Here is a 288,358-nt window from a genome sequence, read left to right on the forward strand (position 1 = left end):
ATTGCCAAAGCATTACTGAAGAGAAAGAAAGAGGCTGGAGGAATAACTCTCCCAGACTTCACCTGGGTCATTAACTTGATAACTTGATCATTATCCAAGGGAACTTGCCTGACTCATATCAAATCTTTAGTTTTCTCATTTTAAAGTGGGACCATTGACTCATGCCCTCTCCCTGAAAGATTTCTGAGCGTTGATGGAGACAGCTTTTGAGAAGCCATGAAACTCTATTCAAATGGAAGGGATTACAAAAGCCACCACAACTATCCTTGCTTCACTTCCTGGCCCAGCCTACATTTCTCAGGCCACTGCCTTCCTTCAACCTCTGGATTTTGCTGTGATCTACCTTGATACTCATTTTTACTGGGTCTCCCTCTACTGTCTTACCCACTACCTACCTGCTACCCACATGCCCAACAGCCACAACCCAATCTAGACATCAGGGACCCTGATCCATGTCCTCTCGTATTTCCTTAAGTTTTTCAGGAATTCTTACTAAAGGGGCCCCAGTAGTATTGCCAGATAAAACACAGAATGCCTAGTTACATTTGAATTTCAGATAAACGATGAATACATTTCATCATATGTCCCAAATACTGCATGAGACATACTTACACTAAACATTTATTTCTTGTTTATTTGAAATTCAAATTAAACTGGGTGTCTTGTATTTTTATTTGCTAAGTCTGGCAACTCAACACTCCAAAGGGGAACCAATAAGCATATATAAGAGGAAATGGAACTGGGAGGGCAAGTGAGAAAATGTGTGCAAATACCCAGGCCCACTACTTCCCTCATCTTAGAGAATCCAAGCCTCACGGGCCCACCATGGTACAAATGTCTCCAAGCTGCCCCGAGGAAAAAGATAGCGAGACCATAGACTCTTTCCTCAACAGTGCCCAGCGTGGTCTTTCTAGAACAAAAATGTGGTCACTTCCCTGTTTTAATCATTGATTTTGCAGGGCTCTGCAAACTCAGGCACCCAGGCAAAATCCAGGTGCTTTCTTGTTTTTGTGAATGAAGTCTAATTAGAACGCAGCCATGTTCATTTGTTTTCCCTTTGGTTGTGTCTGCTTGTGCGCTACAGTGGTGGCGTTAAGTAACTGTGACAGGGACCATCTGGTCAGCAGAGCTTAAAATATTTACTATCTGGCATACTTAAAAAAAACGGCTCCCCAATCTTTTTCCTCCACCTGTTTTCCTGGTGAAGTCCCGCCCTAAATGTGACATGTCTCCCTACTTCTACCCTAGAATCCCTGTTTCTCTATGCTCCCTTAGTATTTATATATCCGTAGCACGTTTTTTAACCTACTGTAATTACAGGTTTGGTATCTATCTTCTCTACTAGCAGTAGCTTTCTTGGATGGCAGGAACCATATCTTATTTTTCTGTATAGATTTCTGAGCTCCTAGCACAGGTCAAGCACATAATAGGTATCTGTTGAATAAATAAGAGAGGTTGCTACAATAGGAAGAGTCTGGCTGTTAGAGGCAAAAAGACCTATTTTGAGGTCCACTCTCTTCCTCTTACTATCTACTTGTACAACATTGAACAAATTACTTAACCTTTGTGAGCTTTAGTTCTTTCAACTATAAAATGGGGTTAGTAATACTTAGTGAGACTTCAGTGAGATAATGCATATAGAGCACATGGTATATTATTCTTCCCTTTGAATGAGGGAAGAGAGAGGGGACAAGAAAGGAGAGCAGTGGTTTCCAAGGAAGAAGTAGGTAGAGGAAGTGATAAGGAGACCAAGCGGACAATTTGCCACTCAGCACTAGAAATCTCTGAAGCCTGTGGGTTGTTTGATGAGCCTTTCTCCAGGCCATCTCTCTGCCTGTGGCTAGTTCTCTCAAGCACAGGAACAAGATCAGATATAGACAAAGCTGTGCTAGGCTCTGGGGATAGTCACTGCACCACAAACCAAAGATCCATCTGGACAGAACCACAAAGACACACAAAGCCCCAGGTAGACATAATGGTCAAGATGCTCAACAAGCCCCATGGTCTCCACAGCTGGTTCAGATGACCCTTCTCCAGACTGTGGGTGTCTCATTGCCTGAGCCTCCCAAGCCCGTGCCATGCCTGAGGAGAGCCCTACCCTGCTTTGCACCTGGTCTACAGCCTCATTCAGATAGAACTGTCCCCCGCAACCCCGCCAAACTAGGAAGTTGGTTCTTGAACCAATGTGTCAAAGAATAAATCATAAGGGAAATTAGGAAATATTGAGACAAATGAAAACAAAACCACAACATACAAAAACTTATGAGATGTAGCAAAACACAACTAAGAGGGAAATATCTATATTTTAAAAATGAAGAAAGATCTCAGATCAACAAACTAAACTTACACATCTCAGAACTAGAGAAAGAAGAATAAGCAAAACCCAAAGTTACCAGAAAGAAGGCTTAATAAAGATTAGAGCAAAAATAAATGAAATAGGGAACAGAAAAACAATAGAAGAAAATTAACAAAGTTGAGTATTTAAAAAGAGATCCATAAAATTTACAAACCTTTAGCTAGAGCAAGAGAAAAAAGAGAAGACTCAAAAAACAAAAATCAGAAATAAAGAGGCGATATTACAACTGGTGCCACAGAAATAAAATGGATTATAATAGACTACTTTCAACAATTATATGCTAACAAATTAGATAAGAAATGGATAAATTTCTAGAAACATACAACCCAGAAAGACTGAATCATGAAGAAATAAAAGATCTAAATAGACTTCTAATTAGTAAGGAGATTGAATTAGTAATCAAAGACCTCCCAACAGAGAAAAGCCCAGGACTAAATGGGTTCACTGGAGAATTCTACCAAACATTTAAAGAAGAATTAACACTAATTCTTCTCAAATTCTTCCCCAAAAGAAAGAGAAGGAAACACTTCCAAATTCATTTTGAGTCCCAGCTTTACCCTGATACCCAAATCAGACAAAAATACGAAAAGAGAAAAATTACAGATCAATATTCTTGATAAATATTGAGGTAAAAATCCTCAACAAAATACTAGCAAACTGAATTAAACAACACATTGAAAGGTTTATACACCATGTCCAAGTGCATTTATCTTTGGAATGCAAGGATAGTTCAACATACAAAAATCCATTAACGTATACACTATTTTAATAGAATGAAGGGAAAACGCAAAAGATTACCTCAATTGATGCAGAAAAAGTGTTTGACAAAATTCAATACTTTTTCATTCATTGAACAAATCAAGATCAGAAGGAAATTACCTGAATGTAATAAAGGCCATATGTGAAAAGCCCATAGTTAACATACTCAATGGTGAAAAACTGAAAGCTTTTCCTCTAAGATCAGGAACAAAGCAAAGATGCCCACTATTACCGCATCTGTTCAACATAGTACTGGATGTCCCAGCCAGACAATTAAGCAAGATAAAGAAATAAAAGGCATTCAAATTGGAAAAGAAGAAGTAAAATATTTCTATTTCCAGATGACATTATCTTATATGTTGAAAACTCTAAAGACTCCACCAAAAAACTTAAATCTAATAAACAAATTCAGCAACATTGCAGAATACAAAATTAACACACAAATATCTATACACTATTTCTATACACTAACAATGAACAATCTGAAAATAAAGTATTAAAAAACAATCCCACTTAAATAGCATCCAAAATAATAAAATGTTTGGAAATAAACTTAACCAAGGAGTCAAAAGCTTATGCATTGCACACTATGAAATACTGCTGAAAGAAACTTAAAAAGACATAAGTAAATTAAAAGGTATCTCGTGTTCTTATATTGGAAGACTTACTATTGTTAAAAGAATACCACCCAAAGCAAGCCACAGATTCAATGCAATCCTCATTAAAATCCCAACAGCAGTTTTTGTGGAAATAGAAAAATCCACCCTAAAATTCATATGGGAAATCAAAGGACCGTGAATAGCCAAAACAATCTTGAGAAAGAAAAACAAAACTGTAGGCCTTATGCTTTCTGATTTCAAGACATATTACAAAGTTACAGTAATCAAAACAATATAGTACTGGCATAAAGACAGACACTTAGGCCAATGGAACAGAACAGAGAGCCCAGAAATAAACCCTCATATACATGATCAAATGATCTTTAATACCACAATGGGGAAAAGAAAGTCTCTTCAATAAATGGTGCTGAGAAAACTGGATATACACATTCTTCCAAGAATGAAGTTGGACCCTTACCTTACACCATAGAAAAAAATTAACTCAAAATGGATTAAAAGCTTTAATGTAAGACCTGAAACTAAATATCCTAGACACAAACATATCACACATTATGATATTGTATTTGGGAATGATTTCTCAATATGATGCCAAAAGCATAGGCAACAAAAGTAAAAATAGACAAATGCAAATACATCAAAATTTAAAACTTCTATTCAGCAAAGGAAACAATCAACAGAGTAAAAAGGCAACTCACAGAACTGGGAGGAAATATTTGCAAATCATAGATCTGATAAGGGGTTAATATCCAGAATATATAAAGAACTCCTGCAACTCAACAATAAAAACACAAACAACCCAATTCAAAAATGGGCAAAGGACTTAAACAGACATTTCTCCAAAGAAGATATACAAATGGCTAACAAGCACATGAAAAGATACTTAACATCACTAATCATCATGGAAATGCAAATATAAACCACAATGTGATACCACCTCACACCCATTAATATGGCCATTACCAAAAAGAAAAGAAAGAAAGAGAGAGAGGGGGGAAGGAAGGAAGGAAGGAAATAACAATTGCTGGCAAGGATGTGGAGAAATTGGAACACTTGCACATTGTTGATGGGAATTTAAAATGGTGAAGCCACTAAGGCAAACAGTATGAAGTTTTGTCAAAAACTTAAAAATAGAACTATTATATGATTCAGCAACTCCACTTCTGGGTATGTATCAAAAAAAAAAAAAAAACAAAAACAAAAACCTGAAAACAGGATCTGAAAGAAGTACTTACACATCCATGTTCATTGTAGACTATTCACAGTAGCCAAGAAGTGGAAGCAGCCTAGATGTCCTCCGATGGGTGAATGAATAAAGAAAATGCGTCATGTGTGTAACATGAAATATTACTGAGTCTTACAAAAGAAGGAAATCCTCCTGTCATATGGTTTAATGTGGATGAGACTTGAAGATATTGTGCTAAATGAAATAAGCCAATCACAAAAAGACAAACACTGCGTGGTTCTAGTTACGAGAGGTAACTGACGTGGTCAAATCCATAGAGACAAAGTAGAACGGAGGTTGCCAGGGGCTGGGGGAGAGGGGAATGCAGACATTGATTAATCGGTACAGAATTTCAGTTTGGGAAGATGAAAAATTTCTGGAGGTGGATGGTGATGATGTCTGCACAACAATGTGAAGGTATTTAATGCCACTGAACTGTGCCCTTAAAAATGGTTAAGATGTTGAACTCTATGTTATGTGTACTTCAACACACAGAGCAAGAAATAATAGACATGAAAAAATAGATAGCCCTGAATGTCATTCCCAGAGACCCTGGTTCTGTGAATCCAGGCCCAGGAATACGCATCTTGAGCAGGCAGCTGTGGTGGTATGATTAGGGTAAACAAGCAGCTAGAGATACAGGAGGATAGACTCTGACTCATAATCTGGGAAGCCTCTCAGGTGAGCCGCCCTGTGGCGCTCTGGATGATTGAGAGACACTTCCTGCTGCTCTGCTGATCTACTCAGTTTCACTTTGCTGATATTGTGGTTCAACACAGTTCACTGTGGTTGAATACAACCTGCATGTAAGGCACTGGGCCAGGATATGGGTGAGGAATACAAAATCCAGTTTTAACCCCAGGGGAGACCATCAAAGATACAGTATAGAAGCAGAAAGCTCAAAGGGCCCCTTGGTGACTTCCAGCACTTGGACTCACCCATTCCTCTTCAGGGCAGTGGTGCAATGACGTCCAGCTAGCTCACAGGGTGGTTCTGGAAACAAAATGAGATAAGAAGTGTGAAAGTGTTTTTATTTCTGTAATCAGCTATTCAGTGTTTACTTTTAGGGCGAGTGTTTAAATCTTGACTCTATAAAGTGTCAAGGCAGAAGTTCTCAATCCTGAGTGCACGTTATTACCTGGGGAATTAAAAAAACATCCCTGTTGACCTCCTCTCCACTGGGAGGGATTCGCATTCAGTTGGTCGGGAGAGTAGGCTGAACGTGGGCATTTTTTAAAAAGCTCTCAGGTGTTTCAACTGGTGGCCAGACTTGAAAGCCACTGTGGGATGAAACACAGAGAAGGGAACAGTGAGTTCAGACTGGTAGGATGGAAGAGGCTCCCAGAGCTGGTCACATTTGTGCTGGACCTTTGAAGGCTGTGAGAGACTGGGGGAACGATGGCTTTAGACTACGTAACATGTATACATGATGTAAAATTCAAAAGTCCAAAAAGATCTATCTTGAAAGATGTATCTTCCTTTCTCTCCTGGACCCCTCCCCTGTTCCCCTCTCTGGGGCGAACGACTCTCATCGTTCTTGTTTCTACTACCAGAGATAATTCTTTGCAGTTGCTACTGAGAAACTTGTCAGTTTGGTCAGGGGAAGGGAGAAGATGGGAGCAGGTATCATCTTCTGTGGCATGACCTTGGCACAGAACAGCATCTATGTAGCAATTGCTTGACTGAGGAAGTTCATCTAACAAAATAACAAAAAAGTGATTTTCAGAGTGGGGCTTTTTTTTTTTTTTGGAGGGGCAGGCATTGTTCTTTCTTCCTGTCTCAGTACATCCTGAGTAGTTTGATTATTTTGTTTTGAGCTTTTAATTTTGAGCTCATTGTAGATTTCTCATGGAACTGTAAGAAATATTACAGAAACATCCCATGTCCCCTTGGCCTGAGCGGCTTAACTTTAATTTCAGTGCTAATCAAGATACTTCAGATCCAATTCTCTGGTCTGATTTTGAAAAACTATCTGGGACATGAAAGTAAGCTTGCAGGGGAGGGGTGGGGAGTGGAGAGGAACAAAGTATTTTCAGTTTCCCCTCATTCCCCTCATGGTTGCTGGGAAATCAAAACTAGCATGCTAATGTGCTCACTCCTCCGTGGTGACAGATGCCCTTTCTTTGTAACATGATCCGTGTGTGGACCAGGCGTACACACACCAGCTGGGACACAGCCTTCTCCAGTGCGATTGAATCAGCAGTTTCTACTTGCGTCCAGTTCCCAGGTCAGAACCTGCAAGAGGGTTGGACCTGCCTCTTTCAAATCCCACCTTCCTGGTTTTCAGACTCACAGGAACAAACAAATGCAGGCAGCAAGCCATTCCTGACTCTCTCGGGTTTCCAATTCCCTCTGTTCAGAGAGTTTCACAAACAGATTACACTAGAACAGAGCAGCTGCAGTCTCCCCCCTGCCTCTTCTGTTGTGCACTGCAGCGGCCTGGAGGAGCAGCTTGTTGGAAAGACCGATCTTCCGTCAATTCTCCTTCCACTATTTACCTGTGTCCTGCGTGGCAGGTATTCTACTGATGGAACATGTAAATCATCAGGCTTGAGATTCTGTCAAGGAGAAAATTTTTGAGTTATGCATCCTCTCCCAAGGAACGATTTTGACCCCGCACTAGTTCTTATGCTGGCATCATTTGTATTCATACCTCTGGGTACAGTAATACTAGTATGTCACATGGGCTTGTTTGGCTCAGGAGCAGGTGCAGACATTGGGCTTCATCGCATATGTTGCTTAAGACAGCTGTGGTATACAACAGGGGGAAAGAATGGAACCAGCCATCGACTAACCCCAGGTTTGTAATTATGTGGAATATAAAACTATGCTTGTGTGTGAAATTCAGACACTTTCTTTCCTGTATTGAGAATAGCTATCAGCTATTTATTGAGTGCTTAACTTAATCAAGCAGAATATTAGTGTTTTATGTGCGTGATCTCATTTAATCCCTACAACACACCTGTGATACACACTATGACTATTTTCATTTTACTGTTGGAGCAACCAGTGCTTGCAAAAGCGAGGCAACTGCTGATGGCCCCCATGGCTGGTAGGTGAGGCAGGGTATGAACACTGACCTGTCTGGTACTTAATCTATTTGTGCTGTGTACAGCTAGAGAAACATTTGGGTCCCTTCTTAGAATAATGATTTAAATTCATAAAATAGAATACAGTGCATTACAAAGAAAAGCAACTGTGTTGCTTAAGCCACCCAGTGTTTTAACAGCAGAGTAGATGAATACAATAAGCATCTATGTCAATGGCAAATGTCTCTTGATACATTGGCCTTGCTATATCTGAGTAATAAGAAAAAAACCACATTTAATTCAATCCATTTTGATATTTTGTTTTGTTAATTACAAGGGTTAAGAAGACTGTTTCACAAAAATGTATTGTTGCAAATGAAATGACAGTTTCCATACTTCATTTTACAGAGCAAACACAGGGACCTTCTTGCAAGGAACACCAGAGTTACCTGACCTTTAAAGTACTACTCTATTTGAAATAAGTATTTTGTCCAAGATCAATAGATCAACATCTTCAGTATAACTTGAAAGAAAATGATCGTAAATTCATGGTCCACTTTGATGCCATTATGATAGAAACACGTTTTGAGAGAGTTCTAAGTGTTTCCAGATGTTCTCAGCTTTCTCTTTTCAAAGAAATGGACCGAGAATTTTGTAGCTATGAAATAGCAGGGAAGCAATGGACATCTCTGGACAACCAGCATCAAATATGGAACCTCTGGGATCATAGCTGCTCAAAAGCTTCTATACACAAAAAGACTGCAACCACAGGTGATCTACCCAGGAGCCAAAAACCTTAGTAATTTTGAAGTAGTGATGAAAGAAGTGATTTCAAGGTATTTCTAACAACTGAATTGGACATGAAAATATGTGTGATTTCTACCTGTGGAAATGCGATAGACTCTGTTAAAAACTACTGGGGTTTTTTGCCAACACTCATAATTTAACGAAGTATGATATTTTATTTTTAGATTAGGTAGCTGTGCTCTCAGCTACTATCTGCACTTCCTTTCCCATGGGTAGAAACTAAGATGATAGAGAACTGTGATCTTAGTTCTCATAGTTAGAAGAACCTAACCACAGCCGCACCAAAGGGAATAGACCACAAGTGTATTTCCATCAAAGGATTAATTACCATGAAGGAAAATGTTGATACGCTCCCAGATTTGTGACTTTTCTGTTTGTTTGTGTTTTTTTTTTTTTTGAGGGAGGAGATAATTAGGTTTGTTTATTTATTTTAATGGAGTTATTGGGGATTGAACCCAGGACTTCATGCATGCTAAGCTCGCACTCTACCATCAAGCTATATCCTCCCCTGCCCTCAAATTTGTGACTTTTCTAGTTCCAGAGTACAAAGGAGAGTGATCACACCAGGGTTAACCTGAGCAGTAGCCAGCAAGGGAAGGATGCTTTGTGTATTATAGGGCAAGGTTGGTGTATTATATGAGCAGGGACCTATTAAGACCAGTAGAGACCTTGAGCATGAAGAGATTTCCTTCCCTTCTATGTAATTAAACTTTAAATCTATTCCAAATCATAAAATAAGTATTAGGTGGTCAAAGTTTTGATTTTTCCTATGATGACAAATTTGATGTTTTAAAGGAAATATCTAATTGTCTTACCAAAAATACTTTTTGGATGCCTCTGCTTTAGTACTAGTCAAAATGCATACCCTGTCTATTCAGTAACTCAGCACTGGTTAGGATATTGCAAGTGAGGGAAATCTATTTCCATCTTGGAGCCCAATCAAGCTCCATGCCCAAAGGAGCAGATGGCCCCAGTGATGGCATCTGGCTGTAGTGTGTCCTCTCCCTGGAGCAGTGGTCTGCTGGGTTGCCAGGACGGGGAGGGCTGACCCAGGAAGATCACACATTACCATGAGGTGCCATTCCTGGCATAACAAGGACAAGACCTGTATTTTCCAGACATTATTAAAGGGCACCAGCTTTGTAGAAATCAACAGATAAATGGTACTTAAGTCAAACATTGAACAATCACATTAAAAAGGACCAAGAAAACCTGCAAATAGTAGTAAGAACTATGAACTAAGGGAACCCACTCAATGCATATGACATAAGCCTAGAATAGCTTGACAAACACCCCCTTCAAATTTTGGTGGGGCACAGTCAGCAGAATTGGAATCGTTTACATAAGAACATGAGTGTTTCCTTTAGACACTCTAGAAGACTAGAGGAAAGGTTCCCACCAGTCCCTCATGGATAAAATACAGATGTGTGCTCTAAAGACAGCACTTCTGAGACTTTTCCACTGATGTACCACTGAGGACAGAGAGGTGGAAAGGAACCTCTGGGAGATGAGAGGAAATAAGCCAAAGTAGCCTAGCCTATTTTCAGCTACCTAAGTTCAAAATTTCTTTGGAGTTGCATGCTAGATTAAAAAGTATGTAGATTTTCCATTTTATTCCACTAATGCATCCACAGTTGATGCAGGATAAAAATGTCCTTACACTGAGGACCACCATGTAAAGTCCTTCCTGTGAGATCTGACCTTTCCTGTCCACTTGGCCCATTTTAGCCTTCTACTGAACATCCCTGGGGAAATCGTTACCCTAACGTTAGGAGCAGGATCTTGAGTAAATAGTGGAGCTATATACATTTAGAAACTTAATTAAATGGAGCTATATACATTTAGAAACTCTTGATAAATCTTTTTGTTACTTTCATAAAGAAATTAAAGCACCCCTCCTGGAATTACATCCGTGCAAGGTAAGCAGACCCCTGCATGGAGGCTTATGGTGATTTTAAGATATGTCTACAAATTCATTGATACTCTTCCCTTCAAAATATGGAGCCCAATTTACCTTCCTTTAAATGTGGGCCAGACTTAGTGACTTGCTTCTAACAAGTAGAATGTTCTGGAAGGGATGGGGCATGACTAAGCTAAGTCATAAGAGCCATTGCTGCTTCAGTCTCGCTCTCTGGATCACACACTTGGGGGGAATTGAGTTGCTGTGTTGTGAGGACACTCCAGCAGCCACATGGAGATACTTCTGTCAACAACCAACACTAATGGGCTGGACAGCGGAGTGAATCATCCTGATAAAGGGATCAGAAAGCCCCAGACGAGCCTTCAGATGACTGCAGCCCCAACCAACATGTTGGTCGTTGGCTTTGCAGCTGTTGAAACAGAATGAGAAAGATCTTGATGAAATAATAAAGGATAATTTCCAGATCATATTGTTACATGAAAAAAGCAAGTTCAGAAGAGTGCATCTATTATGCAACCTCTTGTATAAGAAAGAAGGGGACATCATTATCTTTGTATGAACAGGTGACACACAGCATGAAAGGCACCTTATGAGTCACCTTATGAATGCCACAAACTGTAATTAAAATTGCCAATAGGTCCAACATCATCATTAGCAAAGATTTAAGCCAAGATCCTCTTGAGCCAAACCGTTTTTCTAGTATTTCCCCTAAACTGGGAAGGGAATTGTTCACAGCAGAAATGGGATTCTTCATATGTGTCATAAGATAGGTTACATTTGAAAACTCATCAGGTATAAAGATACAGCATTCACTATATATTACAGCACAAGTTCCCCTTTGGGAAGCAGTTAAAACACCTGGGGCCATGTGATTCTGTAAGACCACTTTTCTCATCATGGAGACTTCTGAACTGAGCAAGCTAATAGCTTGATTATTATCATTCAAAGCTTGCTGAGTAAATTTCGTTAGAGCCTCTGTGTTTAAATGACTTGAAATTGTAGGTCACATCTATAGTTATCCATAAAATAATGTACATATACAGTGCACGTGAGAGGAAAATTGGCGTTAGTCCCTCATTGGACAACCTAGAATTGGCTGCCAGTCCTTACTGAACATCCTGCTAGCATGACCCCCAAAATGGAGAGAACTGGGCCATTAGGACCCAGCATTAAGGGACATGATGGGCCCTGCAGCAGGCAAGCAGCCACCCTAGCTGTGAGGGACCAAATCTGTGATCACCTGATGCTTTCTGTTGAAAAGAGTACTGACCAACAGACGGGAACTGTGAAGTGAAATTCATATTTTACGGCAAGACAAGAAAATTTAAGCATAAAAATTCTTCTCTGCCCTTTGGCCTCCTCTGCCCCAACTGTGCACTGTATACCTACATTATGCATTGACTCATTGATTCCCCATCTGCAGAAATACCTGCTCAGCCATAAAAAGCGATTTGCCCCTGGCATCAATAAGACAGCTTCTTAAAGATAACATTCCTCCTTGATCTTGAAAGCATCTCAGGTCTCGATTATGTAAACTAACAATACTATGTCGTTTGATGGGCAACCCTCTGTCCCAAAACTGTGTCTGGGCATCTGATGGGCAGAACAGTTCTCGGAGCCTTCTGAGTTGCTATTCCCAGGTTCTAATCCTTAAATTTGGCTCAAAATTTTGATTAATTTTCATCAACAGTAGGCTAATACAAGACTGGAGTTTTATTCTCTCTGTTAAGAAAACAAAGTTTCCTTCAAATTCTGCTTTTGATAACAGATTGTGTGAGATTCTTTGTGTTTAAGTGATCTGTATTTGCTTTTGAAATTTTTGGTTCAGTAAGTGTTGTTTAGCAAATTCTAAGAAGTTCTTTGGACCTCCAGCTAACTTTGAAATGCTTCAGAGGAACTTTGAGGCATCTCAAGTATTAAGTTGATTAGGATCATTTGGTATGTTAAGTCAAAAGCAATCAGTCATAATTCTAGTTATTGTAACCAAGTCTCTTTATCGATTACATTGAAATCAGGAGTTTAAAAAAAAAAGAGAGAAAGAAACAAAGGGATATTATGGAGTGTATGCATACACACAGAACACACCATTGTGCCAGTCTCAGCCTGTGAATGGTGAAGCTAGCAGCTAGGAGAGCCTGAAGCACTCACTGGGGCGTATTTCTTGTGGGGAGCCCTCACAGTCATTTCCTGGACTGGATCTGCAGCCATGCACCCATTTCTGAAGGAGTTGAAGCAAATTGCCTCAAATCTATAAATGCTGTGGCTTAAGAATTCACAAAATGGCATTTGAAAAAAGTGTGATAAGAATTGTTAGAAATATAAAGTTATAGGATACTTATTCTTTTAAAATAAAAATTCAAAATTTCCTCTTGATTAAAATTTTTTTCTAAAAAATATTTAAATTTTGAAATGATATGAAAGAAAAGTTTAATGGCAGATCAGAACCACTTGTTAGTCAAATGATTCTTTTATGAAAATTAGAGAGGGGCCCTTTCTTCTTAGGAGGGGTTCAGCACTAAGCAAAACTCACAGCTTGACAAAGAAGCAGAGCACAGATTAAATTTAGTTACCACTCAGCCCTCAGCTGGTTGCCCTTGGGAAATAAACATTCTGCCCAATATTACAAAAAGATGCTGTTTCAGTGCAGTGTTTTATTAAATGTCTGACTTCAGGCAAACAGCTTAGCCCTTCAAAATCCTAGATGTCGCATATTATAGGTGAATGGGTCATCCCTGACCTGTAAGTTCCTTTTTATCTAAAAACACCATACTCTAAGGGCCACCAGTTTTTTTAAGTGGGAGTTTTCTCAGAAACTTAGAGGAAGAGGTGGGGACAGTATAGCTTAGTGGTAGACATGTGCTTAGTATGCACGAGGTCCTGGGTTCAATCCCTAGTACCTCCAACAAAAATAAATAAATATAGTTACTTCCCCAACTCCCCCCAAAAGTGGAAGAAGTAAGTACTAAATGCTGGCCACAAGAAGGAACTTGTCAGAGAAGTGGAAGTGACATGAATTCATGGGAAGAGAATGATCAATTTATTTTAGAATTCATGAAGTCAAAGAGAGTTAGACATGATCAGATAGACATCCTAGACTTCGGTAAGAAGTATCTAAAATTTTTTGATAAATAATAGGACTCCTGGGATAAAGACCCCTAAAGGTAAGATGACAAGTATTTGGGAGAAGTACTTTGAAATGAAATTCTAAATTTTGCAAACAAGGGTGATCTTGGATAAGAAGAAAAGGAAGAGTTATCTAAAGAGACATACTTGGCAGACTAGTAAATTCTCTAGTAAACTCAGATATCAAAGGACATTCACAAAAGATGGAAGATGATTAAATTTCAAGTGTGACCTTGAATTGAAAGGCAATTTTTAGGAAGCTCAATCCTCAGAATGATATGATACTTGTAAAAAAATTTCGAAAGGACTTAAAAATCAAATTTATTGAGGTATTATTTACATACAATAAAACACATACATTTAATTGGACAGCTTGATGAGATTTGACAAATGTATACACTTGCTGAGATACAGAACATTTTCAACATTGCAGTCCTCCCCCAACCTGCCTTAGGTGTCCACTGATCTGATTTCTGGCACTATAGATTTGTTCTGCTGATTCTAGAATTTTATGCACATAGAATCATACAGTCTGCATGCCTCCCTGTGTGTTCTCAGCATAATGTAAAAATAACTAAGAGCAAAGAAAGAGTAGAGTTTGCCTCCTGGAGCCAAAGATCCTGAGGTAATCAATAGTGAGTGAATGTGGAATTCCTCTCTGCTGGTTAGAATGCTCCAAGATGAGCACTGGGACCATGTGTGTAAAGCCCATAGACCTTAAAACTGGTGTACTCAAGCTTCATAAAACTTCATCAGTATAGCCTCTACCCCATAAACTTCACAAATAAGGAGAAAGGAGGGGCCAGTAAGAGGTTATTAGGAAACTGTGGAACCCCTAAAGCCAGCGCTGGAGGGTTGGTGTGAGAGCTTTGACTATGGACACCATATAAGGAAAAGAGCTGCCTCATATCCACCAGATTTCAAGGAGACTTGACTTGTTCTGTACACATTATTCATTTACTCTTTTGATCAAATCAACTACAACTGAATGTGGACACATTTTGCTATGAGGGTGTCCGAAGAAGTTGGAAAGAAACCTCCAATCGTGTCTGCTGCTCTGAGTGTGAGGACACTTAGAGATGAGAAATCCAACATATAACCTGCACTGAAGTTGATGGCTGAGGTAGCGAAGGAGCTTGGACCTCCCTTGACGGATTTCAAAGAATTGCCAAAGTGAGATTCAGCAAAAACAACCGCTATTGCCCTGTGTGGTGGACCAGAGGCCCCCTTGTGATACTTGGCTCTGATCTCAGGATCACAAGAGTCATATAGGATTTGCCACAGAAAAATGGCCAAGGTCATTCAAGGACAAGGTCCAGGAAATTTTGAATATTCTATCCAAGGCATCAGAATGTCACAAAAGAGGACTTTCCTTGGAGGAGAAAAATAAGCAGGCATCAAGTAGGGATTCACAGAAGTGTCACTGCTGTTTTCTTAACTTTCTCAAGTCTGTTTTGAGATCAGGAGACATGGAGCCCTTATCTCACTGAATCCTCTGATTTGAAGAATGTCGCTAACTAAAGTCTCAGTAAGGGCATGGTGAACCACCCTGTTATATGAATATCCTGCTGCCATAGGAATCCAGACCTACCTCTGGAATAATTACTGAAGGGAGACTGTGAGAGAGAATAATGACTGAGAAATAGACATCTCTAAGGTGTCCTTGGGTAGAAAGAATTTCTCCTCCAATAACTATTTATACGTGTATAGGTGTATTTAGCATGGATAATACTATTTTTTTTTCTGTAACTCCAATTCTTTAATATTAATTAAAATTTTTCTTAGAAACAAGGTAGGTATTTTACTAGATTATGATCTGAGGACTATCTTATTTTGTGATGCTATGAAAAACTGTCCCCTAATTTGTCTGTTAATTTTGCCATTAAGATTTCTTTGTCCTACCTCCTTTCCTTGTTCCTACAATAAGGATAGGATTTTTGCACCATTAGTTATCTTCCCATCATACAAACCTTTAAGAAAAATAGCTTCCTCTTAACCCTCCTCAGAAAAAGACAAATGAAAATCTGGATTAGGAACAGGAAGCTTTGGAATGTCCTATTGGCACAGTGACAGATAAAATGTATACATGGCTTCTGTCTCCAGGGAGTTTATAATTAGAATCATAATGCATATTGAAACAGCTTATGAGGCTAAAGACTATATGATTGGCAGAAGCAAATATTATTTACTTTCTCTTAAGATTGGAATTACTAAAAATGTCACCCAACCCCTAGATTCTACTTACTAGTTCTAAGAAAGCACTGTCAATCCCACATTAATTTATTCTAATACCAATATTAAGTATTGGATAAATTGATTTGGTGATAATCAGAAGAGATAGAGACGGAGCATTTAAGCTGGCACCTATACTGTTCAAAATTTGTGAATGTAAAGATCCAACAAGATGAAGGGACTATTTTTAAAATTGATATGCACCTGACACACACTGAGATTAATATATGTAACCTGTGTTACCATCTTTGTCCTTCCTCCACTCTTTGTTGGAGAGGGGTGATCATCTAGAATTAAGTTATTTGCATATAATTTTTCTTGGGAATGTAACACCAACAGAGGTAATTCTTTTTCTTTAAGTTTTAGAAGAATAAAACCTGAAGAAGTATAATGAGATAAATCCCATGCAAACTACTAAATCTTAGAAAATGTAGGCTTTTGTCAAAAAATTGTCTTATTTTTATAGTCTACTCTTGAAATGTTTATTAAGATGCTTAAATTCATAAGTAGAACTGCTTCCAAAGAGATGCATTCATAGAAACTTCATTATTGACTTACTTTTAACATATGATCTTCAGCACTTTTCTAGAATTTCATGTTTGCTTTCATTTTTTTGAGTATTAAAGGTATTCCTCAACTATTAAACAATCAACTAGCTTAATAATAAGTACCTAATTAAATTACATATTCATTAAAATAAAGACAAATATGACGCTTGGTGTCTACACAGCGTCTCTTCAGGGACTGTCTCCAGAATGGGAAATGAGATAGTTAATCACTCAGCAGACAAACTCTACAAGGTAATTTAAAACTGGCTCTCAGAACCTGAGCTTGAAGGCAGGTACCCAAGTGGGAGTCTCCTGTTGCAAATAACAACTGCAGTCTCAGAATGAAATGAATACTGGATTCCCCTGGGTGGGACTCATTTATTTGGCTGTTACTCCGAATGTAGTAAGCAACAAGGATGAACTGTCCGTAGCTTTTGAAGAGTTGGTAAACTGGGACAAAGCAGGGGCAGCTTTACAGTTTCAAAAGCCTCTTAACATCCTCTCTGAGTTTATCATCATCATTAAGGTGAATTATCTCCAGGCCAAATTATCATACAAGCCAGTCTGCAGTGGAACACGCTGGAGAAGAACTTCACGAAGAAGTACTCTAGAGAAGAGAGGCACATTTGTTTAGAAGAAACACTTTGAAAAGCTAGTGAGAGTGAAGGGTAAAATCCAAGATCAGACTCAAATTACAGAAGATGACTGTAAAATTATTACATCAATGAGGAGAGGAAGTTATGTTGCTCCTAAGAGGGAAAAAGGAAGAAAAAAGGGGAAGAGAAAGAGTAGGGTAAGAAGAGAGCCAAGCAAGGTGGCGCACTGCAGGTCAGTCCAGCCCCGAATATTTGCGGGTTTGGGCAGAGATGTTGCTCAAGAGAGTCAAATGTGCAACTCTGTCATGTTGCTAGCTTGAAATAACCCATGGAAGGAGTATTTATATCACAGAAATTGGTAAGAGCTATAAATCAGGGCTCACCAACCCCACCCTTCCTACAAGAGTCTATTTCCCAGAACCCCTTTGGGTGTGGGGCAAGAGTACACAGGCATACCTCGGAGATATTGTGGGTTTGGTTCCAGACCACCACAGTAAAGCGAATATGGCTATAAAGTGAGTCACACAAATTTTTTTGGTTTCCCAGTGCATATAAAAGTTATGTTTATACTACACTGTAGTCTGCTAAGTGTGCAAGCATTATGTCTTTCAAAAGTACATACCTCAATTTACAAATACTTTCTTGATGCTGTCATCTGACAACCCTGCTTCCATAAAACATGAGTCCTTTTGGCACCCTTGGGGACTATGGGTGTGTACTCCAGCTGGGCAGTCTAACCTTGGGAGGAATGAGCTGGGAAAGAGGCTGCAAAAGTCCTGAAGTAGGTTTAGGGCTGTTTGGGCAGATAATTCTGAGTTCTCAGGCACCCTGAACATAGCACAGAAGGGAACATAGTATAGTGCAGGACCCAGGTGGGCATGTCTTCCTGGTCCCACAGACTTCTAGCCCTGCAGGGAACACACATGATGCTATCATGCTGGGCATTGCACAATGGACCCTCTTTATGGATCCTCCAAATTCTAAGTGAATTCTATAAAAATTATGAAATGCCTGGGTGACTAGATTTCTTCCCCCTGGAAACTGGAGAAGGAATGAGTGCTGAGTCCTTGGTCAGTGCAGAATGAAATAGAGGCCATACATCTAGACACAATGATGATGAGGGGTTAGAGTTTCCAGCTGACATTTGGCTTTCAAATATGGAGCTGAAAAAATTATATCCTCTACCTGTATTTCCGCTCCTGTTCTCTCAGGGACTTTAGTCCACCAACCATCTTCTCCTCCAGATCTTCCACCCTAATTCTCCACTGGATCCTTCTCGTCAGTATTTACATATGCTCAAATTTCTCTCACGTGAACTCAACACAGAATAACAACATCCTTAGGCTGGTCCACCTCTATCAACTCTTGGCCTATTTCTTTCTTCATATTCAGAACCAAAATTCTTGAAAAGTTGCCTCTATTTCTTTTTTTTAACTCTTACCTTTAATCCGCTGGAGTCTGGTTCTTGCTGTCATCACACCTCCAAATTCAGCCCTTACTTTACTTAACCTCTCTCTGGCAGCTGGAAATATTAATTCATTCCTGTAGGTCCCCTCTTTGTCTTCCAGGAGATTAATGTCCAGGTTGATTTCTAATGCCCCACCACCTCACCATTTCTTCTGCAGGCTCCTCATCTTTCCCTCTCCATTAAACGCGTGCTCTGTCTAAGGCTCTGTCTAAGGCTCTGTCTTAGTCCTTCTGATTTTCTCACTCCATAGCCTCTCCTAAGGTAATTACCCATAAGTGGGTGGTTCCCAAACCTTTCCGAAGGTATCAAAACTAGATATCTCTCTCTTCTGATTTCTAGGCCTGAATATTTCACTCTGGATCCACCTGGAAATCTTGCAGGCACTTCAAACCCAACACATCCAAAACTGATCTCATCCTCTTTTCCCTTAGAAAATGCATTTCTGTCCCCCAGCTGCCCAAGCCAGATACCTGAGTTATCCTTGATGTCTCCCTGTCTGTCACTGAGCTCAGACTAGGCTTGTTGCAAATTGGCCTAAGTTGTTAACCACTGTTTGATTCTGACTGGAAGATGTTGAAGGCCTCCAAAAGTTAGAAGTAGGTGAGCACTTCATGTTGTTGAACCCCAAATGCACTAGAAGTTGCATGTTACTCTAGTATTGAACCTCAGACTAAATTCTGCTCTGCTTATCATTATTAGCAAGCAGGTTCCCTGTTCCTATAAACTCAGCTCAATCCATTAGGTACTGTATTAGCTGAGGTAAGGAAAAGCTGATGCAGCAAAGAGACAGTAGTATAGTAGTTTAAAAAGAGTCTAAGGTGAACCTTTGAAGTCAGCTGGTGGCCTCTATTCCAGGTAGTTACTCAGGAACTCAGGTTCCTTTAACAGGGTATTCCACCATCTCCAGGGCCTTTGTTGTCTGCATGGCCAACATCCTAACTATCCAAAGGGCAAGAAGGGAAAGAGAACATGGAGGAGCCATACTCGTGGTCTTAAAGCTTAGACCCCAAAATCTAAGCACACATTATCTTCCTCACATTCCATCAGACAAAACATAGCCATGTGATTATAACTATCCATTAGGTGGGCTGTAAGTTGGTGTAGCCAAGCACCTGGGAAGGAAGGCAGAATGGATTTTTTCATGGATGACCACTTGTCACCACCAATGACACACGGCCAAATATCTTGCATGAAAGGGTTAATCAAGGCAGATGCAATAATATTCTAAAGGTAGGTTCAGCTCACTCACTAGTCAGAACAAGTAGCAGAATCTTCAGGTCTACACCAGAGCCAGAGCCAAGGAGAATACTGTGAAAGATGCAGGCTGCTGGGCTCATAAATTCATATATTCCTGTACATATAAAGGCAGATGTACCTCTACAGTATTGCTAGTTAATATACATAACTTAAACATCTCTCATTTTATCAGCTAGACTATTTCTATAATTTCTTAAGCTTATTAACAATCAACATATTGAGAGAGCAGTAGTTGTACTGCTGGTAGTAAGTCCTCTGAATTATGGAGACCTGATAAAGGCATTCTACATATACCCGGAAGGTGAGTTCCTGATGAGAGGACTGCACATGCTTAATTACTATCTCTAGATTAAAACTGACAAACACATGTATGTCCCGTTGTCCCTGCTCTTGATACCTACTGCGCGCGCACACACACCCCACACATGAAATACAGGAGACTAGATATCAAGATAGAGATGGTAATTATTAGGTAGGGTTCATTCTGCCCAGTTATTAACATGCAAATATTCCCAGAGAGATTCCGTTATTCAAGAGATTATGAAAAAGAAAACAAATTTATGGTTACCAGGGGGGAAAGGAGGATGAGTGGAGGGATAAATTGGGAGTTTGGGATTTGTAGATACTAACTACTACATATAAAATAGATATACAACAGATTTCTTTTGTATAGCGCAGGGAGCTATATTCATTATCTTGGAGTAACCTATACTGAAAAAAATCTGAAAAGGAATATGTATGTGTGTGTGTGTGTATAAGTGAATGACTATGCTGTACACCAGAAATTAACACAACATTGTAAATAAACTATACTTCAATTTAAAAAAAGAATCTTATGAAGAAGACAAAGGGATTTAAGAATGACTGAATCCATTCTACATGCTTCACAGTTCTAAAGGTCCTGATGTCAGTTTCCAGTTCCTCCCCACTAAGGAACCGGCCATAACAGCTAACGTCTGTGGCCAGGATGGCTGGATCCCCTTTTCAGTGTTCCACATTGCTCTCATCCCACACCATTTGGGAAAGACCACTTCCTGTTTCTAGGCCTTTAGTATAAATGAAAGTGGTTCTTATTTTCTTGCTTCAGTCCTGGCTCAAAATCGTTTTGACCACTGATACAGTCTTTCTCAATTCCTTCGCATATGACTGTATTATTTCCAGTGAAGGGGCAATTTACCTCAAGGTTAAAGCAAGGACTCTGGACTCTGATCACGGAGGGCTGACTCCCAGCATCACCATTTACCACCTGTGTGACCTTGTACCCTCTTCCTCCATTTCCTGCCTATAAAATGAATTAATAGGCCCAGAGTGCTTAGAACAGTACCTGAAACACAGCAGCACCAAGTAGGTGGTGGCTGTTATCATTAGTTTCTCCCGACAGACCTGTCGATTGTGAGACTGAATCTTCTCCACTTTATTATTACTTTTTACTTTAAGAAGTAAGCCAGTAACACATTTTTATACTTAACCATCATTCTTAACATGTCACATGCTTTCTCTCCATTAGGTAACTGCAGGTACGGCTGCTGGGGTGGTTTTGAAATTTAAAATCCTTAAGACTGTGATTCTGGAATAGAAAAAAATTTCTTTTTTCTTGTCCTTTATCTTCTGCCTGCCTTTCTGACATTTAACTGATGATCAGCCATTCTGTATGAAGGCATAAAGGGGTAAAAAAAGAGAACTGAAATAACTTTTTTAAAGAAAAAATGGTCAGTGTGTGGCTGTTGAAAGAAAATCTTCACATCCTCTGTGCATTAAATATACCTACATACTATTTGTTCCCCTCAGTGGCTGTAGATCTTTAATGGTGTTAAGATAGTCTGAAAATTCTGAAGGAATTATTTTGAAGTCGTTTGTCTATGGCAGACAGTGTAATCTGGGGCTATGAAGTCGCTTCACATTAACTATTTATCTGTTGAATTTATGGTAAACGTTTTACCATCTTCTGATTGGAATCAATCCTAATGGCTAGAAGATATACACAATTTAGAGTATACCAAAAAATTAACACAGTTGATTATATCATGGAGTGGGGTCAAAATCAGATAAGATCCGAGCAATTCATCTTTCTGTTTTCTGTACTTCTAGGCAATGCAGCTGCTGGAATGACAGCTGGGTGACTAGAATATAGGGGTCTGGTTTGCTCAGGATTTCTCCAGTTGTAGCACACAAAGTCCCAAGTCATAGGAAACACCTCAGTTCTGGGCAAACCAGGACTTCAGTCCCCCTAGCTGGGGGGTTAAGGAGGTCTCACATGCCAGATGAGAAAGGTGTGCGTTGACTAGTGCAGAGGCAACATGAACAAACAGGCACCAGGTACTGTCTTTCATCTACAGATTGCTAGGAATGTCTTCTCCCAAAGAAAGAAGAGGGGAAGCAGCCATAATGATTCCTCCCACAACTGCAGATTTGCCACTGAGGATCTACAATGCCATGTGCACCCCTCAACACCCACATTGTGATGTGCCTCAGCTGCACTTACATGTCATTCGGACCAAGGTGGACGGTTTTGTCACCTTGATCCCTGAATGGAGATAAAAGATAACAGTGGTTAAGAGTAGTGGCTGGAACTCAAATCCCTGTCCTGCTCCTTGCTAGGTGTGGGGCCCCAGAATTCCTCTCCCTGTGAAGCTGTAGTTAAGATGGGGCACAAGAGATACTTTTCATTCAAGGACCTCTGAGTCTGTAAATTCACTTAGGTTGAGAAATTGAGTGAAAGGCAGTGACTTGTCACTAGGACAACTCAAGTCAGACTTTTGGCTACCAGTCTTAGAGTTTTCCCTGGAACATGGATCAAACCTTATGACAGGCTGCTGTTTATGGTAGATGTGTCCACATAACTTGTCTTTGATGGTTAAATGCTGTCACTTTGCCTCAGCTATCCCAGGGTCCCATCATCTCCACTGAAATCAGTGGGTCCCTCTTGATGGTGACATCCTTTATGGTCACACCTAGCCTATAAAAGACAGCAACCACAGAGATTTCCAAGAATGCAGGTGCTTTCCCTAAGGGAATTGTCTTCAGTGCCTCTTCCTGGAACATACCTGGGAGGTGGATGTGCAGATTGCATATAATAAATCAGGTTCAATTTTTTTTTATCTCCCCAAGCCTTTGCGTTCCCTCCTCCACATTATGCCAGGAAAGCTCTCTGGTAAGAGCTCTCATACCAATAAATCTGGCCTGACCAAGTGTTATATTCCACTCTTCTTGTTTTAACATCTTTAGAATAATCTTCCACATGTGTTCGTCAGGTTTCTGATGAGATACATTAAAAAACTGGCAATTCTTTTGGTGCATTAACTATTTCTTGTGTACCTGTTCTTTTGTGTGTACCTGTTCTGTTGGAGTACCGTGGGGTTTAACCTAAGTTATGCATCTAGTCACAAAGCTGGGTTGGGTCTTGAGGAGAATAAAAGACCTCTTTTAAGACATCTGCCCCAGATGTGGTTTTCACAGGCATTTAAGCAAAGGAAGGCTAGTTTGCCTGGACTTGGTTTGCAAGCTGCGGCCATGGTAAGGAGGTGCTCAGAAACTGTAAATTCCACCATTGTTTTAATTCAGCAACTCAAACAATTAAATTTTATGTTTAATTTTCAGGAATCACACAGGAATTACCCTCTGTGTAAAAGGAAAAGATTGTTTTAGGTCTGTCATGGAAGCTTTCTGGTTCTCCAACAGTGACTTGAGCTGAAAGTTAAAAGATTTGTCATTTTCTTTCTGTAAGTGCTGAAGTACACTCAGAAAAATTGACCTCACACCACATTGTTTATAGTCATCACTGACTGCTGTAACAGTCAGGTGCAACAACCACTTGGACCCTAAGACGTTTGCTTCAGGTTGCACTTTGTTACAATCAACCACAGGAGATAGTTTGATTATGGTGTCCCAGCACACTAGGAATTACTAGCTTCTCGTATTCCATTGGCAAGGAGCTCAACATTGTGCTCAAATGCAAGGGCATCATCAAACCAACTCCCAAATCCCATCTTTGCAGGTCTGCCTCTCAGGGCCACTCCCAGAACCGATTCTGTTATCAGTTAGATGTTGCAGTGAAAGCCAAGCATAATATAAACAAGGGAAAGTTTAATATAAAGTATTATTAACTGTAACAATTAATAACTATGGCTGAGAAAAGTACCCAAGGAAGAAACAACCTTGGAATGGGTTCCTGCCCTTGAGCTGGGGCTCAAATTTTGTTGAAGAAGGAGTGGTTGCAGCCCACTGGATGATGGTGTGTGGTACTCGGCCATCTGCTGGGTGGTGCTCAGCCAGCATCTCTAGACACCAGACAAGCAGCTAACACCCTTCTTGGGGGAGGAGGGCTGAACCTGGCCAGGAAGCCATGGTCAGGACTGGCAAGAGTAAACATCCTCTGGGGTACATGTGGGCAAGGGTGGCAAACACTCTGGAGTGCAGGAGGATGGAGGTTGGCGCATGGGACTGTGCAGGGTCTTAGGGCACAAGAACCCATCTTCCAGCTGGCAGTCATGAGGCCTGATGTCAGGAGGGCTGCAGCAAGGTGGTTGCTGGGCTGTGTCAGGGCTGAGAGCTTGCCTTTATGTGCACAGCTGGTATTACTAGTTTACTAGGGCTGCCACACCAAAGTACCACAGACTGGGTGGCTTGAACAACAGAAATTTATTTCCTCATTGTTCTGGAGGCTAGAAGTCCAAGAAAAAAGTGTCATCAGGGTTGTTGTTTTTCTGAGACATTTCTCCTTGGCTTGTAGATGTGAACTTCTTCCAGTGTGTTCACATGATCTTTCCTCTGTGTGATCTCCTCTGAAACAGACACCAGTTATATCAGATTAGGGCCCCTCCTAGTGACCTCTTGTAATCTTAATTATCTCTTTATAGCTTTTTATTGAAGTATAGTTGATTTACAATATTGTGTTGTACAGCACAATGATTCAGTCATACATATGTATACATACTCTTTATCATTACAGGTTATTACAAGATATTGACTATAATTCCCTGTGCTATACAGTAGGCCCTTGTTGTTTATCTATTCTGTATATAGTAGTTTGCATCCGCTAATCCCAAACTCCTAATTTATCCCTCCCCCTACCCACCACCCCCCGCTTCCCCCTTTGCTAATTATAAGTTTGTTTTCTATGTCTGTGAGTCTCCTCCTCTTTTGTAAATAAGTTCATTTGTGTCATTTTTTTAGATTCCACATATAAGTGATATCATGTGATATTTGTCTTTGTCTGACGTACTTCACTTAGTATGATAATCTCTAGGTCCATCCATGTTTCTGTAAATGGCATTATTTCACTCTTTTTGGTGGCTGAGTAGTATTCCATTGTATGAATATACCATGACTTCTTTATCCAGTCATCTGTTGATGGACATTTATGTTGCTTCCATGTCTTGGCTATTGTAAGTAGTGCTGCTATGAATACTGGGGTGCATGTGACTTTTCGAATTGGAGTTTTCTTGAGATTTATGCTCAGGAATAGGATTGCTGGATCCTTAATTACCTTTTTAAAGACCTATCTCCAAGTACAGTCACATTCAAGGGTACTGGGGATTTAGGACTTCAACATATGCATTTGGTGGGGGACACAATTCAGTCCATAGTAGCTGGTGAGGAGTGTTACTGGATATCCCTACCACATGCTGCTGACAGCCATGTATAGAAGCAAGAAGCAAATAGAAACCCTGAATCAGGGAAGAGGAGCCCCTTCCTCCTGCAATGTCCCTCCAGCACCTTCTACTGACAAAGCTTAAAATCATGCTCCCTGCCAAGAAGGAATTCTTACAGGAACCAGCTCCGTTATTGTAGAGCAGATAATGCAGGTTGAATTTTGAGCAAAGAGGCAATAACCTGGTTCCTCATTTCTCCGAGATTTTTGATATTCTCTTGATAAATTGTCTGCCTAGATCAGCCGTTTTGCGACTAAGAACACTGACACACTTTTTCTTTTGACAGCAGTTGTGCATGATTGTACCTCTGAGTTATCAGTTTTGGAAAAATAGACCAAAATTTCCCCAGTATAATAATTTTGATAAGTGTAAAGTAAAATGATGTGAATTCATAATGTGGTACGATTATGGATGTGGAAACAAGACCAGAAATCCAGAAATCTGGTTGCTTCTCATATTTGCTTGATTCATCCCTGTTTCAAGGCTGATAATCTTGTTCCCTCTTCTTGGAGCAGTCTTGCCCCAGCTAATACACAGTCTCTGTATCACATCATTTAAACCTCTGTTCAACTGCCACTGAGAAATTTCTTCCCTGGCACTCTATAAAAAACAGCCTCCTTTCCCCATAACTTTCTTTCCATTTACTAAGCTTTATTTTTCTTTATGACAACTTACCACTATGTTAAATTATATTATTTTAAATAGTATATTTATTTACCTACCCATTTATTCACTTATTTATCATTAAGATGCAAGCTCTAGGAAGATAGGAACACATCTTATTCATTGAAGTACTCTCAGAACATAGAATAGTGCATAACATATTGTAGGTATTTGATAAATATTGATTATATGAATGACTCTAGGTGTTGGAAAAGGAATGGTTCTTCTGAAACCTAAGTCCACATGCAGACGGATAGAATTTTAGCTTTTAACTTAATAAGCATAACAACAATGTGATTGCATTTTGATTATTCTCACCTCAACTTGATGAAAACAATTTCCATTCACTTTGTATGTGTATACATTTTAATGAGTTTTGACAGATGCATACAATTGTGTAAAATCACTGCAATCAAGACATAAACAGTTCTGTTATCCCTCCAAATTCCCTCATGCCTTTTTATAGTCAACCTTTCCCCGGACCTCCAGTTTCTAGCAACCACTGATTTCTGTTTTCTATCCCTATAGCTTTGCCTTTACCACAATGTCATATAAATGGAATCCTATAGTACATCGCTTTTGGAGTCTGGCTTTTTTCACTCGGCATAATGCATTTGAGGCCCATGCATGTGGCTGCCTGGATCAGTAATTTGTTCCTTTTTATTTCTGAGTAGTATTCCATCATGTGTATGTGCCGTAGTTTGTTTGTCCTTTACCAATTGAAGGACATTTGGGTTTTTTTCCAGTTTGGGGTGATTATAAAATTTATAAATTGAGCAACTGTAAACATTCATCTGCAGGTTTTCATGTGAACCTGTTTCCTTTTCTCTTGGGTAGCTTTCTGGGAATGGGATTGCTGGATCATGTGGAAAAGTCAGAGTTAACTACAAGAAACTGCCAAACTGTTTTCCAAAGTGACACCACCATTTGCATTTCCACCAGCAGCCTCGCCACCATGTGTTATAATGTAGCACGGCTCTGGAAATAAATCAGAAATCTGTCCTTCTTGTTCCTTGAATTTGCTTGGTTTGTCCCTGTTTCTAGGGACAAACCTAGTTTTGTCCCTGTTCCTTCCTCCTGGAGCACATCCACACGTGTTATTGTAACTTCATTCACATTTGACTTTGGAGGTGGGCCTCCTTGCAAACACAATGAAGGCCAGCCAGGAACACTCAGAAACACAAATGCAGAAATGGGGGAAAATTGTGAAACTATAAAACTTTTCCCTACATTCTTCTGCATATCCTGAGATCTTAACAATTTCAACTAGTAATTAATTAATTTGTGCTTAAAAATGTTATTTGTAACATGTTTTCAGGTGAATTTGTTTAAAATATTGAGTATTTATTTTTAGTTCTAAAATACTGATCAGAGACATAAATTCTTTCTTGATGCTAAAGTGTTGAAGTTTCCCTTATCTCTTGTCAAGGAAACAACGCAAACCGAAAGCAGAGTTTATGAGGCATTCCCGAAACAAGACCTGCCCTTGGATCCTAGTAACTCTCACTGACACAGTGCCAGTATTTCTATTGCCTAAGCATAAAGGAAGTAATAGTCATGATAATTTACTTTTGGTACAATGCTCAGTGCTGCCTAAGAAAAAAATTAATAATTTTGGTTTTAACTTTTTATTTTGTTAAAAAAATTTTAAACACAATTTAAAACACATTTACAGTTATATAGCCAATATTTTATAATAACTAACAATAACTTTAATTTTTAAAGAGGATTCTTACAGTTTCAAACTGGTGAGTAAACAAACAGAAACTGAATTAGTGTTTGCATAATTACTTTCCATTTCATTATGTTGAATTTGTACTTTATTAGTGGGTAGGATATCTTGTTAAAATTCATCCATAATTTTAACAAGTTCTCTATTTTTTGTTCCACATTCTCCCACTCCTGAGAAGTTAAAATCATTAAGAAACTCAGGCCTAGGAACTTGAACGTGAAAATCATTCTCCTAAAATATAACTTTAAAATCAGCTATATCTCTTAAGTGAATAGTTCCTCCTGGATGGCTTCTGGGAAAAGATAATTTGAAGAGGAAAAAAAAAGCTGAAAATGCCTCCAAACAATCACAATATTTAATGAGCATGTTCTCTGCTGTTTAAAGCTTTACACACATGATTCTTCGAACAACTATTTATTGAGTGCTTACTCTGTGTTAGGTACTCTTTTAGGCATTGGAGATAAGTATTGATCAAAACAGGAAATATCTGTGCCCTCATGGAACTTAGATTCTAGACAGAGAGGACAGACAATAAAGGAAATAAATAAAACAAATCATATCATATGTTTTGCTATGGAAAAAACTAAAGCAGAAAGAGGGAAGGAAGTCTGTTTTTGGTGAGTGTGCAGTTTGAGAAATGAGATGGCGTTATTTGGGTCAAGACTGAAGGAGGTGAGGGAGCATCCCAGGAACTACAAGGAGGCTTGTGGAGCTGGAGCAGTGAAGCAGGGGAGAGAGCGGTGGGAGAGTCAGGAGGTAACAGGCAACTGCGTCACGCGGGACCTGATGGCCATGCTTAGGACACTAGCTTTACACTGAGAGAACTTGGGAGGTCCTGTGAGATTCTGAGGAGAGGCATGGCAGGTGCTGGCTTGTGTTTAAACAGGATTACCCAGGTTCTTGTGGTGAGAACAGAGTGAGAGGGGACAAAGGAAAAGGAAGGAGACCAGTTAGGAATTACTAATCCAGGGAGAGAGTTTGGTGACTTGGACCAGGGTGGTAGGAGTGGAGCTAAGAAAAGGTGGGATTCTGCATGCATTTTGAAGGTAGAGCCAAGAGGCTCTTCTGATGCCTTGGATGTGGAAAGTGAGAGAAAGAGGAGTCATGTACAGTCCCAGGAGTTTGGTCGAGCAATAGAAGAGTGGATGCCATTACTGAGATGGTACAGAGGGAGGGAGGAGAAGGTTTGAGGGGGAAGATGGGGAGCTCAGTTTTGAACATGTTGAGGTGGAGGTCCGTATTTGGCATTCAAGGGGAAATATCAGGCAGGCAGTTCAGTATTCAATTCTGCCCAGTTCAAGTTTAAAGGGGAAGCTTAGGTTGCAGGTACACATTTGGAAGAAATCAATGTACAGATGATATTCAAAGTCACCACCCTGGACAAGATCATTTTCTCATGCAATCTTTATACCACCACCATGAGGTAGATATTATTTTAATCCCCATTTTAAATATAAAGTAATTGAAGCTGGAAAGGTTTAGTTGGCTCCTAGTCAGACAGTTGGCAACTATATGGACTTAAATATTCATTCTTACCTCAATTCTCATTTGGCAATAACTTCTTCTGATTATAGGTAAATTATTTCTCTAGGTTTTAGTTTCCTTCCATGCAAAATTAAGGGATAAATGGTTTTCAAACAGGGTAGTGTGAGAATTGCAAGGCTCCCCAGAAGTCGAGCAGGAACACCACTGAATAAGAAAGGGAGGCTCAGAAGGGAGGATTCAGGCACCTTCACAGGTCAAAGGGCCATGTCTCTGTTTTATCTTGTAATTTATATTTTGGGGCTTTATGTAAGATTTTATTTAAAAAATGTATTTGTTTTGTTTTTAACAAAGTTAGAGAGATTCATGGACTAGATGATCTCTATCAACAGTTCCATTTATTCACCCAACAAGCAATTAGTGCGGGCTCGTGCTGCTCCGAGCACTGCTCTTAAGATTCTAGCTCAATGTCGAGAAGGGAAGGAAAGCTAGGAAGTTTTTTCCCATTTTCTGATTAAAGGGTCAATGGATGAGTAACTGAATACCTATGCACATATTGGTCTGTTTATCTGTCTGTCCATCCATCCATCCATTCATCATCTAGCTCTACTTACTCATCAAAGAGCATCCAAAGATAATATTGTTGGTAGCATGGACTTTAAAGTGCTAATATACTGACTTATTTCAATGTTTTCTTTTTCTTTTTCCATAGCTGCTAACCTTTCAAAGCAGGGGGGCAGAGGGAGAAAGGAACTAACATTCTCTGAGCTTCTATCATGAACCAGGAAATTTATCAGTTTTGCCTCACAACAACCAAGTGAAGTTAAATTTCATTTCCTATGTTTAGCAGGTAAGGAAACTAAAGCTCTGAGTTTATGTAATTTTAATAGGTCAAATCTTTTAAATATGGATAATTTCATAGTGTGTTGCCATATATCAGAAATACATTAGCCACTAATGTAATCTAAATTTTTCTAATAGCTATGTTAAAAAAGTAAAAAGAAACAGATAAAATTAATTTTAATATACTGTATTTGATTCAATACATGAAAATGATTTCAGCTTGAGATCAAGAAACAAATTACTAATAAGATTTTTTCAAACTAGATCTTTGGAATCTGGTGTGTATTATATGCTTATAGGACATCCCAATTCAGATGAGCCACATTTCAAGTGCTTAATTGTCTCACGTGGTGACTGCATCGAACAGCACAGCTCTATATAGCAGATTGTACATTTTCTGACCATAGAAAATATCTATATAATCCATCTCTGAATCTGCAGCAACTAGCCTGTGCCTGAGACATGGGAGATGGTCAATAAATGTTTGACAGTTGGCTGAGCAGTACACATTAGAGAACAGCAAATATGTGAAACATGTTACCTTCTCCATGGAAGAGATAGGTCTGTTTAAAGCATGAAACAGAAAATCCCATAACTATTAACAAAATAATGACCTTGTAAAATGAGCACACAGTCTAAGTATCTCAAATACCAGGTTTTGGTAATATGAGCCGCAAGGTGGCCTGTATTGTTAACAGCAATAACCAAGTGGGCAAGACATGCAGGCAATTTACAAAGAGGGAATACAAATGTCTTATAACATTTTGAAAAACATTCAACTACACTTGTTCACAGAAATGTTAAGAGGAACAGTGTATTATTCTTGCCTATGTAATTGGCAAGGATGAAAAAATTATGCCTCAGTGTTGGCTAGTCTGAGGAAAGAGGCCCTCATGGACTGCAGGTAAAAATATAGGCCTTTCTAGAAATAATTTGAGAAAATGTGTCCAAAACTTTAAAAATGTGCGTACCACCATGTCCAGCCCTCTACCCCACCTATAATCCCTGGATACATGCACAGAGAGATATACTGTTTTGAGGAATTTATCCTACGGGAAAAATCAGAGATGTGCCCAAAGATAGGAACCTATTCATAGCACTGGTGTTTGTGAGGGAGGGAAAAAGGTAGAAACTGTATGTATTCAATAATAAAATTAAATAATAGTAAAAAATGATAAAAACCTATGCAACCAATAAACACTCCTATTTTGAAGGAAGATTTAATGACATGGGAAAATATTAAGTGAGAGAGAGAGATTTTTGAAGAAATACAGTGTGGCTCCAATTTTATCAAAAATATGCTTATATGACTATTAAAAGTCTAGAAGCCTATCAGTCTGCTCACAGCACGTATCTGTAAATGACTATGTTAAAAATGCATTTTATTTTTCCCTCTGTGCTTTTCTATATTCCTATACTTCCCACAAGGACATATGCTACTTTTACACTAGAAAAAGAATGTAGTAAATATTATTTTAAAAAGACAGAAGCAAGCTACGGGCAAATTTTAATTTCATGCTCCTTATTAGTTATTCCTGAGGACAAGCAAGGTGGCGCTGCTCTTCCCAGCCATCTATCTCATAATAAGCAAGAGGTGGCAGTCACTGCCCAACATCACGAGGCCTCTGGACATCACTGGTTGAGAAACTACTCTGGCTGCACAGTGACGTGGGGATATGCCTGCTTTACACTGCAGCCAAAGGGATGTCTCCACTTTGGGGCTCTGTTAGGGTTTCCTTCCTTTCTTGGAACTGTAATTCTTTTTCAGATTATTGCTTAAAGGAAGACATGCAAGTCTGAGGCTGCAGTTACAGTCCTTTTAGAACTCAATCCTATGCTTTATTTTGGAAAGAATTTATTAAAATAATAACCTGTGTTTTTGTAGGGGCTACATATAGGTTATCTTAATGTTTACTTTTTAAATGCAAATATTTAAAAGTGAAAATAATATGGAAAGAGCTAAAGGTTACATTCATAGATTAGCTTAAAACATGACACTTAGGACCAGTGCCTGTCTAATGTTATTGTAAAGCAACATTATATTAACCTATTACCCATGACAAATCTGTTTTTGTTTCTTTAGTCTTCATTATATATATATATTTTTTTTTACATAGTTTTAATAAGGTGTACATGAAAATCTATTTTTATTATAGTGCCTCACATTGTGAATTTTAAAATATGCTGTTGAATACCATTAATAATTTTTAATGGTGGCACCTAACCCTGGGTCTGGCAAGTACTCAAATGTTAGCTCACTGATGTACGATACATTACAAATATTTATTGAATGCCTACATTGTGCTGTATTGGGGCTATTTTAGTGAATAAGACAAAGCCCCAGTTATCACAGAATCTGCATTCTAGAGGATAAAAAGAGATGATTTTTAAATCCATGAGAAGGGTACTGTTATCGGCTCCATTTGAGAAACTGAACCACAGGGAGCTCAGTACCTGGCAGGTGGTAAAGGAGAGATTCAAATCCAGGTGCGCTGTCACCCAGACTCGCATTCTTAGCCATTGTGCCACTGGAACCAACCAAGAGCTCTGGCAGTTCAGAGGATAGGTCAACCTTGAATAGTTGTTGTATTAGTTTACTTGTTGATGACATAACAAATTACCACAAACTGAGTGGTTTAAACAACACAAATTTATGATCTGATAATTCTCGAAGTCCCAAGTCCAGACTCAGTCTCACTGGGCTAAAGTCAATATGTCAGCAGGGCTGGTTCCCTCCACAGGCTCTGAGGGGATTACCTGTGTCCTTGCGTTTTCAGCTTCTGTGGGCCACCTGCATTCCTTGGCTTGTGAGCCCTTCCTTGCCCCACCCTAACCTCTTGTTTCCATCTGCACATCTACTACTCACTTTGACCTTCTTGTCTCCCTCTTGTAAAGACGCTCGTGATTACACTGCACCCACCTGGATAAACCAGGATAATCTCCCTATCTCAGGATCTTTCTCTATCACATCTGCAAAGCTCCTTTACCACAGAAGGTAATGTATCTGCTGGCTCTGGCATTAGGACATGGATATCTCTGGAGGGTTGTAGTCAGCCTACCACTGTTATGGACATTAGAAGGGCTAAAACTTGTGCTCTGAGACAAAAAGGCAGGCTTGGAGGGGAAAGAGAGCTCTCCAGTGAACCGCTTTTGTAGAGTGTCTTTTCTGTGCAGTTCAGGACTAGAGCTTTGTGTTAAGTTTGCTTGAGCTGCCACAACAAATCCCACAAACTGAATGGTTAAAAAACATTCACTTTCTCACAGTTCTGGAGGCCAGAAGTCTGAGATCAAGGTGCTGGAGGGCTCGGTTTCTTCTGAGGCCTCTCTCCTTGGCTTGTAGATGGCCGTCTTCCCCCTGTGCCTCCAGTCATGTGTGTAAGAATCTCTCTGTGCGTCCAGATTTCTTACAAGGACACTAGTCATAAGGTTTAGGGTCCACCCTAATGGCCTCACTTTAACTTAATTACCTCTTTAAAGACCTTATCACCAAACACGGCTACATTCTGAATCACTTCACTGTATGAATTTCGGGGCAATACAACAGGCTTTAACATATGCCAACTCTGTTTAATGCTCACAACTCAGGTCTGGCAGATGAGAATGTGGTGGCTGAGGGAGGTCCATCACTTGTCTGAGGTCTCCTGGCTGGCAAGTGTTAGAGGGAGATTCACACACAGGCCTGTTTGCTCCAAAGGCCAGGCCCTCAATATCCTACGGCTGCCAGGACAGCTGTGATGGCAGAAGGCCTGTTGACAGTGGAGAGACCAGCCTGAGGGCAAGCATGTATGCTGATTTGGGGGAAATGGTAGGGCTTAACTGAAGGTATAATCTGGAATCTGGAAGAGGCATAAAGCAATTCAGAGAAAAGGTTCAGAAGCAGGAGAGGTAGCACCTGTGACACAAATTTCAGCCTCTGTAAGCCAGATTTCCTGTAGCTCCCACCTCACCTCCACCCCGACCATAAACCTGTACTAGGTTAAGTGTTCAGTTTACAAAGTTCTTTCACATGCTTTCTCTTTAGAACCTTACGGTGACTCTACAGTAGAAAACTAGGGCAAGGGCCCTCCCCATTGAATGGATTCCCAAAGGCAAGACTAGTAATTTCACTTAAGTTACAGTACCCATCATGGCTACGCAGAAGATAAACAACCCTGACACCAGGTAGGTAATGGCTATACTTACTTCCAGCCCTGAATGGTTTAAAGTCCATGATTTTAGAGGCAAATGATCTATTTCATTTCTCCCCCCATTTCCCTCTTACCCATTTAAATTATTTTTTCAGCCTTTCTACCTAGGAGGAGAAATGAAAAGGAACTAAAATAATTCAATTAAGTTTTAAGTTGTTTTTTGAGAGCAAGATAATCTTGAATTTTTATATTCTTCTTTATTATTATATTTATATTTATTTATATATATATTACTTATAGTCTCCATTTATCACAAATGGCTGCAGGAGCTTCACAGATTGATTCTGAGATTTGTTCCACATTAACTTTCATCAACTAATTTAAGAAAATGAAATATATTTGAAAAACACTGCACTTACCCTCTTCTAACTGGAACCAGTGCTTGGAATAATTATTTTAAACATTTTAAAATACAGGGTGATGTGCAAATTATGTAGCCAGTCCTGAATAATTATGTAGCTTTTGGCAAATTGTGGAGCCAGCCCTCAACAGAATCACTGCCTTTTAGACACTGGAGCTTTTTCCCAAGTGGAGAAGCAATTCTGCCTTAAGGTTTCCTCCAGGGTAAAACAAAGGGGCTGCCACACCAGGCCTCTTTGTGCTGACCAGATTCCTTTTGGCTCTGCATCTCTGCCACTTATCCTGGGCCAACATTCTTCTAGAGCTCACACCTGGAAAAAGGCATTCAGAGATCAACATTTTTCTGCTGTGAGAAATGGTGTATTTTTAAAGGCATTAACTCTTTTCCAAGCTCAATTTTTCTCCTGGTTCTCACTTCACTCATTGTTGAAGAATATCCTCCCGTTTAAACACTCTATTTTATTATTACTGTATTTTCTAGGAAAATTATGTAAATTATGCTAAATTTCCAAGCAGGAGGGGATAGGATGATATTTGTAAGAAAACAGAAATCAACAAAGATTTAAATTTTATCTGTCCTGGTATAGTGTCAGAATTAGATGAAATAGTAATGAATCATATTTCCCTAAAAATAGGGTATAATATTTCTATTTCTTCTCCCCTTCAACTCATTGTGATAGCAGAGTATAATTACAGCTGCTACCACTGTCCTAAGTCCCAGCGGTTTGGTATCTTTTGAATGAAGAGTTAAATACACTTTCCTAAGCTGATTTATCAGCGCCTGGAGTATGTAAGTGCTACGTCAGTTGCATTGTCACCGTCACTATCATTATCATCATCGCTAAGCAATTTAGTGATCACTGCTGCCCACAACTTGCATACACAGATGACTGCCTCCCCTACACCCCACTGTCATGATGGCCACTTAAATCAAGCAGAATATATTTTAGGTGGTTAACAGTGGTAAGTTCTGAAGAGAAAACACCAATAATACAGGAAGTGTAGGTAGTATTTGTGTATGAAATTTTAGAAACAATGGCTAAGAAAAGCCTCTTTGAGAAGGTGACATTTAGGAAAAGACCTGCAGTGAAGAACTAAGACATAATTCAAGGACAGCATAAAGGCAACCGCACTTGTAAAGGCTCTGGGGTAGGGGTCTGTCCAGCCTGCTGAGCTGGACCATCGAGCGGCAGTGAGGCGGCCACCAGGGCTGGAGAGGGCCATGAGAAGAACAATTACAGCAAGTCCAGATCGTGCAGGGCGCAGCAGGTGACAAGACTTTAGTCTCTACTGAGTGACCTGGGAAGATCCTGGAGGGCTCTGAGCAGAGGAATGACCTCTATAAGGAGAGAGGTCTTATGAAATACTGAGAATATTCTGAAGGGGGCAAGGGAAGAAAATTAGTATACCTAACCAACATGCTGCCACCCTATAAATTACAACCAGATGAGATAAAAGAAATAAACAAACAAATTAAAACAGTCCCTGGTGACTGCCTGCTCATCGAGTCACTATGGCTGCACACAGAGGCCTCTCAAATCAATGTCAGGGCTGGGGATGACGGCAGTACGTCTGGGGATAGTAGGTAAAAATCCTCATTTATTTATTTAAATTCTCCTGAAATATAAAATACAGAATGGTTTTCTGAATTACAGCTTTTGGCAGTAAGTAAAAGTCACAACAAAGAACAATAAACCCCAACCTTCTTTTTATTTTCCCCTAAAAAGAGTCTATTTTCCTACAGAGACATTCATTTAGATGAGACATGCACCAGGTTTTTTATAAAGTGCCAAAACTCATATAATTCCCAAAACTGCAGATGAGAATTATGATGAGAAGAATGCATTAACTTAAGTACTCCAGGTCATCTCAAGTCCTAAAGAGTCCCCAGTTTCTGTGACAGGGGAAGAATGTGACTAGTACAAACCTAAAATCTAGGCAAGTATGCTCCAAGTCTTCACTTTCTAGTTTGTAATTCTTTAACGTAAGACTGCTCATTCAAATCTAATTATGTGATAACAGGACCTGAGAGTGTTTTGTAAAACTCTGCTTCAAAAGTCCCTGGATAAACTTAATTTGCTAATTTTCTATTCTATTATCTATATTTTTCTTTGTTTCATCTGTCTCGTTTTCTTTCCACAAATTCCCAAGGACAATCCCTAAAAAGAGCATTAGTCCTATTGTTCGGTTCGAGGTGAATTTTTCCCAACAATCCTCAGGTCGGTGGATGTCCAGAGTGTAAATCTATAAGGGAAGAACATATACTGTGTTAGGACTCAGTGTGGACTTTTTGGCATCACAAATAAACACGTCAATATGAAGAAAATAACACTATTACAGAGTTTTAAGCAATGAGAAGCCCTTGATGTACCCCCAGGCTGTTTCCTAATGTAGAAAAAACCCACCATATTTCTCAATGGTTATCATCTAAGCTGTGTCACAAGAACTTGCACTTGAGGGCTGCACGAACACTGACAGGCAGCACGAACACTGACAGGCAGCAAATGCATTTCTAATTCTATTTAGAAAACTCTCCCTTATACTGACTGATCCAAAATCTGCTTCCTACAACTCTTACCCTCCAGTTCTGCCATTGTTCTTCAGAGCAATGCTTCTCAACAGGAGAACAAATTACATCTGGGCAGGACAACTCTCTGTTGTGCAGCACTGTCCAGTGCACCAAGAGATGTTTAACATACCTGGCCCTCACCCACCAAATGCCTATAGTGACCCCTCCCCCCAGGTTACTTATGATACCCGCAAATACCCCCACGGACGTGTGAAAATCTCTCTTCCATCTCCACACAGAGAAACGGATCTAAAAACCTAGATCTGCAGCTAGCAACCCAGAACAAACATACTCCTTTTTCTCCATGGTTGTCCCACAAATATATCGAGAAACTCTTATGTTCCTGTTTCACTCTTCCCTAGGCTTAAGCATCAGCACCCCTTATTTCCAACTATTGTTTATTATGGGGACTGCATACTTAAAATCATCATGACTTCCTTCTTTTCAAATACTAGAAGGCTACGTCCGTCTTAAAGCATTGCATCAAGGACTGGACAGAGAGCCACAAATGTAATTTACAATATAAGATGGGTTCCAAATTATTTTCTTATATTTGTGATTATCCTCATGATTTTTGCGTTCCTCTGCTAAAATCCAGATGCTTAAATATTGCTAAAGATTCATTATCCTGGCCAGACAATCAACTGATGATGACAGCTCCCACGGAGTTATGACCAAAAAGGGATGCTGAGAAATTCTAATGAGGCAAATGGTGAGATCTGGAGAATCACTAATTCATATCTTTTAACTTTCCTAATGAGGAAAACAATGAAAGTGATACAGCATGTGGATTAGTTTATGAACATCAGATTTTAGTTTCATTTATACCATGTTATATAAGACTTGCTTACACTGATAAGTAACTTGCAATGATCACCTAAATACAGGCTGACTAACATCTTTTCAATTTTATTCAAATAAAATAACAGTAACAGTGATATAAAAATACAGTCCGTTTACAAGCAATCTATTTAATTAAAATTCAATTTAGTTCATTCATTTTACAAAAGTCAATAATGTAGATCTGCAATATAACCACGTGGGAGCTGGGGTGCTGGGTGAATATTCTGACAGTTTCCTACTGTGTAGCCAGAACTCTGACACGTTAGCATTTTATGTCTTATTTGGCCTTGGTCTGTATGCCACTGGGACCCAAACATCTGAATGATTAGTTTGCTAACCGTCAACAGAAGCCCACATTTAAAAAATACAATTGTGTCAGTCAGTTTGCTTTCAGAGTAATTCAACTCAACATGCAACCTTAAGACACTGTTCAAATTTTTTTTTAGACATGCATTAGAAATAATTCCAGGAAAATCAGAAGGAAAAAATGCTAGGTTTAGGTTTATACTATTTTCTAAAATAATACAGCTAACTTTTTAATATGACAAACTGGGGCGGTGGTTCAAAGCAGTACAAGCTAGGTAGTTGTTTTAGGAAATAATTTGTTTGGTAAAGACAGAGGGCATTTTGTTTAAATAATTTTTATAACTTATGCCAAGGAAAAATGAGGGAAAGATAAGAAAAAGATCAAACCTGGTGAACCAGATGGACTCCTACAGCAGCCAGAGCAGCATAGTAGGGTGCAGTCTGATTGCTGTTCACTCCCACCAGGCTCAGAGCCCCCAGCATGGCCACACTGAAGCCACTGAGCCACTGCTTGGTGTCCTCACGAAACCGTAAGGCTGTGGACTTAAGCCCAATCAGAGCATCATCTCTCTTGTCCTGACATCAGAAAGTAATAAGAGACTGGGTTTTACTGAGATTTAATTCACATATCATAAAACTCATCATTTTGAAGCATGTGATTCAGTGGTTTTAGTATATTTACAAGGTTGTGCAACCATTACTACTACTTAAATCCAGAAGAAACTATCTTTTAAAAAACATGCAGATATACTGTAAGTTGTGAAAAATGACAGTAACTCAGAAACACAGTTGATCAATAATGAATGTGCAGGCCAAATCAAAGTTAAATGTTACTGCTAAAATTATCTTCCAGGTCTATTTCTATGTATCATTGTACTTATACCCCTATGACTTTTAACTGTTCTTTTACTAAATTAGAAGTCAAACTCAACTCTAATTCTTTGTGTAGCTCCTCTTTACTTCAGAGTTCTCAAATCTCAGTAGTTTCCTGTACATTGTAGTTTCAGTCTTGCTAAAATTCACAGATGGAGAAAAATGCTCACTTGCACTCCTAACCACATCCACTCACATTTCACTTCTAGCTCAATTTATTCCTTTTTCTCTACCATCAAATTCTTTCTGCTTAAGGAGAACTAGGTTTGATGATACACTCAGATCTGGCTGGCTATAGTCTCCTCTGGCAATTTTATTTGTGAGCATTTCCATATACTGCTGTAATCATGGTCACGTGATATCAGAGGCTTCATGCTGAACACTGTACCTAACTACAGGCAGAGAGACAGTTACCTGACAGGCAATCTTCTGGGGGCCCAAATCCAAATAATAATAGTGAGTGGGGGGTTAGTATATGTTTTTCCTTTCAAACTACAAGCACCTTGAGGATACAAACTGTGTCCTTAATCATGTGGATCACAAAAGTGTCAGTGAGAATAGGAGTTTTCAAAAATATTCTGTTGTTGCCATGGAATCGTGAAAGATTTTTTTTTTTTCAGAAAAAGAGTATCTTCAAGGAGGTGACATCAGCATCATGGTGGCAGGAGATGCTCCCTTTGTCTCTCTCCCTTTCAGTCTACAACTACTGAAACATCTGTAACTCAGCAAAGGTGTCTGCCTACCACATCAGGGCGCTGAAGAGATCTGCATCTGCACATCTAAAGGTTGGTGGACTGGAACACAAGAGGAGCTGGACCAGTGGAGATGGTGCCTGTGATCCTGGTTGCCCAGCTGTAGCAGCTGAATCTGCAGCCCCCAAGAACCCGGCAACAGCAGTGGCTGGGCCTGCAACTTGAGTCCCTCCAGCCACAGCAGCACCCACAAATCTGGTTTCACCTGCCCAGCCTGCAGCAGTGGGGTCCACAACCCAGGCCCTACAGCTGTGGCAGTGCCCATGACTCCAGTTCTACCCCCATAGCCTGCAGTGGCAAGTGCCCGCGACCCTGGCCACTATCCCATCTCCAGCTGCTGTGGTGGTGCCCACAACCCAGCTGACCCGGCACAGCAGAGGCACCCGCCATCCCAATGCCCCCAGTGGTGATGCCAGCAGCAGCTGTGACACCAGTAGCAACAAGGCACTAACAGTAACAACAAAAGCATCACCCTGGCAGAGGTGGCGGAGGGTGCAAAGTGTCGATTCTCAAATGTGGCCAATGACAGCTCAAGTAAGAGAAACCGAAATAGTGCTATAGCACCACCTACTAAAAACCAGAAGATAGGCCTCCAATTACCAACCCACTGAACTGTTAGAATCAAAGTAAACAAAGCTTTACCTAAAGAAGAAAGATGTTTACTACTTCAAATGAGCTGGCAGGGGAACAACTCGTCAACCGTGGTAACACAGTATCACAAAAAGAACGTAACAACTCTCCAGAAACCAAATTTAAAATAAGTGAAACACTGCCATCGAACTGACAGACGGTTCAAAATAGCCATTATGAAGAAATTCAATAAGCTACAATAACTCAGAAAGGCAGTTCAGTGAGCTCAGGAATAAAAGTAATGAACAGAAGGAACACTTTACCACAGTGATGAAACCTTTAAAAAAGAACCAAACAGAAATTCTGAAGCTGAAGAACTCAATAAATAAGATGAAGAATGTATCAGAAAGCACTGGAAATAGAGCAGATTGTACAAAAGAGAAAATCAGCAAGCTTAAAGACAGAAATTTAGAAATGGTTCAGGTAGAAGAGGAGAGAGAACTAAGATCTTTAAAAATGAACAAACTGCAAGAATTACTCATTAGGACTCCATTAGAAAAGGCAACATTAGGATAATGGGTATCCTGGAAGGTTAAGAGAGAGAGATAGGAACAGAGTTTATTTAAAGAAATAATATCTGAGAACTTCCCAAAGCTGGGGAAGGAACTGGATATACAAGCCCATGAAGCTAGGAAAACATCTAATTACCCCAACACAAAAAGGCTTTCAATGAGATACATTATATTAAAACTGTCAAAAGTCAATGGAAAAGAAAGAATTTGAGAGGTGGTCAGGGAAAAAGGATGGTAACCTAAAAAGGAACCCCATTAAGCTATTAGCAGATTTCTCAGCAGAAACTACAGGCCAGGAGAGAGTGGAATGACATTCTCAAAATATTGAAAGATAAATCCTGTCAGGTAAGAATACTCTATCCAGTAAAGTACCCTTTAGATATGAAGGAGAAATAAAGGCTTTCCCAGACAAACAAAAGCTAAGGGAGTACATCACCATTAGACCTGCCTTACAAGAAATGTTGAAATAGATCTTCTACCTGAAATGAAAAGGCAAAAATATACCGAATTTTGATTAAGGTGATAAATAGAATCAGAAAACAGTAACTCTGTATCAGAAGAGGTTTTAAACATTTAATGATAGCATAAAGATTAAAGGGAAAAAAGTAAAAATAACCATAGCTACTTCAATTTGATAATGAACTTAAAATATAAAAAGGACTACTTTGAGACAACAACAACAACAAAAGATAAAAGGGGGAAAGAGGAAGAGGATGGAACCTGTACAGGCAAATGATAACATACTATCAGCAGAAAAGAACTATTTTATCTATGAGATGTTTTATACAAACCCTGTGGAAACCATGAAACAAATCTAGAGCAGAGACACGAAACATAAAAAAAGAGAAAATTGAGAAAAACATCACAGAAATATCACCAAACTAAAATGGCAGACAGAAGCACAAGGAACATGAAACAACAGAGATATAGAATAACCAGAAAACAAAAGATATAATGGCAGTACTAAGTTCTAATTTATCAATCATCAAGCTAAATGGAGTGAATTCACCAGTCAAAAGACACAGTGGCTGGATGGTTTTAAAAACAACAACAACAATCATTATATGCTGTCTGCAGGAGACTCATCTCAGTTCTAAAGACAAACATAGGCTCAAAATCAAACAATGGAAGATGATACTCCAAGCAAATGGCATCCAAAAGAAAGCAGGTGTAGCCATACTCCTATTACACAAAATAGACTTCAAGCTAAAAAAGGTAACAAGAGACAAAGATGAACATTATATAATGATAAAGGGGACAATTCATCAAGAAGGCATAACATTAATATATGAACCTACCTAGGGGCCAAAATATTTAAAGCAATATTTAACAGACCTAAAGGGAGAAATTCACAGCAACAAAATAATAGGAGGAGACTTTAACACCTCACTTACATTAATTAATAGATTAAGATAGAAAGTCAACAAGGGAACAGTGGCCTTAAATGAAACATCAGATCAGATGGACTTAATAGACTTATTCAGATGCAGCAGAATACACATTCTTAAGTACATATGGAACATTCTCAAGGATAGATCATATGCTGGGATACAAAACAAGTTTCAATAAATTTATGAAGGCTGAAATCATATCAAGCAATATTTCTAAACACAATGGCATGAAACTAGAAATCAGCTACAAAAAGAAAGCTGAGAAAATCACAAATATGTAGAGGCTAAAGAACATATTGGGTCAAAAAAGAAATCAAAGGAGAAATAAAAAAAATACCTGAAGACAAATGAAAATATGATATAACAAAATCTACAGGATGCAGCAAAAGCAATACAGGCTTACCTCAAGAAACAAGAAAAATCTCAAAACTTAATCTAATCTTACACCTAAAGGAAGTAGAAAAAGAAGAAAAAAATGAAGCCCAAAGTCAGAAGAAAGGAAGAAATAATAAAAATATAAAGTAGAAATAAAAGACTAAACAGAACAAAACAAAACAAAATACAACAGAAAATCAGTGAAACATGAATGAAAAGATAAACAAGACTGACAAACTTTTAGCTACAATCACTTAAAAAAAAAGAGAGAAGGCTCAGATAGATAAAATCAGAGATGAAGTCGAAACATCACAATGGATGCCACAGAAATACAGAAAATTATAAGAGAAAACTACGAACAGCTATATGTCAATGAAGTGGACAACCTAGAAGAAATGGATAAATTCTTACAATCATACAACCTTCCAAGAAAGAATCATGAAGAAACAGAAAATCTGAATAGACTGGTCACTAGTAAGGAGATTGAATCACTAATCAAAAACCTCCCTTAAAACAAAAATCCAGGACCAGACAGCTTCACAAGTGAATTCTAACCACACATTCAAAGAAGATTTAATACCTATTCTTCTCAAACTCTTCTAAAAAACTGAAGAGGAGAGAACACTTCCTAACTTATTTTACGAGGCCAACATCACCCAGATACCAAAACCAGACAAAGACAATACAAAAAAGGAAAATTACAGTTCAATATCTCTGATGAACATAGATGCAAAAATTCTCAACAAAATTTAGCAAACTGAAAATAACAACACGCTAAAAGAATCATACACCATGATCAAGTGGGATTTATTCCAGGGATGCAAGGATGGTTCAATATCCACAAATCAATGTGATACATCATATTAATAAAATGACGGATAAAAATCATGATCATCTCGATAAATGCAGAAAAAGCACCTAACAAATTTTGACAACCATTTTTGATAAAAACTCTCAATAAAGTGGGTAAAAATGAAATGTACCTCAATATTATAAAGGCTATGTATGACAAACCCACAGCAAACATACTCAATAGTGAAAAATTGAAAGCTGTCCTTCTAAGATCAGAAACAAGACATGGATGCCCACTCTTGCCACTTTTATTCAACATAGTATTGGAATTCCTAGTCAGAGTAATTAGGCAAGAAAAATAAGCAAAAGGTACTCAAACTGGAATGTAGAAATAAAACTCTCACTATTTGCAGATAACATAGTTTTATACATAGAAAGCCCTAAAGATTCCACCAAGAAAACTATTAGAAATTATAAACACATACAATAAATCTGTAGGGTACAAAATCAATATACCAAAATCTGTTGCATTTCTATACACTAATAATGAGCTAGCAGAAAGAGAAATTTAAAAACAATCCCATTTACAATTGCAACAGAAAAGAATAAAATACCTAGGAATAAATTTAACCAAGGATGTGAAAGACCTGTACTCTGAAAACTATGAGACACTTGAATGAAAATGAAGACACAAAGAAATGGAATGTTATTCTAGCTCAAGAATTTGAAGAATTAACACTGTTAAAATGTCCATATTACCAAAAGCAGTCTACAGATTCAATGCAATTTCTATCAAAATACCAACATTTTTCACAGAAATGAAACAAAAAATCCTAAAATTTGTATGAAGCCACAAAAGACCCTAAATAACCAAAGTAATCCTGAGGAAAAAAAAAAAAAAACAAAGCTGGAAGTATCAAATTTCCTGTTTTCAAATTATACTACAAAGCTATAATAATTAAATGGCATGGTATTGGCAGAAAAATAAACACACAGATCATTGGAACAGAACTGAGAGCCCAGAAATAAACCCACACATAAATGGACAATTAATTTACAACAAAGGAGCAAAGAACATACAATGGGTGACAGTCTCTTCAACAAATGGTGTTGGGAAAACTGGACAGCCATGTGCTAAAGAATGAAACTAGACCACTACCTTACACCATATACAAAAATTAACTCAAAATGGATTAAAGACCAAATGTAAGACCTGAAACCATAAAACTCCTAGAAGGAAACATATGCAGTATGCTCCTTGAGGTCAGTTTTAGCAATATCTTTCTAGATATGTCTCCTCAGGCAAGGGAAACAAAGCAGAAATAAACAAACAGGACTATATCAAAAGAAAAAGCTTCTTTCTGCATAGCAAAGGAAATCATCAACAAAATGAAAGGATGATCTATCAAGTAGGAGAAGATATTTGCAAATCACATATCTGGTAAAGGGTTAATATCCAAAATATATAAGAAACTCAACAACAAAAAAAAAACAAGTAACCCAATTAAAAAACGGGCAAAGGATCTGAATAGCCATTTGTCTAAAGAAATTTTCTAAAGAAGACAAACATGGCTAACAGGCTCATGAAAAGATGTTCAGCATCTCTAATTACTATGGAAATGCAAATCAAAACCACAATGAGATACCACCTCTCACCTGTCAGAATGGCTATTACCAAAAAGACAACAAATAACAAGTGTTGACAAGGATGTAGAGAAAAGGGAATATAAATTGGTGCAGCCACAATGGAAAACAGTATAGAGATTCCTCAAAAAATTAATAGAACTATCATATGATTCAGCTATTCCACTTCTGGGTATTTATCTGAAGAAAACATAAACACTAATTCAAAAAGATACATGTACCCAATAGTCATCATGGCATTACTTACAATAGCCAAGATATGGAAATATCCACTGTCAGGTAAGTGGATAAAGATGTGGTATGTACGTACAATGAAATACTAGTCAGCCATTAAAAAAAGATAAAATCTTGCCATTTGCAACAGCATGGACCTTGAGGGTATTATGCTAAGTAAAATAAGTCAGACAGAAAAACACAAATACCATACAATTTCATTTATATGGGAATATGAATAAACAAACAAACAAACAAAATTAAAATAAACACATAGATATAGCAAATAGTGGTTACCAGAATGGAAGGGGGAGTGAGGGGAGGATGAAATGGGTAAGGGGGGTGAACTGTATTGTGAGTGGAAGCTAAATTTTTGTTTGTGAGTACACTGTAGTGTATACAGAAGTCGAAATATAATGTACATATGAAACTTATATAATGTAACAAACCACTGTCTATCTCAATTAAAAAAAAGTCTAAAGAAAAAACTTTTCCTTAATTTGGTTCTCACTTTAAAGTTCTTAAAAAATAACAACAATTAAACCAAAGTTAGGAAAAAGGATATTTCTTTACCTGATGGGCATAGATAGTATCATATATTAGAGTCCACATAATTCCAGAAAAATACAGAGGTAGGCAAACAGATGGATCACAGGAGCCCTTGATAGCAGACCATCCAAGTAATGCTCCCCAATTAAAAGTCAACCCTACAGTTAGTGAAACAGAAAGAGAGGAAAAGTCTCAATGTACTTGAGAATTCCAAAGGGAAGGAGAGGGCATCAGCATGTATTGGGTACGTCTATGTGTTCGGCTCTGTGTAGGCTATTTTCTCATGTTTCTTCCCTAAAGTTTCTCAAGCCTCTGTGGTAGTTATTAGCTACATTTTACTTAAAAAAAAAAAAAAAAAAAAAAAAGAAAAAGAAAAAGAAAAAGAAAAAGAAAAAGAAAAAGAAAAAGAAAAAGAAAAAGAAAAAGAAAAAGAAAAAGAAAAAGCACACAGAACCAGAGAGGTTAGTTAACAATTAAAATAATATAGCTAACAGAAAGAATATTATCCCCTGACAAATAGGTGGTTTCATGAGAACAACATTTATTCTACCTAGTAGGATGCCCGGCACAGCCAACAGACAGTAGATGCTGGGGTCTGAACCTAGACCCACCCCAGTCAAACTCCTGTGTTCTTTCTGTTATCCCTCTGCTTCCCCTTAAAGTTACAGAAACAAGAGTACAGACAGGAACACTTGTTCTACAAGTCCACCCTCTCTGAGGCCTGAGTTACAAACAAACAACTACATGCTGACAACCCCTAAATCTCTGTGAGTAAGCTTGATCACTTCCATGAGCTTCAGACTAGACACTGAACTGCCTGCTAGACATCTTCACCTGCAAGTCTCTTAGGTACCTCAAACTCAATGAGTCCCAAATGTCTTTTCCCAGAAATCCTTTTTCTCCTCCTACTTTGCCTATTTCCACTCAGAATCCCTCCTCCCCAGCTGATGAAGTGCTTCTCTGTGGTCCCACAGCACTCACGCATGTCACTACACTGTACTGCAATAATCTGCTTACCAGCTTTCTTAACATAATCTTATAGACAGGAAATGCTTCTCCTCCCTTAACCAAAAGGTTCTCAAGTCAGTTGAGAATATCATGTCCTATTTTTTTTTTAAATAATGAAAAGAAACACAACATTAAATGAGGAGATCTCAGAAAAAGATAAATATTTTACCACTTTCTCACAAGTCAGACTCCCATCAATTTCTTGAAGTGTCTTTTGGTACTTTTATTTACTGAAAAAATAGTTCAAAGAACTAGAATACTTCTAGGAATATTCTAGACTATTCTAGGAATAGAACAGAGAAGTCTAGGAGTAGTTATTTCTGCAACAGATTTTGACTTACCTACCTATCTTCCTCTTTCTACCAACAAATATTTATTCAATACCTGCAATGTGCCAAGTGCTATGTTTGATACTGTGCCATTCACACGTAAAGAATGATTTACCTTTTAGGCATTTACAATGGGGAGAGAGGGCAGGCTCGAAATATCTTCTTGCTGAATCACTGCTGTTGAAATGACTAAGGGCCACACCAGAGTGCTAGGGGAGCCCAGGAGAGACTGGCTAACTTCTTCCTGGGAGGTCTAACAAAGACTCCACAGGAAGGGAGCCGCCTAAGCTAACACACACTTTAACTCTTGTTCTCCTGCCTCAGAGCATTTTCTACTCCAGTTCCCAGAGTCTTCAGGGAATTTAGATCAACTACATAAAGAGGGATAGGATCAAGGAGCTAATTTTTTTCTCCATGACATACCTAGATTTTTAAAAAAGCATTTTGGATAATAATAATAATGATCATCTTAGTAAATATGCAGGATTTCTTAGCTGGCTATTTGATCTCCTTTGAAATATGAAAATTGATTCTTGGTTTGGAAAATTTCATGACTGACTTTTTATCTTTGCCACATCACACACACACATACATACGTACAATATTATAAATAAAAATTTAGTTTGCGGTTATCAAAGGATATAATTAATAGTTATTTCAAGCTCACCCAAGGCTAATTGAGGCCAGTACGTAATCCTTTTCATTAGCGGGTAGGTGATGACAAGAAGCAGGGATGCTGCTCCAAGAGCTATACTAAAATCAAGGAAAAACATTAAAAAGATTAATATCACCATCTCTTAGAAACTGCTAAATAAGACAACAACAGTAACACTAATTAGGAAATGACTTATCTTAAATTATATTTTTAATGTAAAATGCTCTTCCTAGACTTTGATTCTTGGACTTTAATTAGGATAAAGGATGATTAGAAAATATTTTAAATGTTACAAACAGCCAAACAAAATAACAATAGCTAACATATATACCGCTTTCACGTATTAAGACTGTTCTAACAGCTCTAGCATGTGAACTCATAATCTTCATCACAACCCTAATGTGTAGGTAGTTTCATTCTACTGGTCTTTTTGCAGATGAGGAAACTAAAGCATAAAGAGGTAAAGTAATTTGTCGACTGTCATACAGCAGTCAGTAGTGGGGCCAGGATGCAAACCTAAGACAGTCTGGCCCCAGAGTCCAACATATTACCCACCATATGCTATTGCTTCTCTAAATTTCTTTTTCAAACATTGAGACAGCTAGTAAACTGAGATGTCCTAATAGAGAATCAGAGTCCAGATACCCCTCCCTACATACAAGACAGGGTGTTTCTTCTTCTACAAGAGGATCAGGTCACAAAGCACCGACAAAAGGATGACAACATCAGATATTCTTAGGGACATCACAGCTCACCTAACACTACCCCTCCAGGAATGACCTTTCAAAGTGTCTTCACCTGACGAACGCTATCAGGGCAAGGTAAGTCATTAAGTTGTCTCTATATAAAGTACTGTTATCTGCTGAACAACTCCTCTTTTTTGTCTTACTGAAGCACTATGTAAGCAGCCATCTGTTTAAGAGATACAGGAGGGAGTCCTACCACTCTTTTATTCTGTCACTGATTAGGAACATGACTCTGGGAAAGACCCTGTTCCTCTTTTTGCAAAGTGAGCATAATTTCTTCTGTCTCTCCCCACTTCAGAGATCTGTCAGGATAAATAAATAATTATTTATAACTATGTGTGTAACTGCATATATAGGCATAGACACACACTCCCACGCATGCACCTAGAAAACCTAGGCAAGTGCCTCGAATCCTTGACACAAGTACTGGAGGTGGTGCAGAATAAAAATGCTCATCTCTTCATTCCTTTGGCTGAAGCATTCTTGACTTTACAAACACATGGCGACTTATTTATATTGCTAACTTACAGATGCTTGATAGGGAATAGACAGCTTTGTGATACAGATATTTCAATTTTATTTTATACCTACATCATTTATTTCAAAGGAAAGATTTTATACATGATCATGAAAAACACATTTACTATACCTGTAGTAATTCAGACACAGAAGAACACCCAGTGCCAAGGTCAGCTGTCCTCCAAGAAAAACAAAGGACTGAAAAGTTGAAATGTCTCCAGCAGCTATTGGGCGACTTGCTGTTCTTGTAACCTTAACACATAGAAACAGACACCTTAGCGGGGTGGGTATAGCTCAGTGGTAGAGTGCACACTTAGCATGCACGAGGTCCTGGGTTCTATCCCCAGTACTTCCATTAAAACAAACAAACAAACAAAAACCAGATACCTTAGCCTCAGATGATAGCTCAAACATTTATTTAAACATTTACTCAAGAGATGGCTCGGGGTAGGCACTAAGGCAGAAATATGAATTAAAGGTGAACATCGGAAGTACTGCCAGGAATCAGAACTTCGTATTTGAAATAGCTTTGAAAAGAACTAAAAATTCCCACCACTCATTCCGCTTTCTTTCCTTCTCTCATCCCCACCTTCGAACAAACCAGACAAAGCAACTTCCTTATCTAGCTATTTAACCACCCAGCTTAGCAGGTGTATGTTCTATTTCCATAGACAAGAGAGGGACAATAATAATGAGAATTCTCAGCAAAGAGAAAACTGTAGAGCATGTCAGATAAGGCTGACACCATGTGAATGTTTTGAGTATGGGAAACACTGCAATCAGAAATCAGATGTAAAGAAGGAAGGCAGACAGATTATCTGGATTTGCAAGTGGGAGTGCTTTTGCCAGTCTATGTAGGAATGGGGCTGTGATCTTGTATTAACTGCCCCCAAATATAAAGGGCAAACTCATTGTGAGAATATGAATAGATAGAGCAATTACATGAATAAATAATACATATCAATTGTTCTTTTCCTTCCAAGAGATCATGAAACGTGATTATTCTAAACTCAACCACAAATAAAGAGCACAACCAAAATTTTCAACATTGCTGGAAGATAAGAACTCAGGATGTGGGACCAGAGAGCCCAGTGTCTGAATCTGATTCTATCATTTACTGGTTGTGTGAATTTTGGCAAATTACACAACCTCCCTCGGGCTTATGTTACTTGTCTATTAAAAGGAAAACAGAGGGGTAGAGATAATAACAGCACCTACTTCACAGAGTGACTACAGTGTCTGAAGCATGTAAGTATGCACTAAATGTTAACTATTATCACATATTTTTGTATGATTTATACCAAGGGTTAACTATGGCCTGTGAGCCACATCCAGCCTACTGCCTGTTTTTATACAGCCCATGAGCTAAGAATGGTTTTTACTTTTTTAGATGGTTGAAAATAAATTTTAAAAAGAATAATGTATTGTGCCACATGAAAATAAGAAATTCAAATTCCAGTGTCCAGAAATAAAATGTTACTGAAACCAAGGCACACCCATTTGCTTACCTGGTGTACGTGGCTGCTTTCACACTGCCACAGAGTGCAGTAGCTGTAGTGCACCGAAGATGGTATGGCCCACAAAGCCTAAAATATTTACTATCTGGTCCTTCACAGAAAAAGTTTGCTGACTCAATTCATAGCATGCTTCGCTGTGCAATAAAACAGTTTGTCAAAAACTGTAATGACTCTTCTTCATCAGAGCGCCAGAACTGGATCTCTTATCCTTGATTTGGTCCCTGTAGTTTCAAGTGGAAGTAACATCTATGCTCTTCTATTTGTTTTAGAATATGATGATTACTCCTGCCAGTATCTGAGTGTTTCCAGCGTGCTGCTATTCTAAGAGCTATATATGCATTGCACCATTGACTCCTTGGAACAACTGTCTTTTAGCCACTCATAAGTTCTGGCCATTTCTAAGTTTTAGGAACCTGAGGCAGAGAGGCTCAATAACTTTCCAAGGTGACAGATACTACAGTAGCACAGTGAGTCAGTCCCACCAACCACAGTACTAACCACAAGATTACACTGCTCCTTCCCTGCAATGCTAATTACCCAGCTAACCTTGAAAGCTGAGGATAAACAAGCACTCCATCAAACGACTAAAAATGAATTAACACGATGACCAAAAAACATATTTGATGTGGTTTTTATGAAACAGCTTACAAAACCAAGTAACACCTGTGTGTTGAGATTATTTCAATGATTATTCAACCTAATGTTTATCACATGGCTAGCAGATTATATACAACATCAACAAAACACTTTTAACCCATGTACCCTAATAGCAATTCACTTATCATTTAATGTATTAGCAGTTTAGTCATCTATTAAGCAAAACCCTGAGCTATAAATATATCCTTAATGAAATACAGCCTTTAAGAAACTGTAATGTAAACATTACAATTTGACCAAGTTTTTTAACCCATCCTTTGAAAGAGATGCACTTAACATTTTAAAATTCATGTTAGAAAAACCACCGCAATAGCTATAAAAAACACTCATTTAAATGCTTTGCTGTACGTCAGCACAGACTCTGGATTCTTCTAATCAGAGAAAAATGGGGGAGATGTAAGATATCTATTCCTTTCTATCTAAGGAGAAAAAAAATCACTTAAGAGAAAACTAAAATGGTCATATTTTGTTAATTTAAAAAGTAGAAAAAGTTGGTTTGAGTATGTTCTTTTTTAGTCAAATTTTTTGTTTTGAAATAATTACAGATTCACAGGAAATTTTTTTTAGATCTCTGTACTTCTAGAAATACAGAGATCTGATGAATCCTTTATCTAGTTTCCCCAAGGGTAACATCTTGTGAAACTTTACAGTACAATTTCACAACCACGATTTTGACATTAGGCTACTCTAAATGTGTTCAATAATTATTCTGAAGTGATATATGGCGGAAGCCTCATTCATATGGTTATGCAGAATGAAAACTGACCAGGATGTGTGAATCCCCAAATCAACAAAGTATGCACCTCCTGGCATGGTCAGACAGCCCAACTGGGTCAGTGGGACAGAGTTGCCTTTACCATGCAGTTCCTGCCGCCATCCTATCATCAGCCACACACAAACTCCAAGCTGCAGTTGTCAAGTGTAATATTCTTGACCTCACAGTCATGCCTCTGTATCTGCTGTTCCCTCTGCCTGGAGTCACCTTCACCCTCCAGCCCAGCTTTCTCTTGCCATCTGATTCTGACAGAGTTCAAAGGTCACGCCCCACCCCAACCCTGCCAAAAGTTCTCTTAGACCTCCTCCCTTGGGCTAAGGTAGGTGGTCTTCAGTAAACTCCCTTGTGGGTACCATTCTCATGATAGCTACTAAATTGTGAGGTTAGCAATGTTGTCTTTCATCCATGCAATACCTGCACTGTCTCATACACAGCAGGTATTCAACAAATGTTTTTTTGAATTAAAAAATATATTGGTGTGATACTGTTCTACACACTAAAAATCATTATAGGTGGGCTTTGCTTAAGGAAATTCAGACATATGAAAGACAAACTAGGGTAGATTATTCACTTTATGTAAGTGTTATATGATTATTTACATAATTCACCCAGGTTTCCTATAAACTGAAAGTTTACTTGAGAATTTACTCAAGCATTTAATGACCCTGTACTTGTTATACTATGACTGCTGTAACAAAAGGCAAACAAGATGGACGTTTCCCTTGAGAAAATAACGGTCTGTTGAAGAACAAAGAATATACACACATGCATTAGAACATGCATAGAAAATAATCCAGAGGAATACAACGTGTCATACTGTAACTGAAGTTTCCCCTGGGGATGAGGGGGAGGTGATAAGGAGAACTTGTTACTTTCTATCCTTTCTATTTCTATACTGTCTGAATTTTTTAGAATAAACATGAATTATTTTTCTAAGGAGAAGAAAATAATAAAATTAGCTGTTTTAAAGAAATAATTAGAGCAACTGCTAACAGGGCTGCCTCAGTTCATTTAAATTAAGATTTAACTGAACATATGAACTGTTATGGCTCTAACATATCAAAGGAAGGGATGACAGTTCTTTCAGACACCCAAAGGTTGAGGATGGAATTTTTACCTTCACTCCTAACATCCTTACTCTGGCCTCCCAAATTCTAATTCATTTTGTGAAAATGAAGTACATACCTTGCCCCCATGGTCGCTTTTGTGTTGAGAAAGGAAGCACACTGCAATTGGCAAACCAGCTATTCAACCAATACTGGCACTTCTTATGCTGGATTTCAGTGAGGACACTAAATGATCCTGTTGCTTTATGTGGCATTCAAACATGATGCCACCATCTTACTCTGCAGAATTGAGAGGAGTCTCTCTGTTCCTTTCCAGGATGAATCTACCTTTTTATCGTAGTCCTGGTCCCACATGTCATTAATAGTACAGCCTGCTCCACGCATCAGAACAGCTCCAGCGCCAAAGAGGGATAACATGTACCAATCTGGAAAACAACCTGGTTCAGCTGCCAAACCAATGCTCCAGGTACATGGCAGATACAGCAGCCAGGTTCCTAAACAAAAATAAAAAGACAAAAAGGGTACGAATTCAAGTTAGTTAACTGCCTTCATTTGTTTGAACACTGCATCCCAGTGAAGTAAGGAATACCTGATCAAAAACACATGACAAAATTGGGAAAATAAACTAGCAATTCATATAACAAAAGACTATTGTCTCTACTATGCAAGGTTCCCAGAAACTGAAAAGAAGTCAATAGCCTAATTGAAAAATGGACAAAAAACATAGTAGAAAATATAAATGACTCATATCAATGAAAATATACTCCACTTTGAGAAATATACATTAAAATTACATTGATAAAACATTTTTCGCCTATCAGATTGGCAAAACCAAAGTCTGACAACACACTCTAGGGAGTTAGATACTCTCATGTATTTCTGATGAATTTGCAAATGGCCCAACTCTTATGGAGCACAAGTTGAAAATTTTTAAAATATTTATGTATGTGTGTGTGCATGTGCATGTATATATATACATGCACATGCACACACACACATATAAAACAGATACGTATTTTTGAATATATGTTCGTAGACCATGTCAGGAAGGATACATTAGAAACTGATTAAGAGTTGCCTTTGGGGAGGAAAGCTGGTTGGGTAGGAGACAGGGGTGGGAAATCTAGTTTTCACTCTACACCCTTGCACCTTCTGAATTTCGTATCCTATGCATGTATTATTACCTGTCCAAAAAAGCAAATAAAACCTTTATTGTTGTTAATACAATATAATAAAATGGTCTTGGGGGAGGGAGGTTATTAACCTACTGTTTTTTTAATATTTTGCTACTACACGCACAAATGAGATTAGTTCCTGGTACTTAGCCTATAAACTAGATGAAATTAAGCTAAAACCAAATAGATTGTAGAGATAGGAGACTTCATAAATGAACTTTAGCAGATACCCTATTTTCAAAAGAAAGTCTTTCAACAAATGTTTGGATATTGTGCGTGTTAGGTAAATTCTTCCTTTCCCATTTAGCAATATGAGTGTAGAGGAGTAAAATTTGTCACCCCAGAGTGTGTCCCTTTGGCATGAGGATAACTTGAGGCCGATTATTTTTAAGAAACAGAAGATTCAAGAAGTTTTCCTGTACCTCCTTCCTTAACTGCCTAAAAGAATTCAGATAAAGGTCCTCATATCAAAATAACTCAACATTTTGGCTTTTATTTCCTAAGCAGCAAAAAGATGGCTTAAATATATAGTCCATGGGCAGCACTTACTAACATTCTGTGGTCTCTTAAGTCTAGTTTCCTTACATTTTGCAACTGGTGCTCCAATAAATACCTCTTTCAACTTCCTGGAAAGAAAAAAATTAAAACACTTAATTTTTGTTACTGAAGTAGAGCTATCACCAGATATCTGCAAAAAATAAGGGCGAGGTGTGGTGGGGAGATTTGGTGGGGCCTACAGACCACAGATTACTGTTTGTCAAAACTTTGTTTTTCTAGCTCAATGTGAATTACCTCCCTCCCCTCTGAAGTCTGAAACCACTCCCCGCAACATCCTCCTGTGCCTTTAGCTGAGGATGGTATTTAAGGTGAGGGTATTTTGGTGAGTTACTCAGTCTTCCTGGGTCTCTCCCATACATATATGTTACTAAATTGTTGTCTGATTTTCTCTTAGTAATTGGATGTCAGTTTAATTCTTAGGCCAGTCAGAACTGAGAAGGGTATAGGATAACTTCTTCCTCCCCCAAAAGGAAATAGGATATGTGCCTAAAGAAAGATCAGAGCCTGTGCAAAATGGTCAAATGACAAAGTCTTAATAATCGTATTTAAGCTTCATTAAATTTAAGCTTTACTCACTTGCATATATTTATAAAGTATGTATTTTGTGCCAGAGCTGTGGCAGGCACTGGAAATACAATGGTGACTAAGAAGAGAGCTGGTTTCTGTCTTCACACAACTTATAAATCAAAAGGAAGAAACACAGTTAAACAAACAAACAAAAAAACAATGAAACAGATCAATTCAACAACAGGGCAAGTGCAAGATCCTATAAAGGCATAAAACGGTGCCACCCAAGTTAACTGGGGAGGGAGTAGGGAAAACCCAGGGAGGCTCTTCCAGAAGGGGCTTAGCCTCACACTGCTGAAAAGGCAAGGAGAGACTAAAAATGAGAAATGACTAGTCTAGACCTGAATTCAGGTTGTCCTGGACAGACTCATATTCGGTGTGTCCCATCTAAAACAATAACAACAATAACTAACATTTCTAAATGTTCATGAAATGTCAGGCAGTGTTCCAAATGCTTTATGAGTACAAACTCATTTAATACTCAAAAACACCCTATTTGTAAAGTACACATTATTATTATTTTTATTTTACAGATGAGAAAACAGATGCACAGAAGTTAAGTAAAACATAATGCATTTAATGATTTCCTTTTCCCTGGACCTACCAGTATAGCTCAGAGGGACAGAGGAGTATCTAGCTGATTCTGCCCTGATAAAAAAAGAAAGAACACCACTTCACAGACATTATTTTCCAGGTGCAACTAGAACTGAAGGTGTCATTTAAAAAAGAATTCAGAGAGAAAGATGTGTAATCACCTACAGCATTTCGTGTCAGGGACAAAGTTTCCCTGGCCGTAAGTCTGTATTATAGATAACATATTCACAGATCTAAGACTCTATAGGGCACCACTACAGATGACCCCTGTAGTGAAGGTTCAATGTCTGTCCCTAGTAAGTGGCACTAGATGCTAAAGTATATTAAACTTTAAGGCTCAGTCTTCCTCATCTACACGTGAGGGGAAAGAACATCTGTCTCTCAGAGTTGTTATAAGACAATATTCGTGATGATGGCAATAATGAAAACAATAATGACAAAAACAAATTCATAGTGCTTACTGTGTGCCAGGGGCCGTCATACAACACTTCTGGTTCTCACAACAAACCTATGAGATAGGCATGACTTTTATTTATACCCATTTAACAAATGCAGAAAACTGAATCAAAGAGAAAATAATTTGCCTAAGACCACATGTGCAAAAAGTGGCAGAGCTGCAATTAAACCGAAGCAGCCTGGTTCCAGTCTATATCCTAAGGCCAGTGCTATCACTCTGGAGACCTAAATCTTTACAGATGCTTAAGTTCTTATTATTCTTCTGCCCTTCTGATTCTCAGAAACATTTTTTTCTGTCTTCCCTATGACACTTTCATTCTGTTCTCTTCTGTGAAGAAAGATGCAGAGATGGTAAGGATACAAATAAATTTCAGAAATAAATATTTATTACAGAAAAAGGAAAAAACTCTGAGAGATTAAAATAAGCAACCTTCTCAGCGGTGATAGGCAGACCAAAGAGCCTGTGTAAATTGAGCCTAGGATTCATTCACTAATTACACATTATCTTTAAGACAACATAATCAGACATAAATGCAGTAAAACAAAAATTACACCACCAATTTAGTGGAAAGAGTGCCACCTGCTGAAACTTCCTAAAATAACATGGTTTGTGTCATGGTTGTAGGAAGTTGTATTCATTCTGAAAAACAACAAAATCCACTTTGGTTTCTGAAAATAAAGAGACCAAACTTCAACAAAATAAAACAACGAACATAAAATTACCCCACAAAAGAATTTAAATAAAGAAATATCAAACCTGGACTTCTACTACTGTCAATTTATTGTTCCTGGCATATAGTAGGGACTCAAAAAATGTTTGCTGAATGAATTCTAACAGTACTATTAATAGGCTGTCTGAAAAATCCTGCAGTTACCTCATTTAGAACCAAAGCAGGCCAGCTGCTATCTTCTTAACCTGCGTAATAACTATTGACCCAATCTTCTCCAATTCCTACTTTTCAAATAATGGCTAACATCTGCAAGCATTTACTACGTCAGACATTGTTTTAAAGACTTAATGTATATTAATGAATTCTCATGACAACCTTATAAAGTTAGTTCCCTTAAGTCTTTGTTTTACAGATGAGAAGTGAAGGCCCCAGAGAAGTAAAGTAACTTACCAGATGTCCCTCAAGTGGGCAGAGTGGAGATTTCAAACCCAAGAGGTCTGGCTCCAGAGCTTTCTCATACATAACCCCTTTATAGCCTCTTACTATGCAGTAGGGTGGTCTAGCCACTAAGGGAGAAGCCAGAGATTCACGGAACCGGGACTAACAGCAGCTGCTGATCTTACATGCCCATAGCCTACACTATAGGGACAAAGATCACAAGAACAGAGTAAGAGTCAGGCTTCAGATGAAAACTGGGCTTGTCTGGCCCCAAAATGCAAGGGGTCATGATGGCAGGACTGCGCCTATCATTTAATTGGCTTTTATACTTTAATTGTTGACTGTTATAAATTCTTTGTGCTCTAATATCAAACTGGTAGTGCATAAACCTAGAATACCAAAACCAGGCCTACTTTGGGGTCTTGGCTGGGCAAAAGTGGACGGAATATATCCAGGCATTTGAATGTACTTTCATTCACTGCAATGGTAAATGTCATCATCCAGATTACCTGGAGTTCAGCCTCCTCCCTCTCCCTCCCCAGTGTCCATCCTTCAGTGCTAAGAAGAAAAGTGGGGGGAAAGAGTCAGAGTGAGGTGATAGGTAATACTTTAAATAGCCCAGCTCTTATCCAGCCTTGACTCCCACTATTTTCCATGCCCACCTGGGGTTCCAGACCAGCTTATATCCTTAGTGTTCCAACACTCCACCCCTGGGTCTTTGCAAAATATTTCCTCCACCAGTCAAGAGCTCTTCTTTCCTCTGCAAAATCTACCTGTCCTTTGAGGTACACTTTCTTCTTGACTTTTTCCAGCAATGAAGAGTCACAATAATTTCTTTTTCCTGCTCTACCTACATATCTGTATCACTTATATTTGATCCTGTACTTTCTCAGTTCACCCAATACTTTGTCTTTCCGAACTAGACGGGTAGTTTTTTGAAAGTAGGGAGTTTCCATAGCTCTTTCTATCCCCAAGGCTAGGCTATGTTGCAGGAATTAATTTATTCAACCACTACTGCCAGGGTCTGTTCTAGACACTAGATATAAAAGTTCCATATAAGTGGAGCTTATACTGCACTGGAGAAGTCTATCAACAAATAAAGTCACAAGGTTGGCTAGTGGCGCGTGCTAAGAAGAAAAACTGGGAGTAAAGAGAGAGTGAAGTGGTAAGTGATACTTTAAATAGGACGGTCAGGGAAACCCTCCGTTAGGAGGCGACCGTGAGCTGATACGTAGTCCATAAATGCTGTACCTGCTGCATTCAAATAAATTAAATGTTTGTGTTACGGATGGTGCAGGCAAAGAGCAGGAAACTCAGCATCACCATGTCTGGCTTTGCCAAAGAGCTTTAGTTTTCTCAGCGTCTTTATCGTCTTAATTATTGCTCTGGGAGCCTTACGGGATTAAAGGATGAAACATAATAAACGTGGAAGTGCTTCCATACAGTAAATCTGCGCAAAAGTAGCGACATGAAGATGGAATTTCTGTTAGAGTCACTGCTTAAACAAAGACTGTGGAATGAGAGAATTTTTTTGCTCTATTCAGGCGCTAAGGATTCAGAAGAGTGCGAAAGCCGGCCGACTTCGGAGGCCCCCGGGTCCGGGAGTATCGAGGGTACCGGGCGCCTGGCGGCCCAACGCCGGCTTTCAGGCATCATCTCCATTCCGCCCGCGGCGCCCTGGACCGCCGCGCGCGTCTGCACTCACCTATGGGCTTGTCCAACCGCATGAGGCGCAGGTAGGGCTGCAGAGGGCGGGGCGCCGAGCTCACCACCGCCGCGGCAGACAGGCGCAGCCCACGCCCGCGCGGCCCCCGCGGCCCGCGCCCCTCCGAGCGCCGCCAGTCCCCCGCGCGGAGCCCGCCGGCCGCGCGAGCCAGGGCCAGAGAGCGGCCGCGCGAGCCCCACTGCCATGCCCGCGTCCCGGCCCGCAGGGACCGCGCCAGGCCCGCGCCGCACACGCCCAGCATGGCGCTCCGGAGAGCGTGGGCCGGCGGGGGCCTAACGTCATTCCCGAGCGTCAGGTCACGGCCAGGCATGCGCAGTGACGCCAGCGGGGTGGCCGTGCGCGCCTGTCCGGTTCCGGTGACGGCGGAGCGGCCCGAGCCTTTGGAGAAACGTGAACTAGGGAATACCGTGGGCACCTTGCCCTCTGTAAGGGAGTCTCTCAGGTAAAGGAATGCTGTTGTCAGAATACGTAGCAGTTGTACCAGTGGGCGAAAAAACACACTGGGAAACACCTACTGAGCCCAAACTACTGATTTGCTGCCAGGTGTTTCCTTTTTAAAGCTATAAGAGCACCAAGCGGCCAAATCCAAGAATGTAAACTAAAACAGTACTCGAAACTAAGGGCGTTCTTTACGCAAGTCTGAGAATTTATAGTCAATTCAAGGGAGATCGTTTAATCCGCAGGCAGCGGGTGTATGGGATGCTAAGAGACTGCAGCTGGAACATCTGGTCGGAGCACCTCTTGGATGGGGCTGTGTACCAGGCACGTTACAGGCACATTGCATGCTTTATCCCATTTAACCCCTTACTGAGTGACCACGGGGAAGTCATTCAGTTGGATTTTAGTGTTCTAGGGAATTAGGTTAGTCTGCTGGTTTCTTTAAAATCCAGTGATTCTGTGGTATTTTAAGTCTGCGATGGTGGTGGCGAGGGGTGGTTCTTAATAAGTTTTACAAAACTAGCTCACAGTTTGTTCAATTGTAGACAAAGGGATCAAGACACTGGGATATTTTATTATAGATTTGTAAAGGGAAGAACATACTTTCTCCTGTATGTAAATACTCTCAATACTCTTCTTGAGTTGTGACCCCAGATGTAGCATTTTCCACACATCAAGCAATTCTGTGACACCTGAGTGTCCTATAATTTTACTCAATTCTGGCACGATCTATCTGGAGTTTGCCTCAAATCCCACAGGTTGAGGGCTCAGTCCTTTAAGACTGCCCCTACCCCTTCAGAAGCCCATGGAAAGTCCAGGTTGTTCCCTGTGCTTCTTACCTACCATTGTTGGAGAGGAAAAAAAGTTCTCCTCTACCCTTATAGGTTTTTATGGCTGGTCTCAGAATTAATTGACATGAGATAGATTAAGAGAAGAAAATCAAATTTAATTACATATAAATGAGGAATCCAAACATGAAAGTATCAAAAAGACAGTCAGGTACAATGAAGTATATATGGTTTCCTGCACTAAAGAGAAGGGGATAGGAGTCTGGGACTTCAAAGGGAAAGAAGATTATTCACAGAAAGAATGAAAAGAGCAAATCTTTGGTAAACAAATGTTTGCTGGACCATACAAAAACAACAGGACACAGAGAGAATTTTAACAAACAGATTTTGCTAGACTCCTCTCTGTCTGCCACACCTAGCTCACATCATACTGTAGTTATCTATGGTGATAACTGCCTTCCTGGAATAGGTTCTCTATTTAAAGTCTTTTAGGCAGTCGGAGGGGAGGGGAGGTCAAAGCTCTTCCTGAGCTGTTTGTTTCTTAAACACAACCAGCCTAAAATAATCCCCATTCCGGAAGAGACACATTTTAGGGTGACAGGTTTTTCTACCCTACACCGCCTATAGATAGGGGGTTCCCAAGACCCCTTCTTTGGGTTTGATTGATTTGCCAGAGTAGCTCACAGAATTTAGGAAAATATTTCACTTATCAAATTATCAGTTCATTATAAAAGGACATAACTCAGGAAAAGCCAGGTGGAGCAGATGAATAGGACAAGGTGCGTGGGAAAGGGCACAAAGCTTCAATGCCCTCTCTAGGCATACACTACTCTCCTTTCACCTCCCCGTGATTCCCAACCTGAAACTCTGAACCCTGTCCTTTTGGGGTTTTTCTGGAGGCTTCATTATATAGACAAGGTTCATGAAATCATTGGCCACTGGTGATTGAACTCAATTTCTAGTCCCTCTCCCCTCCCTGGAGGTCTGGAGTGGGGCTAAAAGTTCCAAACCACTAGTCAGGTGGTTGGTTCCTCTGGCAACCAGCCCCCATCCTTTGGGACTTTCCAACATTAACATAAACTCAGGTGCACTCATCTGGGCTCCTAAAGACACCCTAACCACTCAGGAAATTCCAAGGGTTTTAGGAACTTTGTGCCAGGAACTGGAGACAAAGACCACATGTATTTCTTATAGGACAATATTATATAGATATATAAATATTCATAAATATATATTCTATATAAAAATATTATGTATTATCAGAAGAGGACTTAAAGGTAAATCAATTCTAGCCCTAACAGAAACTCTATGTGCATAAATTCTCTTCTTCCTTCCTTAAAGTAACAGACTAATAGGCAAATGTTTGCAATCAGGTCACTAGACTCAGCTTAGGATATTTCTTGTAAAAATGAAAGACATGCTCCAAGGTGAGACAGAGCAGTAGCACCCTGAAGCCTACTTTTGCCAGCTGGCTTTGAAGCTTACTCTTTCAGAAGTTGGAAACGGATGAGCTCATTTTAAGGACACATAACTGGAGGGCAATGATTAACAGTAACCCACACACTGCCTCTCTTCCGCAGCCAGAAACAGACTCATATCAGATAAGCAGCTCAGTTAATGACGTGTATGCCTGCCTCTGGGGAATGAGGGAAGTTCTGAAGTGGCAGCCCTTGCTGACTCAGCCATCCGGCCTGGGCTTTTCCTACCTGTCCTTTCCCAGTTGCAAAAGTTACAATATTTTGCTGGGTGGGATCTGCTGTACAGGGGCAGGAGTTCTTGCAACCCTGACTGGAGGACAATAGAGAGCTTCTGAGGCTGCACTGGCCCTGGAATAAGGGTACTCTTTGGGGATATGGGTCTTCATAGGGTGTCTTCTGTGCTTGGGGGATAGGTAAGATGTTTAGGCCAAGGGCCAACATTGCTAGAGGGGGCCTCCTGACCCTAGAGCCATCCTCCTCCATGTGTTTTATTAAGTTAATTAAATGAGGCCACAGGACTGACATGATTCTATGCTGTGGCTGCCTAAATTACTAAACCCAGATCTAAGCCTCAAGATTAGGAAATCAGAATGCTAAGGACAGCCGGTCACAAAGAACCAACTAGGCTTTAAACCCCAGCCAATCAAATAATTTCTTTTTCTTTCTTTTTTCTCTTTCCACACTTTTTGCATATGTCTTTCCCCTGGCTCCTGTCCGAGGAGTGTTCCTAACTACTTCCAGTTTGGTGCAGCCTTGTTCGAATAGATAAATATTTCAAAAAAAAAAAAATTTAAATATTTATTACGCGTTAGTTTACCTTTTAACAGTTTCAATGCCTTTTTTTTTTTTAAGTGGGATTCTCAAAATCAACAAAGACATCTCAAATTCAATTGACATTGTCTTAGCCTTTGGAAAGATGGATTTCTGTAGGAGTATCAAGCACTTAGATTGTCCCCAAAGTAGAAATTACCTATGTAACATGATTCTTAGTTATACTTCTTGGAAGCCCCTCAGTGTGTATTTCTATAGGTTTGAGGGAAAGATTCCACCTTTGAGAGAAGGACCCCACCTTTTCCTTTGCTTTTCATCATTTTGAGGAGGTTTAAATGTGAAGTAAGAATGCTGTGTGCTGTTCTATCTCTGAGGAAAAGAACTCAGGGGAGGCACAGAGAAAACTGGAACTTCCAGAATGGCCAGATCAATTCTGATACTAACTGGCCAGAGCTGTCATGGACCCTTTAAGATATGTATTCAGTCCCATAAAACCGCCGCTACTTCAGAAGCCAGCCACAAATGGAGTCTCAGGTTAACTGCACTTCATCTGGCTGATCACAAATTCAGGGATTTCCCCTGACCCTCTCTCAGGTGTGATAATTCTCTAGCATGATTCACATAACTCAAGAAAGAACTATCCTTATGGTTGCAATTTCTTATAAAAGATGCAAATGAACAATCAGATAAAGAGGTATATAGGGCAAGGTTCAAAAGAGTCCCAAGCACAGGAGCTTCTGTCCCCATAGAGTCAAAGTTCACCACCCTCCTGGCACATCCGTGTGTTCAACAACCAGGAAGCTCTCTGAATCTTGTTCCAGAGTTTACCAAGGTTTCATTGCATAGGCGTGATTGATTAAATCATTGGCCAACAGTGATTGAACTCAGTCTCCAGCTTCCCTCCTCTCTCCAGCCTCCCTCCTGTCTCCTGAGATTCAGGAATGGGGCTGAAAGTTTTAGTGGGTGGCCAATCCCTCCCTTGAAACTATCTGAGAGTCTACCTTGAGTCAACTCATTAGTATAAACTCATATCTGGTAGAAAAGGACTCCTGTGAATACAAAAGACACTCCTATTACTCAGGAAATTCCAAGGGCTTCTGAGGCTTTGTGCCAGGAACCAGGGGCAAAGACCAAATAAATGTTTTTTTATTATACCACAAATTACCAAGGTGCCAGAAAGACTGGAACACTATCTCCCTAGGTGTGACATTTCAAAGAAAATGAGACTTGGAAGCATGGAGAGGCCCTGGAGAGATTTTATTTACCTTCCGGAAAGTTAATGTGAGAGCCCACAATCCTTTCCATCCTGTCTCCAATGAGCAAAGATTTTTCTCCCTCTTTTCATGAAGAGTAGGGGAGGCACCTGCCTTTTTTTTCCTGTGTATAAGCATAGAAAGTCCATTTTCCTCCATTCCTCACTTGTGATACAGACTTTGTGGCTTATATGCAGAGGGCATTTGACCTGGCTTTCATTGTGTTGCTCCAGGAGTAAGGATTGGGATGTGGGGAACCTCACTATCAATGAACAGTGATAATCTGTCTCTGATCTAAACACCATGTGTTCACATTCAGGATAGAATTAATAAAGATGAATATTAAAAATTCAGCAGAGAACAAAAGAGACCATGGCCCATTCCTGTAACTATAGGGTGATAGTACTTGATTTCAATCAGGAAGAATGGATTGTGAGACAAGAGGGTTGAGATGGAGTCATCTGTCCATCATATAAGAAACTCCATCATGTAAGATAGGCAGACGAACAGAAACCCAAGAAAGGTACAGTGAAGGGGCAGCTAGAGACACGAGTGTAAGGACAGGAGAGATGGTGTCATGGAACCAAGAGAGATTATTTCAGGAAAGAGAAGTGGTCAATAGTATCAAATGCTTCTAGTAAAATAAGAACTGGAAAGAACCCATGGGATATATTCACATTTGAGTCTCTGGTGGCATCCCGCACAGAGTCGTTCTTATGGTAGGAAATGATACATTTGTTGAACTGAAGTGTAGAGAACAAGACTGAAAGTATAAACATCTGAACTTTGTTACTGACACTATTGTTAAGCAGATACTGTATTCCATTCTAGGAATTTTAAATCTTTTCCATAACTTCTGAGAGTAACCTCTATGTAGAAAGTTTTCTCAGTTTTCCTAACTTAAAGTATTATGAGCATCTTCCCTGTCACTACATATTGTTCCAAAAATGGCTGTAAAATAATCCCTCATTTGGGTATATCATGATTTATTTAGCCATTCTCTTGGGCAGTTAGACAGTTTTTAGTTTTTCAATACTATAGTAACTTTTCCCCCTAACCATGCTCTTAGGTAAATTTTCAGCCATACTATTTCCTTGGGCTAGATTCCTAAAATAGCATTAGATATTTCTGTTTTTACTCAGTTATATTGCTGATTTTCATAAAAGCTGTAAGAATGCTTATAAACCATAGTGCCTGGGCAGAAAAGTTCAAAGTTGTATAAGAAAGATGGGAAGATAAGTGTTTAAAAAATGGTAGAGAGTGAGATCAGACGTAAATCTAACAGAGAATATAGATGCTGGGGGGATTTGATAGATATGAACTTCAGATTTGAAGGTTCAGTGACTCATTCTTTATCCAGTACCCTGAGACTGGACTAGCTACATAATTTGGGGGGCCCGGTGCAAAATGAAAATGCAGAGTCATTTTCAAAATGGCTCTTGCAAGACATGAAACCAAGCACGAGGTCCTTCTGAGCAGAGACTGTTGAGTGACTGCATAGATCATACCTATGATGCTGGCACTGCCCAGAGGTGATGGGTTTCAAAAAAAAAAAAAAAATGGGCCAATTGAAATGTACAGGAGACTGAGGGAAGTACACAAATGTCACTCTGTAAATTTATGGGACAGTAGAACAGTCACATAGGGGGGATCCCCAACTTTCTGGGTACCCCTAGACTTTATTGCCAAGGCACTGTCTGCTATGAACTATTAAGAAATAGCAGAGACTGGATTGTCTCTTCAAAAACAAAACAAAACAAAACAAAACAAATCTACAAGGCTCTAATCCCTCAATCTGGACTGTGAATACCTGGGGGAAGGGGCTCTCTGTTTTTTTAAACTTATTACCCATTGGAAGCAGGATGGTTAATTTTATGTGTCAACTTGGCTGAGCTATGGTGCCCAGATGATTGGTCAAATATTATTCTGGATGTTTTCATGAGATTAACATTTAAAATGATAGACTTTGAGTAAAGCAGATTGCCCTTTGTAATGTGGGTGGGCCTTGTCCAATCATTTGAAGACCTTGTATATAGAGCAAAAGACTGATCTCCCTCAAGCAAAAAGGAATTCTGCAGGCAATTGACCTTCAGACTTTACTGCAACATTGGTTTTTTCCTGCGTCAGAAGCCTCCTGGCCTACCCTGCAGATTTTGGGTTTACAGCCTCCATAATCCTGTGAGCCAGTTCCTTAAAATACATCATAAATCTCAGGAGAAACCTGCCTAATATGGGAACATAACACCTAGTAGTTGGTGAATGAATTCATTCATTCCACAAATATTTGCTTAAGTGATGAATCAGCCAAACACTTCACTCTATATGCACCATTCATTTTTACAGATTTACATTTTTTAAGCAATTCTGCATTCATCATAATATTTGATCTTTAGAACAATTTTTCTTCTCCACTATTTTTCATCTGAATTTTGGAGCTGAGTCCTAGAGGTGTTTTAGATTTTAAAAAGTATCATTTGACTTCCAAAATAGATGTTGAATTTGTAAAAGTGACTTTCTAGCTTCAATAGTAGAATCAATAACTATAATGCTTCAGTCCTTAAAACTATTTTATGTGAAGTTGGTTTTCTTTACTGAAATTGTAATTGACAATAAAGTGACTATAAAATGAGAGGTGCTAAGAAATATGAGACTAATCAGGGAAAAATTATGAAAAGCATCCACATGTTTATCGGCATACTGGTGAAACTGATTTCTCATTGTCTACCTCAGCAAACCCAACAACAGATCTCAGTCTCACTCTCCCTGATCTCCTCCATCTCACTCTCCCTGATCTCTCATGCTTGCTTCCTGAGAGCACCTCTCAAATAAACCAGTGGACCCCAAGTCCTTATCTCAGGCTTTGCTTTTATTGACCCCAACATCTGACACCTAAGCACAGGAAGGGGTTGAACCCAACACACTAGTGGTTCTATAGCCTGTTTCTAGACTCTAATCAAAAGCTAATTATGATATCACTTATATGTGGAGTCTAAAAAAAAGAATGACACAAATGAACTTATTTACAAAACAGAAGAGACTCACAAACATAGAGAACAAACTTATGGTTACCGTGGGGGAAGGGGAGGTCACGGATAAGTTTGGAGTTTGGGATTAGCAGATACAAACTACTATATACAGCATAAATAAACAAGGCCCTACTGTATAGAGCAGGGAACTATATTTAATAGCTTATAATAACCTATAATGAAAAAGAATATGTATAACTGAATCACTATGCTGTACACTAGAAACTAACACAACATTGTAAGTCAACTGTACTTCAATAAAAATTTTTTTAATTAAAAAAAGGCTAATTGTTACCTTACTTGGTGTAGAGGACCTGAACTGGTAATTCTGTTAACTCTGGCTATGGGGGTAAATTTGTAACTTTGGCATGAGAAAATGACATTTTTGTACAAATTGTATATATATAGGTTTTTCTATCAATGTTGTTTGTTTTTTGAGATGTTTAAATGCTTAGAGAACTTGCTGTAGTAAATTTGTAAATTTATTAGATGTATAAGAATTTTTTTAAAGTGTGTTTAGGAAGACTATGTTAAATATGTAAATATGCCTTAAGTTTGGAGTGCTGCAAAATCAGATAAACTAGCCTTGTTATTCTTTGAAAGGTCTATGAGAATTTAAATAAATATATAAGTTGCATTTAATAAAGTAACCTAAAAACCAATTAAAAAACTAGTGGACTATCATCAAATGTATAAAAATAAAGAACAAATTCAATTTAAATCAAAGATATTATAAAAACTTACAGCATTTAATGACAATAATAGGGAAGATTTTTTAAGAATACTGTTAAATATTTAAGTATCTAAATTGCTCCAGGGCTTTCCAACCTATAAGTCTGTAGAATTGAGAATGGTATAAAATTGGAAAAGGACAAGACAGAAGTACCTTACCCTTGGGAAAAAAACACAAATCTCTGACCTAGAGATGGAGTGAGTACAGGAATGGTCACACTACGTTTTTCTAAGGCACACAGTACATGAGGTGGTCTCCATATCATGTGTAACATATTCTTCTACAGTGGAAACTAGTTATTTCTTTCACTACCATTTAATTTAATTTTTTTAATTGAAGTATAGTTAATTTACAATATTGTGTTAGTTTCTGGTGTACTGCATAGTGATTCAGTTATATATATATTCTTTTTCATTATAAACTATAAGATACTGAATATAGTTTGAAATATAGTCAGTTTACAATGTGTCAGTTTCTGGCATACAGCATAATGTTTTAGTCATACATATATTTGTTTTCATATTCTTTTTCATTATAGGTTACTACAAGATATTGAATATAGTTCCCTGTGCTACACAGAAGAAACTTGTTGTTTATCTATTTTATATATACTAGTTAATATTTGCAAATCTCAAACCCCCGATTTATCCCTTCCCACCGCCTTTCCCCCTAGTAACCATAAGATTGTTTACTATGTCTGCAAGTCTGTTTTGTAGATAAGTTCATTAGCATCTTTTTTCTTTTTTTAGATTCCACATGTGAGTGGTATTATCTGGCATTTTTCTTTTTCTTTCTGGCTTACTTCACTTAGAATGACAATCTCCAGGTCCATCCGTGTTGCTGCCAATGGCATTATTTTTTCTTTTTTATGGCTAAGTAGTAATCCATTGTATAAATATGCCACAACTTCTTTATCCAGTCATCTGTTGATGCATATTTAGGTTGTTTCATGTCTTGGCTATTGTAAATAGTACTACTGTGAACATTGGGGTGCATGTATCTTTTTGAATTGGAGTTTCCCCTAGATATATGCCCAGGAGTAGGATTGCTGGATCATATGGTAACTCCATTTTTAGTTTTTTTAAGGAATCTCTGCTGTTTTTCATCATTACCATTTAATTTTAGTTTTGAATGCCCCTGGTTTGATTTTGTATTGCATTGTCAGATAAAATAGATGGTATTTATGTTAGTTTTGTTGGTCATCAAAATTCAGGTTAGAAGAATAATTAAAAGACTTACCAACTATGAGGTGTTTTTACAGGTTGATGAGACACATCAGAAGTTTTAAAAAAAGAAAGAGAAAATGGGTGCATTTACCGACTGACACACACAATTTTCACAGCAAGACTTGGAAACTCCCATTGTCATGGAGATGAAATGAACCACAAAGGTGAAACTAAAAGACAGAAATAATTTTGAGCCAATATAATAAGTTGCAGAAAATATATGTATTTGATTGATTAAATTAAAGTGTGTGGGCTCAAAACTCTCACTGACATGACAAGCAAGAAGCTTCCTCTAAAAAAGTTTAAGAAAACCCTAATAATAATGCACTTAATATTCATTAATATACAACTAAGAGCATTCCTTTCTTCACATAACTATGCCCGTATTCTTCACATAATCACCCACCACTAGTAAGAGCTTTCTAGGGATAATTTTAGAAAGACTTTTTGATGATAGCAGACAATACCTTTTGAGGTTTGAAACACCACTAAATTTTTCTGTATGTACAAAATCAAAATATCTAAGGTAGTTTCAAATTTGAATGTTCTTCTCTGTCATTAAGGAAACATCTGAAGGGCTACTGTGTGCCAGACAATATGCTAAGCACAGGGAATACAAAGATGAATAACATATTGTACCTCTTTCTTACAAGCATAGAGTCAAGTTAAAAAGATAAACAGACACAATTAAGATGCAACAAGAATGCCACAGTAAACGTTGTAACTGCTGTAGAAGCAAAGAAGATGTGACTCAAGCCACCTGAACGATAGGGGAGGCATTGGAACTATTTGAGTTGCATCTTAAGAAATATAAGTCTGCCACATAGAGAGGGGAGTTAGAAGTCCAGGTGGAGAGCAGAAGGAGCAACACAGGAACAAAAGTTGAAAGGTACAGGAACAAAATTTAAAGAGGCTGTAGGTCCAGACTTCTCAACCAATGTGCGGGTTGGAGGCCAGAATCCATAGGGAAGGTAATGAGTTAAGGCTGAAGGAAACAGCAGGTGCCAGGCTGTGGAGGACCTTATATGCTATGGGAAGTGGAGAACCGTTTAAGAATTTTAAGCAAAATCAGGGAGAACAATTAGGAGATTATTACAATAATACAAGTGAAAAATTAAGCCTTGAACTTCTTAAATGGCAGAGGGGACACGGAAAAGAAAACTAGGACAGAACTTTGATCATGATTGAATCTACATGATGAGGGAGGAAATTGTGTTTATGTCTGATGATCCCTTTTCTTCAAAGTCAACTTTTGGTGTAAGGGAGGCTGAAAGGACAAAGGGTAGGCGGTGTACACAAAGTGGTGAAGGACAACAAGGGCTCTGTAAGTTTAAGCTTTATTAAAAGAATAATCATGCAATATTGAGGTTATAAAAATTACTTTATTTCAAATGTGAAAATATAAAAACCACATACGTATAAAACTTAAGGATATTAAAGCATCCAAACTTTGAGTTCGAGCTTTAGCTCTTATAAATGTACTTAAATTTAATTGTGACAATATTCACAGCAGGCATAAATATAAAAAGAATTATATTTCTAAGAATTAAGACACAAGAGAAAAAATAACACATTCTGTCACTGATAAAAAGCACAGAACTGTAGTGGTCAGTGTCATGGACTTCCCAACAGCCTCTTCATTCCAAAAGATTCCAGAGGAGACAGTGGTAGGGATCTCACTGATGTTGGCAGTGGCTGGAGGGAGTGGCCACGCAACACATTCCTGACCAATAAGACGCGAGGAGACATGAGGAGAGGTTTGCTGAGAGAACCCCTGAGAAAGGGTCCTTCAAGTCTATGAAGGAGAAAGAAAAAATTGCTCATCTTCTTGCTCTGGCTGCTGCTGAACAGGCCCATGGAATAGCTACAGCCATCATGCCAGCAGCTTGAGAATCAAACCAACACTAAAGGTGACAGAGCAGAGAGATGGAAGGAGCCTGATTCCGTGATGACAAACGGAGCTGTGGAGCTCACCGTGCTTGAACTTCTCGTTATGTGGGTTCATACATGTTCTTGAGGTTTAAGCCACTGGAATCAAGGTTTTCTGTTACTTGCAGCCAACTAAAACAAGAACATTAAGGTAGATTAAAGGTAAACATTAATCGGGATGGTTATACTGTATTGAACTAAGTTTTCTCCTCTTGGTAAATCAATTTCACTTACAGACATTTGAAAATATTATATTTGAAGTTTACATAATCCCTTCCCTCTGAATTGTCATTAATCATTTTTTAAAAAATACTTTTACATCTAAGCATCTGTCCTCTGACAAAGACGACCAGAACAGAGAGAAGAGAAGCAGTGGCTGAATTTAGCTCTCTGTTAAGCTGCAAAGAGATTGTCTCTCTTTTATAGATGATTTGAAGGTTGTGGTAGTAAACTTTGACTGACAGCAGCCCATTGAGATAGCATAGAGAGGAAAGAATCCGGCAATCTTCTAATAACTGGTTTTTTTGAAAAATAAAAACATCTAAGCACTTTCTTAAAATAATATATCCTTCATTTACTTGCCTCCTGGCTGTATTGGGAACATTTGTATACATTTTTAATAACCTTAAATAAAAATAGTACATGCAAAGTACAAGCATAGTGTTTGGCACTGGGTGTTATTATTAGCAGTGGTCTACTTAGAGCGAAATACTGTGCTAAATCTAGCCTGAGAGTGTCCCAGTGGCTCTGTGATGCTCCCATGAGTTGATCTGTAATGCATCTGCTCGCCTTCCTATAGCTTGAGTTTTGCTTTTCTCTTATCAATACACTTGACAAAAATAAATCCCCGGGGCCACTTTATGTCTTTCATCTTCAGATGCAAGCAGCAACTTTGGCATTTCTTATTACAAAAAACCCGTATGAGAAAGCCGGCAGGCCCAGTGAGCTTCCTGGGCGGAGAGGTTTTTCGGTCAAAGCTGGCAGGGTTTGGTTATCCACCATCTTCAGAGTTTGACCATTGAGCTGGACTGATCTGCAAAGGGGAAAGATACATCCAAGTTAGCCAAGTTGCATGTCCTCCCCCCACTCTATAAAATCATGAGATCTTTGTAAGACCAAAAAGATGTTCTGTGGCAGCCTATATTATACAGTGTGTTCCCACACTGTATCAGCTAGGTATCTGACCTACATGATCTTTAAGCTACACTGGTAGAGCTGAGTAGCTGTGACAGAAACCACACAGCCTGCAAAGCCCAAAATATTTACTATCTGGCCCTTTACAGAAGTGGAACACTTGATATTCCATACTAGGCAAGATGATGGGGTATAAAGAAGATGAAGATGACATACTTCTGGATTGGTGGCCTTTTTTCTTTTGGATGGTAAGTAATTGAAAATTTTTTTTTAACTTTACTCATGTACTTATTTTACAGTGTCATATTTTTTAAGTTGAAGTATAGTTGATGTACAGTATTGTAAGTTACAGGTATACAAGATAGTAATTCACACTTTTTAAAGATTATACCATTTATAGTTATTATAAAATATTGGCTATGGTTCCCATGTTGTACGATACATACTTGTAGCTTATTTTATACCTGATAGTTTGTACCTCTAAATCCTCCACTTCCATCCTGTCCCTCCCCCTTCCCTTGAAACGTTTTTATATAAAGCAAGTAAATATATGGAATAGAATGTGAATTTCATGAATTAAACATAAAAAATGATGATCAATGAAATTTCCCACTTGTAACTATGTCCATAAACCCACCAACTCCCCTTCCCCCAGGAGGAATGCATTCCTTTTATGTCATTAAGCCATTTTGGTAGCATGTATATTGCTGTGGTGAGACAAAAATGATTTTGCTTAGCTAAACCACAGATTCCAAAAAAGATTATGTTTTCTTTGCATTTCACTGTTGAAACTGAAGTTCAAAACTGAGTCAAAAAATGAAAAAAATTAAGGACAAGTGTTATTTCTTATGCTTATTTATTATTACTTAAATCAAATTAGTACATGTCTACAGCAACAAATCTAATACAAACAAGAGCTTATAAAGAAAACTTTAGTCTGCTTTCAGTCCTACTGATAGTTTCGTAATTTTAAATGGTGCTTATATCTCTTTTACTTTTTTCTTAAATGCTTTTTGTATTATGAAATTTTTATAATATGAACAAGTTTTTTACTGTTGAAAATTTAGGTAATGTCAGAGTTATATCTATGTCATATATGTAATACATGTATTATATGTAGAACACTTATAACAGTGCCTTGCATACAGTAAGCTCTGTAAAAGTACTATCTACTGTCATTATTATTCAGATAAATAAATGTAACAAAAGCAACCTGTTAACTCATCATAACCATTTTTAATATTTTGATGTATATTCCTTCATCTCTTTTGTATATGTGTGTCTACATGCATATTTTCATTTAAACAAAAATGAGCATACAGTACAAAGTCTCTTAAAACTTGATTCTTTTTCCGTTAATACATCCTAATGTTTGCTCACACCATTAAACATTCATCCACTACACCATTTTAATGGCTGCACAGGATTCTGTTGTGTGAGTATATTAGTTTATTTACTAAACTGTCTAATGTTAGACATTTAGTTGTTTTCAGTTGAGCATTATTATAAGTTTTGATTTTTTTATTTATTCATTTTTAATTTAACATTTTTTATTGAGTTATAGTCAGTTTACAATGTTGTGTCAATTTCCAGTGTAGAGCACAATTTTTCGTTGTACGTGAACATACATATATTCATTGTCACATTCTTTCTAGCTGTGAGCTACCACAAGATCTTGTATATATTTCCCTGTGCTATACAGTATCATCCTGTTTATCTATTCTACATATGCCTGTCAGTGTAAGTTTTCATTTTTAAAGATCTCTCACACTGTATCCTCACTAAGCATCAGTCAGCAGAAAAAACCATTTAACCTTGGTTAGACGCCCAGCACTGGGCTCTGTGTCTGGAGACTTGTTGACCATGATTGTGCTGGAGGCTGGTGAGCCTGCGCTGCAGTTACCCTCAGCCCACATACACCCTGAGCCTTGCTCTAGCACCTCTGTCACAGCAGCCCCTTGATGAGGTGGGGGAGGAAACATGACCATCATCAGGAAGCCAGAAACAAACATCTCTAACTGGTGGTAGCAAGGGCTCTTCTGCATGAAATTCTGCATTTACAAGGGTACACAGAAAGGTTTCAGCAATGCTTAGAAGAGGCCACAGAGTTTAAAGGTAAATCTGATCATTGTAAATTAATACTGCTGTGGGTTAAGATGATGAAACATGGGCAAGATAATACCCAATCCATCTGGCTGTACTGTTTAATCAGCTATAAATGTAGCAAAACAATGTTAACAGTATACTGAGTGTAAGCTGAAAGCATGCTGAATATTTCCTCATCGGGCTGGGATATGAAGGCAGAGTTTTATCTGAGGGTAGGATCTTGTTTCATATTTTGAAGTCAGTTACAGGATGACAAGAAATGGAAGACATGCTTGTCAAGTTTCGGATGGAATAGCATTGGAAGGAATTAGCAAGCAACAGATTTGGCAGAGTTGGAGATGCTGGGCAAAATTTATCTGTGATATATAAAATAGATAATGTATTATCTGAGATAATTTAAAATACTACTTTTATATTAAAATATATTCACCTCAAGTATTTATTAAATACTATGCAGGACTTTCTATGGGTGCTACACAAGTTATTCAAGTAAAAAAATATTTTTTTAAAAGCAACTGCTGTTTAACCCTCTTGAGATTATTAGCATGAGCAAGTGTGCAGGCTGTGAACTCATCAGACGTATCTCAGGTACTTTGGCAACATTTTAAAGAGAGAAATACATAAGTGATGTATACTTATCAAAGAGAACTTAGGGTAATAAAACATCTACAATTTCACCAGTTTTCCAATTGTAAAGCAATTGTAATACTGTAAAAGAATCACACCCAGCTCACTGATATTTTACACCAATTCCTATGCATTTATATAGCAATTATACATAGGTATGTTTTACTTAGTGACTGTGTAACCAAGAATTATGTCTTTTTAGAGCAAATAATCTAAATGCATTGAGTGGTTCTTGATGTATCAAGTTCCTTTGAAATAAAAACATTCCCCTAAGATAATTGCTAGTTTGTGTTCCTATCCTTCTGCTTTGGACTCTTAGGGTGACTTACACCTGGATTAGTATGTATTCACACATAAACTTCCTGAATATTAAGAATTGTTAGAACTTGAAATAGTTCATTCTTTTCTTTCTTTTCTTTTCTGTCTCTCTCACTCTCTCTTTCTGCTCCCGGTTAACACTCTGTGTCCTAGTAAGCGCCAATAAAATTCACTTTTGGTGAAAGTTTGAAATGAACCAGGAAAATTACTCACTTGGAAAGTAACCCATCAGGTCCCGAAGGTTTTATGAGGTATTTGTCCACTTGCTTGTCAAACAAGTGATACGGTAGCTGCAAGCGCTTGGTGACATTATGGAGGTTTAAGGCATACAGAGTTAAATCGCCTTCTTTATACCTTGGGCTAAAAGCAAATAGATTAACTCAATAAAAATATGTATCTAATTTAAGCAATTAAGTAGTTGATTACAAACATAATCATGGGTAGTACTGAGTATTCATATCTATATGCTGGGACCTTTCTGTATCCTTCCTTTTATGATAATATTAGACCACTGATGTGGTCCTGTTTTGAAAACATGCTAAAGATATTGCTCTTCACAGTACCATCTTCTGGGCTTGAGCACTTTGAGATCTTTGCTCTTTTGCCAGGGGGAGTTGTGAGGAAGCCAGACAGCCCATACATGTTCAAACATAGGAAAGTTAAAAGGAAATTATGTGGGTTCATGTGAATTCAAATTATAAACCATATAAACGGGTTTTTTTCCCTAGCCTTATGAAAAGACTAAAACAAGAAAATTAAATCTACTGACACTTTTCAGTGGATTTAATCCATCCAAACCGTTCCGCACTTCTTCCTAGTGGAGCCCACTCACCAGAAACAGAGTTCCCGCTCACTGGAATTGGAAATAGTGGGTGGCTTTTTTAGCTAGAGTTAGTATTTTAGTATCATTCTATCTGGGAAGACAGATTGAAACCAAGAAGAGAAAAATCTCTGAGATTTAGGAATATTTTTTTGCTACTTAAGACCAGAATACTGTACTACAAAAACCTCTGTAGCCTCTTAACTCCAGAAATTGTGTTGAAACTTTTGGAAGCATGAGTGTTATTGGCGTCATTGTTCTCCTTTTAACTCTTCCTCCTTATTAAATTTATCAGCTATGATGCAAAGGGATATGTATATTCATACAATCACTCATATAAGTTCATATTTATATTCAGTCATAGTCATTCAATTAATGAATCATTCATATAAAATTAATTATGTGTTCTTACATTTGTACTATTCTTTAGTTATTTAAATTCAGTATATATTTTCATTATAGATTATGATAATTAAACCATTGTACAGACTTTTGCTGGACTGCAAATGCTACATTTAACCTATTTCTTTTTTAGCTAGACTCTGGCACCATATTACTATGAGCATGAAAAAAAAAAATAAAGACAAATGACATACTTTAGACCCACTATATATATAGAAGACAACAGGGTATTAGAGTAGGAAGTTATGTGCTTACTAATTAAAAACTGTTGATTGGTAAAGGGTGTTTTACACACTTACTGGTTGATGTTTGTGCAGTGAAGGTATACTCGAAGTTTGCTTCTGTCTGGACCTTTTACACTTGCCATTAACACATTGGTGCCCACCAGTTTCTTGAACAGAAGAGAGAGCCAGTAATCCTAGTTGTGGTGGTTGGGGAGGGGAGGGACAAAAATAGATCTTTCCTTATTTCTTTAATAAAAATAGTGTCAAGCACATAGTTACCCTACAAAGATTGTGACTGTTATCTTAGAGATATTTTAAAAGGATTCATCTTTTTGTCTGGGCTACCACCTTGACTCTGAGGGCCATATCTTGTTTGCTGCTTTTTATCACTGAAGGACTATGTTTCCACAATTCAGAGGTCTATGCCTGCCAGGAGATAATCTCAAGAATACAACTCATTGCTCAGAAACAGTTTAAATATTCTTTGTTGTCTGTCATCCAGGAATTCAAAGCAAAGCTCAAAGCAAAACTTTTAGATTATGCACACACACACACACACACACACACTCAGGTACACACAAGTTTTTGAAATAAAACTTCTATCTGTTTAAGAAACTAAAACAATTTCCTCTAAAACCTTATAACTCGCCCCCTGCCAATAAAGTAATGCTTTAGGCAATTAATATCACTAGCTATCAAGGTCAAAAAAACACAGACAGCCAGACATTATGCCTTTTGATGGAAGCATACAATATCACCTATGAAGAATTCTTGCAAAACAAAACATACAAGCAAAAATTAAGCCTCTAGGTCTAAATACCAGTTTACGGGAAAGGCAGGGGACAGAGAAACATGCTAATTGATACCACAGAAATAAATTTAGCAAAATCCAGAATGTGGGAGACACTTGAAACAAATTACCTGATTTCTTTAATAAATCCCCAAGGACCAAAAAAGAGAGGGAAGGAGAACTTAAAGATGAACAGACTTAAGAGACATATCAAATGCAACATATGGACCTTGTTTGGATTCTGATATGAATAAACCAACTATTAAAAACATCTGCTAAATAAAATTTTTGAAAAAGAGTAAAACAGTAAAAAAAAAAAACCATTTGTGACAATAAGGAAGATGTGAAGTATTGACTAATTATTTAATGATATTGAGGAATTAATCCTCAATATTTTAAGTATCATAATTATATTTTGTTATGTTTTACAAAGGAGATACATACTGAAATGGATAAAGTGATATGTGTGAGATTTGCTTCAAAGTAATCCAGGAGGTGGGAGGTAAGAGGTGGGTAAGATTATGGATTAAGTAAGACTGGGGCTTCATATACTTTTCTCTCCACTGTGAAATTTTCCGTAATAAAAAGTCATTTGTTTTTTAAAACTCACTCAATTATATATGTATACCCGAGGCCTTCCTTCTTGAGCTGAGGTTAAGGTAGCCTCAACAGGCAAGCAGTTTTTATTTCTCTGCTTAAATTCAGAATTTTCACAAGAGACAAGAGGAGAATCAAATGTTTTCAAAGGAGACATAACTTCAGCATGGTTCAAGGACTTGGGGGTAGAAAGCAAACAGGCCTCAGAGCCAGGATTTGTACAGGATTCTTTAGATCAACAATGGAACAGCTGTGTGACCTCCAGCAGGTCACACCACCTCATCTCAATTTGAACATATTTGTTTGAAAAATGGATCTAAGATACCTGCCTTGCCAACTTCCAGGACTGTTATGCAAATAAAGTAAGAAAACAGATGTCCAATGGGTTTAAGGCTGATTCCCTTGGATCCTGCAGGTGTCCTGCAGATTTTTCTAGCTGACTGTGAACCTTGAGGAGGAAGTGTATTTAATGCATACACAAAGGACTCTTAAGCCAAAGGTTTATGTTTGGCTGAGGAGATTTAGATAACATAATAAATAACTGGTACGATTTACAAAGAGTGACAGGACAAGCTGGCTAATTTCTAAATATTGTACTCACAGCAAATTGTGAAGAAATGATTTATTTCCCTTTCTTGTTCAAGGTCCATTTAAGAAAGAGCCAGTAGTAGATTTTGGATATTTGTCTAACGAAATTATCACGTTTGGTTTACCTCTATAAATGAGTCACAATATACTTGGGGAAGATAGATTCCATTTTGTGCAAAGGCATTTTGCTAAAAAAAATTTTAAAGTTTTGAACAGTGTGCTCCATGAGCTTGGACCACTACAAGTTAAAAGCAATTTGGGGGAAAATCTGACTACAAACCAGAGAAGCCCAGCTTGTATTTTGGCATGTGCTTTTTGCAAACCTCCTTAGCTTTCCTACAGTGTTCAAATAATTCCTGTAGGAATTATTCTTAGAAAACAGATATTCTCAAATGCTATTTTAGACTATAAAAATCAAGGTCATACTCCTCAGGGCTATATCTATGCTATCCCAATTTTTAGACATATATATCTTCCAGGTGGCTTTTTTAGATAGAAAGGCTACATTTCCTGATTTAGCACCAGAAGTAGCTGGAAGTAGGGTGGAGATGAGACTTTATTCATAAATATCTTGAAGAGTATTAACAAAACAGCCAATCTTAAGGTGATATTTTTGAACAAATACATAGTACTGGCTTATCTTAAAGTTAAATAAATTCTGATTTCATGATATTAAAAATTTTTAAACTTTGGATACTGTAGGTAATTTTAACCTTGATTTACATTGCAAAAAAACCATTTTTTGATTCAGGTTTGCTGTCTTGTAAAACTGGAGTCATAAAATTTCAATGTACCCCTTTAAAAAAAAATTCCACACCATACCTCAAATGACCCACATTAAAAACATGATTTCTGGGTCTCAATTTCTTCTCCTGAGACACAAAAATGTTAGCATGGGTGATCTCTAAGTTTTCTTCCAAGTCATCTTTCTGTGGTTTGGCTAGTTATTGAGAGCATTGAATCTATTGAGAGAATGGACTGTTCATAAAAGGTTAATACAATCTCTAATCTACTCACAGAAAGAGGAGAATAACGGTGACTTACAGGCAAAGGTTCAAAGTTTTCGTCCACTAAGTGATAGTTTCCGGCCCCGAAGAACACTTGCCTCATCACCACCTCTATGCCCATTCTGGCCGACAGGCCCAGTTTATCCAGCCACCTGGAAGAGAGTGAGGCCCAGCCTGCGTCAGGTTTGGGAAACGAAATAGCTCCACTTTAATTATACACTTTTCTGGTTTATTCCTCCATGTGGGAAGAATTGACAGGAAATCAGAAAAGTGCCATTAATTACAAATAAGTCATTCAGATGAAACAGGCACTGTCCTTCCCTTTACATGTTCCCACATATCCGCATGATAACAGATCTCAGAAGATTACTAATATGCCACAGGATCCCCTATCAGGGTAGGGCAACTTCTATATGGTGGAGTAGATAAATGCCACCCCTGGAGACAACTATTCTGCATCCTATGGGATCCGCCCCCCACCTCCAGTCTCCCCACCCCTGTCCCCATGTGCGGTCTGAAGAAAAGGCTGCTTGTGGCCAGAAGTAGTAAAATGTGAAATAAGTAGAATCATGCCCAAACCTTTATGGTTACCTCCTCCCCCATCAACTTTAGTTAATGGCAAAACAAATGTCTCCATTCTTTTCTCTACTCCTCGTGCCCCCACAAGCATAAGGGATGTGTGCTTTATTCGGGGTTTATAAGGATGAGAGTAGGAGAGGAAAGAGAATAAAACTCAGTGTGAGGATATAGAACTATAGAGTAAAGGTGTTAATAGAGTCGTGGAATGTAAATAAACCAGTTGGTTTTAAAGCAATCAGGTTTGTGGTAGTTAGATAATGGGATGATTTAGCAAATCTCGAAAGTCATCGGTAGCCCCTCTGGTGTGACCACATACTGCCAGGCCCTGAACTTCTTGGGAATCTATGAACAGAGCTACAGGTGCTCAGTATCCTTCTCGGAGTCAAGAAGCACTCTTTTACAACAGCTTTAGAGAAAGGAATCCTTGACTTATTTACGGGCCATGATTGAGGAACAAAACTTCTAAAGCAGTTCATTCACGCAGTGATTAATTTGGGCATATATTAAAATGTCCAGCCAGCTTTAGTAAATCATTTTCTTGTGAAATCTGGCACGAAGCTTGGGGCTCAGCCACACAAACTGTCTTTGACCAGATTTTTGGCTGATGAGCTGCATGGAAGACCAGGAGACTGCTGCAGCCTGGCCTCTGAGACAAGCGCAGCTTCACTCACATGAAGCCAGCCGCGAAGGTGTTAGACAGCAAGGGCGCTCCACCCCCGTACGCGGAGCTGGTCTCTCCTAACCAGACCTTCTTGTGGGGTCTGGTCTCCTCAACAACCTAGAAAATGGAAAGTCCGTGGTAACTGCAAACAAGCTGATCAAGTATGGTGTTGAAGATTAACAACATTCAAAACCTTGTATTCCCAGACCTACCTATCCAACACAGTTACAAAATATGTTCACAGTCATTTACATCTTGGGCAATTAGCTTTTGTTGGAATACTAGGTGTGGAAGGAATGTAAACCACCCCATTCCAATGACCTGTGAGGGATGATTCTACCGAAAGGCCACTGGAAGCATTTGTCGTTTCTAATCAGCATACGTGGGGAAGACCAGACGCTAAGGGGAACCAAAGGTGAATAAGATCTAGTGCCTGTTGTTTAAAATTGGGAAAACGGGTAAATTTCACACCTGTAAAATTTGGGACTAGCTAGTCCACAAAGTAAGGACTCTGCTCTTACGTTAAAAAGAAAAAAAAAAAGACTGTTACCTGGAAAATTTTTTGCACGGATAAAATAAAAGTGTCCAATACATCAGGGTTTAGAAAATCTTCTTTGGTAGCAATCCTCCCATTCAAGTAGTAGCTAAATTATTCAGAAAATATTCAGAAAAAAATAACAAACTTTACTTCCTGCTTTTAAGTTAATTGGCTGCCTTTGCCACCTTTTTACCTCTTCTCACGCTCCTGCTATTAAAAAAAAAAAAAAAAGGAGGAAGTTCTATTAAGGAGAGAATAAGATGAAAGGCACCAGTTACTCTGTCTTGAGAAGACATAGTCATAAGTGCAGGTACTAGTGGGCCATCCATCCTTTAGCAAATATATTGGTTTTAGCTACTTATTTGTTCCATGACCTAAATGATGGTGTGCCTTGATCTTGTAGAAACCACCCCATTACTTAAAATAAGTTTAAATTTTGTTTTGTTAATATTAAAATCCTAGTACAATGCTGCTTGAAACACTATGTGTTTCTTATCTGAACTATAAAGCCAGCTAGCAGTTAAATAAAACCACTTTTTAAAAAACTAGGTAATAAGTAAAACTAAGTTTACTTTCTTAGTATTAAGAGTAGGAGACATACTTACTGATGCCATGTAACTGAATCAATCACTTCTCCCCCAGCCTTCAGAAAACTAGGAAAAAAATAATCTATTATGTTGTCACTTAAACCTTATATGAACAATATATACACGCAATATATACACAAGAGTTTTCTTTTCCCTAGAAATTGGCCAGTTACTACTTTAGGATAAGGCAACAACACAAACTTCCTAATTCTGAGACAGATTTTATCACAGGTGCCATATGCCCCCAAATCTTTGGTATTCTGAGCTTGTCAGTGTTTCCTCTTTTGGTAACCCTTCTAATCAGGCAACAAGCTGTTTAATAATAGGTGGCTTATTGAGGATTCTCCACCGACAAAAAATACTAGTTTTAAGAGAAGTGGTTCTGTTTCCTCTGGTTCTTACCTCTTCAGCATCTTAACAGTCTTTCCTCGAGGCTGGCCAACATCAGGACCATAGAGTTTTGCATTTTTGAAAGCAGATTTTCCTAGAAGTTTATGCAACTCAATAAAATCTTCCCCTAATTGCAATCCATCGATGAAAATACCAGCCTTCTTCCGGAAACTGTTAGGTTCTGAAAGATAGCAATTCTCAAAATAATTGCTTACCTAGACATTTTTTATTTAGAAGCAAACATAAAAACAGTATCTAAAAGAAAAAGAGAATTTTTCATATTACAAAAGCTTAGAATTCAAAGGCAAGGAAAGTAAAACGTCTAGTTATAAAGAAAATATTCTAAGAAAACAAAAATTTAAGTTATATAACTGAAGTATGAGGAGGTAATAAAACAGTTTGGAATTAATAATGGGAATATTAAACCAATGGATATTCTGGGACTAGTCTGTATCCAGTATTTAATAACCTAATTTAGTTAAAAGATTATGTAGGGAGAAGTCATTTAAAAACCAAATACCAAAAAATAAGTAAAAAAACCCCTAATTACCAACCACCCTCCCAAAAAAGGGGGGGGGCATAGCTTGGTGGTGGAGTGCATGCTTAGCATGCATGAGGTCCTGGGTTCAATCCCCACTACCTCCATCAAAAAATAAATAAAAACCTAATTACCACACCCCCCCCAAAAAAAAACCCCAAAACAAAACAACAAAAAAACCCCAAAACAACACCCCCCCCCAAGAAAAAACGATTACTACAATGTAATTAAGTCTTATTGAGAATGTTTATTCACAGATATGTGCAAGTGAGTCTGGAAGCAGCAAAGCTGAAGAGACGGGAGGGAGGCATGGAAAGTGTCCAGTCTACTTCCCCACATTACCTTACCCTTCTCCTTCACCCTGGAATCAGACCTTCTCTTTGTAAAATGGGGCCCACATGATGACATGACTCTTTTACTCTGAAGAGCAGAAGGAGCTGGGGATGAGTAGCGTAGAAAAGTAGGGAGGGAGGGATGTACAGGGATGGGTAAGGATGGGTTCAGACAACCTATTATTCATGTAGTTGCTGCTGTGAAGTTGTTCACCTCTAAGATATGGTTGCCTCTGCCCTTCCTTCTATGTTGTTTTCAGGGCTTCGGCTTGCCAGTTATCCTCAGCATCCTGATCCCCAAATCTGCTGCTGGACTTTATCATTCACATACCACTATGGACATGTATCACTTCTTTGCTTGTTTTCCCGTCGGTCTGGCTCCTACCTCCAGAACAGAAGTCTCAAGAGAGCAGGGACCTCATTCTACAGCCAGACTGCCTGGGTTCAAATCCTAACTTCTCCTAAGATTCCTCTAACTAATAATTGCCCAGCATCACACAGCTAGTTAGCTAACCTTTTTGTGCCTCTTTTGTCATCTATGAAATGAAGGTCATAATTGTGTTCACCTCAGAGTGATTGTAAAGAAAAAATAAGCTAATACTTATTAAATGCTCAAAACAGTGCTTGGAATATAGTATGTGCACATGACACTACTCCCTCTCACTTCCCACTTTATCTTCATTCCCATTGGCTGATGTGTGAACAAAGCACTGTAAATATGTTTGAATGAATGTGGCTAATCATTAGCACTTTAGTTAGAGTTTATAAATAAATTTCTTGCGAAAAAGAGTGAAGAAGGAGACAATCAAGAGCTCGACCCAGGTAGGATTCTATACTGGAACTTCCAGCTTGAACCTATCATGAGTGTTGGGATGGGGTTGTTAAGACTAAGACAAGCTGAGAACAGAGGAAGGAGGGGAAGGGTAAAAGCAAACTGCTGAAGTCTAACCTGTCAAGTGTAAGAGGTCTAAGTGACCCTGAAGATCTCAAGGGAACCTGCGAGCTGTGGAAGTGCTCAAATGTGATGGAAGCTGGGCTAAGTGATAGGAATCAGGATACAGAAAGGAATTTTCTGCCACAAGTCATTCCAAACTCACACTGTTGAGCACAAATATTCCAAGGCAAATGATATATTTGCTAATATTAAAAAGAAAGTCATAAATAGGAACAAATAATACCAAAGGGGAATCTCCTTATAAATGAAATGGGGGTGGGGGACACTTACCATTGCCTAGTTCCCAAGAAATGTTATAACCCTTGGAAGAGCAGTAGTCCAGGAGCACCTGAGCATTGGAACTGTTCCAGTGCAGATCTGCAGTTCGCAGTAATGCATTTAGACCAAAGATCAAGTCCAGTCCTGAGCAATTGGCAAAAGTATACAGCATATCCACCGAGCTTCCTAAAAGAAAAATGTTGCCATTTCATGATTAGGTTGATACCACAGTGATAAAGATCTCCAGACTTGGTCTTCATAATGAATTACTATTTCTGTTGTTAAATGGAAGGAATTCCAGTCCTAATGGGGACCTATGATTATGAATGAGTCAACAAAATTGGAATGGCAAATTAAAAAAAAAAACACACATCAATGTGACTTTATTTGCTTCAGCTGTTGAATCAAGTCCCATAGAAGGTAACAGAGGCTTTGGTCTGGCACTTGGGTTTTGTTCACGTGACCTCAGGTGAACTCAGGAAACTGCAGTGTGTGACTCAGTGCTCAACACACACAGGCCAGACTTTCATTAGCCAACACAAACCCTGCTCTTCATAATCTAAAAATCTCTACTCACAAACGCAAACATAAAATAGCTTGGTAAATTTCTTTACATTTAAAACTTTAAAAAAATTCAAGTATATAATATATTAATTCAAAATGAATGGAATTTTACATTTAAAAAGTGACCTAGGGCTCTAGGGCTGTGGTTTCCAAACTCTGTGCTGAGGTGCCCTGGGGAGTGAATTCACTGGTGTGGTTGGTCATCAGACTTGGCAAATAAAAACACAGGACACCTAGTTAAATTTGAGCTGCAAATAAATAATAATTTTTTAGTGTATGTCGTGTAATATTTGTGAAATACTTACACTAAAGAAATGATGGTTTATTTGAAATTAAAATTTAAACCAGGAAACCCTACTCAGAGGGGCACTGCAGGATCTTTCAAATTTGCAAGGGAACACTAACATCTATTGGGCACAATAAGAACTATTACTATTCGGTTGTTTGGATCTAACAGCTTAAATGAAACTCTTAGGCACTTCTTTTGGGCTAGATGTGCTGTGAAAAAAAATTACTGAGTCACTAAGGGACCATTAAAGCTTTGGAATTTTTTTACACCATTTATTGTTTTATTCTTTTTTTTTTAATCGAAGGATAATTGATTTACAATGTTGTGTTAGTTTCTGGTGCACAACATAGTGATTCAGACATAAAAATATGGAACGCTGCACAAATTTGTGAGTCATCCTTGCGCAGACCCCATGCTGATCTTCTCTGTATCGTTCCAATTTTAGTATACGTGCTGCCGAAGCAAGCACAAGCTTTGGAATTTTTGAACTCAGTTTTTTAACCCTTAACTAGCCTATGCTCACTTTTTGAGAGTGGCAACAATGTATTTTTGAGTGTCATCTTTAAATCACTTATTATTGAATAGGTCCTGGTGATTTTAATGTGTATTTAGAGTTATCTCTTAAACAGAAATTCACTCTTAATGCTCCTAGTTTAAGAAAAAATCACCCAAAAACTCTATCTGGCAAACTTACACCCTTTCTCCTACAAAGTGGCTTTGTTTCTGTTTTGTTTCTGTCTTCAGCCTGAATTAACTTGGATTACTACAGCAGTGAGACCCTAGACTTAATACTGCCAGCAGGCTGAGGGGCAGTAACGACACTAGCAAGCTATTTTAGGTGTTTTGATATTTGCTGTCACCTACTTCCACAAAACTGCTACCTGTCATCACCGAGCTACAGACATCAAGGTCTGAAAAACTCTCTGGGTCTTGCAGGCCAGCGTTCCATGGGATATTAGAGCCACAGTGGAGAAGAGGGAGGGCCTGTGGGATTATGGAGGCCTCCGCAAAACCCCACCCTCATTTTTCTATGAGGAAACTGACACCCAAAGAAATAAAGCATTTTGCCCAATATCACATAGCTATTAGGGCCTGTTATAAAGGCCCTGTGACTGCCTTAGTCACAGCTGTATTTTAGACATATATTGCAAATCCTGATGTAGAAAGGGTCCTAAATCAGGAATCATAGACCTGAGCTCCAGGCCCCACTCTCCCACTTACAGACTGAATGATCAGGGGTGACCCCTCCACCTGCATGAACCTCAGCTATGCATCTACACTCCTGGAACTAGTACCATCATCTGTCTACCTTACAAAACCAACTTGAAACAGTACATGTGAAAACCCTTTGCAAACCGTAAAAAACTCTTACAGATATAAAGCACTGTTGTTGCCTAGACCCTCTACAAAGATTACAGCATTCTCAAAAAAAACTAGAATGTTTGCATTTGAGAGTGTTTATTCAGTTCATACTTTATTCTTCCTCTGTTTCCTCACTTTGTCCTAATACACTCGGAATTTATGTAGCTTTAAATGCTATCATATGCCCTCTATAACATAATAGTAACATCTCCTAGAATAAGGGCTGTACAATACTGATCGTGAGTCCAGTCTTAAAAATAAAACCCCAGTCTCTCCAGCAAATGGTGTTGGGAAAACTGGACAGCAGCGTGTAAATCAGTGAAGCTAGAACACTCCCTCACACCATACACAAAAATAAACTCAAAATGGATCAAAGACTTAAACGTAAGACAAGATACAATAAACCTCCTAGAAGAAAATATAGGCAAAACATTATCTCACATACATATCAGCAGTGTTCTCCTAGGGCAGTCTACCTAAGAAATAGAAATAAAAGCAAAAATAAACAAATGGAACCTAATTAAACTTACAAGCTTTTGCACATCAAAGGAAACCATAAGCAAAACAAAATGACAACCTACGGAATGGGAGAAAATTTTTGCAAAAGATGAAACTTACAAAGGCTTGATCTCCAGAATATATAAACAGCTCATACGATTTAATAGGAAAAAAACAAACAACGCAATCCAAAAATGGGCAGAAGACCTAAACAAGCAATTCTCCAAGGAAGACATACGAATCATCAATAGGCACATGAAAAAATGCTCAATATCACTAGTTATCAGAGAAATGCAAATCAAAACTACAATGAGGTATCGAGGTATCACCTCACACCAGTCAGAATGGCCATCATTCAAAAGTCCACAAATGACAAATGCTGGAGAGGCTGTGGAGAAAAGGGAACCCTCCTACACTGCTGGTGGGAATACAGTTTGGTGCAGCCACTGTGGAAAACAGTATGGAGATTCCTCAAAAAATGAATAGACTTACCATATGACCCAGTAATCCCACTCCTAGGCATATATCCAGAAGGAACCCTACTTCAGAAAGACACCTGCACCCCACTGTTCACAGCAGCACTATTTACAGTAGCCAAGACATGGAAACAGCCTAAATGTCCATTGACAGATGATTGGATAAAGAAGAGGTGGTGTAGCTATACAATGGGATACTATTCAACCATAAAAACTGACAACATAATGCCATTTGCAGCAACATGGATGTTCCTGGAGAATGTCATTCTAAGTGGAGTAAACCAGAAAGAGAAAGAAAAATACCATATGAGATTGCTCATATGTGGAATCTAAAAAAAAAACAAAAACATAAATACAAAACAGAAACAGACTCATAGACTTAGAATACAAACTTGTGGTTGCCAGGGAAAGGGGGGTGGGTAGGGACAGACTGGGAGTTTGAGATTTATAGATACTGACAGGTATATATAGAATAGATAAACAAGTTTATACTGTATAGCACAGGGAAATATAGCCAAGATCTTGTAGTAGTAGCTCATGGTGAAAAAGAATATGAAAACAAATATATGTATATTCATGTATGACTGAAAAACTATGCTGTATGCCAAAAATTGATACAACACTGCAAACTGACTATAACTCAATTAAAAAAAAAAAACCCAGCCAGCCTACTCCCTCCTCAAAATAAGAATAAGAAGACTCAGCTAATTAATTATCCAATTTCCAATCATTATCCAATCTCGTCTCTCTTACTATATGAGAAGGTGAAAAGATCCCTAGGACAAAGAAAATCTAAATGGCACATTAAACACTGGCACTGACTGTTACACCATTTTCGTTTACATAAGTGTGTTCAGCATCCAGTGTGGGAGTGGGATGATGAGGAAGAAGGTGGAGAAGAAGGAGAGCAAAGAATCAGTTTATGAAATAGGATTATTTTAATAGAGAGGCCTCCTTTCTGCAGTCACACCCGGAATTACATCTGTAACATTGCTTCCTTTCCCTGCCTGAACACGTTTACAGTGTGAATTCATATCCTCATGACGAATGTTTTTGTCATCTACTTAAGTGAAGCACACCATCCAGTGGGTCCTGTAGTTAGGAAACTTACCTATATCTTCTAGGACACCTGTTTTAAAGGTGAAGGCCATCAACTAAGCAATGAACACAGTAGACGCTATGTCTTCTATCGTGCAATGCCACCGCAGGTTACTCAGGCATTACCAACCACGGCCACAGACACAGAACCACGCGTGGAGACATGTGTTGGCTTCTTAGATGTGTACCCCTATCATGAGTTGGTGCCCAGACTAAGTGCAGTAGATTTCTATCTATATGTTGCTAAACCATGCAGATTAAAATAGAAAATTTCAAAGCAGAAGTCAAATGTTTCCAAATGCAAATGAACAATCTGTACTTGTCATACATCTTAGCATTGCCAGCAGGGTGGCTGGAATTATAGTGACCCAGCAACAGAGTTAGTAAAACAAGGGCTTTTCCCTGGTGTAGAAACTACGAAGGCCCAAGTCCCAGAGGCAGGAAAGAGATGTTGAAAACCTACCATCTTGGTTACAGAAAGATCATGTGAGGTAACAAACATTTTTAAAGGAAAATTTAAGGTAAATTGGTACATATTTAAGATGACCCCCCTTCCAAAAAAGTGAAAATCTATGAATTACCGAAGACCATGGGGTCTTCTTCTAACAGGACTATATCATAACGATTTATTACAAATGAGACCTTACTGCTGTAGGTCTCTTGGACTTCTGTCATTCCTTTAGTGGGATCTGAGAAGGCCCTGTCGTGCCAAATTCCACCATAGATCATATTATTAAGATCAGAGTAGTTCCCCGCTGCCTCCTGTTTTAAAATGCAAAAAGTAATTTAGAGGACTACATTTTTTATTATATATTATATAACCTATTTTCTGATTTCTTATGTGTCATTTTTCCCCTGTGTCTTATACATAAAAAATATACAAATAAAAATCTATTGTATAGTAAATATAATGTATAGTAAAATCTTACAAAGATAAGTAATTTACTGTCAAATAATGTACTCTTAGAAATGTTGACTAACCCAATTTAACTTCAAGATCACTTACTTTTCAAAAGTCAAGAGAATACAGTTGTAGAGTCTCTGAGCAGGTTATTTCCTTAACTGAGATCTGGGGCAACATCGTTCCTTAGTTGGATGTAAAACACCAACTTTCAGATAAAAATCTATTTTATAGTTAGATAACGATTGTTCCGGTTGTTTTAAAGCCCTGCATGACACTGTGATCCCATTTTAAACACTGGAAAAACTGTTTCTGTGAATGGAAATAAATTCCTGATTGGTTGAGCTAGTCCTATGTTTGCACAGCCACAAGGGAAAGGAAATGAGAATGCTGCTTGATGGCCAGGACTGCCTGGTATGGCCCACACTGCCCTGCCCTGATGCTACACAACACATCATAGGGGCTGCTTCATAGGGGAGCGGAGACAGAATGCACATGAGGTGTGAATGGTTTTCACATTTCACTCTTCACACTTTTGTATTTTACTGTCACACAAGGAATGTATCCATTTCTTCATTCCTTAGCTCTTTAGAGCAGTAAGGGTCAATATTAGCTTGTGAATGAATGATTCTATATTTTACTCTGTGGCTAGCAGGCAAAGTCAGGTTGAAGAAAAAAAAAAAAACCAGAAGTTTGGGATTCAAGAATGCCCATTAACTCTTGTTAACATTTGAGGATTATGCAGCTTTACACAACTGCTACAGCACTGTTGGATTTAAGCCCAAGGTCGAGCCATCCAAATATTTTGGGGGCTAGGACACCTGCAGGGTGCCTTTCATTTCTTACTTGAATAGGTACTGTTCTTGAACTTCTTCTGATACTGTTCTCTGAATAGCAGTTGCTCCTGGAAGGGCCATTCCAGCTGTAGTCTCTTCTCCACATCAGAAGGGATGGATCCAGATTTGCAAATATCTGCAAATGGAGTAAATAATTTAAGGACTCTGTTTCACAGTGATAAGGTTGTAATCTCATACATTTATTTATTTAGTTAGTTATGTAACTAAAACAGCATATTTGAGTTTCTGGTTATTAGGCGTGAGATCAGAGAAAGATATATTCTGTTACACATGTCAGATGTGCTGGCTAACCAATCACCACACACACACAGAAACCATCCAAAGGGCAGGTTTCCTAAGAAACAGTGGGCATATACTGGACATAGATACACTGGACATAACTTTAAGCTATTTCACAACTCAGAAGGCTCCTCAGAAACTTGAAATTACTAGGGAACACCACTGAGGGAAAAAAAGAAAAGATAGTTCAGTTCTTTTAAAGGTTCACTTTGAAAATATGCAGACATTTGTTCTACATGGACTGTATCTGCTTTGTGATTTCCTCTTGCCAAAATGGTAGGACAGGGAATGTTGACATTTATTCCTTCAAATTTGGTATCATCAAAGCTCCTAAGACCACAGCATGTGTGCCTGGACAAACCCACACTGCCTGGTCAGGCAGACCATGCTCTTTATCACAAGGCAGCAGGGCTGCAGGCACCCGCTGCCAGGACAGGCTGACCCGGTGACTTCCTTTCTGGGAAGCTGCACATTCTGGCTTTCTGGCAGCCGGGGCCTCATCCATCCCTGTGCTCACAAAGGATGTTTCAGAAGCACTTGGATAATCCCAGTGACCCTCCGCCTGCCCCTAGGATGAAGAAAATTGATGCACAAGGACAGTTTCCTCTCAAAACTTATGAACCTTTTGAACGCATATGACTGATGAGAAAGGGCCAGGTCTAAACATAACCCAACAAATTCTTCCAAGAAGACCCTTCTGCTTTGTTTCATTTTTTTCTAATTACTGTTCTATCAAATTTGGCCCACTTACTAACTGTTCTAAGTACTTCCTAACTGCAGAAAATAAACAGAAGGAAAATCTGTAGTATATAAAATAATGAAATACTGTTCATTAGTGTATACATCATGTATACTTTATTATAATTCAGTGATGTACACGGTATTCTTAATAATTGTTTAGATAATGATTTAACTTCTATTTGATGTCTATCACTTATGAAAGACACCAGGCAAATCCTCGTAGCTCCCTAGGATGCTTCTTAGATGAAGTCCACAGACTTCTAATATCAGAATTGCCTGAGGAACTTGCTAAACTTGTAGCCTAAGTTTGGAACCCAGAAATCCAAATATTCAAACTCACCCCAGGTGCCTGTGTAGAGTCAGTAAAGTTTGAGAACCATTGCCCAACCAATCAAGTCTTAAAATTCCTTCCTAGAAGCAGAGCACATTTCCACGTTCCCTTGTTATACCTTTCATCCACATTCTATTTTCGGAATAAAGGGATTTCAATCCAGGGCTGTGTCTTCAGCAGGAAATATTCCCTTCAGTTTGGTGCATTTCTACCTATAGGCCCCTCTTCAGCTACAATCATTATTCTATTTATAGTGCAATTAACCCTCGGTTATGCCCAGCACACCTTTTGTTGGTTTGGTTATTTTTCTGAGGTCTCACAAGCTTGAAAACATCAGGAGGGGGAAAGCTGCCCACTGCTTCCTCCTCCTGTGTAGGTGCCTCCACGGGTCAGTTGGGAGCCCTTCATCCCTTACTAATTGTTAGATGTGGGTAATAACACTTCTCTGAGAATACTCATGACTGACTCAAGTGAATTCAGATATATGGGTAATCTGTAAAAAGTTTCACCCTGGTTGCCTTGAGATTGCCAGTAACTTTTCTCTTCAAAGGTTGGTTCCTTCTTGGGATCAAAAATGAGAAAGTCTGTCTTGGTGCCACCAAATCTCAGGTACGCAGGAGACAAACCTCTGGCCAAAGTACGAAGTTTTGGAGAACTGTTTTGAAGACAAGCAAGAAATTAAAATTATTTTTTCCAAGACAATCCAGTCAAATGCATCTACTCCCTTCTCTCTTGGATGGACCCATTTCTTAATACCTCACTGTACCGGCCGTGGAGGGAGAAGTCATCTCTCTCTACCGGGGGTACCATCTCCATCGGAGTCTCCCTCATTGCAAGGTTGCTCTTCTAGGCACCTGAAGGCAACTTGGAGCTCTGACTCAGGCAAGAGCTCATATTTCAACTTGACAAGTAGGATAGTGTTCAGTACTTTCAAAAAACTCATAAACCTTTTGTGATTAATGGAGGAAAAGAGGTAAGAGAGTGGAAACTTCAGGAAAGATGACTCTGTTTCTTTGAAAAATCGATTGTCTTCAAAATTTTATGTTTCCAGATAAGTTCATAAATGACTTCTCTCCCTAACCAACCCTCACCTCCACTCCAAGGAAAACCATCCTTTCAAATTTAAGTCAAATGACCTAGAACTAGGTAAGATTCTAATTCCTACACATCTAAGACACTTCCAATTTGAGAAATTCTCAATGCGTATCTCATCAAGCCAAAAATGCTCCTGATAGGTCCCTATGATGTGCTCAGAATGGTACGGAATGCTGCAGAAGGGAATTAGAGTTATTTATCATTCCTTCTCTCAGAGAGATGAAGATGTCATGAATATTTCAGTGAAAAAAACTAAGAAAACAGAAGACGCAGGTAGCAGGGAAACCTGCCATGTATTTCTGAAGCCTCACACATGGGATTCTGGCCACACTGCTCTCTGGAAAGCTCTTAACACACATAAAGTCAATGCTGTGTGGTTCTCAAAATGGCCCAAATAATTAGTTTACATATGGGTTTATTTCAAATCAGAAAATCACTCCAGGAGAACTTCTTAATTACCAGTACTTTTGGACATCCTAGAAATTAAAGACATGATCTAAAATTTAAAATTTTAATGTGTTCTTCTGTTTTTACTATATATAGTGCTATGTAAAAATTTTCAAAGATTTCTTTATTTTTGCTTAGGAAAGAGAAATTAAAAGGCAGAAATTGACCAAAGGATGAGTTACCTGCATTAAAAACTTCAGTGATTTCTCCTCACCATTTTTTCTGGTAATAATGGGAGCATTTTACTATACTATCTAGGCACTTTTGCCTTCATGAGCCTTTCCTCCACAAAATTTTTTAAAATTGTATTTTATGATGATACTTACATAAAGACAAATATGTTAATATTACATATTAAAACATTTTTTGACCTAAAAGTTCACTTTCTTCGGATCTTAAAAGAACTTGAAATATTTTCATGGGCTCTTGAATGTCTTGTGGGTCCTGGCACAGGGAGATGCAGCACTAAGCGAGATGTCAGGGATGTTATCAACGTGGAATTGGCTGAAATACCTGACAGTACCCAAGAACCCTGGGAAGGATGACTTCTGCCATGAAATCCTCAGAACCTCTTGAAAATGAATGGAAATGTTAGCTTGGACTAAGCAAGGATTCAGAAGAAAGCCACTTCCACTTTGCAATGAACCCAAATAAAACTAAACTCTAGGAAGCGAGGAAGAATGCATTGTTGTTTAATGAGTTCAGAGTTTCAGTTTGGGAAGATAAAAAAGGTCTAAGATGGCTGAGGGTGATGGTTGCACAACAGTGTGAACGTGCTTAATGTCAGTGAACTCTACATTCTAAGTAAGCACAACTTTTACTGTGGTTACCACGATAAAAGGAACAACGTGTAGACACAATGTGATTTCCAGAGTGAAAATAGAGAGAGAGAAGGAGCTAACAGTAGTCACTATTGTGTGGTAGGATGGGTGGTCGACTCTTCTCTATTGCTCTATGTATTTTTCATGTTTTCTGTAGTAAGCACACAATATTTTAAATCATACAAGATGATTTTGTGTGTTTGTGTTTCTATTTTTAAAGAATAGGTGAAGACACCAAGATTTACTCAAAGGAAACACAGCCATCCATTAATTTATTCAATAATTATTCATTGCAGGCCAACCCCGTGTCAGGCATTATGCTAGTTGCTGGGGATACAGTGGCAAACAAGACCGAGAGCTGCTATTCTCATATGATTTATAGTCTCACAATATAGATGAACAAGTAAACAGGCAATTCCAAAACAATGCTATGAGAACATACAAAGGGGATCCTAACCCAGACTTTGCCCTGGGAGAAGGAAGTGATTAGAAGTTTTCCAGGGGAAATGTCATCCCTGTTAGACATGCAAAAGGAATAAATCTTATCCAGATCAAAGATAGTGAGGTGGGATTGAAGACAGTATTCCAGGTGCAAGGAACAGTCTGTGCAAGGACCAGAGGTAGAAGGGAATATGGCACCACTGAAGAGCTGACGGTATGGCTACAGCCTAGAGACTGGGGGCAGAGAGTTGCCAGGAGCAGATAGACTGGAGAGGCAAGCAGGACTGTATCATGGAGGGCTTGTCAGCCACCATGTCCAGGAGTTCCAACTTTATATGAGGGCAATGGGGAGCCATGGAAGGATTTAAAGCAGTGGAGGGACCTCACCAGACTTTTATTTTAGAAAAGAATCTCTGGCTGCAGTATAAATAACTGAGTAGAAGGACCAAGACTGTGGTCATGTTAATGTAGACAGTTAATATGATGGGCTGAGGCAAGGAAACAACAGTGGGGATGAAGAGAGGCGGATAAATTCAAGACACACGGGGAGATAGAAATTCTGGATTTGGTGTTTAATTGGATGCTGGAGAACGGTCAAGGATTACCCTGGGAAGCATCCTGGAAGATGGTATTATCATTTGCTGAGATGAAGACTGGGTCATAGATTGGAGACAGGGATGAAGGCAAGGGCAGGGTCCAGTGTTGTAGAATTTCGGGTGCCACTGGAACACCAGAAGACATGTACACCAGGCTCTTGGCCATGTGTGTCTGGAGCTCAGAAGACTCATATAGGCGAAGTGTAGAATGGAGGGTCCTCTCAGTCTAGAAGGCAGTGATTAGTTACCCTCTAACCCACAGTACCGAGATGCGGCCCTAAAGCTGACACGGAACTTCCTCAGAGTCACTCCGGGCTGGCCTTGTTCCACTGCTTTTGGTCAGGCACTGATTCTGGTCCTTGGCATTTTGATTGTGTTTGGTGACAGAGGAAGCTCATTTAGATTTGAGTAGCTGGTATCTGTATGCAATTGAGAAGGGAGAGGCTGGTGCTCTCTGGGAAATGAAGGGAAAACGAGCAGCAGGGAGCAGCTGTGGTACCCCAGGATGTGTGTGTGTGCACGGCCTGGGTCAGATGCCCGAGGACCAGAGTCTGGTTCCCACCTCGGGTCACTCTCGAACACATCACCCTGCTTTTATTTTCTTCATAGCACTTCACTTACCTCTGGAATTAGCTTCCAGATTTGTTTCCTTGGTTAACCGTCTCTCCCAGCGCTCATCCCTGGGGTAAACTCTATGAAAGCAGGGACTTTCTGTCTGGCTCATCAGACTCTCCTCAGCACCCAGGTAAGTGCCTGCACACAGCTGGTGCTTAATAAGTGAATGAACAATTGAGTTCAGGTTGGTGAAAGGGCCAAGTGGGGCCAAATACTGTTCTCTGAACATAATTAAATCCCAGTGCTATGACTCTTGCCAAGTAAAGGAAATCACATGTTTTGAAGTGTTGGTATTAAGGACCCTTTTGTTTCTCTTCTTTACAATGGAATATTTTCTTATTTTTAGAATACAATATTGATGCCCTCTGACAAAAACTGGATTTAAAACAGCTGCAAACTTGTCATAAAGACAAAATTGATCAAAGGTAGAGTATTTCTATCATACACAGAAAAAGAAAGGGGTGAAGTGGTGTGTGCTAGGAAGCTGGCTCTCTGGAGGGGGGAAAGGTGTTCTGTTTTTTGCATTTGCCAATTTCCATGGTGTAAATATACATACCAGGGCTGATTTCAAAATACCGGTGTTGATGTCACTGAATATGGAATTGGGTAGAGATGTACACATTTCACAAGCTGGTGCAAGCTGGTTCTAGTACAACACTGAGGGAAGATAATTAAAAATTGTGGGTATGAAGAAACTGAGAGACTGTGTATTCAAGTGGATTTGAAGTCGTCTAGGATGATGGTGGGATGTGGGAGTGGAGAACAAACTGAGATCAGTGCCAAACGTCAATCAATAAGGAGGAGTGAGTAAGAGGGGGCAGAGGGTAGTGACAAGGAGCACAGGAGCAGAGTCAGACGTGGAGACAGTGACCTCACCCTGGACCAGAACAGTCATCTCTAATCTCAGGTTATGCAGACTGAAGGTTTTGGACACTTTGCATAGATTATCTCACTTAATCCCCAAACAACCTAATAATCATGAGATGCCATTATTATCCTCATTTTATAGATAAGGAGTTGGGGCAAAAGGATGCTCGGTGATTTGCCCAGGGTGATATGCCAATGGGGATTTGAACTACTGGAGTTCAACCCTGTGGGCAGTTGTCTAGAAGCAGCCCTGGGGGACGGGACAGGGTTGCAGTGTGGGAGAACGCTCAGCTTCTACTCCAAAGTAGCCCCGTCTACTTCTCCACTGGCGTCCTCAGAGAAGAGTTTTAGCTAGGGCACAGAGTGGCAGGAGTATTCTCGGAGGAGGATGGAGAAGCATTACCATGCAGAGGGTTCGGGCTGCACAATGAAAGGTTTGAGAGGGAAGAGAACACTGAGCATGGCTCAGTCAGGGCAGAGCCCTTCTCAGGAGTCAGAAAATGTGAGTTTATGTCTTGTGATCGTTCTCGGTTCTCCATGTCTCTGACTGTGGTTATTTCTCTTAGCAACAGGCTCACAGAGGGCCTGAGGTTATTTCCAACATCAGTTATCAAAACGCGTGCTTCACGTTGTTAGTAAGTGCTTTTCCAAATATGAAAAGCAACTTTGTCAGTGAAGATGCAGGAATCTTATGATTGAAAGTTATTAATAATAAATATCTATCGAATTGCAAAAAGGGCTGGACTTTGCTGAAATAAAATAAGCAAATCTTTGGGAAAAGCAGCACAGCTGCATGATTAATGCAGCCTCTGCGTTGCACCCCTGTTTTTGCTCTGTAGGACTTATGATCTGCACCCCTGACTCAGCGCTCTGATTTTTGCCTTGAATTGGTGAACTGTGCTTGTATACGTGACTTGGTTGAAATGTGGACTGCGCTGCCAAGCCGGTAACTCAGGTGGTTAGCCCTTGAAATGTGGCTCGTCTGAATTGAGATGTGCTGTGAGTATAAAATACACACCAAGTTCTGAAGACTTGGTTCGACAAGGAGTGTAAAATATCTCATTAATATATTTGTAGTGATTATACTGAATGATGATAATTTGGATATTTTATGTTAAATAAAATACATTACTAAAGTTAATTTTGTTTGTTTCTTTTTACCTTTTTTAAACATAGCTATTAGAAAAATTAAAACTACATTATGTAGTTTGCCCATAAGGCTCATATTCTGTTTCTACCAAGTCACGCTGGTCTCGGCTCTCCCACCTTTGAGGGTGGGAGCCTCTTCAGAGCTCAGCCCACAGTCAGGCTTAGGAAGTTTCTGATTGGGCTGTTGGTGAGTTACCTCTGGGAAGAAGGCAAACTGAAAAGATGCTCCTTTCGGAGTCTAGATTGCTGTCACTGGCATTTAAGTTCTCTCCATGTTCTCGAATTGCAAATGTGAAAAAAAGAAAAACACCACCATATCTGGTTGCCGTCATGGGAAACCAGATCTCTGCCATCTGATTTTATTTGCTTAGGCTTCTCTGAAATACTGTAGAGGTGTGGGCCCTGATTCTCCTACTCCAAGGTCAGTGCTTCTTTTCATTACATCATTCCTCTCAGTTTATTTCGGGACAGACTTTTCTCCCATCCCTACTCTGCTGCTTTTAAAAAATGTAAACTGCTTTATTTTCTTTTTGTGCACTCTCACCTCTGCAAAATTAGCATCTGCTAATCAAACTACTCCACGTCATGGCTGGCTGACCATAGGCAAATCGCTGAATCTCCCTAAGCCTGGATCTCTTCATTAAAAAAAAAAAAATGGGGACAATAATAGTATTAACCTCACAGTTTTGCAGCCAAGACTAAATTAGTACCTAGGCGGTGCTTAGAACAGGGCCTGGCCCCTGACGACGGCTCAGTTAGTGTCGGCTAGCTTATGATCCTCTCCTTAGTACCTCAGCTTTCACCTGCTCAGATCTTGCCATCTTTGCCCAAGCAGCTTCACTTTTGAGGAACTGAAATACAACTGTGCCCATCTCACCCCCCTCGCTCCTGTGACAGATGGTAAGTCCCGTGCTGTTGTTTGAGATGGAAGCTAAATGTTTTGTCTTCTGAGATGGCCAGGTCACTTTAGGCACTGTGCCAACTGTCCTGGGGAGATGGACCCTCAGACTCTTAATTCAGAAGCTCGGTCTTAGATGAGAAGGGGAGGGAGCTCCAGTCTTTAAGGTCTCAGCTGGGAATAGTGTGTCTGTGCCTGCAGATGCCTCTGGGGAGCAGGCAAGGAAGACAGCTGGGAAGGGACCTGGAATGGTCAGGAGCCAGCCCTGGAAAGAAGCCTGCATGAACAGGAATGCACTATGTTTTGCAAACCAAAAAAACCAAAAAACCAAAAAAACAGTTTTGTTTATTACATGCTATGCTCTTTTGGTTTTCATCCTCCTCCAGCCTTTAACAAAAAGGTGGAGGCTGGGAGAGTTGGTGGGAGGGAGGCGAGAAAGAGTGCTATGGGAACGTAAGAGACATGTTTAAGAAGAGACAAAGTTATTACCCTGGTTAAATTGCAAACTGGAGGTTCCCAGTGTGTGTGCGGCGGTGGGTAGAGGGGTGGGGGTGCTAGTGAGTTGGTTAGCTTGACTTCAGGGTGATCAGGCCTGAACCTCAAAAGTCATACTGTAGGTATTTTCTTTTGGACCTATTTCTCCAGGAAGGGATCGCCAGCTGTTCTTCCTTGGGGAGGAGCAGGGTATATACTCTGGCTACTGCAGCATAAAAGGACTTAGTTCTCATATTTTAGTAAATGGTCATTCAATTAATCTTTCTGTTTGCAGTAAGACACTTCACACTCTCTCTTCCCCTATCACTGCCCTCCATCCCATCCTAAGCTAGGCCTGGGGTCCTCAGATATGGCACCTTGTAGTTCAGTGTTTCTCCAGAGTAATCTTTCTGTCTCCCAACCAACTGCTGCCTGGTATCAGCTCACTATCCCCAAGGGGAAGGACAAAAAGTGAGACCGCTGTCTCACCAGGAAATTCCTTCTCTCTTACCACATGGGGAAAGATAGAGGTTAACTATTTCTGCATGAAAAACACAGACAACTGATGAATGCCTAGCAAATATTCACCAATTTCCAGGAATAAGCAATTAACTTAAATTTTGAGCATTGTCCAGCACTGTGCTAAGTACTTCTCATTAAATGCTCATACAGTCCTACAAGATGGTTTTAGAAGTCCCATTCTGCAGGGAAAGAAATCAAGGCTTTGAGTTGTCAAGCAGCCTCTAAAAACTAAGCCACCCAGTTTTGGCAGAGTTGGGAACCAAGGGTGGTCTGGCTGCAAGTTTCATAACCATGAAACTGTCTGCTTTTATTTGCATCATGAATGACTGAACTGAGCAATGGCAGCTGAAAGTGTGGGCACAGGAAGGACAGCCTGCAGGTGTTTGGCAATGACAGAATTCCCAGTTGTCTGGGTTGGCTGAGGTGTGGCGGTCTCTGGAGGCTCTCGTGACCCAGATGAGTGGCCTAGATGACCTGGGTCGGTCCTGCAGCTCCCTATCTTGGGATCAGCCTGCACTCACAGGCAGGGGCCAGTGAATCTGCACTAAGTTCAGTTTTTCTCAGGTAAGAAAAAAATTACAGCTTATAAAGCAGTGCCACCTTTTACAGCCTTATCTGGAAGAGACAGCTTTTTAAGGCTCTGAAGTCACTGCAGTAGTGTCCTGGGTCTCATGGATGTGATATTAAAAACATTTTTAAAGAGTGTAATATGGGAAATCTCTGTACCTTGTGCTCAGTATTGCCATGAACCTAAAACTGCTCTTTAAAAGTTAATTTTAATTTGACACAACATTGTAAAATGACTATAACTCAATAAAAAATGTTTTTTAAAAGTTTTCTTAAAAATTGTATATATATAATTATATTAATTATATATATTTATATATATATATATATATATATATATGGAATAAATAAGCTTATTCTCCTTTGAGGCTTTTTCCGTCTATCTTTTTTTGTTGTTGTTGTAACTTTCCTAACAGAGTTTAGGAGACTGAAGCCTGGTGCACAATGTTACTGTCCTGCGCTGCCCAGCAAATCCAGGCGTTCACAGCCCTCCAAGCCAAGACCCCTCCTTCTGGCGAGTTGCTGGGGCAGGTGGGACTTTCTTTCTTCAACTTCGCCCTATTACCGAGCCCTTAGTTGGCGCTCAGGCAACACTTGCTGAATGAATGAAGGCGAGAAAGAGCGGTTTAAGGGCGGCTGCAGGGGGGCGGGGTGGGGCGGATGGAGAAAGAAAGAGAAAGAGAAAGAGAAAGAGAAAGAGAAAGAGAAGAGAGAGAGAGAGAGAGAGAGAGAGAGAGAGAGAGAGAGAGAGAGAGAGAGAGAGAGAGAGAGAGAGAGAGAGAGAGAGAGAGAGAGAGATTTAAAAAAGGGGAGAGGCACTGGGGACTGGCATGGATGGCAGGAGGGCAGGAGAGGGGACAGGCACCCGCAGGCCGGCACTTACCCCAGGAAGGTGAGGAACCGCGGGTCCGTGGCCAGGTTGGCGTCGATGGTGAAGGACAAGAACGCGGGACTCACCAGGTGCACCGGCCGCTCGGTGGAGAAGTCCAGCTCCACGACGTCCTCAGCTGGCGCGGGTCCCGCCAGGGCGCCCGGGGAGCAGGGACCGAGCGGCCCCAGGAGCAGCAGCAGCGGCGGCGGCAGCAGAGGCAGCCGTGGCTTCCTGCGCAGCAGCATCTCGGGCGCACCCGGTTGTCCCACTCGCGAGCGGCCGCGCAGCGACAGTCGAGACCTCGCGCATTTCCTCCTGGCCGGCCACGGCGTCCTTTTCTCCTTTCCTCCACTCTCTCACTCCTCCTCACCCCTCCCACAGCGCCCTGTATCCCTCCCACTCTTGCCCGGCATCCCTCCCACTGCTCCCTCTCCTCCCCGCTCCGCCTCCCGCCACTTCCTTGCATGCTTTCCCCTCGGTGGCGGTCACGTCCACTTACGAAATCACCCACACCCATTTGAAGGGTGCAGACATGGCCAGGATCCAAGCGCCCAGGAGGCCTGGGAAGGGAGGCCCGGGGAGGGAGGCCTGGGAGGAGCGCCGGGCATCCTGGATCCGGCTTCCTGAAGCTTACTGTCCAGTGAGCCCTGGTGAGGACGCCAGCAGTTCCCTCTTCCAGGTCCCCGCCGGTGGCGCCAGGTCTTCTGACCCTCAACTAAAACCTCCAGTGAGCATTCATCGCTTCCCCTCCTCATCTGGTTTCGGAACACTTGCCTGTCACTTGAGCCTGCCAAAAGCTGATTAACCATGTGTTCTCTGGCCAGAGAGCTGTTTCCCAGACATCTTACTTTGGCCTGAAAAAAAAAACAAAAAAAACAAAAAAACAAAAACTGACCTGGGCAATAGCTAACCTACAGCTAGAAAGAGGTCAACTCCAAAATTTCTTATCAGTTTCTCATGAAAACAATATTTAGCACAGCTTTAAAGTATTAGATCCTCCAACATCTGAAACCCAGGACATGAAGCCTTTATACAAGTGAGGGGTAATAACCATCCCTTGAATTTGGAGCCTTTGCCAAATTTCCCCTCTGTACATTTATGTTTAGCTGTTGGCCAAACTTCTCTTCAGTTTTCCTTTGATGCCTACATTGATATGTAATTATAACAAGCACCATGCACTTAGGGCTCACTATATGCCTGATACCACAAGGGGTGCTCTGCCTGTATTGGCTTTCATTCCCACAACACTGATACGTGGGTATTATCCTCACTTTACATGTGAGAACCCAAACTCTGAGACACTGACTTGTTCAAGTGTTAGAATCAGGATGGGAAGGCAGTTACACAACCCAGAGCAGATGGGCAGCCTGTCTCAGCTGAAATGTAACTTCCTCAAAGAAGCTTTGCCTGAATCTCCAGACAGCTGAATTCCCCCATGACACACACTCTTACAGCATCCTGAACTTGCTAGAACTTACCACATTGTTAGTATTGTATTGCTCCATGTTGGCCTCACCTGCTCGGTTATAAACTCTGTGGAAGCAGAGATGGGGTTTGCCTTGTTTGCTGCACTCACCGAAGCTCACGGCTCTATGCTTGGCACTTAATAGGAATCCAATGAATGTTGAGTAAGCAAACAACACCAAAACCCTTAGAATTTTCTGCTTAGATTGCACCACCACTAAAGCAATAAATAAAAATGGATTGTTTTGAAATTTATATCTAATTTGCGTAGATCTGTCTATTCTTGAGCAATTAAAAAGTTAAATGTATATTTAATCAGGGAAGGTTACAGTTTGGAGATTTTATGTGTATGTATCAGTTACTATTTTGTAACCTGAATCAGGTTTATAACCTACAATTGTACATAAGAAAAAAATTCACATATAAACACCAAGCTCCCAGGAGATCATATGGCAGCAGATATGGAGGTGGAAGAACAGATGCCTGGGTTCTTTTTCTGCCTTTGTCATAACATTGCTCCTATATCCCACCCCACCCCACTCATGCTCCTGTTGTCTTGGGGCAGAAGTCACACCACTTTCTCTGGAATACTTGGGTGATTTAAAAATTTGATCTTTGCAAGTTTTCTAGACAGTGAGTCCTTGTGACATTCTGAGATGTGGGCCAGTGTGGTCCACATGCAAGTTACTAATATGGGAACTGGGCAAACATAAATGAGGAAGTGAAGAAAAACGACTTGCATAAATGATGGTCGATGATCTGTTGGTTGAGATCAAATGAGTTCCTGGCTCCTGGATCCAAGTTAGTTTGATCCCCTACACCAGGTAAGAGTGAAGAACATAAGATAATATGCAGGCACATAGGAGAGAGGAATACACGGTAATATTAATAGAGCTTGTCATTTCAGAGACACTTTATAATTAGACAACTTATATTTTTACGGCAAGTTCCAGCTTATACACATCCCAGCTAGAGCCCTTCTACATGCACCCCAGCCCTGCAATGTGGAAGGGTGTGGAAACTTGTGCCAGTTTTCCAACTTTCCAGAGCCTCAGTTTCCTCACTTGGAAACTGGGTGTAATAATGCATATTTCACAGTGCTTCTTTTGAGGCTCAATTAACCTAATATATGTAACACATCTAGCTCCATAAGCAATATGAAATATATGTTCAACAGGTGAGTTATTATTATGTTATCATTATTATTACTCATTTAATCTTCACAATAATCTTGTAATTTAGACTCGGCTTTTTGATTCCAAGTTCAGCATTTTTCCACTCTATCACCCAGATTTGGTGACTCACAAATTATGTGACGATAATGATTTAGAACTAAAAAATCTTCAAATGAACGGGGGACCAGTTCATGTGAATCATTTAATAATTATGAAGTGGTATCATTTCCACGTGGCTTTTGGGTTGATTTTCAGTAGTGGCATTGGGTTTTTAGGGACTCACAGAAGGTTTACCAGGTCAACAAATATAAACACTTCTAAAACAAAAGCTGATTTCAGGGCATCTTCAGAAAATAATAATCTTTTCACCTGTCTGTCTAGAAAATTAAGATTTTCCTAATGTAAAAATCCCTAAGAGAATGTAGTTGGGTGTAGCCATTATGAAAAACAGTATGGAGATTCCTTAAAAAACCAAAAATAGACTTACCATATGATCCAGCAATTCCACTCCTGGGCATATATCCTGAGGGAACTCTAATTCGGAAAGATACATGCACCCCAATATTCTTAGCAGCACTGTATACAATAGTCAAGACATGGAAACAACCTAAATGTCCATGGAAAGATGACTGCATAAAGAAGCTATGGTATATTTATACAATGGAATATTATTCAGCTATAAAAAAGAATAAAATAATGCCATTTGCAGCAACATGGATGGACCTAGAGATCATCATTCTAAGTGAAGTAAGCCAGAAAGAGAAAGAAAAACACCATATAATATCATTCATATGTGGAATCTAAAAAAAGAAAAAAACACTAATGAACTCATCTACAAAACAGAAGCAGACTCACAGACATAATAAACAATCTTATGGTTACCAGGGGGAAAAGGGGTGGGAAGGGATAAATTGGGAGTTTTGTTGTGTTTTGTTTTTTATCTATTTTATATATAGTTCTTAGTATTTGCAAACCTCAAATTCCTTCTATATATCATAGGGAACTATATTCAATACTTGCAGTAACCTATAATTTAAAAAAATAAATAAAAGTCACACAAAAGTAAAGTTGCAGGTGTGGCAGTTGCTCCAAAGATGATCGTGTTGCTGAACACGTATATATTGGAGGATCTCCGCTATGCACTCTCCAAATTCCTGACTTTCAGAATCCATGAACATAATAAAATTGTTCTTGATTTGTATCACAAAGTTTGGGATAATCTGTTACACAGCAATAGATAAATGTAACAGAGATACTTCATGCTATTTATTTACTTTTGTGTATATTTGAAATTGTCCATAATAAAAAGTTTTTAAAAGGTTTTATGGACACTTAAAAAAAGAATACTAAAAATACACCATCAGGTTGTCTATAAAGCAAGGTGCAATGAGGGATTTTACAATGGTTTTAGCTCTCTGGGGACAGAATTCTCCTTACAGCATGGTTAATGTTCAGACTCCCTGATCATATTCATACAGCCTGTGAGGAAGTCAGAGACTGTCTAGATGAGTTTTCTTGTATTAAATTGGAGAGAAGAGTGTATGGTGAGAGAGCTGGTAGGGGAGACTCCAATGTCCAGAGTGAAAGGGTCAAATTAGGGTAAATTACAGCTTCTAGGTAGATTTCTTTATTTTGTGTGCAGAGAAGAAGCCAAACCCTTATTTCTTCTTCATGGATATTGGGATTGTAAAATAAAATTCTTATTTTATGGCAAAACAAGAAAAATTTAAGCATATAAAGTTTTCTCTGTCCTTTGGCCTCCTTTCTCCCTGCTACTGTGCATTGTGTATCTGCATGATGCCTCGAGCAAACCTCCCCATCAGCAGAAATACCTGCTCAGCCATGAAGAGCAACAGTCTCCTGGCATCAACAAGACAACTCCTTAAAAGATAACATTCCTTCTTGATCCTGTATGGGGTCACGATGAACTTAGATCTGGATTTTGTAAACTGTCAATGATAATGTCATTTAATGTACAGCCCTCTGTCTCAAAAAACTTATTTAGCTGTGCCTTGACTTCTAAGAGCTTTCTAAGATGTTCTTCCCGGGTTATAATCCTCAAATCTGGCTCAAACAAAATTTTCCACTTCTTTCTTAGATTGACTATTAATTTTTCATCGACAGGATTATGGCCAATCTTTTCCTTCATCATTGATTAATTTCCCAGGAATCCTGCACAACAGGCTGGTCAACCAAGTTACAGACCTTTGTATCTCCCTTTCCTTCTTTTTGTTACCTGTGCTTCGTGAGGGAGTAGGTGTTCTCTTTTTCCAAAATGGAAATAACTTTATTTCTGTTTCTAAAATGATTTCAAGTTCTTTAAAAAAAAAAACTGGTGTATGTAGAAGAAGTTCAAATGTCTTTTAGTGAATAAATGTAAACAAATGTGGTATATACATACAATGAAATATCATTGTCTTAAAAAAGAAGGAAATCCTGTCATATGCTACAACAGAGATGAGCCTTGGGGATATTATGCTAAGTAAATAAGCCAATCACCAAAAAAAAAAAAAGACTCCACTTACATGAGTTTCCTAGACTAGTCAGCTTCATAGACACAGGAAGTAGAATGGCAGCTGCCAGTGACTGGGGGTTAGGGGTGTGAGGAGTTGTTGTCTAATGAGTATAGAGTTTCAAGTTTGCAAGATGTAAAAGATCTGGAGATCTGGTTTGTAGCAATGTGAACACACTTAGCTCTACTGGGTTGTATACTTGAAGAGGTTGAGATGGTGAATTTTATCTTATGTGTTTTTTACTGCAATAAAAATGTTTTAGGGGGAAGGCAGAGCTCAGTGGTAGAGTGTGCGCTTAGCATGCACGAGATCCTGGGTTCAATCCCCAGTACCTCCATTAAAATAAATGAACAAACCTAATTAACTCCCTACCCTAAAATAATTAATTAATTGAAAAATTAAAAAGTGAAAGAATGTTGAAAAAATGTTTTAAATTAATATATTAAGAAAAGGAATAAAGAAAATAAATATTATTATCGTATAGCCTAGAAATAATTAGCATTAATTGACATGCATCCTTCTATACATTTTCCCCATGGTTATACACACACACATTTATTTTAATTAAATATGGGATTACAGCATACTCAGCTAACAATAAAGAGGATACCTTTCATTCAATAAATATGTTTTCATGCTCCACTTCAGTGGCAGCAGAGTTTTCTGCCTTATCAGGTGTTTGGCAGAATAAAACTTTGGCAGTGGTTCTCATAGTTTTTGGTCTTGGGACCCTTTTACACAATTAAAAATTATTGGCATCCCAAGTAATTTTTTGTGGGTTATATCTGTGATATTTAAAAGTACTAGATATTAAAACTGAGAAATTTAAAGGATTTATTTATTTAAAAATGACTATAATAAACACACTTAATACCAATGTAAATATCACTATTGTGAAAAATAAGTCTATTTTCTAAAACAAAACAATTAGTAAGAAGGATGGCATTGTTTTCTATTTCTGCAAATCCTTTCCTGTCTGGCTTAATAGAAGACTGCTGGATTCTTATCTCATCTTCTGCAATCAGTCTGTTACAACATCATCTACTGAGCTTCTGGAAAACTGTACTGTTCTTTCAAGAGAAAATGAAAATGAAAAGAGCAAATAACATCTTACTATTATTATGAAAAGAACTTTGACCTTGCAGATCCCCTTCAAGAATGTCCAGGACCCTTTGTGGACTGTGGACCACATTTTAAGAACTGCTGTTTTATATATATTATTATATGTCCTTTTCAAAAACTTTTCTTTAAATTTCAGCTTTATTGAGGTATAATTGACAAAACTGTATGATATTTAAAGTGCACATCATGGTGATTTGATATATGTATGCATTGTGAAAGAATTCCTCTCCTAGTTAATTATCTCTCACTTCACAAATTATTTTGTGTGTGTGTGTGTGTGTGTGTGTGTGTGTGTGAGAGAGAGAGAGAGAGAGAGAACATTTAAATTCTACTCTCTAAGTAAATTTCCAGTACATAATACAATGTTATCAACTATAGTCTTGTTTTATATTAGATCCTCAGACTTTATTTATCGTATAGTTGAAAGTTTGTACACTTTTACCAACCTATGTTTTTATTTTGTTTTTTTTTTTTCTTTCTAGTCTTCCCTATAGAACAAATACCCAGCCAGGCTCATTTCCTCAGGGGAGGAATGTGACAAAGCCAAAAAAAAAAAAGGTGTTTATTTCCAAAAGCCTAAACCTAAATTCGTTAAGGAGATTCTGTGAGGTGAATCAGAGGTAACATGTCACCATATAACATGTTGCATCAAAGGTTTATAGCATCTATTTATCACCTATCATCAATTTATATTTTGTTTTTTATTTTTTAAAAGGGTCTTTGATATATGTTGGTAGAATAAACCAACCAATAAACTTAAAGTTGTGTAAATTGGTCATTTTTTTTCTATTATTTTATCGTAAAAGTTGCAAATATATGGAAAAGTTGAAAGACTCATACAGTGAATACCCATAGAGTAACCACTTAAATTCTACAATTAACATTTTGCTGTTTATTCTAACCATATCTCTATCCTATCCATCAATCCATTATATTTTTAACTGAGATACAATTCTCATATCATAAATACATCCTTCAGTTGTTTTTGATATATTCACAAGGATGTGCAACCATTACTATTTAATTCTAGAACATTTTCATCACCCCAAAAAGAAATCCTATAGCCATTAAGCAGTCACTCTACATTGCCATCTACTTCTTGTCTCTATGGATTTGCCTATTCTGGGCATTTCATACAAAAAGAATCATACAATGCGTAGCCTTTTGTGTCTGGCTTTTTCTTCCATGTTGTGGTATGACTCAATACATTGTTCCTTTTTATGACTGAATAATACTCCATTGTATGGATATACCACCTGTATTTGTCCATCTATTGGTTGACAGACATTTGTGTTTTTTCAATTTTTGGCTATTATATATAATGCTTCTGTGAACATTCATGCACAAGTTTTTGTGTGGACATGTTTTCAATTCTCTTGGGTAGATATGTATAATAATATATATCTATTATATATATTAGGAGTGGAATTGCTGAGTCATATGATAACTCTACATTTAACATTTTAAAAAATGTTTTTCCATGATGACTCTACCATATTACATTCCCACCAGCAATACATGAGGGTTCTAATTTCTCCACATTCTTGCAAACACTTATTATTGTCTGTCTTTTTTATTACAGTTATTCTAGTTGGTGTGAAGTGATACTTTATTGTGGTTTTGACTTGCATTTCTCTAAAGAAAAAGGATGCTGAACATATTTTCGTGTTCTTATTAGCCATTTGTATATTTTCTTTGGAGAAATGACTATTTAAATCCTCTGCCCATCATCTTATTTTTTTGATATTGCAATGTAAGCCACAGAAAGTGTTACTCTTAAAGACTTCAACATGCATGTTACCACCTATAGTTCAATGTTTGTTTGTGGTTCTTTCTGTTTTGGGGTAAAATTTACATACAGTGTGTTAAAAACAAGACAACAGGCCCAAAATGAAGTCACTTATGCTAAGTTTCATGTTGCTAAACAGACAGATACAGTTTCAGCATATCCTAGAAATGGAATCTTAAATCAGTCAGTCAGGAATCACTGGATCAGCACTAGTTAAATAATCAGCCTGAGAGACACTTGCCATCCCCTAAAGCAAAGTGACCTTGCAGTAACCAACCTGCTTTTTTGCCAAGTATAACTTCTTTGTTCCTGCTCCCTTCTGCCTATAGAAGTCTCTCATTTGGTACAGCTCCTCAGAGTTCTTTTCTATCTGCCAGATGGCACTCTGCCTGATTCATGAATCATTGAATAAAGCCAGTAAGATCTTTAAAATTTACTCCATTGAATTTTGTTTTTTAACAAGTAAAATGCACAAATCCTATGTGTAACATTGGATGAGTTTTGACAAATGTGTGAACCCAAAACTCTATCACTCCAGAAAGTTCCTTCAAACTCTTTCCCAATAAATCCCTGTTCCCATCCCCAAAGGCGAAACTGTTCAGAATTTTTTCACCATATATTAGTTTAGCCTGCTGCAAAACAAAACAAAACAAAACAAACAAACAAAAAACTACTACTAGCACCATATATTATATACTCTTGTGTAATACTCTCACTCAGCATAATGTTTTTTGAATTAATTCACACTGTTGTATCAGAATTCATTCTTTTTTCTTTCCTCAGTAGTTTTCATTGTATGAATATATCACAGCTTGTTTATCTATTTTTCTATCGATGGGCATTTTAGATTGTTGCCAATTTTGGGATATTATGAATAAAGCTGCTTAGAACATTCTTATCTGTCTTTTTATGGATATACATTTTCATTTCTCTAGAGTAAATAGCCAGGAGTGGAATTGCTGGGTCATAGGGTCGTTATGAAACTGCCCCAAATTTTTCCCCAGTGACTGTAACATTTCACACTCTTATAAACAATGAATGGGAGTCCTGGTTGTTCCACACCTTCACCGACATTCACTGTTGTCAGTTTTAACAATCATAGCCATTATATGCCCAAATAGGGCGTATACTTCTGTCTCACTGTGGTTTCAATTTTCATTGCTCTGATGACTAATGAGGTTCTTTATGTGCTTAATTTGCCATCTGAACAACTTCCTTTATGAAATGACTGTCCAAAATGTTGTTAACTGTATATAGCATTTGAACATACGTAAGAGTCATATGCCCTTCAAGATAGTAAAAATAAAAAAAGAATGCAAAATTCTGAGAATTCAGGAACTTAAATACCTGAAGAGCCAGAGAAATACAAGATGCACTGGCATGAGGGGCCCCATCTAGATGGGGTGTCAGAACCCTGTAGACTGATTTTAAGAATTATGGCCTGATAGATAGAACTCACACCCAGGAAAGTAAAGGGGGCTAAGTGGCCAGGGTCACATTATGACTTTTTTTTTTTCTTCTTCTTTTTTTTTTTTTGGTCACATTATGACTTTGATAGGCCCTGGGTATTTTTGCCTTTGAGGTAAAAAAATATTAAAAATTGTATTTTACTACTGCATTAATATAAAGATGAATACACTCCAAGCTTGATTTGGTATTATATATTCGCTACTGTGAATATTATATTAATATTTTTCTTCTGATTTTAAAAGAAATTAGAATATATTCATGGGAACCTAAAAGTATCATAGGTCCCAGACAGTGTGCCACTCTGCTTAATGGAAAAGTCAGCCCTGTTATTCACCACCCCTGCTTAAATGATGGCATAAAAACTGTAACGACTATAGAAGGGAGGGGAACCAAGGTCAAGGTTGTGAGAAAAGCTGACCGGGCTGAAAATTCTGGTTGTTCTGCAACCTTTCAAGCCTCTGAGAAGGTAATTCCCAAAGAGTGTGGAATGACATCATCTTTTCCTTGGTGGGTGAGCATCTCTCAACCTCAGAAAGCATTAAGGATGGGAGTGTTTAGGGAAAATACACCTATACATGAATGTCTTTGGGCTAAAGAAACTGTGCATATTTGATATTTAGATATTTAAGAGAATTTGGCCTATTTTCATAATATTTTTGGGTTGATATTTCTCAGTTAAATGTCTAACTGAGAAATTGATTCAGCTCCTGATTTTAAGTTGAGTTGTTATAAGTTTAATTTATTAGATTTTAACGTACCTAAGAATATGGGAGGGTTTTATTGGTTTTATTTGTTTAAGCAGTACTCGAAGGGTAAATCAAATATGTTAAAAGTATAAATGTCATTGGAAATATTTAAGGGAACTCCTTTTAAAAATCTACCTTTAAGGTGAATGTTAAAATTGCCTAGATTTATAAAGAGAATTATATTTTAAAAACTGTGACTTCTTCAAAGATTAAGAAATAATCAGGTTTTAAATAATGGAAATACTCATTTTTAGAAATAAAATAACTTTCTGTGCTTAGAAACTACCCATGAGGACATTAAACAAAAATTGTGTTGATAGTCTATACTCCCACAGTGGAGGAACCTTGCTTTAGAGAAGTGGTGAGAGCAGGTTGTATAGAGAGGGGGTGCCAGGAACCCAGTGAGGACAGGGGCCTGCTCCTCCTTCCAGACCTCCTATTTGCCTTCTTGGGACTCTTCCCCAAGCTCAGGCATGTACCTATGGAAGCTCATGCCCTAGATCCTGACAGCCCAATGTCAAAGCCCTGTGTCAATCAATTTGCTATGGTCATCTTCCTACAAAGCACACTTCAAATCTTCACATCAGTACCTGAGCTCTCAAATATGACTTACACTTTTGCCCAGATTCTGTTTTGCATTATTTATCTGGCTATTTATTCCACCCAGATTCTTCTTGGTATTCCCTGGGTGCAAATTAGAGCTTTTAGAAACAGCTTCAAATTTTTCAGTCACTAGTGTCTTATTTACCCTCACTAACCAGAACAATAATTCCTTAAATGGTGCCCTGGTGGCCTAAATAAATGGATGTCCCTTCCAAATGGCCTAATTTGCATGCCGAGCATGATTTAGCCACCCAGCAACATCTAGGATTCTATTTTTAATTATCTCATTAGTTAACTTTCTAGTTACTTTGATAACTATTCTCAGAGTAGCCATGTCATACTGCTTGTATAAGGGAAATACTAAAGCCACAGAGTTAATGTGGGTTATTTTAAGTTGCTGCAAGTGATTACACATTCATATACAAAGAGTATAATTTTTAAAATGTGGAGCATGGATACTCCTATATGCAGGCAGTTTAAGAGTTATATCAATTTCACACTAAAGTTACAAAATCTTTGTTCCCTGGGATATTGTCAGGCATATACTACGGCGTGTTTGCTTACTCCCATCTGTCCACAAAGTTGATTCTGTGCAGTGAATTCCTACTCTGTGATGCCCATGCTTTCCTGCCACAGTTGATTGACCGACCAGGGATGGAACTGCAATCTGAACTTAGTCATTCCTTTCTGGGAAATTAAGACTTAGAGATCTGGGAGGGTGACCCCTGGTCTGCAAGTGGGAGGCCCTCTGAACAGGGATCTGAAGCTACTGCTGTGGGGCAGCCGTCCTGTACCACACACCTGCAGAGCCTAAGGGGCCTGTCTGCAGAGAGGCGCTGAGACAGACACAGAGACAGAGAGATGAGACAGAGAAGTAGATGTGCTGAGAAAGCAAAGGTAGATACACCTTAGATAGCCTGGGAGAGAGACAGAGCAGCTATCTGAGAGCTTTCTGGTTCCTGGTTCCATGTTTTGTGAACCTGACGGCACATCCTGTCCTTGGAATCTATGGAGTGACCTTGCATTTTATAATAAACCCTCTTATTCAGTTTATGTTTACTTTGCTTGTGTTTCTCTTACTTGTAACCCAAAGAACTTTAATTTTTTTTAAAATGGAGGTTCTGGGGATTGAACCCATGACCTTGTGCATGCTAAGCATATGCTGTACTGCTGAGTTATACACCCCCACGAAAAGCATGCGGGTGAGTTTTTTTTTTTTTTTCTAGTTTCGTTTTTTTTGGGGGGGTGTAGGTAATTAGATTTTTTTTTAATGGAGGACTGGGGATTGAATCCACGACCTTGATCAAACGCTGTACCACTGAACTATCCTCCACTCTGCCCCCCAAGAACTTTGACTAAGAACAAAAGGACACTTACTAGCTAGTAGTCACAGAATCTGAATTTTTTTTTTAATTGAACTTATTTAGGAGAAAACTAATGCAATCTTGAATGAAAGAGGTGCCGTGGTCGAAACAGTTTTATCAGATTCTACTGTGTTAGGATTTTCATTCCCAGCTAAAAGCAAATAAAGCACACGGTAAGCTCAACCTAAAACACCCAAGTGAACATGCACAGAAATAAGCACATTGGCATTTTTCCCTTGATTTCCTCAGAAACGTTTACTTTCCAGTGGAGATGTGTGAGTTCTGTAAAATAGCTCAGTTCAGATCTTTTAACAGACATTTGATAGGCATGTGATAGACAGACTGTGCCAGTACTGGGGACACAAGAGGAATAAGATCGGTCCCTTGCCTCTAGAGGAGTGTCCTACACACAGGGAACGTCAGTAAGTGTAAGTTCCCTCCCTCCCCCTTCTCTGCTGTCGGCTCTATGGGGAGGTGGAGCGAGATCACCAGGATCAGCTGGCTGATCAGGTCTAGACAGGCCACCCTCCTTGAGTCTTATCTACAGAAAAGCCCTGAGCAGGACACCTGGGTTCCAGGCTGGACTTGGCCACAACTGACACAGCTCTGTGCAGCCTTCTCCTAAGCCAGTTTTCCTGTTCATTTCCACAACTGTAAATGGGCAATGGGAGACTGAAAGGGCTCCCGTGGGTGGATCGCTCAGGATTCAGTTGTGGGAAACAGATACCACTTCACATATCCTATGCAGAAAGGGATTTCTGAAAAGATAATTAAGCACTTACAAAATTGCTGCAGGGACTAGGCTGGGCCTCTGCTATGAGTCTCAAAAACGTATTGCAGGACTGGCCCACCTGCTGTAGAAAACCCCTGGGCGGTTCTTGCCAGAGGAAGACAGCTTCACAGCAGGAAGATGGCCTTCACCTCGCTTCTGCCTGCGAAATAACAACAACAAAGATTATAATTAAGCTAACATCGATTGAAACTAACCATGTGCCAGGCTAAGGAATTTATATAATTTAACTCACTTCGTTCTCATAACAACCCTATGAGGTAGATGCTATCATTATTTCTTGTTTTACAGACAAGGAACAGGAGGTAAAGAGAGAGCAAGAATCATTACCATGTATAAAATAGATAAATAACAAGGACCTACTGTGTAGCACAGGAAACTATGTTCAAGTTCCTGTCATAACATATAATGGAAAAGAATCTGAAAACAAAAAAACGTATATTTCTGTATATGTATAACTGAATCACTTTACTGTACACCTGAAACTAACATTGCAAATCAACTTCACTTAAAAAATTTTTTTAAGTCTCTAATAAATAATTACAACTGCATTAAAAAAGACAATCTGGCAGTTTTCAGTCTATCCCATTTATATTTATGAATATAATAAAAATTGATCCTAAACCTGTCACAAAAGAGAGAGAGAGAGAGTAAGCACCTCCGGGTCACGCAGGTAGTAAGGAGCTCCAGAGGTGTGCCTGCGTCTTATGGTGTCTTCTGCTTCATGTCTAGGACCCTCGCTGCAAGGCAGTCTGGGAAGCAAAGCGTGGTTTTGGTTTTCCCACCTCTGCAGCTTTCAAGGGCAAACAAGGGAGTCAGGATGCCCTTGCATGGCTGTGCACCGTATCCATCCCTGTGAGACGGGGCTGACCACGGCAAAAGCGCTTCAGCAACAGATGCAAATAGATTCAATGCACCTAATCTGCTTTGTCATCTGTTCCCCTAAGATTAGCTCGCCACAGAACCCTATCAAAGCAATACAGACAGCTTTGAGGTTGCGTCTGACACACATTCCTGTTTGAAGAAGGCTTCAATTAGTTTATTGCTTGTGCTTATTTCACTGATAAAAAAAACTACAACTTTAAGTTTGGGGTTTCAGATTTACTCATTTTTGGCAACAGATGAAGTGTTTTTCTCTAAAAACAAGCAGACCAACTCGAAATAATGATTACAAGCTCATTGGGTGTCAGCAATTCTTCATTTTTTAAGGACCCAACTCAAATGTCATCTCTTTCATAAGAATTTCCATTCTGGCTTTGGGTACTTTAGTTTATGAACTGCATTCTCTTCTGTAAAAGATCTGCATACGTCTCCATTTGTTTGCTAGGGCTGTCGTGAAGAAGTCCCACAGACTGGGTGGCTTAAACACAGAAATGTATTTTCTCACTGTCCTGGAGGTTAGAAGTCTGAGGTCAAGGTGTTGACAGGCTGGTTTCTACGGAGGCTTCTCTCCTTGGCTTGTGGACGGCCGTCTTCGCCCTGTGTCTTCAGGTGGTCCTGGATTGAGAGCCATCCTAACAGCCTCATTTTACCTTAGCTACCTCTTTAAAGGCCCCATCTCCAAATACAGTCATATTCTGAGGTACTGGGTGGTTGGGGCTTCAACATATGAGTTTAGGGGAACACAATTCATCCCATAACAAATCCTTTGCCAACTAAATTATTTTGCCCCCAGAATTTCTCATAACAAATACACTTTTCCCGAATCTAACTTTATTTTAACATACAAGTTAAAAATTTTTTAATGTAGTCAATTAGCCCATTTTTCCTTTAATTCTTCAATTACAGCTTCTTAATTTTTGTTCTATTTATATAAGTTAAAGTACCTTGAGCTTATTTTGGTGATACTCAAATGAGAACCTAAATCATTTTTGTTTCTCTAAATTTTTTTATTTCTCTAAATTTTAAATTAATTATCTCAACATCACCTTCTGAATATGCTTTTCTTTATTCATTTGATATGTGATGATGTGTCCTTTATAAAGTTGTATTTTTTCTGTAACTCTTGCTTTGCCCGCAAGACCCATGTAGGTTCAGACCATCACCAGCATGAATGGTAAAACATTTCTTTATGTTTTCACTTGGGTCGTCCCTCAGTCTGCCTGGAGGTGGCGTAGGGTGCTCACTTGCAAATCTACTTCCCTCTTTGCTCTGGTCTCCTCTGGTGTCCTCCAGATTCTTTCTTTTTTCTTTTTTCTTTTTTTTTTTTACTGAGGTGTAGTTGATTTACAATGTTGTTAGTTACTGATGTACAGCAAAGTGATTCAGATATATATATATATAATGTATTTTGATTCTTTTCCATTATAGGTTATTACAAGGTATTGAATATAGTTCCCTGTGCTAGACAGTAGGGCCTTGTTGTTTATCTATTTTATATACAGTAGTGTGTATCTGCTAATCCTAAACTCCTGGCTTATCCCTCCCTCCCTCCCTCCCACTTTGGTAACAGTAAGTTTGTTTTCTATGTCTGTGAGTCTGCTTCTGTTTTGTAAATAAGTTCACTTGTATTTTTTTTTTAGATTCCACATAAAAGGATATCATATGATAATTTCAGACTCCATTTGGCTTCACTCCTAGCTTTGGGGGCTGATGAAATCATTTGCCCTTTGCATCTGAGACAGGTAAGGTATATTTTTCTCATCATCCTGGAGGACAATGGATCCTTACATCTTTCAGAGTTCTGACCAGTATGGAGGTTTGAAAGAGCTGTTCTATTGAATGGAAGAGGGAGTTGGTCAGAGAAATGTAGTCTGATTTCTGGGCAGGGCTGAGCCCATTTGAAGTTGGTAATCATGAATTTATGGTGGAAACCAGCAGCTCCATCGTGTGAATCTCCTCAGTAGGGACCAGAGGGATTTGAATTCCTTTGTGAGGGGAGTGAAAACAAGTAGAGAGGAGAGGTGTACATCAGAGGAGAGATGGAGAAAGTGGAAGATATTAGCTTTGGACAAGAGAGAAAACACTTCACCTTCTCAGAGGAGAGGGGAAGGAAAGGGAGTGTGTGAGTGTGTGGGGGGGGGGCAGGGGCGTGTGCAGGAATCCCTGCCTGCCGTGTCACAGTGCCCGCCCTCTGATGGGGGAGAGGAAATGGGAGGACACCCCTCCCACCCCTCTGCAACCAGGGTGGGGCCATGTTGTTCCAGGCTACCTCAACCTGATGCTCATCTGGGGCTTTGAATCTGGAACCAGCTGTTGTTCATGGCAACTGCAGTGATGCTCTGTTGAGATGGCAGCAGTGTCGGGTGTCATGTGTCCCTCCCAACTGTCATGGCTCGAAGATGGCTTCATGCACTTTCTTTTTTATTCCCTGGAACTGCCTTGGTTCTAGCTAATTTTCCAAGTCTAGTCCTCAGGCCTCAAGCCAATACTGTTTACCCCCACTGTCCTTCTGTCGTAATAGTCAGTGTCAGTTCCTGTCACCTGCAACCGAGAACACTATTGCTTGGGAGTGGGCTTTGGAACGAAGCACAAGTTTTCATCTCAGCCCTGGTACTAGCTTTGCAGCCTTAAGTAAAATACTTAAGCATTCTAAGCTCCAGTTTCTCTCATTTTGTGAAATAAGAATATATACTTACAGAGTTGTTAGAATCAAATGAAACAGTAAGTATAAATTATCCTCAAAAATACCTGCATTTTGGTAACATCTTGATGAGGAACAGTTATTCTTTTACAATGTGCTTTTATGTGAATAATCTCATGTGACCTTCACACAAGACAGGGTAGAAATCTCCATTGTACAGATTAGGAAACTGAGGTTCAGAGATGTAAGGTGACAACCTCGAGCTCACACAAGGAGTGAGTAAATCTGGGGTTTGAGCCCAGGTTTTCTGATGTGTCGTAGTTATCTAAGAGCCCCAGCTGCAGGCTTGTAGACAGAGAGGAGAGTTTCACTGGGTGTTCACGGAAACCTTTGGGGAAAGGTAATTTGGGGGCAGGAATTTGGAAACTACAACCAGTAAGTTGTGTTTCGATCCGATGATCATAGTGACGAGGAGGGAGTGGGGACTGTCTGGTGTACACCAGCTGAAAGGGGAAAGAGTCTCAAACAGAAAATACGAAGTAGTGCACAGAGAAGAGAATCAGCATCTTTATGGAGCCCAAGAATAAACAAGAGCACGGGATGGACTGACAGAATCAGGGATTTCAAAGAAGTCGAACAGGAAGAAGACTAAGAACGGGCCATTTTATGAAGCGCCAGAGAAGTCACTGATACCCAAAGACTCCACAGTGGTCCCCAGTCTACTCACTAGACTTACCTGTATCATCAAAGCAACAAACATTTTAAAGCATTTGTTTCATTCACAAAAGTAGACATAAATACATAGAATAAGATCAGTGACTTCCTTCACTAAATATAATATATTATGGTTTTCACTAATTACCAGTAATCTTTCAAATGGTAATGGTCCCAGAAATGGAAGAATATAAGAATAATAATTTCTTAAATCATCCCATTTGCTGAATTTTAGTACATTTTTCTATTGATCTTTGGAAAAAATGAATAGCTTTTCTGATACATGTAAGTGCACAATTAAAACATTAAAAAAAATCCAGCAAGCCAGGTAATGTAAATCTATTTCCCAATATATAGGAATAGGAAGTATATGTTACCAGTGGGCAGTTTGGGGTCTTCTGTTTGCATGGTTGAGGAGTATAATGAGCTCTGTGCCTGTTAGCTTCACTCAGCTCTGAAGTTGTAAGTTCAGGCTGAGCACATCACTTGGAATTGACCTCGGAGGTCAATCAACAAGACAACATAATGGAAAAATACCTTATCTGGTGCTTTGCACAGTCTCCTCTGTATCTTCGGGTGATAATAATAACACTGTGTTCCCTTTATGACAATGAAAGAGATATTATTTGGAAAATATAATGTTATTCTATTTTCTTTTGCTAATTTTTTGAAAATCTATTTTCAAATCTATTTTAGTATAAAATATAAATTAATATGAATATATTTTTATGAGAAAGTATTACTACCATGTTTCCACCATCAACATTTATGACCTTTGGTTTTGTTTAAGGCCAAAAGAGACCTTTTAAGGGTGTCTACTTTGACACCCTTAAAACAGACTCCAGGGCGGTGGGTACAGCTCGGTGGCAGGGTGCATGCTTAGCATGAACGAGTTCCTGGCTTTAATCCCCAGTACCTTCATTAAATAAATAAACAAACAAACAAATAGACTCCAGGAAAGTCACCAGCAGCATAGCCTTTGAGACCAAACCCAACAAACAGAACGTTATTGTTTTCCTCAGTACAATTCAAGCAGGCATCACTGCTAGGACAGGTGTCTGGCAGCATTTGGCTGTTGGCTTCAGCCCTATTCCTTCCAGCACCTCCAAAGGGCACAGGTTTCAGGGCTGCGCAAAATGGGTTTTCTTATACTGTTCATCGTGCCACTTCTGTCCCCGTCAGTGGCTCAGAGCCTCCTGGTGGTGTGAGGACTGTGGCACGTACCCAGCCAGCCTCGCCCTACCGGCCGGAGCGAAAGAGAGAGGTGAATCTGGGGATAAGTATTATAAACACTCAAAAAGAATGGAGGAAAAGAAGAAAAGCCAAGGAAGGTTTAGTGTCCAAACATGGTCTTAGTGTGTGCACCAGTTACCGACTTATTGCCGATCAAGCTCAAAATCCACTCTGTGATCAGCTCGGTGATGACAGGCTAGACCCTTGCATCACTCCTTTGCAGAGAACACTTTGTTCGACTCTTTCACTAGAAGGCACCTCAGGGGGAAGGGGCTGCTCCTGGCTGTGGTTCTTCCCGATTATTTCCCCCAGATACACACGTCTGCCTACCCAGACAGAAGCAGTGCAGGACCACAGCAGGCTCCCTGGAGTGGAGCTGCCGCCCGAAAACATGATGCGAGAGGATGGTCGTGTCCCAGGTCTCAAGCAAGTCCCAGGGGACGTGCCCCATCAAGTGAGGGTCCTTGGCTTCTTGCAGGAAAGAATTCAAGAGCGAGCCATAGTAAAGTGAAAATAGGTTTATTTAGAGAGATACACACTGGAAGTCAGATCTTCTGCCATTTGGCTTAGTAGGTTCTAACCAGTTTGTTGTATCCTCAATGGCTGTCATTCTTCTAATGGTGGCGCCCTTTTTCCTTCCTCCTGTCTCCGAGGTGGCCGGGATATGTGTGTGTGTGTGTTGGGGTGTGTGTGTGTGTGTGTGTGTGTGTGTGTGTGATCCAATCCCCTAGTTGCTGGGAGTGGGGGCTGATAACATCCCACACTTGCTGCCTTTGCTAGAGAATGGCCCTTGGCCACAGCTGTGCTGCCCTGGAGGCTCTCCCATGCTCTTGCCCGTCCCTGAGTTGTCCAGTGACTGACTGATGAATGATGGAACAAACAGCCTCAAAAGGACTAATTCTGTGTTGCAATCTGTGCTCCCAAGCTTCTCCGTGGGATTAGACCGAGCCGGGCTTCAGTGGAGACCACGTGCTTGCCTCATTCTATTCCCCTTTCCTGCCCTGTGTCTCTTGAGAGCTCTCCCCCAATAAAGCAATTGAACACCTCCAGTTCTGTTTCTGGAGAACCCACCCAAAGACCCACCCCCAAAGGGAGGTCAGCCTGAAACAATTCATAGCCCAGAAGATCTGAACAGGAGAGAGTTGCCCTGAGGGCAGAGTCATTCAAAGAGGAAACTGAGCCAAGGGACCTAGGACCCCAGCCCTGCTCCTTATCCCAGACTCAGCAATTGCAATTTACTCCTCCTTGGCTGGGGAAGAGTGAGTGAGGGGTGGAGAAGATCAGATAGTCAGGAGCGTTGGAATTTCAGAGCTCCCTCCTTCCATGCAAAGAGGAGACCCAGTATGGGAAAGAAGCATCACCACCAACGTCATCAAATGACTTTTTTAGATATTGCACTATTGTATTTATTTCCTAGGGCTGTGGAACTCAGGGCCACAACTGTGTGGCTTAAACCAACAGAAATGTGTTCTCACATCTCTGGGGCTAGAAGTCTGAACTCAAGGAGTAGCTGGGCCATCCTTGGCTTGAGGACGCATGACTCCCGTCTCTGCCTCCACCGTGACATTCTCGCCCTGTATCTTCACATCATCTTCTTATGAGGACATCAGTGACACAGGACGTAGGGCCCAGCCTCCTCCACTATCACCTCATCTTAACTAGTTACTTCTGCAACAGCCTATTTCCAGAGAAGGTCACATTGTGAGGTGCTGCGGTTAAGACTTCAGCACATCTTTTTAGAGGACACAGTTCAATCCATAACAACTGTATAGGTCAAGATACATGTGAGGACCGGATTCAGCCAGAAGGCTGACAGCCAGCTGGCTGATGCAGATGTTCCTCCTCCGTGTTTCTCCAGCACCTGCCTCTACCTGTGTGCACAGTACCTGTCCCTAGCGCAGCACCTGTTTGTTCCTTGCACAGCAATCAGCACTCTGCTCTGACTTCCCCTTATGCTGCAGTGCCTTGAAGGCAGGAGCAACTTATTATCTGCATCCTCAGTGCCTGTATAAAACCTGCCACATAGGATTCAGTCACCAAATATTTGTTGAATAAAAGAAGAATGGTTCAAAGATCCTCTAATACAATTTCGCTCAGATGATTGGGTCCATGGTCTAACTTCTCTGAGCCTCTAGTTGACGCTTTGTAAAATGGGATTAATCAGAACCAACCTGTGGACCCAGCCCAGTGCCATGATTCACAAAGTATTGGCATCCACCATGTTGTTGATTTTCCCTTCTTGAAGGTGTGGGGACCTGCTCAGAGCCCTGAGTTGGTCTAAAGAGTATTTTAAGCTGAAGACATTTGAGATTCAACAGATGCAGAGAAAAAGCCTTCTCGGAGCTCCCTTATCTGACCAAGAGCAGAAACTTCTGAGAAATGAGGCTGCCATAAAGTCTCTTTGGGGTGGTTTCCACTCCCAGGAGAGAGACTAAGAGTAAATCTACCACACATCCCCTCTCCAGGGGTGTTTCATGACCATGAAGAGGACAGACAGGCCACTGTACCTGCCTAAACAAACATTATTACAAACTTTCTCATCTCACATTTATTCTCCTAAAAATCCATTTGTCTGTCCTAAAGAAATGCATTTATTCTTCCCATAGAAGCTGTTAGACATGTAAGCCTCCAATTTTAACCAGTTAACTAGCCATCTGCTTCTTTTCTTGGCTTCTGTGGGTATACCAGTAAAACTTTTTCTCCTGTTACTCTTCGGTCAATTTAGTTCACAGGTCCCAGGCATTAAACATAAGTGAGGAGGGGGAAAAGTTTTTCCTTCCCTATAATGGTTTTGGAAAAGAGAGCTATTTTTTTTTCATTTGTGGCTGTGTGGCTTGACTTTGTACCAATGTAAACATCCCAGCACATTATCTTAACAAGGATGGGTGATTCTGCCCAAAAAAGGCTGATCATTATTGCTGTCATCCGATTCTAGCAACTGCTGGAGCACATGTGAACCCCAGATGTCCACAGTGACCCCTCTCTCTCTTCCACAGGAGTAATGGGCAGCATATTCAGTTACATTATTAAAATGTAGATGTTTGCACAGGAAGAAGAAAAGAATACATACCGAAGTGTCAGCATGAGTTATTTCTGGAGGAGACCATTTATGAATTTCCTTATTTTGGTTTTTCTTTATTTCCTAAATTTTCAGCAGTGAATGTTAGTATTATAATGAAAAAAAAAAAAGCTCTTTTCTCCACAATAAATATTTAAAAAACAAAAGTAAGTAATTAAAAATAGAAGATAGGCCATGTCCTCGAGACCACTCTTGTGAGCTGGGGATTTTGTTGTTGTTGTTTTTTTTATTTTTGTTCTACCTTCTATCCAGATTTGACATTGCTTTTAAGTATTTCTTGCACATTCAGCACTCCTTGTTCTTTGGATGGTTATGCAGGTAGCAGAAGGTAAAGCTGTTTCCTCTGGGATTTTGCAATCTATGCAGAGGTTCAACATTTGGTTTCCAAACCTGAAGCCAGAGTTCATTTTATTTCATTTTATTTTTCACAAAAGTACACAAGCTAATCACTAGAGCCCAGCTATGGGAATTATTTTTATTAAGTATAGCTCCTATTAGTAAAAGAAAGGAAAAATTTTGAAAGGAATAGAATGATTTCTTTGAAGGAATATGAAACAGCAAAACTTCCTTTTGGAACAAAGGAGATTTTTTAAAATAGATTTTATTCTTTTAGAGCAGTTTCAGGTTCACAGCAGAACTGAGCAGAAAGTTTGGAGAGTTGGCACATAGCCCTCCCCACTCACACATATATACTCCCCTACCCTCAACATCCCTCATCAGTGTGGCATATTTGGTACAATCAATGAACCAACACGGGCACATTATTATCAACCAAAAGTGATTTTTAAGATCACATACAAGTTATCTGAAAACAATATTATTGTTTATGATAATTTGGTTAAGGACAGGTTATAAGAACATTTAACCAACAGAGAACTTAATCGTGAAGTGAATCAAGATGAAAGGAAAGTAACAACAAATTGGTGTGAAATACCCTTATCAGAAAACCATGGAGCAATGTGTGTCTCTGACAGTTTGCCCTTTAACCACTCTCACCAACTGGCATTTGGTGGAGAAACAGAATTAAAAACAAAAGTCTCTTCACAACCCAGAAAACCTCTTTACAAAGAAGAAAAAGGAAACAATTGGATCAGTGAATAGCATAAAGTAGGATGTGGAGTGCATGTCAGTCTACCTGCTAAGAGGTGGTGGAGACAGGAAGCCACCTCATTACTCACAGCAGAGATGGTGCTGTCCCAGCGGCAGGTCGGCTTTGCAAGGTGCAGTCGGCGTTTGGGGGGCAGATGACCGCGAGGCCTGTCTCCTCCTGGGAAAGTGGGAGAGAGGATGCTGTCTTCCTTGACGAAACATTTCATAGAGATGGCTCCCAGGTCTTTGTGAGACCAGCAAGAAGCTTATTTAGCCATTTAAAAGATTTACATACGTTTGAAAGAGACAGAGAAAGAAATTCTAAAATGGTGGTAGGGAGGGTCTTTCTGACAAGAATTAAGCCTCTTATTCACCCTCATACATACTGTGGGGTAATTACCAACTCACTTAATTTGTGTCAGATAATGAGCAAAAAAAAAAAAAAAAAAAAAAAAAAATTCAGCAAATGTCAAGTTTACAGTTTTCCCTTTTTGGCAAAGCAGCAGAAACATACTCTTTTCTGACTGCCTAGACCAGGATTTTTTGAGTGTGACTATTAACATTTTTGGGAACAGATAATTCTTCCTGGTGGGAACTGTGCTGTGCTCTGTAGGATGTTTAGCAGCATCCCTGGTCTCTACCCACTAGATGCCAGTAGGACATCCCCCACATGCAACCGATGACAGCTAAAAACGTCCCGGGTGGCATGGGGACTGGAACCACCCGCCACTGAAAACTACTAGCCTAGACCAATTGTCAAGACACACAACCCAAACAGATAGTTGAGCCTCAACTGGTTGGGGATGTCCGTAAGCCTTCTGTTCTCACTACATGAGCCTTGCCTGATGTAGTCTGCTGTCTGATGCATGTTGCAGTAATGTTTGCTGATGCATGGACATAACACTGCCATTCTCAGATGAACTTAGACCCAGTCCTCTAAGTGGAAGACATTTCTGTACCAGCCCAGCAGCCAGCCTCCTTTTTTTTTTCTTCTAAATTTAATAACAACATTTTGATTATCGTTCTCAGTCAGGCCAGGGAGGGGGGTTATGACCCAAACCATTGTAGCATTAGGAGTTGTCTTGTAGGCCTTGGATATGTTCGATCGCTCATCCTTCTAGCTGCCATGAAAAGCATGAAAGAGGAATTCTTTTTTGGTTGGTTTTACTTAGCTGTGAGGATAAGCCTGACTGAGAATGGAAGCAATTGTGGGGGTAGGGGGAGGGAAGCAGAATTAAGATAAAAAGAGACAGGTTTTTTCTGGGGAAGAAAATTTGAGTCCTGGATCTAGCCATGCCTGAAGCCATCTTCTGAGTTCTTTGTTTATGTCAGTCGTCCAAGCCATGTTTGGGAATTCAGCAAGCAAGTGGCACACAGCACTTGCACACTCTCCATGCTTTCCTTTTTCCCCCAAATGGATCAGGGAGATGGTCTTAACATCCTCTTCTAATCTCCCTCAGCACTGAGCTTCTACCTCTGCTCTTAAGATCCACCCCTTAATCACTTTTGTTATAGTTATTTACAAGGATGCCTTCTCTCTGCTACTAGGCTACATTTCCTAAGGATCAGATCCTGTCAGACTCACCTTTACATCCTCTACTGTGCACAGGTGACCCTCAATAGAAAGTATAAGTTGTGTAAAGCAACTTCAGCAGGTACCAAACTCTGTGATTGACATGTTTCCTAAATTGATACCCTTCTAGTTTCCACAGTAGGATCAGAGGAAGATTTTCAGCAGTGTTCAGATTCTGGAAGCTGGCCCCAATATTTCCCTTTAGCCCTCTGGACTCCATCTTTCTTCTCTGTGTTTTTCCTTACTCATGGCTATGGACACACACCATGGCCAGACAGCTTAGTTGTTACTTCCTTTGCCAGCCAGTCCATGCTTCTTGAGTTCTTACTGTCCTTAAAACATTGATTCCTGTTCTTGCAAAGAGTTTAAGGATGGCTGACAGTGGAAAGGCCCTGCACGTGGTGAGGAGGGCCATGCTGTGACTCTGTTTTATCAGAGAGGGTGCAGTTTGGAAAACAGAGCCCATCCCAAACAGTTCAGTTGAGGGAATATGATGTAGACAACTAATACAAAAGTGTGGAAAAGTCAAATGGCACAGAGGCAAGCCATATAGAGCAACAATGGAAAGCTGCTATTGCCTGCAGGGCTAGAGAGATCCAGGAAGGAGGTGGTCCCTGGGGGAAGGCAGGAGTCCAGGAGCCAGGACCTCCACCTTCTGTGGGAACTAACCGCACAGGAGGCCGCCTGAGGAGCTGAGGCCACAGAGGAACCATCTCGCAGAAGCTGGAAAGTTGAAGGAGACAGAGCCAGATGTGCTGCCCTGTCTTCTGCCAGTGCCTCTCATTGGCTGGTTGGAAAGGAAAAATTTTTCCTCTACCCTCTTAGGTTCAGTACCTGAAGGACTGCGAATGTGACTGACAAAAGAGAGAAGACAGAGTTTATTTGCATATACTTGGGAGGGCTCAGCAATGGATAACTCAAAAGGGTGGTTAGAATTTGTATCTCAACTAGTAAAAGAAAGGGACGGCGGAGAAAAGACTTTTATGGGAAGAACAAATAGGTTTCTTTAAGAAAGAGAAAAGGGTTTTTAGCAGAATGAAGAGGAGATTAGAAAGTTTGTGAGAATGTCTTGGAATCATTGGAACCATTTCCCTACAATTTGAGCAGAGACCAGCCAGGGCACCTGTTTCCAAGAGCGGAATTCAACTTTCTTATTCAACAGAGATCACTGAAGTTCACTGTGGAAGAGAGGAACTCTGGGATGGGACGCCTGGTCTTAGCCCGTCTAGCCGTCTGTATCGGATAGAGGAATCCAGCTGACTACTATGGATGAGTGGGACCACTAGCCATTAAGAATTAGTAACACACCAATTACACATTTGGACTAAATAATGGGAAGAACTCCTTCTCTGCTGAATTGACAAGAAGTTTCGGCAGCACCTGCTGGAACATGCTCATTCCGAAGGAGAAGATAAAAAGGTCACCTCACAAGTCAGCCTCCACCTAAAATACACGCTGCGTTAGTAACAGGAGGGCAGATGCAGCCCCTGTGAGCTTGTTCTACACGTGGTACCTCTGAGTGAGGCATCACAGTGTCCTCACCGCTTCCTGCTGTGGACTCATGGCCTTCTTCTGTGCCTGTCTCAAGGACTTTGAGCCTCTCCTGCAAGAACTCATGTTCCTCCAGCCCAATATCTTGGCAAAGGTGAGCCTTTTTGGCAGCAGGGCTGTAAATGATAGTAGGTGCTGGAGTAAATCGAGGAAGCCAGGGCACAGGGGAAGGCAGTGCCCAATTACTGACAGCTGTTAGAGCCTCGTTTCTCTGCATTTTAGTTTCCCCAGCAGAATGGCACAGACGCTGCCATCGTTAATACTTAATTTTGATTTAGTGTGTCTGCACGGGCTGGAACAACTAAAGTGCAGCCTGTTGACTATAAAAGTGGAAGCCCCCTCGAGGTCATTCTGGACTGCATCAGCTCGGGCCCAAGTGATGGATGAACGCAACTTTCCAAGGTCGTTCCAGTTTCTGAAGGCTTCCTCTTGCTGCAGGAGTCTTGAAAGGTGAACTTCAGAGCTATATGAAGAGCTGGACTAATTCATGCAAAACTCCCTTCCTACTCCCCTGTGACCATGCGGAGAAAAAACCCAAGAACAAATATTAAAGACCAAGACCTTGGTTTCACAATACAGATGGAAGGAAACCAAACATCAATCTTAGTGAAAGCCTGCTTTAAAGTGAGCCAAATGCATCTATTTACCTCTCCCCTCCCCCCAAAAGTATACAGTGTTGTATGTCAATTACATCTCAATAACACTGGAAGAAAAAAAAGAAAAGAATGACTTGAAAAAAAAGAATGATTTAAAAAAAAAACCTAAAAAAAACATGTTGATTATATATTAAGTTCTTAAATGTATTTTGAATGTTTTTATTCTACACTCTTTTCTCACTAATCTGCATTTCTCTTCTTCTCTAGAGCTAACTGTTTCAATTTCTTTCCACTTTAATATCTTTTAGGACACATCTCCCATCATTACCCTTGGTACAGACTTTCGACTGAACTGACCTGGAGAGACACTGACTGGGGGCGAGGGAGATGGTCCTGGGCTGCAGATACAGGCATTCTAGTTTCTGTAAAAGTACCCCACTAACATGCTATCTCTAATCTTAAATTAATACATTAAATTGGGATTATTAATCAGCCTCTTATAAATTGGTTAGGAAGAATCAGGGCTCTCTTACAGCCTTATTCACTTGGGGAAACTAATAAAACCTGGGTTTCCAGATTTTAAAGCACTGAAGACTGGACCATGGACCTCGGGAGCATACTTCAGTGGCTGCACACAAGCAGCCAGCAGGTGGGCCAGCTGCTCTTTTACAGTCTTTTTAGCTGTAACAAATGGAATCTGTGCAGTGCAGCCCGGGAGTCCACCAGGACATCAGGATGCTGTACTGCGCCTCATGTGAAGGGGTCAGGTGTCATGCTGGGGACAGAAATGCCAGGTGAAAGGAATACTCGCAAGAGACAAAACGGACAAATTCTACCAAGACAATACTGTATCATGGTTAAGAGCACAGACTTTAGATTGAGATTGCCTGGGTCTAAATCCCTGCTCTGCAAATTACTTTAATTTTTTCAGCACCATTTTTTCCAACAGCATTTGCTCACTTTGTGTCTTGGTGTCACATTTTGGTAATTCTCATAATATAATATATTACAGTAGAGTGTAAACATAACTTTATATGTACTGGGAAACCAAAAAAATTAATGTGATTCACTTTCTTGCAATAATCACTTTTTTGTGGTATTCTGGAACTGAACCCACAATATCTCTGAGGTGTGTCTGTATTATACATGGTCTAAAATGTTAAGGCACAAAGAACTTAGACAATAGATCTATTTGAAAAGTTTCTCTCAGGCAGGTAAGGAAAACTGACTAAATCAGTTCAGTACTTATAAATATTGCTAGTTATAACCTTCTAGTTTAACCAGTCATCTACATTTGAGCTGTGGATCTGAAAATGGAGTGGGGAGAGGCAATATTTAAGTTGTGTTTAAAGAGAATCTTTAAATTGTTAATTTGAGTAGTATTCACTTTTCACAGAGGTTCTTACTTTGTGCAGTAAACTGTGGTAGGTGCCATGTGGCATATAAAGATGATAACAAAGGTCTTGGCCCTCCAGGAGACTTCAAACCAGTAGCATTAAAAAAGGCAGGGGCGTAAGTGAGAGGCTCACAATACTTAAGAGGGAAAGAACCCATGTACTGGGTGGAGATGAGGTTGAACTTGGACAATTTCATAGAGGAGACAGTATTTGAGAATTTTTAGTTGACACTTAAAGGATACAGTACATTTTAAAGATAATTTTCCATGCACTGGGAATAGCCGAAGGCAGTTAGGAAATGGAGGGTTTGGAAATCAGAGAATTCTGGGATTTCAAGTAGTCCGGCTTGAGGAAAGAAATGGGTAAGAGAATAATGAAGAAAGATCTGGCCACAAGGGCTGGGGATGTGTCAAAAGAGCTGGATTTCACTTTGTGGCGGACACCAGATTTCTGAGCAGAGAAATAAGGTGCAATTATTTATGCAATTATGGTTGAGAGGTATATTCACACATCATTCATAGGTCTTAATATATAATTAAAATGTATTTTTTTCATTTATAAATTAGAGAGAATCTTTAATAAAACATATGTACAATGAATACTTCATATTTAAAAATGCTGGTCTAATGACTTCACACCTTTTCAGTGGGGAAGGCTTCGACACCAGGGAAGTCAGGAGGTGGTCGCAGTAACTCCTCTACTTCTTCCTGCAAGGCCTCTGCTTTTTCATGCAACAGCATCTACATACAAAACCAAGACATGAGAGAAAAATATACGTTGCTAGAGAACTGCCAACATTTTACCACTATCTATTAGCAACCGAATCCTTACATATCAGCAATCTAGACATTAAAGCTAATAATGAGACTGAAAAATGGCCACTTAAGAACAAGCGATTATAGTAAATGAAGCTGAGGCATTTAGTTAAAGCCATTTTAGCTGATCGCTGCATTTGGTATACTAAAAATAAGGGAGCTTTAATACTCTCAAAGATTTGTTTTATTGAAGACTCAGCCACATAAAAATTAACTTTTAATCTATAAAATTTAAGACAATTTTGCAAAAATTTAATTAGTTCTTGAAAACATTATCCTTTATATATGCATTTTATTATTCCTCAAAGTTTAGTATGCTCTCTTTTAAAAATGTATCAGTGTTTCAAAGAAAAGTTTAACTCAATCTCTTAAAATTAACTTCAAAAGAAGCATAATAAACAAAAAAGTATTTCTAAACATGACACAGAGTAGATGTCAATGAGTATTTGCTGAATGATTTTTCCCCTTTCCTTAAAAAACCAGAAATAAGCTGTTGGTATTGCTTGCAGCTGGGTTTTGTGTATATTGGTGTGAAATACTTGCACTACTTCTCTTACAACATTTTTGTAATAAAAAAACTTACCAAAATCACATAGAGAAAAAAACCCACACTCTACCAATCTGATATAAAGTAGAGCATTAGGTGGCATTATATACAGGAGACTAAAATATAATTAGGTAAGCTTTCCAGTAGTTGAGGTAATGATGACCATGTGAAATGAATCTCCCCACACATCCTGTAAGCACTACACACATCAGCAAGAACAAGTAAACTACACAAAACTCACGTGTCAGCGTTACTAGAATAGACATCACTTACTAACATCAAATTACTTGTAGTGTTGCTTACCTCTTAAAAGCCAACTAGTAACCTCTGTTACTAGTTACTACTTCTTTACATTAAACTTCCCTGTTCAAATTACTGTGTAGTTTCTGTTCCTAATGATTAGACCCTGATATACAGCCCGAGAACAAGAAAGCACTCCAAGAACGGGGACAAGTCAGAAAGACAAAGGAACCAGCTTGTAGGGGCTCCTGCTGGCCAACTCTGAGGCCCTTTGAGTACCAAAATAAGTAATGATAATAATGGACTGTACCTCATTGAATAAGTATGAAACCATGGTTCATTCTGATATAAATAAATGAATAAATAAATATATGATGAAGGAAAAGCTTTTCCTCATAGTAAAATGCCAATAAATAAATGCAGACGGAATAATGGATTTAGAAAATCATCATTTGACAAACATCCCAGAAATAACTGAGTCAGGCAAAAATCACTAATGGATGCTAAAGCAGTTATGTGAAAGTTTGATGAAGAATAGGGCATCTACATAGTCTCCAAGTATCCATTCCCAAAATACTAATTACAAAGGGAAAAATAACTTTCCAGTTAAGAAACTTGCCAGACAACACTTTCTTAACCAAATGATCAGAGTCATTATCAGTGATGGGATAAAGTGACATCCTATGGCTCCTGATAGGATGGACTAAGGACACACATCATTTTTGTGGCATTCCTGCAAAAACCTGTTTAACCTTAATATAATCCCAGCTGGTTTCCTGATTTCTATTCTGGCTTCCCTATCTGCAACCTCTAACTCACTCTTCTACTCAAAATCCTGCAAGGAGTATCCATTTTTTATTGTCAAGCTGGCTGGAAAGCGGAAGGGGTGGTGGGAACGACCATGAGATGGAAGCCACGTACTGGCTGAGCGATGAGATAGAAGAAGTATGGGTCCCTAGACACACCACTGATTCCCCACATCAGCCGTGAACTGCTTGTGCTCGAAACTGTCTAATAAACTTTTGACACTGATAGTCATTTATTTTGGCCATTGTTGCCGCAGCTCCCTTTGTATCCTTAATAATATACAGTCTGACACCACAGTCCTGCTCTACTACTTACTGACTGGCTGTGTTTCCTTGGATAAATCACTTAATTTCTTTAAATCTCATTTATTTATTTATTCAAATATTTGCTAAACTTCTACTACAGGTTAGATACTGTGCCAGATGCTATAGCAATGGAAACAACTATAACTTCATCTCTATCAGCCCAAAGAGTGTCCTCATCTGTAGACTGAACGTAACACCGACTCTGCCTACTTCAGAGGACTGTTGCAAAGGTAATACGGTAATACAAACAATGTGAGCACCATTCAAAAGTGTAAGATGTAAGTTTACTTTTTAGCTAATTCTGATGTATATAAGATGTTAAAAAAAAAAAAAAGAAAACTAAGCAATTTTAGGCCACAAAGAAAGAACTACAGTTGAGATCAAGAAGGAAAAAATCCTAAATGCGGTGTGATAGATTTATACACATGGAGCAGGAGCTTAATGACAAACTGGACTGTGTCTAGCAAAGGGTAACCAGGATAGTGAATGGTCTAAAACCAGATTATTTACTACAGATGAAAGAAGCAGAAAAGAGAAACCCTTGGAGACAACAAGAGCTCTTTTCAAATATGTGAAAAACTACCAAATGAACAAAGGAATAGCCTAGTTTCACAGGGGAGTACTATGACACCATGGTAGACATTTTAAGGCAAAATTTAGCCTCATTATATTAGGATGCTCTTTGTAACACTAAGAGTCCAAAAATAGAACTACTTAATTTCTGAAGTTGTAAGCGCCTTGTCAGTGAAAGTGTTTAAAGATGGGAAGGCCAGATGTCAGGGATGCTGAGGAAAGGACTTCTGTGAAAAGGGTAGGAGGAGGCAGAATTCAATGAGTTCCAGAGTTCCCTGTACTTCAGTGAACTCTTGAAAGTGTCTTTATTTTTTAGGAGGTCCTTGTCCTCTTTTTAGCAGGACTTGTATCATAACAGATGCACTATTTTTATCCATGTATTGTGAGCATACACTTTTGTGTCTATAGTTGAATGCTTTCGTTTTTGTCTAAAGTATAAGGTGATGACACTACAAAATACCATAAAGAGGGGCGTGAGGGGTATACCTCAGTGGTAGAGTGCATGCTTGGCGTGAACCAAGTCTTGGTTCAAACCCCTGTGCCTCTGTTAAGGGGAAAAAAAAGTATCATAAAGGTTAAAAAATGGTTTGTTCACTTACCTTGGCTGATGAAACAATCTGCTTGGCCTGGCGTCTTGACAAATGATCAATCGTCCTTATCAGCACTTCAGGATTTGCATTAGCTAAGTACATTAGACTTTTATAACCTGCATTGTATAACTGTTTTGCTCGGCTCTGAAAAGTGTAATAAAAATAATTAGGGTCAGAATTTGGGACTAGGAAAAAATAATTAAGTGTCTTATTGAGGGGAAAAATTCATTTGCAAGAGCTAGGAATAAACGAAGATAATAAATATGAAAATGTAACACATCAGAATCCTGAGGAATTTTAGATGTGTTTGGGTGGTTTCAATTTGACTGCAAGACAGCTAGCTTTCTGTGCAGCTTAAGTCAACTGAGGTGTGTTGCAATCAGAAATGAGAAACCCATTAGGGCACTTAGGCTAGGGGCATTATTTCAGATCCCCAAGCAATCCCTGAGGGTTAGGGGTATGTGCGTGTGTGTGAGTGTGTGTCTGCTTTCCCAAGCAGAATTCCTCTAATTTAAAAATTGAATAACAGAAAAAACTGCAATCAAGGGTTGGTCAAAAACAGAAAGTTAAGAAACCAGCTGAGGATACTTTCTTCTCACTCTTTTAGGAAATGTAAATGACCCTCACTGCCGCCTAATCACCACCACCTTAACCAAGCATGTCTACAGTGACAGAAGGTAATTCTTCACTGGAGTGGAGGAAGGGAGGGATGTTAAGAATGAGTGGTAGCACACATACTTGGGGAGAGAGATCCCTACCCCTACTGTTATTTTTTCCCCCCACAATGTGATTTTTCAACAGGACTGCTTTTGGATTAACAGGGATTTCTGGGAAGGCATGTCGGCAATTTATTACCAAAAAAAAAAAAAAGATTCCCATGATATATGAGCAATAAGGCTATTGTCATCACTTGTCCTGTGATAAGACTTCACATGATAGTAAAACCTGATTTTTCAGTTAGCTGAAATTATCTCAGTTAAAAAACTGGAAAGCTACTGACCTCTAAAACTCCAGTCACTTCCATGAGAGGGATTAGCTCTGCCTTTACACAGTAAGTCAGTTTCTTAGTAAGTTCCACCAAAAGGGCTCTATAAACCCAGAACTCCTCAAGTTCCTGCAGAACACAAAGAAATATGCAGAACTTAAATCTGGTTATTTCAAAATTTCGTTTGCATGGTAGGGGGCTCAGAAAGAATGTTCCCTTCTGTAAATTCTGGAAGTTGGGTTAAGCCAGAGGTGAAAATAACTCCAAGAAAAATTATGAAGAAACATGGCAGAGACTGAGGAATTTGATGAAATGGTTTCAGGATGAGGAAAAAGACTGAAAATTGAAAAATAAGTCAGTAAGATTTCTATTCATTTTTATCAAAACATCAGCAAATGAATTGCATAGTTTTTCTTTCCCAAATGACTGAAAACAATTCTTACCTCTGGAAATTTATCCTGAAGATAAGATATTAAATATGGAAGGATTCAAAAGCAAGACGATGGTCAGTGCAGCAATATTCAAAACAATAATAATACTAGAAGCCATGAGTCCATAACTCTTAAAGCCAGGGTGGGGATAAATGGGTATTCATTATATTACCTTGTCTTTTTTAATATATGGTTGAAATTTTCTATAATAGTAGTTTGGTTGTCTTTTCTTTATGTTTTCTAACCTCTGGGTATCATTGTGAGTACATGATGCATGGAACAGCATGAGCTAGTCATTTTGTGACCACTAGGAAAGTAGTCAGTGCACTAAGGATGGCAGCGTACAAAGCGGGAAAGAAAACCTTGCATAACTACTGAACCAATCAATCCCGAACTGCCTTAGCTCTGGCTTCTCTGCTACATAAGATGATCATTTTTCCTTACTCTTTAAATTTCTATGGGGTTTTTCTGTTACTTGTAGTTAAAAGCATATTAACTAGTATGATTGGTGTACTATTTTATCCCACTTTCATAACTTTATAAAGAACAAAACAGTTTAAAATATTGAAAATAAATTCATGAGAATTGTCAGGTAGATTGACTCTAGAATCAACCATCAAATTATAGTTGTTTTTCAAGTTCAACCTGTAGACTGTTTCACCTGAACAATTCTGTAAGGCTCACGTCCTCACAGTCCTAAGCAAAACAAGGGGACAAGGGGATTGAATGTCAGGGAACGCATCTTTAAATATGAAGAACAAACACAGAAAACTTAAGAAAATACATTTTAAAGGCCAGTTTCTCCTTATTATCCATAATTTTTGTCTACTGATTATCTAGCATGTAATTAGGGAACATAAGCTAAAATTTAAAAATCAGCATAAGTAAAAAGTATTTAGAAACATAAATTTGCTAAAATTATTATTCAATCCAAAGCCAAGCAGTTTTGGATTATTTACTCCCTTCATTAGCACATGTGATAGAATTAACTGCTAAATACATACACAGAATATGCAGGTTTAAGGTAGAGCAAATGAAGTAGATTTTAACTTTAGAATTTATAATGAAAAAAAGTTTTTAAAAATTTGAGTATAAAAACAAATATTACTGTGCCACCCAAAAAGAATAAGTTTCAATGCACCAAAAATGGCTTATATTATAAACTCATCAAAAAATTGTCTGGGTAGAAAAGTCTTGTAAGCTTTGTTATGTTATTTAAGGAAATTCTGAAAGCTTCTTTTAGTAAAGTCTTAAACAAATCCATCCCAAATGCATATGACCAAAATTAAGTTTTCTTCTTGATTTATTTTATAAAATACACACATAATGTAGAAACTTAAGCAGTTGCCTGACACTGGAAGCAAAAATGGGAACACAGTACTAGGTAGTCACTGGGTAGCTGCGGGATATTGGTAACACATTAATCAAACGCTTTACATGGTTATCATTCAGGATTAAGACATGCAGAATCTCATACCCCATCAATGCAGACATACATCAATGGAGAAATGTTATTTTAGGATTTGATTCCAAAGACTTGAAACTATTAATAGTAGTTCTAAGAGTAGGGATAACTGGGTACTTCCTACTTGTTCATTATATGTTTTAGTTGTGTCATTTTTGTATCTTTATTATTTGTATGTATACAATGTTTTTATAAGTGGATAAAAACAAACATGTTTTAAATAAATTTTAATAATAGAATGAGTCAACAATGAGAATATATGAACTAGTTTTTGAGTTTAGTAACAGTTAAAACAGAAGATGCACAAAGCATATATCAACTATTTAATGGAATTACCTCACAGAAATGTAACACACAAGAGGAGAATGCAGCAGCTCCAGAGAGAAGATTTTGTATATATCCTCGAGGCATATTAAATTTTTCAGACACACTCCAAATGTTGGTCTCTTTGAGCAAGGTATAAAGAACAAAAGACAGGTATAGTCTGTTGACAATGTTCTTGTCCACCTTCTAGAAAGACACAAATAAATTTATACACTGGATCTGCTAAAAATGTACATTACATTCAAATTGGACAAAAGGCAAAGTGAATGAAGTTGTACTACAGGAGAGGAAGGATACAACAGTTCCACAAAAACCAAGTTCTAATGTACGCACTTTAGATTAGTTCAAATTATAATTTTTCCAAGTATAAAAAGAGAGATAAGCCAAATTGTTTCCAATTTAAATTAAACTTCCTTCTATAAGAAGTGTAGTGAGTTCAACTGTCCCCTAAAAAGAGATATGTTCAAGTCCTAACCCCTGGTATCTCAGAACGTGGCCTTACTTGGAAAGAGGATCCCTGCAGATGTAATTAGTTAAGGATCTTGAGATGAAGTCATCCTGGATGTACAAGGGACCCTTAAGGGCCCATCATTCAATGACTGGTACACTTATAAAAGGAGAGGACATTGAGTGACAGAGGAGGTGGTATGAAGACGCAGGTAGATGTTGAAGGGATGTGTCTACAAGCCAAGCAACACCAAAGACTGCTGACTACCACCAAAAGCTAAGAGAGAGGCAAGGTGGTTTCTTCCTCAGAGCCTCTGGAAGGAACCAATCTTGCCAACATCTTGATTTCAGACTTCTGGCCTCCTAAACTGTGACAGAATAAATTTCTGCTATTTTAGGACACCCAGTTTGTGCTGATTTGTTAAGGAAGCCTTAGGAAAAGAAGACAGGAGGAGCAGCTGGGGAAACCTTTACATTTATTGTAGTAGTTACAGGCTGTACATGTGTGTGGTTGTGATTATAAATCAGACAAACGTATTCGTTTAGCTAAATATGTTAATAAGCTTGTCTGTATCAGATTCTATGATTTCCACATGGTCATGATAAATAATTAATGTTTCCAAAGTTAAAACACGAAAAGAAAAATGCTTCCTGTAGTTGACAATTTCTATTCTGTGTACCTGCTTTTGCCTATAGTGTTTAGTGTCTAGTGATTATTTTTTGTGTAAAGTATTTCATAGCTAACATCAAGTTAACTTAGAAATTGAGTAATTCATGCTTAAAATCAGAGGAAAAAATGATGAATATGAAAGAGAAAAAGTAGGTATAAAATTATATTTCCTACTAGAATAAAAGAGTGTGTGAGATGAGAACTGAGGGTGGTATATTGAAAGATGTAAGACCACAAATTCTGTATGTTGACACTGGATCACTCTTTTAAAAGCATTAAGCTGAAAAAGCATGATAGTTGAATAACAGATAGGAAAAATCACTTTTTAATTTCCCAATTTTAGTACAACTTCATCGTTAACTACAAATTGAGTCAATGTAGATTTTGCTCAGAATGTATTTTCTAAGCCAAAAACAATGATACAAGTATATTTCATAGCAAGAAAAGCTGCTTTATGCCAGTTGCAAGATATTTTATCAGAAATGTGTAAAGAAAAGGTCTTTTCCAACATGGAGAAATCAATTAGATTTTAAGTGTTCTGTAGAATTAAAAAAAAAAAAGCTATTCTAAAACACCAAACTAGTAACTAATCCATTTGTAATTAAGATAAATTCATGCTTATATTTTAAATACTTCATTTCAATTGAACATTTATTGACTGTATTTCATAAAATGTAACAAAAATAAGTTCTGATTCAAGTTTAAAAAGATGCATTATTCTAATGAGATTTTATAAATGTTTATTATTTGGTAATGAGTTGCAAATTAATATGATTTTATTTTTATTTTATATTTTAGTGTTTGATATAAAAGGTTTAAGAAATGTTTTATTGAACATTTTGAAAGGCTAACCAACATAGTCATTTCTGAGGTAAAAGACCCAAACTAAGTATTGACAAAATGAATGCTGAAGTGCTATACATTTATAATTTTATGATACATCAATACAGGGGACAGTTGCGCCATTTGTTTCAAATGTAAGTAACCAACCATCTTCCATTTTTCAAAATGAAATCAGTAATGTCTATGTAAATGTAAAAAAAGGAAAATTGTAGGTAAGATAATTAGGTTTCAATGAAGATTAGATTACCAAAGAAAACAAAAAACGAAAAACGAAAAAAAGGGAATTATGAGGTAGAAAAATGATATTAACTTCAGGAATTTGAATGCATGTTTGCCAAAGAATTATTTCCACTTCTCTTAAGTTAGTGTATGCATGCGACACTTGCTTCATGTTTGTTGACTGAACTTTAAAACACTAAAATATAAGATACCATACAAAAGAGTACTGGATTCTCCACTTCAACCTTCTAAAATGCTTGACGTACTTCAAGTATTTGGACAATAAAAAGTAACAAGAGAAATAAGGATCCCAAACTTGTCCTATCTTGAATCCCTGAGCATGCTTAATAAAATTTTTCTAGAAAATACTTTTTCTCCTTTGAATTGAACTTATTTCAGGATCCTACAATATCATGAAAACATCGTACAAACATTTCACAATTTTTATAATGTAAGCTATAAGTAGCCTAAGAAAAATAGATGAATAAGGTTTACCTTTTCCTATGATAAAAGCCTTACATGGCGGGAAGGGTATAGCTCAGTGGTAGAGTGCATGCTTAGCATGCACAAGGTCCTGGGTTCAATCCCCAGTACCTCCATTAAAAAAAATTTTTTTTTAAATAAATAGATAAACGTAATTCCCTTCCTACCACCCAAAAAACCCCAAACAAAAAAAGCCTTACGTGTGCACAACTATTTTAGAAATACAAATGTACAAAAAAAGGGCCATCACACCATCTAGAAATAAACACTGTTTTTAAAAAATACCTAAATTTCTAGCCCTCAGATGTTTTAAATAGTAAAATAGGAATTACATTAATTTAAAGGAAAAAATGTGGACCCAAAAGATCAAGTCAACAAAGGAGATAATACAATAGCATTAATTTTGTTAAATGAACTTATGTAGGAGGGAAAAAAAAGACTATGGTACCTTCTTGATAGCTTGACCTGATGCTTTCTTCCCAATAAAGTTCTCAGAGACTCCAACCAGAGCAGCTACATTTTGTTCTGCTGGGCTGAGCTGGGTAAACTACATAGAAAAAGAATAAATATATACAAAAATTAAGTTGTAACTTTAAAAAGTCTGCCACTTGAACCAAATCCAGTACTCACTGCACTACCACATTTTCATGATTATAAAAGATATGAAAAAATAACACAAATTTTACTTAAAAATATTGATAGCTTAAAAGATGTATTATTAAAATATAACATATTTTAGTAGAATGACTAAAGATATGGGCACAGTACTGTGAGTATAGACTATGATTTCCATGGACGTACTCATGTTTAATATGGGAGATATCTGGGTGGGGAGAAGGAAAGGTATAGTACCACTTAGAACAACTTAGAGTAACTATTTAAAAATACGGCATTAAAAAGAAAGTTAATTTCCTGCAACTAAAAGCTACATACTGCTTCTACCTACTATGTGTTCATGAATCTAGCTTGTTCACAGTAAAACCATAATAGACTGTACTCTACCCCTTGGTTTTGTAGCATGTAGGGCCACTTCTACCTGGCTACTGGCCATAAGAATGATATTCCTTCTCAGATATTAACATCACTGGGTTTGGTGTCTCATCATGCATGGCCCAGATAAAGCTTTCATGGAATGAAATTCTCAATCATTAGAGATGGCTTTCATGGCTTTCTTTACACTGTAAAACACAGTGGTCACCAAACCACAAGAGTAACTATCTTTGGGGGAATGGGACCAGAGATGACCCTTTTTTCTTTTCTGCACCTTTATTTTTTTTTGATAATGAATATGTTTATATTTAACAGAAAAGTAATATTTAAGTGAAACAAACAAAAATGCTATTGCCATATTGCTGCTTTAAAAACTGAAAGATTAAAGGCCCAATTTCAAATATATTTTAATGGAGGAAAAAAGTGAATAATCACTTGATAAAAATCATATCATGATTAATAAACTAGGTAGCCTACATTGCAGAATCTTATCTTCTCACCTGCCTGAAGTATATCATCCAATCAGGGTTACACTGAGAAGCCATATCATAGGGAGTTGTTAGGTAAATTAGATGAAGAAGGCTTTCAAGCACAAGTCCTTCAAGACCTTTCTTCAAGTCTCTGTAGAGAATGTCACAATAAGCCAAATCTATAGTCCCTAAAAGAAAGATACAAATAGTTCATCTTTCATAATCACCAGTGGGGAAAGAGGTGATTTTAAAGAAAGTCTGGTTTAGGAGTTACCTAAATATAGCAAAAAGTATTTAAAATCTCTTATTATGTAATTTAGCACAACTATTTTGGCAGTCACTTTGATAGCATCCATCAACATTTAATAAGTACATACCTTCTGACCCAACTACCCTATTTTGGGAATCTAAGCTAGAGAAGTATTTCCACACATATCCAAAAATACACGAACAGAGATGCCCATGCAGCCTTGTCTACAACTGAGAGAAATCAGAAGTAGTGTAAATGTCCATCAATAAAAGAATGGTTAAATACATTATGGTATCCCTACTATGGATGACTAAAGTATTAAAAGAAAAATAAGGCAGATTTAAAGAGATTGACATGTGAAGATGCTCATGATATTTTAGAAGTGAGAAAAGCAAGCTGCCCCCAAATACTTACATTATGCACACATGTATGTATGTGTGTATGTATATACGTATATGTATGTATGCAGACACATATGCACATACAATACAGACATATATACATGTACATGTAAAAATATCTGGAAGGATGTATATATATCAAATTGTTATGAAATTTACAGAAAACGTCTGGAAGGATTTACACCAAATTGTTATTCTTGGTAGGATATTATGATTTGTGTGATGGCCTGGGGAGGGGAGCAAGAAGGAGGGATGAACATCTTTTTTTCCACATACTTTTGCAGTATTCTAAATTACTTGTGATTCAAAACATTTTTCAACTTTTTAAAGTTGAAGTAGTCTAACAGTTTGTAAGATTAATTTTATTAATATGAAATTACAAATCCAATTTAAAGTTACAGAATAATCTCTATGTTTTCCAATGCATTTCCTCAGGTTAGTAGTGAGATTTAAGTGAACTCTTACCCTTAAAAGAAGCTCGTCCCAACTTTGTAATATGAAAACTATGGAACTCATCTTCGGACCTGTAAATAGTGTCTTTTTGTTGAAGTCCTCTTTCTGTCAAAGTGGTGTCTTTTTGTAGGAGTCCTTTTTCTGTCAGGTATCTAAGTGATTCGACAGTTATTTCCCAGAGACTTTTTTCTTTCAACAAAATCTTTTGCTGAACACCAAAAAATGTACCACTCATAAAGTGGTATATGTCACCAAGATTTGTTGTAATCTGAAACAATTCAGGACATCATTGGAGCATCTTCCCTAATTCAAGGTATCATTTGAATGAATAATTAATCAAGATGATGACTCATTTCAATACCTCAAAGCTATTTAAATAAAAAATTGTTATAAATCTACATAGTTACATAAAGGTAATTTTACAATGGCGTTTTAAAATCACAAGAAAAAATTTAAGGGAGAAGGTAGTTATCACATGCATATTTTTAATGAACACATCTACACATTTCTCATTCAAAAACTCCTTAGGTTTTTGAATAATTTTTCACAGTATCTCCAAAGCTGTGCTGATTACTCTCTGATCAATTATTACTAATTCTGGGGGGAGGGTACAGTTCAGTGGTAGAGTGCGTGTTTAGCACGCACAAGGTCCTGAGTTGAACCCCCAGTTCATTCTCTTTCTCTCTCTACCTAATTACCTCCCTCACACACACACAAAATTATCACCAATTCCCACTCAGCCTCCTCCAGAAATCCTCCTTTCTACCCCTTTCCAGTCACCTGTGAAAGCAGTCTTTCGCTTTAAAACCTGTGTTAACAGGTTCATGTACAACTGAAAAATTGTGCTCTACACTGGAATTTAACACAACATTGTAAAGTGACTATAACACAATAAAAAATGTTAAAAAAAAAAGTCCAATCTACATTTCACATAAAATGTTTTTTATGACAAAAAAAAAAAACACCCCAAAAAACAAAAAGCACCTATGTTAAAAATGAGCACACACACACAGACAGAAAACAAAACTGAAAGTCCATTAAAACAGGACCAGGCAATACTCTGACATATTACCTAAAAATAAATAGCAGTTTTCTACCTCTTTTTGTTGCTCTCATTCCCATCTCCTTTTTCTATTCTTTTGCTGCCTTTTTCCCTCCTCCCCTGATCACTAATTTAAAACTTATAATGGTGATCATAAGTAATACTTAACCCACCATTTGGTATTCAGACATAGAGCTGACTCTGAATTACAATAATTTATATTAGCCAATTTCAATGAAATCAGCATGTTATATTAAAATATGGTCAATCAATAAGCATATTTTCTCTCTCTTATAATTCTGATGATATTTCAACTGGAAAACTTCAGTAGTAATTTCATATTAAGCCAATGTAAGGGATAAAAAATACTGTGGAGCACAGACATTTCTTATTGCTTCTCCTCCTTTAAAAAAATCATTTTTAATATAGTATTTATTTAGGCTAAAACTGCACCTTTGAGATATTCAAGAACTAATCAGTTTGTAGATTATCAACATACTTAGTTTCTTTATTGTTTTCTACCTTGTTGATTATAGTTAACACTAGGCATAAACAAACAAACAAAAAACCCTTTACTTGATTCTTCTAGCTTCCATCATGTTAGCTTTCTACCCCTCTGTGAAAAGCTTTTAGACACAGTGATTTAAACTCACTGGGCCTGCCTCTGCCTCTGACCTCCACAACTTCTCAAAGCTGGATTCTCCACTGTTGCCCCAATCTGCAGGTTCAGCCATGACCAACTGCAAAATCAATCGATTCATTAATTCAAGTATTTACTGAGTGGCAACCACATGCCAGGCACGGTGCTAGGCACTGGGATTCAGTGATAAATGAAAATAACTGTGGACCCTGCTGCCACAGAGCTTACATTCTGGTGGGGTAAAGTTATTAGCTAAATAACTGCACTACTAAGAATAAAATTACATTTGGTGCAGCCACTATGGAAAATAGTATGGAGATTCCTAAAAAAAGCTAAAAAAATAGACTTACTATATGATCCAGTAATCCTGCTTCTGGGCATATATCTGAAGAAAATTCCAATTTGAAATGACACATGCACTGCAGTGTTCATAGCAGCACTATTTACATCAGCTAAGACACGGAAACAACCTAAATGTCCAACTGACAGATGACTAGATAAAGAATTTGTGGTATATTTATACAATGGAATACCACTCAGCCATAAAAAAGAACAAAATAATGCCATTTGCAGCAACATGGATGGACCTAGAGATCATCATACTAAGTGAAGTAAGTCAGACAGAGGAAAACAAATATCATATGATATCACTTATTAGTGGAATCAAAAAAAATGATACAAGTGAACTTACTTACAAAACAGAAACTCACAGACATAGAAAACAAACTTATGATTACCAAAGGGGAAAGGGTGGAGGGAGGGATAAATTAGGAGTTCGGGATTGGCAGATATAAACTACTATATATAGAAGAGATAAGTAACAAGGTCCTACTGTATAGCACAGGGAACTATATTCAATAGCTTAAAAAACCTATAATGAAAAAAATATATATGTATAACTGAATCACTATGCAGTACACCAGAAACTAACACAACACTGTAAATAAGTTATATTTCAATTAAAAAAAAAAGGCCCCCCAAAATACAATTACAAACTGATAGATGTCATTAGAGGAAGGGAATGTGGTTTTTAAAGCACACAATAGACTGACTGGACTCAGCAGTACAGGGAGGCTTTCCTAAGCAAGCGAGGCTAAGTGAAAGTTTCAGGGTTGAGTGGGAGTTAACCAGACAAAGCAGTGGGTGAGAGTGAAACTGGAGATGGGGAGGTAAGATGGGAGAGTCCCAGACTTAGGGAGCACTGCCCCTACTTCTTTGCATTTCTAAATAAATTCTAGTATCAGTTTACAACTTACACAAAACAACCTGTTGAGATTTTGATTGGGATTAAACTGAATTTATAGATCAATTTGGGATGAAGTAACATCTGAACAAAACTGAGTGTTCCAATTCATGAATATGATATCTCTCTCCATTTATTTTGGTCTTCTTTAATTTCTCTCAGCAGTGTTTTAGTTTTCAATGTATAGGTCTGACACGTATTAGTTAAATTTATCCCTAAGTATTTCATGGTTTTTGATGCTAGTGTAAATGGAATTGTTTTTCCAATTATTTGTAGTAAGTATGTAGAAATACAATTGAGTTTTGTACACTGACCCTGTATCTTATGACACTGCTAATTATACCCTAGTTTTTTTGTACATTTCTTTGGATTTTTCTTGAACTCAACACCATCAGCAAATAAGATAGTTTTACTTCTTCCTTTCCAATTCGTGTTTTTTATTTTTCGTCCTGTCTTACTGTATTGGCTACGACTTCTGATATATGTTGAATAGTAGGGTGAGAGCAGACATCTTTTCTTTTTCTGATCTCAGGGGAATCAGATGAGATTAAGTGTGATGTTACCTGCATTTTTTTTAAGTAAATACCCTTTATCAGGTTGAAGAAGTCCTTTTTTACTCCTAGTTTGCTGAGTTTTTATCATGAATGAGTGTTGAGTTCTGTCAAATGGGTAATTATATTGATTGAATTTTGAATATTAAACCAACTTTGTATTACTGGAATAAACTCTGATTGACCATGATATATTGCTCTTATAATGTATTGCTGGATTACTAATACTTTGATAAGGGTTTTTATGTTTCCAAGAGATATTGGCCTGTAGCTTTCTCTTCTTGTAACATCTTTGTCTGGTTTTGGTATCAGAGTAATGCTGGTCTTATAAGATGAAATGAGCACTGTTCCCTCTTCCTCTACTTTCGGGAAGAATATGTGTACGATTGGTGTTATTTCTTCTTTAAAAGTTTGTTAGAGTTCACCAGTGAAGTCAGCTGGGCCTGGAATTCTCTTTGTGGGAAAGTTTTAAATTATAAATTCAATTTTTTTGGAGATATAGAACTATTTAGATTTTATACTTCTTCAGTTGATTTTGAGAATTGTCTTTTAAGAATTTCCCCCATTGCATCTAAATTGTTGAATTCATTTTTCAGTATTCAAGGATATAGTTATTCAAAGATAATTCCATACTACCTTCAATATCTCTGGGATCTCCAGTGATGACCCTTCTTCCATTCCTCATGTTGGTAATTTATGTGTTTTCTCTTTTCCACCTGATCAATTCAATCAATAATCTTACTGATCTTTTCAAAGAACTAGCTTATGGTTTCATTAATTTTTTTCTCATTTGTCTATTTTTTATGTCATTGATTTCTGCTTTTATCTATATTACATATTTTCTAATTTCCCTTATGATTTCTACTTTGACCTGTGGTCAAAGTATGCTATTTAATTTCCAAACATTTGGGTATTTCCCTGATACCTTTCTATTACTGATGTATACTTTAATTCTGTTGTCATTAGATACCATTCCCTAAATAATTTCAATCCTTCAAATTTATTTAGACTTGTTTTATGACCCAAAATATGGTCTATCTTGGTGAATTTTCAAATGCATTTAGCGAATGTTCTACATACACAATGGCACACTGGAAAGATTACTGGCCAGCAAGGCAGGAACCTGAATTATAATCCTATCTAAACCATAACTGCTTGAATGACCTTAAACTAAACCATTAATTCTCTGAGTCTTGTTACCTTATCCACTATATAAATGTAATAAGACTCAGTGATCTTCATGATCTCTTTCCCTCCTTTATTAATTCCAGGGCAACCCTCCAACTGTAGGTCTTTATTACATTATACATGCTTTACTACAGCTGCTCCCAAACTAGCCTTGCAATACTCCTGCATAGTAGTATTCCTTTTTCACAGGTAACTGGAAGAGTTAGTAATTTATGCAGGGTAACAAGAGACAGAGCTCTGACCAGGACACAGGTATGTGTGATATCAGAGCCCTTGCTCTGAACAACCACAGAAAACTTTCACTATTTCCACTGATAAGTGATTGGGTCACAACCCTTTAGTCCAGTGTTTAAACATGCTCTCCACCTTCCTCCATCTACAGCACACAGTCTGGCCCAACTTTTCCCACTCAACTTTCTACTCCTCAGTATCTTCAGCCTTCCTCAATATTCAAGCCTACTGACTGTCACCCCGCATCATCTTAAGGTTTCTCACCTTTCATTCTAAGTAATGGCTATTCCTTCCCTCTGCTTATCTAAAACCTCTATCTCCTTCAATACATAGCACTAATTACTTTTCTTTCTTGCAGCCTTTCACTTTTATAAATTGCCAGGGGATATTGTAATATACCATTCACCAGCAAGGAAATCAAAACTTGTCTCATGGTGTCTATTATTTATCAATCACCTTTCGGATTTTCATTTAAACTGTTCAGGTTAATGAAGGTGGCCTGTACGATAGATTAAGAGTGCTGGTTTTGTAGTTAGATAAAGCTGAATTCAAACTCTGGTTTTGCTATTTTGAGGCAGAGTGACCTTGGGCACAAAGTTAAAATTTACTTAAGAATATCCCTAATAAAGAGGTTTAACTCAAGAGTAACTCTAATAAAGAGAGCTAATTTCTGATTTTAGGAAAAAAGACTATTTTCTCATTGTGCCCCACTAACTTTTTTTTTTTTAATTTTCTGCCTGATAAAGTATATACTGATCTCACACACATTTATGGTCACAGGATTACAGTGAACCTTTTTCTTACCAAAGGCAGAGATGCTAGATTACCCCCATCAGGACCCATGTCTTTACAGCTCCTTGTATCCCCCACAGTACCCACCAAAGTCTCTTATTTGTAATGGACACCAAGTTATGATTTGTTGGTTTTTCATATTCCTTACAATTCAAAAGATTAAAAATGTACATATAAATCTAGATTCAGATTTATCATGTCAGATTGTTCTTTTCCACATTAGATTAGAATTTAACATTTTTTTCATACTTCACAGATTTTTAAAATTTTTAAACCTCCATTATCTCAGATATCACTTTATAAGACATAAAAATATTTTAAAATACCTTCAAACCAATCAAAGAGAGGAACAAAGTTTGGATTCCCTTGGTGAATTCTTGAACAAGTTGGCTGTAACAGTTTTCCAATGGTCTGCTTATTAGCTCCAATACCTACAACAATCAAACCAATATTATAGTTTTGTGTTATTATAAAAAATAAATGACATTCCATATAAAATTTTATATTTTACATAGATCTTGTGGAGGTCAGGGGAGATAAGAAAACATAAAGATTAAAAAAATATGAATTTAGCAGGAGTCCTAATGAAAATGGAAGAAAGATAAATAGAGAAAATACTTTTCATTGTTTGCCTGAAATAAAAAAGTATTCACACTACTCTTTCTAATTCTTAATCACAGAGGAGAAGAAAATATTTAAAGGAATATTAATAATTAATTTTTAAAAGAAGACCTCATAAAAGGGCCAGACAAAAGACAAAGAAAGAAGACAAAACAACCAACCAACAACCAGTTGAATATTACCTGTTGCTTGTCTTTTTCTTGCAAAATAAGGATGCTCTCCCCAGAAGAATCTATTCCAGCACGGCCAGCTCTGCCAATCATCTGTTTATATTGATTCCTCTTTAAGAATTCTTTGGCAACATAAGGGGCTCTTAAAATAACTCTATGAAATTGATAACATTAATTAAAAGTAATATTCCATCTATAGCCAGAGCATCTATTTTTTAAACTTTTAATTTCATTATAACTTACGTGACATTAAATTTAATAACACATTGACTCAAAGTAATAGATGACTACTACCATTCACCAAAAATCTATGATGCCTGAGGTTCTTTATGGACATTATCTGTAATCCTTACAAAACTCTTGGTGCTAATATTCTTTTTAATTTAATTTAATTTAATTTACTTTTTACGAAGGGGCTAATTGAAGCACAGACAAGTCAACCACAAAATTAGTATTACCAGAACCATAATCTGAACTTAAGTTTGACTAGCAACAAAGCTTATGATCAATCCACTATAGCAATAATCTAAGAAGACTTTTGATTTTATATTCCATAAATAAAAAATCTGACTACACACTACCAACATATACATATTTATTTATGAACTTATATTTTTGTCAACTACATAAAATTGCAAATTTCAACTGTTTTTGACCTACAAACATGTTTTCAACCCTGCTCATGTATACAGAAATCTATAGCCAGCTTTCCTGTTCAAAGGTGCAAGAAAACCTGTCATTTACCTAAACCAATCAACCTACCCCTTTATTTATAAATCCAATGGGCAGCCAAAATTACCAAACACATGAAGAAAACTAATGCCATAAAAGAAAAATAACAAGAACATACAGAATAAATGTCTCACAGAAGCAGATATACAGGGACAGATAAGAACTTTAAAAAATTCTAACTGGTATCCACAGAAAGTTCTAGAGGGCAATGTATTCACAAGATGAGAGCAGATTACCATAAAGAAAGAGCAATAAAAGAGAGCTCTTAGAAATTAAAAAACTTTAAAAAATTCATTTAAACAATTCAATAGAAGAATTGAATAATGAATGAATACAGTTAATGGGGTAAGTTAAAACTGATTTTGTCATTTGGGAGGTAAAGCTGAAGAAATCATACATGTCACATAGATTGAACAACGTGTAAAAAAAGTTGAGAGTTGAAAGCTCAATTTAAGAGGCTTCAACTCTATCTAATTGAAGTTACAAAAGCAAAGAACAGAGATCATGAAAGGAAAGAAATAATTAAAGAAATAACTGGAAAAAAATTATTCTAAAATGAAGAAATGCATAAAACTTTAAATTGAAACAATATACTCAAGAGCTAATGTGAATGAGAAGTGCTAGATTGGGATGGTTAGGATTGCAGAATTAGATTTCCTTTCTTTATTTCACCAACTATCTGAAAAAATGGAAAATTTAGTCAGTGACAGGATTTGAAAATGAAAGAATAGAAAAACATATACATGGCAAAAAAAAAAATGTAATCCTAGTATTTGAAGTAAAATCACTAAATGAGAAAGACAAGAACCGATTTTATTGATAAAAGGTATAATTCAGCAGTAAGATATTTGGAGTAAACCTTTACATACCTAAGTAGTTTTGAACTACAAAGCAAAAAAAAACTTCTAAAAAAGGTAAAAAAGAGAAGCTGACAACTCCATAATTACAGTGGGAGATCCTAACATACCCTCCCTGAAATTGACAAAGAATCGCAAATAGTAAGAAAACACAGGAGCTGACAACATGATTAATAACCATGATCTTATGAAACTGCATACCCACATTTTTTTTATGCTCATGGATAATTTACAAAAGTCAATCATTTATTTGAAAAAGGTCACAAATTTTAAAGTCACAAATGACAAAGAGTAGAAATCAATTATACAGCCCTACACAGCTTTGGTAATAACTGAAAAGGTAATCAAGGATCTACTCTAAAAAAGATACTAGACTCAAAAGTCTTTAAGGTTTCAAGGAAACCTCTGTTAAATAAACTTTCAGATCATAAGAAACGGTGGAAAGCTTGCCAACTGTTTCTACACAACTGGGCTAATAAACCCTAACCTCAAAACCAGACAGGGAGAGCAACAGGAAAGAAGGAATTCTAACAGCAGAAAACTTACCGATGTTATTTTTCATTAAAATATTAAAGGAAATAAACCAATCAACTCAGCAAGTGTTGAAAAAAACATTTGATAAATTCTCACCCACTACTGAGAACGAATAAGACAACAATAAAACTGCTGGCAAGCTAGGAATTGAAAAGTTTTGAGCCCGGCCAACAATTACTTACATCTTACCTTCGAGCTGGTAGGTTAACACCTGCTGCTAGGGTGGATGTGCAGGTGAAAAGGCAGAGAACGCCTGTGGAGTAGGCCTCCTCCAAGAGCTTCCTTTCATCACTCGTCAAGCCGCTGTGGTGATAAGCAACCCCAAAGGGGATGGTGTGCTTTAGCACAGGACACAAGCTGCCACTGCTGCTATTCTTCAAGCTCTTAATCAGTTCGTGTTTTTCCTTCTCTCTGTGCTTCAGATATTCCCTAGGAAAAAGATCTGTTAGAGATACGACCCCTTGATCTTACAGTGACAGGGTGCCTGCAATTTTAATTTGAGTAGATGCATGTAAACATTCTCGTCTTAAAAACGTATCACTTATTGACGTAAGTATATAAAATGTTCTTAGGATTTTGATTTTGCTTTCAATAACTATTAGGTAGTTTCTCTCAAACTTTTTGTGGATCACAGAGCTCTGTGAAAATCTGCTTACAGCTAAGGGGAAAAACAAATATTCACATAAACACAGCACTGCCTGTAATTTCAGAGGGTTCATGGACTTCCTGAAGTTCAATCCTGTTCTGCCTACGAATCCATGGGTGCCAGTTTTAGACCCCTGCTCTACATGTTACAATTTTCTTTTTCACAAAACATACATCTTTAGTGAAGGTGATCTGTTTTAAGTCATAAATTTTCTTCTCTGAAGATGAAAACATATATTATTAAATCATACATATTATAGGTAGAACACTATCTAAACACTAGCATTTTAGAAGCCTCAGTAATATCCAACCATGTCTCCTATCTAGAAGCACCTATTATTTAAATTCCCTTCTAGAAAAGAAAGAGAGAAAGGAAAGAAGGACTAAGTACAACTAACTACTAGTTGTAAAGCTACGACTTCTGAATACCAGTAGCAAACAGAGTCTAAGAGTATACAGTACACACAGCCTGTGTTGTTGTGTGCTTCACGGAAAGAAAGGAAAGCTCTGGCTGGTGGTAACCACAGCAGGCCAGGAATTTCATAAGAAGTTGAGAAATGGGATGCAAGGACACAACAAAGAATGGGGAAGAAAGTGGTTAAGGGTGATCAGTGCAAGCTGAGTAGGGAGTGACAGACTTCATGTTACTACTTCCAGCCAGTATTTGAGGTCCTAAAAGGGATGAACCCTTCTCAAGGAATTCAGTCGTACATGGTGTGAGAACATTAATAATCACCCTACAGTTTTAGAGAAGGAAGACATGATTTGTAACTGACCAGGTAAGATATGGTTAGATGGAGAAGGGTTTTGTGGGAGAAAGTGAGATCTGCGCTGGGTCCTGAAGAACAGGTGTTAGAGAGGCAGCAGTGAGGGGGCAGGAAGTGCACTGTTCGCAGAGGGGAAGGCATGATCCCAGGCATGGCAACGGGCAGTGCAAAGCACAAACAAAGAAGAGAAGTGGCTCAGCTTGGAAGGAGCGCAAGGCGAATGAAGAGCAGAAGGAAGAAGGATAGAAAAGTAAGCTGAGTCAGATCTTAGCCTGAATTCCAGGCTAAGAAGCACTGTGGTATCATTTTTAGAGGAATTTTTTAGGAAAAGTGATATGGCCAGATCTTTGGCAGTTGCCAGCAAATAGTGTTTAAAAAATGTAAAAAAAAAAAAAAAAAGGCATTCTTGACTTAAAAGTCAAAAGTAGTAACAGCCAGAAAAAAGATGTTTCCTTGAGATTGAGACAATCAATTGGGAAAAATCTGCTTCAGTTTTTGCACTTACAAGCACATTCTACTGCCCAGGTGGTTCTATAGTAACTGCTTCCCACGAAATTTATGGTAAGGAGGCAAATTATTAAGAGATAAGCTGGTATGCGAGGACTCTCAAGAAATCATGTTTTAAAGACACCACTGAGATCAGAAACCATTTAGCCCTAGATTTTACTTTATTTATTTATTTTTTTTTTACTTTTTAAGTACTTTGATATTAAACTTCCAAATTTATGATTCAAATAAACTATTATCAACAAAAAGCAAAATAAGTCAAAGGTATAACTTGACCAATATAAAACTCATGCCTCCCAGTCAAATGATAATTTCCTTAGGCTTTTATAATGTGCATCATCATTATAAAGGTGGACATGCAGCTACCAAAATGGGAAACTTCTTCACTTTATCCCAAACATGTGTATCTTTGTGTTAGCCAACGGATTTAGCTCTATATTAGACCAATCCATGACAGCAGGATTGGGAGGGGAGGTGGAGCATGACTAGATTAGAGTCCAGGGCACTGGTCTGTGAATAGTGATACAGCAGTGGTTAAGGGACCAAAAAAGAAGTCTGAAAAACATGACAGAACCACACATAGGACAAAAAGGTGCAGAAAAAACTAAACAGTTTATACTTAAGGTCACTTTATATATATCTATGATACAACAGAACCAATATTAAATACTGTAAAATTGCAACCAACAAATTTCTTAATTGTTTAGGAAATTCAATCCCAATGTCCACACAACTTAAGTGTGAAGTTTACTAAGAAAACAAAGAAAACAGTATTTAATTAAAGAGAAGATTAAGCTGAAGATATGATTCATCCCCACAGTGATCAGTGATCAGTTCTCTGATCACGTAAGCCAGTGGTTGACCTTGGCTGCATGATGGACTTGCCTGGGAGCTTTACAAAATAATGGTGCCTGGGTTCCACTCCCAGAGATTATCTGGGATTGTCTGATTTGTCTTGGATGTAGCTTGGGCACTGAGATTTTAAAAAGGCCCCCAATGACTCATTGTGCAGCCAAGCCATTGTATTAGCCAGCATTCCCTGACATGCAGCCTTAGAACTTTTCTCTATTCCACACATGTATATTTCACAGCTCAACTTTCCTCCAGGTCAGGGCCTTCAGAACCTAGTACAACAACTCAGTACGATGTTCTGCAAGAATTAGTGCTTGTTGAATCAACAGAATACCTGGTATGTAAATCATAATAAAAATAAAACAGAATATTTTTAAAAGATTAACATACTTGCTTAAAATTTTGCATATCATTTCTGCTACATTTTCACAGTTCTTCTTAGTGGGACAAAAAACTAAGCAGGAATAATTGGGAATAACTTCTGTCACCAATGCTACCAAGTGGTCAGGATCCATCTTTTTCAGAGTGTCAGAATACTGTACAACAAGATGTAGGAACAAAGCAGTTAGCAACCATGAAAGCCTTTCATTTTATCAGTGTGTTTCGAAAGGAAAGTAAATCATCCATAATTCTGAACTTCTCATTTAATAAATATGATCACTTAAAAGAAAAGACGAAACCTGTATTAAACAGCAAAATGTTAAGTTCCACTTTTCTCTTAGATTATTAGGGTTTCATTAGGTGTATTCAGTTTTAAATAAAGGAAGTGAAAATAGTTAATGTTATTAATAAATCAACTGCACGTCTATCTGCACTGAAGCAGAAAAAGTCCACAGAGAGAAACACAGATTGATCCCAGTAACAGTCAAAGAACTGCACAAATAAGTTAGAGCTCTTGCTATTACTAAGCTTTCAAAAACACAGGTTCAATCATACTACAGGATGTATTTTCAGAAATAGAAAATATATTTACTACGCAGACACAAAGAACTCAGAAAGAACATGAAGAGAAATGCAAAGTTATTTAAAATCTCACTTCCTTTGACTTGACTGAAAACTCATTAAGATTTAGAATAATATACCTTTATAGAATTCTAAAACTGTTGTAAAATTCCTTTTCTCCTTTTTTAATGTCCTTCATGTAAGTCACAGAACATTAACGTTTTCATATACCAACATCTGAGCTACAGAGCCTACAGACGTTCTTCTTGTTTTGCTGTTGCTGCTGAATGAAAAAACATTTATGGGAGAGGTCTCCAAACTTGGTTCCTGGATCCCCAAGGGCAAATAAAATACCTAACAGTTTTGATTATTAGGTAGTTAGGTCCAAACAAATTAATAAGTGTGTATTTCCTTACAAATCAGTAGCCATTTGAATAAATAATACACATCAATGGAATAAAAAATCTTTTAAAATTTCATTCTTAAATAACCATCACAGCCCTCCAATGGACTGTGTGCACAGCTGGGCCCTCCACAGGTTTCCAAACTGTAGAAACCCTTATGTCCTGTGCCACATTGATTTTTACATGGTATTTGCTTACAGTAAGTACAACACACTCTCCCCAACTTCACAAAGATACAATATCATAGAAAGGAATGTAGTGTGATCTAATGCTGACACTGGATACTGCCTATCTTGAACCAGTAGTTTGTATGGTGTCCAACAGACGTCAAGCATCAGCTGTTTTCTCTCAAATGTCCAAACTATTCCACAGTATCCATGAGACTCCCCTGTGGTGTCCCAGGGCAGTTGGGAACAAAGTCTGGGAACCTCATCTTCAGGGATTATCAAGGTTACCTTATAATTAAGGAGACGTGAAAAAGTCATGCCATTCTCTGCTTTGCTGTCAACCTCATATATTGCATCATTTATTTTCAGATATTCTTTTAATTCAACCTTGAATTAAAAAGATGTTTGCAATTAATACCATATACAAATCCATCTTTCCAGAGTTTCAAATTTTGTAAAATATGCTGTAAAAAAAGGAAAGCTATACAAAAATTTTAGCTTTTCTAAGGTTTGTAAAATGTTTCAACATAAAAGTTATTTCTTTCCCATTTAAGTTTCTTTTCCCCTTTAAATCAAAACTGGGATTAATATCCTTGAAGAAATACTTTTGAATTGAATAGCCACATATCTAAAAGGAAATCAGACACTTGTATTGGTCACAAGAAGTATAAATGAGTCAAGTGTTCACACTCCTTTATTAAGGAGTTTATTTGTGTTATTCCTCAAGATTTAAAGCTTTATTAGTCATCAGTTTTAATCTAAATACCACCAAGTTATTTTTAATTTAAGTATTTGTAGACAAAAGTTTGTAAGAACAGCTCATTGAATTTTTAAAAGAACAGCCTCTAATTCGACAATTAAGGTCAGAAAATATCTCTTGAAAATTTTCATATTTGGTGCAAATGTAAAAACACCAAATTTCAAATTAAAATTTGGTGATTCTCAAAAATCATTTTCTGAAAACCTATTTAGACACAGAAACTGCAAACAGAGTATATAAACATTATAAGCTACTTTCAAATAACTATGAACTACATTAATTTACTTTCTTCGTCTTTTGGGAATACTGTTAAGGGGGAGTTTAAGCTTAAATCCATGTGAAGTCTTAACTTATTAAAAAAGCATTATAACTACCAAGGCATAAATACTGGAAAATATTTAAAATTTTAAGGTAAGTTTTTTTTTTATGTGCCAATAACTCGAAACATGAATTACTGAATTCTCACTGAATGAAAAAATGTACCTTACAGAATATAAAGTGGAAAAGCAGAATGGGTCTGGAAAATTTCATTCAATAAATATTCATTGAAGACTCAGGGGCCAGGCACTGTTCTGGGTGCTATAGCCAAGCCAAGATCCCTGACCCCGCAGAGTTACACTCTCTATACACAGACTTACTAGCAAACAGCCATGGTCAGTGGCATTACACTCCTTCACTACTCTTACGTTTTTTATATAGTACATTTACTACTTTTCTTTCTGAATAAAAGATGATACATAACAAATCAAACCTTAGGTACATACTGGTCTAAACTCGCTGGTGTAATATTCTGCCTGTAGGAACTCCTGGAGGTCTTCAACATTGTTCAACGTTGCACTCATACCAATAATTTGAGTTGTTTCTAAAAAATAAAAATCCAAAGCATTGAGGAAAAGGTGTTATTTGGTATATCATAACAGTAATTTTTAGCAGCCTTTTTGTGTTCTGAATTTTTCCTGAGTGATTTGGGAAAGGGAGGAAGGTAAGAAGAATACAAATACAGGTGACCCTTGAACAACACTAGGGTTAGGGGCACCGACCCTCCACGCAGTCGAGTATCATCCAAAACTTACAGTCGGCCCTCTGTACCTGCAGTTCCGCCTCCCTGGATTCAACCGTCACATCGTGTAGTACTGTAGTATTTACTACTGAAAAAAATTCACGGATAAGTGGGCCTATGCAGTTCAAACCTGTGTTGTTCAAGGGTCAACTGTATATTTCCAGAGTATTAATGTTACCAGATGAGAGGTATAAGCTGATAATATAGATTGGGAGCCATCCGCACACAAGAAGTACTTGAAGTTATGAGTGTGGATGAGAATCAGCAGAAACTGTAGGAAGTTCAAAATTTGTAGATACTGACAGGCATATGTAGAATAGATAAACAAGATTATTCTGTATAGGGCAATATATACAAGATCTTGTGGTAGATCATAGCAAAAAAGAATGTGACAATGAATACATGTGTGTTCATGTATAACTGAAAAATTGTGCTCTATGCTGGAATTTGACACAACATTGTAAAATGACTATAACTCAATAAAAAAATGTTTTAAAAAAATTTGACCTTTAATAGTTTTCCATAGATAAGCTATTATAATACATAACAACTAATAAACTACTGCAATAGCATATCAATAAGTAATAGAGAAGACATGTAGAATAAATATTTCATAAACACTTAAAGACTGTCTGATGTTGCAAAATAGCTACTTAATGTGACCATTAACATACACTGTTTTATTGGTATGATGATGATGATACTGATGGTGGCAATGGCAGCGAGCTCTTATTGTGCTGTGTGCTTGGTGTGGCTGAATGCTTCACATGTGCTAACTCCTACAGTCCTCCCAACAGTCCCATCAGGTTGGTACCATCATTATAGCCACTTTACAGATGAAGAAACAGAGAGGTTGAGTCACATGCCTAAGCACACAAAGCTAGTAAGTGGAGAAAAATGGTAATTTCATTTATCTTCATAATTCTACCCATTTATCCATTCTTCCAACAAAAATTCATAAGCTCACTTAAGAAATAAACTAAGGCAGAAAGCTTAAGTATCTTACTCTAGGTTACATACTCTAGCTAGTGATAGAATTAACTCTTACAGGTCTCTTGATTATAAATCAATTAGTGGCCACACCTGAAAAAATACTTACTGCTGGTGTAGAGGATTTTTGCTAGGGTCATTTCCAGTATGGCCCCACGGCTTCCTTCACCAATCATGTGCAGCTTTGAGATTTAAAAAATAAAGCGGGGAGGAGAAAAGTAAATTTGCATATAACACCCACATAAAACAAGCATATATTCGATAAAATGAAGAAGCAATCTTTGCTTTACAAATAAAGCATTTTAGTTATGGCAACTAGGGTACATATACATTAATTCACTGGTATTTTAAGTTAATGAGGTTGTCCCCAGGACAACATTCTTACATCTGAAATTCATAAGCACTATTATAAAATTGGACATATACACATATACTCACTCTTCAAGAAACACCTGGCACAAAAATGAATTTAAGATTACCAAGCATGAAATTTCTTCATCTGTATTGTCTATATATTAAAATAAATGACTTATTCTCATAAAGGTACTAAGCAGGTCCATGTAATAATAAATACATTAGTATAACAAAAATGTTGATAAATTATAAAAGTAGCAACCAACCTCATCTACAACAACCAGACCCAGATTGCTAATCCTTCCGGTTTCAATCAAAGAATTCACCAGACTATGTCCTTTTTCAATAGTGGCAATATATAGTGATTTCTTTTCCCTTCTTTTAATTGGAGGAAATTTTCCTTTGCTTCCAGCATATTCTTCAACAAAGAAACCCAGTTCTATACCAAAACTTGACAAACCTGAAACCTAAAATATTAGTTAAAACAAACAAAAGAAATCAGACAAATAAGCACTCTAAGGGGGAGGATATAGCTCAGGTGGTAAAGTGCATGCTTCACACGCACAAGGTCCTGGGTTCAATTCTCCAATACCTCCCCTAAAAATAAATAAATAAATAAACGTAATTACCTACTCCACCCCCCTCCCCAAAAGAACTCCAGTCACTAAGTGTTCACAGGGATTTACAGAATCTAAAAAAGTGTTAAATACCAATCAATGCGAACAAAATCACAGATAAAACACATATACTAAGAAATGTCATAATTAATGTATTGATCTTTGCAAATGAACACTTCTACATAATAAATGTAAAAATAAATCTTAACTGTCTCCTCTGCTGTAAAAAAAATCAGAATAACTCATTTATTTTGATAAAATAACTGAGTTAGTTTCTGCTTGAAAAGAAGTCTAAATATATATAAAACATTTAAAATGGTGTTTAATCCATCAGTTTAGAAAAAAATAAAACTCTTTCTGAAACAGGTAATCAGTATTAGAGATTTTTGGTAAGTACTCCATACTGCTTTTGCACATCCTAAAAATATTAATTCTCCATCATTAATAAAGGTACCTCTTCTCAGGAAAAACTTGTTACATCTATGCTAGTTTTTATATCTAATGTCAAAATAACATTAGCAAATACCACTTGTTGAAAAAAAACCCACACCTTTTCTTGAACAATTGCCACATAGGGCAGGATCATTAGAACATCTTTTCGCCGGCAAAGCAGTTCTTGTAGCATTAAAATCTCAGCCACGAGGGTCTTCCCACCACTTGTTGGCAAGGAATATATTAAATTTTTTCTTTCTTGCACGGAAGTCAGTGTTAAGCAAGTATGTTGCCATTCTGTGGAATTAAAAAAAAAAGCCTTATTTTTCCCTTTCCACAATCTTAAAAAAGTTTTCTAAGAAGAAAAATCAAATTCCACCCTGTGTAGCATCTTCTCATAACGATAAATGTAATTACACATCAGTGTTAAATGTCAAAAATCCCCAGTGTGAGGTGTGCATTCTAATACTATTTCTAACTCAGGTCTGGTCAGCAGGGTGGGCAAATGGATGCCCACCCATCCGCCAGCTGCAGACTGAAGTCTGAGATTCCATAGGGCAGGCAGTACCTGCTGGACAAGAGGCTGGCACTTCAGAGGAGCTAAAGGGCAACTCAGGGATCTGTGTGAGTTCTAAGGCCTTCCTCCTATGTTCTGCAAGGAGATTTTGTGCGTTTCCCTTCCTCATTTACCCATATATCATCTTAGAGAGACACAGGGGAAGGTGGAAAAAAATGTATGAGGTTTTGTACAAACTAAGAAAGACTATTCAACGAACTCTCAGGGGGAGCTGAACTTTGAATGGCCTGAAAACCGTTTTAAACTAAGACTGTTTAAACCATGAGAGACTAGCATGGTTAACTAGGACATCTAGGGGCTCCACAGCTTAGCAAGGTAGAATTCATGAAGAGGACCACATCAGACCCAAAACATGGTGTGAAAATGAGTACAACCAGTGTGCAGGAAAAACAAACATGCAACACCAGAAGTCTTCAAAATGTGTGCCAGTATTTTACCACCAGACAAATGGGCAAAAGATATGACAAGATATTTCACAGCAGGGAGAAATGCTAATGCTAATAAACACATGAAGAAATTCTCTACTGTTACCTATTAGGTTGGCAAAATAAACAAACAAATAAAAAGGATTAAATACGAGAAAAAAGCCCCCCACAGGTAAAATCCAGAGCTGACTAGAGCCGGCACAAACAGGCACTTTTGTGTGTGGCTGATGAAAGCAGGAAGTGCTACAATCTTTTTGGAATGCAACCCTGCAGAATCAAAATAAAAGTGCCCATTGTTTTTGATCTAGCAGGATTGCTTCTAGGGCTCTTTACCTACAGAACGAAAAGCAAGGGCATACAAAGGTTACATGCAAGGTGTTCACAGCATTGTTTATATATAACAAAGAGCCACCGCGGGGGAAAAGGCTGAATGAATTAGCGCACAATCATATTATGTAATTCTTTGCAGCCTGAAATATTTCAAATGACTATGTATTTCTACTTTAAAAGTATTTCAATATTGTACAGCCCAGAGAAATATAGCCATTATTTTGCAACAACTTTAAAATGAGTATAATCTATAAAAATATTGAATCACTATGTTGTACACCTGAAACTAATATAATATTGTAAACCAACTATATTTAGGAATTTCAAAAATATTTAAATACTTAAATGTAATATTTAAAAATATTAAATATAAAAACATATATTAAAAAATACACCAGACTAGTATCACCCATTAGTTATCGAACTGCAGATGTTTGTGTGAAAATACAACTTGACCATATCCACATTTTATCCACCTCAGATTTTTAAACTATAAGTTGACCAAAATAATGAATATTTAGAAATAGCATTTATCTTCACACACTAAAAAAAAAAAAAAAATTACATTAACTTAGTTCCCAACATTTCAATAAAACACATTAAGCATGTAATTCTATGATTAAATGGCAAAAATAACAGTATTAGGTTGAAGTTCTCTAGTTAAGTGGTTCTCAATTTTCCACACATCTGCATCACTTGGAGGGCTTATTAAAGCACGTTGTCAGGTCGCAGCCTCAGAGGTTCTGACTCAGGAGATCTGGGGTGAAGCCTAAGAATGTGCATTGAAATGCACATCACAAATTTCCAGGTGATGCTGATGCTGCAGTCCAGGAACTGCACTTTGAGAAGCACTGCTTTAGCTCAATGAAAAGTGGCACACATGTTTATGCTTTAAATCAGTCATGTCGTTAAGCCAGATTTACAAGTAAAAAGAGATTTAAAAAGTTATTTACTGAAGCTCTTACTTAGAAGTGATCAATATAATTACCAACAGTCATTACCAAAACCTAACTTGGCATGTCCTCGACACAGAACATAACTGGCAAAACAACTATTATTATTATTACCCCTTTTTAATAGATCAGGAACTAAGGCTAAAAGTGCAAAACTTGTGTTTAAGTGACAAGGCCAGAATTCATAATCAGGCTGGCAACCTCCAGCAGTTAAGAACCTACCAGAGTTTACCAGGCACAGTGCTAGTTACATAAGAAAAAGATGAGTTAGAGCGAGCCCTGTCCACAGGGTACTCATTCTGGCAGGAGATGCAGATTAAAACAAAGAACAAGGTGCTAGAAGAAGAGCAGAGGGAAGAAAGTTAACATCTACTTCAAGGGCAATACACACCTTTAGCTCTTAAACTGCAAACCTCACAATTTAGAATTTGTTAGACTCTTGTAAAGTCTTATATTGTTTCCTGCAGTCCTACATCTCCAACCTGATTGTCTTCTCCCTGAGATGAGACCCCATGTTTTCATGTGGTTCATAAGATACTAACTTAGGAGTTTCAGAAGTAATTGTGAAGTGACTGGTTGGTAGGCTGCTCTTCCAGGATGGCAGCAAGCGTCCCTTCTTTGTCTAAAATGACACAATCTGAAATATATGCAAGGACCTTGGATTTTTGAAAATGTTACAAGATAAATTATTAATACTATTTCTTTCCACTTAAACCCTAACTTCAGCTGTCTTTAAAGATGTTTCATTTTAATCAATGGTATTACAAATACTGACTTCTTTCACTCAAGATACCTGAACAGTCAAAGGAATTTCAACAGCTAAGTTTTGGTAGCCAAGTAAGAGGCAGCTAAGGAAGCATAACTAAGAAAACTGAGGAGCAGCCAGACAATCACAGAAAAAACCAGGAGTAGAATGTCAAGAAGCCAAGAAATGGATATTTCAAGAAGTGTCTGTCAATTGTGTCCGGTAAGCTACTGAGAAGTCAATAAAGTTAAGAACTAAAAGCATCACTGGGTTTAGACCCTCCCCCCAGTCATTATATATTGAGAGTACAGAACACAGAGTCGGAGTGGGCTGGGAAACCGAGGTGAGGAAAAGGAGGCAGCAAGGATAACAGGTTGGAGGAGTGTGACCATGGAGGGATGGAAAGAGGCTCAACAGTAGCAGGATAGGGATGGAAGGCTGAGAGAGGACAGATGTTTCGTTTTAAGATGAGAAACATGACCACAAAAGCATCTGTTTTCTATTGATTTGCACCAATATTATGGTAATGATGGTAATTTTTTTTCATCCCAGCAAAAAACATTACCATATAATTTTTCAATTCTCTTGAACTGAACATAAAGGTCTCTCACTTTGCTGGGTAAGGAATAAAAAGGACCACGGTCATCTGATGATGACTCAATTGTTTTCTTAGCAACATTAATTTCTTCAGATAGGAGAGCCTCTTTGAGCTGTTTAGTCCTAGAAAATATTGGTGTTTGGGCCTTGGCATTTCCAGTCATGGTACTTTTTAGATGATCTTTAAGACTTTTTCTCCTATTCACATCTGAACTAGCTCTGACTTTAGAAGAGGATTCATCAATTTGCTGGGCCTGATCTATGCTATTAGTGGGCAATTCCTCATTTGCAGTCTTGTGAGAGGATGAGCTCCAATCCCTCTCTTTAGCAGATGGATCTCTAAAGTCATTTGAAGACTTGTGCAAATTTTCAAAGAATAAAACTTGTGAAGAAGGTACATCATACAGAAGATCAGCTTCAGGTTCAAGAGAGACATCTTCACGACCACTTTGGTTCTTTGTGTGCTCATCCAGTTTTAATTCAGTAAAGTTGCCTACAGTAGTTATGCTGAGCGTTTTGTGGTTAATGCTTTCTGCACAAGGATCTTCAGTGGCATGGTCTGTAGCATGCTTCCTATGTTCAGGAAGTTGCATATATTTTTGTTCCAGGTCATCAATTTGAGCTAAAAGAGAGTTTTCAGCAAAGCTATCATTGTCACCAAACATGTCCTCTTCGCTGTCAATGTTCTGGAAAGAAAACAAAACAAACAAACAAAAACTTATGCCCAATTCTAGCTTCATTAAAAGTTGTGGCCTACGGCTCTACCAGGTATATAACTATATGGTCACATATGAATCAGGCATCTAAACGTAAATCACCCTGTGAAATAAACACCATCACCCCCATTTTACAGATGAGAAAATGGAGGCCTAGAGGGGTTAAGTGACTGGCATAAACTGTACTCCTAGTGTATGGTGATGCTGGGATCCTAACCGTCAAGCTAGTGATAAATTCTGAAAATGGCAGCAAGACCAGTAGCCATCTACTGAGAAGGATGTCATCTCACTAGAAGTTTCTGATAACTGCATTACCCTTTCCCCTTCTCAAACTCCAATCTGCAGAGACTGGCCTGTAACAAAATCATGCTTGTATCACTGGACACTCCAAGGAGATTCTGTTGGCAGAAATTTGGAATTGAAAGGGCAAGTGACTTGGGATGGTCTGCTAAACAGAATAGACACAAATTTGGAGGTAGCAATATAGTGGTTAAGAACACAGGATTACCTCCAAGTGAGGATTAACAGCGATAACAAAGGCGAGGTAAGCACATGAAGGTCAGTAGACAGTTGGCCAATTGGAAGGGAACTGCCAATTTTTAATTTTTTTATTTTTATTTTTTTTTGCGTTTCAAGATCCACGCCTTCTGTAGCTGGTCTCCCATAGCTCTTTCAGTGAGCATGCGCAGGAGATCTAGGTTTGGATCATCACCCCTAAGGTGGGAAATGGAACGTGGAACTCTGGGGAATCTGAGAGGTGGTGGGGCTGTACCTCGACAGGCTGCACGTCCACAGTTTTCCGCCGCCGGTTCCCAGCCCCTATCTCGTCCTCTTCCTCCTCCTCATCGCCAGACTTGAGCTCCGCCGCGGTGGGCGCGGCAAAAACGCTCTCTAGGCTAGGACGGTTCCTTTTGTGAAAGAACACCCGCCGGCGAATGCGGGAGCCACCTTCATCCATGGCTGGGGCCGAGGGCCCTGCCCGAACCTCGTCCCCCGTGACCCAGCCGCCAGAGCCCAATGGAGGAGTTAGTGCAGCAACAGGGAGCGGGTAGCCACAGGTGGAAACCCCGCTCGCCCCTCCATCCACCTTTGGGAAAGACTACAAACCAATTGTCAGGGCTCTGGGGCCGGAAACGCAAGCACAAGCGTGGGAACCCGCTCTCTCCTCGTCCAATCTCCTGGGCCCGGCTTGCGGGAAGGTGCCGCGCAGGCGCATTGAAAATCCCACGTGCTCTTTTCTGACGTTCGCCGCGTTCGCCTGCGGAACCTTTGAACCGAGTACTCGGGCCAGCAGGGGAAGAACACCGGAAGGGACTTATCAGGACGATTTGGAAAAAGGAAAGGAAGAGGAGGAGCAAGGAACCATGGCCTCTTTGGTAGCTCTTTGTAGTGGGCCAGGGAGGAAAAGGTTGACGCACTTCGTAACGGCTGCTGTCTGCATTAGAGATTCCAGGATCCAAGCAGGTAAAGTCTCCGTATCCTAGGCGCCTTTGTAGCGTTGCAGCCGTTGGCTTAACCCTAATTAGGTCGATGGAGTCGTCACTGTTAGCTAAAGGACGCCAGGGTCTAGGCAATTACATTTCTTTAGGGTAAGTGGGAATCTGTAATGGCCTGTGACTAGTATTTTAAAAATGACGGGGGCATGAGATGTCGTCCGGTACACTTAAAAAAAAAAAGTATGAAGAGACTGATGGAGTGATTCTCAAAAAGAGGCAAGGACTTGCCTAAGATCTTCGGATATACTTGGTAAGGAAGGAGCGTTCTTCAGTCATCCAGTCGTCCCAGATCAGGGCGAAATTGTGACATGGACCCTGGAATATCATTTCTGCACTTTTATCTACTTTGTGCCTCTCTGTCAATACCTACTCTCTGTAGGGAGTCTTTTTTCATTTTTCTTTTGGTTTGACAATGCCTTTCTGTTTGCGTTAAAGTCTGTCTCTATCCATGGAGAGAAGGTAAAATAAATTTCAGGAAGAGCAGGTGAAAAGTTGTATGGGTGGGGATATATATGGCCTTTCCCCAAAGCTACAGAAAGTACATTTATCCTGTTACTCTGCCTCAAATCTAAAGGTTTTTAACCTTTATTTAACCTTCTTAGTACAATAAGTATAAAAAGTTTCTTTTATAGTGTCCTTTTTTAATTGAAGTATAGTTGATTTACAATGTTGGTTTAGTTTCAGGTGTACAGCAGAGTGATTCAGGTATATATACCTTTTTTTTTAGATTCTTTTTCATTATAGGTTATTATAAGATATCAAATATAGTTCCCTATGCTATACAGTAGGACCATATTGTTTATTTTATATATAGGAGTGTGTATATGTTAATCCCAAACTCCTAATTTATCCCAAGCCCCCTACTATATCGTGTCCCTTAATTCATCTTGCCTCCATAGAAACAAAATCTTTCTTTAGCTGCTCAGCTAACAAAAAATTGGTTTGTTGCTGCTTCTGTTTAATTGCAGTTCTCTGGAGAAGTTGTTCACAGTATAAACAGGTAACCAGCAATGAGGACCTGGTAAGAACTTTTTTTTTCTTCCTTTTAATAAGGCATTTGGAAATATGACCAAATTCTTATGTCTTAGCTATCTGAATAGAGTTCAGCTGAGGGACGAAACCAATTAAGATGATAATCATTAGTCTGAGTTTGAAAATTGTAATTTGTTGATGAGTAGTCACTTAAGAGAGCTTTGAAATAAGAGAACTCCTAGATTCCTAGCCAGAGCATGGCTTCTGTAACACCACATTTTTCTTTCTGGATATGTGCTTTGGGAATTAAAAAAGGTAGTTTTGGTGGAAGCATTATTTGAAGAAAATCCAACAAAGGAATTGTACAGTATACCTGTACCTTGGCACTTTTCCCATTTCAAATTTAATTCTATCTTTGTCCTATTCATCACTTTGGGCAGAGGGCGGGGTAGCCTTAGTAAGTGAGGGATCAAAATTAAAATTTTATACCAGGACATTAAATGCAGTTTCTTCTAAACCATAGATGTATTTTTATGGATTTCAAGTATTAGTACTTGGGCAGTACAGGTTTTCTTGCTACATGCAAAGATAACTTGTCACTAATCAGACCATACAAAGCACTTAGCACAGTGTAGAGAAGGAACAGTCACACATTACATGTGAGCTGAATGTAAACTGGATTAAGAAAATTTGAGAAGTTGGAGGAAAAAAACTCCTCTAGCACTCTGAGCATCCATCTTGATTATCTAATTCACATCATAGCCAAGAGAGAAAAGGAAATTACTAGAGTCCCACTGAGACTCTAATGAAAGCTACAGGTTCTCTCAGAAAAAGGCACACTGTTCCATTTATTTGAAATTTTCCATACTACAAAAGTCAAGGGGTTTGAGGATTTCAAAGGCAATTCAAGGGGGCTGGACTTCAAGGGGGTTCAAGGACTTCAAAGCCATTTCTAGATTAAGAATCTCTAGACTGGAGACACCTATACTGATTATAGGAGGGAGGCCTGTGACAGAAGCCTGAGAGGCAGTAGCAAACACAGAAAAACCAAAAAGGCTGACACAAACTTATAAAACGGTCTGGAGCCATAAAATTGTAGTCAAAGAACCTGACAGTATTACAGTAAGCCATGGGGGTGTTGTCTTTTTATAATATAAAAATAGTAATAAAACATCTAGAGAAATATGGGGATGGATTTAGGGATTGTACTATTTTAAGAATTGTATATATCTGCTGTGCTGTAAGTTTTTCTTAGTTTAAATCTAAGGTAAGGATTTTTAGTCACCTACAATCTGGGCAAAGCATTCGAGGAAAGAATCACTTATCAAAGATTTTAATGTTTTTTCCTCCCATAAACCTATTTTTTCCCAGAGATTGTCTTTTATCTCAGAATTCTTCTCCATGACTTAATCCCTCCTTAGCCAAACTAAAACAAAATACGTGTACAAAATATGTATGAGTACAGTGAACCCTTTAAAATGGTGAATCTTTTTCAGGAATACTCAATTTTTGTTTTACAAGCCAAGCTGTTGTTACCCTTTTTCACAGTAGGAGAGGTACAGCTCATCCCTTGGAGAGATTCAAATGTAGTAACCTAAGATTTAAGTGTCTTTGATTCAAAATTACCACAAACTATATTATCAGATTTTTTTCCCCTTTATTCTAGCCTGTTCCAATGGAAAATCCTTACAAGGAGCCTCTGAAAAAATGTATCTTGTGTGGAAAACGTGTAGATTATAAGAATGTACAGGTGAGATCTGGTTTTACTTCACTATGATACTTGATTTTGGGATTTTGCTTCTTTATTAAAAATAGAAAAGGAAGTCAGTTTTATAACAGGCTTTGTGTAGTAGTGACTTTTAGCAACTTTGTAATTTCAGATCGGGTTATACTTCTACGTAAAAAGGTATCTGTTTTATTCAAATAAGAGCTCCTTGGCTCTCCCTCATTTCCTGTTAGTGCAGTTCAGCATCTCTCTCTTCTCTCTGCCCCAAATGTCTTAACAATAGCTCACTGTGGCAGTGATCCTCAGATGGAACTGAGAAGTTTGGAAAAAGCTCCTCTGGTGAAGTTGATCTGTGTATCTCACCACCAATATCACTGTTTCGAATATAATTTTATGTGTTGTCCAGTATTCAGCAAATTAAAAGTGGCAAATTTAGGGGAGAGAATGGTGCCAGTTACGTATACTGACAGTGGTATAAAGTGATAGCTGCCTTAGTGGGAGAAAACCCAAGAAATTTAAAAATGCAACATACTAGGATTATGCATAGTGCCCAGAACAGTGCCTGGTACCTAGAAAGTGCTTAAGAATTTAAATTAATAAAACACAAATAACAGCAAATGGCCTGATGTACCTGTACCTCTTGAAGACCTCACTGCAGTCTGATATTATGTGACAGCCTGTCATAACAGGAAATGTGTTGTACCTTGTTATAAGCAGCAGTGTTCTAGAAAAGCTGCCTGTGGGAAAGTCAAGAAAACAGTGTTAGCACTGAAAGAATATGCGCATTAACCTGCTGGATAGACTTTTTTGACACACTGGATAAGAAGTGTTAACTTTAGTAATTATTTTAAAAATGACCTACTAATAGAATGAACACAATTCATTGTTTCTATTCATATTTTTGAAGTTTGTCTGAAATTTATTAATAAACCTTTACATAACTTGAAGGTGGCATAAGGTATTTTGAAACTTACACAATCAAGATTGAATAACAAGTATATTAATATAATTTTTTTTCCTTTCCAAATAAAACTGAAAACAGCTTTTATCCCAGTTTATTTCTCCATTTACTGGATGCATTTATGGAAGGCACATAACAGGTATTTTGTTTTCTATTATAGCAACTTAAAAGTAGATAAGAATTATATAAATCTGCTTCTGTTATTTAAGAAAACTGGCAAAAATAGTGCTGTAAATTACTATTAGGCCACATACTATGAGTACTTTGAAAAAGCCTCTTAGGCCAAAAGGGTTATTATTTTGCATGTCCTCTTATACTCAGTTAACTATAGGCTGACAACATGTAGAAAACTTGGGCTTAAAAAAACTGCTTGCTGTTTCAGAGTACCCTATAATCATCTCTAGACTATTACTTAAGCCAGGAGTCTACTGCATAGAGGCCAAATCAGATCTGCCACTTGTTTCTGTAAATAGCTTACCTTCCATAGTGTCTAAGCTACAACTGCAGAACTGAGTGACAGTGACAGAGACCGTATGGCCCACAAACCTGGCTTTCCAGTTCTTCCTTGACTTAGTTGTTATGCATTTTGAATACTGGCATTTTTTATGAATAAGAAATCATATTCTTTTATAGGTCTTTGTGGGAAGAAACAAAAAGAAATCACAAAAGCAATTAAAAGAGCTCAAATAATGGGTAAGAGCATCTGAAAACATGAATTATGCCAACCAGAATTTTGCTCATTATCTTTTGTGAAGAACTTTCATTATCTTCCCCCCACCCCCAGCATTTTCATATTGTTTTACCTAAATATTCAGTAACAGATTCATTTTTGTCATAGTAAAGAACTTTCATTATCTCTTTACAGGGTTTATGCCAGTTACATACAAGGATCCTGCATATCTCAAAGACCCTAAAATTTGTAACATCAGATACAGGGAGTAAATTACATAAAGTTACCATCAATAAACTTATTTTACAATAAATGTGTGGTAGTAATACTGACTCAAACTATAAGTTTTAATAACCTTTGAGTAGAAAACTAATAGGCTAAATCTTAAGTATTAACTTTTTAATTCTTAATAATTTGAAATTTTATGAGGAAAAAGTGTTTCAAGAGAGAAGCTTCCTCTCCATGAGAATGTTCATTAAGTGAATCAGATTATTTAAAATGTTACTACTCATTACAGTTTGCATACATATGAATAAAAAAATCGGTACCGTGGGATTTTCACTTATATCTAGTCCTCAAATAGCTCATACAACTACCACTGATACTGAGATGTTAAACATGAAAGGGATGACTTGTACTGGAATTTTACTTTGGGCTCAGATTCTGCCTTGTAAATAGGACTGTGGGGATGGGAGTGTAGGAGAGTGAAATGTTTATATAATGTACAAATCCCACATGACAGGATGTGAACTTAAAATTGCTAAGGAAGATTTTCTAACGAGCAAGTAAGTACGCTGGCTAAGACTTGTCTTTCCTCTGTAGAGATGTTACATGGAGATGCACAGTGGTGCTGTCACAGGACCTAACATTCATTCCTGGACTAGTGTGTCCTGAAGCTGCTAGTTTCCTATAAATAAGCCAGTCCATAGGCAATCTGCTACATCATCTTCTTATCCAGTGATGCAAACTAACTGCCAAAAGGTGGAGAGTAATGGAGAAAAAGTGTCCTACAAGGATTCTTTTCCTCCTTTTCATTGAATACCCTAAAAGTTGGGATATCAATTATTTTTAAATTAGAGCTCAGACTGAACCCTATTTCCTCTCCTGCCGTGTGCTTCTTACGTAACCAGTGAAACAATCTCAATAGAAACTCATTATTTGCACAAATTGTCCCTGGTATTATGTGGGCTTCAGAAGCACCCCATGGTAACCAATGCATGTTGACATATAGATAAAAGAGTTTTTGATACTAGCTATGAATATGCTTTACTACTTAGGCAGTAACTGATGGCAGAGCCGTGGTCAACATGTGGGTTCAGCATTGCACCCACTGAGTACCACATGAAGCCTGCATGTGATGTGTCTGCTTCATGGGAAATTCTGTTATGGAAAAGACAAAGACAAAAAACACAGTCAAAGCTCTTTTTATCAACCTCCACTTAACCAACTCACTGGATTAAACTGGGGCCTTACATCCTCCTTAAAAATTACACTCAAGCCCATGACTTTCCTAACCTACTGAATTCTACATTGCCAAGAGTCAGCTATTTTGTTCCCAGACCTATGTTAGCTGCATTTTTGTAGCGATAAGCATGAGCATTAGAAAGTTACTGTTGCAATGAAAACTAAGTGAGAAGATTTGATAAAGATAACTAGATTAAAAAAAAAGCTGTCAAATTAGGTATGGTTAGGACAATTAAGATTGGGAATGAGAAATGAAAAAAGAACTAGTAGCATTTTATCCTTAGGTTGCTTTGCAAGTTTTCTTTAAAGAAACTAAAACTGGGAATTGTAAAGGTTAAGTAATGGGTGTGATTTTCATAGGAACTCCAATGCATTCTTAGAAAAGTCCCTGGCCCTACAGTAAAAGTTTGAGAAATCAATGTATACTTTGGCTGTATGTTAAAATGAAACCTCTGATAGATGCCATATGTATGTGTACATATCATTTGAGTCCCACTTAACTGGCCTTTTCACCTAATTGACCAACTGCAGATCCCAAACACACTGCATTACTAGGCTTATTCTGAATTCAAATTCTGGATTCACTCAATTTAAAGTACTTTATAAAATAAATGCACCAGAACTTATCTATGTGTTACTGCAAAGAGCTGAACATAGTGCAAACAATAGAAATGTCTGGCATTACCCTTCAGCTGATCAAAAATCTCCAACTTGGTTTAAAAGAATCAAAAGGTAGGAGACTGTGAGTATTCACCAGAACCCTTCATTTTCTCAATCTCTTCATCTGTTTCCGGGCTGCTCACTGCGGATGCTTTTTCTTGGTTACTGCTGTCAGTGTCTGCTTTCCATGGTTTGTTCTGTATCTCTAACAGCCGTAACTTCTTGAATTGCCATCTGTCATCTGTATCTAAAACTTTACGCTTAGTCATTTGCAGTGCGCTGCCAGCTGGACTAGCTTCAGGAATGTCAGTGTATTCCACCATTAGGGTCAGGTTGTCTACCTCACTGAGATGATGGGTGGTATTACAACTGCTTTTAGAAATATGCCTGTCTTTCAAGGAGATAACACATGAATGAAGAAAGTCACAATCTGGAAAAAAGGTCCGTAAAGCTTGACAAAGAAAAATGTTCTCCTGAGGGTCTTTCTGGACATTCTCTCCTAAACAAACAAACAAAAACAGTATTGTACTACAAAGCTTTTATAGTTATCTATTAGTAAAGTAAAAAAGACCTTAAAGAATTATATCAAATTATCTAAATTAAGATATATTTAATCCCAAATTTATGTGCCACAACATCCTAAGAAAAAATTAAAGTTGTATTGTTTAATATCAAGATAGTGTAACTAAAGTAGTACCATGTTCTTCGTTCAGTGCGATTTAAGAGTATTAAAGTTATTTTTAACCCTAAAGTAGACACATTCATCAGTACAGCCAGCTCATTCATAATTCCAATCAGAGAATTTTTCTTTAAAGCACAGAGTAGTGATGTGTGAAGTTTTACTTACGTGTTGCTTGAATCTGTGCTTGTTTTCTTTTTTTAATTTCTCCTTTTAATCTGTTTACATCCTTTAGTAGTTTCTCTACTGCTCTCTCACTGTGTTCTACTTTTTCACATATACTCTGCAAAATTAAATAATTTAAGGACTTAGATAAAGTTCCAAGTTGTGTACTACAGCCTAGGTTCACAAATAATACAAAGTCCCTTATGGTATAAAATATCAAATATTTTGCTTTATAAAAATTTTATTTTGCTATTTTCTGGAGGAACTCAACAAGCATTTGTATGGTACTTTATAGGTTATAAATGCTTTCCAAATGTATTAACTTCTCATTTATACAAAGATTTATCATTCAAGTTATTTCCTAGATAATACCCAGAAATTAAAAAATAAAAATACTTACCTTTCTTTGAAACAAAAAATACTGTACTATTTTGAGATGCATAGTTACTGCAAACATTTAACATTAACAAACTGACAATACATAAAAAAGAAAAGTGACTTTCACTATTACAAAAGGAAACTACTGAAAAGTAAAAATACTTAACCTTTCTTTGAAACAAAAAATACTGTACTATTTTGAGATGCATAGTTACTGCAAACATTTAACATTAACAAACTGACAATACATAAAAAAGAAAAGTGACTCACTATTACAAAAGGAAACTACTGAAGATTCTAAAAGAAACTACTTTTGAAAAGCAGAATGGCGTTAAGTGTCATCAGTTTTTAAGTACTAATAGCTCTGACTCAGTGATGTCATCTTGGGAATACAGCTTAAATAAGTAACAAAAATTTGTATAAGATGATGTTTCTTAGAATAGTATCAAATCAAAAGTGACTATTTCTGATTAGTGTTGATAGGTTGTTAGAGCCAGTTTTAGTGAATACTTTTTGGCATGTCTGCTCAGCCTGTTTCTCACGGACTTGTTCACCTGCCATAAGTTCATCGGCAACCCCTACACCAGCCTTCACCCCAGCTGACCCAAGCAGATGTATCACATAGCCGACTGACAAATCCTAATCTGTTGAATAGATCTAAATGCAGGAGCTGCAGGGTGGCTGTTCCCTGGTCAGCCAGTGGATGAACAAACAGCAAGATGTGTAGATACTGTAAGGAAACCAACATGAAGATACAAAGGGAGAGAAAGTTCTGACGGCATTCAAGCTCCAGGTTCCAGTTCCTTCGTGGAGCTCGGTGGCGTTCTGCCTCCAGTTCCTCTCACATACCTCTATATTCCCTAATTTAGCCCAAGCTGGTACCTTTAACCTAAGAGTTCTAATACACTGCTCTAAGAAATGTACTGCTATTTAAAACAACTAAAATACAGCAACATGAAAAATGTTTTATGATACATCAAATAAAAATCATGACACAAATTTCAATGTCCTTATCACTGCCAACAGTGTAAAAGCACATACACATCAGGGAAAACTGAAAAATATGGCAAAGTGAAAACACTTCAGTTACAATGGTAGGATTTGGGATGTTTCTCTAGTTTCTAAAACTCCTGTACTATCATTCTCATTAGAAAATACTGTACAACATTATCAATGTGTAGAATGTATTAATCCCATTTCTCTTGGTGTGCTATATTGATGAGTATAGTGGCCAAGGAACATACTACTCAGACCTCCATTTGGAGGAGGCAGAGTTGACTGACAGCTCCAGCTGCCATCCTTTTGGGTCCACTACTGTGTCTGTGCTTAGGTCGTGCTTCCCCTAGGCTGCTCTCAGCCCATGACTGCGCACAGTGCGGGCATTAGTACAAGTCCATTCCTGTAGGACACCTTTGCTCAAAGACTCCATCAGCCTGGATGAAATTTTTCTGACCTTGCGGTCTAAAGCTCTTCCTACCCAGTCGTCCTCCCTTCCCTGTCTCCTTTCTCAGGTGTCAGACTTGCACTGCAAGTCTCCCTGCTGCTCCTGATCCTTTCCCTTTATTCTCTGCAGACTTAAACTTCTTGCATGTCTAATCCTATCTTGATGTCTACTTCTCAAAGGACCTTCTCAACAGACACGAGACAGAACTTAGTACGGTGGTATACTGTTATGTTCCCAAATATTTGCTTCCCTTTTTGTCCTGTAAAAGGGTTACATATCCTTGCCTATTGCCATGACATCTTCTGGCCAACGAAATGTGACGAAGTGACATGCCAGCTCTGAGCAGAAGTTCTAAGAGCTGTTGTGAATTTTCACCAGCTTTCCTGCTCTTTTCCCTCTGTCATAAGAAGAGCATGTCCCACATAAGGGCTGGATCCTAGAATGAAGATGACATTTAGAACAGGAGCAGACCTGCAGCAACGATATAATGTGAATGAGACTAAACTTTTGCTTTTGTAGGCCACTGAGATGGAGGTCTTTGTTACTGAAGCTAAACTAATACAAAAATCTATGTCTAATCAACTGTCAGTTTATCCCTAAAAAGTTTTAATGATCAATTTAATATGAACTCTGTAAGTGGTCTTTAAATGTTTGTTAACTTACCTTTAATTCCTCTTGTAAAGAAGCATACATTTCATTTATCTTATGTACCTCTTTTAAAGATCCATCTTCTTTAAAAAATTCAGAGCTGTAAAAAAATTACCATTTTCTCAGGCAAACATACAGAACTTATTTTAATGATACAACGAAAAATTTATTTGTAGTTGAGCAATAATAGAAGATTCTTTTCACTGGCTTTGTAGGAATAATTTTGTCAACCTACTTGTATACAGCAAAACCAACCAGAAAACGTAATCTATCTTCAACTTTAGCAAACTTTTTAGCCTCCTAAGCACTATTCCCAGGACTCAAAAAAGAGGTTAAGTGAAAACAGATAAAGACCGAAGGGCAGGGAGGGGAGCAGTGTTCTTTCTTGGCAATGAGACCCATCAATTTATTTTACTGAATTTAAGTCATCATTGATTGAAAGAGACAACATTATTTTATAGACCATGAAGAAAAAAGAAAATGCTAAGGTGTGTTTTGTAAAAATCCCAGTTTGAGATAAATGTAAAACTGCATCTTAGAATCAGTGCAATGTGGTAGTTAATTTCTGTTAAGACATATGAAGCCCTGTGGGAACACAAAAATAAATAAAATCTAGTTCATTATTCTCGAAGTTTGCACTCTAGTAGGTATCCTGTATTACCAGCGTTGTTACTTCTGACATTAATTATTCCCTTATTGCCCACAGAAAAGCTATAGCTCAGCAGCCCACAGTGTGAGTGAGTGTGGGTGAAAGCCTCATTTTTTGTCTTTATTTAATATCCAGTCTAATTTCTTGCCTTTAATCTGAACTGCTGCCTTAGAAAAGTGTTATTCTGAGGCTAGCTCCTCATTCTTAGAATGAACACGTTAGACTATGCAGGCATACAGCTACACCCGTCTCTTTGGTGTCTCATCAATGGACAGGTGCTAGAAGGAAATGCAGAGAAAGTAAAAACAGTCTGCTTTACTTGAGGAATGTGGTCATGAGTCCGTTTTCCTTTCATTTTTATTCCCTTATGTAATAAAAAAGGTATCTTCAAAAAATGAACAGGAGGTAAGTTTGGTTGGGGAATCTCACCTGTGTGTTTTTACTGCTCGACTAAAACCAGTGGACATACAGGAACCAGACACAGTTTTATAACCCAGTTGTTCAGACATGCCCAGATTGGCCACCACTAAAGGTATCCTATGAAAAAGTCTGAAGAAATAAACTGTTAAGAAGTAAATTTAAAATAAAGTGAAAGATTAGCATCTACTTATTACTATAGACTACCTTTTCCCTACAAGATTAAAAAAAACCAAAAAAACCCATTCCTTACTACTTATTCAAGACATAATCGACTGACTTGAGGCAAATGGCTTTCAAAAGTAGTGAAATGTGCACAGTGTAAGATAGCTGTGTGAAGATGTACTTTAATGGCTATTTTAACTGATTAGCACATGGAAAAATAAGGCAGTATTGTTGAGATTCATCCCTTCTTCCATGAATGGTAAAATTACTCTTCACTGCTACTTTTAACTTCATTCTCATACCTCATGAAATGTTGCTAAATAACCTGTGCATTATAGAACCTAGCAGCTCGTCTTAATGGACCATCAAGAACGACCCTGCTTCCTGGCAGAGGGAACAGAAAAGCTGCTCAAGTACGTAGGGTCCAGTCCTACATTATACTCCTTAGCAACCAGTATCTAAAACATACATATTTTTTCCATCTTATGGTAAATAATAGCAAATCCCGAGTGCCAGAAACACAAGTCATCACTCCCTATTGGGCTTCTAGCTTCCTTATCTGACCTTCATTTTCCCATATATAAAGAATTGATGGTAAGGCAGACTGAAAGGGGTTATTGTGATCTAATGTAATAATATAGGAAAATAGTTGATAAGCTGCAAAAAGTACAATAAAAGTATTGACTGTGTTTTTCTGTTAGCTGGAGACAGCCAGTGACTGGCCCCATTTACCCTTTCTGAGGTTTATATAAGGCATGCTCCAGCCGATGAGTAGAGCAGCTTTCTGTTATTATACTCGGTGTTAATAACAGAAAAACAAGTTCCCGGCTTGAAAGATGCTGCTGTAAGTTTTTGTGAAGCAGTCTCTCTCTAAATGTCATGATCTGGTCTGAATGACGTCGGAATTTGTACCAACCAACTACATCCTGAAAGAAAATACAAAAAAAAATCAGGCGTATGCCTTAAGGGTTACAAATTATTACGTGTCTTACTGTCATGATTAAGCAATCAGAAAACTGACAACCTTAAAAATGGCTTTCTTAATATTTAGCAAGATTTGGGGCCTATATAAACAAAGCATACACTTAAGAATGTATTTTACCTCTTGAAAAGTGTACAAACTAATGTGTGGTTAAACTATTTTCCATTTTATTTTTATAAAACATATTTTCCAACTTTATTCAATATAGATTAGAGGGAAAAAAATTCTTAACTTCCTCTAGTTTCTTTCATGGCATTTGCTATCTTAAAATCTTAATCTAAGATAAACAACAAGTTCATACTGTATAGCACAGGGAACAACATTCAGTATCTTGTAGTAACTTACGGTGAAACAGAATATGAAAAAGAACATATGTATGTTCCTATATGACTGAAGCAGTGTGCTGTACACCAGAAACTGGCACAACATTGTAAACTGATTATAGTTCAATAAAATAAATACATATATAAAATAAAATAAACTCATCAAAAAATCTTAATCTTTAATCAAAATTTAAATGAAGAAAATGTCAATGAAACAAGTTAACTTCCTCTATGGATACTGGTCTGCTACGTAAGTAAACGGAACCCAGTATCTTTTAACTGAAATTTACATGGGAGTGTCACCACCTACCCCACAGAGCTGGTTTCAAGGCTGAGTAAGATCATATGAAGGGGTTTTGTAAACTATAACATGCCAAACAAATGTGCTGTTAGTATTACTAAACCTTTTTTTTTAAACTGGAAAAATAAATCTCATTTCCTGAAAACTCAGTAGTAATTGTAACAAAGAGAAAAACCACCACTTTGTTTAAAGATATCTGACAGTTTCAGCAACTTTTCATATTTGCATATTTAAACTGAGGAAATTAAAGGTACTTCTCTTCTAAAACTAAAACAGTTTTACAGGCACATGTTTATTTTCATTTATTTTGTGTGCATGTGTTTTTTATTTTTTAATAGCTGGTTTACAATGTTGTGTTCATTTCAGGTGTACAGCAAAGTGATTCAGTTATACAAATATATTCCATTTCAGATTATTTTCCATTATAGGTTATTATAAAATACTGAATATAGTTCCCTGTGCTCTATAGTAGGCCCTTGTTATTTATCTATTTTACATATAGTAGTGTGTCTGTTAATCCCAAAATCCTAATTTATCCCTCCCCCTATCTTCCCCCTTTGGTAACCATAAATTTGTTTTCTATGTCTGTGAGTCTGCTTCTGTTTTATAAATAAGTTAATTTGCCTCATTCTTTAGTTTCTACATGTAAGTGATATCATATGACATTGTCTTTCTGTGACTTCACTTAGTGTGATAATCTCTAGGTTCATAACTTGTTTCTGCAAATGGCAATATTTCATTCTTTTTTAAGGCTGAGTAATATTCCATTGTATATTACAGGTACATTTTTAAATGCCCAAATATAATCGGGGGAAAAACCCAAGCAATTTCAACAAAGGATGTTTTTTGAAAGAAACTTCTTTTACTGAATCTAATTTTATTCTCAACTGGGAGATCAAAAAGTTTTACGAGGACAAAAGGACCCAGAGAAAACTTTGTATCTGGAAAATGATCATTCAACAAGTTTTAACTGAACACTAAGTATGCTGTGGAGGATTCAAATTAGGTGCTGTATAGGATGTCATCCCTGCACTGTAAGAAATAGTAACTGTAGCTATGCAAAATACCAGCAGTCGATGAAGTCCTACAGCAAGTGGTCCTGGGAAGGGGTAGGGTGGGAATGGAGAAGAGGAGATCGATGTAACCATAACAGTCAAGGGAAGGATGAGAACAAGAGGAAGACTTTTCATGACTAGCTTTGCTTTCCGAGCAACCCTTCTGAAATTCCAGAAAGAACAAACCTTTCCTCACCTGCTTTACATATGACATTGTGCAAATAAATGCTGCTTACAAGTTCTGTCAAAGTATTAAAAATTTTTAGAAGCTGAAAATAATATATATAATACTAAAAAAGAAAAAAGGTAAATCAGGGAATACCTTTTTGACACCTGATAATATTTTCTTCAGTGCTTGCTCATTTACTTCACCAGAAGAATTGTAAAAGCTGTAAAAGCCAAAATTAAAGGCATTGTAAATAAGCTAAAAATATGAACGGTTTTATTAGCACTTTCAAGTTTAGTAACTCCTAAAGTAACTACCTAACCAAAATCCACATACCTACTTGCCTGTGAGGTGAAGTTCTAAAATAAACAGGAGAGAAAGTTCTCAAATTAACAGACTTAAAGTGGTAGAAATATGAGGTCCACAAGCAATGAAAGAGGAAAAGGAGTAGAGAAACTTCAAGGGGTAAGTTTGGACATCACATTTTTTAAAACCTAAAACAAAACAAACTATCCATTAAATACAGATACTTGTGAGTTCACATAGCTAGTTAACAATTTACTTAACAAAACTTTTTTTTTTTTTACAATAATGATACATACAAAAGAATGGGTAATATGAGTAATGAAGGACAGTAACAAAAAGACAATTTATTCATTGCTAATTCCAAAAGCTATACTTAAATTAAGAGAAGTGATTTGGGAGTTGGTTGTTTTTGTTTGGGGGTAAGGAGGGGGATAGGTTATTGGTTTAGTTATAGTGATCTTTGTTCTGTAGCTGGATGTAGGGAGATGGGAAAGATGTAGGGAGAAAGGGAAAATAGTTTTAAAAGATTCTAAAGCATTTACTTCCAGCTTTCTTTTCCCTCCAGGAATTGCAAATAGTATTTTCCTCCTTTTAACATTCATCAGGATCAACACTGTTCTTTTCTATGATGAAATATGTTAGGCAGAATCCATGACAAATAACATTCACTGTAATAGGCTTTTACTGGTAATTCTAATCTGTACACTGAAAAAATTCAGTTACATAAAACTGAAAAAATATATCCTAACAGGTAATATATTAACTTACAAAACAGACAAAATAAAATGTTCCACCTACCATAGGGGAGGTAACTCAGCTCATCGAACAGATCCCTCCATTTTATCTATTTATTCCAACACGAAAAATCTAAAAAGAGGTTATTCCTATATTTCTCTAGGACGGTCCACTTCTGAGATTCTCAAACTGGGGCATAAGGCAATAAATACATCAGGGTATATAAGAAACAATAGAGGGGGAGGATATAGCTCAAGCGAGAGGGCATGCTTAGCATGCAAGAGGTCCTGGGTTCAATCCCTAGCACCTCCTCTAAAAATAAATAAACCTAATTACTTCCCCCATTCCCACCAAAATAAAATAATTAGATAATACAATGATAAACAAAGGAACAATAGGACAACAGTGTACATCTTCTGTGCAAGCATTGATTTTATGTGAAGTTTCTGGGAAGGGGGGCATTTTTATGTAGAAATAGATACACTGTGTGGTGCAGCAGAATTCATGTTGAACTGCATACTTTTTTTTTGAAGTGACTTCAGTGGGCTGTTTTCCAGGTCCTTCCCCCAGATTTCTGAGGTAAAGGAATCAGTGTATTTCAGTGGAAAACTTTGAGAAACAATGTATTACAGCAGGGTTGACAAACTTTTTCTGTAAAGGGCCAGATAGTAAATATTTTAGGCTTTGCTGAACATAGTCTCTGTTACATATTCCTCCATTGTTCTTTTTTCAAATTATATTAAAAATATATTAACTATTCATAAATAAAGGGCATATAAAAACAGGCCATGGGGCTAGACTCTGCCACCCTCTGTATTAGAACATAAAACTGGGATTAAAGCTTATCCAGCTCAGGCTCGAACAAGTATGGTATCAGAAGACTGTTTTTAATATGGTCACTTGTATGATTTAAAACAAGGAAGAAACAGCCTGGTATGCTGCTGGATTAGAACTCAAAGAACCCCGATTCTTCCAGGTCTGCCCTACTGCTCTCCAGTTCTTCCCCCAAACCCCAGGTTTGTAAAACTAAAAGGTCGAGGCATGGGCGTCTCATCACTGGATCAGATGGCTTCCTCAGCTCTAAGACTCTGTTAAGCTGGTCTCATTATTTAAAGTAGTTGCCAGAAGATACTGAATCACTCTTTTTTTCACTCTCCCTCCTAATCTTTGTAGGCCCAGAGTCCCTTAAGGAAGTCCTTTTTATGGGTCTCCACCAAGAATCCCTCATTCAACAAACACAAATTTTTTTTATACTCATTGATGTTAGGTGACACAGGAGCTGTGCCCCCTTCTGCTACAGCAGGTTAAGGCCACACCAAGCCTTTATTTCTGTCCTCCCTACCACTCATGCTTCTCACCTTAACCACATGCTCCACTGCAACTCTGACACAGCCTCAGAGACGAGTACATATGGTGTGACTGTGAGACAGCGATGCTGACTTTTCATGTACAATTTATATGCATCATAAAGCTATCCCACATAAAGCTATTGCACCGTGTTGTTTATGGTTACACTTGTTTGCTTTATGAAAGTTCATTTATTTGTGCACTTTTCTGTGCATATTCCTCAATAAAAAGTTTTTAACAATATCACAGCCTATCAGGGCTAAGAGTACTACCACTACTATCTGTACGACTAAGTGTGCAAGTTCTCACCCTAGAAAAGCAATAGGAAGCAGGTTAGATAAAGAAACTAACCAGGTAATAAACAAAAGATAACATTAAAAAATATAAGTGAGAAAACAGATGATAAAATAAACTGGAATAAAAGGGTAGAAAAAAGGGCTGCTGTTGATGTATGAGAACACGTCACTGAGTTTATAATATGCAATGAGGCGACTGGGTGTGTGAAGGAAAAGCAATCCTCAAGGTAAACTGGTACCTGGGAGAGGCAGTGGAGACCAGCTAAAGCAAGCATATAAATACAGAGAAAGAACTATTAGACAGGGTTGAAACGAACAAGTGCATTTTCAGGTATTTCTAACAAGTCTTAATTTTAATCCATACCACCATGTATAACTGGTAGCTAAGATACTCTGTTAGTTTTAAAAATTCACTTGCAGAGAATAATTTTGACAAAAGATCATTTATTTGCTCTTACTACTCACCTAAAAAGCTGATAGCATGGAATGTATTTCTGAATATCTAGAAAAAAAGAATTTTTAGTTATGATTACATTAATCATCATTTGAATAGCATATATTGAGCACTTCATGCCAGAAAGTACTTTACCATTATCTCATTTAACAACAAACCTATGAGACAGATGTTACTATTCCTTCCGTTTTAAAGGTGAGGTAACAGGCAGGGAGATTAAGTGGCTCACCCAAGCCAATGGTGGAGCCAAAATCCAAACCCAGAGCCTCACCCGTGCCTAAAATGCCATATTCCTTCTAAACAGGCTTAATAAAGCCACACAAAAGATAAATTCACAGCTGCTGTATTTTCATTGAGTTCTGAAATGGTTATGCTAATTTTACCAAACTGATAAAAACAGCTGCTAAAGAGATTATCCTTTTGTTATCCCAAGTAGTTGTTTCATAAAGGATTTGTCAATGTTAACTGCAGACTGAAAAAAAAATTCAACATCTTTTAAGAGCTGAGTTTTAGTCTGTCAATAGAAATACTACATATATCTAAATACACGTAAATTCAGGTAGCTGCAGATGCTGTGAAAACACTAAACTCTATCACATGAGACATCATTACAAATCATGTAAGGAGTATCAAGAGGAATACAGTGTGTCCTCTACCATTTCAGCTCTCTCAAGATTCCACAGGGAACAGTGAAAGGAGACACTCACACCTGATCACACAGACACTCATCAGGACAACACAAGGTCTTCTAGGCAACCCACTTTCACGTGTCCCTTGTGTCAGGAATCAAATTTTATCAGACAGCATTTACTGGATCACTGTAACTGGAATCACCTATTTCAAACAGTTCCTGTGACGTGTCCTATTGTGGGTCTCTTCCTTGGGGAGATCCAAGCCAGACTACTCAAAATCTTGTTGGCCATATAAATCAAAGACATCAGTTTGATTATGTAGAGTTTGTGAATCTCTGTATAGACGAGGAAACCCAATGTCAAACTGCTGCTGAAGATCTCTTCAAGTAAACATCTGAAGGCTGTAGACATCTCTGCATCTCTGTACCTGCAAAGTCCATCTTTAAGGAGAGAACTATATGAAGTCACTGTTTCAATAGCTTGATATGTATATCAAGTTATTAATTATTAAGAGTAATTTAGTCCATTAAAAAAACAGGAAAAGTGATCATCCTCTTTAGACATTCTTCTTCCAGCAAATATATGTTGCCCTGAGATAAATCCCTGTCTGAAAAAACACTGAACAGAAAGTCTAACTAATAACTGGCCAAATGCATTCTGTGTAGATAAGACAAAGTATAAAAATGATGAAAATCTCATTAACTAGAGCAAAGCAGTAATTTGTGGATCTTGAATTTTATCTTTTAGTCATGTTTTAAAGTAACTGAACTTTTCAAAATAATTTAGGCAAATAAAGTTCCTACAGGACTTGCCCAATACCTTAAAGCTTAGCACTGCTCCCAGCACAGTGGAGTTGCTCAATAAGTAGATGCTTAATTAAACTCTTAAAATACGTTAGATACTTTGGGCGGCATGCCAATTACAATTAGGGGAAAAAAATTCCCGAAGGGCTTGCTTTTAAAGCTCCTGTGTGAGCAGAAAGAAAAACAACACTAACAAAATAAAATTACAAACAGTATAAACATGTGTAACACATGGCGAAAGGCCATCTCCTTAAGTTATGATATGGTATTACAAATCAGCAAGAAAAAGCAAAATAGCCCAGTAGAAACATAATAAAAGCATGAACAGGCCTGTCCTTTTCAAATAAAAAGGACTCCCCAGAAGTCAAACACATTAACAAGCTCATTTGCAATTAAGAAGTGCAAATTAGCAGGGGATTAGGGATTAAAAGGTACAAACTACTATACATAAGATAAACTATAAAGATGTGTCATACAGCACAGGGAGCATAGCCAGTATTTTATAACTTGAAATTGAGTATTACTGACAAAAGTACTGAATCACTATGGTGTATACTTGAAGCTAACATAACACTGTAAGTCAATTATACTTCAAAAAAGAAATGCAAATTAAAATGTTTTTCATTTACCAAATTAGCAAAGATTACGAGTTGATAATACCTAGTGGCGGTAAGAGTATGGCGACCCAAGCACTTTCACGTTTTGTGGAGGAATCTAAGACGGCATGACTTTTCCAGAAGGCAACAGTCTACCTCTAGAAATCTGACTTTCAGATATACTCACAGGCACAAAGATGTACACACTATAAAATGTTTGTTGTTACATCGTTTTGTATTAACCAAAAAAACACAGGAAGTCACTCATAGCTGGTTAAGTTCGTTATGGTACATCCACACAATAGGACTAAGAAGTCATCTGAAAGAACTGCAAACCATATGCATTCATACATTTCTGCACTAATGATTTCTTGGAGTTATTTACCCATGTATATGGTATGATCCCATTTGTAAAAATAAAAATATACATACAATTAATTATACTTGTGTGTTATGTATTGCTAATGAGTAAAAAAAACTTATAAAACCAACAGCCGTTGCCACAGAGGCGACTGTAATGAGAACGAGCTTAAATTTACTTTACATATTTACTTCATACATACATTCATTTATACGCACAAGTATACAAATTTGTATATACATTTATGTTACATATGTAGTTTCATTTTTAACCTTTTAAAGTGGTAAACAAAAGATGACATATAGCATGAGTATAAACTGACAGAATCTTTCTGGAAAGCTAATTTGCTAATACAGATCAAGAACTTTAAAAATGCTCATAGCCTCTGACATTGTAATACCATTCCCAGGAATCTACCTATAATAGATGTAGAAAAGTATCTGTGTACGAGGATGTTCCCTGTAGTATAATCTACAATAAGGAAAACTTGGAAATAATTTTTATTATAATTTATTTATTTAAAGGACTGCAGAAATCACATAGAGCCAGAAGAGGAAGGCCATAGAGAATACAGTGTAGTTATAAAAAATAATATTTAAAGGATTATTTAACATGAGAAAATGGTCATGACATGAGGATGTCATGTTGGCAAATTTTTTATAAAGTATACCACCAATTTTGTTTAAAAAAATATGCTTAGGAAAAAAGTGCATATATTAGATAATAAGAAAAGTTCCTATGTATTTTAAAGCTCCCTTTCTCATCTTTTTCTGAATAAACAGCTGCCAGGAGCTGCAGCTGCTTCACCGTCTACTCCTCAAACCCTCTGTAGTCTGGCCTTTTCCCCTTATACCCCAGAAATTACCTACGGTTTTCAATTATTTAATCACTGAGTTTTTTCAGTTCTCATCTTCCAACTTTTCTGCAGCATTTTACGTTTCTGTCCAACCTGTTTTATCTTTTTTTTTTTTGTCTTGCTTATTGGTTCCTTCTTCTGTTGGACTGTCTTCCTGCCACTTAAATGTACACACGAGCTGTTACATCCTTGTTTCCCCACAGTAATCTTAATCTGCTTCCTATGGCCGAAACTATTCCTTCCTTTAGACTAGGGCATAGCCTTAATTTTAACTGAGAAATGAGTGCAATATATTCTTCTAAAACTTGCTTTTAGAAATTCTATTTCTTAACGGCTTAAAAAGTAATTTATGCTGATCCTTTTCAGCATAGACTTATCAAAATAGGAGACAAAGAAATAAGTGACTCACCAATTGTATAAATAACTTCAACATCATCCATCTGGGAATCAGTTATACTGTTCTTAGCTTCACCTTTCACTTCCCCAAGGAGAAAACCTTCCTACGAGGATAAAAATAAGAAACAGTATGTGGAATAGGCTGATGGAATTACCAGTCAGTGACTTAAAGAACCAGTATTCCCCAAATATTCTACAACGTGTACAAGTGTGTGCTACCGGGTGGTGGGCACACAAAAGAAAGACCAGGTGCACTCCAGTTTAGCTGGCAAACCTGACCAGTTAAACTAACATGAGTTGAAGAAACTGTAAATACCACTGCAATTTTGGCACTATCACGAAAGGCTTAAAGCCAGAAATGAGCAAAAGTTTGAGCACCGAAGAGCAGAGCACTTCTCCTCAGAAGATAAGCCTCCCATTTGTGAGTAAGGAAATCATAGGTAAATAAGAACAGTGCCAATAATGGACCATCTGGAATGACTGGCCAAGACTCTGGGTTAATGACAGGCACATGCTTCTGGGAGCCAGTGGAGGCTTCTGAGCTACCAAATGACACAGGGGTGGGTTTTTAGATTAAAAATTGTGCAAAATATTAAAGATCTGGAATTTAGTATCAGAGCCTGCTCTCTAAAAGGAAAGCTGTGAGCCCTGATTCTTTTTAAAACGCTGGCACCTTGCCACAACAGTGGTGATTTCCTCGAATTTCAGATAATTCAGTTATTTTACTTGGCACATTTAAAGATCCAATGTGCTTGACAATTTTTTAATCTTCTTTATAATTAGTTAAGAATGCTTTAAAAAAAAAAAACTCCAGTGAAACAAGAGCACAAAAGGAATGTTTCCATAAGGTGAGTCTTGACTGGAATCAAAAGGGAAAAATTCATAACTCTACACTCTTGTGTTCTAGAAAAAACTGGGACAAGAGACAAAGCAAGTGCAACTATCCAGAAAACCACCTTTTAAAGACTTCAGGAAAAAGATCTAAGAAACAAAGGCCCCTCTAACACTATGGTACTTTGCAAGCACTAATCCTTTAAGCTACAGAGGACTTACAGACCCATTCTGCTTATATTTACACTAAGACATTCCAAAATAATTTCCTTGCTCTTTGCTAGCTGTTAACCTACAAAGTTATGTAAAGGTGTATACATGAAAGATATCCGTTCCAATCTACTAGGACTGCGCCAAAAAAACTATATTGGAGAAGACAGATCTTTACTATAAAATAAAGGGCACAAAATTTTGCAGAAGTCACTAGCTTTTGTTCAGTACGATATTCTCTAAACAGTATTAGCAAGTTATTAAGCACTTACTCTTAAGACACTACTTCTCAGGCTCAAGGTTTTAGTGTTTTTTAATTTCATAAAAATGAACGTTTTAAAAAAACAAGCACTGTAGTTTAAAACTACTTCACTACTTAACTTCATACATAGGTTTTGAACCTAGCCCATAGTATGAAATAAGCATTTGCACATCTAATATTTGGGGATTTATGATGTTTAAATTATAACCGAAAGCATCCGACAAGGAGCTAGCTGAGCCTGCGATTACAATTTAATAAATCTGATACCAACGCAGAGAAAACTTAGATATCCGATACACCAAATTAATCTTTTCACCTACTAAGATTCCCCCCCCCCCCATAGCCACTGGTTGCATCATCTATCATTCCCTTACAAGCCTACCATGCCAACAAGCGTGCATCGTAGCGGCTCTGCAGAAAAAAACAGCTGTCCGTGAAAACCCCGGTGGCTGGCGGCACAAAGTTAAGCGGCCACCTTCCCGCGGTAGCGGGAAATTGCTGGGTGAACGTCCTATCCTTTCACAAGCAAGTTTAACCAGAAAAGGGGGCACTGCTGACGGAGATGGCGTGTGGGACACCCGGATCGGGCCCCGCAATAAACACCGGGCGCGAGAGGGAGGGCTAACCCTGGGGAGGGCTCGGCGGCCGGGGGGCACCTCGGCACAGCCCCGACGGCAGCGGGCCGGCGTCGGGGGGCCCGCGAGCGGCAGCAGGGCCACGGCGGCCGGGAGGGCGCCAGCACGCCGGCCTCCTCCGAGGCGTCGCCGGATCCCGCCCCGCCCCGCCCCTCGGCTCACCGTGTCCGAGTCGGTGTTGAGGTGCTGAAAGGCAAGCGCGCCGAGCACAAAGCCAGACAGCACCGCCGACGTGCTCTCGCCCTCCATGCTTCCGCCGCCACAGCCCAGCTCGAGGGGGCGGGGCGGCGCGGCGCGGCGCGGCAGCGGGGCGGGGCCGAGCGAGGAGGCGGGGCCTGCGCCGGCGCACTGGCGCGGCGCGCGCCACCGAAGAGGCAGGCGAGGCGGGCACGGGCGGGCTAGGAGGGCGCGAGCGCCCTCTGGTGGGGAGGGCTCGGCGAGGCGGCTCTGAGGGGCTCTCAAAGTCGCGCGCAGGCTGCCTCTGAGGACTTTAATGCCATAAATGCTGGGTACTGGGCACTTCTGCCGAGGGCCACGGAGAGGGCTTTTGGTGGCCAGCTGCTGCTAAGGGAGCCTGGCACTTAGGCAAAACTAAAAAAAAAAAAAAAAAAAAGAACACTGCTGACAGAAGAGAAACATTGCTTAGTGACATAATATCACAATGGAAATGCCACGTTTGTGGTTTTCAAAGTGCAGGGTGCTGCCCTTTACCCATTGAAACATCTAGAATACTAATGCCTGCTTCAGAAAAAGTCTCTTCTGGAACTCTCTGGCGACGTTCCATCCCATGGAGTCGAGGGAGGAGAATGGGTTTATTTGAGTGTTTGCTTGCTTTTAGAAACTTGAGGACCCAAATTAATTTAAAGAATACCCAGATTTTTAACATTGTTCTGACAGCTTTATCATAGATACAAACATACTGTGATGGATCGATCATTTGATATAAGCGTAAGGGGAGTGGGAGGACCGGGACTTGACAGTTTTCCACACACAGAATGTAAAGCTATGGTTTATAAATGAAAGTCAGCAAAATATCAGACTACTGAATTGAATTAATATTGCATATTTCTGGGTTTTGTTAGGTAGCAGCCATATTTTACTCCACATTGAAGACAGATGCATTGCATTAATAATTATGTGTTTATTTCCTAACGTTTTTTGCTGTCATTTCAGCAAATCACTGTTGATATGAAAAGATTTTCGTGTAATTTGTGTTTTGTGGATAGTAATGATCTAAAGGATTAAAAAATAAGATATAATATTATTCCATGAGAATGGAAGTAAACTCTCACAAGTAAGGTCAAATGATTTCTGACTCAGTTGCCAAGACCATTCACTGGGGAAAGGACAGTCTTTTTCAACAAATGCAAAAGAATGAAGTTAGACCCTTATGTTACACCATCTACAATAATTAGCTCAAAATGGATGAAAGACTTAAATATAAGGCCTAAAACTATGACACTCTTAGGAGAAAACATGGGGGAATGCTTCATGACACTGGATTTGGCAATGATTTCTTGTATGTGACACCAAAGGCATAGACAAAGGGAAAAAACAGACAAACTTCATTTCATCTAATTAAAAACTTTTGTCCATCAAAGGACACTATCAAGAGAGTGAAAAGACAACCCACAAAATGAGAGAAAAATTTGCAAACCATGTATCTGATAAAGGATTAATATACAGAATATATATAAAGAACTACAACTCAATGACAATAGAAAAAAAACCCAATTTAAAAATGAGCAAAGGGCTTGAATAGACATTTCTCTAAAGAAGATATACAGAAGGCCAATAGGTACATGAAAAGACACTTAACATCACTAATCATTAGGGTAATGCAAATCAAAACCATAATGACATACCACTTCACAAACATTAGGATAGCAGTGGCATAATAAAAAATATATTTGGTCTTTGTTCCTACATCCAGGAACAGAGCTCCTAAAACCCTCGAGTTTCCAGAGGGATAAAAGTATGCTAATGTGATTTGGGGAGTGGGGTGGAGGGCTAGATTAAGTTTAAGAATGGGAGCTAGTTTCCAGAAAGACTAAGCCTTGATTAGAGGGCTGGAACTTTTAGCCCCACTCCTGACCTTTTAGGTGAGAGGGGCTGGAGACTGAGTTTAGATTTAATCAATCATGCCTAAGTAATGAAACCTCCATTAAAACCCCTAAAGAAATGGGGTTCTAGATTAAAGACTTGAATATAAGACCTGAAACCATTAAACTCCTAGAAGGAAACATAAGCAGTTCACTCTTTGACGTCCGTCTTAGCAATAGCTTTCTAGATGTCTCCTTGGGAAAGGGAAACAAAAGCAAAAATAAACAAATGGGACTACATCAAACTGAAAAGCTTCTGCACAGCAAAGGAAACCTTCAACAGAATGAAAAGACAACTTACCAAGTGGGAAAAGATATTTACAAATTATATATCAAATAAGGGTTTACTATCCAAAATATATTAAGAATTCATGCAACTCAACAACAAAAAATCAAACAACCTGATTAAAAAATGGACAGAGGAGCTAAATAGAAAATTTTCCAGAGAAGACATACAGATGGCTAACTGCACGTGAAAAGATGTTCAACATCACTAATTATTAGGCAAATGCAAATTAAAACCACAATGAGTTATCACCTCACACCTGTTAGAATGGCTATCACCAAAGAAACAAGAAATAACAAATGTTGATGAGGTTGTGGAGAAAAAGGAAGCCTCATACACTGTTAGTGCGAATGTAAATTGGTGTGGCCATTATGGAAAACAGTATGGAGATGTCTAAAAAAATTAGGAATAGAACTTCCATATGATTCAGCTATCCCACTTCTGGGTATTTATCCAAAGAATACAAAAACACTAATTCAAAAAGATATATGCACCCCTATGTTCATTGTGTCATTATTTATAATAGCCAAGATACGGAAACAACCTAGGTGCCCATCAATGGATGAATGGATAACAGAGATGTGGTATATATATACAGTAGAATACTACTCAGCCATAAAAAGATGAAATCTTGCAATTTTTGAGAATATGAATGGACCTATGCTAAGTGAAATAAGTCAGATGGAGAAAGAAAAATATCGTATGATTTCATTCAATTGTGGAATATAAAATACAAACAAACAAATTAAATGAACAAACCAAACAAAAACAAACACATAGAGAGAACAGAGTAGTGGTTATCAGAGAGGAAGGATCTGGGGGAGGGTGAAATGGGTAAGGGAATCAACTGTATAGTGACAGATGGAAACTAAAGTTTTTGTGGTGAGCACACTGTAGGGTATATAGAAGTAGAAATATAGCATTGTACACATGAAACTTATATAATGTTATAAACCAATGTTACCTCAAAAAAATAAATCTAAAATAAAAGTGATTTAACCAGTACTAAAGGATAACGTAGTCATGGCTAAACTAGATAATAAAAAATCTATAGGTGATAATTGTTGAAGCTATGTGATGAGTACATGAGGGATTATTCTACCATTCTATTTTTGCATAGGAATGTTCTGTAATCCAAAATGAATAAGAAACAACTATTTGAAAACTACCCCCCCAAAGAAGATGTCACACACACACACACACACACACACACACACACACACACACACACACTGGAATATTATTCAGCCATGAAAAAGATGGGTTTCTATGAGCAAAATCAAGCAACTGTTTGAAGAGCCTTATAAAAGTTGCTCAGCTTCTCCTCATGGTCCTAAAGAGGCTAGTAAAAAACATTAAATTAGTTAACAAGAAAATGGGGAAAGACAGGGAAAGACAAGGGACTTTCCCAGTAAGGTAGAAATCTTTAGATGATTATTAAGAAATGAAATGAATAAAATGTACATGATCTGGTTGAAAAAAGGAGCACTATTAGAGCTTGGATGGACCAAACGGACCCCTGGTTTGTCCCCCAACATTAGAATGCCCCAAACAAGTCTGCTCTATTTACCCCAGTTTGGAAGAATTTTTTAAAGGCTGGGAAGCAAAGAATACAATGAGAAACCTGACCCGGTAGAGCCTGGGGTGATGGTCAGGCAGACAGTCAAGATGAAGACTGACAAAACGGGGTCCCTTGGCTGGGGAACCAAAGTCTATTGCACAGGAGTGAATAAAACAGTCTGGGATGAGGAAAAGAGACTCTGAGATGCCTGGACACAGGAGCCTCGTGCACTGGGGCACCAACACCTGCTGGTGAAGCCCTAACATGGGCTACAATCAGATGGAGAGAACACTGACTATATAGAACTGTTAAGAGTTGATATCTTATTGTTTATATCTTATTGATTTAAAAGTGTCTATATATTAAATGTGTTGACCTTATGTCTGTCAAATATTGAAAATGTTTTTTTCCCCAGATGGTTTTTAACTTTTACTTGTGTTTAAGGTAAATTATTTTTAATAAAGAAGTTTAAAGCTTTGTATTTATTTTATTTTATTTTAATTTTTTTAATGGAAGTACTGGGAATTGAACCCAGGACCTCATGCATGCTAAGCACATGCTCCACACCGAGAGGTACCCTCCCCACTAAAACTTAGTATTTGAAATTTTTATTCATGCCCTTAATCTTTCTGTGTAACATAGTTAGGAAGAATTCCCTGTCTTTCGATTAATAACTGCTATTTTTGAATAAGAGGCAGTTACTAATTAAGACTAGTGCCATTTGCTGAAGGGAACTGTAACAAAGATCATTTACCAAAATTCTAAACACTGGATTCATACAAGCAACAGAATTGTTTTTAAAGGATTCTTTTAATGATAATTCTTTTTTCAAAAGCTGGGGCAAGAGAAAATAGAAGATAAACTTGAAACATGCATTTAGTGCCAGAAAGTCAAGATGGGCTCGAAGGATGAGGTAAACATGTCAACCTGACATAGGAGTCAGGGGTGAAAAGTGGTGATACTAATCAAATTTGATCAAAATAAATAACAATATTAATGAATTATGTCCCATTGAATAAAGTAAGAATCTTTGAGTCCATACTGATATAAATGAGTGAATGAATAAATAAATGGGATAAGAGAAAGCGCTTCCTTACAGCTGAACACCAAAGAATAAATGCAGAAGGAATCACAAAATTAGAAAATCCCTTTTGGCAACTATTATCTTCATCATCATGATTCATAAAGGCAACAGATACGAAAACTAGTGGGTAAAGTTTGAGTAGCAGGCTGTTTATGTAGTGTCCAAATATTTCTACAAAAGATATTTATGAATGAGAGGAGGAAACATAACCTTACAAACACCATGTTAGTCAAATAATGATAGTTAACATCACCAGTAAAGAAACATCAGATGCCTCCTCATATGATGCACAGGAGACAACATCATTCTGGCGCTATGCTTGCTAAAAGTGAATTTTCTCATGAGAAAACATCACACTCAAATTGAAGAACATTTTATGCAATAACTGACCTGCCCTCTTCATAAAAGTCAATGAAACATGAAACACAAAGACTGAGAAAATGTTCTAGATTAAAGAAAACTCAACAGGCAACCAAATGTTTCAAGGAATAACCCAAGATGACAGGGACAAAATGGTTCAAAAAATATACAAGTATTGGTGAAAAGAATTTTACCTGATTTTATTTTGCCTTATCTATTTTTAGCATATGATAACTCAGGAAAACCAGAGGAATAGGGCAACTCTGAAATCTCCACTTCAAGAACTATTCTTAAAACTTACAAATAAATTTCCTCCAGTTACCCAATTTGCTAAGCTTTGAATACATTTGAATAGTAGTTTGTAAATTTCCTGGGCAGATTGAGATTTTCCCTGCCATGCTTGAAATTTTGCTAAAAAAAAAAGTATCTATTTTATTTTTCCAATCTAGGGGCTTACTTTAGTATAATCTATTAATTAAACAAAAAACCTCATTTTATAACGTGAAATACTTAAGGAACTGTGAAAGATACGCTCATGAACTAAAAATGTCATTGTCCATGTCATTCCCCAAACTCAGAAGATAAAATGAGAAAATTCATTATAAAATCAGAATAGTCTAAAATTTCTAGAAAGCATAATAATCTCCCTTCAGCTCAAGTTTTGCCCCAGCATTATGATAATACAATCTCTACTTCAAAATCCCCATCAGCTCCCACAGTGTGAAATTCTTATAGGAAGGCTCATGGAGCTAGGCTTGTCTCCCGCTGTGACTGATTTCTCCCAGGTACATTCCAATCTCGTCAAGTATTTTCAAGGCATCATTTCCACAATATATGTCCAACAGGTACAAGATATGTTTCCAAAAAGAGCATTACCAGTCATACCCCTTTTTGATGTACCATCAGGAGATACAAGAAAAGACAATAGCAGGGAGGAGGGTATAGCTCAAGTGGTAGAGTGCATGCTTAGCATGCATGAGGTTCTGGGTTCAATCCCCACTACGTCCTCTAAGAATAAATAAATACAAAAAAAATCTAAGTATCCCCCCACAAATAAATAATATAAATAAACTTTAAACAAAACAACAACAACAAAAAAACCCTAAAACAAACAAAAGAAAGGAAGAAAGAAAAGACACCAGCAGAAGTCCACCTTAGAACACATTAGAAAAGAAGATTTTAGATCCTAAATATGTTTCCTAAGCACCAGTGCATTCCCTTACGTGGATATGCTTTCCAGCTATGCTAGTTTGCTAGGGCTACCATAACAAAATCCTGCAGAAGGGGTGGCTCTGACAACAGAAATTTATTTCTGGTTCTGGAAAGTCCAAGATCAAGGTGTCAGCAGGATTGTTTGTTCTGGGGTCTCTCTCTTTGGCTTCCAGATGGATGCCTTCTTGCTGACTGTTCACATGGTCCTTCCTCTATGCACGAGCATCTCTGGTGTCTTTTCTGTGTCCAAACTTTCTCTTCCTGTAAGGACATCAGTCATTTGGATTAAGTTCCTCCTTAATGACCTCATTTTAACTTAATTACCTCTTTGAAGACCCTACTTCCAAATACAGTCACAGTTTGAGGTACTGCTGATTAGGGCTTCAACATAAGTGTCTGGGAGGTCAAGGAGAGGGAGGGAACACATAATTTAGTCCACACCAGCAGCCTGAAGCATTTAGAATCCTAGACATCTAGTTCACTGGAGGTATGGTTCTGGGGCTCATTCAATGGTGTCCAAAAGCAGCTGACTTTCAGAAGTAGAAAGCTTTCTCCTGAAAAACTTAGTAACCAGAAACCTCAATTAAATAGAGTTGGAAGACCAGAAGGGGGAGCTGTTATACCCTGCAACAAGAGCAGAGCCCAACAAGAAGACCTCGCTTCCTTTGCAAGAACTCAGCAAATGAAAAACCATGAACCTTTGTTTACTATGTACTGTTACTACCCTCCCAACTGCCTTTTCCTCTATAAAGGTGTTCTCCTTGCCTTGCTGTGTGGGGACTTGTGTGTGGCCCACCTTGGTTGCAGACCCTGAAATGCAATTCTCTACTGACCCCCAATAAACCCACATTTGCTGGAGAAATACCTGGCAGTCTATATGTTTCAGGTCAACACTCCAAACATTATATGTATTAAGAAGGTGGCATTGGGTATTGTCAAAGATAAACAATGCTGGACATTAGTTAAAGAGGTAAAAACGGATTTTATTAAGTGACTACCACCATAGGAGGAAGAGCTGATCTCCACTTCAATTTGTGCAGAGGTGACTGGGCATTTTCAAGGAAGAATGAGGGAGTAGGGAAGAGGAGTGAGTTGGGGCTTAAGCAGAGTTAGGGAAGTGAAAAATTACTGGAAAAGGGTAAGAGGGTTGGTCAATGTAAATATGATTAGACATCTGTGCCTGTTAACTGGCATTTCTTGAAATTAGGCTTCTACCCTCCCAAAGACTGGGAGCCAGATACACTATCTTTCCTGAAGATTACATTTCAAAGAAATAGTTTTCTTTGAGAAAGTCACTCTTGGATTGCAGGAAATACAAATGCATCTAAAGGGACAGAAGGATTTACAAATGTAAGCCATTTTTAGTAAACGCTCTAAGAAAGGGAGGTCGGGGGCAAACAGCAAATTCTTTTGGCAATCTCAAGCTTTTCAAGACAGGAATTCAAAGGCAGCTCAGTCATCCCACGGACATGGCCTTGATTTGCTGGAAGCCATGCAGATCAAGTCTCTTAGCGTAACGGTTTGGATGGAGTCTTCTGTGCCAAATTTTTTTTGCAGTTCTCACTGTAAACATTTTCCTCCCATGAACTTTGGATCAAGATCCATGATCCGACGATGGACTTTACAATCCCTAAATATCATTTGCAAACAAGCAAAGTGACTGCAAATCTTTCTAAGGATTGGACTTTCCAACCACTGGACTTCGCAACTATTGGATTAACTGACCCTGGAACCCTCTAGAATATTATCAACCTCAACACATGTGCATGCCTTAAGTGTGCTCTAGGCCTTTAGTAATTAACTGCTATTACTGTCATCTCCCAGAACCTTCAAGAAACTCAAGAGGCATCAGGGATAGAAAGAGACAGGGGACCAGCAATAGAAGCTATTATCTAATTATTTTCTCACAAAGTCATATTGAAACCGTTATGCGATTTTTTTAACACTGTTCAGGACATTTGTCCTCAGACCAACTAAATTCAGACAGCAACTGATCCCTTAAACTGTACATTTATGTCTCCTCAATGAGAATCTCTGGGATGTTTCTTTCATTACCTCATTGAAATGCAACTTGTGATTTGGACATGATTTTGGTGAACAAGACTTACTGTTTCAGCTGCCAAGCAAGTCACTCTGCCCAAGGACCTGCTCTTTCTAGGGTGGCTAACATCTAAGTGATCCTGCAGGGGTCTAAAGGTGTGGCCATTGAGGGACAACTCTTGTGGGTCATAAAGGCCCCAGAGGTCCCTGTGGATTTGGTTTGGCTGAGGCTTTGCCGGGCCTGCGTGACTGTTTGATTTCACCTTCTGCCTAATCCTGTTCCCCTATGCTACCCCCAGCCTCCCAGGTGTTGGTGTTACTGAACCAAACTTGAGTTTGCTCACCTGAAGCAAAGTCAATCAACTGACACTGGGTTGTGGTGAAGGAAAACACAGCGTTTTCTGCAGGGCGCCAAGCAAGGACAACAGGCAGCTAGTGCTCAAAAGACCCAAACTCCTCAATGGCTTTTAGGGAAGGGTTTTCAAGGGAGCATTACAGGGAGGGTCACAGGGCACCTGATCAACTTGTAGAACTCTTCTGATTGGTTGGTGGTGAGGTAACAGAGTGATGTTTTGGGAATCTTTTTTTTTTTAATGGAGGTACTGGGGATTGAACCAGGTCAGTTGGACTTTCCAAATATTCAAAACAAACCCACCAATTGATTGTATTTTATTCGGGTGATAAATTACCAGGAGAGGTCTGAGATACCACGTGTCACTGGTTTGTGCAAGGATTTTTGACCTGACTACAAGTTTTTGAACAAAAATCTCTGATAGATTATCTGACTATGACCCAGATTGGCTAGTCCTAGGCTGACCAAGGAATTGGATATAAATATAGGTTCAAAATATTTCTTATGATATTTGTGATTGTCATTGCTGTTTGGCCTTTCTCCATCGTCTGTTACACAAGTGCTTAATGTTACTATAAAGTCATTATCCCAAGACAACTCCACCTAAAAATACTGTGTCAAAAAGCAGCCCTGATGGACAGCTTGGTTCCTTTAGGGGCTGACATTGACCAAAAGGTTGGAACTGAGAATTGCTGATGAGGAAAAGGGTGAGATCCTAGTTTAACTAGAATAGAGGTTCCCATGCATAACTGTAAGCTTATACCTTTTAACAAACATCTCCCCACTGTCTCCACTTACCATCCCCTGTCAATCACCATTCTACCATGTGCTTCTATGAGTTTGACTATCTATATCATGCAATGTTTGTATTCCTGTGTCTCACTTGTTTTACTTATCATGATGAAAGGCTGAATAATATTCCATTTTATATGTGTGTGTATGTGTGTTGTATCTCATATTTTCTTTACCCATTCACCTTTTGATGGAGACTTGAGTTTTTTCCATATCTTGACTGTTGTGAATAATTCTGCAATGAACTATAAATACTAATTTGAAGCAGAGTCAAAACTATGACTTTGGGGTCCTGACTCCCAGTTGTTGACCTAAAACAAATAGAGTGCCAGATATTTCTCCAGCAAAGGTGAGTTTATTTGGGACCAGCAGAGAATTGTAGTTTGGGATCTGCCACCATGGTAGATCATGTGTAAGTCCCCAGAAGGCAAGAGAAGAAGATTGCTTTTATGGAGGAAAAAGGAAGTAAGGAGGGCTATATTAAACAAAGGGTCCATAGCTTTTCATTGAGTCCTTGCCAGAATAGAAGAGGAAGCTTTCTATTATTTTTCCTGATGATTACATTTCAAAGGCATGGCTTAAAGAGAAAGGCACTCCGGAGTTGTAGGAAACACAAAAACATCTCAAAGGGACAGAGGAAGGATTCATAGTTGTAAGTCCTTTTTAGTAAGTGCGCTAAGAAAAGGAGGTCTATCATCAGGTGTTGCTAGAACAAGCAGTAAGTCTTTTAACAGCCTTGCAATTTATAGACAGTAACTCAGTTGGGGGCTGGATTGCCTCAGGGCTTAGGCTGCTAGGAGTTGTGTTAAAGTTTGGTCAAGTTTCCTACTGCAAGAGTTTGAATGGAGTGTTCAGGCCAAGAGTTTTTGTAGTTCTCAAAGGTTTTAGTCAACCAAGTCCTTTTTTCCTAGAGATACATTCATAAATTGAAATTTCATTCCTGGAAGGAAACCCATTTCATACTATAAATAGATCAAAATTGATGACAAATTGAAGTAGGAAGAAAACAAATGTAAATCTTTGCTTACATAAATGCGAATTAACTAAATATAATATATAATTCATAACATAGAAAATGTTTTGAAGCGTGTACATGTGAGGCATTCTGCTAAGAGGTCCCCACATCAGTGGTTCTCCAACCACAATCTTAGGAATCACCTAAGATTTAAATTTATTTCATTTAGATTTTGTTCATTATTTTAAAATAATGAAGACCATCAATGGATGTAAATTTGACCCGGTAGGTATGCCTGGTCAATTGATCTCCTTACCATTTCTCTCCCCCAAAACCCCTAGCAACCCTTGAGCACCTTTTAGATACTGCTTTCCAGGTCTTAGGACAGAGCTTAATGAATTGGAATCACCAGGCACTGGCATTTTTGAAAAGGTGGTTCTGATCATCTTCAGGTTTGTAAACCACTGTTTTACAGGAGATTATAAAATAGGTGCTTTTATTATCCAAATTTTGGAGATGAGGAAACTGAAGTTACCTTGAAGTGTGGGCCCCTACTCCAGGATGACTTGTGTTCTTATAAAAAGAATATCATACGAAGAGACAGATATGTACACGAAGAGAATGCCCTGTGAACATGACGGCAGGGATGGGGTGATGCAAATACAAACGGAAGAACATCAAATTGCAGGCAGACCACCAGAAGCTAGGAAAGAGGCACTGAACAGACTCTCCCTCCTGGCTCTCAGAAGAAACCAACCCTGCCCAGTTGAGTTTGGACTTTAGCCTCCAGAACTGTGAGACAATGAGTTTCTGTTGTTTAAGCCAACTGGTTTGAGGTCGTTGATTAAGGCAGTCCTAGAAAATTAACACATTTCCTAAAGCAGCAGATGACTCTGCTGTTTAAAAGCCTCACTGTGTGGTCCATCTAATCTTCCACTGCACTGAACCACAATCTTTTCTCCTCTCTCCGGCAAGATCATGCGCTTTCTCCACAGAATTTTATTTTCTTATATCCCTGCTTTGTTTAGTCTGTTCAGGCTCCTGTAACAAAAATACCACAAACTGGATGGCTTATTAACAATAAACATTTATTTCTTACACTTCTGGAGGCTGGGAAGTCCAAGATCATGACGCCAGCAGGTCTGGTGTCTGACGAGAACCTCCTCTCACTGTGACGTCACATGGCCTAAGACATGAGATGGCTTTTGGTGGTCTCTTTCGTAAAGGAGCTTATCTCAATTTTGAGGGCTTTATTCTCATGACTTAATCAGCTCCCAAAGGCCCCACCTCTTAATACCACATCCTGGGGGGTTAGGACTAGAAATATGAGTTTGAGGGAGTGCACACAAACATTCAGACCTTTTCATGCCTTCTCTCTTTTCTGCAAATCTACCCTCCACCTGTGGGAGTTCTAGTTTGTCCTTGAGTCTTTCTCCACTGTAAAAAGTTGTTTTTGCTCCCATAGATTTTTTTCCCCCTCAGTATCAACCATTTTGCTAAAATGTGAGCTTTATGTAAATAGAGATTATTTATCTGTCCCTCCCACCCTTACTTTATTTTCAGTCCCTGGGATAGTGCCTAGATCAAAGTCGACACTAAATAAATATTTGTGGAGTGAATAAATTTTGGTTCTTAATTAATGACTGCTGAGCTAGTTAGGCGTTTCTTGGATTTTTTTCTTTCCTCAGTAAGATTCTAAGTTCTTGGAGGGCAGGAATGTTGCCTTATGCTTTCCTTGTATTCATGAATTCACTACTATAAATATCTGCTTTAAGTCAGGTACCATGCTAGCTACTGAAGGTACATGGAAAAATAAAATAGTGTCTGCCTGATGGAATTTATAATCTAGTTAGAGACAGAAACATTAGAGACAAAATCTCATATGATGACAGAATTACAATTCTGATAAACACATGTAGGAAAAATACAAAAATCTAGAAGTAGAGGAGGGTGCAGCTCAAGTGGTAGAGTGTGTGCTTAGCATGCATGAGGTCCTGGGTTCAATCCCCAGTGCCTCCTCTAAAACTAAACAAACTGAATTACCTTCCCTACTGAAAAAATAAATAATATTTTTTAAAAAGCTAGAAGCAAGGATAACTAAGGTATCTGCCCCACCTAGTGCTGGGATCAGGGAAAGTCTTCTCAAAAGCCTAGATGCTGGGGAGGAAAAGAGGCCGGGAAAGAACCAGTGCCCAGCCAAAGGAACACCAGGGGTGGAAGCCCAGACCTAAAGCTGTGGAAAGGGTTACCTGAGCTGAGAGAGAAAATTAATATATATTTTAGAATCTTTGAGTCAACTGTGAACTGTTTCTTTGTTCTGGGAAATCACCTGAATGCACCCTTTGATTATACAAATGTAAAGCAAGTACTTACCCTTTGTTTCTAGGAGAAAACTGAAAGAAAAACAAGACTGTAGATGTTTCGTTGATTTTTAAATTTTTTATTCTTTTGTAGATGTTTTAGATGGAAGTCTTAATTAATGCTCGGACTGTAGATAGGTGAATCATTATTGCACACTGAGACTCATTTGCTTCTGTGGTGAGAAATATTTCTTTTTTTTTTTACTTTTTTTTTAATTGAGTTATAGTCATTCTACAATGTTGTGTCAAATTCCAGTGTAGAGCACAATTTTTCAGTTGTACATGAACATACATACATTCATTGTCATATTCTCTTTCTCTGTGATTTTACTTATACCCAGAGTTCATGTTTATAGCAAAGGGGGCTTACCCTTGGGGAGGTGGGTGTGAGTGTATTCAGGAATTGCTTGCAGGAGATACAGAGCTTTTGCCCCAGGGCCGAGGAGCAGGAGTCTTCACCTTGTGCCAGAAGAGACAGTGATGAGGAACTGGACTGGGCTTGCACAGCCCAGCCCATGCTGGAATGTTGACATCTTGCACATGACCGGGAGACTGCGTAACCCCAAATACGCTGATGCTTGCTTTCAAAATGACCGCTCCAATAGCAGAGTGGAAAATGGATCGGAAGGGGCAAAAGTGGATTCATTCTAGGTTACTCTCTATTTATGGACTTTCTTAGTTAATTTCTTCACATGCACCAGACCTTTTTATTCTTCTCTAAACTTCTGAGATTTAGCACAATATCTGGCATACACATAGTATGCCTTCCATATTTGCTTATTGAATGAATGGACATTTCCATTAGGAGATTATTTAAAAAGTCATTATACAGAGTATGGAGTAAGACATCCCAGGATCACCAGAACTTGGAAATAAGTACATCCTCTGAGGATCAAAATAATGTATCTGACCATTTCTTTGCTCATCATTTCTTTTCTTGGTGACTTATTCTCAATTTTTTCCAAAAATGATTTAAGAAGATGAATGAAATTATGCATAATGAGTTATTTGAAGCAGAAAAAACTCCATTAGAAAAAAAAAAACTGGTAATTGTGTCACCAAAGAGATGTAAGGACTAGAGTAAATTTCCTAGAAGAATGACCAGAATATGACTAACGTGAAAGGAACCTGTGACCTCACTGAAAAGCCTGCTTAAAGAAGGAAGGTCAGGAGTCCAGGTGGAATCAGGAAAAAGAAAGAAATCAGAGGGGCTGACTCGGGTGTCATCATGTAGCTTGACCAGGGGAGGGACCAGATGTTGGTCACTCATCTTTCAGCCACATAGCCATGGGCTCCAGATTTCTCTTGGCCCAGGATGAAGAAACTTTCTACACGATACTGCTTTCTTATTCTCATTTCTTTTGATTATGACTTTGGCCTTCCATCTTTTTGACACAGTGAAGGAAGAGGCACTATATTTTGAAAATATTCTGGCTACTAGAAAAATACATATAGTACCATACATGGCACTTGCATTCTGATTCACATCTCAGTCTCCTGTGAATCCGATTATTATGAACTGGCCACAAAAGCCTGAACAAATCAGGTTTTTAAATTTTAAATCCAAGGGCCATTTTAGCTATCTCAAATGGAGATGATCATACTAAGTTAGTGGTGAGTCCCCATTTTTGATAATCTTGTTTCATCCTCTCTAACCCATTGGAATCCTAGGGGAGGAACCTGAGTCCTCATGGTAGGTCATTCCTAGGCAGTCTTGCAGAATCTCTGCTGTGGAGTCCTTGGCATGGCTTTGGCTTTAGGAGGGCTGGGGAGACTGGGTCATGACATTTCCCAGGTAGGAGTCGTGAAGAACATGCCTCTTAAGACGTACTTTTGTAAAGGCAGGTCAAATAGGAGAATCTAAGAGGCTGAAGCTTCAATCAACAGTAAGCAAGCCGATGTTTTCTTTAATTTGTTCAACATACATGTGTAGGTAGCCATTTGCTTTTTAACATCTTTAGTGACAGACACATAGGCTGGGCTTCTCTTGGTTCCAAAGAATACTTCCTCTGGCTTTAAGTTTGTCAAATTCAGAACCGTATCACCGTTTCCTGGGATGCTCAAACCAGAGAAATCTCAGGTCTCTAAAATGTTTGTATAAATTAATTTAATAAATATTGAATAAAAGAGTGGATGGCCATTACTTACTCATAGAGGACTTAGGATCCCCGAAAATATGTCTGCGTCCCCCAGGGGGTTCCAGGGATCCATTTTGAGAAGCACTGGGGAGATGATGGTCTTTACCTGACGTTTACTCATGGACAAGGTTGCATTACCTGTTTTCCTTTGCATTTATGTTGAGGTTCTGCCCAAAATGTTGTTAATCTTCTAATGAGAACAGTACTTGATGGATTTAAGTTTAAGTAAAACAAAAAAGTTTTTGTTTGTTAAAATAACAATAAGAATCGTGGAAATAATTGAAGCATAAAAATCAACCAGGCAGTGCTTGGCCCCACTATCTATTTTAAGCTTTGCTCACTAAACTCTGGTTTGATAAAGGGGGTGTTTTTCTTCAGGACTCCAGGGAGGAGATAGCAAGAGGGAACAAATAAAGAGTAATGGGTGAAGCGTTGTAAATAGTGGGACTGTGTTGCAACAGTCATCATGAGAGTTGAAGAGATTTTATTTTCAACAGAGGCCAGAGTGCATTGAAGCTATTAATTAGCCAGGAGGTTGTTTTCTTTTTTAATTGTTGTTGTCAGCTAGTTGCTCTCTGCTCAAAGTACAGACGTGAACTTTAGCACTATATATTACAGGGTGGTGACCGCAATCCATTAATTAAAGAAAACTTCCATGATTTGAAAAAAGGTTTTAACTTATAAACTTGTAGAATGAAAGACTCCAAGACCAATTCTGGGAGAAAACTGACTGTTGTCTTTAACTAGGAATCTACTTATTTTTATTCTGCCTTAGTGAAGGGAAGGTATGCCCTTGAATAATACTTAAAATACCAGTTTCCAATTATTACCAAATATATAATTCAGAGCTACATTTGGTCTTTAAAAATTTTTATTTTTAAAAGTTTTTAGATTTTTCCTGAAATGTAAATACTTTAAGGACAATAGACAGAAAATCAATCTCCATGACAAGTTTTTCAATCATGAATGAATTTCGGTGTGGGATTGATTGTATCATTAGAGAACTATAAATCATGAAATCATTCCTGTAATTGCCAAACCACCAAGACCTATGTACACGCATATGTGCTTGTGCGTGTGCCTGTAGATATGGTGCAGAGAGATGAGGACTTTATCCACCCTCAGGTAAGGTCAGAAGGCGAGATATAGTATCAGCATCTGAGCAAAATGTTGCTACTATACAGAAATTTTGGATACAAAGTCAACTAAAAAATCCATTAAAGGTTTTAGTAGTTATTATAATAATGCAAGGATTCTTCCAAAATGGGAGCGATATTTTGGGAAGATTGGTAAGTTATGGGTATTATTGGGGATAAAAGTGGCTACAACTACCTGAGGAAGTAGACCCTCCCTAAGTGAGTGATTTCTTACAGGAAACTTCTGCCAATATTCTTATTATCCTCCAATTTTATTTTTCTTTGTTATCATCTCTCTCTCCTTCCCCAGAGGTGCCAAACTCTATGGTGCAGTCTTCTGTCTTAATATTTTCTGGGCACACAGGGAACTTGGCCAACAAACATCTCTAAACTTTCTTTAAAAAATTAAATTAAAAAAGGAAGAAAGAAAGAGAAAAGGAAAAAAAATCTTATTCTTCATAAGAGCCAGCTCTTAGGAATACTGAAAAATGTAAAGCTTTGGTGGTGATGGAGTAACAGAATTCCCAGTGGAAGAAATTCTGACTAACCAGGACAAACTGAAATTTATTTATATTCAAATTCAAATACCTACTGAAAGAGGCTGGGCAGGTAATGAAAATGAGGAAATAGGCTGTGGTTGAGAAAAATTTTGATAAATACATAAGTATCAAGTACATGTCATTTTCCCCTTAACTCTTTTCTACTGTAATAAATACATCAATGCCATGGTGGTGACAAAAGACCATGAGGGGAATGGAGACAGAGTATACAGGGGAGGTTGTGTCCTGCAGGAATGGGAGCTCAGGGATGCCTGATTATAACAGGATCCAGAAATTTTAATTTTAGTGTGAATATTTTAATATATGAGTAATCAATTCAAATTTTCTAAAAAACATTGTACTGATCTTTGTAAAGGCCTAGGGGCTCCTGGAGGTCCCTGAAACCCTTTCAGGGGGTGCATGAAGTCACAGCTATTTTAATAGTAATACTAAGAGGTTATTTTCCTTTTTTACCCTTATTTTCTCACATGTGTGGCTGATGGTCTTTTTGATGTGTACACCTGGCTACGCTACTCAATTACTCAAACACTAATGTAGGTGTCCCTGTGACATTATCTTGTAGATGTGATTAAAGTATATAGTTGACTTTAAGTAGGGGAGATTATCCTAGATAACCAGAGTGGGCTTGAGTCAATCAGTCCAAAATCCTGAAAAGCAGAACTGAGGCTTCTCTGCAGAAGAAGACATTCTACCTGTGGACTGCAGCTTCTTGTGCCTGAGAATTTCAGCCTGCCCTTCCTGGAAGCCTGTCTTACAGATTTCAGACTTGCCTAGCCAGCCCCCAGAATTGTGTATTTCCTTGCAGTAAATCTCTTAATATATATCTCCCAGTATTCTGCTTCTCTGGTTTAACCCCGACAGGGATTTTGCTAGCAGAAGTGGTTAAGAAGAACAGAATTCTAAGGATTAGTTTTCTGGAGTTGATTTTCTAATCTAGTTAGATTTAAAGGCATTAATGCTTCTATTTTCAGTGCTAAAGAGGGCACTAGTAGTCCTTTTCATAATACATAAGAGATAAACAAAATATGGCCATTGGATACTTCTAATCAATAGCAATAGAAGACAAAGTTTTGAGTGACTATGTATTTGATACCCTAGGCATTTTTTAAAAATTGAAGCATAGTCATTTTACAGTGTGTTAATTTCTGATGTAAAGCATAATTGCATAATCATACTAGGACATTTTACTTAAGCTAAGGGATATCATGAAGTTGGCTAGTTGCTCCTAACTGCCCTCCAGCAGTAGAGAAAAGAAAAAGGTTAGGTCAGGGCTTCAAATTCTCAGGGTGAGCTCTATAGCAATGGTCTGAAAACTTCTATATCCTTCCAGAAGGAAAAATCTCATCTCCTGTCACCATGGGCCAAGATTTCTGAACCCCATCCTGTGAGTGGCTGAATTACAACACAAAAGTGAGGGCACTGATTGGCAAGGAACAGGATCCTGAAGATTGGCATGGGGACACAGAGGGCCAGATCTTGATGAAGCTGGGGACAATGAACCCCTAAATTCTGCTGAGTCATCTTTGCCAGGAGAAGCAGCTTTCAACCTCTGTCCAAAGAACCTGTCATGGCCTCCCTTGAAGTATGTGCCCCACAAAACACTGCTGATCCTTCTCAGAACCTGCCTCTATCATGCTTTGCTTCCACAACTGGAGCTAAACTCAACTCCCGACAGGACGCAAAAGGTGAAGTACAAATTGTGAGGCACCTCCAGGAGAAGGTGCACTGTGGTCCAAGAGAACCGCATGAGTTTTCCAATTTACACCAGCAGAAACCTAGGGAATATGTGTGGGAACCAATATCAAAGGTTATTTTCCTTTTTTACCCTTAAGTGAGAGCATGGTGAAGGAATATAAAGTCAGGTTGGGTAAAATTTATTGAGAGGGGCCCACAAAGCAGAAAGTTTTTTTGGATTGTGATGAGAGTTAAAGTTGGGGTGCTTCAAGGTCTAGCCTCAGCTATTCAATATATTTGGATTATAATTTGTGATCATTAGGGAGTCACTGCTGGCTTTGAACAGTAGTAGTGTGGCATAAAGTAAAATTCTTTGCAGGTGGAGACGGGGTGGAGTAATGGGAGGGGGCTATAGAGAAATGATGTGGTTTCTGGTATTATGCAATTTATAGTGGGAGGATGAAGCCAATACACAAATCAAGGCAAGGTATGATGAAGGCTCAAGAGAGGCGTGAAATTAGAGAAAAGAGCGGTCTCACACAGAGACTGGAGACAAAAAATGCAAAACCTCTCTGTTTAATGAAATGCTTCAGCAATCTGTTTCACCCCCAGGTTTCTCAGTTCTACTTTCCCTCTTAAGTGACGTCAGTATTGGTCATTTGGCTCCAACTGTGATATCTTACTTGTCATAGGCATCTATTCATGGCAGTACTGACGTTTGCTCAAGGCTTTTTAGCCTAAACCCTTCTGTTCACGGTTGTCCACGACTGCTGTCAAAGCAGGGGTATGAAGATGCAAAGAACAGGAGTTTTCAGTTAAGGAGGAGCTAGGGCTTCAGAGTCAATTCTTCTTGCTTTGGTTCCCCGAGACTTACCTGGACTCCCACAGCCTTTGTTATCAGTTAAATATAAAACTCCCCTCTCTGTCCACACTCAAAGGGCTTGCTACTCAAGGTGTGGGCTGTACATCAGCAACTCAGCATCACCTGGGAGCTCGTTAGAAATGCAGAATCCCAGGCCCCACTCCAGCCCTAGGAAGAATTTTCAATCCCAGGAGCCCCAGGGATTCCTACCCACATTAAAGTTTGAGAAACTCTGGACTAGCTGCTAATCAGTCCCTTTTCTTCATTCCCCTATACAACTTTATTTGGCCTCAAATGTTGACAAGAGGTCAAGCATGGACTTGACAGTGAGTTTTATCAAAGAGTCTAACATTTTAGGACTGGAAGGGATCTTAGAAATTATGTAAGCATAAGGGAATCATGTGATTTATCGCTCAAACTAGGACATTTTTGAGAGTGAAAGGAAGCATCATTAAAAGTATATGCCAGAGGTACTTCCTCTAAAAATAAATACATAAAAAATGAACCTAATTACCTACTTCCCCCCCGAAAATAAAAAAAAAAAAAGTATATGCCAGGTCAATAGGTGAAAAACAGAATTGTCCTAACAAACTCACAACTGCATATTGACTGAAGTGTAACTATATAATCCCAAATCCCAATAACAACATTTCCATGTAGGTGTTATTTTCTTAGTTCACAGATACGGTAAGAGCTGTGGGTTGAACTGTAGCCTCCCCAAAGATATGCCCAAATCCTAACCTGTGAATGGGGCCTAATTTGGAAAAAACATTCTTTGTAGATTAAGTATAATTAAGTGAAGAATCTCAAGTTGAGATGATCCTGAATCGGAGTGGGCCCTAAATCCAGGAGGGTAAGTGTCTTATAAAAGAAGAGAAGGGAAGAAGGCCACGTGAAAACTGAGGCCGTGAATGAGGCTGCCACAAGCCAAGGATGCTGGAAGCTACCAGAAGCTGGAAGAAGCAAGGACAGATTCACGCCTAGAGTCTTTGGAGGGAGATTGGCCCTGCTGATGCCTTGATTTCAGACTTCTGGCCTCTAGAACTGTGAAAGGATGAATTGGTGTGGTGTTAAGTCACTGTGTGTGGTGATTTGTCCTGGCAGCCCTAGGAAACTAATACAGTAAATGAAGGGAGTCCTGAGTGCAGGAAGAGAGGGAGGATCCTTCCTACTGTTTGAATTGAAAGGGCCTCCAGGTACGTGAGGAGAGGGGAGCGGTGCCCTGAATGAAAGGGAGCACTGGGGCTGCCCACCGTTTCTCCTCCTCCCTCTCCTGCAAAGCGGAGCCTGTCTGTGCTCCCGTGTTTCAGGTGAAAGATGGAGAGCTTTTCTATTTGCACCAAGCTGCCTTCCATCTATGCACGGAGCTTTGTCATTACCAAAGCAATTTCAAACTTGTTGTGGGACATAGCGTGGTGGTCAGAGATGCGGGTTGGTAAAAGAACTTACCAGAGGCCAAGGAAAGTTTAAGAACAAGGAAAAGTTTAATAGTTACACTGCCAATAAACAATGGCAGGCCACACAGAAAAGAGGTGCCTGTGTGAGCCCTGAGGGCAGCTGTTGGAATCTTTTATAAGGTAGGGTCACAAGGTGCCTGATTGGCTTGTGCACAAGTCCCTGATTGGTTGTAGGTGAGGTAAGAAGTTTAGGGTCAGTGAAGGGCTGTGGGTTTTATGACTCTGATAAGGTGAGCTGTAACAAGCCAGGCTGAGCTATTGTGTCTAGACATTATCTAGGGCTATTCATTTGTCAGAGCAAACACACCCAGTAAAGAATGTACTCCATTTGTTGAGGGATTGCAGGCAGACATCTGAGAGCCCAGGAATAGGGGTCAGTGGACCTTGAAGGATGTCAGTTGGCCCCACAAAACTCATCATCACATCTGACCCTAAAAAGAGTCCATTTTACTGATGAGAAAACTGAGCAAAGAAGACTAAATGAATTGTTCAAACTTATAATAAGTGTCTGTGTTGGAGTCAGTCAAAGACTTCAAATTCCATGTTATTACCATTACACTATTTTGTTGTGGGTCAGTAATTCTTCCATCATCATCATCATCATCTAACCAAAGAAGCAAAACCAGTTCGTGGAATTTGGTCATGAGCGAGAGAAATCATTGAAGATTGTGGTCACTTAGCTGCTCCATCTGAATGGGTAGAGAAAGGCCACCTTTAAACGAAGTTGCCTGCACTGGGACTTGTTGGGTAAACTGTGGTATAAACATTCAGCATTCCTTAGTCATCCTCCTTTGAGGAAATAAAAGGAGGGTAGGTTCTGGCTGAATGTGTAGTGTTAAGTGAGTCAATATGATGCAGGAAAAATGGATGTGGGGCGTGAGGAAGGCCGTGTCCCAGGCTTCGGTTGAGCCCCTGGGACGTGCCTCGCCAAGTGTGGGCCCTTGGCTTCGCTCAGGAAAGAATTGAAGAGTGAGCCACAGTGAAGTAAAGGTAGATTTATTCAGAGAGATACATTGAAAGGCAAGAGAAAGGCCAAGAGGTGTAGGGGTTGGGTGCTCAGATTAAAAGTAGGTACACACTCCATAAACGGTGTGCAGTGCCATCTCTGAAGAGGGAGAGAGAGAGAAGGTGGGTGGCCAAGAGGCACTGTGTTGCCAGTTTTTATGGGCTTGGTGGCTTCATATACTAATAAGTGGAAGGACCAGTCTAACTAGCCTGGGGAAGAGGCTGGGATTCCCAGGAAGTTGGCCATTTCCCACTCTTTGACCTTTTGTAGCTAGCCTTGGGACTGCCATGGTGCCTGTGGGCATGTTATTTACTATTTTAATATATTACATTGGGCCTATAATGAAGCTCAACATCTGCTAGAAGTCAAATCTCCCACCATCTCGAGCCTCAGGGCCTACTGGGGGTTGAATCTTCTACCATTTTGATGTTAATTGCTGTATCATTCCTTGAATGGCTGTGCCCTGCCCCCTTCCTGTCTCAAATATAATCCTTGATGTTTTGTGCTAAATATGTTTATTTGTAACAAGGGCTTTGGGAGGATTTTGGCATCTGTGTTTTCACTGTTTTCATAAAATGGCAGACCAGAGGTTTAATTTTGAGAAGCTGAGCACCTGAAACTTCATCCAGAACTTGGTTTTCAGGACCAAGTAATAGGTTTTGTTTCCCTTCTTAGTGAGGGAGGGGGTTGTGATACCTGCCTGGCAGGCGGTGCAGAGAACAAACATTCTTTGCAGGGGGTCTTCTCCTCCCTTCCGCTTCCCATTTTTTCCACACCCTGGCCAGGGGCAGCCTACTTTGCAGGATTTGTTACCAATATTCTTTTAGTTCCATTTTCTTGCCCTTCCAGTTTTGTCAGCTGGAAATAACACCTGAAGCCCTGCGGAATCTGGAAACACTGCGGAGCCTGATTTTCTTATCTACTCCGGTCTCAACATCACTTCTGGAATGCTGGAAATAAACATATTTAGCACAAAACATCAACATTATGCTTCATCTTAAAAACAGATCAGGTTTCTAAGAGGCATGAACTGCAGTGAAGTCAATACCCGTACAAGATTTTGCTAGCCATGCAGCGGTCCAGGGGACTGAACACCCTGGAGGCGCGCGTCCGCTTGGGGAAGCCTTGCGCGGGCCTGCCGTTTTTCTGTGGCTTCAGTGAGCAGAGTATTGGGTGAATGGGAGGGGGAGCTGCGGTTGGAATCTTGTCCCAGGAAGAGAACGACCCTCAGCGGAAGAATTTCTGGGCCAGGGACACGGCGGCTGAGTGAGGTAGGCGACTCGCGGAGAGTGAGCTTTCCACTCCGGATAAGCAAGATCTCGCCCGCAGCTCCGTAGAAGGAGGGGAAGGAGTCGGGGGACGGAGGTGTGGGAGACCTGGAAGCGGCGGACACCGCAGCTCAGCAGAGCCCTGGGCATTTCCCTTTCTTTGAAAGCCCTTCCGAGAGGTCGTTTTATACCCAAAGGGGACCTTCTCAAACGTCAATAGTTAATGGGGGGTGGTGGTGAGAAAATGCTAACATTTTGCAGATGAAAACTCTTGCTCCCCCAAAAGGACCTCTGCTAAGGGTGTTGGGGGAGGCGGGCGGCGGGGAAGGAGGGAGGCCGCCCTGGAGGCTGCGGCGCCTTCGGTGCAGATCCCGCAAATAGGAGCTCCCTGTTGGGTGGCGGAGGAGGTGGGGCGAGGGCAGGGCGCAGAAATAGAGCGCGGGGCTTCCAAGCGCGGCCCTCTAGCGGCGCAGTCCTTGGCCAGGCGCCTGTTTCGCCGGCGGCGGGTGTGCGGCGGTACGGCGGTGCGGCGTGCTTCGCCGCAGGGATCCTCGCTCCGGGAGGGCCTCTTTGAGTCACCGCCGCGTCGTGGAAACCGCCACCCAGCGGAAATCAGGCAGAGGGTGGGGCGCATTCGCCGCCGCGCTCGTGCTCCCCGCCCACGCCGCGGTGTCCCTACGCTCATCCCCAGCCCGCGTCGTCAGGCCGGCGCTGCCAGGTCTGCGCACGCCGCGGCGGCTTCAGCCGGGGCCTGGACCTCCAGCGGAGAAAGAGTTAACTATCCGCGACGAGGAGGAGCCCAAAGAGGGAGGAAGGAAGGAAACTGCTGTCCTTCTGAAAGTTTTTTCCTTCTCTTCTTTTCCCTGCAGAGGTGAGTGTCGGGAGGCGGCGGCGCTCTCTGGGTCCGTGCTCCGCTCCTCTGCTCCCGGAGCTGCCTCCCGACTACCTGGGGACAGGGACAGCCGTCACGGTCGGACAGCCTCCGCAGACCCCTTCTGGGTGCCCCGAGCCATGGATGGCTCAGAGCTGGCCGGGAAGATCCTTTACACCTGGATGACTCTGGTGCTTGGCTTCATACTCCTGCCTTCGGCCTTTGGGGTGTCGCTGGGCATCTCCCAGATCTACATGAAGATCCTAGTGAAAACTTTAGAGGTGAGTGCATGGAGGGATGCGGCGCCCCCTCCTCGGAGGGTTTTAGGGAGAATCCGGGGTGGGGGAGCCAAGGGTAGCGCTGAGAGCCAAGTAGACGCCAGGAGACCAGTTAGGGAGGTCAATGGTCCGGAGGGGTGTGCGTTTTAACCGCCGCTGTATTCCGGCTTCTTCCGCACGCAGAGCTGGAAGGATCCGGACTGAGACCATTAGGACCACCCTGTTGTTCCTCTGGTTGAGGGCAGAGCTACCCCCATCCCTACTGTCATTCTTACTCTGATTTTTACTGATTAGAGTAACAGTGCTACTGCTTTTTCTATCACCAGCTTTCTTTAAATCCATTATACAGGACTGCTGTCTCCTCACTCTCCTTAGTTTTTATAGCCCCCGTTTCAGAGGTCCTTTGGTGGACTAAGGCATCTTGTCCAGAAAGGCATTGTTCCAGTTTATGCTCAAGATAAGAAACCAATTGCTGGGTGGTAGAAAGAAACCTGATTATACTTTAACAGTCATGGGAATTTTATCTAACCAATGGCACTTGAAATGTCATTGAAAGTCTATAATCTTTGACCTCTGCTCTCCCTACACTCGTTTTCACATTTTGCAAAGAAAGGTGTAAGATGGAAGTGGGCCTGGGGGACAACTTCAGTTTACGCTTAATACAGGACTTTATTAAATCCTAGAGGTTTCCCTCTTGACTCTCTCTCTCATCAGATGCTCCCCGAAGCCTTGGAAGCTAGGGAGAACAAGTGTTATCCCCCTTTACAAGTAAGGAAACAAACTCAGAAGCTCCGTGATTTGCTTGAGTTACGTGGTGGAGACAGGAGCCTTAACTGGAGAGAGGGCCTCTAGCTGGTGGTTAATAGTAGACTCTGGGTATGGATTTACTTTGATTTGGGACCAAAATCCCAACTCTGCTTCTCAATATATGACTTTAGGGAAGTCGCCTACTTCTTGTGTTTCATTTTTCTCATCTATAAAACAGGAGGAACAATAACATTATTTCCAAAGGGCAGTTTAAGTGAATTAAAATATGTGAAGTATCTTAGAATGGTACCTGTACGTGTTAGGTGCTATGCATGCGTTTGCTGGTATTAAAAGGATAATATTATTACTTGGATTCTGGCCTTTTTGTTTCTCTAGTTACCATGTTACGGAAATGACAGGCCAGCCAAGAAACAAGCACCACTCGGAGGGTTGGAGTACTCAGATTTATTATGCTGGCGTGCTCAGAGGGTATTTTGCTCCGAAGCTCTGAGCACCTCCAAGACGTGCACATGAGGTTTTATAGGGTTAATTACAAGTATGGGGCTATTAGCCAATAAGGTTCAAACAACAGAAAACAAGGAATCAGTACACTGGAGCTTATCAATTTGGAACAGATCACGTTACTGACACTTGTTGAGCTTGGATTTACGACTTATCTTGTTAGCCCAGTAAACTGACACTAAACTTCAGATTTATGAGTTAGCCCAGCAGAACTTAGATCAGTAAATCGACACTTAGCTCGTTAGCCCAGCTGGGCTTTTCCTTCACAACCACAGGACCTTCTAATACGGGTTTTCCTTTCTGTGCCCTTATTCTCGGTCTGCCCCAGGGTTTGGCTTGATTTGCTCTCCTCCCTCAGCTGGAAGGGTGGCTCCCAGGTATGCATCTCTCATCTGTTTATCTCCTACCTGGAGATTCCCTGCTGACCTCCCACCAGCTAGTCTCCTGCAAACCTCCTCTACCAGCTCACTGCCTGTTTCACCCCATATCTTTGCTGTGCTTTCTCTTTGTGTCTGTTTTTCTGTCTAGTCTTTGAAGTTATATTTGATTCTTCGCTCTCAGCTCTCATTTTAAAAGCCCTGTTGTTTCTGCTTGTGAGATACCTCACAGCTTTACACCTTTCTTATGGACGTAACACTCTGAACTTGGTCACACTGCTTAGCTGCCTCTTACTGTTTAGATCGTTAGATCGTCTTCAGAACACTCTTCCTGGAGCAGATGATTCTCTTCAGCTGGTGTTCACTCTTTCTCAGAATTCTGGAATGACTGAACTGTTCTCCCATACAGCAATGTCTTATGTTTTTTGTTGGTTTTTTTTTTTTTTTGGAGGGGGAAGTAATCACGTTTATTTATTTATTTTAGAGGAGGTACTGGGAATCAAACCCAGGACCTTGTGCATGCTAAGCATGCACTCTACCACTTAAGCTGTACACCTCGCCCCCCCCCCCCCATACAGCAATGTCTTTTGGAATTTGTATCCCAGGTGAGAATAGCTGGAAGTAAATCGCACACTCTGTCCTCCAGGTGCTGAGTCCTGTATCCTTGCTTGAGTAAGTCAGGGCACACTGGGTACAGCTAAAGAGATGTCAAGGAGAGAGGCCTGATAGTTGCTCTTAGCCTGGCAAATAACTATATATTGAAGGGATAACTCCAGTCCAAGATTGACCTGATTTTTTGCCCATCTAGGTTGGAAGAGACTTTGAGACATGCCCTCCTTGTTAATCAAACTGTCAAGAATGCCAAGTTTCCTAATTGTAGTGGGAGATATGCCGCCTAACTTGGAAACCAGGTAGATGGCAGCCTAAGGAACCATCTTCTTTGCTAAGACTAAAGTTACTAGGTCAGAGGAATGCTTGGCATATATGGGATTAGAATGGGGATTCACTTTGTGAGCCAGCTCTGACTTGGTGGTAGCTGCCTGCAGCTCCTGTGTTTGGAATCAGCTGGGCTTGTGATCCCAGGAGCCATATCTGCTTTAGGCGCAAGAAGAGGAGATGGCCACCCAGGGCTTCTCATCCTCCAACTAGAACAGCCTTAGATGTTTCAAAGACACTTCTCTCTGGCAGGAGTTAGTACAAGGGATTGCTTTTCCAACCATGGGGATAAATCCCATAAAAATTGTGCTGATTGGAGTGTGGGTATAGCTAGTGATAGAGTACATGCTTAGCATGCAGGAGGTCCCGGGTTCAAAACCCAGTATCTCCATTTAAAAAAAAAAATGTGTTGGTTGTTTAATATTAGAACATCTTTTGATCTGGGCAAATACCCTGCTTCTTGTAAATTCTATTCAAGGCTCAGCCCTTCTGCTACTCATTTTTCCTTAAGATGTTCTCAGCTGATTTGTTTCTTTTGCATTCCCGTCCCAAGAATATTCTTTGGATTCTTTGATTGGATTTGGATACTTCTCAGGTTTCCTTGGTTGTAATTTATGTACCATTTTAAAAGGTCACTTAGTTTTGTACGTTATGTGTTTATTTTGATAAGTTTTCTTGGCGATTTCGTGACCAATAAACTCAAATTCTGGAAGTTGAAATGTGTGTGGGGTACTTTCTGAATAGCTGACTGTGGTGATTGCTAATTGTCAAGTAACTCACCCAGCTATGTACTCTTCTTTGGACCCTTACCAGTTCAGGTAATAATTATTTATTGAGCACCTACTGAATGCTGCCTTCTGCATTGCTGAGTATCTCCAGATGTGTTCATAAGTCCCTGATATGGCAAGCTACTTGAGGACAAGGCTTGAATTCTTAGCTTAGAGTAAGTGCTGTGATTCTCTAAACCATTAATTTTCAAGGGGTATGTAATGATTTCTAAGGAGTATATATGTCAGTATTACAACTTTATATTAGGGAAAATTTTTTTAGGAATACAAACTATGAAAAGTAAAACTTTTGGCTGTGGGGATGTTTAGAGGGTAGTCTCTGGATGGTGAGGTGTATATATCTGAATCGCTGGGAGAGCATTTGTGAATTTTTTATGTTTATCAAATAGAAATGTGGATTAAAGGTTGAAATATGTTCTGCTCAACCGGTGAAAATTAATTGCGAAGTTAATGATGCGGATGAGGGTGGTGAAGGATTGCAATTCATTGGCCTGAGGCTCATGAGTAGAGGAAAATAAAGAATAGGAAGAGAATGTCGGATTGATGGAGAAGAAGGCGGGGGAATGGTACGCACATTATCTAGTCCAACCAGGTAACAGAAGCAATAAGTGGGTGATAAATGGTAATGGACTAATTTTCCCTTCAACTTTTAAAGAATAAACATAACAACTTCTTCCAGATTTCTGGCTTTATAACCTTGAGCAGGTCACTTAACATTTCCACCTCAGTTTCTCCATGTGGATATAAGAATATGCCTTGTACAGTTATTGTGGAGATTAAGTGAGAAGAGGGAAATGAAAGCACTTGACACATAGTAGGTGCTTAGATCTTAGTGGAGTTTAAATTGGAATACTCTTTGGTTGTGTTTTTGGGTTTTTTTTCACTCCTATGTGGCTAAGATTTAACCTACCTTCAGATCTTTGATGGGTTCGCACACGTGCTCAGAGCAGACTACTGCCTTTTTTCATTACTAGTCTTTCTCTTACCCTGTTCTCCATCCACCATTTAGTCTTCCGTCTTTTTAAAAAGGCATGCTAATAATGCTCAGATGGTGAGCACCTCTGTTATTATCATACTCAGGTATTACCCCTGGGGTTGGAAATATAATCAATGTGCTAGAAGGCCATGACTATTTATGACAGAAAGTAATAATAAAGAAAAGCTACCAGAGCAACATGCTTTTCAGTAAACTGAATTCCGCAGCAACTCTGGGATAGGATCCCTGATGATTCCTGTTGATAGATTGGGGAATGGAGGTTCAGAGAGGTAATCTGTCTGGGCAGAGACGTACAGCTGTCAGTGGTAGAATCAGGATTTCTATTTGAGACTAGAGCCTGAATTCTTACTCTGCCAAGTTGACAGCCTCTGCCGAGAGACAGTTTTTATTTTGCTATAGATGATGGCCAGCTGTTGTTTGAGTAAGCCCGATCTTTTGAATTTTTACATAATTTTAAGCATTTTTCTTCCCTTCTTTCCCTCTCTTTGGTCAATTCTTAAATGTCTTTTCAGTGTGAAAACTGAAAGTTGAATTGTCTAGGTGACAGTGTCATGTTTTTGCAAGCTTTTGGCCTAAGCTTTAAAAATTAGACTTAACCTTTTCTTTTTGGTGAATTGTGGAGCTACTTCCTTCCTTCCAGGAGGATTTTGAAATTCAGTGGAGTGACAGCCTGATTGAGAGTGACATGCCACTCTCTTTGGTCGGGGAGCAAGATGGGGAGTAGGAGCTGGGATTGTTGGAAGCCGTTGTCCCACTTCAGGGTCAGCCTGCAGACGGAGCTGCATCTTTAGTGGTACCTTGAGGTAGATGTGTACCTCTAAAGAGATATTCTTTCTCTGTGTTTAGGCTTAACCTGACCATCTAGAGAAGCTGGCTTGGTGAAAGAGAAATAGCAATTTATTGGGAGATGTGCTGATGGTCTGAAAAAACTGACCATTTTGGTACCTACCTAGTGGGGTGTGAGGAGGGAAGAGAAAGCTGTTTTTCTACTTTGTGGCTGATTGTGGTGATCACTGGATAAATTATCTCCTTTAATCTTTGCAGCAGCCCTTGGTGTTGTTTAGAGATGATGAAACTGAGGTCCCAGGAGGTTCAAATTTTGGCTGAGATGATTAAAGCAAGGAAGTGGCAGCAGTGTACATCTGTCTGTCTGGCTGCAGAGGGCGGGCGCTGGGTCACTTTTGCTGGAGAGTCAGCCTAAGGAAGGAAATGGTTTTCCAGTACAAATTCCCCGGTACATTAAATGACTTCTCCAGCCTTCAGACTTGCTCATCTTAAGCACTGTTAACTGCGTTTTGGAGGACAGACTTCGGAGTCAGCATTTCAGGAGAGGGTCTGTGTGCTGAAACTGGTCTGATGATGGAGCAGGGAGCTCTTTGGAGCATGTGATGCTGTTGGAGGAATGCCCTCGCCTTCATTTGCTGGGGCTGCCGTAACAAAGGCCCGTAGACTGGGTGGCTTAAACCACAGACATTTATTGTCTCACAGTCCTGGAGGCCAGAAGTCCCAAGATCAAGGTGTCAGCAGGTTTGGTTTCTTCTGACGCCTGTCTCCCTGGCTTGTAGATGGTGCCTTCTAGCTGTGACCTCACATGGCCTTTTCTTTGTGTACATGCCCCTGGTTCTCTTCCTCTTCGTATAAAGACACCAGTCATACTGGATTAGGGTCTCACCCTAGGGGCCTCATTTTAACTTACCTCTTTAAAGGTTCAGTTTCCAAAATTCAGTCATATGCTGAGGTTTTGGGGTTAGGACTTCAGCATATGAATCTGGGGGAGAGACACACATTCAGCCCATAAGCCATGAAGTGTTTTCCATTATATGGAGCATGGAATAATCACCCTTGCCCAAGGTGATGACCATCTATGCAAAATATAAAACCACAAGTCTGCGATGAAAGAAGCGAGCTCCAGGATAAGGGTGTGAGTTTTTACCAAATTTTATTGTAATCATATATTTGGTCCACTTTCAGATGATAGTAGGTACCAAGGCTTTAAAAGTGAAAAACTATGGAAATCAACTTTTATCTCTGTTGAGAAAGATGAGAGATCTAAGTCCTGAGTTTGAGAATTTCTGCACAGATCAACAAGGAAGAGAAAAGGACGCAACCAGATTAAGACTGCGTTTATTATCATTTGTGACTTGCCACTTGAAGCTGGGAGATTAGGCCTCTATTTATAGCCTGTTCTCTCTAAGCGCCAGTGGCATGTTCCTTCTTTGCTCTGTGGGATGTTGTGCAGGGGTCCTGACGTAGTCAGATCATGTACGTGCTTTAGTTTATTTATTCTCTATCACTTATTTTCTTACTCACTTGAAAAGACACTTTTTTTTTTACCTCTCTATTTAATCTCTCCTGAGCCCAGCAATAATTGAAGTTTTTGCCTTGACATATCTAATAAATTGTCTTTTTGTCCCTTCAAGTGTGCCAAAGTCCTTAAGTATAATGATTACAATGCCTTTTCCCGTTTGTTTTGCTTTTCTCCCACCTCCCCAGATCAAGTCAATTTAGACATTGTTAGCTTGTGCAATTGTAATCATCTCAGTAATATTCAAAACTAGAAAAATCGCTGTTGGGATTTTCTGGAGCACTGTCCAAAGAGTTCACTTGCAGGTTTTGAATTATGATGTTAATGGTAGGTAATTTTGGAAATGCAGAAAAGAAGTGTAAAGAAGAAAATAGTGAATCATGTCTTGGTGTATTTCTTTACACTCCTATATTTATTCAGAACAAAACGGGAGTTCACTTTCCTGCTTTTAAATTCTCTCAAACCAGTGGTTCCTCACAAGCATAACATTTTCCCTATGCATCCTAATAGGTCAGAGGCCTGGTGGGCAGATGTCTCGTTAGTGACTTCATGGATTCCTTTCCGGCTTTCCAGCTTTCACGCTGATCCTTCTGCAAGCTTGTTTCTGATACAGGCGGTTAGGCAGCTTTGAGTGTGTCTCACCTTTGAACGCCTACTTTGTTATGAAAATAATATTCTTTGTGCTCTATGTTTATGTCTTTACATGTCTTAATCTCGTTTAATCCTCATAGCAATCCCATGGGACAGGAACTAGTATCCTCATTTTACTGATGAGGAAACAGGCTGAGAAGGATTAGGTAACTTTAAGCCCACGCAGACTTGATGCCATAGTCTGTATTCTTGCCGGTCATGCTTCACGACCTTTTCAAGGAACAGTTTATTGGGGGTATGAGGTGTGTATGAGGGGTTTAAATAGGGGAAACATGATCTTTCCCTCGTTTTATTTAGGCATTATCAGTAACTAATATAAAAGTATACCTGGGACTTGGAATACTATTACATCAGAGATTCAGTGGGGTCTCTCTTCCATTCAAATAGCACCAGGGCTTAATGATTAATTTCACATCTGTATAAGCATGGTTTACATATTTTACATCCCGTCTGTGGCACAGTTTACATTAATACTTCTTGTTTTTGAACAGTGGGCCACGATACGAATTGAAAAAGGAGTCTCAAAGAAATCAGTTCTTAAACACTCAGCTTCTGTTGGTGAGTCTTCCTTTTTATTATGATGGTTAAAGTATCCAAATTGGGAAGATTTGTAGCTACCCAGTTTGAACTTGAAATATGCATAGAGTAATGCATTTTACGGGCCTTGGATTGTTCATAAGTCTGTCCTTTATGCAAAATAGCAGCTGTCCGAGTTTTGAATGAGTTTTTACTGTAAAGGTGGGTAATACGTACTAGCTCTTGGATGTGTTCTTACAGGCTATTTCTAAAGGTGTGTGTTTAAAGATGTTTGCCCACAGTAGTTACTGGTCTTAAGAAAAAAAAAAAGGCTAATTGGAGTACCTGGGGTTAAGTTAAACCTATTTTTGAGGTTTTGTTAGCACCTTATTCTAACTTGTGGTTCTCAAAGTGTGTTCCTCAAAATATTCTTTCTTGCTAAATACTAATCGGTAATTCATTAAAAAAAAAGAAAGAAACTCCCTTGTGAAAGAAGCGTGGGAATCACCACATACTACACCTTCTTTTTGGAGAGTAATACTGCAGAGTGACAAAGACTCAGGAAAATCCTGTGTTAAAAGAGACTGGCTTAATTTTTGCTAGAAGTGTTAACAAATCAACCGAGCTAACCAGTCCCTGCTTCTATTTGTATGCTTTGCTTTTGTCCCAATAAACCTTTCACTTGGGTTAAGAATTTTAAGAATTTTTTAAGACACCAGGTTCATAGTGGGGTAGAATTCTATGGAAGTGATGGCCATGAAATTAGGAAGAAGTAAACCCTTGATTTAATTAAAAGATTAAGCCTTTGTGTGTTCTTCAAAAATAATGTGGGAACAACTTCGTGTCCATCTAATTTAGAGTTAAAGATGGTCAAAATGTCATATACTTCACTAGAAGAAGCATATCTTCTGGAGGCTTGTCTAAGAGGAGTTGTAGAAATTATATACTATACTGAAATTTGGAAATAAGGAATTTGAATGAAAGCACCTGTGTAATTAGATTGTTACGTTCAAATGATTGAACCAACTAGTTTAACATCATAGTGTCTACTTAAACACCAAAGGATTAGCACTGACAACATTTTTTTTACCAATATTGGATATTTTTGGCTATTCTTGATCGTCTTTTTTATTGCCAGATACCTTCTCTTGGGTATAGCAGATCTAATAATTTAATTTTTCTGGGTACTTTTTAAATATGTGTCCTTGTGATTTAGGGAGAGAACAGAGTTTATTGCTGATTTTTTGTCGTACTTGGTGAGACTTTGGGCCATCATTGATCTTGGGTGAAATTCTATGGGGCCTTATAGATTGGGGTGGTGATGGTGTATGTCTTGGGCCGTGAATTTAAAAGGGCACAAAGTATTTCAAATTTGTAGCTTTAGAGGATTAAAAAAATCACCAGGAGAGGGTGTTTGTAGCATTGTTTTAGTTTTTCAGCCTATCTGGAAGTGAATATTACCACTTGTTGGATTTTTTTTTTTTTTTTTTTTGGCTTGCATCTGTCTTTTTCTATTTTTGGTCTGTCTTTTTCATGGTCCCCCCAGGAGGGAGTGGAAGTGAACAGGAGGAGAAAATAGATGTCACAATGGTAAAGAGTTAGGCTGATGCCTACAAAATTTGTCATGTTTCATTCAGCGTGGCTAGCCGCCTTTTTAGCCATTGACATTGGGAATTGACTATTGCAGCTACTAAGCATTTACTACCTGTGAGGTTGACTGGGGATCCAAAGGTGATTAAGATGTGGTTCCTGTGGGGTGAGTCATCCAACAGGCCACTGTGATAAATGGTAAAATCATTACATAAGCAAAGGATGATGTGAGATCTCATTTAGTCTTTGCCTTGTGCTGCTTTCATCTCTGTTAACCCCACAACTGTGCGTGGTATGCACCTCCACTCCCATCCTGACTTACGTCCTGTGTGGGTCGCCCTGTTGCAGGGTGTGTTCCCTGTTGGTGCATGTGGGTGTTTGGAGTCAGCCGAGAGGTAGGATCACAGTCCTAGACAGAGGGAGGGTGATGAAACATACCGAGCACTGTGTGCTGGTTGGCTGGTGTAATTTCCTCCCTTCAGAGCATCATGTCTCTGTACTGTAGCCAACCAGAGCACAAGTCAGGGTGGAGCTGGTCAAAGTTTAAGCAAGGGTCACTGGCAGGCCACAGGCCCTAGGGATGGGGGTGCGATTTCGAGGTGTTTGAATGATATAGTGCTGATGATAGGTTTGGGAAGCCAAGAGGGAGAGATGAGCTAAACAAGGACAAGACTCATGTTTATTTTCTGCACCAACAAATTCCATCTGCCACTCTTACTTGGTGAAGCACATTTTTGGAAACACTTTTCAAATCTCCCTCTCCAGTTAAACCCCTCATGTATTCTGTTTCTTCTGTGTTTTTATTGAGTAAGCCGACTGAAAGCTGGACCTAGGGAAGGATTATCTTTCTACTTAGATATTTCTCTGCTGTCTTTGGCTGTACTCTACTGTGTCTTCTGTTAAGACACTGTCTTGGCTTATTGAGCTTCAGATATGATATGAGTAAGAGCTCTTTAAGAAGCTGTATCAGTGCATCTTCTGCTTCTAGGTTTAAGGACTTTTCTCTCTCTTTTTTTACTACATTCTATTTTTATTTTTTTTATTTTTTATTGTACTTATTTTTTTAATGGAGTTACTGGGGATTGAACCCAAGACCTCGTGCATGCTAAGTATGCCTCTACCACTGAGCTATACTGCTCCCCTCCAAGGACTTTTCTTCGTTGTTAATACAATAATGAAGATAAATTTTCTTCCCCACTTCAAGTAACTATGTTATAGGCAGGCATTCAACTTCAGTGGAGAATACAATTACCCTCTACCCTAATTTTTGCTGATGCGCTAGAAAGTAAAACAAGAAAAGAGAAGGGTATTGGCTTTTTTGCATCAGCTGTGTTTTTACCTCTCCAGCCATAGGACAAGTTTATCTCCTCGTGGTCGGATGGAGATTTTAACAACTTTTATTTTACTCTGCTGTAAGTAGTGCAAGGGACCATTTGACTTTTAAGGAGCCACCAACCAGCCTCACTCTTTGGGTACCTGATTTCCAGGACTTACGCTGTCAGACTTGAATGAGTTTGTAATTTTGATTGCGACTGAAATGAATGTAATTAATTATGTCATTTTCATGACACAGGATTAATTCCACTGTAATTGCATTATGATGCTAGGACTTTCTGAATGATGACCAACTAAATGTCGACAGGCAGGAATAAAGGTCTGCATTTGCTCTTGTCTAGGGAGTGAGTCACAAACAATACAAATAAATGAAAGCTATGGCTCCGTCCTTCTGGCAAGGTCCCCTGGAGTGTGTTGCCGGACTGACTCAGCACTGTCGGCTGTGGGAAAGGCACCCACCTCCTCTGGGCCTCCAGGTTGCCCTGTTCCAGCAGGCGCCAAGCACGAGGATTTGGGGTCACATGGCCTATTGTTAATTAAGCCTCTGGGCTGAGTTTCTCCTCTGCCCTGTATCTCTTGCCCCCCAGCCCCTGCCTGCCTTCCGCCCAGACACACGCAAGGGACAAAATGCTGTGACAAAGCTTCTGATGTCCCTGTTCAGCGAGAGTTCAGGCTGCCCAGTGTTTCCCTCTAATTTTACATCTGGAATTCTTTCTGTGAGAACCGATTAACCGGGTCGATACCAGTTCAACATCTGTTACGTCAGCAGTAATCAGATCTCCTGACTTCCCAGAAAATGTGGGACAATGTGCTGTAACAGAAATTTGAGGAGTGTCATTTTTCTGTGCTCATTTTGTCTTGGGCAGGCTGTTTTTGATAGTCTGTTTAAATCAGCTAAATTGATTTAGCGCTAATTGTCCTGGTGTAAGCTCTGCTGTCCTCAGGATATGGACTACACTACATTTAATGGGTTATCTTGCTGATAAAATCCTAGGACCTGTTCTAGCTAGGTGTAGAGAGAAAAATAACCCACTTACGGCACACGGAAGGATTAGAGGTTGATTTTCTTTATCACAGCGAAACGTCTACTTGCTTACATTAGTCTACCTCTGTTGGTAGGTCTTGTGCCTGATGGTGATGATGATGAAGACAATTTTCAAACATACACAAAAGTAGAAAAATAGTATAATGAGACCCATACAGGCATCTTTTGTCAAGATTTTGCCGCGCTTGATTCATCTGTCACCCCTCAGTTTTCGCTGAAGTATTCAGTGCAGATTTAAGATGTCATGCCTTTTCATACATTTTTTAAAAAAAGGACTTTAAAAAATAACCACAATAAGCTCTCAGCGAAAAAAAAATGTGACAATGACTATATATGTTCATGTATAACTGAAAAATTGTGCTCTACACTGGAATTTGACACAACATTGTAAAATGACTATAACTCAATAAAAAGTGTTAAAAAAAAGAAAAGAAAAAACCCCCCACAATACTGTTCTCCCTTTAACAAGCTTAATAATTTCTTAGTATTGTCTAATACACAATCCATATATAAATTTCCCTAATAGTTTCAAAATGGTTTGATAATTGATTTGTTTGACTCAAGATTCAGTCCTAGTCCACAGATATGTTGTTTATTTATTTATTGGCACTGCTTTATTAGACATATGGAGTTTCAATTTTTCTTCTTGGAACAAAATATGGGAAAAGTAACTAATACTTAACAGCCTATGATTCTGAAAAAAATTCACTAACATACCATATATTTTAATCCTCATATCTTAATACAGCTCTGTAGAAGGCAAAGGTTTGCTTTTTTGTTGGTTTGTTTGAAAACTGTAAAATTAGCATTTGCATTTCTAAGTGCAATACAATGAAGACTTAGTTCAGTGACACTTCGGAGAGCACTTTGGCAATTCGTAGCAAAGTTGAAGACCCACTGCCCTTTGACTCCATGATTTCACTTCTGAAATATTGAACACACCCAAATGCTCAGCATGTGTGAATTAGGAGACACATTACAAGTGTGGACATGTGGTGGAAACGTGGCGACAACCCAGTCACTCCTCAGGAGGAAAATTATGCTTTATTTATACTATACAGATTTACATGAAGAAAACAAAATGGACAAATCTCAAACAATGTTGAGAGCAAAGAACTGTATAGTATAATAACATTCAAAATTTAGAATCTTTCACTATCTTATAATAACCTATAATAAAAAAGAATATGAAAAAGAATATGCATATATGTATATGTATAACTGAATCACTGTGCTGTACACCAGAAACTAACACAACATTGTAAATTAGCAATCTTCAATTAAAAAGAAAATTTACCGGGAGGGAAATAGCTCAGTGGTAAAGCTCATGCTTAGCATGTATGAGGTCCTGGGTTCAATCCCCAGTACCTCCATTAAAAAAAAAAAATTGGTACATTCAATAGATACTATATATTTATGTAGATATATGTAGGTAAGTATAAAATACTTGCGGAAATGCTATGTGGTAGGATAATGGTTAGCTCCTAGGAGGGAGGAAAAAGGTGGGGAGGTGGGCTTTAACTGTATCTATAATTTTTTCTTTAAAAAAAAGTCTGAAGCAGATACGACAATGGGTATCTTTTTTCTTTTGTTGAACTCATATTTTTTGGTTAAACTTATATTTTAAACAGAAACATTAAAAAGCCCCAACCAAATAAAATATCAATAATCATTCAGCTGGAGACTTTCTTTAGTCCGATGAACGGAACCAGTTTTATATGAATAGAAAAGAGGCACCAGCCACAGGAGTGTGACTGATGGTTACCCACTCCAAAATACATCTCCCATCAGCGAGACCAGGGCCTGGAATTTTAACTTAAACCCGTGGAACACAGGTCTTGTTGACTGAAGTATACAGCCTCCTAGAGCTGGCTTTTACAACCTCAGTACTGCTGACATTTTGGGCTGAATAGTTCTTCATGGGGAACAGTCCTCTGCACTGTAAGATGTTTCGCCGTGTCCCAGGCCTCTACCCACTAGATGACAGTAGCACACCCCTAATGTGACAGCCACAGTGTCTCCAGACGGCGCCAACTGTTCCCCGGGGGCAAAATCCTCCTCTCCCCTCCCCCAGCCCTCCTTCCACTCCTTGTGGAACCACCTCTCTCGGTGAATAATGCATTACTCTGTTGGTACCACTATCATTGGCAGAATTTATTTTGCTTTTCTAACTAATAGCCCCTTGAAGGAGCAGGACTTGATTTCTGCAGTTTTTGGTGGCTCTGGTTTGGGGGAAGATGGAGTGCGAGGTAAGGAATGGGAACAACATGGTTAGCAGAGAACACTGGATGGTGAGAGAGGAGGCATGTTCCTTCTGGACAAGGGACTCTTCCGCCAAACTTCGCCTTGGAATCTGAGGGAAATATGCTGACTCTTTTGGAGGGAGCTTTACTTTAGAGTGAATTAGAGATTGCATATGACTTGGTGCCCTCACCTCTGAAAGCATAGATGACTTAGGATTTAATTCTGGCCAGCAGTGAGTAAGCGGGATGGGGTGGTTCTGGCAGGAAAGAGGAAGGATGATAGAACGTCAGAGCAGATGAAGGGTCTTAACTGCATTGTGAGTGAGGGGTGGAAAAAGTACAGTTTAAGCCTGAAGACACAGAAAGGAAGGCTCCCATCCTAAGAAACTAGTTTTCCCGGTATATTTTAGCTTGTAAAATGTACCGTTATTTTTCAGATTGCTTTTTTTCCCATAGAGCTGTTACAAAGTAGATGACTTGCCCTATGCCCTGTTCGTATTTTCTGTGAAGCTAGTTTTTTTTTTTTTTTAAGTAACTAATATAAGCAGGTTTTTAATCTTTCTATCCTCAGCACTAACGAGCTGTTGGAGATCTTGCTGGTGATTTAGCTCCCGTAATCCCAAACCTCCCAGCAGTTTAAAAGAGGGTATCTGTGTCTCAGAATTATGGAGGTTTGAAAAAGCTGGGTGAGAACTAAGACTCAAGGACTCTTTGAGGGTGAACAGGTAATAGAATCAGATGATTAGACAGTCAACTCAAGAACACGTCCCCTGTTTATTTAGCGTTCTCTTTATTGTGTGGAGGAGCGGACATCTCACCTAGTACCCACAGAATTCAAAATCCAGCTTGTCATTTTAGAAGGGTTCTCCAAACCAGGCTCCCTTCTGGCCACCCTTCCCCACAGAGGAAACTCCAGTCAAAACATCAAAACTTCTCCATTTTGTTTCTACCTTACAGACAAGAACCTATCGATAATAGTAATTACCACTGTTGTTAGACACCGACTCCCCTGTGCAAAATTATTTACACTATTTATATGAGGCTAATAGTTTATTAATCCCCATTTTACTGATCAGGAAACTCCAAGTGAAAAAAGTCAAGTAAATTGCTTCAAGTCACATCGCTAGTCAAAGGCAGCCTGAAAAGGAATCACAATTTCTCTTTTCCTACTCAGAATCCCTTGCCACCACTCACTACCCAAAACCATGCCTTCCTCACCAGCATCTCCAGCCATTGCCTTCTGATTCTCCCACTGAAAGTTGAGGTTACTCTTTCGCAAATGGAAACTCCTCTGGTGAGTGTTGGCTTTGTCACATTCTAGGAAACTGGTAACATTTCAGTCACAAATCATCTACGGACATTTCAAAGAAACAAATCTATTAAGAATATTTAGTATTATAATCTAAGATACCATACACAAATGCCAAATTACAAGGTTGACATTTTAATTGAATCGATGGCTCATTTGATGATGAAGCTTTATGGACAATTCTGTGTTATGGGATTTCTTGTTTAATTAAATTACTTACATCTGAGTTAACAAAGTTAATGTGGACTGTCAGCCAAGATATGAGTCAACAGTATATTGAATGAGATGTTAAAATGTAAGTTGTTAAAATGTGAGTTGTTAAAATGAAACTGCCTGTTATTCTAAATGCCTGCTGGTTTCTCTGCGATGTTAACTGACAACTGATTACAATGTCCATAATCCACGTCATTTATGCTTTAAAATAGGTCTGAACAGATGGTTAATTCCATAATTAGTATTTATATCTGGGATTAAAAATCTTCCCTTTTATAATCAGCTTTGATTTTTTTGGAAGGTTTCTGGAGAACTACTGGAGTATACAATGATGAAAAAGGATGTTAAAAAAAAAAAGAAGAAAAAGGAGGTAGATTTTCTCATCCACCTTTCTCAGGAGACAAAAAGTGTATCTGTAGTACTTCTAGCCTAGTACTTTCAATCTTGATAACTGAGAGACACTAACAGAAAATTACTCTAAATTTTAAAATAGGGCAAATTATTCTATTTTAGGTTTTATAAACCATGTAGAAAACAGGAAAGTAGAAGCTTTATTTCAGTAAAGCTTTTGATTCTGTCTTAATCCCAAGTAACAGGGCTGACAAATCCATTCTTCCTGTTTCCCCTCCCGTGACTCAGGCAGACTCAGTAATTGATGAAATCTTTGTCATTGAACCAAGATGTGGCCTCAGAATCCTCCTTAACACAAACCTGCGGACAGCTTCTCATTACCAGCCGATTTGGAGTTGACCTTCCCTTGAAACCTTGTCACACTCCTGATCTGGAGATCAGACGGGGCCTCTCACACTGCTCATCGGAGGGTCACTAACTGAAAGGAGGGGAGCCTGCTGAGTAATTGGGGTTGGCATAGATTTGGTTGTATTGTTTGAGGTTGCACTGATGACTTTGACTAATTGAAAGTGCAGTACAGTTGATTGAATGCTCTTAAATTAGGTTTTCAACAACCTGGGAAACATGAATAGAATTTAGTAATTTTGATGGTTTTGATGAATGTGCTGTCAGAGGGAGGGATGACATTCAAGATCCTCTACTCAAGGAGGGTGCTCCGGAGTGGGATAGAAAGCCAGGCTTGGTTATATGATAGAGAAAGCCCAGCTCCTTCAAAAGGCCAGAGGCAGAGTTATAGATAAGCAGGCAGGGGAGATCAAGGCAAAGCATAGAAAAACAACGCTGCAGTGCATACCAGAACCAGCATGTTCCACTATGTAGTGATGTTTTGCTTTCAACTTTTTTTTTTAATTGGGGAGAGGTCATTAAATCTATTTATTTATTTATTATTAGTTTTTTTTTTTTTTAAGTGGAGGTACTGGGGATTGAACCCAGGACCTTGTGCACGCTAAGAATGCACTCTATTATTTGAGCTATACCTTCCTCCTGTGATGTGCTGCTTTGAATCACTAACCCTGGTCTTGGCCATGAAAAGTACTTAACGTGTGTCTTCTTTGTACCTGTGTTATATGTGGAACTATGCCTGTGAGCAATCTGGAGCCTAGTTAAGGAGCTAACACCAAGATCCAGATATTCACATGGCAGTTGAGAATCAGGCACTATTGATATTTATTTCCACAAACATATAAACATAATTAATTTAAAGAAGAAAATTCATGAATGTAGCATGAAAGGAGATAATTTTGGATGGGGGACATCAAAGAGAGTTTTTTGTGGACGTGTTGGTGTTGAGCTGGCCACGTGAAGGTGGACTGGGGTTAACTAAGGTGACAGCGTGTTCTAAACTGGGAAAATGAGGGAATAGTTTAAATAGCAATGAGAGTAAGCTTAGTTTATAGAAGGGACAAAACATAGAAATAAGATTAGGTTACTAAAGGCCTTAAATGCAAAGCAGTTTAGATGTGATATAAAGGCATAGATAAATCCAGATTTACTGTTTATATTAAGGGTGGTAGAGAGTAAATTCTGAAGCCATAAAAATGGTAAACAAGATCTGTGAAGGTTAGTTACTGAATTAAGAAAGAAAAGAGGGTGACATTTTGCAGTTGGTTAATTAGAAGGAAGCCATCTCACTTTTTCTTCAGATTCGTAAAAGATGGAACAAAAAGACTGGCTTAAATTAAAGTAAAAAAAGAAAAATTGGTAGATGAAAGAAAAAATTTCTTGTTAATAAAAAATGATCAGAAAGCTGGACCAGGCTAGTAGGTAGATTATGTAAAATTTTTGTACAAATAGCATAGAGAGTTGAGAATTTGGTAGGGGGAGTATGAATTATGTAACAAAACTTCATTTTTTTAGCAGCGGCTTGTCATCTTGGTTGTAGCAAGTTCCCTATAAAAGTTTTAAGTATTCCCGTTTTTCACCTGTCTGCGTGTGGTATTTATCTCTGAAACGCTGGCATCTGCTTGTGGGTCGCCGGTTCTATGGGCAGAAGAAGCAAGAAAGCTCGTCATCGGTTCTTTTATTCTGCCTGCAACCAGCAACTCTAGGCCTCTTCACCTTTCCTCTTTTCTTCAGGAGGTTTTGTACTAGAATTTCCCAGTTTTCTTTTCCTATTTCTTTTTGCTGAGGCACTTGGGGCAACATAAATTCTTGAATGAACAAGAAGGTGAGGGACCAGGGCACCGAAGCAGGCCTTGTACATCGAAGGCTGGGAGATGGGGAGCAGATAGCGGTGGTTCTGTGTTTGTTAAGAAGAAGCTCTTGGGGCTCAGAGAAAGGAGAGATCCTGTTGGGCTGGTGATTAGACAGATTTTTCCTTGAGTTGGGGTAGGAAGAAGCCTTTGATGTCTGGATGTCCTGGGGGTGAGCAAAACTTTTAGGCAGGGACCTCTCCTTTGTGACAAAAGCTCTGCTCTGTCCCCTCTTCACTCACTTTTCCAGGTCAGGTGCCTAGTGTCTCTGCTTCTCTTCCTCAGAGCTCCGCTTCCCCCAGAGCTTGGGCTGGTTAGAGAAGAACTTCAGTTCCCTCAAGTCCTATCCCGTTTTCTGAAGGTTCCTCAGGGAGCAGAACCAGTGGACCCCTTATGTCTCCTGGAACTTCTGGGACACCTGGTGAACCTGGGGAACAAGAGGAAAGAGCAGGATGCTCTCAGAGCCCTTTCCCTGTCTCGCCTCAGTGTTTCTCTCTGGGAACAGAAGTCTTGCCTCTGTGCTTCTCTGTGTTGAGTGCTGGGCAGCCCGCACCTGCTAATTTCATCGAGTGGACCCTGATGCTCGAGGATGCAGGGGGCGCCATGGACAAACTTTGTGCTTGGGATCATTTGGCCCTTTTACCTTTGAGCATCTGGAAAGCTGCATTTTCTGCGGAGGACAGCACCTTGGAGGAACATGGCTTCAGGCCTCTACAAAAAGTTCAGGTACTTTGGAGACAGTGCGCATACGTAGCAAATGGCACCCTTCTTCAAGTTGTAAGAGAAAACAGCATTACGGGCAGTGATTTCGGGTATCCCTTTGTAACCAGTGGCATTCTGTTGGTCTAAGCAGAGGGTAAATTGGCAATGAATTCCAGAGACGATCCCCTTAAAAAAAAAGAAAAGAAAAGGGAAAAGACAATCGAGGCTGGATAGAGCATATAGATGTTGGCTATCTGTGACTAATAACATTCACCTGCTTGGTAGACTGTGTAAAGTACTTAGAGTCTTTGCAGAGGGTAAATGTATGCTTTTTTTTTTTCCCAAGTGTGGTCAGCTTCTTGTTTATTAAGTTGATATCTGTTAATGTATCATGTGGATGAATCCTTTCCTCTTCCTGCTTCTGCAGTGATGTTGGCACAAATTCACATGCATAGATGGATAAATGGATGTCCTTATTTTCAATGACTCATGTGTTCAAAATGGTGAGTTCCCTTGCCAGTCAGTGGCCAACCCACCTGACTCTCCACAACAGATACCAAATGTGCGATGCCAGCAGGCGTTGTGAAATCCCAGTGTGTGACAGCGCTCAGCTTCTGATGCTCATCCGGCATCTATGCAGTGGGCTGGTGCCCAGGATTGTTAGTCAGTAGAGAAGCGTGTGTATCAGACTACAGGTACCAGGAGGAGAGAGAAAAACAGGCATTTTATAATCAACGAAAAGAAGTAACACCCTTTTGTCTTCCTTAAAAAGGAAGGGCATTGCCTTGCCAATTCACCCTTATCCTCATCGGACACGCCACCCACTGTGTCCTCTAGTACAAGCCTGAAACTTATAAGTGATATTTCGTAAGTTTGATATAACATGATCTTTTTTTTTTAGTCTTTGCTAATAATCAGTTAAAACAACTCCTGCATCATGTAATGAAGAAGGTTGATGGCTCATGGGCTCAAGGAAAACAAAAAAGGGGGAAATAGAGTTCTGCTGAAACAGAGAATTTTGAGTGATTTTGGGAAAGGGGGTATCCAGTGGAAGAAATAAGCAAAGTAGGAGGGTAGGAGGTCTGATTTAGTCTGGCTGGAGCCAGGATGACTGAAGGTGAGTTAGAGGTGGAAAAAGTTGAGATTGGATATTTCAATCCTGAAAGGCCTTGAATGCCATGCCAAGAAATTTCTTAATTCAATTTAGGATCTCCAAGTTTTGGGAAGACAAATTTGGTAGCTTTGCGGAAGCAGGATTAGACAGGAAGAGGGTGGGGGAAGTGAAGAAAGGAGGGTGGTCTTTGGAAAACATTCTGGAAGGCAGTGGGACCTTGAACCAGAGCGATGGGGCTGGTGGAGAGGTGGAGCGTCTGGGCAGCCATATAAAAATGTGAGCCCTGGGAGACAAGTCAGGACCATAGATGCACGTTAGGGAATCATTTGCAGAGAGGGTGGAAGTTGAAATGGTAGATTTAAGGAACCCACAGAGAGTGAAAGACGTTTATAAAGGCTGGAGGAAAAAAATCATAGAAAAGAGGAAGAGATCAATGAACCAGATGAGGATCAACCAGGGAAGAGAGTAGGAGCAGAGGGAATGGAAGCTCAAAGGAGAGAGAGTTCTAACTTTATATTTTATCTCACTCTTCATTCCTCTGACCACTGGTAATATTTTGTGCTATATTTTTCTCCCAAGAATAAAAGGTGTTGTCTATCAACTCCTTTTCAGAAATAAAAACAGTAAACACCTCATCTATAAACTGCTTTTCCGTGAGTGTATACACACGTGAGGTGGGGGTGGTGATTGGTTATTGGGGACTTCTAAAGCTAACCTAGAAATCACGTATTTTGGGATAAGACTTCAAATGCAGGGATGACACTGGCTTTGTGAAAAGTGATCATGGTACAGTTTCACTTTGCTCCATCTTTACAATCCTGGGGACATACTAAGCCATCAAACTGATGAGGTTCTGGGAGAGTTAGCAGGTGAACATACAAAGGATGCGAATGTGCAAGTTCTTGTGTAAACATTTTAAATTTGGGTTTACACATCTTAATTTTTTTTTTGCATAAGTAATACATTCATGTGGTACAAAAATTATAGCAATTTAAAAAGTTCTGCTTTTTTTTTTTTTTTATGAGGGGGAGGTAATTAAGCTTGCACATTTGTTTCTATTTGGAGGAGGTGCTGGGGGTTGAACCCAGGACACTGTGTGTGCTAAGCCTGCACTCTGCCACTTGAGCTATACCCTCCCCACTAAAAGCTCGTGCTTTGGTAAGTGTGGCTTCCACACTTTGCTGTCTACCTCTGTGCCATGTTAGTTTCTTATGGATGGTTCCAGTGTTTCTTTATCCTATTGCAAACATGCTATTATAGGGCAAATGTTCATTTTCTTGATTTGCTAATAACACCAAAGATGATGTACAATAACCACTATTCTGAGCCTTGTGTTTTTCAGCTATATCATCCAGTCCTTTCCATATTATGACTTCGGCAGTTTCTTCTTTTTGGTCCGCTTCAAGAAGTTTCATTATATGAATGCAAATGGTCAAATAGTTCTTTATACCTGTAGTTCTCTAACTTTTGCTGTTAGAAAAATATGTGGCAATGCGCACTCTATAGAACATGAATTATATGTAATATGAGTCTGTGATATGAGTAGGATTGCTCTGACAGAGAGCATTTGTAATTTTGATTGATTCCTCCTTCATTAATGGTTGTGCTGTTTGCTGTACTTCCACTAGGAGTGTGTGCCAGTGCCTGTTCCCCAACAGCTTCACCAGTGCTGTCAGTATACTTCAAACTTTTGGGTTTCTGTCATCCTGATAGGTGAGAAGTGGAAACTCATTTTAGTCTTAATCTGCGTTTCTTTTATAGAGTGTGATTTTGTACACGTTTCTGTTAAGGGCCATTTGGGTTTCTTTTTCTGGAAACTGTCTACTCGCATCTTTTGGCCGTTTTTCTATTTCTCTTGATTTCTGTTTCATTTTGATTTCTGGAACCCTCTCATATATTAAAGTGATTAGCTCTTGTCTGTGCTGAGATGAAAATACTGCTTTTAGTGAGCAATTTGTATTTTTTCCTTTGCTTATCATGCTCCTTACTATGCAGATATTTTTCATTTTTATGTAGTCAAATTTATCAATATTTTCTTTATAGCTTTATAGGATTTTGAGTTGATGAGTAGGATGATTTTCCTCCTGCCAAATCTTTAGGGAGTTCTCCAGTGTTTTCTGTGATTACTTTTATGACTTAAAAAAAAAATTAAGCCTTGATTCATTTATTTTGGTGTATTTGTTCAGCTGGCCGTCCACTGCCACACTCCCTATTAAAAAGCCCATCTCTACTGATGTATGATGCATCCTTAATAATTTCCTGAATTCTAGTATATGTTTGGATCTATTTCTATTCTGTTTCTTTCTATTCTGTTTCCTTCGTTTACTTGTCTTCTCATGCACTGGTACCATGTTTTTCTGTTTTTGTGTTTGTTTGTTTGTTTGTTTGTTTTACTAGCTGCTGTGAAAACTTAACAGAAATTACTCCAGGATCAATTCCCTCCTCTTGTGGACAAGATGAGTCCTGAGAAATCACCCCAGTCATTGAATGTTTCTCCCTAAGTAACACACCCCCAAGGCTTCCTTCTTGGTGTGTAACTGTCCATGTGGCTGCGTCTGTGGGGGCGTGGCTGCGTCTGTGGGGTCATGGCTGCGTCCTGGTACTGTGTTGTTTTAATTATTGATGTTTAATTTAATTATTGGTGTTATTAATAGATGATTTTAATATCTGGTAGGGATCGTTGTTCTTGTTGCTTTCCTTACAGAACTTTCTTGTTCATTCTTCCTTATGATCCATATGATCTTGAGATTCAACTTGTCTATGATCCAGAGAAATACATTTTTATTGGCATTGTGTTCATTTTATAAATTTACTGGGGGTCGTTTTTAATGTTATCTGTGTTGAGTCTTCCTCTCCAAGGACATTATGTCCTTTCATTTGTTTAGGTGCTTTTTGGAATCCTCCAGGGGTGCTTGAAAGTTTTCTTCAGATACTGTACATTTCCTCTTAAGTTTATATTTCCAGTTGATATTATAAACGGAGTATTTTCCTCCGTGATACCTTCTAACTGAGTGTTAGACTAGCAGCGATGTTGGTTGCCATTCGTGCTGAGGACAGGCTGTAGTGCCTACAGTGTCTTCCCTGTAAGCATCATGTTGGCTTTGAACTAGCCTAGCGTTCCATCTTATGGTAAATACTTCTGGATGCTTGTTTTGTTATTGTAGATCAAGAATGAATGTTGAATTTTTGGGGGGAGGGTATAGCTCAAGTGGTAGAGCACATACTAAGCATGCATGAGGTCCAGGGTTCAATCCCCAGTACCTCCATCAAAAAACTAACTAACTAAAATAAAACTAATTGCCCCCCCTGCAAAAAAAAAAAAAAAAAAAAAAATAAATAAATAAATAAATAAAAAGAATGAATGTTGAATTTTTCGTACTTTTTCAGCATATTTGGTGATGAACATATATTTCCCCTCCCTCAAGTATATTATGGTAAATTATATTAATAGTTTAATATTTGAGTCATCTTTATGTTTATGGACTAAACATTGGTTGGTCATAATATGGTCCCGGAATCTGTCTGCTAAAATTGGAGTTAGGAGTTTTGCAAAATTAGAGTTAGGATTTTTGCAGTCGATCCTTTTACTTGAGATGAGTATTACCTCCCTACCTACTTTCTTCCCTCCTTCCTTCCTTCCTAGCCACGTTTCTCCCTTTCTTCTCAGATTTAAAAGCTTGGTAGAATTCCTTGTAAAACAGTTCAGGTTTGGTGCTTAATTGGGCAGGTAAAGTTTTTTTACTCCCCACAATATTTTATTTGTGCAAATGGTTCTCTTTACAGCATGTGTCTCTTGGTGTCAGTAAAATTTTCTTAGTAAAAGCTATCCGTTTTGCCCAGCTTTTCGTTAAATTCATTTGCGTAGGACTTTGTGCAAAGTTATTTCTTAATGATTTTTACACTTTTCTGCTTATATTTTTTCCTTTGTAATTTCTTATTTTGTATCATATGTGGACTTTCTCCCCTGTCCTTATTTTATTTTTCTTACTTGGATTAACTAGTGGGGTGTATAGTTGTTTAAAGTAAACTTTACCCTTTTCATGTAAAAAATAAAATAAATTAAAAAAGTTGAATGTTACTCTTCTGTGCCAACTGGGGAACCATTATGGGGCAGGGAGCGCAAGTAGTTTCATAATTCCAATGCTTTTTTTAAAAACTAGGCAACCATGATTGAGTAACGCTTATGGAACCAAAGGAGATGCGAGGTCAGCATTTATTTTGAGCACATTTCATGTGTCTTGACAGATCATGATAGTTCTGCTGATTTTGCCCCCTTTTCTTTTTATGGACCTATTATACGGTATATACTGATTTAGCTCTACAGCAGTTTTGCTGCTCCGGGGACACTTGTAAAACTTCTATGTAGTGAGTTTTTTTCAGTTTGTATTATATTCATATTTTTGTTTTTTATCCTTTCCAATCTCTCCATATCTAAGAACAGAGAAACTTCAAACTTTTTTTTTTTGCTGCTAAATTTGTCTTGTAGCCTTGCTTTTTTTCTTTTCTTTTTAGTTTTAATAGGTAAAATTAATATAGTTTGACTGCACATATACATTATGTTGCCTGTAAATACATATATACAATATACTGCACATATTTTTTTTTAGTTTACATATATATGCTGATCATTGGAGAAACTTCAAACCTTAAAACAACAACCAAAATGTGACCTAGCCAATAGCAACCCCTCTTACAAGTACATTGCTAATTGGGCCATCAAATAGATAAAATATTATCAATAATAGGTGAAATGAAGCAGAAAGATGTTAACGTGTGTCTGTGAACTCCCAATGTTCTAATACTTACTGGTAATAACCTGGTTCTCTCATCCTAAGTGTGAGGCGAACGTGATAACCACTACACCATGGAAACAGCCTTGTCATCCTAAGTATTTCTTCTTCTAAATCATTTTAGTTCATAGAGTGAATGGGTTAACATAGAACTGTTGCTTGTAGCAACAAGATGTTAATATGATTCAGACGTGGGGCCAATCCACATTTTGAGGGGGCCTGAAGCTTATACGATTTGGAGATTCTCCTTAAGAAAAAGAATACATAAAATTTGGTGTAGGAGCTTGGAAGGGGCCATTGCAGGTGAGAAGATTGAAGCTTAACCTTGTTAGCTTCATGGTCAGTCTTGTCTTTGGCTCAGAGACCTTGAGCTCAAACGTAGTCTTTAGCTGAGGATACAGCAGGCTGTTGGGATCAGAAGACAAAGAGGCTGCTTTCTGCAAACCTTGGCTGGGTGATGGTCCAGGTTAATGAGGTAGACAATTTTAGAATATATCTTAACAGCGACAACTATAAAACAGCAAGGGTGATTATCCTTTCTAAACCTTGCCTAGCCTGCAGGATGCACGGGGCAGGTGCTTCTGCCTCGGAGAGGACTCGAAGACGGATACTGGCAGGACATCTGTGTGCTGAGTCTTAAATTGGACAGAACAGCCTCCTTGGACAACTCGGACCTGGCTGACCTACAAACTGAGGAGCATTAAAGTGAACCACTGCCCATGGGGTGTTTTTTGTTGGGCTTATCATGGGAAGGCCTGGAGAAACCTAATCAGATGTGCTCCAGGCTGTAAAAAATTCCTGCCCAAATTGAAAAAAAAAGAGTAGTGACTTGAGTTCCTGTTTTCTGGAAAGGATGATCAAGTTTCAGTCAATTAGTGACAAGTACATATCCAGATTAATGACAGTTAGAGGCTGCTTATAGATTTTCCTGTGTCAAAGTTCCATTTGTCCCATCAAAGGTAGGAGAGATACTAGGAAAAACTGCTACTCAGGACTTCTATTTAGCAAGGAAGAACTGAGGCCAAGTGGAGTCAATGGGAAAGATATTACCTATTTGAGGTTTGTCAAAGAGTAAGTGTTAGACAGACTGACTTGGACTTGAAAGTTTAAGGTAAGAGGGAACATTTGGTTTTGGAATCACAGATTTGGTTTCAAATCCTTGTTCTGTTCTTTTTACTCCTTGTGGCATGGGGCAGGTTACCCAATCCCTCTGAGCCTTAGTTTCCTCATCTGTGAAATGGGCACAATATAGTACCTCATAGGATTATGGAGATTACCTAAGTGCATGTGTCAAGGCTTTCGCATACAGTCTGCCACAGGAAACATTCAATACCTGTCAGTTGTCTTTTAGTTTAGGACTGAAGACTTAAAAATATTCATGGGAAGGATAGATTGGCTAGAGCCTCTAATTGGGATTATAGCTAAAACTTGTGGAGACTCTTAAATGTAACATTTTTTCTGATTAAAAAAATTGAGGCATAATTAACATACATTAAAGTGTGCAAATATCATCTGTTCAACAGATGCATTTTTACATATTTATAGACCACTGTGACTACCACCCAGTTTCAGCTAAAGAAGATAGTCATGATCTCACAGTTCTCTCAAGCCCCCACCTAGTACATATCACTTATCCCTCCGTCCCCATTGTAACCTGTCTTCAGATTTCTGTCATCATCATTCGTTTTTCCTAGTTTTGAAATTCACATAAATGGAATTGTATAGTATGGGCTCTTTTGTATCTGTTTGCTTTTTTCACTTGGTAAAATGTTTATGGGACTTCTCCACATTGTTGCAGGAGTCAGATTATTTTTAAAAAATTGCTGTGGCGTATTTCTTTATACAAATAAATAATAATTTGCTTACCCCTTATGTTGATTGACACTTGGGTTATTTCCAGTTTTTAGCCATTAGGAATAAAGCTGCTGTGACCACCGCTGTGAACCTATTTACTTGTGTTTCCTGGGTCATAGGGTAAACAAGTGTATGCTTAACTGTTAGAAACCGAGTGGCAGTCCAGCCTGGTTGTACACTCGTGGGGTATGGATGATTTCCTGCCAGTTCCTCCATAGCCTCCTCAATGCTTGGTACTTTTGACCTTTTGAATGACAGCCATTGCTGGGGGGTGTAAGTGGTAGTACATATCTTGTTTAGCTTTTAAAAATAGCATTTTGAGCACCTTCCTCTCACTATGTGAAATAATACATATACTTTATTGAAAAATTAGACAGTGCAGATGTATAAATGAGAACATTAAAAAAAAAATCACCCACATGATATCCCATGACGCAGAAAAGCCCTAATATTTTGGTGTATTTCCTTATAGCGTTTCCCCCATTTCCATATATTTTTTATAAATGTGGTTGATATTTTAGTTTAGTATGTTTGGGGTTGGGCCCTGACATCTGTATTTTTATGGATTCTAAAGATTCAACTCCTCTTTTTCCCTCTCCCTAATACGTGTTTTTGTGCCTGGTCTGGCACTCTCTCTGTAATGATTGACTGAATGAATGAATGAGTGCTGTTAATTTAGATGAAGAAATTAAGTCCCAGCTAAATTGACTTTTCAAATGAGCTCCTTAAATAGATTTTAAAAATAAAGAGAATAGTATAATTAATCCACTTACACCCATCACTCAAATTCAACAAGAATTTGTTTCATCTATCCTTTTTTTTTTTTTTTCAGTTTTTTCCTTTGTGGAAGTTTTTTTTTTAATTAAAATTTTAATTACAGATGCAGTATGTAAGCAATGTAGAAAGTTAGAGAATACAGATAAATAATCAGAAATACCATATTCACTCACCTTAATGAATGTCCTTTATGGGAATATTTTAAAAATAATCCTAGATAGTATGTCATGTTACCTTTAAGCACCTTGGGAGGCATCTCAAAAACTTGACTTTTTAAAAAACATAATCCTGAAACCATTATTACACTTAACTAAGGTAACAACAATACACTGGATTTTTAAAAAGTGCTTAGGCAGGAAAGCCATGGTAATCTGGAACACAAAGTGTTCACTGTGAAGTAAGCATAGTCAAATCGCCTAATGTATGTGCAGGAAATTGTCACTTGACTAATAGCCCAGGGAATGATTTGTCCATGATATAAGCAGCCTTGGAATGTTACAGGTAAATTATTTTGAAAAAAGTGGCAAAAAGTGGACTGGAAACCTGTGCAGTAGATAACTGCATAGATAATGCATTGATTAGTGTGTTAATATCTGTGATGATTAATGAGTTGGAGAATGAGGATGGAGCTCGGTGGTCTATGCCAGAGATCTATCCTTGGCCCTGGCTTGTTAGAGTTGTCCAAGAACCTTGAACTATGGCTAAGTGATTGCTTAAACATGGGTCTTACCTCTCTGGAGCTTGGCACTGAATATTTCTGCTCTTTACTCCCAGCCACTCTGGTCCACCCCCCTCCCCAACCCCCACCGCATACAGTTGATCTTTACAACTACTTTACCTTTGTCTTTTTAATGAGGCCAATCACACTTATGGATCAGGAAGGATATTGGGGCGTGGGAGGGAAGGATCAGAGCCCCTCGGAGGAGGACTTCATACCAGAAAAAGACCTTGCTACCAGTAGTTGGTGGTAGGACAGGTAAACTCTTTCCTGCCCAGCTGCTTAATAATTGGGTAGGGGGTTATAAACGTTTTTTTTTAAGAGAAGTCATATGTTTTTAATCCTGTAATGGATAAATCCCTGAAATCGGGGGTTAACGGGTGTTGCCTCCTTCAGTTCTTTTTTTTCTAAAATTGTGGTAAGAACACTGAAGATCTACCTTCTTAACAAAATTTTAAGCATACAATACAGAATTGTTAACCACAGGCAGTATTGTACAGCAGCTCTCCAGTAAAATTTTTAAGAAATTGAGGCATGAGAAATACATAGAAAAGAGTGTAAAATTATAAATGTACAACTTGGTGGATTTCCCAAAGTGAACATACTCATGAGCCTTTCATCTAGATCAAGAAATAGGACATTACCAGTGCCCCAGAAAGTCCCCTAGTGCCCCCTCTTAAGTCACTGCACTATGAGGAAGTATTTTTTGTTGTTGTTGTTAATTCCAAACCAGATTTAATTTTTAAATCTTGTAGAAACAGTGCTAAAGGAGATTCCTATTTCATTTCATGGTACTGCTACTATATGATTACGTATGCTTTGGGTTAATTAGGCTTATGTTGGGATAGGATTCTAGCTCAAACAGACTAACTCCAACAAAGTTTCCATGGGAGAGTGTGTTTTGAATTCTGAGATTCTTCTGTCTTTTGGAAGACAGCCCATTGGTAGGTCAAGGATCAACTTCTATACATAAGCCTGTTATATCCATTTTTGGTCTGTAGTGGACTCTGATTTTCTGTAATCACTGACCTAGAAAGCATACTTTATAGCTGGAGGATGGGAAAACTAGCATGATTTATAAATGGGCAGTTATTCCAAGAGTTCACTCAGCTCATTTAGAGTTAATTATATTTGAGATGGTTTTAACTTCAGCCTCCATTTCTTTTAACAGGCCTTTCATAGCTGGTATTATTTATGTACCAGTGACTTTCTCAAGGCGGGGGGGGGGGGGCACAGGCAGCTTGTGAAATTCATCTCTTGCATTAGAGATAATTGTTCTAATTTTATTTTCATCCAAGCATGAACCTTGTTAGGTTTACCAAAGCATTTGATGTAAGGACAAAGTTCAAATGTTTATGGCTTTCCTTTTTTGAAGCTGCTTTCTGGAACAAAAGGAAGTATTTCTTAGAATCAGAGTTTTACCAATTTAAGAACTGTAGGTTGCTCTGAAGAATCAGGGTTTATTTATTAATAATAACAGATTTCCTTAATGATGATAAAAACCAATATCAAAATTGTCTGTACTAGTTAAATCTGGTATGTATTTGTATCTATATTTTGAAGACTGTTGGTCTACTTAGGAATAAATTTTGGTGTCAAAAGAGATATTTCCTCTTTTTTTCCTAACATGTACTTTGATGCCTGATACATAGTGAGTGTCCCTTATGTGTTGATTGAATTGAGTATCTTTTGCTGTTAGAAGATTATATTTAGGGTGAATTGAATCAGTGTTTCTGACCCTTAATAGTCAATATATTTCAAGAAGGAAGTAACATTACATATTCAGTAGTACTTCTTTTGACATTTAATTTTATAATACCTGATTGCAGATTTTGTGTGCCTTATTAACGCACTCTTAAGCTGGTGCCTGCTCTCTTACAACATAGATCTTCATTTTAGGAACAACTGTCAGTTCCATGTAACTTGTTTTTTCTTTTGTTCTAGCATGTGTGTAGCCACCACCTAATGTAATAAATAAAACTTCACAAAACAAATTCTGTTTATCCCTCCCTGATTCCATTGCCCTGCCAATCCCTGAAACTACTCCTCTGATTTTGATGTTTATTATTTTTATGCATATTTCGTACTTCTGTATATGTCTGTACCCTTAGACAATACATAGTATTTATTGCTTTACATTATTCAGTATCACCTTTCATAGATTATTCTGAATTGTTTATTCTGATGTTTGTGAATTATCTAAGTTGGTAAATGTTTAGTTAATTTCTTTTAACTGCTGTGTAGTATACACTTCATATATCCATTTAAAAAAATTATGAGCTACCATTTATTTACTTTTTGAGGTGTAGTTGACATGTAACATTATATTAGTTTCAGGTGTATAGTATAATGATTTGATATTTGTATATACTGCTATATATCTACCTATGGAATGGACCTTTGTATTGATTCCACTGCTTTGCTATTGTAAACAGTATGGCAAGATGGTGTTCTTATGTATGTCTACTTGTACACAATTTTATAAGAATCTCTCTAGAATATAAGGGAAAAGCGCTTCCTTAAAGTGGAATGCCAAATAATAAATGTGAAGGGAACGAAGGAGGGAGAAAATACTATTTTAAAAGAAACATAGTGCCAGTTTATTCAGGCAAGGCCATCAGTAGCTGCTAATACAATGGGATAAAAGTGTGAGGAGCAGGATATTTCCATAGTCTTAAAGTATCTCCTCTTTATGGATACTTGCAGGTAATAATTATCTAGTAATAAAAAACAGGAAAAGAGTAACTTCACAGTGGACAAACCCTGTAAGCACTGACTACCTCAAACCAAGTGATAAGAGTTAAACATCACCATTGATGGGACAGTCTGACATCTGTGCCTACCCAGGTGATGCACTGAGAAGGATACAGCATCACTTACATAGTAGTCCTGCCCACAGTGTACAACCCGCATCTGATCGTGAAGAGACATCAGATTAATCCAAATTCAGAGACATTCTACAAAATAAAAGGCTTGTACTCTTAAGCTATGTCATTATCTTAAAAAACAAAGAAAGGCTGAGGAGCCGTTTCATAAAATAGGAAACTAAAAAGGTGACATGGAAAGGTAATGTACAATCCTGGGTTGAACCCTAGACCAGAAAAAAATGCTATGAAAGATATTATTGGAATCATTGTCAGAATTTGAATAAGGTGTGTAGATTAGATACTAGTATTGCAGTAATGTCAATTACCTGATTTTGATAATTGTACTGTGGTTAAATGAGTGAAGCTCAGTATCTTAAGGAAATCCATGCTGAAATATTTGAGGGTAAAAGGCATAGTGTCTGCATTTATTTTCAAGTGGTTCAGGAAAAAAATACTGTTTTTACATACAGAGATACAATGGTAAAGCAGCTGTGACAAAATGTTGGCAATTTGTGGATCTGGGTAAAGTGAACTATTGTTGCAACTTTTCTGTATATTTGAAATTATTAAGCAAAAAACCTTCCTGAGGTATGCCTGGGAGTAGAATTGCTGTGGGCTATGAATATTTAAATTTACTAGGCAGTGCCAAATTGTTTTCCAGTGTGGTTGTGCTTATTACATGTCCATTGTCTCAAATCTTTACCCACACTTATTCAGTTAAAATTTTTTTATTTTCGTAGGTATGAAATAGTATGTCATTGTGGTTTTAGTTTGCATTTCTCTGATTATAGTAAAGTTGAACATTTTAAAAAATGTTTATTTAAAAGTAAGTCATTAAGGACAATATGGAGGTTCCTTGAAAAACTAAAAACGGACTTATCATATGATCCAGCAGTCCCACTCCTGGGCATATATCTGTAGAAAACTATAATTCAAAAAGATACATGCACCCCAGTGTTTACAGCAGCACTATTTACAATAGCCAAGACATGGAAACAACCTAAATGTCCACTGACAGATGGATAAATAAAGGAGATGTGAGATATATATATATGATGGAATACTACTCAGCCATAAAAAAGAATGAAACAATGCCATTTGCAGCACATAGATGGACCTAGAGATTATCATATTATGTGAAGTAAGTCAGACAGAGAAGGACATTTATCATATGATGTGGTTTGTATGTGTGTGGAATTGAAAAAAAAAAGATACAGATTTACAAACTGGTAATAGACTCACAGATGTAGAAAACAAACTAGTTACCAGGGGCAAGGGGGGAGGAGTGGGTAGATTAAGAATTTGGGATTAGCAGATTCACATTACTATATATAAAATAGATAAACAACAAGGACCTACTGTATAACACAGGGAACTTTATTCAGTTTTTTGTAATGAGCTGTAATGGAAAAGAAACTGAAAAAATATTTATGTATGTCTGTATATGTATAACTGAATTGCTTTGCTGTACACCTGAAATTAACATTGTAAATCAACTACACTTCAATAAAAAAATGAAAAAATAAAAGTAAGTCATTAAGACTTACTCTTTTTATGAATTGCTTGTCATATACTTAGCCATTTTTTAACTGAGTTCTTTGAAGACTTTTCCTTATTAATTTTTTGTATGTTTTAATATATTCTGGAAATGAATCTTTTGTCAATTAGATGCATTGTTGTTTTCCACATACTTTTGGAAGAAGCTTAAGGAAAATATAAAATTGAATTATATTTTATTTGAGTTACACAGAATAAAGTAGGTCAGGGGCAAAGAAAACATTGCACATCAAGTGTGCAGGGGCCAAGGGGCTGGCTTCTCTTTACAGATTTCTTCTCTCCTGGCTCAGTTAAATAATGTGAGGCAACTTGAACTTGTATTCTTACCTCTGGTCCCTCTGAAAAAGGTTAATTTTGGAAGGGCTCTCTCCTGTCTCCAGTGTGTTTCATTTAGAGATTTCCTGAAGAACTGTTCTTCCCTCCCCTTCTAGACTTAAAAAAAAAATCTCCATTGCTAAATAATGAAACTCTTGCACTGCTAAATATTGGCCAGTGCTTGGATTGCGTAAGCTGCTCCGAGTGGTACTGCAGTACCTACGGAGCCAAAGGGTAATTCAGTAGCAACACTTTCTGGTTCCTTCTCTAATGTGGATCAAATCCTTTTCAGAGATGAAGAAAGGTTAAACCACTTGGAGTGCACTACTGAAAAAGATAATCTGATGAGCATTCACAAACTTAACTTTATTGCTTGCTTTCTTAAGGTGATTAGGTATTAGCTTTGCATGTGGGCAAAAACAAACACACCAAAACCCACCCAAAAACCCCAAAGTAAAATCAGAAAACTTTAGTCTTCCTTCCCAAGGATATTAAATACATTCTCAACCCCAGCCCCATTTTATAAGGGAAGACACCACGTTAGGTGACTTACCTGTTACCCACACTCATGGAGCTAGCTGGTAATGGTCCTAACAGAAGTTGACTTTGGATTCCAGATCCTCTTTACTTTCTACTCCAGTGCATACGCTGCTATTCCTTCAAAAAAAAGGATATATTATAGCTCTTTCTATGGATGCACACCCAGGTTCTCCAGAGGATAGATAATAGCACTCTCCTCACTGATTTCTTAGTAAACTGAAAAGTGAGAAAATCAAAGAAGATCTTTCAGGAAATTTAACATCTTAAGTCTTGATTTTTCTAATGTGGGACGTGAATTCCTCTGTGATACACCCCAGAGGGACAGATGGACAGCCATATCACTGGCATATAGCTACTTTTTATTCTTTGAAGATCTTCTCATCTATTATTTTTATTTAGTGATTAGAACTGGATGGCAGAAGTCATTTTTCGATTTACCCAAGTTATGCTACTTTAAAAATCTTTGAATTATTTTCAGTATGGAAAATACAGTAACAGTATAAAGAGGAAAAGTCGTCTTCTTGCCCAGAGATAACCACTTAATGTTTCCTTTTTGACATTTTTACTGTGTATGTATTTCATAGAGTTAAGAATAAACCATAGTTTTGGATCCTGGCTTTTTTCACTTAACATTACAGTGTTTATTAATGGGTGCACTGTATCTCACTGTCTGGATCGACTACAATAGAAAATACTACAGTGAACACTGTTGCCTACATTTCTGACTATCTTCTAATGTCAGAGTCCTAGAATTGGAATTATTGAATAATCAGCAAAACTATTTTTAGCCTCTTCATGCCAAACAGATTTTGACAGAGCTGCTCCGAGTTCCACACACATACAAATTGAATATGAGAGTACCTGTATCATTTCTGTCTTTGAACTTCATCATTAAACAAAAATGTTGCTGATTTGTTCATGTAAATAGGCTAGTCTTTGTCTAATTCAGGTTTCTTTGATTATTAGTAAAAAAGGCTTGGATATATTTATTAACTAATGTTGTTTCTATAAATCCAGTTCATGAACTTTGCCAACTTTTTTGCGGGAGCTGTGTTTTTCTTATTAAATAGTTTTTACATACTGAAAACACCAATCTTCCGCCATTTGTGATAAATAAGTACCTTTGACCATTTTGCTTGCTTTTTGGCTTTATAGATTTTATCTGTGGCGAACATGAATCTTTGTTTTTACACAGTCTAGATCTAAACTTGGGGAGAGTTTGTTTCTGTGAGTTCTTTTGCTAATGGTATATAGGGAGTAAATGCAGGCAGGAGGGTTATTGAGGACTAAATTCCTCCATAATGAGTTGAGATCATTGGGTACAAGCCATTTCAGACAAACTCTTTTCCCACTGCTGTTGGCTTGTCTTTTATTTCTGAAATCTGCTTCATGTTACCCATTAAATGTATTTGTCTTCATTCAGCACAGTTAAAATAACCTCTTTGGTCAGTTGTTCCTCTGTCCTGTGGCATTTTCTCATGTCCTGATGCTTTCTTTTAAGGTATTATCCAAAGAGATGAGTCACCCATGGAAAAAGGGCTCTCTGGTCTGCGAGGAAGGGACTTTGAGCTGTCTGACGTGTTTTATTTCTCCAAGAAGGGATTGGAAGCCATTGTGGAAGACGAGGTGACCCAGAGGTTCTCCTCAGAGGAGCTAGTGTCATGGAATCTCCTCACAAGGACCAATGTAAATTTCCAGTACATCAGTCCGCGGCTCACCGTGGTATGGGTGCTGGGCGTCCTAGTGCGCTACTGTATCCTACTACCTCTGAGGTATGTCTCCTCCCAGGAATTTGATGGTATAATTGGTTCAGCTTTTTTTTTTTTCCAAATTTTTTTAACTGAAGTATAGTTGGTATACAGTGCTATATGTTTCAGATATACAGCAAAGTGAGCAGCTTTCTTTTTAATCCATGTATGTAATGGCCATATGATAGTATTACTGGGATTAATCCCACCTACTATGTATTAATCTGGACCCATGTCACGCTTTCAGTCATAGTTTGAAGATGGATAGAAAAGGGAGGTTAGAAAAAAGAAGAGAGGATTTGCAGTTTCAGTCACCAGAGTGTCAACCAAACTCTCTGCTGTTCTGTAGCCGTTCATGGCCGCACAGGAAAGAAAAAAATTCCTGGGAGTGGTTATCACATGGGAGAGAGAAGTTCAGAAGAGTGAATTGGTTGCATCCAATTTCATCATGGTCACTCACCTTCCTTATTGAAAGTTCCCCAGTTGGGTCCCCTTTTGGTTCTAAGTCTGTGTGCCACCTCACGAGGAGGTACCCTCAAAGCCCAGAACCACAGTTTGGAACACAGGTAGCAGAGGTGACAGTGGCAGCGGGGTGAAGTGGTGAAGGTCTGTCTAGCACGGTGGTGGCAGGTAGTAGGCACGTGGGCCAGTCGCGATATTGCTGCTCATTGTCTTGCTTCATTGCCCTGGACATGGCCGTGGTGTGCTCTCCATGGAGGTTTCCAGGCAGTTGCTATCCACCAACTAAAATTGGCACATGGGTTGAAGCCTCTTTACCATCCCTAGGATGGCCTGTACTTGCCTCATGCAGATTTATTACAGGAGAGGAGATTGCTTAAGTAGGTAAAGGCACATTTCTGAGGAGCTTTTTCTGTTTTCTTGTGCTCGTGTTGCCAGAGTCTGATGCCAGGGCATGGTATGTCTTTTGGGAATCATTTCAGCTGTGATAACAAAGTGAAATTCGGATACATTTTTGCTTGATCATTATGCCAGTGTTCCCAAAGTGGGGTTCATGTGCTCTGGGGATGCACAAGACTAGCCATTGGTATGTAGGAAGGAAATATTTGAGCTTTTATTTATTAGCATTTTCTAGTCTTTTTATAACTCTATTTTCATGCTTATAAAGAAATGAAACATCAGTAAAGTGGAATATCTAGGTGGACTCTTAAATCTTCACTTGGGTTAGGCACCGTATCCAAGGCAACCTGAGGGCAGAGAGAGGATTTTACAACCCGGAGTACTTGAGATGTCCTTATTAGTTGGTTAGCTCTCCTCACCTGCTGTGGGTGCCCAGCAAAGAGTGTTACGATTCTGTTATCTAGTTTAAACTGACGTTCACAAAATAGACATGATTCTTGCAAAGATACCACAGATTTAGGACAATCCAGTAATGTAAGCACCCAAGAACAAGAAGACAATGGCAAAACTGACACTCCGACGGGTAGTACATACTCTTCGATGTGGAAGAATTGCTTTGTAAATGCTTTTTAAAGGAGACAGTTGCTACAAAGTGAGCATTTAAAAACAGATTGTGCTGAAATTGATTTTAGTGATGGTTGCACAACTCTGTGAATATGCCAAAAACTGTTGAATTATACACTTTAAGTGGGTGAATTGTATGACATGGATTTTAATCTCAGTAAAGCTCTTAAGCAGAACAGACTGTGGCAGAAAACTTGTGTCTTCCGTGAGATCTCTCATGTTGGCTTAAACTGGAAAACAAGAGTTTCCTGGCCTGTTAATTTAGCAAATAAAAATGTTCAATGGTTTTGAACCCAGTTGTTAAACATGGTAAAATGTAACCTCTTCTGATTTAATGTGTAGGAACAAGTTATTCTCATTAGGACAAGATGGCATTATTTTAAAACATTTGCGTAATTGATGGATGAAATTAAGCAGTCATTTAGTTATTGCATTACTGTCTGACATGAAAATATGGCATCTAAAGAAAACTGAAATGAACCTTCAGATTGCTGGCATAGGTGTTAAACCAAGACTTTCACAAGGTTAAACACCTTAAATTATGAGACACTGTTTATTTTGAAAGGTTTAAAATCTCACCCTTTTCTTTTTGAATAATCCTATTTACATCTTTAAAAATGACTTTTCTTTTTGAGTGATTAGCACATATATTAAGATTACTTTTCAAAAATGAGAAGGTGAAGTTTAGAGGTGTTGTTAGTCATCTTGGTAACTAACTTACGAGTTAGCTTGAAACACACAAAGGTTAGATTTGCATGGAAGAATTCCTACATGGTGATATAATTTGGTGTTCTTATTATGATAGAGCCTTTATAAGTAAAACTTTCTTGCCATTTGCTGTAAATTTTAAATCCTTTTGAGAAGAAGTTGAATTGCACTCTTTTGCCTCGTCATTAAAAAACACAGAAAAACAAGTTATTTTCAGACCTTTGCAAGATATTTCCTTTTATAGTAATACCACTCCACACCAAAATATCCCATCAGAATAACTACTTTCAACCTAAATGACTCCTTTGTACAACATAAAATTCTTATATTATACAAAATGTTAATATGTGTGTATTTAAAAATTAAAAAAAAAATTCAGAAAAGCAGAAGGGCAAGACTTTTAATTTATTCTCTTCACTAGCCTGCTTTAACCCTTTGATGTTTCCATAGATTGAACTTTACAGTTTTGTTTGTTTTGGGGGGGGTTCTTTTCTTTTCTTTCTTTCTTTCTTTCTTTCTTCCTTCCTTTCTTTCTTTCTTTCTTTCTTTCTTTCTTTCTTTCTTTCTTTCTTTCTTTCTTTCTATCTATCTATCTATCTATCTATCTATCTATCTATCTATCTATCTATCTATCTATTAATGGAGGTACTAGGGATTGAATCAGGATCTTGTGCATGCTAAGCATGCACTCTACCACTGAGCTATACCCACCCCCCTTGAACTTGGCAGCTTTGTGAACAAATTTCCAGGCCTGCTCTATGTGTCTATGGACTAGTTACGTGCTTGCTGTTCTACTGAAAATGCTATTATACTCTACACATTCTTTTGAAACTTACTTTGCTTTCTTTTCTCTCAAAATGTACCAAAAACTGTTCTCCCACGTCAGAATCTACAGATTTGCCCAGTTCTTTCAATGTGCCGACTGAAACAAACGCGCAGCCTTAAAGTTAAAAGTTATGTTTTATTTGGCGGGAGGACTCGAGCTGGGATGACAGCCTCTCAGATGGTTCTGAGGGACTTCTCTGAAGAGGTAGGGGAGGAGCTAGGATATATAGGAGCTTTACAACAAAGACCAGGTAGTTGGAACAATAAAAGATTACTTGTTATCTAAAGAAAACCAGGCATCTCAAGTTAAAGAATTTAGTGCTTTTCTATGTATGGGAGGAAGCAAACATTTGGGCTCACTGAATTCATTCCTTTGACAAGCACCTAGCTATCTAGGGCCAGTATCCTGTCCTTTCTTATTCTGAGTCCGCTCGGAGTGCACCATTGTGAGTGGCTGCAGAGGCTGGGCTGCAGGCCTGTCCTCACTGGGGGGTGGCCGCAGCCGCTGATGACTTGGTTTCAGCATTCTTTGTTTACTGATATGTTTGCAGTATTTTCATTCACATTGGAGTATTTTCGTTCACAAATGGCTGTATCATATTCCATAGCGTGAATGCTCTACCACTTTTTTACAGTTTCATTATTTACAAACTTTATGTTCTTTCCCTTTCTGCCATCCTGTTCAGCTAGCTTTTGCATTACCTTTTCTTTTCTTTTTCAGGGTTACCTTGGCTTTCATTGGGATCGGTTTGTTGGTTATGGGAACCACATTGGTTGGACAGCTGCCAGAGAGCAGGTGAAATATTTCCTTCCTCCCAGCCATTAATAGGATTGTCCGTTTTCTTAGCTGTGTCCACAAAGAGAATATTTGTTTCTTTTTAAAAATTTTTGGTATATTCTTCATGTTTTTTATTTTGAATCAATACATAGCTGTGTTATATTGTAACCTAATGATTGGTATATAACCAAGTACTTGCTTTTTCTTTTAAATGGGGGGAGGTGAGAGTATTTGTTTCATTCCTATGTACTGCATCAAAGTGATGGCCTTGGCACGTGTATTAAAATGTTGCTCAATTCATCTTCATAGTCTTCAATTATTTGATTTCCCATCATGCCTTCATATAAATTGAAAGAAGTTGTTTTTTCAAAGGAGAAAAGATGAGAAGAAAGAAAATAGATTAAGGAACTCAAGGAAAGCAAGCGAGTCTTACAGTATTGTCAAGCTCATAGGGCCAAGACCAAAGACGCTTCAGCTTGTCTTGGTCAGGAATGGAGACTGACAGTCTGGTAGGGTGGGAGCTTTCTTCCATTAGAGTTTTGTCCTCCAAGAGACTTAGGAATCGAACTGTGCTTTTACTTCAGAACACAATAGGCTGTTGTGAGGGAGCACATAAAAGCTTCTATTATATTGTTTTTTGGGGGTGCCCGGAGCTGCACAATGAAATATTTTCTCTTTCTTTCAGCCTCAAAAACTGGCTGAGTGAACTGGTCCACCTGACTTGCTGCAGAATCTGTGTTCGTGCCCTCTCTGGTACCATTCATTATCATAACAAGTGAGTGGGTGCTGACTTCCAGCCTGCCTCTCTCTGGGTAAATCCAGCCTGTGATTGACAGCCGTGGGTGGGAGGGAGCAGGTGAAAGAGGAGTACTTCCTGTGTGCTCATCCCTTCTGCTTAGTGTCACACACATAGCAGGGCACAAAAACACTTTTCAAAAGCAATCCATTTGCAGAGGGAACATAATAATAAACATGCAATGACACTAAATAATTGGGCATTTATGGTGTGCAGGCCAGGTGTGTGCTTCTCATCTGCAATCCCATTCAGAGAGGCGCTGTTTTCCTGTTTCATGGGTAAAGAAATGAGAGCTCTGGGACTGGTTGTCTAGGGTCACATGGCTAGTAAGTAGCAGAGCCAGGTTTTGCACTGGGTCAATTTAAAAATTTCTAAATGGTGAAATAAATGAGCCTGTAGGATGGGAGAAAGAGGACTGAACTTGGTAGGAGTCCTGAGACCTGGTTTCTAGTCTCAGCCCTGTGACTTATAAAATTCCGTAACTGAGCCTTAAAACAGAACAAAGAGGTTAAAGGAAGTAAGTGAAGTTATTAGCTACATGAAAGTCATTTTGATTGTTTTTGAGTTACTCTTCTGTTAACTCAATTTTATTTTTTTATATTTAACATCATTGTTTTAAAAGTCCTAGGACAAACCTCTCTTTTTTACCGACTGGATCTTTCTGTCTCTTTTCTAGAAGGGACACATTTCATCATTTGGCTTTACCGTGTGTTACCGATGTAAAAAGGCCACTTAAATTTCGAAAGTTATATGATTTTGTGATTGGGCTATGAATTTTTTTGGTGGGGAGCAGAATAAAATTGGTAAAATTTGGTAAAATTGTTATCAGAGGTGATATCTTCTACAGAAGAGGTGCTTTAGTTACATAGAGAGGAGTTCACAACAGAATTGCTTCTAATTTTCAGGAAAGCATGTCAAAGTTGTTCCGCATGTGGCTCCCTTTCTTCTCAGTATAGGCCCAAGGAAAACTGCTTTGCTTCATCAGTGTCAAATACTGTTTGTTAACTTTAGGACAGAGGTCAGCAAATTACACTATGGGCCTGTAGGCCAAATGTGGCCTGCTATCTGGTTTTTGTAAATAAAGTTGTATTGGAATACAGCCTTGCTCATTCATCTACGTGTTATCTATGGCTTCCTTTGTGCCAAACAGCAGAGTCCAGGAGTTTTGACAGAGATTGGCTGGCTTGCAAAGCCTGAAGTATTATCTGGCCTGCGATAGGAAAAGTTTGCCAACTTCTGCCTTAGGGTGATAAGAGGGAGGGAACGATAGTAAATTTACTCTGTGAATCCCAATGAAGCCACTAAAAGTGATGCATATGAAGACTGAAATAATATGAAAATATTTATGATAAAATAAGTAAAACTTACGTATCATAAAATTGATTAAACTTATAGAATCTTTGTAATTAAGTCTAATATTTTAAAATTATTTCTTCATTGTAGAAGGACTCTATGATCATTACAAAAAAAGCAACATAAATATATGTAAAAGGGAAATCATGAGTCATTTCACCTGTACTCTTAGCCTCCTCCCATCGTACTGCCTAGAGACATCCTTTTTAAGATGGGCCCATCTTACTTTCTGTTTTTAGTGTACTTTTTAAAACAAAACAGGATGAATTTCTACATGCCATTCTGCAAAACAGTGACTCTTTTTCAAGTTTGAGTATGTACTATTGTTTGTAATTGCAGGCAGTACAAACCCCAGAAGGGAGGCATTTGTGTTGCCAACCACACATCCCCGATAGATGTTTTGATCTTGACAATGGATGGGTGCTATGCTATGGTAAGAGCAGCTCATTGATGTTTCAAGTAATTGCATGCATTATGGACTGTTCAAACTTCTATTTTATTTTGGCACAAATTAGAAAGTTACTTTTATATTAGAAAGTGACTGGATTATATACTACTGTAGCTATGTAAGTTATGTAATATATTTACATGAGGAATATATAGTGCAAGAAAAAGAAAGAAAATTATATTTTTCTTTATAGTTAGGGTAGTAAGAAGTTAATTGACTGAAATGTAGACATATGTGAGCTTGATAGGACTTTTTTTTTTTAACTGAAGTATAGTTGATTTACAGTGTTTTGTTGGTTTCTGGTGTGCAGCATACTGATTCAGTTGTACATATATATAGGTTATTACAAAATATTGAATACAGTTTCCTGTGCTATACAGTAGGTCCTTGTTGTTTATTTATTCTATATATAGTAGTTTGTATCTGCTAATCCCAAACTCCTAATTTATTCCTCCCCCACCTTCCCCTCTGGTAAATCATAAGTTTGTTTTCTATGTCTGTGAATCTCTTTCTGTTTTGTAAATAAGTTCATTTGTGTCATTTTTTTAGCTTCCACATATGAGTGATATCATACGATATTTGTCTTTCTCTGTCTGACTTACTTCACATAGTGTAATAATCTCCAGGTCCATTCATGTTGTTACAAATGGCATTTTATTTTTTATGGCTAAGTAGTATTCCATTATATTTGTATACCACAACTTCTTTATTCAGTCATCTTTTGATGGACATTTAAGTTGCTTCTATGTCTTGGCTGTTGTAAATAATGCTGCTATGAACATTGGGGTGCATTTATCTTTTTGAGTTGGATTTTCCTCTGGATATGCTCAGGAGTGGGACTGCTGAATCCTATGGTAACTATTTTTAGTTTTTTAAGGAATCTCCATACTGTTTTCCATAGTGGCTACACCAATTTACTTTCCCACCTATAGTGTAGGAGGGTTCCCTTTTCTCCACACCCTCTCCAGCATTTATTGTTTATGGACTTTTTAATGATGGCCATTCTGAGGTGATACCTCATTGTAGTTTTGATTTGCATTTCTCTGATAATTAGTGAAATTGAGCATCTCTTCATGTGCTTATTGGCCATCTGTATGCTTTCATTGGAGAAAGATCTTCTGCTCATTTTTGGATTGGGTTGTCTTATTTTTGTTGTTATTGAGTTGTGTGAGCTGTTTGTATATTCTGGAAGTTAAGCCCTTGTCAGTCACATCATTTGCAAGTATTTTCTTTTCTTTTCTTTTCTTTTTTTTTTTTTGCAAGTATTTTCTCCCATTCCGTAGGTTATCTTTTTGTTTTGTTTATGTTTCCTTTGCTGTGCAAAAGCTTATAAGTTTAATTAGGTCCTGTTCGTTTAGTTTTGCTTTTATTTCTATTACCTTGGTAGATTGACCCAGGAAAACATTGCTACGATTTATGTTAGAATATTTTGCCTATGTTCTCTTCTAGGAGATTTATGGTGTCCTGTCTTATATTTAAGTCTCTAAGCCATTTTGAGATTACTTTTGTGTATGATGTGAGAAGTGTTCTAACTTCATTGATTTACATGCAGCTGTCCAGCTTTCCCAGCACCACTTGCCAAAGAAATTGTCTTTTCTCCTTTGCATATTCTTGCCTCCTTTGTCAAAGAGTGATTGACCATAGGTGTGTGGGTTTGACAGGACTTCATGAAGTTGATTCCATCTTGCTTCTAAAATCCCTGCAATGTTTAGTGAACACTTTGAGACATTAAAATCTTCCTCCTTAGAGCTGTTCAAATCCCTTACCAACCAATTAGTTCTGTCTCCTTTCAAGTAGTCATATGCAATTCAAAAACAAAAAACAAACAACCTGGCTCTTTAATGAAGATCAAGCAAGAAAGGCAAATATTTATACCACATTGTCTTCTCAGTTCTTGCCTATAGCCCGAAAAGAAAAGAAAAAAAACCCATCAACAAACCACAAAACCCACAGTAAAATAAGTCAAATACCTCAAAAGACCTTTTTGTGGCACTTCTGGCATTTTTTCCACATCAAAGAATGTTTCTCTTACCGTGAAGAACTTGTCATGATTTCCTTCATCTCTTTCATGTACATGTCAGGTAAAATTTGGAGGATCACCGAAGGTGTCCTTTTTCCTTGTATGGTGGTAAATATGCCCTAAGCTGGTGTGTGGAGTATGGGAGAGGGATCCTGGGGAACTGTCTCTTCATATCTCATGGTAGTAGCTTGGGCTTCAGAGAGAACAGATGGTTTTTATGTCACTTGTCAGCTTCAGTGATGAGTAGTCATGGTCTAGTGTGCTTTTCTGGGGACGCATTTGAAGGGAGCCATTAATTAATTAATTAATTTTTATTGAGGTACCAGTTTCTGCACAATATTATATAAATTTCAGGTGTACAACATAGTGATTCCCAACTTTTTTTTTTAATGGAGGCACTAGGGATTGAACCCAGGACCTGGTGCACACTAAGCACGCACTCTACCACTGAGCTATTTCTCTCCCCCTGCATAGTTTTTAAAGGTTACATTCCATCTGTAGTTATTATAAATGATGGACTATATTCCCTGTGGTGTGCAATATATCCTTGTAGCTCACTTGTTTCCTACATAGCGGTTTGTACCTCTTAAGCCCCTACTGCTATGACTGACAGTCATGGTCTGGAGTGCTTTTCTGGGACGGCATCTGAAGGGAGCCATTGTTGACTCAAGTGTCTGCTGTAGGCGGGAGAGTGGGGAGCGCTGGTAGTTGACTTGCCTACAGCCCCAAGAGAAAAGAAAACAAAACCCATCAACAAACCACAAAACCCACAGTTATACATGGGCTATATAATCATTGAGGGGGCTTTGAAGACCATTGTAAAAACTCCTAACTTATTGCCAGATATTTTATCTGTCTAAAATATAAATTTGGAAATATAACTCTTGGGTAACCACATTTTAACATGTTGTTAAATTTCTCTAAGTTGTGGAGCTTTTTCTGAATCCAAGGAAGCTTTATCCATCTCCCTGGAAAGACATGGGAATTGGTAGTTGTTAACCTTTTTTAGATTAGCAATCAGTTAACATTTATGTACCCCCTTTTTAGAAAAACAACAACATACATTTGCATCATAAAAACCCAGTTTTGTGTATAATTTCTAGGTATTTATGGATCCCCGGAGAGCCTCTCCAAGGACGCTTATGTTAACAACCTTTGACATGCCCCAGCACAGTTCTGGGTGTATGTAATAATTCTGTGCATTTATGCAAACAAGCACTTTCATATCCATTGTATTTGCAACCCAAGAAGGTTTAAAAATCATATACTAAATCCAAACAGGTTAAGGCTGAGATTTTGTTACAGATGAGAAAACAGAGGTTTAGGCATCTTAACCAACTTCCCCAAAGCATCATTTTGTGTCTCTGAGACAATATTCATTCTGTGTCCTAGTTAACAGAGTTGAGTATAACTCATTTGTACCTGAGGACCTCAGAATTTTGTCCACATTTTCCATGCTTTTTCATCATATGTAGTAACTGCAGTTACACTTGCAATGTACAGTTGTGTAATTACAATATTAGCTAAGGTTTAGAAAAGCTTATAGTACCTGTGAACTTTCTGATGGGTTGAGGGATAAAGGCCTAAAGTCAGTTGGGTTTACAAACAACCCAATCCAAAAATGGACAGAAGACCTAAACAAGCAATTCTCCAATGAAGAAATACAAATGATCAATAGGCACATGAAAAAATGCTCAATATCACTAATTGTCAGAGAAGTGCAAATCAAAACTACAATGAGGTATCACCTCACACCAGTCAGAATGGCTGTCATTCAAAGTCCATAAATGATAAATGCTAGAGAGGCTGTGGAGGAAAGGGAACCCTCCTACACTGCTGGTGGGAATGCAGTTTGGTGCAGCCACTGTGGAAAACAGTGTGGAGATTCCTCAAAAGACTAGGAGCAGACTTACTATATGACCCAGTAATCCCACTCCTGGGCATATATCCATATATCCTACTTCAAAAAGACACCTGCATCCCAATGTTCATAGCAGCACTATTTACAACAGCCAAGACATGGAAACAGCCTAAATGTCCATTGACAGATGACTGGATAAAGAAGCTGTGGCATTTGACACAACATTGTAAAACGATTATAACTCAATAAAAAATGTTTAAAAAAAAAAGAAGCTGTGGTATATTTATACAATGGAATACTATTCAGCCATAAAAACCAACAACATAATGCCATTTGCAGCAATATGGATGTCCCTGGAGAATGTCATTCTAAGTGAAGTAAGCCAGAAAGAGAAAGAAAAATGCCATATGAGATTGCTCATATGTGGAATCTAAAAAAAAAGAAAAGAAAGAAAAGAAAAAGACAAATGAACATAAGTACAAAACAGAAACAGACTCATAGATATAGAATACAAACTTGTGGCTGCCAGCGGGAAGAAGGGTGGGAAGGGACAGACTGGGAGTTTGAAATTCGTAGATACTGACATATATATATATAGAATCATAAACAAGATTATACTGTGTAGTACAGGGAAATATATATAAGATCTTGTGGTAGCTCATGGTGAAAAAGAATGTGACAATGAATATATGTATGTTCATGTATAACTGAAAAATTGTGCTCTACACTGGGAATTGACACAACATTGTAAACTGACTAACTCAATTAAAAAAAAGTCAGTTGGATTTATCTTTTTAGATTTTTTTTTTTGGTATATGTATTTATTGAAGTATAGTCAGTTTTTAAATTGTAGTTGATGTAAAATATTATGCTAGTTTCAAGTGTACAATGCAGTAATTTGATATTTATATATATTACAAATTGATCACCAGGATAAACCTAGTAACCATCTGTCACTATACAAAGTTACTTCAACATTATTTACTGTATTCCTTATGCTGTACATTACATCTCATGACTTACTTATTTTATAACTGGAAGTTTGTACCACTTAATACCCTTCCCCTATTTTTGTCCCACTCCTCATCCCCATCCACTCTAAGCCAACTGGATGAAATCAGTCAGTAGAGGGCAGAAGTAGGAGAAACTGTACAGCTAACTTCCTGAAGTCATACTTGTCCTCTTTTGGCTAAACATAAGCTATGTATCTGAAGAGCATTCAAGATCTCTTCTTAGTGGCTTTACAAAGTTTTTTTTTTTTTTTCCTCCTAAATAAAGATCTCTGCTTTTTTTAAAAATTTAGAAATACTTTCTTACAAGAGAAATTGTAATGATAAGAATGTTACATTAAATATCCATAAGCCCTTTAACCACATTAACCTGTTGGTAACATTTTGCCCCATTTGCTTTATCATTTGCATTTTCATGTGCTGCTTTCTCTCTCTCGTAAATATGTGCATAAATGTTTCTATTTCAATATGTTTATATTTCATATTCATGTATAATATTAATATATTGGAAATCTGAATCTATAACATTTCACTCAACTCATGGAGTTCTTTCTCACTTTCCATCAATCTATGTTCGTATTTCCCTCTTTTCACAGTGAATACCTTGTTTCCTGACAGTATCAATGTGTTTGCTTGTTTTCTCCAGCCTATAGTAGATCTAAAACTGTTTCAGAACTGCTTCGCCTGTTTTACTACAAAAAACAAATGTAGTAAAATAATTCAGGGTACTTTGCAGTTCCTAGTACCCCACCTAAGATGGAGCGGATGTGGTCAAATACTGTCTTTGTAAATTTCTTGAGTTTTTCTCTCCCTCTTCCTTCAGGGTTCTTTTATTCATTTGAAATACAGCTGGGTTCCTTTGTTTAAGTTTGCTTGCACTTTGCTAGTCCTATTTTTATTGATTTATTTTTTGAATTTGTGGGACATTAACATACTTCTAAGTGTCGAAACTAAACAAAAAAGCTATACTCATAGAAGTGTCAGTCCATCCATGTCTATTCTGCCCCATTTCCTCTGACCCTTGTGAAATCTACAGCTTTGTTGATTTTGGTTATTTTTTCTTTTTGTAGAGATAATGTGTGTACTTCCCCTTCCATCTGACACAAAATGTGGCACACTTCATTTGCTTTTTTGCAGTTTGCTTTTTTCACTTAACATCTCCTGGGAATCAGTCCTTACCAGTCATAGAGATCAACCTTGTTCTTTTTGTAGCTGCGTAGTACTGCATTGTGTGTATGTACCATAGTGTATTCATCTAAGTTCTTATGTTCAGACATGTAGGTATTTTTCAGTATCTTGCAATTGCAGATAATGCTGCAATGAAAACCTTGTGTATATATGTTTTCATTTTGTTGGAGGTATATCTGCAGGGTAGATTCCTAGAAGTGGAGTTACTGAGTTGAAGGGTAAGTGTATGTGTAGTTCTGATAGATACTGCCAAGTTTCCTTCTGTGGGGGTTGTTCTCTCCCACATCCCAAGCAATGTGCGAGAGTGCCTGTTTCCCACAGCCTTGGCTCAGGGTGCATCGTCAAGCTTTTGCATCCTTATTAGTCTGGTGGGTCTGAAATCATTATTTCAGTGTAGTTTTAATTTGCATTTCCCTTATCTTGACTCAGCTGAAAGATTTCTACTTTTTAAAACTGAAGTAAAGCTAATGTAGCAACATAGCTCAAAATTCAAAGATGCTACTAAAGAACATTTTGTGCTTATATTTGGCTATTTATACTCTTTGAACAGATTAAGAAGGTCAGTCTTTTCTCTGAGTGGGAAATAGGAACTTACTGGAACTAAAGGAACTAATAGGAACTAAAAAAAGGCATTCTCTGGACAGCTATGCCTTTACATTTTCCCCCTTTTTCTCATGGTTCTTCTAGGTTGGCCAGGTTCATGGTGGATTGCTGGGAATTATTCAGAGAGCTATGGTCAAGGCTTGTCCACATGTCTGGTTTGAACGTTCAGAAATGAAGGACCGACACCTGGTTACTCAGAGGTAAGCAGTGGCATTACTCGGCATCCATGGGGGTAGCATAAAGTCTGATAAGTTGTGGCCTTCCTGCCAGAGAGGGCTGAGCAGCACCAAGGGCTCAAACTGCAGCATACGGAGCTCTGTTTATGGTTCGCTTTTTCTAGTGAATCATCTGTCTTAGCTAGATTTAAAGATTTTTTAATTCTGTAGTCATAGTGGGATATACAATGAGATTAAAAGGCCAGTACATTTATATTGCCGGGACTTAGGGATAATCCAGTCACTGAATTTTTAAAGCTAAAAATTACTACTTGAAGGTAAATAATTGGTAACTGTTGGCTGAATAAACAGATGGCTGATTAAGTGTTTGCTGAGTGACCGTTATCACTTAAATCCGTCTAGAGACAGACAGAGCTAATGCTCTTCATGGAACAGGCGAAGGAGCTCCTGGGACTTGGGATGGAGTTGAGCTGCCTTTGTTTGGAAACAGCTTTTGCCTTTTAACTGAAGACGCTCTAGTCCTCGCTTCTGTAGGGGTGAAGGTGGGCCATGCGTTTAAGAGTGAAAATGAAAGTACCTGAAGGAATTTCTTTAAGGTTGGGAAACTGTTCCCCATCTTGGAATGATTTAGCAGTGGTATACACTCTGGCAGCTGTAGTCTCTCTATCTCAGCTTTACCAGCTTCCAGTGAGCAGCTGGAAATGTAGGGCTGGCCGCAGGCAGGGCAGGACCTAAGCTTGGGAGAACTTCTTTCATTCTTAGTTTTATGGTGTGTGTTTCACAGAAAAGTTCAGCCTGACTCACTGAAGGAGTTTTCTTATATTTAATGGTCTTGAGGTGGACAAGTCCCACAACCAATATTCCCACTTTTTAGATGAGGAAATACAAGTACGTGGAGAAAGGCACAAAGCTGATGACACGGGCTCGAGGGCGCACGTCACATGACTGCCTAGTACTGTTTTTTAAGAGTAGGCAGAAGGCACTGAAAATCACTCCTTGGAGATGAGAGAAATTGAAGCAGTGTACATATCCTTACACTTTTTTAGAAAGGGACCAACTTGAATTTCAATCTGATTTCTTCTTACTGTGTTACAGTTATATTTGTGCTAGTAGAGTATAAAGAATACCAAAGAGGATTCCCACCTCTCTTTTTAAAGGTAGAATTTTGATCCTTTATTTTTCTTCACAGACTAAGAGAACATATTGCTGATAAGAAAAAATTACCCATATTAATCTTTCCTGAAGGTAAGAAGGGGGATTGCTTACCAAGCTATAGTTGATGACAAGTACCAAAAGTGTATGAGGAATTGGATTGTTCTAGAATTGGCATTCTTAGTTCAGATCTGTGCTGTCCTACAGGAATGAGATGGCTTCTGAGCTAGTAATTCCCTGCTTCCTTATGAGATTTAATGGCAGTCATGGTACTTTTTTTGATCTTAGAATTTGTGTTTGGGTAATGAACTTAGAAAGGCATTGTCCATAACTTTTAAGGTTCCTTATTTTAAATATATTGAAATTGTCACCTATTGTGTATCTCTAGAATAGTCAGTAATAAAGTAAAAATTTGTTAGTAAATCTCCTTAAAACTGTTGAATTACTACTTAAGCAGAAATTGACTTATGAGATGGTAGTAAAATGTCTATAATTGTGATATAATGTGAATATTTTCAATTATTTTATATCAAAATAATTCATTTTAAAAAATCAGTTTAAAAATTGACTGCTTTAAAAAATATTCACCCACCCCCCCAATTCCCCTCCAGGAACTTGCATCAACAATACTTCAGTAATGATGTTCAAAAAGGGAAGCTTTGAAATTGGAGGAACCATACATCCAGTTGCAATTAAGGTAAAACAGATTATCCACCCCTACCCTCCCCAAAAGGGCAGTGACTTGGTAACTTTATTTTGATATGATTCCAAACTTAATAAAGAATACTTGTGTGCTCTTTACTCAGATTTACCTGTTGTTTGCACTTGCCCCACTTGCTCGATCATCTTTTCTCTCTATTGATATGTATACAGTATGTACCAGGGGACTGTGTGCCGGGCCAGTGCTCCAGAACTGAGGATACACTGATAAGCAAAACAGATGCCGTTCCTACTTTGACCCGCTTTCCAGTCAGGTCGGGAGACAGATATTTAAGGATCATGTCAATAACCTCCCTGTCACAGCGTTCCTGGCTCTAGTCAGAGGAGTTATCTGACCTGGTTTAGTCTTTTGATCATTTCTGTCCAGTGAAATAGCTTTTCTCTTTCTCTTGGGGTCTGATAGAGATGTTTGGCTTGTTAGCCATTAACATGGATGAGAGAAGCCGCCATTTAATTTTTAACTGGAATGCATTTTCTTTCCTCTTTTCTCAGTATAATCCTCAATTTGGCGATGCATTTTGGAACAGTAGTAAATACAACATGGTGAGCTACCTGCTTCGAATGATGACCAGCTGGGCTATTGTCTGTGACGTGTGGTACATGCCCCCTATGACCAGAGAGGTATTCCATAGATAATGGCTTTATCTAATCAGATAAAGACAAGAAAACCTTTACCCGAAAACCTGGGTATCTGTCTTCCTCACGTCAGCTAGAGTTGGACTTTCTTTCTGCCTCCTCAGCAAATGAGTCATTGAAAATAAATATATTTAGCTCTCTTCAAAATCAGTCTGTTTTTGTATTCAGAGACTCTTTTCCGTAAGAGTTTTTACAATTGCTATTGGTTCATTGAACCTACAAATGTTGTGGAATGTTGTATCTCGAATAAGACTAACAAAGAGCATAATAAATATATATATATACACATCATAAAAAATTAAACAATATAGCACTACATTTTCTTGATAGAACAAATATTTGCTGTGATTCAGAATAGAGAATATTTGAGCTAAAATGTGAATCTTATATTTTAAAACAAATCTAAATGATTATGAGATATTTGAAAGCATTATTTGAAGATTCTGTTCCCAGGATGTACTTGTAATTTTTTTTTTTTTCCAGAAAGGAGAAGATGCAGTCCAGTTTGCTAATAGGGTTAAGTCTGCTATTGCTGTACAAGGAGGATTGACTGAGCTTCCCTGGTAAGACATTTTCAGAAGTACTGTCATTTTTTAAAAATTAAAAACCCAACTTTTTTGGAGAGGGGAGGGTATTAAGCTTTTATGTATGTGTGTATGAATGGAAGTACTGGGGATTGAACTCAGGACCTTGTGCATGCTAAGCACATACTCTGCCACTGAGCTATACCCTCCCCTCTAAAAACCCAACTTTTAATAATGTCATTTATTACGCTAGTTCGCTGGAGGTTTAGCTGACACTGACAGTGGTTTATACAGCATTAACGATGTCTTGAATAAGGTAGAGTTTTATCCCTCTCACTTAACCATAGGGAGTTCAACTGGTATAACAGCTCATTCGGTATTCGTCTACCATTCTCAGTGTGCTTCTACTTTATGGTCCAGGGCAGCTGCTTCAGCTCTACCCAGTGAGTACAACAGAATGGCTAGCAGGGAAGAACTAAAACAAGAAGGATGTACTCATGTCTTTGGGAACCTCAGGCGGGAAGTTGGACACGCCACCTCCACTTGTATATGTTGACTGGAACTCAAGTCATGCGATAACACCTTGATGCAAAGGACTCTGGGAGATGTAGTCTTTGTTCTGTATGGCCATGTGTCTAGCTAAAATTAAGAATTCTTTCACTGAAGAAGAAAGTGTGAATGGATTTGAGCATGGGGCATGGACCTTGGGAGGCGAGGGGCAACCCCCAGGCTTGTTCATATTTAACTCTAGCTATAACTATGTTAAATAAAACTTAAAAACTTGACAGGAAGTAAGTGAAATATTTTTAGTTATGGGTAACTATAGCTTTAGTTTTTTGTTCATTTGTTTGAGGAAGACTGAGTGTAGTTGAGAGTGTCAGTTTGCTCAGGCTGCCAAAACAAACTACCATAGACTGGGTGACTCAAGCAACAGAAATTTATTTTGTCACTGAAGGCTGGAAACTGTGTGATGTGTCTTCTTATAAGGGCACTATACCCATCTTGAGGGCCCAGTGCTCATGATCTCATTTAAACCTAATTAGCTGCCAAAGGTCCCATCTCCAAATACCGTATTTTTTGGGGTTAGGGCTTCAGTATGAATTTTGGGGAGCACACAAACTTTAGTCTGTGTCAGTGAGGGTTAAATGTACCTATGTTATGATGGGGGATTAAATTCTTACACACACATAGACATTGTATTTGGTAGACTGGCATAAAACAGTCCATACTTCAAGGCCTACTAATATTAGGTCCCTGCTGTTTATCTTTTTGGTGTTTTGAAAACATGTGATGTGGAAAGTTCATGGGAGTCAATTTTGGCAGTGTTCTAGAAGCAGGATGTGGCTAACCAAGTCAGGCTGTCAGCCAGGCAACCAAAAACATCTGAACACATGGAGGGACCCAGTACTGTTTAGGGATTAAGCCTCTGGTGGAAGGGCTAGCTGGATTCTTACGTACCCTTTAATGCAAGGGGGGGGGGGATTATCTCTAAAATACTTAATCCATTCACATATCTTGAATACAGCTAATTTCACTCAGGGAAGACTTTCTGGCATCCATTATACTAATTAATAAGCTATTAATTTCTACAGTAAAAACCTATTTCTAAAATTCATTATGCTAGTTATAAAGCTTGGGAGTATGATGGGAGATCAAGGTAGCTGAAGCCTTATAGCGGTACCTCTGGAGTGTGGCCTTCTGACTAAATGGTTGGCTGACCCCTCTGGGAGTATGAGTTCTTGATTTAGGGCAACTCACTGGCCCTAAGGTCAGGATTAGGGTTAACAGGACTGGGACATTATGCTGTACGTCAGAGATTGACACATTGTAACTGACTATACTTCAACAACAAATAAAATAAAATAAAATGAAATAATTTAAACAAAAAAAAAAGTAGGATTAAGATGGGTTAAGACCAACATTTGTGTTACGTTCTCTACACTGGAATATGTGAAACTAAATTACAGACATCCCACCATCATGAAATGACAGGCTTACCGATGCTGTAGTTTATAGATGCCCTAGTGACCCATGTTCTTATATCTTCCTTGTTCATTGTTTTCTAGTCTTTATCCCCCTTCCTCTTGCCTGACACCCTAGCCCTGCTCCTGCCCTAAAAAGCTTAGAGCTTTGGATCTATAGCCTCAGAGAACAAGGAAAGGAAGAAAACTTTGAGAAACAAAATAGCTTAAGGGAGTTAGCCCCAGGACAGACTCTCAGTCAGACTGGCTTGAATAGAATGGCAAAAGTAACCCTCAGAGTTTTAACATTTCCTTATATCAGGCCATATGTGATTTTATGATATAAGGTTGTTTTTAATTACCTAGTCTCTTCTTTAAAAAGAAAATAGGCTCACTGCCTTTCCAGATGTATTTGTCATTCATCCATCAGGTGTGAATTAACATGTCTAGATTGTTTTTTTTTCCTAGATTAAGTGAGAACTTACTTGTGTCATCTTAAACTGGCTTTTATTTATGGCTGCTGTCCTCCTTAAGAACTAAGATCTGAACCCTCCTACACTGTTGGTGGGAATGGAAATTGGTGCAGCCACTATGGAGGACAGTATGGAGGTTTTCCTTAAAAAAACTTAAAATAGAACTACCATATGATCCAGCAATCCCACTCTTGGATTATATCTGGAGAAAACTCTAACTCGAAAAGATGTTCATAGCAGCACTGTTTACAATTGTCAAGATACGGAAGTAACCTAAACGTCTATCGACAGATGACTGGATAAACAAGTTGTGGTATGTCTATACCATGGAACATTAGTCATAAAAAAAGGAAATAATGCCATTTGCAGCAACATGGCTTGACTTAGAAATTATCATACTAAGTGAAGTAAGTCAGAGAAAGATAAATATCATATGATATCACTTATATATGGAATCTAAAAAAAATGATACAAGTGAATTTATTTACAAACCAGAAGCAGACTCATAGACAGAAAACAAACTATGGTTCCCAAAGGGGACAAGGATGGAGGGGAGGGATAAAATAGGAGTTTGCACTTAACAGATACACACTACTATATATAAAGTAGATAAAACAAGGACCTACTGTGTAGCAGAGAACTACATTCAATATCTTATAACAACCTATAATGGAAAAGAATCTGAAAAAGAATATGTGTAATATATATATGTATATGTATGACTGAATCACTTTGCTGTACACTTGAAGCTAACACAACATTGTAAATCAACTATACTTCAGTTTAAAAAAAAAGAACTAAGATCTGCTGCCATGGCAAAAGGGAACTGGGTAAAACTTTGAAGTCTCTAGGGGTGGCCAGTCACAGCTGGGGTGCTTAGAGCAATGTGCGGTTTCCTGGGTGCCTGGGAAAGAGAATTGTTTAAAAATGATGTCAAGATGCTGAAGGACAAATGTTGCTAACTTTGAATTTTTGTCCGTTTTGGCTTGGACCACAGGGAAGGATGACTGGCCTTCCTTCTGTCTCTCCCTCCCTTCCTTAGTTCTTCCTAGTCCGAATTCACATAAATGCTGCGAAGTGTTAGAGGCAGCTCATTTGGATAAAGGGCTCCTGTGGACAATTCTGGAGACCTAATGACAACTTATAACCTGATTTCATGGAAATTTCCTACAACTGACCTCCTGGCAGAATTGTGGATGGAAGTCTGTTTTTAAGTTGGGGCCTTCCTGGTGGGCTGTGTCTTAGTTTTGACTCTAGAGGCCAGAACGTTGCACTGGGCTCAGGCAGGCTTCTGTTTGTAGGTCAAGTTCTGACTTCACAGCATTGGGGTCACTGGCTAACCTATGATCCATACATCACCATTAGAGAGCACTTGGTAAACATTTGTGCCTAGCTGGGTTAAAATTAAACAGGCAGAGTATAAAGTAAGCAAGTTCTTGATCCACGGTCTCCTAGGAGTTAAAATCTAAAACGTTAGATTAGGAGAGAGATAGTGGCCCCTGATCGTCCAGTCTCCTTCCAGCTCATCGAGCTTGTTGTTCCTTGGTGCTGCCCAAAGAAGGAAAGGCACGCAGGGTCCTTATAACCCAGGCAGGTCTGTGTTTTCATCACCCTGAAGAGAGTTCAAAGATTCACAGGCTCTGAATTAAGGAATGCTGCTGACTTTGGCACTACTACTGTTGAATGCAATTTATGTTTTTCTTATCTGTCTTACTCTGAGTGTGTTTTGGGATATGGAAGATCATAAATACTTGAAATACAGTGCTTTGAATGAAAACATGACTTCTCAGACAATAGGATTAGATTTGAATACTGATGAGCCCCATTTCTCTGTAAGGAATTTATCCACACACGCAGAGTACCCTCACCATTTCTTGTGTGGATATTTAAAATTTTCCATCTGATTTTCTGCTAAGATATAGGTCGATTTAGATTTTTTTTAAAAAAAGTATTTTGCTTTCCGGGGGAAAAGATAGGTATATGGTATCCAAATATTGAACAGAGGAGCCCTAGCTTCTGAAAAGAAACTGAGTAGAGAAATTGTTCTTTATTTTAACCAGACATCAGAGAGATTGTTCCTTCCATAAAGTAACATACGTCTGGTTAAGTGGTAGAGCAGAGGTCTACCTCTGACCCAGAAATCTGGGTCTTTGTGCTTCCAAGTCCGGTGTACTTTGCCTCATCGCTGACCAGCTGCCTAAGTGTCATGGCACCATGCAGCACGTGTTAATAGGTAACCCTTGTAAATCACCACTGGGAGTATCTTTGATTTATTTGTCTTTCTGTTCTCAGGGATGGAGGGCTGAAGAGAGCCAAGGTGAAGGACACCTTTAAGGAAGAGCAGCAGAAGAATTACAGCAAAATGATTGTGGGCAACGGATCTCTCAACTCAGAAGCAAACTGAATGCCACCCTGGCTTTCCAGAACTAGTCTTTAGAAACTGAATGTGGCAGGGGTTGTTTTTTGGGTTCTGTTTCACTGTTTTTGTTTTTTTATTGTTAATCTTTTCTAAAGGATGATTGTCTCTACCTCTTTATGCCAGAGGCAGAACCCACAAAAAGGTGCCCTTTTTGGCTTTTGTTGTTATAGCATCAACCTCGTGAACTGTAAGGTAGTTTACTGAGTTTAAGCAGATTCTGCCTTTAGTAAGACGATTGTGTCATTGTGGATTGAGTGAACTATTTGAACGGGCAGAAAAAGTGCTTCTAAAACACTTCTGGAACGGGTTGTGTCTGGAACTCTTTGATGGGGTAATTCTCGAAGAAGTACTCCAGTTTTTGTTCATAATTAGCTTTCTCACGCCCTCCCCCCCCCCCTCAATCACTTAAACAGGGATTACATGTCAGTTCAGGGTTGCCGTCATGGTTTTGTTTTACCACAAGGTTGGAAAGAAAAATGAGGACAGTTTTTAAGAGAAAGGACAGCTTTGTGGCCACTTGATCCGAAAGTCAAAAGGAAACGTAAATATTTTTTACTAGCTTGTCAGTAGAGACATACTATTTGGTGAGCTTTACCAGAGAAAAGTGAGTCCACGTTACTGTGTGTGCACATTTTTATGTAGGCAACTTGTAAATAAACACGTTAGCCAGCAACTGGTGATAAAGTTTTCCTTGTTTGTGTGCTAAAGACCCATACTTAAAGGCCTCTCCCGTCTACTAGGTTGTTTGACATTGTAACCAACACATTTTCAAATAGAAGGAGCCTTTTACAACAACAGCAAATCACATTGAGTGTCTTCAGCGCAAGTAGGAATGAGTGAAGTGTGTGACCCTGTCCCTCCCTGTCCACCTCTTTGTCCTTTATTTCAGAACTCTCCTAGTTTATTAAACAGGAAAATAAGGGGTAAAATTACCTTTTGGAAACTGAGCCTTAAATTTTTTAAAGGGGAAGATGTATTTTCAGCCTCAGCAGCGTAAGCAATGTTTGACAGCAATATAATGCCATCGGGGTGTGCTCTCTCTCCGGGTAACCATGTACAAAAATGTGAAACTGTCTTAACGGTGAATACAAATAAATTCTATATTTCTAAATATGTGTTGCATTATTTTCCCCACACCTCTGCTCTTCTGATTTGGAGTAATTTCTATTCTTTCTTATTACAAAGACGGATCGTTTGTTTTCCATTTTCATGACATAGGTTTTATTGGACTTGAATATCTAGGAAATGAGAAACGTGAACCACTGGTTTTGGTTTGTTTTTTTTCTTTCTTTCTTTCTTTTTTTTTTTTTTTTGTCAACCTAGTTCTGGACTCTGGGCTGGTGGACTCCATGTTGATCAGAGTCACAGATTGAGTTATTTTGCAGGTGAGCTCTGGTGATGCTCTCTCAGCTGGCGCTGGGCTTGCTACAGTGCTCTCAGTGTGTGTTCTTACCAAGCTAGATGGATCTGATCCCAAAAGAAAATTTGCGAACAGGGGACCCTCAACGGTCAGCTGTGCTTTTGTTCTCACTCCTCACCCCCATCTTTCCCTTTTTTGGGGGCTCCCCCAAAACTCTCCTGGAGGTGAACTGGGTTGAAAATCAGCAAATCCGAGTAAGTGTGTTGGGGTGACTCTTTGTCTTATTTGTTTTCTCTCCGAAGATTTCCTTTTTCTTTTTATTTCTCATATTCAGTGTAGTTTGAATTGATAAATCCATTTTATTAATTAGGCCAGTTCTCAGAAAAGCCATTAGAACAACTAACAGCTGTTTTGCCTGGCCACTGGTAATATGTCTTTTCAGGAGCACTGTGGCTGGCATGTTTTCACTAGAAAAATCTAATGCTGTTTCACTCAGGACCTTTGTCTTGTAGGTCTTTGACTTAGAGGATTAGTTTTCAAGTTATTTCAGGAATTACTATGATACTGAAAACGTTCTTAGAAAGCAAATACTGCCCAGATTTAGCTTATGCTCCCTAAAGCACCTTTTTTTGACTTGCCTTCCCTAATACTGTTTTATGCTCACTTTAGAAGTGTCATGCCCAGAGATTAGTATTCTTGAGTCTTCTGTAACTGTCTTAGGATATCAAAGGTAGGCAGGGTTTGGTAGAAAAATCCCATTAGGTAAGACCCTTGCATAGATCCATTCATTGAGCCTTGAGGTTGCGTCTTTTTTCCCACCTCTTTGTCTTGGTGATATTTACAGACACTGGGTTTCAGGAACGCCAAGGGTTTCTGAAATGTCCTGGCATATCCTGGGATTGGATGAGCAGCCATGTCTGAATCAGCAAGTACACTCAGAGCATAGGGGAAATGATCCCAGATCACAGCCTGGTGCAAAGAACATTCTCCAGCAGTTTCTTGTATAAGCAGACTTTCCAAGACCTATTCAGTTTTGTCTTGGTGGTTTGCCATTATCCCCTCGGTGCATACGCTGCACTTGGGGCATTCTTTTGATATCTGGAAATACATGCTAAGGGCTGTTGTTTTCTTAGGACTACAGATCATGTACCATGGTCATGAGGGCTGCCTCTTGACCAGAATTGCTCTTGGTGGTGGTTTCTGAAATGTATTTTCTTAAATGTGGTACTGCAGTTCTAACCTGCTTCCTGCTGGGTCTGAGTAGCTTGTGATGGGAGGCCCGGGTTAGGGTTGGGGGAAGGCTAGGATCTGGGATCCGTACTGAAATCTAGGGGCTCTATTAGGAACTTGACAAAAGCTATGTGCTCGCTCTTGTGTTTTTAACTCTGGTTTCTAGTGGATTGATGCGACTGGTATTTGATGTTATTTTTTGGAGTAATGGTTAAGATGATGAGATAAAGAGTCATAAAGACATTTTCTAATTAGGGCTCTAGCACTCATTGGCTTTTCAGCTTTTTTAACAACTTCTCTGATTCTCACTTGTCTTCTTTTTATTTATTGTGAAATTGTAAAACACACAAATATATATGAAAGTGTGCAGGTACACTTTAGGGCAGTGGTAAAAACAGATACCTGTGTACCTGTTACCAGGCCAATAAATAGGATAAATAGTATATTCTGGAAGGTCTGAAAAAAATCACAAACTGTTATTCCATTTACAGTCAATGGACAGTAGGTTTTTTTCAACTTACTGTAAATATGCTTGTATATGTCTCTTGGCAGACGTGCTCAGGTGTTTGTTTCTCTAGTTGTTTGTGTAGTAGGAATTAGGACTGCTCCAGGACAGGGTAGGAGCGTTTCAGTGTTAGAGCAGAAACAGCCGAACTTTCCAAAAAGTTTGCCCCATTTTACACAACCCATCAACAGGGTATGAGAACAACATTTACAGTTAGTGTAATAACATTTGGATTTATTTTTTTTTATCTTATTTTTTGCTTTCTCTTCCATCTTTAAAATCTGTCTTTCTTGCCCTCCTGGATTTATTTTTCTTTTTCCATTTTCTCTACTTAAGGAGGTTAATGATCTTATTTCTATTTGTTCTGTGGTTACTTTATAAATTTCAACCTGCATACTTATTAAAGTCTAAAACTGACCACTGTCCTTATACTCCTGAATAATAGAAGGACCTAGAACTTGAATTCCAGTCTTTCATTCCTTCTGCTAATTTATATGATATTATGCATTTTAATTACTTATATAACCCCACAGATTATCATAGTCATTGCTGCCGTCATCATCAGTCTTACCCTTTTATACAGTCAGTGTTTACCCACCTGGTCACCACTTTGTCATTCCTCACCTCTTTTATCTCTCCTTCCATCTGGGATCACTTTCCTTACTGAGAGTCTGCTGCTGGCACATTCAGTTTGTGTTTTTCTGAAAGTGTATTTATTTTGTACATATTCTTGAAAGTTTTTGCTGGATGTAGGTGTTTATGTTCAGATCAATTGTTATGTCTCTCTAAACACATTAAGCATCATTCCAGAGTCGTCACTGAGAAATCAGCTACTAGGCCTGATTATCACTTGTATGAAGGTAATATTTCTAGAGTGTATTTAAGAGCATTTCTTTGTTTCTGTTATTTTAGCACTTCATATTTATCTTGTTGTGACTTGTTGGCTTTTCATCTGTGGTTTGGTATTTTTCATCAATTTTCAAAAGTTCTCAGATATCCCTTTACACAATGTCTTTGTCCTCCTGTCTTTTTAGAAGTCTGATTAAACAAATATTAGACTTTCTCTATCCCACATGCCTCTTAATCTCTTTTTTATATCTTCCATTTCTTTGCCATGAGCTAGACTTCTTTCTGGACAATCTTCAGTTGTACCATTTCTCTAATTCTTCAGTTCTGCTTAATTGACTGCACACTGAGTCTATAATTTCAATTTCTATATTTCTCATTTCTATGGGTTATACTTGATTCTTTTTCAAATGTGCGTATTCTTCAATAAGTTTATGAAGTATCTTATGCTTGTTGATTTTATATGTTTTTCCAACTATTCCAAAATCTTACATCTTTTGAGGGTTTAACTCTTTTTCCCCCCCGGAGGCGTCTCATGAATGGAGTCATTTATTTCTTTGTGTGTTTACCGAATTTTCATGATGATGTCATCTTTGGAATTTTATCTTCCTTCAAGCCTTTAGCTTAGGGCTTAGCAAATTACAGCCCATAGGCTAAATCCTGCCCTCTGCCTGTTGCTGTCAATAAGATTTTACTGGAAGACAGCCACACTTGTTTGTTCACACACTGCCTGTGTTTGCTTCTCTGCTACAGCAGAGTTGAATAGTTGCAACAGTGAATGGCCCACAAAGCCTAAAATACTTACTTCCCTGGCCCCTCACCTGGAATAGTTTGCCTTCCCCTTTTGTAGGGCACGATCAGTCTGGGACCACTTTAAACTAACTTATTGGCTTGAGGATTTTTGAACCATGTAAATAGTATGAATTTAGCCTACTCAAATGAGGGCCATCTGGTGGTTCTGAATTCTCAGCATAATGTTTCTGAGAGTCATCCGTGTTGTGCTGATAAGCAGTTCTTTCCTTTTAATTGCCAAGTGACTTTAAATCCTCAGGGGGAAATCATTTTTCTCTTTCATGTAGCACTAAGGTTTGATGCAGATAATTTACCCGGCTGGCATCCATGAGTAAGGGATGGGTGAGTTCTACTTTCTTCTTACGAGGTGTAGCCCTTTGGGATCCCACCTTTCAAGGGACGGTTTTCTTTAGACTTCCCACATTGGGCTGGCCTTCAGCTTGTCTGTTGCCCGTTAGGCCCTTAAGGCTCTGGAAACTACTGCTCAAGTTTGCTTGGTTCAGCCAACACCCTCAAGGTGAAAGCAGATACCTGGCCTCTCTGCCCTGCTTATCTCTCTGGGATAACCTATCTTCTTTCAGCCTTTGGCTTGGGGAGTCATAACTTTCTTGCCCATTTATGGAAGCATTCAAAATAATTTTCTTTTATCATATAAAAAAGAGGATGGGTACATGTTGGTAGAAATAAAAGTTCTAGAAAGCAACAACTTTCTTAAAAAAATAGTTTCTTTATATAAATAATAAATAAATTTTATTTATTTATTTATTTTAATGAAAGTACTGGGGATTAAACCCAGGACTTCATGCATGCTAAGCATGCACTCTACCACTGGGCTATACCTACCCTCCTGAGTCATTATTTTAATATAAAGAGCAACAAACCCTTCTTTATTTAGAATTATAACTGAATTTGCAAATTTAATTCTCTGCTGAAATAAGAATAAGATAAAGACATTTACAGGAAGACATGGACCAACACTGGGAAAGCTATGAGATTTTTAGCATCCCTAGAGAATACAATAACCTAACAGTATGAAGGCAGCTGAAAGCAGGTTCAGTGGTATTTTCTGCATTTTGAGTGATTGACAAATTCTTTGCCCATATTACACCTGGGCTGAGGTCCCTTTGATGGCTCTTCATGGGGTTCAAAAAAAAAAAAAAAAAAAAAAAGTCCCTGTGATGGTGCCCTCTGCTGTTGCAGGAAGCATATAGCAATTCTGGCTACTTGGTGGCCTCTTGGCTCTATGGAAGAGATGCCCGGGACAGCTTTGAAAATAGAGCATGTTCTACATTGGTGAATTAAAACGTTTTGAATCCCTTTGAGTTCCAAGCTATGGCTGGGAGTGGGATGCCTAGAAGAGTAGGAACAGAGTCAGTCTCCTCTTGAGGTCAAATATGATACTCACTGCTTTTAAAATTAAGTGAATTTAATTTTTTTTTTTGAGAAGTTTTGAAAATTGTATCCCTTGACTGAAGATGCATCCTTGCCAATTATAAAAATTAACTTGAGAATCAAAGCTTTCTTGGGAAGGCTTTCAAATTACTGTGCCTCTAGCTTTATAAAGTTAACCTATATTTGGTGTCTGCTGTGTGTCTACTCTTCTGGGTCTGGGGGCACAGCAGTGACAAAGACAAAGTTTCTGGGCTTTTGGAAATCCACTGAAGCAGATGGGAAAAAAAAAAATCAAGAAACATGTTTGGACAATATCATCACAAGGGATTCAGATTGATCTTTAATTTTTTCGTATAAGCCTGGGTAGTAAATGCCTAGGCATTCTTTTGAAAGTGTTTTCAGAAGAGTATACACATCTTACAGCTCAAGTGGAATCGAGCCTGTGACTGGGAAAAGGGAGTGAGCCTAATTCCTGTGGAACGCACACCTGACAGTGCTCATTGCCCAATGGACTGAAGTTTGACCTTGGTGAAGTCCTGCTTTTTACAGTGACCTTCTTCTGAGAAAAGCAGCCCTGACGTCTGGTTGTTGCTAAATCAGGCACGAGTGAGAGTTCCAAATTTCCTAACTGGAAGGAATTTTCAGTGCTGCCTGTTGGCAGGGCAGGCTCCGATATTGTTCCTGAAGAGCCAGAATTTTGCTCAGGATGGGGCAGAAGAATGACTTCAAAACCCCGTCTTATCCAGTAGGTTCTGCAGTAAGTTGGTTCACTGGTGGAGTGATGAATGAGATACTGCAGCTTCACCCAATAAATCCCTTGGTTTAATACCTCTCTTGGGAAAATGCTTTTCTATTAAAATGTGTTTAGATACTTAACACATTTTATGAGATGTACATGATGATTCAGACTCTGCTAGTACTGAGGCTCAGTGCTGCCCAAGACAGGAATCTATACCACGGGAGCTTAAGAGTCTGGAAGTGAAGACACACCACTAACCACAGAGGAAGTGGTAGGGCTTTTTTTTTTTTTTTTTTTTTTGCCCAGGAGCAAAGTACTGTGGACTCTGGGGAAGAGGTGGATTTGATGTTGAGGATGGAAGGGGCTGTGGAAGGGAGGACATTTGAACGAGCTGTGGAGGATGAGTTTAAGTGCTCTCTGATGAAATTAGGGAAAAGGCAGGTGAATGGATTCATCCTTCTGTACATGCACCTCCCTCCAAATTCCTCCCCCTCGCCGCCGGAACTAAACAAAATAAAAACAAAAATAAAAACCTCAATAAAAGAGAATTGTTTATTATATTGCTTGCCTCTAAAAACTGTTTCCAGTTCCTATTTTTAAAGCCATTTACTCTTTCTCCAAAGTTACTACCCAAGCCCAAGCCATCACCATCTCTCACCTGGGCTACAGTGAGAATCTTCCAGCTGAGACAGGAAGGAAGGGGGCAGGGCACAGCCATTCAAGAAATAACACAGCAATTAACACCAAGGTGGCTGAAAATTCACCTGCCAACAGGTCTTGAGGAGGCCCAAGATGGTGGGAGATTTGACTTCCACTAGACCTTGGGCTTCATTATTTGCTCATTGTAATATATTAGCATATGCTAATTGGCCCTCCCACAGGCGCCACGACAGTTCTGAAGCTGGCCATAAAAGGTCAAAAAGAGGGCGGTGGCCCAGCTCCTGGGAATCCCGGCCCCTTCCCCAAAGTAGTTGGAATAATCCTCCCACTTGTTAGCATAGGAAGTTACCGAGCCCACAAAAACTAACAACCCCCACACCTCTTGGCCGCTCTCCCTCCTGAGTGAGACAGACGGCACTCTGTCTGTGGAGCGTGTATCTACTGAACACCTAACCCCCGCACCTTGTGGCCTTTCTCTTGGCTTCTGAAACAGCCTGCACTCTGTGTATGGAGTATGTAACACTCTGAATAAATCTACCTTTACTCAGCTGTGGCTCGGTTTTAAATTCTTTCCTGTGCGAAGCCAAGGACCTGCACTTAGCCAAGACCCTGGGACACAGCTCTCCTCACGTCCCACATTCTTTCCCTGTGTCACAGCGGATCACCCTGCCTTTGCTCTTCTCCCCAAAATAGTCTACTTGGTTAACTGCAGCTAGTGCAGTCCTTAGCATCACAACTGAATCATGTCACTTCCACCTTCAAAATCCTTCAGTCACTTCCCATCACACTGAGAATGAAATCCCAAATTCTTACCCTGACCTCTAAGGCCTCGCTGCAGTCTGGCCACGGGTCAGCCCTTCAGCCTGGCTTCTATCGCTCCTTCCCTTGCTCGGCCTCCCCGAACACTCTGGCCTTTTCTCCTTTTTACTTCAAATCAACAAGAATATTCCTGTGTCAGGGTCTTGGCACTTGTTACTTGGCCTTAGAATGGTCTTCTCCTAGATATGTGCGAGGCTCCCCTCCCGCTTCATTTGCTTGACTACCCCTGCCTCGGAAGCCTTCGCTGGCCACCCCGCCTAATACAGCAGCACGTGTCCCTCCCTCTGCACTTAGCCTACTGTTCGTTTCCATTAGCACTTACATCCAAACATTAGGTATTTGCTCGTTTTATGCATCTCCACCACAAGTGTAAGCTTGATTAATGTTTGCCAAATGAATGTGTAAATCTGCAACCATTCCTTAATTCTTCCTTGACTTTCCTGGCCTTGACCATTTTGAAAAATTATAGGCCAGTTATTCTTTAGTATATACTTTATTTTGGATGGATCTCTGGTTTGTCATGACTTGATCCAGGTTCCTCATCTTCGGCAGGAATGACCAGGAGGGGCCTGCTGTGCTCATTTCATGGCCTCCCGTCAGGTGGTGCGTGCTTTTGGTTTGAAGCATGACTGATGATGCTTACTGTGGTGCTTCAGGTGGTGTATTAGTTACTAGATTGGGGCTGCCATAACGAAATACCAGAACTTCTCAGTGGCCAGAGCTACGGAATATATGTATGAAAACACACACACACACATACACTCATCTATATTTATTTTTCTATGTATCATCTATCTCTCTATCATCTATCATCATCATCGTTCTCATCTATAACTGTTTATCTGTCTTAACAACCATGACTTCTCTACCAACGCCTCCACTTCCAGTCCAGCGCTGCAGGGTTCATTTTAGTTTTCTCTTTATATTTGTAAGCCCCTTCTCAGGCAGTGAGGAGTCTGGCTCCCTCTCTTTGACATATTGATTCATTTGTAACCAACCTCTAGTTGCCTTTGCCTTTGCATGGATGCCATCCTCTCCCCACCCAGTCTGCTAGTGCTGGACCACTCCCTTTCACGAATCTTCTCTTCACCCTGCACACGTGGGGCCACTTCCCCATATGGATGCCCTGAACCCCTCTAGGCTTGGCTCCCTACACCAGGCTGTTCCCCCCCAACACAGACCTCCTCATCATGCTCAGCAGGTTGTCACCCCTCCAGCTTCGGCTGGGATGCCCTGGACATCCATGGACATTCTCTGCACCTTGCAAAGGCTTTGACACCTGCTCTGATCCACACCACAGCCTTCCCACTACCAGTGTAGGGGCCACATTACTCTACCACCTATGGCTTTATGATGAATTGTTCAGGAAAAAGAGAGGAGAAAAAAGAGGAAGTGAAAGAGACTTTCCTGCTTTTTGGGGGGGGTTTAGTTAGTGGGCTTTTTGTTTTGGTCAGTGGTTACAGAGTGTATCTTTTGCAACTTCAGATTTTTTTTTTAAACATTTTTATTTTTGGTGGGGAGGTAATTAGGTTTACTTATTTATTTATTTTTGGAGGAGGTACTGGGTACAGAGTGTATCTTTTTTTCAACCTTTACTTTCAATCTTATATACTTATTTAAATTATACACAGATAAGTCTATATATTTAAGACTATATATTCTCTTTAAATAACTAGGTCACTTTCCTGAGTGAATTCTAATTTGGCTTTAATAACAAAGAATGTTAAAATATTTCAGGACTATGCTTTCTTTTGAAAAGTGGGGTTTGATATTACTACAAAATAAACTGAGATCTGATATCACTATGATGCAGTGGGTAAGTTATTTTTACTTTCACACATATTCTTTCCCGTTGTTGCCATGTCATCACATAGGACGAGCAACTTCTGCCACAGAGGTTGGCGCATCCTCCTGAGTCTGGCCAGGTAGAGGACTTCCTTTCTTCCCAGGGTGAACACATGACCTCAGAGTGTCAAGCAGATAAATTAGGAGTTTGGGATTAACAGATAAATACTATTATATGTAAAATAGATAAACAACAAGGATTTACTGTATAGCACAGTGAGCTATATTAAATATCTTGTAATAATCTACAATGGAAAAGAACCTAATAAAGAATATATGTATGTATAACTGAATCACTTTGCTGTACACTTGAAACTAACACAACATTGTAAGTCAACTATACTTCAATTAAAAAAAGAGTATCAGGCAGAGTCTTTTGAAAGAGCAAAAGGGATACAGAGAGAGAGGTTTTTTTTTTTTAATTGAAAGTATTTTAAATTTCTAGTTTATTTTCTTTTTTAAACAGCATCACTTTTATTTTTATCTTATTTTTTTGGTTGGGGGAGGTAATTAGATTTACTTATTTTTTGATGGAAGTACAAGGGATTGAACCCAGGACCTCGTGCATGCTAGGCATGCACTCTACCACTGAGCTATATACCCCACTCCCCCAACCTCTGCTACTGCCCTGCCTTCCTCAGGGTTCTCATTCTTCAGCGTTCTTATTTCTTCAGGGGTAAGTTCTTATTTCTCCAGGGATTGCACACAGAAAGAACAACGCAGATCTAGAGATCCCAGGAATCATCTTTGCTGCCACATGGAAAGTCCCTTGTGAGAATGAAGACAACACCGAGGAAAGTAGAGAGAAAAAGAGACCCACCCTGATGATTTAGTCTGATACCCTTCACTCCAATGCGTGAAGCCAGAAAACCCTTTGAACTTCCAGATCCATAAAGTCTTCCCCCTCCACTAAGCTAGAAGAGTTTGCATTTAGAGTAAATCTTTTACAGCTATAGTATGTTGAAAATGAAACAGCCCTAAAACAAATGGTTTTGTAAACATGTATGTACAGTATATGTACATATGAGTCTGCATATGTGTACATACACAAGCGCTTTTCTCTTTTTTTGCTAAGGAATTCTTTTTGTCCCCCTCAAATTAAATTATCCTTAGAACTCCAAAACAATACTATTATTGGCTCTGGGATGGGGCTTCAATCGCCCTGAGCCCTGTTCACTCCGTCTCCTTTGCCTCCATGGATACTCTGGGGAAAGAAACCCTGTGACACACCCTGAGGCTCTGCTGAACAAAAATGAAAGCACAGGCTTGGAGCGATGAGTATGCATTTTTAAGGAATTTCCCCTTCAATTAAGTAGAGCCTAATTTTAGTGATTTAGGTACAAAATAAGTACAACAAAACTTGTTGAATGTTTATAGAATTTAAATGTCTCCTTCAGAGTCCCTTTTTTGGATAGCATCAACTATTAATAAGCTAATTAAATATTAGTGAGATCAAACCTGAGTCTAGCTGAGATAGGTAATGTGCCTGGGAGCTCCTGGCAGCTTCCCGCCCGGTGCAGAAGTCCTGTCTGAGGCAGAGAAGCCAGTGTGGGGTGCTGCCCCAGACCACCTTGGCCACGGAAGCATGGCTTCTTTGAGCAGCTGCAGAGCACAAAATCTCAGGTCAGTGTTGGGGTGGACAGCCAGGAAGTCTGAGGCAGGGCAGAGTTGTTGCAAACACAAGAGGAACTAGAGGAAGAATTTCCAGAAGTCTTCCTCTCCCCTTTTGGAGTGAGATGGAGAAAAAGAGCATTTGAAGCCCTGAATAAATCTCATTGTTAATCTCTACCTGATTCTACCCCTGTGGCCTGAGGGAGGCCCTCATATTCAGCAGTAAACACAATGATTGTCTAGTCTTGCAGAGCAGTAGATTTTGGCATGGAACATACCACTCTGACATCTGAATACAAAAGGGATAATTTAACAGTCAAACTTGCAAAGAGGTTTAGTAACCCTGGGAGTTAACTTTCTGCAGTGCTGTGGTTACACTGTGAGGAGGGGCGCGAGAAGGCAGGTATCAGCGCTTTTCTTCTGTAAGGAAACCCCTGTTGTTAGGAGAGAATGCTGCTTTGCAGGAGAGCAGTTGATAGAGAATCTCAGAACGTGTAAACCATGACAGCCTTCAGTTAAGCCATGTAAGAGGTAACCCGTTTTCTCATTGTACTCCGGGAATCTCAGTCCGTATTAAAGAAAAGCATTTTGGTTTTTTCTTTGACCTTGTTTTCTCTTGATCTTTTCTTCCCTTCTATTTATAGTGTGACTCCTTCAACACTCAGTCTGGCTTTGGTTGCCTACGCTCAGTTTATGTTGCTTTGCTATTTTAAACACATTGTTGAGGTAGTTTTGGATCAAAATCATGTGTCTTGGTGGCACACATCCTTCAGGTAACAAAGGCATAGTAAGCACTGATGTGATGCCAAATCAGAATTTTTTTTTTATGTGTAGCGTTTCCAAGTGTTTATGTGACTTCTAGTGAGATTTACTTTGGAGCAAGAAACATTTATTTCCTCTTACTGATCTCATTTCCTTCTAAAGTGGTCTCCTCCAATAGTTGCTTACATCATCAGAAGAAAATCCAGTTTCACTGACACAAGCCAAAGTCTGAGGTCAAAAGTTCAACTTCGTCTTCTACTCAGAAAGTAAATAATGTCATATTAACAACTTTTTTTTTTTTTTTAAGTAATGGGAAATTGCTACATGGCCACAGGTTTTAAATTTCTTTTTTCTCTCTACTCCTAGTAAATTCCAATTCAGGAGATTTTGTTCTGCTATTATGTTATATTTATGTAGAAATGAAGAGAGTGGATCTTCTGTGATAGTTCAAATATTTTGTGGCTTCATCACCTGTCCTCTGTCTATAGCCCACCTTTCTGAACAAAAGCTCAGTGATATTCATGATTCATTAACTCAGTGGTCACTGAAATAGAGCCTTTCCTGACAGCCCCCTGACTGGGCAGGAACAAATGTTATTTTTCCCTGTTGGGTACCTCACCTATTTGTGGCCTTGGGGCAGGAGTTAAGGTTGCCTGCAGATCTTCCTCGGGTCTTGGGCTAGACGTCCCCAGTCTCTTGTGGTGTTGGGGGTTGGGAGGCCACGGTGGGTGAGTCAGGCTTTCGAGCCGTGGCTCCTGAAGCTGGCTACTAGTGCTCCTGGTGGAGGGGCTGGGTGCCGGCCCCGCCATGTTGGCAGATTTGTTGGTGGCCAGTAGAAGTGGTTGGTGATTGAAGACTCCTGAGTTCAAATAGAGTTGAGGAAGATTGTGTTCCTTTTTTCTTGTCCCCCAGTGTTGGATTTGCCACTAAAGCCATTAGACTCATGTAACTTCCTGGAAGAAGAAGGAACTTGACCTGCAGCTGCTTCAACAGGTAGGTGGGTCTGTATGAGCCACACAGCCAGGCAGGTGGTCACCTACCAGGTATGCCTCTTTTTTCATTCCCTTTTGAATTCCAAAAGTAGATGTCCTTGCTACTGTTTACTCTGTATACCAGGGATTCTAACCTTGAAATGTAAGAATTATTCTCATTTTCAGATGAAGAAAAGTGAGGTCCGCAGAGGTGAGGGGGCCTACGTAAGGCCCCACAGTTTGAGAAATGAAGCTGCAACTGGTACACATTTAAGATATTTCTCTCATAAATATTTCACTGCTGTCCTTTCCGAATTTGTGGCCACTCCTCATCATTTGTTTTCCCTAATTCTAGGGTTTGCCACAGAGTTCTAATTGCTTTCCTACTTTATTGATACTATACGTTCTTCGGTTCTTCTGTCTCACCTTTGTCTCCCCATCAGCGTGGAGGGCGACACTGAACCTTCTTTAGCCTCTCCTGTCCTCTGTGAACAATTGCAATCTTCTTTTAAAATCTCTCTCTTATTTTCTCCTTCTGTGTCATCACCATTCAGGCAGTGTTCAGACCTTTCAATTTGTTGCTAGATTATAACAGTCTTAGAACGGAATTTCTCCAAATCTGAAGCCACCATCAGATTCAGCTTCCTAAAACACCCCTTTCATTGTGTCCTGGTCCCTTATTAGATACCAAATGAAGATCAATTCTTAGCTAGGAATTCTAGGCTCTCTATAATCTGGTTCCACAGCACTGAAATTCCTATTTATCTTCTTTCCTCTAGGTAGATGTATGTGTATACTTGATGTTTCCAAAGCATCCATGGCAAAGACTATTTATTGTCCCCAAATTCATCCTCTTCTTTTTTCTTAGTAACAGAATCCTACTTTTATTCAAGATACCCGCATACTGAATTGAAAACTATACCTCTGAGGCTCTGTTGTAAGCAGGTATAGGTCTGGGACTAAGTTCTTGTTAAAAGGACATCAATCCAAGTGTTGGGTGGGACTTCTGGGAAGTATCTATAAAAATACTATTTCTTTATAGCTGCCTACTTTGGGGATGTGATAGCTGGAGCTCTAGTAGCCATCTTAGACCTTGAGGATGAGAGCCACACTCTAGACAAGGCAGACCAAAGATCTGGTAGGAATCTGGGTCCCCAGTGACTGTGCATCTATATTTATGAGCTCTGCTTTCAATGTTATTTAAGCCATCATTTTGTTCTTTTGTTACATGAAACTGAGCCTAATCCCAACTGATATACATGTTTCCTGGAAGAGTAAATAGCATTCAGATGGTCCTTGATGAAAGAATAGTATTTAGACAAACAAGAAGAGTAAAGAAACATCACAGGCAAGGGGATAAAATAGTAGTAAATGCCCAATAAATTTACAGAGTATTTTATAGCTTACAGAGCACATTCACATCCACTATTTCATTTGTTCCTCATAACAACTGGGGATGTTATATGCAAATATTATCCACATTATGACAGATAAGAGCTATGGAATCCAAAGCTGGACAAATAATTAAATGGAAGGAGCAATGGATTTGTAGTCAGAAAATCTGGGTTTGAGTTTCTTTTTTGATGGACAAACTTTAAGGTGACCTGCATGTTCCCTCTCCTGGCATTCATATTTTGTGTAATCCCCTCCCCTTGAGTAGGTGGACCTGTGACTTACCTCTAACCAGTAGCAAAGGGGATGAGATCTAACTCCCATGATTACAATACATTGTATATCACTCTGTCTTGCTAGCTGAAGAGTCTTTCTTCATTGCTGGCTTTGAAGATGGAAGCTGCCATGAATCCTACAACTGGAAGCAACCAAATGCTGCTAAGAACCATGTAAGTGGGAAGGTGGGTCCTTCCCTAGTTGAGCCTCCAGATGCACCCTGAGCCCAGGCTGATACCTTGACGGTAGCCTCATAAGACTCTGAAGCAGAGACCAGTCAACCCATGTCCAGACTCCTTACCCAGGGTAACTGTGAGAAAGCTAATGTGTGTTGCTTTAAGTTACTGAGTTTGAGGTAGTGTGCTATGCAGAAATAGCTAGGTAATTCACTTACCTACTAGTTGTGTAGACTTGAGGTAGTTACATAACCTCTCTGTCATGGCAGAGATGATCAACTACTCGCCATAGAGTTAAGCTCCCCCTTCCACAGCATCGTCACTGAGAAGTGGCTGCCGAGCCAGAAGCTGCATTTCTCAGTGCCCCCTTGCGTCTCGGTGGAGCCATTAACTGGTTCTCATCAATGAGATGTGAATGGAAGTCTTTTGGGCCACTGCCTTGAAAAGGTTGCTCAGAAGTGGATGTGCTTTCTCCAGTCTCTCCTTGTCTGTCTGTCAGCTGGAGGCAGAGGAATCTAAGGTCCTAGGGCCCAGTGGAGCCACAAGACAGAAGGAGTCTGGGCTCTTCAATCACCTCATGCTGGAAAGCTACTCAATGACCAGGAACACCTGCTTTACACCCTTACGTGAATGTACAACAAACTTTTTTTTCTCTTTCCACAAATTTACAAGTTTGTAAAAAAATTCACAAAAATTTACAAATTTATGTGAATGTAAAATGAAAGTATCAAGATACTGACTTTGGGGGTTTACTTATTATAGCATTGCTTTTTCCCTAATACAGTATCAATTTTCTTATCTATAAAATGGGCATAAAGTTGTTGTGACTGAATGAAATAATATACTTGAAACCCTTATTAAATTGTAAAATATTATGCTGACATGAGGTGTTAATAGAATTTTCACAAAAAACTCTTAAGATGTAAGTGAATAGGGAAAGAATTACTTCTTCATTTTAGGGGGGATTGAGCTAAAACTGACTGGCAATAGGACTTGGGGTCACTCTTTGAACTAGTGGTGGGGGTAGGACCAGACCTGATTTTCTGTCTAACTCTCGTCTGTGATGTCACAGCCAGTGATCAGAGGCGTGGAAGGTGTGCAAAGCAAAGGAGATTGCAGGAAGTCATATTTCTTTAAACATGAGCAGCCGAACCAGTGATTTCAGAGCTGTCCCTGTGGGGTTGAGCCCAATGCATCTCTCTGCAGAGGTGGTAATTTGGTTGTCAGTTCATTGAAAAGAAACATAGCTACAGCTTACATATGTTTTAGTTAAATTAAAAGATTGATGTGTATTTATTTTGAGGTGATTGCTGAAATACCTTCCTCGTGTGTAATGGAATTTTGTCCTTTTGGCAATGCTGAAGACAGTTCATTTAGCTGCATATGTTGTCAGTGAAATTTCCCACATGCTTACAAGAAACATTTGTCTTCTCCAGATGGCCTATGTAAAGCCCAGTTGTTCTTCCAAATAAATTGATAGTTATGACAAATGTGTTATCTCTCTAGACAAGATGAGAGTTCTTTCTTGGAAAAAGAAACAGTCTCTTTTCATTCAAATGAGGAAGACGTGTTCTAAGGCTGAAACTTCATGGAATCCGAGTTTAGAGAAATCGCTAAGTTAGAGTTGTTGCTTTCATTCCCCCTCCACCCATAAAATCTATGTGGTCTTTAGTTTCCTCCATAAAAGAAACCCAAACATAAAAGATCCCCTGAAGAGAGTCCACGTATTTCTAACTTCTTGCTTTATAGCTTTTTTCCAGTAATGCCTTCCTTTCTTTGTTAAAAATTCAAACATTGATTATTCAATAGTTAATATTTAAAAAGAATGTCTGTACCACATATACAATTAAGAAGAATACTAATACACTGAACACTGGTGGAACCACTGCTCGACTTATGAGCCAGACCTGATGCTGTGGAACTTAATGTGTTTCCTTTCTCTTCTCTTCCTTCCCACTGTCAACCACGTTATGCCTTACTTTCCCAAATTTTCACAAACTCATCATAATTATTTATAAAGAGTTTTGAAAACCTTTGTGGGAAACTATGCAGTGTGACTTCAGATGTGTATTTACAATAATTCTTCATTTTGTGCTCAGGGCTTTCAAGTCTACGATCTTCTTTGCAATTCACGACAGTCTTATGAACTCACTGGGCTGGACATTTTTGCTTTTGCAGGTGGGGAACACAGGCTAACACAAGACTCATAACTGAGGAGTAGGTAGGAGAGTTAAAGTTAGAACCAGAGTCTTTAGACACTAAGTCCTGTGACCTTTGCACAAAATGACATTGCCTACAAGTGAGAAGTTGCTATTGAGTAGATTTCCAATGAGAAATCCTTGTTCTTGACTTGACAGAAATATCACTGCAGGCCATGGTAGCCGACTAACAGCAGCCTGTATTGTTAGCAGGTCCAGCAAATCAGGGCTGGGGATAATACCTTATTTTCCTTTGTAGTCTCAGCTCTTGGCCTTGTGTCTGACACGTAGTAGGTCCAGGTTAGAAGCCTGGGCTCTGGCTTTGAAAACTGGCCCTCCATTTAGTAGCTATATGACATTGGGCAAGTAAATTAACCTTTGTAAGTCCCAGTTATTTACACCATTCTCAGGGGTGCTGGGAGGAGTACATGAGACAATGACTACACAGTAGAGCAGAGTGCTTGCCAGAGAGCAAGCATGGACTAGACCGTAGCTAACAATAAAAAAGGATTGTCTGTTTCTGTGTCCTTGGGCAAATCATTTGATTCCATCTGTTCCCCACTTCCCAAAGCTTCAGTGCCTCATCATTGTAGTAAGGGGGTTAGACAAAAATGAATTCTCCAGGTCTTTGCAGCTCTGATGTTCAATGATGCCAGACACAGTTCCTAAGACTTCTGCTGACTTAGTTTAACTCATTATTTGACTTTAGAGAAACACAATCAAATGCCTTCATTGTTCATTTCCAAGTCTTCATACAGATGAGCGTGGCAAGATAAAATTGCAGAATAATAACCCATGCTTTTCTTTCCCACAATTTTCTTGTTATCCCATAGGCTTCTGCCTATTGGTAGCATTCGTTGCTTTGTCCCTTAAAAGTGTAAAAATTGAGCTTCTGACTTGATTTTTCAAAATGCACTGCAGAATTCTTTGTTATATTGAAAACCAGGATTCCTATTGGGGGAGTCAGAATTTTGAGAGCGCAAAGGAGTCTTTTAAGTGCTGAGTTTACTTTCTAACTGTAGTCTGGAGAAGAATGTGCAATGGTGTGGGAGGAGTCCCCATCAGACAGGCATTAAAGTCTAAGTGACCAGCGGAAAGCCACGCTTCAGAGGGAATATGGGCGAGACTTCAATGCTGGTGAGTGCCTGAAAGGGGCCTCCTACCCTGAGCCGCGTGGTGGGGGTGGAGGATGAGAAAGCAGAGACACTTTCAACACGTTTTAGAGGATGTCCGGGCAGAGAGGACCTGCCTTTGATTTCCCAGGTGAAGCCTGAAGGCAGCAAGCCTTGAAAGAAGTCCTTCTGCACCAGCCCCCATGCTAACATGGTGCAGCTGAAGAAGAGCAGACAGGGCGGGGTGGTGAGTGTAGACAGACTCCTCCCACTGCTCCCGACCACGCATGCGTGAAATTGCACAGACCAGTTACCGGCAGGGGCGCTGAATCGACCTGGAGCCAACTAGGGACTTAGAGAAGCCTTGGAGGGAGGTTGAGGAGGACCCAGGATGACTTGCATGGTTGTGGTGACCAAAGGGAAGCCGTGGAGGTCTTCTGTGCGCAGTGGGGACCGAGGCCTGTGAAGCAAAGAAAGATAGGCTGAATTGAGTAAGCAGCGAAACCAGACAGATCAGGAAGGGCTGGTGGACTGCATTCCTGTGGACACTAGGGCAGTGGGTGCTATGGCCTAGTCTGGGAGACAGAGAGACACAGTTACTAGGAATGCCATGTGCTATGTATTGTGCTAGATTATGTCCAGTGTGCTGTTGCAGCCAAGCAGGGTGCTGCAGGCCTTCCTGAGGACGTGGCCCATGTCCCCTGCCTCTTAGTGTTAGATTATAATATTAATATTAAAATATTAAACTATTTTCAGTCTGTAACTTCCTCTCGGGATTTGGGTTATCAGGCTCTTTTGTTCTATCATTAAAAAAAAACCCCAGACAAACCAAAAACACCTCCACAGAAAACCCTGTTAATAATCAGGCTGCCGGACTTGAGGGAGGGGAAGTGGAGAGAGGGAGAAAAGCTCTGAAAGGGGGAAAATTGTTCAGAGATAATACTTTATCAGCAATAAAAATACTCCTTTTTCCATGCATGTAAGCACCTTTGTATATGCCCCCTTAATAGAGCCATGCGAAATAGTCTGTTTCAGATATAAAAGAAGAGACTTAGATGTTTAGACTGCAGCTCTTTCTACTACTATTTTGAGCAAGAAAAGACAGTGCCTAGTAGAGACGGCTGGGTGTGCGTGCACGCGCGCGCATGCGTGCATGCGCTGGGGGAGAAGGGAGATCTTTCTAGAGGAAAATAGCAGTGAAAACCAGCACAGCCACTCAGCAAAGGCATGAAGGGATAACGTGATTCGCTTCAACAGGGCACTTGGGTCTAACTTCAGATATTTGGGTAATGGCCATTTTAATTCCCACTTTCCTTCTGACATCATGACTTACTTATCGTTAACCAGAATGTTCTGAGAGAAAAACTTCCAGGGGTGGGGCTCAGGCCCATCACTGTGGAGACGCATTTTAAAGAATGCTCTGCCGATGCTTCACTTTGCTCAAGGGTACAAGGCACACTTCAGCACCTAATGGAAACTACCCTAGGTTTACAGGTTCCAATGGACACCTGACATCACTTATTTCCTTTTCTTTGAGTAGCAGAAGTATTCAGAAGTAATCATGAACGGGTTCTTGGTGGCCTGTTAATCAAGGTGCCCACCTCCGGTCAAGGGTTGGTCACATGACCCACTCTAGGCCAATCAGATGCTCTCTCTGAAATTGGAACGTTCACAGGACTGAATGTGGACTGAACTGGTTCGCTTTGAGGGAGGCATCTTGCTGGGGATCTGTTCATTATTTCTTGTTTGCAGATCTTCAAAGCTGTCCTATTTCCTCCTTGAAGACTGACACTACACTTTGTGTTTTGATTCTGAGTTACCACAAGTCCT

At 38.8% G+C, this 288,358-nt stretch overlaps 6 protein-coding genes, 1 long non-coding RNA gene and 1 other non-coding gene across 25 annotated transcripts; 3 read left to right on the forward strand and 5 right to left on the reverse strand.

Moving 5' to 3' along the window:
• Positions 1–36,435: 36,435 nt before the first annotated feature.
• COQ2 (coenzyme Q2, polyprenyltransferase) lies at positions 36,436–60,088 on the reverse strand. Of its 2 annotated transcripts, XM_074346437.1 has the most exons (8): positions 59,743–60,021; positions 55,303–55,379; positions 53,906–54,072; positions 49,693–49,814; positions 48,310–48,395; positions 46,330–46,463; positions 38,962–39,150; positions 36,436–37,100 (listed from the first exon to the last, which is right to left on the reverse strand). In XM_074346437.1, exons 1-8 carry the CDS (start codon positions 59,946–59,948, stop codon positions 36,936–36,938), a joined length of 1,146 nt encoding a protein of 381 aa, XP_074202538.1. In that variant the 5' UTR covers positions 59,949–60,021; the 3' UTR covers positions 36,436–36,935. The 2 variants fall into 2 exon arrangements, with proteins under 2 accessions (XP_074202538.1, XP_010948516.2); XM_010950214.3 differs by lacking the exon at positions 55,303–55,379 and having other exon boundaries at positions 59,743–60,088.
• LOC141573928 (uncharacterized) lies at positions 60,076–98,275 on the forward strand. The gene is made up of 4 exons (XR_012500389.1): positions 60,076–60,205; positions 72,689–72,787; positions 96,614–96,692; positions 97,974–98,275. It is a non-coding gene; the product is annotated as an uncharacterized LOC141573928 (long non-coding RNA).
• HPSE (heparanase) lies at positions 70,839–102,031 on the reverse strand. 2 transcript variants are annotated; one of them, XM_074346424.1, is made up of 12 exons: positions 101,628–102,031; positions 92,762–92,907; positions 90,891–91,016; positions 84,869–85,042; positions 82,786–82,954; positions 82,402–82,449; positions 81,809–81,902; positions 81,269–81,375; positions 80,056–80,170; positions 77,112–77,230; positions 75,804–75,950; positions 70,839–72,438 (listed from the first exon to the last, which is right to left on the reverse strand). In XM_074346424.1, exons 1-12 carry the CDS (start codon positions 101,858–101,860, stop codon positions 72,279–72,281), a joined length of 1,638 nt encoding a protein of 545 aa, XP_074202525.1. In that variant the 5' UTR covers positions 101,861–102,031; the 3' UTR covers positions 70,839–72,278. The 2 variants fall into 2 exon arrangements, with proteins under 2 accessions (XP_074202525.1, XP_074202529.1); XM_074346428.1 differs by lacking the exon at positions 101,628–102,031 and adding an exon at positions 93,009–96,607.
• Positions 86,072–86,178, reverse strand: LOC123615492 (U6 spliceosomal RNA). The gene has a single exon (XR_006723081.1). It is a non-coding gene; the product is annotated as a U6 spliceosomal RNA (small nuclear RNA).
• Positions 102,032–114,669: 12,638 nt separating the features above from the next.
• HELQ (helicase, POLQ like) lies at positions 114,670–164,367 on the reverse strand. Of its 6 annotated transcripts, none has more exons than XM_074346460.1 (20): positions 163,928–164,367; positions 162,408–163,125; positions 158,931–159,109; positions 158,030–158,230; positions 157,519–157,591; positions 156,124–156,221; positions 154,888–154,986; positions 153,477–153,622; positions 150,505–150,744; positions 148,205–148,346; positions 147,728–147,832; positions 141,727–141,982; positions 140,641–140,798; positions 139,599–139,697; positions 136,501–136,674; positions 134,284–134,397; positions 133,293–133,427; positions 130,045–130,146; positions 124,379–124,467; positions 114,670–114,793 (listed from the first exon to the last, which is right to left on the reverse strand). In XM_074346460.1, exons 1-20 carry the CDS (start codon positions 164,111–164,113, stop codon positions 114,685–114,687), a joined length of 3,423 nt encoding a protein of 1,140 aa, XP_074202561.1. In that variant the 5' UTR covers positions 164,114–164,367; the 3' UTR covers positions 114,670–114,684. The 6 variants fall into 6 exon arrangements, 5 of the variants coding, with proteins under 5 accessions (XP_074202561.1, XP_045368898.2, XP_074202572.1 ...); XM_045512942.2 differs by lacking the exon at positions 114,670–114,793 and adding an exon at positions 123,381–123,590; XM_074346471.1 differs by lacking the exons at positions 114,670–114,793; positions 162,408–163,125 and adding an exon at positions 123,452–123,590 and having other exon boundaries at positions 164,263–164,356.
• A 76-nt stretch (positions 164,368–164,443) lies between these two features.
• Positions 164,444–169,293, forward strand: MRPS18C (mitochondrial ribosomal protein S18C). Of its 3 annotated transcripts, XM_010950180.3 has the most exons (6): positions 164,453–164,619; positions 165,620–165,672; positions 167,290–167,373; positions 168,392–168,449; positions 168,944–169,003; positions 169,176–169,293. In XM_010950180.3, exons 1-6 carry the CDS (start codon positions 164,520–164,522, stop codon positions 169,250–169,252), a joined length of 432 nt encoding a protein of 143 aa, XP_010948482.2. In that variant the 5' UTR covers positions 164,453–164,519; the 3' UTR covers positions 169,253–169,293. The 3 variants fall into 3 exon arrangements, with proteins under 3 accessions (XP_010948489.2, XP_074202624.1, XP_010948482.2); XM_074346523.1 differs by lacking the exon at positions 168,392–168,449 and having other exon boundaries at positions 164,446–164,619; XM_010950187.3 differs by lacking the exon at positions 168,392–168,449 and having other exon boundaries at positions 164,444–164,619; positions 168,944–169,293.
• ABRAXAS1 (abraxas 1, BRCA1 A complex subunit) lies at positions 168,246–187,485 on the reverse strand. Of its 2 annotated transcripts, XM_074346494.1 has the most exons (9): positions 187,359–187,485; positions 185,272–185,362; positions 181,626–181,662; positions 178,633–178,699; positions 176,382–176,575; positions 175,497–175,616; positions 174,434–174,518; positions 171,952–172,066; positions 168,246–171,603 (listed from the first exon to the last, which is right to left on the reverse strand). In XM_074346494.1, exons 1-9 carry the CDS (start codon positions 187,443–187,445, stop codon positions 171,170–171,172), a joined length of 1,230 nt encoding a protein of 409 aa, XP_074202595.1. In that variant the 5' UTR covers positions 187,446–187,485; the 3' UTR covers positions 168,246–171,169. The 2 variants fall into 2 exon arrangements, with proteins under 2 accessions (XP_074202595.1, XP_045368928.1); XM_045512972.2 differs by lacking the exons at positions 185,272–185,362; positions 187,359–187,485 and adding an exon at positions 182,449–182,686.
• Positions 187,486–210,224: 22,739 nt separating this feature from the next.
• On the forward strand, positions 210,225–268,953 carry GPAT3 (glycerol-3-phosphate acyltransferase 3). Of its 8 annotated transcripts, none has more exons than XM_074346560.1 (13): positions 210,225–210,404; positions 211,271–211,553; positions 219,365–219,431; positions 246,463–246,733; positions 250,446–250,520; positions 251,188–251,277; positions 252,991–253,084; positions 259,866–259,981; positions 261,147–261,202; positions 261,721–261,806; positions 262,322–262,450; positions 262,949–263,028; positions 263,410–263,774. In XM_074346560.1, exons 2-13 carry the CDS (start codon positions 211,413–211,415, stop codon positions 263,543–263,545), a joined length of 1,341 nt encoding a protein of 446 aa, XP_074202661.1. In that variant the 5' UTR covers positions 210,225–210,404; positions 211,271–211,412; the 3' UTR covers positions 263,546–263,774. The 8 variants fall into 8 exon arrangements, 7 of the variants coding, with proteins under 7 accessions (XP_074202661.1, XP_074202675.1, XP_074202657.1 ...); XM_074346556.1 differs by lacking the exon at positions 210,225–210,404 and adding an exon at positions 210,848–211,174; XM_074346538.1 differs by lacking the exon at positions 210,225–210,404 and adding an exon at positions 210,848–211,119.
• Positions 268,954–288,358: the final 19,405 nt, after the last annotated feature.

This window comes from Camelus bactrianus, chromosome 2 (genome assembly GCF_048773025.1).
Source record: "Camelus bactrianus isolate YW-2024 breed Bactrian camel chromosome 2, ASM4877302v1, whole genome shotgun sequence".
In the NCBI taxonomy this organism is placed as follows: Eukaryota; Metazoa; Chordata; class Mammalia; order Artiodactyla; family Camelidae; genus Camelus; species Camelus bactrianus.

Bases quoted from the DNA above. Each gene is read 5' to 3' on its own strand.
- HPSE (XM_074346424.1), bottom strand. From the start codon at position 101,860: ATGCTGCTGCGCAGGAAGCCACGGCTGCCTCTGCTGCCGCCGCCGCTG. The intron at 91,017-92,761 runs GTGAAACTTTTT...CTCCATTTGCAG, and splicing joins GCAATCTCAAGGCAACCAGG to ATATTTGCAAATCTGGATCC. The intron at 82,955-84,868 runs GTAAGTGTCCCC...GCTATCTTTCAG, and splicing joins TTCTTGGGAACTAGGCAATG to AACCTAACAGTTTCCGGAAG.
- HELQ (XM_045512942.2), bottom strand. From the start codon at position 164,113: ATGGATGAAGGTGGCTCCCGCATTCGCCGGCGGGTGTTCTTTCACAAA. The intron at 157,592-158,029 runs GTTGGTTGCTAC...TAAATCTCAAAG, and splicing joins GTCTGGTTGTTGTAGATGAG to CTGCACATGATTGGTGAAGG. The intron at 153,623-154,887 runs GTAACCTTGATA...CTTGTTGTACAG, and splicing joins CACGTCTCCTTAATTATAAG to TATTCTGACACTCTGAAAAA.
- GPAT3 (XM_074346560.1), top strand. From the start codon at position 211,413: ATGGATGGCTCAGAGCTGGCCGGGAAGATCCTTTACACCTGGATGACT. The intron at 261,807-262,321 runs GTAAAACAGATT...CTCTTTTCTCAG, and splicing joins TACATCCAGTTGCAATTAAG to TATAATCCTCAATTTGGCGA. The intron at 262,451-262,948 runs GTATTCCATAGA...TTTTTTTTCCAG, and splicing joins TGCCCCCTATGACCAGAGAG to AAAGGAGAAGATGCAGTCCA.
- MRPS18C (XM_010950180.3), top strand. From the start codon at position 164,520: ATGGCCTCTTTGGTAGCTCTTTGTAGTGGGCCAGGGAGGAAAAGGTTG. The intron at 165,673-167,289 runs GTAAGAACTTTT...CCTTTATTCTAG, and splicing joins TAACCAGCAATGAGGACCTG to CCTGTTCCAATGGAAAATCC. The intron at 168,450-168,943 runs GTATTTTGTTTT...ATTCTTTTATAG, and splicing joins TTATGGAAGGCACATAACAG to GTCTTTGTGGGAAGAAACAA.
- COQ2 (XM_010950214.3), bottom strand. From the start codon at position 60,073: ATGCCTGGCCGTGACCTGACGCTCGGGAATGACGTTAGGCCCCCGCCG. The intron at 49,815-53,905 runs GTAGATTCATCC...CTATGTGTTAAG, and splicing joins ACCAGGACTACGATAAAAAG to GTTACAAGAACAGCAAGTCG. The intron at 46,464-48,309 runs GTGAGCTTGAAA...CACTAACTGTAG, and splicing joins CTGGCCTCAATTAGCCTTGG to GGTTGACTTTTAATTGGGGA.
- ABRAXAS1 (XM_074346494.1), bottom strand. From the start codon at position 187,445: ATGGAGGGCGAGAGCACGTCGGCGGTGCTGTCTGGCTTTGTGCTCGGC. The intron at 181,663-185,271 runs GTGAGTCACTTA...CTTTTTTTCTAG, and splicing joins TGAAGTTATTTATACAATTG to ATATTCAGAAATACATTCCA. The intron at 172,067-174,433 runs GTAAGTTAACAA...TTAATTTTGCAG, and splicing joins CTTTACAAGAGGAATTAAAG to AGTATATGTGAAAAAGTAGA.